Raw genomic sequence first — 234,733 nt, forward strand, 5'->3', positions numbered from 1 at the left:
GCGCCACAGAGGAGCCGCGCACACCAACGCCCCGCACACCCAACCCAGGACAGCCAGCACCAGGCCCAGCAGCTGAAGGCCTGTGGATGCCATGCTTTATATGAAGGGAATGTCTCTTGTCTTTGCCTCTGGGAGGTTACTGAGCTCTCAGTAGATGAGTCTAAGCTTTCCACCGCGGGACGTCCAGTGATTTTAAGCTCTTGAGATGAATCCTTTCTTGAGCAACACCCACTGTTAAGATGAAAGATTTCCACAGATGTTAAATTAACTGATCAAATCCCTTTAACTTAACTTTATATCTAAATGCCAGTTCAAACCAGTACAATACAACAGTAGCATTAGTCAGAATAAGGGCATTATACTTAACTGTGTTCTATTTGATTCAATCAACTCACTCATTTTCTCAAGTTGCTGCTAAATAAAGCTCAATAAAACTTACCGTACAACCACTACCAGACGTCCACAGATGGCGTGTTGATGATCCTCTGTGTGTTCCTCGGTGGTTCAGTGGCCTGATGTGAGCAGTCGGTGTCTTTATACTCTTATGACTGGCCAGCTTGTCTCGTTGGATCTCATACACACGAGTGTGGGAGGGCAGCAGTGTGTAACACTGCATACTAACGACACACACACACACACACACACACACACACACACACACACACACACACACACACACCGATAGTTATGCAGAAAATGACAGCACAAGGACACTTTGTTAGACACTGTTCATTGCCAACACGTTGTCCTTTCTTTCCATTCAAGAGGCCACAATGGGGCAACATGTGGATCCGTGAAGGAGAGCAAGGCTGTGTGGAGCCGTATACACTTGAGGCAATAAGCACAACGTGAAGCAACTCCCATGTCATATTATGTGAATGAATCAAGAGTTGCCCTGTAGAGCCACTAGATGGCGGCAGCCTCACATTAGCTTGTACTGTACTTGCCTCGTTTTATGATCTTGTGGTCATTATTTGCATCGTGCTTGAGGTGTCTTGGATACTTCTGTGTTGTGATGATTTCACTTAGATGCACCGGAGGTAGCATAATATAAATATATTAATATAAAATCTAATAGAACATGTTCATAATGTGTTTATATATATGAAACAAAACAAAACAACGTATTCTATCTTTCAGCTTCTGTGACTTGATTTGCACGATGTCCTGCTTTCTGAAAATAAATATGTCTGTAATAAATTATTTTAATAAACATCATAACTTAAACTAACTCCTAACTTCTGGATTTGCGGTAGAAATGGAAAGTTGCATACCGGTATACATATACGAGACTGTCTAGTTCCTTTGTCAGTGTATATGTTCTATGTAGCTTTGCATCAGCAAATGAGAAAATACAAATACAACAGCATGCTGTATGGTAGACCCATTGTCCTGAAAGTCATGATACGCAAGACTGTCTAGCAGTATAAAACATGTTTTGATAAAATGATCAAATGTCAGAAATGCCAGGTACTCAAAGACATGACTGCACAGCCACAACAAAGGCTCAGCAGCATCTCTACGGTCGACACAATAGTAGAGTCCATATGCTGACAGACAGAGTGTTATATTCTGCCTCTCCAGGTACTCTGAACCCACCACATTGAACACTGAGGCTTCATACAACCTGGTACAACTTCCTTTTCAATTATAATTTTAAGGAGATGCTAAATTTGATCTACTTGCAGAATAATGAAAATAACTGCAGTTAAGCTGCAATTAAATAATACCTTTTCATTTAGCAGCTAAAGAGCCCAACATTTCCCTGCAGTTGCTGTGGAAAATAAAATGAGAACAAAAAGCAGACTGAATATTGGACAAAACATCCGGTTGACTGGAACATGACACCGGTTGACACTTAGTGTTTGTGTTGCTCTTTGGGTCAGGTGTGTATTAACTGGCAACCGTTTGACTTTCATGTCTATCAATGTTTTCTTTACAAATTGTCTTACTTTGGCCCAAAAACCCAGCAATGCAGTTTCCTGAATCATACATTTGTGTTTGTGGCAAAAGTACTAATAACAGATTCAACAAAGTGACGAAGCATTCATCTCACATACAACAAAACCATAACACCACAGGATGAACACGACAAGACTCACAACACACAACTCCTCACAAATAATCTTGCACACACACGCACGTATCAACACATATCAACACTTGTGCCTGGTCATCCTTCCTACAACGGCTTTGGCAATAAAAGGTCACAGACGTGTGTGTTTCTGATAACAGTTATATGACTGTTAATCCTTCCTACAGCGGTGTTGGTACCTGCAATAAAAGGTCACATACAAGCACACACACACACACACACACACACATAAATAAAAAATGTGGACAAATGGCGGCATGTGCAACCCCCCACACATGCACGCAATTGTATTACTACAAGCAAGGCTGCATGGCGCTGTGTACACTGAGGTGGCCTGACAAGCACAACGCCTCTAGATGGCGTCAGCTTCTCATTAGCTTGTACATCCCCTCGTTTTAGGTTCTTGTGGTCATTATTTGCATTGTGCTTGCGGTGTCTTGGATACTTCCGTGTTGTGATGAATACACTTAGATGCACCGTGGTGTGAATGAAAGAAGCAATGAAGCCTTGTGAGACAAACAGATGTCAAGTGTTCTAATCAGACAACTAAATATCAGCTAGTAGAGTTTGGAATGACAGTGCATGTTGATGATCCGAACTTGTTGTATCTTTGTTTCTCTTGAGAGAGAAAAAATGAATTAATAAAAGTTAAAATCGGTGCCAATGTATTGTCATTGTCTGATTCATGCATCTTACGGTAATGTGCAATAACACAACATCAAAACATCCATTTAACAAGTTGTTAAAAGCACAACGTTTGAGATCAGGGTGTCGCCTACTTTGGCATGTAAGAAGTTAGAGAGAGAGAGAGAGAGAGAGAGAGAGAGAGAGAGAGAGAGAGAGAGAGAGAGAGAGAGAGAGATTTTGAGATTTTTGAAAAACCTTTATTTTATATAAAAAAAACAATTACAATCATTTCATCTCATTTGCCCGTCTTCTTGCTCAGGATCCTCCTCCGCCGGTCAGACGCCTCACTCAGTCCCATTTCCTCCATCCCTGGTGATCTTGAGGTTGATCTTCCTTAGTCGGAAAACCTCCTGCTGGGTGTAGTCTGCCCCACCCTTTTTCGTGCAGCCGCGTCGAACGGAGCGCGCAAACTTCTCCAAGTCGGAGAAGTAGTCCTCCAGCTCCACTCCTCTCTGGTTCTTGGTGGCCTGCAGGAACGCTTTCATCTGCCCCACCCCGTGCCTGCTGGTGACCGTCCCCCCTGAGGAGACGCTGTCTTCAGAGGCCCACCCTGAAGAGGACCCTGACTCCACACCTCCCACCTTTCCTCTGCGCCCCCCTCTTTTTGCCCGAGAGCCTCCCCTGTTGGCCCTCGTCTTCCTCTTCAGGCGGGGGGCCTTAAAGTCCACCCCCCCCTCTTCCATATATTCCTCGCTGTCCGAGGTTCCACCTCGAACAGCTCCCCCACTACCAAGTGCCCCCATCCCCTCTTTCACTCGGTCACACACACCTGCCCGCTGGGCTACATTCAACCCCCCATCCACTCTGACATTCATCCCCTCTGACCCCTCACCCACCTGACCGACCGGCTGGCTCTCGCCCAATCCCACAGTCTCCCCCTCATCCACCTGGTCGCCCGGCTGGCCTTCACCCAATCCCACACTCACCCCCTCACCCATCCCCGCAGTCACCCCCTCACCCACCTGACCGACCGGCTGGCTCTCGCCCAATCCCACAGTCTCCCCCTCATCCACCTGGTCGCCCGGCTGGCCTTCACCCAATCCCACACTCACCCCCTCACCCATCCCCGCAGTCACCCCCTCACCCACCTGACCGACCGGCTGGCTCTCACCCAATCCCACACTCACCCCCTCACCCATCCCCACAGTCACCCCCTCATCCACCTGACCGACCAGCTGGCCCTCACTCGTCACCACACTCACCCCCTCACCTGTCGCCACAGTCACCCCCTCACCCACCTGACCGACAGGCTGACCCTCACCCGTTGCCACAATTACCCCCTCAGCGACCGGTTGGGCTTCACCTATCGCCACACTCACCCCCTCACCTGTCCCTACTGTCACCCCCTCATCCACCTGACCGACCGGCTCGGCCTCACCCCCTCTCACACTCGCCCCCACATCCAGCGGAGCGGACGAGGGGTTCCTCTCCGGGCAACCCCTCGCCAGGTGTCCCTCTCCGCCGCAACGGAAACACCTCCCATCGTCCGATGTGGCGAACATGGCGTAGTCAAACCCCTCGATCCTCACCTTAATCACCAGGTCGAGGGCCTGGGGTTTGGTGAGGACCATGTGGAGTTGTCTCCTGTGAGACACCACGTGCCTCATTAAAGGCGACTTGCAGCCCGAGGACAGCTTTTTAAGCGGGGACACCACCTTCCCGTGTTTGACCAGCTCCTCCAGCAGCACTCCGTCAGGGACGAACGGCGGAACGTTCGCCACCGTCACCCTGACGGCCGGCACCGCGAGCGGAAGAACGGGCACGTGCGCCTCGCGGACCACCACGCCGCTCGCCACCACCTCGCGCGCCTTCTCCACGCTATCTACAAAAATGACCACCGCGCGGTTCATCCACGCGGCGGACTTTACGCTCCCGTGCCCAACCAACCCCCCCACGGCCAGACCGCAGTCCTCCACGGAGCACGCGAAGCCCGGCGCGAGCTTCACGCCGTGCTTCCGCGTCAGCCCCGTGAGGTCCGACATGCCGACCGGCTACAGACGCAGACAAAAACACATAAAAAGAAAGAAAAGTCACACGTACACACCAACACGCATTCACCCCACAAACCACACCAGAAACCACGCCTAAAAATACACGAGATAACAGATAGAAAACACATCCAAACAATTCACCTCACGCTCCGCACACTCAGCACTCCTTCCGCTCAGAGAGAGAGAGAGAGAGAGAGGATGAGGGAGGGAGGAAGGGAGAGAGAGACAGACAAACAAAAGTACGGACATACTTTGATCTGGAAGGAAAGGGGAAGAAACAAACACAAGTCAGTGGTTCAAAGTGTGGTTTGTCGTGTGTTTCCAGCTACTTCTTCAACTACATGATGGGTTTGACCTCAACTGAAGGTGAGTGTCTTTCCTTGTGTGTAGGAACAGATATGTCTGTGCTCGTACTCCTTATGTAAACTGACCAACAAGCTCCTATAAGTTCAAATGAAGTGTCTCTGTGTCTTTCTGTCCACAGATTGCAGCTCTCCAGTTGTCGGTGACCTGAGGATTGTCCTGCTGGGGAACACAGGATCAGGAAAGAGTGCAACAGGAAACACCATCCTGGGACGACGAGCTTTCCTCTCAGATACTTCTCCTTCTTCTGTGACACAGACATGTGAAAGGGAAAGCGCCCACCGTGATGAAAGAATTGTGACTGTGGTGGACACCCCGGGAGTCAATGACACGGCGATTGAAGAAGGCAAGTTGAGAAAGGAAATAGAGGAATGCATGTTGCTGTCTTACCCAGGACCTCATGTATTCCTGCTAGTGATCAGACTGGATTTACGCTTTACTGAAGAGGAGAAGGATATCGTCAAGTGGATCCACGACAACTTTGGCGAGGAAGTCTTCAATCATACTCTGGTGGTCTTCACGAGGGGAGACATCATCAAGGGGAACATTGAGGATCATTTCGACAAAAGTTCTGAAGTCAAGGACTTAATCAGTGGCTATAAAGAAAGGTACGCTGTGTTTGACAACACATCTATGGAAAATCACACTCAAGTGGCTGATCTGTTCAAAAAGATAGACAAGGTAGTGCACGTCAATGGTCTCCATTATACCAGAAGCATGTATGAAGAGGCGCAGAGGAAGAGGAACTCAAGGGAACGTTGGAGCAGATGGGCAGGCTACGCGAAACTGGTGGTTCCCTTTGCATTGGGTGCTCTAGGTAGTGCTGCTGGTGCTGCTGCTGCTAGTGCTGCTGCTGTGGTGGAGGAGCCAGTTTTAGCTGCTGCGATCGGCCTCATGCTTAACAGCTGGAGGAAGTTTATCTAACGCAACGGAAAACACATTTTTCAACTTATCAGAAATGAAAATGAAGGCATGTTTACTGCTGCATTCATCAACCAACTCATTTGATGCTCGCAGAGAAACTATGTGAGATTCATTTGTCACTTGTCAAACTGTCCCCTTAAAGTCAGAAGAAACGCATTAAAATACATAGAAAATATATAAATATATTATAATACCACATAGCAAACACTTATACAGCATTACAAGTGTGATCGATCCATTATCAGGTTTTATGCAAATGTTTCCGTAACATAATTTTACTGAAAAATTGCGATGGCTTCCAAAATGCTTTTATGATGACTCATAAGTTCCTTTAAGCAAAGTCAACATACTGATGACGGTTGATCCTGGTAACACCACATTCAGAAACAACCACAGCTTTGATCAACAAACATCTTGAACAACTGGTTCTACGGGAACACGGGCATCGCATCAAAAGCTCTCTTGATGTCCTCCCCTCCCCTTTGCTCATACTTACTGCTATTATAACCAACCTCAGACTAAACTCCTTCAATAGAGAACATTTCGTCACTAGAAAGTTCTTCCAATGAAAACCGGTCACAACACACTATTGATTACACAAAGAAAATCTGATTTTTTTCAAACAGAAAATGCCCACAAAAGTGCTGTATTTGTTTTAAAGGTTTTGGTAAAAAAATACAGACATAAAATGTCTCCATGTGTATTCTTCTGTTTGCTATTCATTGTTTGCATTATTAGTTCACTCCCACTAAAACCATGGTTATTTGTATTGTTACTTACCAGTTATATTACTCATATTGTTTGGGGGAAGGCACATCGGTGTGTGGGTACGTGTGTATACTTTGTAAGTTTATTAGTTTGAGTTGTACTTTCTTTCTATTTTATTTCCAACTTCTTCTTTTTTTTAACCTATCTTTCCAAGTTTATCCTAATTTAATTACTTTGTCTCCTTTACACAATCTATCTGTGTGCAATGTGGAGGGTGGACAAACGCATTTCTGTATTGTGTAATGCGATAGGATGACCCTCGAACTGTGATTATCAATGAAAGCGACGTATCAGAGGAAAGCTGCCACTCCTCCATATAGAATTTGTGCCAAATTTGGAATTAAACTATTTCAATGTATTAAAGCCAATTTTATTTAGTTGGATGTTATTCATTTTCAGACTCAGGACTCCATATAAAATGACAAAGAAACTAAAATACATTGCAGTAGCAACGCATCAAGACACCGGTATTGTCACAAATAATAAATGGATGAAAACACAGATTTCGTGGCGCAGGGGTTAGAGAAGGTGTGCTGGGAAGCACAAGGTTGGTGGTCAGAGTCCAGGCTGCCCCATGTTCCATGTTGAAGTGTCCCTGAGCAAGACACCTAACCCCTACTTGCTCCTCAGGCAAAAATGTGAGAAAGCCACGGGTTTAAAGTGTAATGTAAGTCGCTTTGGATAAAAGTGTCTGTTAAATGATCTGTAATGTAATAATACAGACATTTGTTCCACTGTTTCCACAGACAAGAATAATACCTTGTTTCAGGAAAAGTTAAGGTCTTGATGATCACATGCAACATTTACATTTTTAGATTCAATTCCTCAGGACTGCATGTGGGCACATCACAAGTAACAAACATATGACTCGCATGTCTCCATCTTGGGAGCTTAAGTAAAATTCTTAAAGCATCATTAGAGACCGCCTGAAGCTTTCTGATCTTTGCGGCTACTGCGGCTAGAGTGGAGTACAGTGTCAAAGACAGACATTTTAACATCAGCTGTGCACATATGGAACATACGTGCCCACATACAGTGGGTATGGAAGGTATCAGGCCCCTTTTAAACTGTTCACTCTTTGTTTCATTGCAGCCATTTGCTAAAATCAAAAAGTTCATTTTATTTCTCATTAATGTACCCTCAGCACTCCCTCTTGACAAAAAAAAAACAGGAATGTAGACATTTTTGCTAATTTATTAAAAAAGAAAAAACTGAAATATCACAAGGTCATAAGTATTTAGACCCTTTGCTGTGACGCTCGTATTTAACTCACATGCTGTCCATTTCTTCTGAACCTCCTTGAGATGGTTCTACGCCTTCACTGGAGTCCTGCTGTGTTTAATTAAACCAATTGGACTTGATTAGGAAAGGCACACCTGTCTATATAAGACCTTACAGCTCACAGTGCTTGTCAGAGCAAATGAGAATCGTGAGGTCAAAGGAGCCCAAGGAGGTCAGAGACAGAATTGGCCAAAGTTACAAAATAATGTATGCACCACTGAAGGTTCCTAAGAGCACAGTGGCCTCCATAATCCTTAAATGAAAGAAGTTTGGACCAGAACTTTTCCTAGTTCCACAAAGTCAACTATCACTGCAGCCCTCCACCAGTCGGCTTTATGGCAGAGTGGCCTGACAGAAGCCTCTCCTCAGTGCAAGACATATAAATATCCCACCACTTGTCTCAACAGGAGAGACTTGCATCCAGGGGACACCTTAGTAACCCGAGAGACTACCTTACAGTACCGAGATAGTTCTCTGGTTAACACGTCGGCTCTGACTGTGATCTCAACAGCCGGTTTGGTGAGCGGCAGAACGGGAAAGAAGTGGTTGTTGACCTCGATCCCGTTCTCCATGACACGGTCTGCGTCTTCCACGCTGCCAACAAACACCACCATCTCCCCCACCGCCAGGCTGCAGGCCTCCACCGAGCACGGGAAGTGCGGCAGTATCCTGAAGCCGTGCTTCCTCGTTGGCTCCGTGAGCTTCATGTCGGCGTGTAGTGCAATTTACCCAAAATGACACAAACCCCTTTAATGTGCACTGACACCCCGAACCTTACATAGCACAACATTTATAATACACATTAACAGCAAAATATCGACCGGACTATCAGGCGCTCACAATCACGCATCACAAGCTCAGAGAGTGAGAGCACGAATAACTATGTGACAAATGTGATAGTTAAACCATTACAGATCTTTCCGTCCACAAAACGTCGATGCAAGTGAGTATGGATCCAAACAATGTAAATGTTTTGATGTTTTGTAAAGGCAAAGTTTTGTTTTACAGGAAGTCCTTTAAGTGCAGGGCGGGGAATTGGAAGCAAACAAAAGTACGGACACTTTGATCTGGAAGGAAAGGTGAAGAAACGGAGAAACGAGTCAGTGGTTCATTCATTTAACATTTAAATTGAACGTTGTCAAAGGCATAACGTTTGAGATCAGGGTGTCACCTGCTTTAGCATGTAAGGAGTTTCCGTCCAAACAGTTTAATCACTTTTTGATCCCCCCCCATGTTTTTGAAAGTCGTAGTTTCGTTTTCCAGGAAACTACTGAGAGGGAGGGAGGGAGAGAGACAGAGAAGGAGGGAGAGAGAGACACACGCACACACACACACACACACACACACACACACACAGACAGACAAACAAAAGTACGGACATACTTTGATCTGGAAGGAAAGGGGAAGAAACAGACACAAGTCAGTGGTTCAAAGTGTGGTTTGTCGTGTGTTTCCAGCTACTTCTTCAACTACAACATGATGGGTTTGACCTCAACTGAAGGTGAGTGTCTTTCCTTGTGTGTAGGAACAGATATGTCTGTGCTCGTACTCCTTATGTAAACTGACCAACAAGCTCCTATAAGTTCAAATGAAGTGTCTCTGTGTCTTTCTGTCCACAGATTGCAGCTCTCCAGTTGTCGGTGACCTGAGGATTGTCCTGCTGGGGAACACAGGATCAGGAAAGAGTGCAACAGGAAACACCATCCTGGGACGAAGAGCTTTCCTCTCAGATATTTCTCCTTCTTCTGTGACACAGACATGTGAAAGGGAAAGCGTCCACCGTGATGAAAGAATTGTGACTGTGGTGGACACCCCGGGAGTCTTTGACACGGCGATTGAAGAAGGCAAGCTGAGAAAGGAAATAGAGGAATGCATGTTGCTGTCTGACCCAGGACCTCATGTATTCCTGCTAGTGATCAGACTGGATTTACGCTTTACTGAAGAGGAGAAGGATATCATCAAGTGGATCCACAACAACTTTGGTGAGGAAGTCTTCAATCATACTCTGGTGGTCTTCACGGGGGGAGACATCATCAAGGGGAACATTGAGGATCATTTCGACAAAAGTTCTGAACTCAAGGACTTAATCAGTGGCTATAAAGAAAGGTATGCTGTGTTTGACAACACATCTATGAAAAATCCCACTCAAGTGGCTGATCTGTTCAAAAAGATAGACAAGGTAGTGCACATCAATGGTCTCCATTATACCTCAAGCATGTATGAAGAGGCGCAGAGGAAGAGGAACTCCAAGGAACGTTGGAGCAGATGGGCAGGCTACGTGAACACTACCAGTAACTACCTGATTGTGGCAGCAGTAGTCGCTGCTGCAGCAAATGTTCCTGTAGTAGGCGTCTGTGCAGCAGCTTTGTCCATGAGACCAGTTCTAATGGTCACTGGTGCCGGTGTTTCTAAAGCCATCGAGTTGTGGATGAAACCTAAAACAAAAGACAGCTGAGAAACGTTTTTTATATATATATTTTTTGCAAAACAAAATTTCTTTGCTATTGTACATTCATACGTTCTAAGCTTCCCAGCGTTTTCAAATTCATTAACCTTTTAAGATCTTTTAAATGCAGATGCTTTACTAAACAAATATGATTCCATTTATCTTAGTTGGTTGTTTGGTATTAAGAACACCTTCCATCCTGATGTGTTACTTTTTACGTTCAATAAGGTGACCTTTTGTCCATTCTCAGTGTGTATACATGGTTACATCCCTTAAGGATGTATGGCAAAATAAGTTGTTCAGTAACTTAGCTGATGTCATTTGACTCCCGATTTTGTTTGTGACTGAGATTGTTGACTAAATGTTTATCTAAGCTCTGTACTTCATTCTAATACTGTATTGTACAATTACATTAAAGCTAAATCTTTGAACTTTGAGATGCATTTGCTAAAAAGCTTGTCAAATCCAGAACCACTGCAGTCATGAAATACATAAATTGTTTTGTGTGAATGTTTTACCTGTAACATGCATTATTTATTTAAAACATCGAAGTAACTGTCATGGGGTGATAGCCAGAACGAGGGTTGAACTCAAAAGCAGGATTCCGAGGATAAAAAAGATTTTATTTTTGGCAGCAGAGGGACTTAGTTCGGCTCAAGCTCTCGCGATGATTTCCAGAAACAATTAACGTTAAAGGTTTAGTCTTGTGAGTGATGGTAGCCAAAGACACCCCATCCAGGGCAGAAACGGTGATCGGAGTGGGTAACTGAACGAGTGGCCGGGCCAGTAGAGTGGCTAAACCATTATCTAGCTGATTTTTCTCAGAACCAGAATCAATCAAAGCATGGAAAGCGTGGGAGGTTCTTTCAAACTCTAGGGTGACCGGAAGGGTGAGACGAGGAAGGTCAGTTCCCACCAGTATCCCCGCGTCTACTGGTGGGCGTAATCGTTTGGTCGAACTGAACAGGAAGAAATGAAATGACGAGGGGAACCACAGTAAAGGCATTCTTTATTACGCATGCGTCTCGATCTTTCCTCGAGCGTTCAGCGGGTTCGACCTAATTGCATGGGCTCTGTAACTTCGGTGTTTGTGGTAGAACGATAGTCGCCCGGACGAGAGACCTGCGGAAGCGGTGGAAGATAGGCCTCACGAGGGCCGTGCTCACGCAGGGGCTTAGGGAAATTTGAGTTAGGCGGAGGATAACCGTGCAATGGCCTATGGGAGTTTGAGTCCCTCTCCTTCCTACGTTCTCGGATGCGGTTGTCGACCCTGACTGCTAATGAAGCTAATTCTTCGAATGAGGCTGGTTCGTCACGGAACGCTAGTTGGTCCTTAATTTGATCATTGAGCGAATTCAACAGGATACCCAAACCTGTCTCAGCAGCGAGAATACGAAACTCGATGAGAAAGTCTGCGACTGATTGAGTTCCCTGCCGCAAGTTTAATAAGCGCTTTGATGCGTTATTATGGCCAAGTGGATGATTAAAAGTGGTATGAAATTCAACAAAGTCAGCAAAAGGATAAGACTCAAGGGTGTTGGTCCTGGAGAAGGCCAAGGCCCAAGCTAAGGCTTTGTCCTTCAGAAGGCCAATCACAAAATAAGTTTTTACTGAATCCGCGGGGAAGGAGCGAGGAGACTGAGTCATGGCAAGTGTACACTGAAGGAGAAAACCCTCACACCCCCCAACGTCCCCAGTGTAATATTTGTAGGTGAAGGAAGGGCACACGGAGACAGGGAGAAGATACGTCTGCTTGCCGTTTACTTATAACTCGAATGCCGGAATACAGATAGTGAAGTGGCTCATACAGATACCGTAATTACCTTAATACTATGGCCAACATTACCGTAGTATATGTGAACTACTACACTCCTCCCTCCTAGATTATAACATATATAGCCAGACTACATACTTCATTGCATTAGTCATTCCTTAAACTACATATGCCGGGTTCAATTAACAGTAACATACCCTAAACTTCATAACATAACAGTAAGCAGTCGGAACATAATTACTGACTAAATAAGTCATTATCTCTACATGAACATTTAGAGATTCAGTCTTTCTGGTGCTGTTCGCTGTCTTTCAGGATAGCGGCGCTCCGGTTGAGCTTCCGGAGATGCACCAGCAGCTGCATCTTCTTGCTCAGTGCTTTCTGCTTGGTCCTCAGAGCTGCTGTGCAGTCCAGGAAATCGCTGTCATCCATTCTGCTTGCTTAGACGTGTTGAAGTTTTAGATGCCAGAAGGTGATCCACATGCACCTTGACTTGGCGTTGACCTATTTGCACTACATAGGTCAGAGGTCCTTTCCGTTGCAGAATTTCCCCTGGAATCCACAGTTTTTTAGGATGTCTGAAATCTCGAACTAACACCCTCTCTCCCAGATTAAACATCCGGAGAGGCTTTGCCCGCTTGTCATGAGCCTTTTTCTGTTGTAGCTGATGCTTGACCACCACTTCGGAGATGTCCGGCTTCAGTAATGACAGGCGAGTGCGTGGTTGTCTTTTCAGGAACAATTCAGCCGGGGTGCGTTCAGTGACTGTGTGAGGAGTGTTTCGATATGTGAACAGGAACCGAGCAAGCCGTAGATGGGGTGACACAGACTGTGCTTCCAGTCGCGTCCAGGCTTTCTTGAAAGTCTGTACCGCTCGTTTCGCTGCTCCGTTAGACGCAGGATGGTAAGGTGGTGTGAGAACATGGCGTACTCCGTTATTCTTGAGAAACTGCTCAAACTCCGTCGATGTAAAGGGAGGGCCATTGTCTGACACAAGCACCTTTGGCAGACCATATGACGCAAAGAGGTTCCTGAGAAGATTTGCAGTCTTCTCTGCTGTTGTTAGTTGTGTAGGCAGGACTTCTAGCCATTTGGAATAGACATCTACTACCACCAGGTAGTGCTGCTTGTTGGTTTCAGCGAAGTCCACATGTATTCTTTCCCACGGTGTTGTAGCCCATGACCAAGGATGAAGAGCTGCTGCAGCAGGTCTGTTCAGTGTAGTCTCACACGCTGCACACTGACTCACGTGATTCTCTATCTCTTGGTCTAGTGCAGGCCACCACAGGAAACTTCTGGCTAATGCCTTCATCCGTGTCATTCCTGGAGGTCCCTCATGCACATCTGACAGAAGACGCTGCCTGAACTTCGGCGGTATAATTACCCTTGACCCCCAAATAATACATCCCTGGTCTGTAGACAACTGGTCCTTCCTCAAGTAAAATGGCTTGAGCTCTGGATTGGGCACAAACCTTGGCCATCCTGACAATGTCAGATCCAGGACCTTAGAGAGGATTGGGTCAAGTCTAGTCTCCTCTGCTATGTCTCTGGCAGACACGGGCAACTGCTCAACATGGGACACACAGAAGGCTTCATTCTCATCTGTGCTTTCATCAACGTCATGCTTGCATGGAAGACGTGACAACGCATCTGCATTGGCGTGGTCACTGGAACGTCTATACTGGATGTCATAGTCATATGCCAGTAGGATTAAGGCCCAGCGTTACATGCAGAGTGCAGCAAGAGTTGGAACTGCTGATTTGGGGCCTAATATGGTCAAAAGTGGCTTGTGGTCGGTCAAAAGCACAAACTTCCTTCCATACAGGTACTTATGGAATTTCTTGACACCGAATATTATGCTCAATGCTTCTTTTTCAATTTGAGCATAATTTCGCTCACTTGATGAAAGAGTCCTTGATGCAAAAGCAATTGGTTGCTCTTCACCAGAGGGTAGCACGTGCGAAATTACTGCACCAAAACCATATGGACTGGCGTCACATGCTAGCCTAAGAGGCTTCTCTGGGGTCATAGTGTGCAAGACACTTACTGTTCAGGAGACGCTGTTTGCAGGCTTTGAATGCGTCTTCACATTTCTCTGACCATGTCCATGGTGTGTCTATGTGTAGCAGCTGGTGAAGTGGATGCAGTAATGTAGATACATTTGCCAAGAACTTTCCATAATAATTAAGCAATCCCAGGAATGATCTTAGCTCTGTCACATTCTGTGGAGCTGGTGCGTTTACTATGGCTTCTGCCTTGCTTGCTGTTGGGTGAAGTCCTTGTGCATCAATTCTGTATCCGAGGTACTCCACTGAATCTTGCAAGAATGCACACTTTGATTTCTTGATCCTTATTGCATGCTTTTCCAGCCTTTTCATGACTTCATCTAATATTGCTAAATGTCTTTCTTTTGTAGGCGCTGAGACAAGAATGTCATCCATAAAGCACACTACGGACCAAATCCTTCATGGAATGGAGAATATTCTCCATTCCATGAAGGATTTGGTCCATTGTGTGTTGGAACACTGCCGGAACTGTGGAGACACCGTAGGCCAGACGGTGGTATCTGAAGAGGCCCTTGTGTGTGTGTATCGTCAGATACTGCTCTGATTCTGGATCAAGCTGCAATTGTTGATAAGCGAAGGACAGGTCAAGTTTACTGAAAACTATTCCGCCAGCCAAAGTAGCAAATAAGTCCTCAGCGTTTGGTAGAGGATATTCCTCTGGGAGTATGCATCTATTCACAGTCACTTTGTAGTCACCGCACAATCTCACAGCCTTGTCTTTCTTTGGTACTACGACGATAGGAGCAGCCCAATCACTCCTTTCCACTTGTGTAATGATTTCGTTCTTCTGAAAGCGCTCAAGTTCTTTTTCCACTGCTTCCCTCAACGCATAAGGTACTGGTCGTGACTTGTGGAAGATGGGTTTGGCATTGCTCTGCACTCTAATCTTTGCTCTGAAGTCTTTAATCTTCCCATATCCATCCTTGAACAAGTCTTTGTGCTTTTCAAGCATGTCTTGCAGTGTGAGTGGTTCAGTTCTCTGAAGGCTGAAGATCTTGCCCCAGTTCAGCATTATCTTCTGCAGCCAATTTCTTCCCAGCAATGGCGGTTTACTGCCTTTAACCACCACAAGTGGCAAGTTCCACTCTTGTTCCCCATACTTCACCGGCACCAGGACCTTCCCCAGGTATGATATCTCCTGTGTATGAAGACAGGTGAATGGCAGCTGGTTTTAGTGGGCAATTCTTCAGTTGCTCCTGATAAAGGGGCTCTGGAATCAAAGATACTGAAGCACTCGTATCCACTTGCATTTTCACTGGTTTCCCAGATAACTCCATGCTGACAAAAATGCCGTCTTTCTTTCCTTGTGCAGTGTATACTGTAAACAATTCCAGCTCATCGTCATCACCATCTTCTGAGTCATCCGTTTCCCTGGTTGCTATGACCATTTGCGCTTTGTCCCTCTGTCTTATTTTCTTGCAGACTCTTTTCAAATGTCCAACCTTCCCGCATCCATGGCATGTTTCAGTGCGGTAGTGGTATTCAGTTGGTTGATAGTTATCTTTGCCACATCAATAGCACTGCCATTTCTCTGAAACCCGTTGTTTTCCTCTAGAACCATCCTGCCGGTCATAACGCGAACTTTGACCTTTCATGTGATGTCGTCTTTCACTTGAAGTATTGAAGACTTTGTTAACTGCACCTTTTGGTTTCTCAGCATGTTCTCTCAATTCTTCTTTGTCCTTGTAGGCCAATTCTAGAGCGAGTGTAATTTCACAGGCCTTTTGGAAAGTGAGTTCTTTTTCAGAGAGTAGCCTTTTGTGATTCTGCTCCCCTAAGAGGCCACATACAAACGTATCCCTGAGTGCATCATTGAGAAATTGTCCAAAGTCACAAGTGCTCACTAGTTTCTTCAATGCAAGGATATATTCAGAGACTGATTCATCTTGCTTTTGCTGTTGTTTGTAGAATCTGAAGCGTTCCGCTATCAAGATAGGCTTCGGCTTGAAATGCAGTGACATGGCTTTCGTGAGGCTATCGTAAGTCTCCTCACTGACATTTTTTGGTCAACCAAATTTTTTAGTAATCCATATTCAGTCGGACCCAAAACACTCACGAATACATCAGCATTCTTCCCTGCATCAATGTCATTTGCAGACAGCCATCTTTCAAACCTTTCCAAATATGAATCAAAATCTTCTTTCTTACTGTCAAATTCCGGAACCTTTCCGATATATGCCATTTCTGCAGTTGTAGTCTTATTTGAATGTCTCTGCAACTTTATAATTCCCCCTCTTTCAAGAAATCCTTCAGTTGTCTTCCCTTTCAGTTAATCTCCGTTTTTCTTGTCAATTTAAACCACTTCCTTTTTGTCTTGAACCCCATTTTCCCTTTTTGTTACAGTCCCTCACCACAGGAGGGCGCTCTTGCACTTTCAAATGTTGTGCCTTGCTTAGCAATTACGGTTTCTTCCAGACCAGAAAACATGGGAAATCTTGCATTTAGGAGAAGTTATACTCATCAAACCCCTTTGGTTTTCATCACTGATGTGGATTCACTTTGTTACCTCGTCTCCACTGTAATATTTGTAGGTGAAGGAAGGGCACACGGAGACAGGGAGAAGATACGTCTGCTTGCCGTTTACTTATAACTCGAATGCCGGTAAACAGATAGTGAAGTGGCTCATACAGATACCGTAATTACCTTAATACTATGGCCAACATTACCGTAGTATATGTGAACTACTACAACCAGCATAGGAGTCAGGAGTAGGGAAGGTGATGTTCCGGAACTGAGGCTCGGCCAGAGGTGTGGGGGGCACCGGGACTTGAGGTGGCATAGGTGGGTTTCCGTCAGCAGGAGACGCTGTGGAGAGAGTAGACAGATGATCATTCATTTTCACAAACATCTCGAGAACTTGGTCCAAACGTTGGTTACAGTGTCCATGTTGGAGCTTGCTCATGCTCTCCCAAGAGCAGTCCCTGGTGGGATAAGGCTGAATGAAAAGCCAAAGCCAAGTCAGATCATAACAGTAACGGCTCCAGCTGATGCACAGCGTTTAATGTAAAGGTCATCCATATAAAGTATTTGTAGCATCCCTTCAACTTGGAATAGACAGGCTTGGGAGTGTTTCCAGACGGGTGTACTTTAATTCAGATGAGTGTGCATAGCACCAACACCAACATCAACACCATGAAAACTAAAAAGGGAAATAACAAAGGCAATTTAGCCAGATACAAAATAATCCTTTGACAAATGCACTTTAGCATACATGGATAACAGCATAGCAGGCAACAGTCATTATATAAAATGAATTTACATGAAATACAATTACAATGAACCACATACCTCGCTCCGCATATCAAAGGGTGCTATAAAGTGGCAATCCAGGGAAGTCCGCCGCCATTAGCCCAATGTATTAAGTTGCTAGCTAGCTTCTCGTGTCTTCTATTAAACAGATGTGAGCGTGAGCATGAGCGCGAGCGACCAATCACGTGAGCAGATAACACGATGTCAAAACAAAAGTCACACAAAATCTAAGTAGGAAACAGGATCATCAAAATAAAAGAACACTGCTAGTGGTCATTTACAGTATTAAAGTAAAATCATCACCAATGGGTAATATTACATGTCAATGTCATAAAGTTAAAATCAATGCTAGATTTGGACTTTTATACAAATGAAAAGACAGTAATGAATCAATATCCAATTTGAGTCTCAGCAGTGGGTTGCTTTCCTTAGGTTACAGTCTGGATTTGATGGATGGAAATCCCAAGTGTTTTTACATATATAATGAATGAATATAAAAAAATACCTAATTGTTCAAAAAGAAAACTAGTAAAATCAATGGACATTTTGTTTCAGTTACTCAAGGCATTCTATGAATTCCCTTCTCCGTATTGCCATGATCCATGAAATGAAATGAAAACAAAGCCAGCTTATCAATGGATTAGCCATTTTAAGTAAAGGTCATAGTAAAATCAGATATGTCAACTTAATGACATGCTTTATTGATGCGTTTGTGAATAAATGTTATTCAGCTCGATCCGGACATTTAAAAGCTAAAGTTCCCTGTCTTAGATCAATCGGTGGGTGACTCACACTGGCCTACAGCTCGTCTGCTCGCCTGTGTGTCATTGTGCTGCAGATGTTGTGTGCTGGCGGCTGGCAGGGATGTGCTGGCAGTGCACTGATGTTAACAATACCTCTTCGGTGACGTGTGATCAGCCAGAGGACGTTTGCCATTGTCTCTCGTTTCCTTTAGGGAAGTGAGCTAGTAATGTTACTAATAATAAAGCAATGCAAGCAGCCTGTCACAGTTTAAATCAAGGGCAGTAGGAAATCCGCATGAATATTCTATTTGAGCAATTATCACAAGTTATGAAAGCATTATGAGATCAAAAGCACACGATCTCAATACATTGTAACTGTAACTGTTTATTTGAAATCATGATTCATGTGTAAGCTCCAAACAATGAATGAGTGAAAAGAAAACAAAAACAAAATGCATTTCATACCGTTTGTTTACTGCCAGCATCAAAATCAAGTACTTGTTGTTGCAACTTTGTGTTAAATCCTGACAATTCTGGAAGGGGAAATCAGAAAAGGCCATAACAAGACAGTAATTAGCAATGTGTGCAATACTTCCACAGTACATCCAGGGTCACATACTGCAGATGTCCTTATCACTCGCCTAGCACATTGTCATACTGGGACATTTGGTTTTGCATCTTATGCCCTTCCATAAGCAAAAGGCAGCTAAACCACAAAGCACCCCCAAGACAAGCACAGGGGCTCCTAGAGCCAAAGCCACCGTGGTGTCGGCTCCCACGGCTACAATCACCCCGGCGACCAGCAACAAAACCGCAGCGGCCGAGGCCACGCACAGGTTCTTCCTTTTGAGCTTTTTCTCCTTTTCTCTCTCTTTTTCTTTCTTCTCCCTCTCTTCAACCCACATTTTCTTCTCCTCTTCTTTCTTCTCTTCCTCCTCTTGTTTCCTGCGCTCCTCCTCTTCTTTCAGCTTCCTCTGGGCCTTTTCGTACATCTCATTGGTGTAATGCTTCCCACCGTTGTCCTGTATCATTTCCTTAATCATGGTGATCAGCTCTGCGACCTGCACTCGGTCCTCTGCGTCGTTGTTGTTGAAGGCGTGGTACCTGCGTCCGAATGTGATGGAGAGTCTCCGCAGCTCCTTGCACTCCTTCAGAGCATTGTCAGCTTTGGCCTGATCTTTGCAGGTGAACAGCATGATAGTGTACATGGAGGCATCGTCTCCGAAGTTGTCCTGGATCCACTTCACAGCGTTTCTTTCCTCCTCGGTGAACCGCACCCCGAGCCTGATCACCAGCAGGAAGGCGTGAGGGCCGGGAACCGACATCGTGACGCACTCCTCTATTCGGGTTTTCAACTCTTCCTCTGTGATGGCCGTATCAAAGAGACCCGGAGTGTCGATCACCTGGACCATGGTGCCGTCCACGTCCCCGCTCTGTGTCTCACAGTGTGTGGTCACAGACACGGAGCTCGGGTCCTCTTTGAATGCGGCCCTTCCGAGGATGGTGTTTCCTGACGCACTCTTGCCGGATCCAGTCTTTCCCACGAGGACTATCCTCAACCCTCCAGAGAGATCCAGACCTGAAACAGCAGAAGCACAATGGATGCTGAGCGCGAGACTGAAGTGAATCTCTTCGTTCGTTCACTTTTGCACCTCAGTTAGAAGTTCACACGCAGCAGGAAGCACAACTGATCAACAGATGGTGGCAGTGATGTGCAAGAAATAAAGCCTCAGTGGCAAAAGAGAGCGAAAAAATGAAAACGTGGTTTTAAAGCACGGATGTTGTCGGAAACAAGGGTTTAATTGTTACTGTGTTGTATTATTGTAGTGGAAGAAACCCTTTCATTGACAACCATTGAAAAGATGCAGAAAGTTAATAAGTGACTAATAGGAAATTAAGTCCACAGCAATATATATAACAAACTGTAAGGTCATTTTTAATAAAGGTTTGTGCAATTCTTCTGATGAGCCGTCGTAACAGGAAAAGCTTCAAAGAGCTAGTGACACGTAAAGAAGAATAAACAACCGGCGACCCCAAACGTGTCGCTGATATAAAAGCATTATTAGTCCTTGTGTATACGTGATTAAAGTTATTAGTGGTTGTTCAGTGTAAAGTGTTTTTTTTTAGATGGTGGTGTACAGATTAAGAGAGACAATGAATGAGCATACCGTCAAAGCTATTCAGACCGCACCCATCCGACCGAGGAAGAGTTTTCTGTTTCTTTTCTCGCAGTGGTATTGCTGTAATATGAAATGTTACCACAGAGACACAAAACCCTGCATTAGTCATCATCAAGGTCTGCCTTTTTACGATTTCCTTCTCATTGACATCAGTGTAACTGTCACAGTAAGTCTTACATCTCACACAATCCAAAATGACTCTGCTGGTTTAAAAAGAGAACATAAATCAGATAGATGTCTTACCTTCAGCCATTACTTCAGATATATATTTTCCAGTTCCCTCGTGGCTGAAATGCGTTGCTCCGGGCCTGAGTTGTATACTTAGACAAGCTCTGCGGCTTCTCTTCAGACATTAGCATTGTGGGAAACTTCTGGATGCCTGGCCGTTGCTCAGGGGGCTTCCTATTTCCTTCTATTGTCTTTAGATTACTTCTGAAAATGTGCATTCCTAAAGAGGCTGCTACGTGTTTGAGAGTCCAACCCAACACAAAAACGGCATTTAAGCTCTTTAATTGATAAAACAGTGTGTTATGATAACCCCATTATGGTGGGCAACAAGAAAGCTAAAGCAAACATATAAAAGACAAATGGATAACTCTCTTCAAAGCGTTCTGTCTATATTCTATTACTAAAACAGACGTGTATTTATTCATCTATTATCTAGATTGTGCTAATATGGCCAGTATTTGGCATCCTGCGTGAATGAGCAGAAATAGAAAATTCAGAAAGCCAGAAGATTAAACACATTGTTGTTGTAAAACATATTTAGCTCACACAATCCCACACAAAGCATGCATTTCAAAGTGTAGTCCACAGGATTCTCAGGAAACACTATTTATTGTTTCAGCCTTTGAATTAGCCTCTTCTCTTCCTTATGTTTTAGCACCTTGTCTGTATAAACCTAAAGTGGGTTTGAGGTTCAAAGTACTCCCTCTTTGGTCTTTCTCCCTCTCGTTTCCTAATGGAACACCTCCTGGGCGCATGGCGTCATCCATCGGACTTCACCACGCTCTCAATCGCGTGTCCAAAGTTTCTTGGATTCTGCTTTATCTCTTGTCATTGATGAGGAAACCTTCCCCCACACTGGTTAGTCAGCCTGTGTAGATGTCCTCTGCTTAGTCCTCAACAGATTTTAACCTGTAGCAAGTCGGAGCGGTACGATCCTGGATCCACTTCACAGCAGCCTTCTCCTAATCACTGAATCTTGACATCGGCCTAATCACTTACAGAAAAGTGTTGGAGCCAGGCACTGACTGGTTAATGCACTCTTCACTTTTAAGTATTCTTGAGCTTTGTGTCGGACACTGTTCTTGTAGTCATAGACATAGGTGGCATTTTCCCTCCCCAGGATGGGGTTCTCCACTTTTTCCAACCACAATGATCCTCAGGTCTTTCACAAGTGTGATAATGCAAGGGTCCCTTTTCAGCAACAGCGTCCCCAGTCGCATTCTATGCAAAGGTCGTCACACATGTGTTGAGCCTGTTGACAATTTATAAAACATGGCGTCAACAATTGAAATACTTGATTTCAGGAAGTGTCTTGCAGTGCTAGAGGCATTGTTTCCTTTTAGATTGTGTATACCTTTGTGCTGGTGTCAGCAGAGAGCAGTATTACAATCAAAACACACAAACCTTTCTTGAAACAACTAAGTTTTAAGTTCCAGCATCACCAGATTCGGAAAATAATATGTCTAGAGTAATTACAGCATATAACAGGCCAAACCAGAAGAGGTGAAGGAGAGGACGGAGCCAGAAACTGCTGGCAGGTGTGTGTGTGTGTGTTTGTGTGTGCTTGCTGACTTACGTGACAAGCCACCTGCCTCCGTTCATGTTTATCTCGGCGCCATGATCTCGGCCCGGCTGCTGTGAACTAGTGACTGATTGGACTGTTGACAAACACTCGGCGAACACACATTTACACATTGCCTGCTTGTGTGAGTCAGAGAAACAGACAGACAGAAGAGAAGAACAGAATGTGAATCCTCCCACGTGCAGCAAGGGGCTCGACTGTTTGCCTCTGTGTGTGTGTGTGTGTGTGTGTGTGTGTGTGTGTGTGTGGCAGGGGTGATTGTGTGTGCAGGGATTGCTATAACAAATGAAAAGGCCTCAAGTGTCACTGCACGTGCTATAGAGTTTTTGGGGCCACACAGGAAGGGAAGTGAACTTTCAAAAGTAGGAAAGCAAACTGCGCAGACAGAGAGAACATAGGATACATTGAGTAAACTATTATTTATGTTTCAATAAACAATAACATGAACTCCTTTCAACAACTTAAACATACAAGCAGGGAATGACAACAAATATGTATTTGCACAAGATGCTACATCATCCTACTCTTTAAGTTGTGTCATCTCACATTTCACAGACATTTTACGGTCAATACGTTTTTTATCTTCATTCTAAAAGTATTTATCCTTGCATGTTGAAAGTGCCAGTGAAAGCGGGACAGCTTTAGCAGATATATAGTATGTTAAAAACATTCTGATTATATATTTTCTTATATTACAGGAATATGGCAGTATGGCAGTAAAGTAAGTGTAATTAGCATGTGCTGTAATTGTCACGTTTAATGCTTATTTTCATGTAATTAAAGAAGATGTTTAAGAGTTGGTATAGTTCGATCCCTATTTTTAGGAGGTAGCATATGGGGCTACTAGTTATGTAATTTGAATAGCTTTTTCACAAATGCTGTGGATCATCTGTAATATAAAGTGTCAAGCGTTGCTTGTTAACTATAGGTGTCTTTGTTATTAACACAAGCTGTTAAAATGAAGTGGCCACAAACATTACAAAAACGAATTTTATTCAATCATTTTCCGTCCCATGTTGTCATGTCTTGGTGCTACAGAGGTTTGCTTTGTAAGATGAGATGAGTCAGAGCAGACCAACACTTCTCCCTCATGACTGTTCCCAACACACTGCAGGACTCTTCAACTTCACAAAATCAAGTGAGCGAACGCCCACTGAGTGGCGGGCCGGAGGTCACTTGTAGAGTGGTGTTGGAAGGTTTAACTTTACAACTGAAAACCTAAGCTGATTGCTCAGGCTGTGTGGGATTGTGGGCTTTATCATTCTGACTGCAGGTTTACACCAAACACATTCACACACATGGAGATGAAAAGAAGAGTGGACGTGAGAAGGAGTTGCTGTCGACTATATATTATTTTAGGTTATACAATAGTCATGGCTACAATAATAAAGTTCCTGATTAAACATCCTCCAGTGTTACAGTGAAAAAGGTACAGCACACACACAAACATTCACTCATGCATGCACGCACACAAACAGCTTTGCACGCACGCAATGGATAGATGTATAAAAATTGATAAAGAAACATCCATACATATATTTATGTATACATACATATACGCACTGATTCTTTGGTAAATAACAAAGCATTGATATTTGAACTATTTTCATTTGAAATTGAATTGAATTAGACAATGATGCATTATATTATGTACATATCCTTGTTTTGTCTCTCACTGAATCTGACATTTTTCCAACCCTTTGCCCGCATTTCTTTTACTATGTGAGCCAATAACATGTCGGAGGTCCGTGCTAAAACTTGGCCGACGGACCAGTGGGTACAAGGCACCGCAGGCTTCATCGCGTCCCGCGGTCTGACCGCCCTTCGCAGGCACACGGCCTGACCACATGGCCTGGTAGGATCGGATGGAGAGTTTGCGATGCAGAGACGGGCCAGTTTCAGTCGGAAGTCCACCTAGCTTTGCCAAAGTTTCGAAGACCTTCTCTAAATTCGTGCTTTCCTTTGCAGATGTTTCAAAATAAGCGCAGTCATCTCCGAGGACCTGTAGCACCTCTGCCTTAGATATTCCTCCCTCAGACTTGAGGATATCCACCTTATTGGCGCAGACCACCAGGGCAACCTGTGGCTGTGCGTAACGATCCGGCACCGAGGATTTGGTGAGCTTGGATTTGGCGGCAATAATCTCCATTCGCAGGGCGCAAACCTCTTCGAAAGAGCTTCGTTCATCTACACTGAATACCAAGAGAAAGATGTCACCTGCGAAGAAGAAGGGAAATAAAAAAGTATCCTCTATTAGTTGACATGTATATCCTTCGAGAGATATAAAGCATTGTTGCAGATCAATCAATTATCGTTTTTATATTAAAAAGAAAAAACAAAGAAGCAACAAACTGACACGCATTTTTAAGTTTCTGCAGCGCAGTCGGAGCCGACACTCACCGGTGAGGATAGACAGCCGCCTCTTGGCGGGGAAATCCCTTTCCGCGGATGCGTCCAGGACATCAATTTGGTACGTCTCTCCACGGATATGAAACATTTTCCTGAGGAAATCCTCGGAGGTGGGACTGTACTCCTCCACAAATCCGTCCCTAAGGTATCTTCTCAGGATAGAGGTCTTGCCGACCCGGGGCGCACCGAGAACCACGATGCGCTTGCAGTTCTGAGGCTTGGTCGGTGCTCGCTCTTGGCCACTTTGGCGCTCCGCTCCCCCCCGGAGAACCAGAGCTGCCAGATGATCAAGGGGGGATCTCTTGCAGGGGTGGCAGCTGTTGGCTGTGGACAGTTGCTTTATGGCTACATCTGAGCGCGTCTTCTTTTCCCTTTTCCACTGCGACGAGGCCACTTTAAGTATCCCCAAACCCATTTTAATTCCCGACGAAGTGAGATGTTGCGACGCGTTCTGATAAGCCCGTAAGAGACTGGTGGACCCGGCGCACTGCCCGTCCACATTACCACGAGGACCATCAGTGGCGGAACAGCGTAGCTGGCGCGCAACAGGGATGGAGGTGGAGATTTTGCCTCTCTCCATCGTTTCAGTACGACTTTGGCCCTTTGCCTCCACTTGACGTGACTTTTCATAGGCCCACCAAGCTTGTCTCCAGCGCCGAGGCTGATGCCAGTTGTCTTTATATAGTCCATCCTCCACCGCGTGACTCGTTTGCGTCAGGCTGATTGACAGAGGGGGGGGGGGGGGGGGGGGGGGGGGGTCGATGCGCTGCATGAGGAGAACGTCGTGTGTTTGCAAAACACGATGCGGAATAGACTGCATATGGAAGGCTTTAAATGATTTAACCGTCGCTTGTTTCTGAAACCCCCGTATAATTGTATAGTACGTCAATCTAATCTAATCAATTTCCTAAATAATTGTCATTATTAAGTTAAACCTATGTTTGCTATAGTGGGCTGCTGATCAGTCGAAAGTATAAAGTACAAGTTGTTTTTTACATTATTAGAAGGAAAAAGGAAATCCAAATATGTCTGCTAGATTTTGTTCGGAAGGACCGTAACCCCAAATGGCCTTGCTTCTGTTTTGCCTTCTATTTTGTTCCATACATATATAAGTATATATTTTTATTTATGTTTTAAAATTTTAACGGTAAATTATTTTGTTTTTGATATTGCTAATGAAAGAAAGAAATAACGGCTCCTTCCTTGTCCTGCGGCTTTGGGGCATCCGTTGCCATGGTGACCGTTAGAGAACATACTCGGTTCAAGGAGCACAGCGCTAGCTGGGTTAGCATCGCTAGCTAACTAACGCCACACTAGAGGCCAGTGGCTGTTGTCTTCGCCTCATTTAGAACGAGTGAGCCGCGGCGAGAGACCGGGGAAGGAGGTCAGACGGTACGCAGGTCAGCTAACGGTTAGTTAACCACAACTTTCCCTGTCTTCTCCACTTCTGTCCGTACGTGTCCTCCCGTCTGAAGATTGACATCATTGCTAAGCTGCACTATTTGGAGTAACGTTCGGTCTCAAATACGAATGAACTATTCTTAACTTGCAAAATAACTGTAATGTTATCAAACAAATGTAACACAATAGTAGAGTAAAAAGTACTATATCCCTCTGAAATGTAGTGGAAAAGAATGTAATGTGCTCAAGTATACAGTACTTGAGTAAGTGTACTTAGTTGCATTCTATCACTTTTTTAGTTATAATGAAACGCAGTAACTAAAAAATGGATTTGGATTTTGAGGCCTTTAATGTCAGGAAGAAATACGATCACGTGTTTTTGATCAATTCATTTTCAAAGAAATATCTGCAGCAATTTCTTCCCTCAAGGGCAAATATAACACTTATCTGAATAGCCACAGTCTGTGACAGAAAACATGAAGGAAGCGAGGCACAATACTCACTGAAGAAAAACGATTTCTCAATATTAATGTAGCCATGGAAACTATAAACGGCCTCTGGTAGATATAAAGAAATTAACGAAATTGCACAACCGGGACATTATTCCAGATTAATCTCTTTGTCTGTATCTGTGTGTTTGTCAGTGCTGATGTGCTTTGCACACAATTAAGTAGAACCTTTTCTCACTTCAAAAACATCATGAATCCATGTAACCTGTGTGCAAGTGATGTTACACTTGGTTTGATAAAACATAGAATCAATCAAGCACACACAACAGCAGTTGCCACCTTATAATCTAAATCTCTCCTTTAGAGAAAAAGATGCAAAAAACATCGGAGGAGGATATCCAAACTCCTGCTATTCCCCCACAGGACCTCAATAAAGTAAGTCCACTTCCTCCATGCCCCCAATTTACAATTATTTGGGGGGAAAAATCTTCTCTAAAGTACAACTTGTGTGGTTTTTACCAAGGCTTTCATATTTAAAGCAGTTGTATATGTTACTTACAATGTGATGATGCAGATTCATATACCAAAGCCACCCAAGGGTCGTCAAAAAGCAGCGCTCAGGGCTTGTGTGCGTAAAATGCAGCCAGCTGATGGAGGCCATGTGCTGCGAGGGCCGGTGGCTCATCCAGTGAATCCTGCCCCTAACTCTCAACTTCTGGACTACACAGGTTGGTCAAATTCCTTTGTTCTCATGGACAATTACACGCTGATAGCCAATTAAAACGTTCCCTCTAGATAAAAATACATGTTGTCCTCGCTATACTATGCATCCACATGACTAAGATTTGTCCTATTTTTCACTTTTCAGTTAGTTATCTAGAAGCCAAAGAAAAGACGGAGGTAAAGTCAGAACACATAACATGACCAAATGAAAGTTCTTGACAAACAGCATTTCAAATCTGTCAATAAAATAAACTGACGAATCTAATAAGTGCTTTCAAACAGTCACCTCTGGTTCCTTCTCCGCCATCCAGTTGGTGAAGCACATCCCAAAGTCCAGGACACACTATCAATCCGAGGCCCCGGGGAGTCATCCTTCTGAGGCTGTGGAGAGTGGGCACGGGATCCCTTCAGGCCCCAGAAACATTCAGTGTAATGCGCTGCAGAATTGGCAGACACATATGACGCAGCGTAGACGTCAGCAGCACTTCTTATCTGGTGAGCCGATAAAAGAATACAGCAACCTGCTTCAGAGGGTCTGAATATTTGCAGGATCATTACAGCCTTAAATGTGTTTTACTATGACTAAGTTGTGCAACTGTGGTTTTAATTCTATTGTTTTTTCTGTGAGGTTACTGTGAAGTTATGGTGTGTTCATGTCTGGAGCACCAGATAATATTAATTTCCCTGTGTGGGAAATAAAAATGCGCTCTTTCATCATGACTATTTAATTTTGAGAGTATGCATTAACATTCTATCTCTGTCTATCCATCTCTTTCTTCATCACCTCTTTCCAGACTTGCTCGACAGGCCTGTTGAAAACTTAATGATGAACCAAGCTAATCAATTCAGAGAAACCCAAGAGAAGAGGGAGGTTCTAGACCAGGTCATGCCACCCATCCACTCTGGATATGTATGACAAATATTGGCTTTTTGTTCTCCTCTGTGTCTTGACTCATCTGTCAGAATAAATATCTAATATTTGTCATATTTCTACAAACCAATTACATAACTTTCCATGCTGCCTCTGCATTCATGCATGGGCTCACTGCTACGTCCATGTCTTAGGGTTACCGTGTGGGCAGTGAATTTTGGCGCCTGCCCACGCGTTATGGAGATGATACGAGTGGCATCTCAGCCACTCTGACTCAGACAGAGACGGGCAGGCGGAAGCCCGTCACACACGTTGGACAACCGAGAAGCATACGCCAGGAATCAGGTAAACAATGAAAGCTACGCGGTGTCCCAATTTCCCCCCTCTGCTCAAAAACGTTTCTTCTGATTGGGCATTAACCTAAAACCTGGTGGTGTTGCTAATTTGAGAACGCAACGGCATTCTCACCTTGGGAAACGTTCCATCCGCTAGGAATTTGTGCTGAGACTCTGTGTCCAGCCTCTCGGACTTGGGACCAGAGTGGATCCCCGAGGCAGCAGTGTCAGGAGCTCAGAGAGGTTCTAGGGGACATGGACATCAAAAAGCCGGTAATGCAGCATACAGATTATAACAATGAATGAAAATGAACATAACTGGTCTTATTGTAGTTTTGGAATAGCCGCTTGCTCCCTTTCATCTGCTGAATTTGTAACATTTTCTAATAAGTTTCTAATGAGTTCAAAGGTTTTCAACTAGAGATACGATATACGATAGAAACAATATAGAGACCAAAAGCAGTTCATGCGTTTGCCGATCAGTAAGTGTTTTAAATATAAATAACTAAAATATAACTAAATAGATATCTTACAAATGACCATACCTCAAATTTTCAGCTAAAACCACAACAGATAATGTATGTTTGAGAAGATTAATCAGATTTTTATTTTTATTTAATGTAAAATGTCCCAGTCACACAAATACGAATCTGGACTTTACCAGGCAAACACTTGACCCCATAAAGAATTTGATCAAGTTGAATTGCTCTCCTTAAAACATAAGTAAATGCAGAAACACATACAAGCCAGAGATGTCTGTTACTTGTGTCTTAATCTGGTGATTGTCTGACCCGGCGCCATCTGATGCACAACGTACGATGCCTCCAGCGAACCATCTGGAGCAATAATCTAGCCGTGGCACCACAATCCAAATCCCATACTATCCACAGTACACTTTTTTCTATTCTCGCTAACAATGTACAATAAGCGCAGGTCTAGATCTCTTGTTTGAACACAAACACTTATTGTCCATCCACACTGCCCTCTGAAGCCGCTCACACCCACAGGACACTCTGTCTCTGCAGCTGCTTGCTGCAGTGTGCGTCTTCACAAACAGCATGTGATTATCCAGCCTCGGGCGCACTGTTCTTGGCTTTCTGTAAGTGGGCAAGGCAGACAAGCACATGCACACGCACGTGAAAAAAAAAAAACGTATGCATGCAGGCACAGATTAATGAGGCACTGGAGCCCTTCCACAGGCACTTTGTGTCCACATTATTTACATTTATGAAATGTGGAGCGTGTCCAGTCATACAGTAGCACTGGTGAGATCCATGGGGTGACAGACCATCCAGGCCTTGCTGCACTCTATGCAGTACACACACTCTCACACACACACACACTCACACACACCCACAGATCTGTGCTCGTGACATGTTTGGAGAGTGCTCTGTCGAGCTGGTGGCTAATGGGATGTCGAGGGGTTTTGGGGCCTGAAGTACCTCCTCACAAACTCACAGACAGTGACGGACTGTCCTGTTGCCCACGACTTTGTGCCACACTTGTTATGGCAGGAAGGTGGTTGGAAAAGGGTGAGCTTGCTGAGCTAAAAAAAAGAGAGAGGGAGGTAAGTTGACCAGGAGGAAGAAAATAGAGCTTGTGTTACTCAAAAGAACGTTCCAGTTGGTTCCCGAGGAGGAAGGGGAGAACAGTATATTGCATTCGCATTGTTTGTGTCACTCTTCCTGTCACATGATGTAAACGTACACATATATTTTCAACACTCGTATGTGTAACATTGTTAGGGCAGGGGACGTAAAGCAATTACAACACAGTTTTAAATATGAGTGTGGCTTAAGGACAGCGCTTTAATTTAGCTTCCAGAACACCATGTCCTGTCATATTGATGGTTATCATCAGATACCTCATCTTTTCCTCTATTGCTGTTCTTTCTGGGTGCACGTTGAACATACGTTTCCAAATAGGACTTGGTATCAAAAGACAGGAAACAGTATGTTTCCTGTTACTGACATATGTATGTTTCCTGTTACTGACATACGAAGCTGACCACTTTGTTGACAACTCTGTGTTACTCTGATTGCAGGAAATCAGTGGACTGGAGATCATTGGGTCAAGCAAGCCGTTCACTTCGGTCTCTGAGTGTGGTTCCCCACTTGAGGAGGAGGAGGATGATGAGGAGCCAGAGCATGGAAAAACAAAGAAGAACCCGTAAGCTGTGATTTACGGATTTCAAAGCCACAAAAAAACTCAATGAGTGAATCCACCAGCCAGTAATTAAACGTTGCGTTCATTAAGTAGGGAAATGCCATGTGACCAAGTTGGTTACCAGGTTTGCCCAACAAATATGCAGATCTATTGTTGTATTGTCCTAAATGTTATAATGTTACATGTGCTTCAATACTCATGCTGTGCAATATGTCTTTGTGTCATTGAGAGAAGCTTCCTGATGCTAACCCTGAGATTTTCAAGTTGGACAACAAACGCTGCCGTCCGTTTTTTTAATCTACATTTCCTCCAGCCCCCCACCTGTAATACCTCTGCGCCCCACAGTTTGAGAACCACTGGTCTAACCGGAGTGCTACTGCTGCTGTCTCATTGTCTCCAACAGTGATCTGGCACAATGTGATGGTGTTCAGTCAGATGCTCTGCTCATTCCTGCCTTGAGGTTCTGTGGTCAGCTTGCTAGATGGACCGGAAACTCTACGACTCAAAAGGTATGGAACAACATTTACATAGAAGGTGGGTGTGAATGAATTTTAAACAATGAATTGGTGTGTGTTACAAATTGACCAAAATCCTGCACTCTGTCAGTTGCAAAATAACATTTTTATTTAAGACATTTTGGTACTAGACCTTGGTACAGATCATTTGTGACAATGAGAAGCCTTTTCAAAGAGGGAGCAGCTGCAAGTCTGAAACCAGTCACACATTTCATACCTTGCATGCAATATGCACGCATAAATATACAAGACAATGACCAATATCATCAAATAAATAGAAAAACGTTTGCTCATTCTTACAAATCATTTGCCTCCAAAACATCACAAATAAACGATTTTTGACACGTTAGACCCGCCTTGCTTTGATTTGTGTCAGCTTCTCTTCCTCTCTAATTCACTCCTTCATCAGGGAAAAGTAGGACTCAGAGCCACATTATTCTTTGAGGCCCCGACTGGAGAACTTGCCTTTTCCCATCTGGAGCTGCACAATGAGGGCAGCACAGCCATCTTCTACAGCTGGGAGCAGCTTCCTGTGGTGCACAGCTTTGCTAAACTGATATCCCAAACAAAAAGCCTGCACTTCTACTTCAACTCCTCCCCTGGTACACACTAGACACCTGCTTTCCAACCCTACTTCCGTTGCCTGACAGTACAGTGACGCGGCCTCCTGCTTTACATTTTTGCTTCTCCTCCCGTCCAGGTGTGATCCGTCCCTGTGACACCCAGCGGGTTGACTTCATATTTAAGTCGGAGGTCGCAGGCATTAAAACTGAACTGTGGCAGCTACATACACACCCTGTGCTGCAGCAAGCAGCCTCCATGCAGGTCACGCTGAAGGGGTTGGCTCAGTACCAGGACAGAACTGCAGACCAGAGGCTTTTCTTACAGGTTGTGTATGGTTGCACTGTGTATCTGAACGGTAGACAGGACAATCCATGGACAGATGGCACTAAGGTTACCGTGACCTAAAGGCCATTCTTTTTCTGTCTACTTTTCTGTTGCGTGTGCACGTGCAGACAAAGCTGGACGAGAAAGTGAAGGTAAAAATGTGCCAGTCGATTGTGGATGAGGTGCTTTGGATGGTCAGAACCCCAGAGAGACCATGCACCCCGGCAGAACTCGGTGTCAATGAAGAGCAGGAGTTTTTAAGCCAAAACCCCAAGGTAATTTTACAAATGAAGCTCATACTTCTTAGTGATCGGTGGAGTTTATTACTGTTCTATGTGAGAGGATAAGCGGCCAATGGGCCCCAGCACAGTGTTTCTCATATTGACATCAACCGGATTATAGCTGCCCCACCTAAACTGGATTTTATGTTGGTCCACAGATCTTTAATTGATGTTATAATTTATGGGCGCTAGTTAATAAGTAACTAATAATAGATAATACCTAATTAAATCTTAAACCAGTCATTGTTGTCTCTACAATGTACAAAGGAGGTTGTGTTGCTGTGGCAGTGTAATAGGAGCCTGGCTATAACTGGGCTAATGGGCAGGGAATATAAAGCAAGATAATAGACAAAAGCAAGAGGCATGGGAGGGACTCATTTGTTACAATACTGCCAAGAATGACCAAACATGACTCATCTTACTATGAGCTTTACAATTGGGATAAATGGAGGACTCAATTAATAGTCACATGTGACATTCCCAAACATTACAATGATTATAATTCTCTTAACATTTCATGTGGTCATAGTTTATCGCCCCAAAGGGCGGCACACTCATTTTCTTCTCTTCCGGCGAGGAGAGATGAGAAATGAAGACGTGCATCAGAGCTGTTAGAGGAGGACAACTTCCTATGACTCTTATATCCCTGGACGGGAGTCTTATAGTCACGTGTTTATACTCCTCCTCAATAACTGCTCCATGCATTGTTTCAGTTGCAGTACCTTCGTCAACCAGTAGAAGACCTAAAGAGACTGTGGCAGGATTGGCAGCCGGAGCGCCCCTGGGACTTATCTGTTCACACACTCCGACAGGTACGTGCATTATTTGATGTTACGGTGAAACTTGTATGGTGCAAAAAAAAGCTGCAGTAAGCAGTAAAGCCTCTTTGAATGCACTGCTCAACCCTCAGGAAACTATTATACCATGATGATGCATCAAAGACACATCCTACTATAATCCATTTAATCAATTCTCTACTTAAGGTTGTTCTGTCTCCGCATGGGCAAGAGTCAGCGCAGGAGGAGAGCCTGGCCCAGCTCAACTCCCTGCTTCTGCAGCTTTGTGAACCTCGTCAACGGAATCACCACAAGATAACAGCAGCAGACATAGGGTGAGGCATCGTTTAGCAAATCCATCATAGCATCTTGATGTGACATGAACTCATAATCCACACTCACACACTTGATGTGGTAAGCCTGCTGGTTATTTTAGTGTCTGGTGCCCCCTGCAGTGGCTGTGGCGAGCTGAAAGTTGGTTAGGAGAACTGTGTGAAGAGTTTTGAAAAAGTGACCTAAGTACTGTATTTTCCGCACTATACCGGATTATAAGGGGCACCTTCAATGAATGACCTATTTTAGAACATTTTTCATATATAGGAGCAATAAAGCCTATGATAAATAAATAAACAAACCAACGACTTCCACACACAAAGACGTGACTCTCTAGTTTGTCTTCAACAAAAACACGTTACTCCGCCTGTTGTTCTGGCGGTGAATTGCTCTGCAACACACGCAAGACTTTAGAACCATGAAGTGAAACGAGTGCGTCGACGCAGACGCAGAAGCATGCGCCAGCCTTTAGAATAACTTATTTTCCCCGTTAAGATGGTTCAGCTACTGTAAAGAAAAGGGCACCGTCTCTCGCTCTTCAATCTCATTATGTTCTCGGCGAGAACGACAGCTAAACGGCATCGTTTAGCAAATCCATCATAGCATCTTGATGTGACATGAACTCATAATCCACACTCACACACTTGATGTGGTAAGCCTGCTGGTTATTTTAGTGTCTGGTGCCCCCTGCAGGCAGCAGCTGTGGGCCAAACTGCTTGACACGATGGATGCTGAGGCCACGAGGCTCAGAGACCTGCTGGGCCTTCCAGTGAAAGACATATGGATGGAAAAAAACGAGAAACCCTTAATCTCTGGTGCTGGTGAGACCCGCAGACTTCCAATCGGACATAGACGGGTGGAGAGTCAGGTGGCCGAAAACAAAGATGAGAAGAGTGAGAAAAAGGGAGAAGCAGCTGCTGAAGTGGAGATTATTGGAATCAAAAGGGAGTCCCAGTCAGCATTAACCGAGGAATCAGTGGAGGTGAGTTGATAAAAGCCATATGTGTTGGGCTACTATAAGAAATGTTGCCACTGAGTGGCAGCAGACTCAAAAGTGTTTATGAGCATGAATGAAGCACTACTTCACAACTTCAAACAAGCTGTCATTCATTCATTTGTCAACAAGACGACTCTGGATGTCTTGTTACTACAGACACCATGCTGCCTTTTGTGTAATAATACATTTGAGGATTTTTGACTAATTCATGACTCACAATGACAGCACAATTGTGTGTGTGTGTTTGTGTGCCAACCATTGGATATGTAGAGATTAACGAGTCCTTCCCACTGGGAGTGTAAGATGATCCTCTCCATCCAGAGTTTTGTCCACCAGAGAAGTCATTAGAGTCGCTGAGCAACAGAATACGCTCGTGGCCATTCATGTTTTTTCTGTTTGGATCCAAATAACGGGCAAATGCTTTCGGGTAGAATGCAGATGTTTCTCAGCAGCCATCCCCATTAAGCCCTCCCACTTTGCATTGTCCTATTCATGAATCTCACTTTCAGCGCATTTTTATTGTCAGCGCTTCACTGGTGACTGCGTTACTCCAGTACAGACGAGACGATGCATCTTGGTGGCTCAGCTGGTCGGCAATGTTTTGGGTGTGAATCTGCCCCTGGACTTGTTACAACACGTGTCTCTACATGGCTTGTGTCTCCATTGCCAGCCATCATCGGCGAAGTAGAAAGACGTAATATATTCCATTCAGAGATATTTCAGAGACGCAGTCTTGTTGGTGTGTCTGTGTGTTTTGCTGATTCTCTCCTCTGTGTGATGAGTCATATTTAAGGTACAGCTTAGTGCGCACAGGGAACCATGGTAACAGGTCTCTGTGTGAAAATGCGCACCTGCTCTCCAACTGTGCATCCAGGGTGTGAATTCTTAGCACCCTGACCAGTCCGAGCCAACTGCAGCGCACGTATGCACACAGAGATACATTAGCTCAAACAGTCCCACAACATCCGATATATGAAACACCGTAAAATATGCGAGAGGTCATTTTTCATGACATACGACGCATACAACTACCGGCTGTCAGCTCGTTTTGGAAATTTGACCACACTCAGTAAAAGCTGTCATTTATTGGCAAGTTTGTATTCAATCTGTACAGGACAGCGAAAAGAAAGGGGATAGAAAGAAGGAAGCGGGGGAACGTCCTCAGAAGAAGCAAGGAAAGGAAACTGCCTCGCTGACTGACATCCTGCCCGACAACGTCAGTCAACAACCTCCAGATGTGGAGTTGATGGACGTTTACACAAGGCAGTTGCACAAAAAGGCAAGTCTAAACAGTATTTATTTGAAGGGGCTGTGTAATATATCTGCTTTGACTCTTGAGAAGATTGGGAGAGTTAACCTGATGAGGTCGTCTCTAGTCGGGTTTGAGGGCTTTTTAACAAAAACACTGTATTACAAACTGGTGTTGGTTTGGAATGAAAGATACTCTCCGGCTGCATGTGAAATGTAGAATATTCTTAATCTAAACCAGTAATGAAAAGTCACAATATCCCTGTTTCTTCTCTCATTTTGACCACTGTCTTTCAACAATCCCCCAACTTTGCAGCACCCGTTTAAAGAAATCCCACAAATCTGTGCATCCTGTACACATGAATCGATATTTATCACCCTGACAGGTTTATGTGCTGATGGAAGACTTGGTGGAGAACCTGTGTGACGTGATGGATGATCTTAATGAGAGAGATGAACAGGACCGACACTATTAACACGTAAAAGACTGGCACGGGAGACGCACTTTGTTCTTTCTAAATCAATAAACTTCGTATTCTTCTGGTATATTCGTCATGTGTCAATCACACTGTCACACGCGCGCATCAGCGGGCGCTAGGAGGCTTAACGGCGCCGCTGACTCTGCAAACGACGCGCCCACGTCCTTTTACGCGCGCCGTTGCGATCGTGCACGGTGCCGTGTGCGTGCGTTCGTGCGTGGCCTGCCGGCGCCGTGTGTGGACGAGGCCGCCCGAGTGAGCGAGTGAGAGAGCGAGAGAGGGAGAGAGAGAGAGAGGGAGAGAGAGAGAGAGAGAGAGAGAGAGCGAGGTAGCCGTGTGCTGAGGCTTATCCCCGTCCTATGCGGATTTCGCCACTGCGTGCCCGAGCGGCTCGCACCATCCCGGGTTACAGGCCGGGGTTCGGACGCCCGACTGTTCCCATTCAAGGAAACCCTCGGCCGCTCGGCTGCTCCCTCACGTTCGCCGAGTACAGGAGAGAATCGCGGTGGCCCTGATTCGCCGATCCGAGCGCAGGGGGATTCATCATCGTGACTCGGGGGGGGGGGAGACAGCGGAGAGGCGAGGATGCTCAGCGGAAAGGGCGAGAGATGAGCGATGGGCAAGGTAAGCGGCGCCATGTGACGTTAGTAGCTCGGCTTTTGCGTGTGCCAATAACGCTCAGTGGAAGCGGGAATGTTCAACACGCGTATAGTCCGCAGTGTGCGTGGGAGCTGCGTGTTGCCGACACGTTACACGCAACACGCCAACCGTAGTGGCAGCCGGCCTTGCGCGTGAATCCGTGCCACACATGGTGTCTCTCACAGGACGATCCAGCGTGAAGCTGTACGAGCGCGCGCTTGCGCGCGCGTGTGTGCGCGCGCGCGCGCGCGTTTGGGAGGGGGCGGGGGGCATTACGTAGAACTACCGCGCCTCCTCCTCTCCATCGCGGGTTGAAATAATACAGCAGCCTACTTGCGCTGTCACGTCACGCATGCGCATTGGTCAATGTGGACGGCGGGTTGACGTGTTCTCTGCGTTCGAGCATGTTGTCGCATCGGACCGCCGTGTCAGGTCTTAAACGAGGTAGTGTTTGAAGTTAAATACTAATGAGCACAAGACGTAATTTCAAAATCGGGTTGAAATGAGGTCTGAACGTCTCAGACCTCATTTCAACGTCTTTTCAACCGGTGGATGAAACACCAACGTGTTGTTGTTAATAAATGTGTCATGTTGTAACGTAAGGTTGAAAGAGACGATATTAACATTACAGTTTTTTACAGCCGCTAGGACACAGTTCTCAATACTTAGATCACTTTTTCAAAACTCTTCACACAGTGAGCACAACAGAAGTATATGTGGCCTAAACTGAGGATCAATTATTATTGCTTTGGCACAAAATGCATTCAATGACTACATCTTTCAAATGTTATAATTTCTTTTCTCACTCAGAAACAACAAACTGTGTGTACCTACAGGCCAATTTACACATGCTTACATACTGTTAAAACTGTTAAACTTATGTTCAACACAATAACATAATATAAAACTGAACGTCTCCTTGCGTTCCTGCATGATCTCTATGGAAGGGTTGTGCTAGGTGAGGAAAGGGATGCAGAGAGAAGAAATCAGCCAACATCTATAATTGTATGGGACAATGTGGCATTTCACCACTCCCGTGCAGTCACTGAGTGGTTTGCAGCCCATCCCAGAATGGTGTCACTTTCACTCCCACCTTACTCTCCATTCCTCAACCCCATAGAGGAATTCTTTTCCTCAGGGAGGTGGAAGGTTCATGACCACCATCCACATGATCAAATGTCCCTCCTGGACGCAATGAATGCTGGATGCCTGGACATATCAGCAGAAGATTGCCAGGGATGGATCAGGCATGCCAGAAGGTTCTACCCCAGGTGTATTGCCCTAGATCACATAAGATGTGATGTGGATGAGAACCTGTGGCAAAATAGAGAAGATCGAGTAGATTAGCATTACTATTGTATATGTATCAGTAGATGGTGTATATACAAATTCTCGTATTTTGGAATTACTCGGTGCAAAAAAATGAATAAAGGACATGGAATATATTGAAGCTTTCTGCATCATGTCTGATTAATTCCAGTAACATATATTACAGTGAATTATAAACAGAGATGTGTCCTTGTTTTACACAAGAAAACATTGTATAATGCTACATGTTAGTGTTTTTTAGGTCATTGTTTTGTGGGTGACAAAGTGTGTTTGTTGGCTGTCAACCTTTGCTAGTGCTCTGGAAGAATGAGTTGACTTGAGACATGAATGACGTGTTTTGGTAGTTTTAGTTTTGAATGTGAAATGAACTGCTGTGGCGAGCTGAAAGTTGGTTAGGAGAACTGTGTGAAGAGTTTTGAAAAAGTGACCTAAGTACTGTATTTTCCGCACTATACCGGATTATAAGGGGCACCTTCAATGAATGACCTATTTTAGAACATTTTTCATATATAGGAGCAATAAAGTCTATGATAAATAAATAAACAAACCAACGACTTCCACACACAAAGACGTGACTCTCTAGTTTGTCTTCAACAAAAACACGTTACTCCGCCTGTTGTTCTGGCGGTGAATTGCTCTGCAACACACGCAAGACTTTAGAACCATGAAGTGAAACGAGTGCGTCGACGCAGACGCAGAAGCATGCGCCAGCCTTTAGAATAACTTATTTTCCCCGTTAAGATGGTTCATTAAGATGGTTCAGCTACTATAAAGAAAAGGGCACCGTCTCTCGCTCTTCAATCTCATTATGTTCTCGGCGAGAACGACAGCTTTCCATATCTCACGCACTTGAGCGCCCGCTCAGCATCTCGCCATCGTAGACCGAGCTTTGGCATGTTTGGCAGAGCGCCTTGTGCGCCGTGTACAACCTGTATGGATCAACCGATTAACTAATTGATCCATATATAAGGCGCTGCGGATTATAAGGCACTGTCGTTTTTGAGAAAATTAAAGGCTTTTAAGTGCGCCTTATAGTGCAGAAAATACAGTATTGAGAAATGTGTCCTAGCAACTGTAAAAAACTGTAAGATGTTCTTAATTAATGAACTGGTCTGTGAAATTACGTAAAACGTCATACATATGAAACCAAGTTTTTTTCAATCGCTAACAAGCACTTACCCATACTTCAGAATTTTTTTCTAAACTCTTAACACAGACTCACACCTACAAGACACAATTGGCCAAATTGATAATTTTCTTCTCAAAAACACATTTTGTTAAATATATACTAACTCTTGATTTCAAAAGAGAACATCTTTCTCTGCACACACTAACTTTACCAAAACACTGGAAATCTGACTCAAAATGAAATTATTCTGTCAAAGAATAACATTTGTTTTCACTTCACAAGATACATGCAGTCAAACAAAGTACACCAGGTTTCAAAATTCTGGCTATTGTTGACATTATAAACATTGCATAGACTTTTATGTTTCAGGTAACATGCAATCCACCATTTACACCAAATTTATTGGTTTGGAACTGTATGCGCACATGTACAGTAATGTTCACATTCAAACGCATTCCAGTAAAAAGCAAATCAGTTATTTAGTTTCTTAACTGTTTACCAAAGAAGGTACAGTAGAAACAGAATAATAAAACAGAAAGGTTTATTTTATTTTAACAAAATATTCATGAAACACATGAGCATTCTGAAAAAACAACAACAGCCAAAAGCCCCGATGACAAGGGGGGAACTAAAAATGGCAAACAATGTATGCATCTAATTCCTGCGATCTTCAGGGTTCGGCCACATGTTTTCGTCAACATCACATCTGACATCATCTAAGGCGATGCACCTGGGATAAAACCGCTTGGCATGTCGGATCCACCCTTGGCAATCTTGAACTGTGATGTCCCTGCAGCCAGCATCCATGGCTTCAAGGAGGGAAATCTGGTAATGTGGCTGATGGTCATAAACCTTCCACCTCCATGCAGAAAAGAACTCCTCTTCCTGCTCCTCTTCCTGCATCTGCACCTCTCACTGCACCTCCTTTTACATCTGCACCTCTTACTCTTCCTCTCATTGCACCTCCTGTTGCACCTCTCACTGCTCCTCTTCCTGCACCTGCACCTCCTTCTGCACCTGCATCTCCTTCTTCACCTGCACCTCTCACTAGACCTGGTCTTCTTCCTGGGCCCCTTGCTCTTCCTCGTCCAGACATTACAGTGTTTGTCTTTTTCTGTTTCTGTTTCCAAAAACATCACTCCTCAAAGTCCTCCTTAAATAAGCCAGACTGGAATCAGCTGTTGATGGCTCAATTTACCCAACATAAATCAGCTGTCAATTATTCAATAGTTTGTTCATTATCAGCTGAGATATATTGTTTTTGAACTGATATCATTGCAGAAACAGAGGGTTTTATACTGTATCTACGGTTTGGAATATTGTTTTTGCTATTGTGGGATGGTGTGTGTTAACATTTGTGAATCCTACTAAAACAATCCATCGTTTTGTTGGGAGGTATGGCTTGTCTGTTAAGATAAATGTAAGCATTGTGGACATGTGTTCACTGACTGCATATTGTGTGAAAACGACATGAAATGTGTGAATGGTATGGCCACAGAACACCGATGCTGTGCTAATTGTGTTTAGAGTTTTGAAAATGTGACAACTGTTTGGACAAACGCTTGTTAGCGATTGAAAAAAACTGCAATAAGATGCTTTTAGGACATGATAATGCGGGTAGTTTCAAACACATACTCGTAAACACGTCCGCTGACGTCTGTTACACCCATGCGCGAGTTCTTAGACGCTTGCAGAGCTCCGACCGGGTTGCAGCACGAGGCGAAGTTACGGCAGCAGAGCGACATGAACGGGTTGATAGAACCACGACTACCGGCTCCAACACTTTGAATGGAGCACACGTGGAACTATAACCAGTTGTTTTACTTCTGCTGCCCACTCGATACGGGAAACACTGTTCTTTTTGGTAAGCTAGTTAGCACGGGTAGTTTGCTAGTTAGCATGCTAGCTTGGAGCATGCTAACATGCAGCATGATGACCTGGACCAAAAGTAAACATCCCAGAATATGTTTTGTGTGTTTGGTGTTGCTAATGCGTTAGGTTGTTGCTGTACCCATAAATATTATTGCCTTTTCCCATTTCATATCGAAAATACACGTTTTTTAAAGCAACGGGGGCTAAATACAGATTGCGAATGGCTGAATTCAACAAGTTGTGGTCTGTAAACGTTGACGTTTAGACCCGTTTTCAACGTGATTTATCATATCGGGGGTAAACTTACAAATGTGGACGTAGTTTCTATTTAAACCTCTAAAATGATGATATAGCACAAAAAAGAGGATGAAATATTACCGTATTAAAAATCACGTTGAAATGTGGTCTGAACATCGACGTCTTTCACTTTTAAACCATTTTGCAACGTCTTTGCTCGCACCAAAAATGCTCGCTTTGCTGTTTCAGCTCAGGCCGGTCCCAAAGGCGGAGGGTCTAAGAAGCAGTTAACCAATCACGTGCTAACTCAAATTAATGAGTGACATTATAATTTCAGCGCCCCAAAATACAGCACTTTGCCGCCCATTTAGCGACATGACAATGGCGAGCAGTATCCCTCCAACAAGACCAAACCCTAAATCGGTACATTCTCTTCTCGAAGAGCCGTTTGGCAGAATAACTTTCGTGGAGAAACTAGAGGTGAAAGAGGTGGACCCGGATCAGCCGGACCTCACAATCAGACAACGGAATGGTGTGAAAGAGAAGCCTTTCTGTAGAGACTTCTACACCACGATATTTAGCTATCTAGTTAGCTGCGTGCTATCCGCGCCGGTGCGCTGTGTTAAAGTAGACATCGCTACCCAGCTGCGACGCACACAGGACTGCGGTGAGGACACACAACCAGGACGTGGATGAAAACAGGCCTATTTTATCCAAAATAGTTCATTGTGTGAAGTTCTGTGGGGCTTTTGAGTTGGTCTTTCCTCAACACACTAGGTTCATAGGTGCATCTAAATATAAACATATATATACATGTTCTAATAGATTTTATATAAATATATTTAAATTGTAATATATTTGTTAGAGCCATTTTTGTTATTGTTCGATTGTTAGGTTGCTAGGTGCTGGGAGGTTGTGTTTCGATTAGGCCACAAGTTCAATAGCAGGCATGAAAATCCCTCAACTTTCGGCAAAATTTGCCGCTTTGAAACCAAAATAGGTGACCTACGTGAATTGTGTAGATTCAATGAGGTTTTTTTGGGAGGGGGGGGGTATTCATATTGGATTTTTATAATAGTCATGGTAGTTATCATATTCTGAATATTGTTTTATATATATTAGTTATATTTATATGCTCATTGATATAATGAATTGTTTGAGTAAGATGTCCTTATTATGTTAAACTGTTGGAAGAAATGTTAAATATTTAACTGCAAAGTAATAATGCGTGTTCGATACCCATTTTCCATTGAATCACACAGGGATGTTTACTGAAACTGATTGGCGGACCAGCCGTCACTGATACACATATATAAACGTAATTATATGTATGAACAAGGCCGTTGAGGCACCGGAGGGGGACGTAGTAACTCGGACTGGTGGGAGGCCTTGTTCTGGGTGCAAACCGGACAAGCGGCCACAAACCCCCCGTGTCCCTCTCGAGTGACGGCTACCAGAAGTTCTGCCTGAAGAAGCAGACCATTCGCCTGACCTCTGGCTGGCATCTGATTTAAGGGGCATGTATCAAGAGCATCCTTTTTTAAATTGGTGTAAAAGATTTAATAAAGAATAGTTGATAGCTTAATTAATAGTAATTAACGTTAGACATTTTACATCTAGTAAACAGTACGCAGTAGTATAACCCGTGTTAGTTAATTAGTTATATCTTAAATAAATCAGACAGGCAGAAGCTTAGTTTAACGTTTAGCCAACATCAAATATATTTTAGCACGAAATCTATTACGCTAACAATTTAACGTTAGCTAACTAGCGTTGAGCTTTAACTCAAACATAAATTAAGAACCTTTTAATATCTCAAAGAACCAGATGAAAACATGTAGAACCATCTAATAGATAATATGGTTCTTTAGAAGGTGTTGGTTCTTTGTAGAACCACACTGTCTTCTAAAGAACCATTTAAGAACCCTTTTGGCTGTCCTGTGGCTGGCTAACACTATTAGGCTGTAAAGCCATTGTATTAGTGTTTGATTAAACATTAGGGTTTTTGAATCGCTCTTAGTCTGGACTCTCCCCTGAGACCTGTTGTCCACCGTACAAGGTGCTCGTTCCACCGACAACACAGATCACAGGATCACTGAGCCACTCAAACTCCTCCACCACGTTAAGGTGGCGATTCGCAGAGGAGATAGTTTTTTTTTTTACGTGGGAAACCCATAGATGGAGGGAAAACCCACAGGGTGTGTGTGTGTGTGTGGGTGGGGGTCTGTGTGTGTGGGGGGGTCTCAGCGCTGTGAAGGCGGCGAAGTGTGTGTGTGTGTGTGTGTGTGTGTGTGTGGGGGGGGGAGTCTTCAGCGCTGTGAAGGCGGCGATGTGTGTGTGGGGGGGGTCTTCGGCGCTGTGAAGGCGGCGGTGTGTGTGTGTGGGGGGGGGGGGGGGGGGGGGTCTTTAGCGCTGTAAAGGGGGCGGTGTGTGTGTGTGTGTGTGAGTGTGTGTGTGTGTGTGTGGGGGGGAGTCTTCAGCGCTGTAAAGGGGGGGGGGGGTCTTCAGCGCTGTGAAGGCGGCGGTGTGTGTGTGTGTGTGAGTGTGTGTGTGTGTGTGTGTGGGGGGGAGTCTTCAGCGCTGTGAAGGCGGCGATGTGTGTGTGGGGGGGGTCTTCGGCGCTGTGAAGGCGGCGGTGTGTGTGTGTGTGGGGGGGGGGTCTTTAGCGCTGTAAAGGGGGCGGTGTGTGTGAGTGTGTGTGTGTGTGTGTGGGGGGGAGTCTTCAGCGCTGTGAAGGCGGCAATGTGTGTGTGGGGGGGGTCTTCGGCGCTGTAAAGGGGGCGGTGTCTGTGTGTGAGTGTGTGTGTGTGTGTGTGTGTGTGTGTGTGTGGGGGGGGGGGGGGTCTTCAGCGCTGTGAAGGCAGCGATGTGTGTGTGTGTGTGTGTGTGTGGGGGGGGGGGGGGGGTCTTCAGCGCTGTGAAGGCGGCGATGTGTGTGTGTGAGTGTGTGTGTGTGTGTGTGTGTGTGTGTGTGTGTGTGTGTGTGTGTGTGTGTGTGTGTGTGTGGAGGGGTCTTGAGCGCTGTGAAGCGCGGGTGGAAGGGGGGTAGATGGATGAGGTAGGACGGAGTGGTAGATGAAGGATGGTGTTCTTACTGGTGTCCAGTCTCAGGCACGTTGATGTTGACGTCCTGGATGGTCTCCTTTTTCTTCTCTTCTCTCTTCTGTTTCTTTGTCTCCTTGTTCTGCATCTTGCGTCTCATTTTGTCCATCTCCGTCTCCCGGTCTTGCATCCGTCTCCCAAAAATGCCTCTTTTCTTTTTTTTAAAGTCGAGGCAGATGTTCTCAAGGACTGTTTTGTCGTCCTCTAAATCTTGGATCCTGGCGATAAGGTTCTGATTTACCTCCATCTGTTGGATCTTTGAGTACTGGCACAACTCACTCTTTGTGACCATCTCGTGGTAGCTCTGCTTTAGGCTCTTTTGTGAAGCAGCCAGAGAATCCCTCTCGATCTTCAGCAGTTTGTGTTCTGCTTCCAACTGCTGGCAGGTCTGGTAGTTGACCGTGAGTTCAGCACTTTTGACAGAAAGTTGTTCTGTGGTCTCGGTGAGCTTCAGAGATAAACCCTCGTTCTCCCTGATAGTCTCAGCTAGAGCCTCTGTCTTGGTCTTCAGCAGTTTGTGTTCTGCTACCAACTGGCGGTTGTTGGTCTGCTGCTTGTGCAGCTCCTCTAGTAGAGAAACGTTGGTGGAGAGTAAGCCTGTTACTTCAGACTTCAAGGACTGTTGTTGGTAATCCAGTTCCTTGGATGTCTTTTTCTCCAGATCTTCATACTTCTGCTGCCAGGTCTGGTTGTTGACCCTGAGTTCAGCACTTTTGACAGAAAGTTGTTCTGTGGTCTCGGTGAGCTTCAGAGATAAACCCTCGTTCTCCCTGATAGTCTCAGCCAGAGCCTCTGTCTTGGTCTTCAGAAGTTCGTGTTCTGCTTCCAACTGGTGGTTGTCGGCCTGCTGCTTGTGCAGCTTCTCTGGTAGAGAAGCGTTGGTGGAGAGTAACCCTGTTACGTTAGACTCCAAGGACTGTTGTTGGTAATCCAGTTCCTTGGATGTCTTTTTCTCCAGATCTTCATACTTCTGCTGCCAGGTCTCGTTGTTGACCGTGAGTTCAGCACTTTTGACAGCAAGTTGTTCGGTGGTCTCTCTGAGCTTCAGAGATAAACCCTTGTTCTCCCTGGTAAGGTCTGAAAACTTCTTTTTGTACTTGGAAACCATCTTCTCATAGGCCAGATCTTTGCCTTTTAACTGGTGGAACCAATTGTACTTTGCAGCTTCAGCTTGAGCAACGAAATTGCTCACTTGCCTTTTCAGGTAGTGCACTTCATTCTGGGCACGAGAGAGTGCCATGTTCACATTGTATCCGGTCGGAGGAGTCCCAAACACTGAAGCGCCAGCTCCAGGTCTCTGGTTGTTTCCACGGGACATGTTAAATAACACTTGTGTAGTCTTTAAAAAGAATGATGGTATCTTTAAAAAGGCTGGTGGGTTGCCTGTAAAAAGGCTGAAATCCTTGAAATGTTTGACGGTTAACGACTCAATGTGGTCTTTGAAAAATGATGATAAATCTTTCAAAAGTCTACTTAAGTCTTGTTAAGGACAAACGTCGCTGAGTACTTCTCTCTTGAAAAAGAGTGCAGTGCTCTGTTCTGTGCTCAGAACTGCAATCTATTTGTAGAGAAGATGATGATGTCATCCCGTTGTCATGGCAATGCTTTGTCATGTTCTCTGTCATGTTCTCTGTCATGATGTCATTCCGTTGTCATGACTCCCTTGAGTTTCCAGTTATTTCTACAAATTAGATTTTTCTCTATAGTAGTATTATTATTTAGCCTACTTTGCTGAGGGAAGTGAGCAGAGGGAATTAATCTTCCTCTGGAAATTTACCCTAAAGACCACGCCTAATTTCAAACCCTTATTCACAATGCAAGAATATGTTTTTTGCACAAACCTCTATAAGGTGCGTTTAATTCTAAATATCTTTCTACAATTAATGTTCATACAGAACAAACAAGACTGGAAAAGATCCTGGCAACAGGTCAAGATAAACTATAAAAACATTTTGCAGGCTGGTAAGTGCCTAGTTGGCAAATGGTGTAAAAATAACTTGATGCCTGCTTACATATTTTATCTAAACTGATTGAAGCAGTTAAGAAAAAGGCTCATTTGTCTGTCACTGGGGGGGCACCAGGCTTCACCCCAGCTGAGGAATTGGCCCTTGTTTTAAACCAAGGGAGGCCTGTGATGGAAGGGATTCCGGGAGGGACAGCTACTGACTCTGTTCCACCTGCAGAAACTGCCCTCTTCATACGTGCTACATGCTACAGTACATCAAACACAATCACCCATTTATACACTGACAGTAGGGCAAATAGTGCCTTTATTTACAGTTTCGGCATATAAAAACATGCCGCTTGCAAAAAATTGCAGTGCCGTACAGAACATCTGTGGGAATGTGAGAGCTTCGCGCTGGTCTGATCTGTCCCGAAACATCCTCTCAAGTCTGAAAGCACGTGGTTCAGAAACTGGCATCATGATGCAGGAAGAAACACCCGTGAATGGGACTTTATATATCGGCCTCATCACGTTTACAATCGTTCATTCCTCACTGCGCATGTCAGTGTTAAACACGTTTGTTTCAGATCAGAGCGGCAGCTGATTTAACACACGAGTCTCCAGGATTAATCTGGCCTGGCTGTTAGCCTGGTCTGGAGCAGGCAAGCTGCAGAGAATAAATCACCATGGTTACATGACTGAGTTTAATTCAACCTGCTTTCGTGCAACCAAGTCCAAGCTAAATTCATCCAGGCTTAATCCCTTGGCCCCTGAAAATAAGTAACTTAAGAAAAAGTGCATGTGCATCTCTTCAGCCTCACAGTTGAATATTAGTCAGCATGAACTATATTTTATACCTGTGACTGACTAGAACTCTAACGTGTTATCTATGTTGGTGAAAGGAGCAATAAAAGTGATTACATCACAATTAATAATAATCGTTTCATCAGGTGACGCTTGGTGTCCATCGTGATTATTACTCCCAGATGAGTCATTTGAATGTTGAGCTTATGGCTCTGAATAAGAAACCACCCCATTAAACCCACCGGGGGTGCTGTCATCGTGTACAAGGAGTCGTTGCATTAGTTTGTCATTGGATGACTTCCATTCGTCTGTCTCTGCATGTGACTTCAAGAAATTCCCTCTTAAAAAGGGACACTTTTTAGGAACGTCTCTTTCAGGGGATTTTACCCTTAAACTTAAAGAACAAATAAGTTGTGTACATTCATCTTTGCAGGCAGATGAATATTGATTTCACGATCTCTTTACCTTTCATAAGTAGTTTATTGGCATTTCAACTAATCTTGGTTGAGTTAATTTGAGTATTGCTTCCATCTGATGGCCACCTGGTTAATAGGAAATAAAAAATAAATAATAATAAATTAATAAAATAATAGATTGTATAATTCTAAATACAACTTTGAGATCAGTTTATTTGGTTGAGTAGTTTTTAATATGCCACAGCACTTGTTTTAGGTTTGACTAAGCAGCTATTTTAAGAGTAAGATTTTACATAAAAACATCATTTTATGAAGCATTATGCGTTGTTATAGATTAAACTACAGTGTATGAAGTTGTATAACTTGATGAGTGTACAACAATGACAAGGGAAGCTCTTCATAAAGCATGCTTTACATCAATACAAATGGTAATTCCCTTTTATTGTTTGTGATTGCCTTTACTTCTGTAGAGCACTTTTCCCGCCACTGTTAAGTAGTGGATGTCACGCCCGGACAATGGCCATGGGGTCCGTTTCAAGTACGAGGTTTAACAAACTCTGAGTCAAACCCTAAACTCTGAGTTGATTTACCCCGAGTTGGTAAACTCAGAGTTTTGGGTTTCACAACGGTGTTTCAGAGTTGGATCAATCAACTCGGAGTAGGTTGACTGAGAGTTGAGCGCGTGCACCACCACAGTATGAAGGCAGCATGAATGGAGCCACGATACTATGATTCACCATGGCAACAACCACAAACCACATATTCGCCCCTATTGAGCTGGAAATATTCATGCAAGCGTACGGCGAGTAAGAACCCGTAATTAGAAAAAAAGCAACACTGCTACTGCAGCAAAAGACAGAGAAACTGCGTGGGAGAAAATTGCTGTACTAATTCCCAGTTTTCACACAGTTTGTTAGAATGCAGTACACACAGGCTTGAAATACACACCCATGGTCATATTTAATCACAAGAACAATATCGCTGGTAAAAACTGGTACAATGGTATTGAACATATAATGTATTTTAGGCCTACTAATATTATGTTGTAAAGGAAACGAAACACGAAGAATGTCCTCGATATTAACATTACAGTTTTTTACAGCCGCTAGGACACAGTTCTCAATACTTAGATCACTTTTTCAAAACTCTTCACACAGTGAGCACAACAGAAGTATATGTGGCCTAAACTGAGGATCAATTATTATTGCTTTGGCACAAAATGCATTCAATGACTACATCTTTCAAATGTTATAATTTCTTTTCTCACTCAGAAACAACAAACTGTGTGTACCTACAGGCCAATTTACACATGCTTACATACTGTTAAAACTGTTAAACTTATGTTCAACACAATAACATAATATAAAACTGAACGTCTCCTTGCGTTCCTGCATGATCTCTATGGAAGGGTTGTGCTAGGTGAGGAAAGGGATGCAGAGAGAAGAAATCAGCCAACATCTATAATTGTATGGGACAATGTGGCATTTCACCACTCCCGTGCAGTCACTGAGTGGTTTGCAGCCCATCCCAGAATGGTGTCACTTTCACTCCCACCTTACTCTCCATTCCTCAACCCCATAGAGGAATTCTTTTCCTCAGGGAGGTGGAAGGTTCATGACCACCATCCACATGATCAAATGTCCCTCCTGGACGCAATGAATGCTGGATGCCTGGACATATCAGCAGAAGATTGCCAGGGATGGATCAGGCATGCCAGAAGGTTCTACCCCAGGTGTATTGCCCTAGATCACATAAGATGTGATGTGGATGAGAACCTGTGGCAAAATAGAGAAGATCGAGTAGATTAGCATTACTATTGTATATGTATCAGTAGATGGTGTATATACAAATTCTCGTATTTTGGAATTACTCAGTGCAAAAAAATGAATAAAGGACATGGAATATATTGAAGCTTTCTGCATCATGTCTGATTAATTCCAGTAACATATATTACAGTGAATTATAAACAGAGATGTGTCCTTGTTTTACACAAGAAAACATTGTATAATGCTACATGTTAGTGTTTTTTAGGTCATTGTTTTGTGGGTGACAAAGTGTGTTTGTTGGCTGTCAACCTTTGCTAGTGCTCTGGAAGAATGAGTTGACTTGAGACATGAATGACGTGTTTTGGTAGTTTTAGTTTTGAATGTGAAATGAACTGCTGTGGCGAGCTGAAAGTTGGTTAGGAGAACTGTGTGAAGAGTTTTGAAAAAGTGACCTAAGTACTGTATTTTCCGCACTATACCGGATTATAAGGGGCACCTTCAATGAATGACCTATTTTAGAACATTTTTCATATATAGGAGCAATAAAGTCTATGATAAATAAATAAACAAACCAACGACTTCCACACACAAAGACGTGACTCTCTAGTTCGTCTTCAACAAAAACACGTTACTCCGCCTGTTGTTCTGGCGGTGAATTGCTCTGCAACACACGCAAGACTTTAGAACCATGAAGTGAAACGAGCGATGTGTGTGTGGGGGGGGTCTTCGGCGCTGTGAAGGCGGCGGTGTGTGTGTGTGGGGGGGGGGTCTTTAGCGCTGTAAAGGGGGCGGTGTGTGTGTGTGTGTGAGTGTGTGTGTGTGTGTGGGGGGGGTCTTCAGCGCTGTGAAGGCGGCGGTGTGTGTGTGTGTGTGTGTGTGGGGGGGGGAGTCTTCAGCGCTGTGAAGGCGGCGATGTGTGTGTGGGGGGGGTCTTCGGCGCTGTGAACATGTGAATGAGGAGAACGTCGTGTGTTTGCAAAACACGATGCGGAATAGACTGCATATGGAAGGCTTTAAATGATTTAACCGTCGCTTGTTTCTGAAACCCCCGTATAATTGTATAGTACGTCAATCTAATCTAATCAATTTCCTAAATAATTGTCATTATTAAGTTAAACCTATGTTTGCTATAGTGGGCTGCTGATCAGTCGAAAGTATAAAGTACAAGTTGTTTTTTACATTATTAGAAGGAAAAAGGAAATCCAAATATGTCTGCTAGATTTTGTTCGGAAGGACCGTAACCCCAAATGGCCTTGCTTCTGTTTTGCCTTCTATTTTGTTCCATACATATATAAGTATATATTTTTATTTATGTTTTAAAATTTTAACGGTAAATTATTTTGTTTTTGATATTGCTAATGAAAGAAAGAAATAACGGCTCCTTCCTTGTCCTGCGGCTTTGGGGCATCCGTTGCCATGGTGACCGTTAGAGAACATACTCGGTTCAAGGAGCACAGCGCTAGCTGGGTTAGCATCGCTAGCTAACTAACGCCACACTAGAGGCCAGTGGCTGTTGTCTTCGCCTCATTTAGAACGAGTGAGCCGCGGCGAGAGACCGGGGAAGGAGGTCAGACGGTACGCAGGTCAGCTAACGGTTAGTTAACCACAACTTTCCCTGTCTTCTCCACTTCTGTCCGTACGTGTCCTCCCGTCTGAAGATTGACATCATTGCTAAGCTGCACTATTTGGAGTAACGTTCGGTCTCAAATACGAATGAACTATTCTTAACTTGCAAAATAACTGTAATGTTATCAAACAAATGTAACACAATAGTAGAGTAAAAAGTACTATATCCCTCTGAAATGTAGTGGAAAAGAATGTAATGTGCTCAAGTATACAGTACTTGAGTAAGTGTACTTAGTTGCATTCTATCACTTTTTTAGTTATAATGAAACGCAGTAACTAAAAAATGGATTTGGATTTTGAGGCCTTTAATGTCAGGAAGAAATACGATCACGTGTTTTTGATCAATTCATTTTCAAAGAAATATCTGCAGCAATTTCTTCCCTCAAGGGCAAATATAACACTTATCTGAATAGCCACAGTCTGTGACAGAAAACATGAAGGAAGCGAGGCACAATACTCACTGAAGAAAAACGATTTCTCAATATTAATGTAGCCATGGAAACTATAAACGGCCTCTGGTAGATATAAAGAAATTAACGAAATTGCACAACCGGGACATTATTCCAGATTAATCTCTTTGTCTGTATCTGTGTGTTTGTCAGTGCTGATGTGCTTTGCACACAATTAAGTAGAACCTTTTCTCACTTCAAAAACATCATGAATCCATGTAACCTGTGTGCAAGTGATGTTACACTTGGTTTGATAAAACATAGAATCAATCAAGCACACACAACAGCAGTTGCCACCTTATAATCTAAATCTCTCCTTTAGAGAAAAAGATGCAAAAAACATCGGAGGAGGATATCCAAACTCCTGCTATTCCCCCACAGGACCTCAATAAAGTAAGTCCACTTCCTCCATGCCCCCAATTTACAATTATTTGGGGGGAAAAATCTTCTCTAAAGTACAACTTGTGTGGTTTTTACCAAGGCTTTCATATTTAAAGCAGTTGTATATGTTACTTACAATGTGATGATGCAGATTCATATACCAAAGCCACCCAAGGGTCGTCAAAAAGCAGCGCTCAGGGCTTGTGTGCGTAAAATGCAGCCAGCTGATGGAGGCCATGTGCTGCGAGGGCCGGTGGCTCATCCAGTGAATCCTGCCCCTAACTCTCAACTTCTGGACTACACAGGTTGGTCAAATTCCTTTGTTCTCATGGACAATTACACGCTGATAGCCAATTAAAACGTTCCCTCTAGATAAAAATACATGTTGTCCTCGCTATACTATGCATCCACATGACTAAGATTTGTCCTATTTTTCACTTTTCAGTTAGTTATCTAGAAGCCAAAGAAAAGACGGAGGTAAAGTCAGAACACATAACATGACCAAATGAAAGTTCTTGACAAACAGCATTTCAAATCTGTCAATAAAATAAACTGACGAATCTAATAAGTGCTTTCAAACAGTCACCTCTGGTTCCTTCTCCGCCATCCAGTTGGTGAAGCACATCCCAAAGTCCAGGACACACTATCAATCCGAGGCCCCGGGGAGTCATCCTTCTGAGGCTGTGGAGAGTGGGCACGGGATCCCTTCAGGCCCCAGAAACATTCAGTGTAATGCGCTGCAGAATTTAGCTGCAGAAATGTGCCAGTCGATTGTGGATGAGGTGCTTTGGATGGTCAGAACCCCAGAGAGACCATGCACCCCGGCAGAACTCGGTGTCAATGAAGAGCAGGAGTTTTTAAGCCAAAACCCCAAGGTAATTTTACAAATGAAGCTCATACTTCTTAGTGATCGGTGGAGTTTATTACTGTTCTATGTGAGAGGATAAGCGGCCAATGGGCCCCAGCACAGTGTTTCTCATATTGACATCAACCGGATTATAGCTGCCCCACCTAAACTGGATTTTATGTTGGTCCACAGATCTTTAATTGATGTTATAATTTATGGGCGCTAGTTAATAAGTAACTAATAATAGATAATACCTAATTAAATCTTAAACCAGTCATTGTTGTCTCTACAATGTACAAAGGAGGTTGTGTTGCTGTGGCAGTGTAATAGGAGCCTGGCTATAACTGGGCTAATGGGCAGGGAATATAAAGCAAGATAATAGACAAAAGCAAGAGGCATGGGAGGGACTCATTTGTTACAATACTGCCAAGAATGACCAAACATGACTCATCTTACTATGAGCTTTACAATTGGGATAAATGGAGGACTCAATTAATAGTCACATGTGACATTCCCAAACATTACAATGATTATAATTCTCTTAACATTTCATGTGGTCATAGTTTATCGCCCCAAAGGGCGGCACACTCATTTTCTTCTCTTCCGGCGAGGAGAGATGAGAAATGAAGACGTGCATCAGAGCTGTTAGAGGAGGACAACTTCCTATGACTCTTATATCCCTGGACGGGAGTCTTATAGTCACGTGTTTATACTCCTCCTCAATAACTGCTCCATGCATTGTTTCAGTTGCAGTACCTTCGTCAACCAGTAGAAGACCTAAAGAGACTGTGGCAGGATTGGCAGCCGGAGCGCCCCTGGGACTTATCTGTTCACACACTCCGACAGGTACGTGCATTATTTGATGTTACGGTGAAACTTGTATGGTGCAAAAAAAAGCTGCAGTAAGCAGTAAAGCCTCTTTGAATGCACTGCTCAACCCTCAGGAAACTATTATACCATGATGATGCATCAAAGACACATCCTACTATAATCCATTTAATCAATTCTCTACTTAAGGTTGTTCTGTCTCCGCATGGGCAAGAGTCAGCGCAGGAGGAGAGCCTGGCCCAGCTCAACTCCCTGCTTCTGCAGCTTTGTGAACCTCGTCAACGGAATCACCACAAGATAACAGCAGCAGACATAGGGTGAGGCATCGTTTAGCAAATCCATCATAGCATCTTGATGTGACATGAACTCATAATCCACACTCACACACTTGATGTGGTAAGCCTGCTGGTTATTTTAGTGTCTGGTGCCCCCTGCAGTGGCTGTGGCGAGCTGAAAGTTGGTTAGGAGAACTGTGTGAAGAGTTTTGAAAAAGTGACCTAAGTACTGTATTTTCCGCACTATACCGGATTATAAGGGGCACCTTCAATGAATGACCTATTTTAGAACATTTTTCATATATAGGAGCAATAAAGCCTATGATAAATAAATAAACAAACCAACGACTTCCACACACAAAGACGTGACTCTCTAGTTTGTCTTCAACAAAAACACGTTACTCCGCCTGTTGTTCTGGCGGTGAATTGCTCTGCAACACACGCAAGACTTTAGAACCATGAAGTGAAACGAGTGCGTCGACGCAGACGCAGAAGCATGCGCCAGCCTTTAGAATAACTTATTTTCCCCGTTAAGATGGTTCAGCTACTGTAAAGAAAAGGGCACCGTCTCTCGCTCTTCAATCTCATTATGTTCTCGGCGAGAACGACAGCTAAACGGCATCGTTTAGCAAATCCATCATAGCATCTTGATGTGACATGAACTCATAATCCACACTCACACACTTGATGTGGTAAGCCTGCTGGTTATTTTAGTGTCTGGTGCCCCCTGCAGGCAGCAGCTGTGGGCCAAACTGCTTGACACGATGGATGCTGAGGCCACGAGGCTCAGAGACCTGCTGGGCCTTCCAGTGAAAGACATATGGATGGAAAAAAACGAGAAACCCTTAATCTCTGGTGCTGGTGAGACCCGCAGACTTCCAATCGGACATAGACGGGTGGAGAGTCAGGTGGCCGAAAACAAAGATGAGAAGAGTGAGAAAAAGGGAGAAGCAGCTGCTGAAGTGGAGATTATTGGAATCAAAAGGGAGTCCCAGTCAGCATTAACCGAGGAATCAGTGGAGGTGAGTTGATAAAAGCCATATGTGTTGGGCTACTATAAGAAATGTTGCCACTGAGTGGCAGCAGACTCAAAAGTGTTTATGAGCATGAATGAAGCACTACTTCACAACTTCAAACAAGCTGTCATTCATTCATTTGTCAACAAGACGACTCTGGATGTCTTGTTACTACAGACACCATGCTGCCTTTTGTGTAATAATACATTTGAGGATTTTTGACTAATTCATGACTCACAATGACAGCACAATTGTGTGTGTGTGTTTGTGTGCCAACCATTGGATATGTAGAGATTAACGAGTCCTTCCCACTGGGAGTGTAAGATGATCCTCTCCATCCAGAGTTTTGTCCACCAGAGAAGTCATTAGAGTCGCTGAGCAACAGAATACGCTCGTGGCCATTCATGTTTTTTCTGTTTGGATCCAAATAACGGGCAAATGCTTTCGGGTAGAATGCAGATGTTTCTCAGCAGCCATCCCCATTAAGCCCTCCCACTTTGCATTGTCCTATTCATGAATCTCACTTTCAGCGCATTTTTATTGTCAGCGCTTCACTGGTGACTGCGTTACTCCAGTACAGACGAGACGATGCATCTTGGTGTCACGGTGTGGTTCACTTCCTGTCTTATTTTGTAGTTTTCTGCCACTCGTGTCCCCGGGTAACTTCACTTCCTGCCTTGTCTCGTCATCCCCTGTGTTCGTCTAATAGTTTCCACCTGTGTCCAATCACCTGCACCTCCCTTGTGTATTTAAGCCATGTGTCTCTTGTGTCACTGGTCGCGTCATTGTCTTTCGCCACGCATGTCTTTCGTCTTGGATCGTCGTAGTCTCTTGCCTGTGTGCGTTTGCCCCCAGTGCCGGTGTTTTTTGATCTTTGTGACTATTAAAGTCTTTTGTTTCCCGCAAGTCTGCGTTTGAGTCCTGCCTTCCACCCAGCAACCTTGACAGAATGACGCGACCAAAGAAGGGCTCAGCAGACCCGCTGCCAGACTACGGTCCGGACTACCTGGACGTAAGGAGTCCCTTCTGGCAGCGGAAAACAGACTGTGTTTTTGGTCCCAGGAGCTATCAGCTCGCCTGCCTCGAGCTCCGGGACCTCCTTAACCCTAGGAGGAGCAAGCGGAAGAAGCGATCTCCCGTTCCCGCTGGGCCGCCGCAGCGATCTCCCGTTCCCGCTGGGCCGCCGCAGCGATCTCCCGTTCCCGCTGGGCCGCCGCAGCGATCTCCCGTTCCCGCTGGGCCGCCGCAGCGATCTCCCGTTCCCGCTGGGCCGCCGCAGCGATCTCCCGTTCCCGCTGGGCCGCCGCAGCGATCTCCCGTTCCCGCTGGGCCGCCGCAGCGATCTCCCGTTCCCGCTGGGCCGCCGCAGCGTTCTCCCGTTCCCGCTGGGCCGGCCCGACTCTCACCCATGCCCCCGACCCGACCAGTTCCGGCCCCACGCTCCATGCCCCCGACCCGACCAGTTCCGGCCCCGCGCTCCATGCCCCCGACCCGACCAGTTCCGGCCCCGCGCTCCATGCCCCCGACCCGACCAGTTCCGGCCCCGCGCTCCATGCCCCCGACCCGACCAGTTCCGGCCCCACGCTCCATGCCCCCGACCCGACCAGTTCCGGCCCCACGCTCCATGCCCCCGACCCGACCAGTTCCGGCCCCACGCTCCGTGCCCCCGACCCGACCAGTTCCGGCCCCACGCTCCGTGCCCCCGACCCGACCAGTTCCGGCCCCACGCTCCGTGCCCCCGACCCGACCAGTTCCGGCCCCACGCTCCGTGCCCCCGACCCGACCAGTTCCGGCCCCACGCTCCGTGCCCCCGACCCGACCAGTTCCGGCCCCACGCTCCGTGCCCCCGACCCGACCAGTTCCGGCCCCGCGCTCCGTGCCCCCGACCCGGCCAGTTCCGGCCCCGCGCTCCGTGCCCCCGGCTCGGCCAGTGCCGGCCCCGCGCTCCGTGCCCCCGACCCGACCAGTGCCGGCCCCGCGCTCCGTGCCCCCGACCCGACCAGTGCCGGCCCCGCGCTCCGTGCCCCCGACCCGACCAGTACCGGACCCCGCGCTCCGTGCCCCCGACCCGACCAGTACCGGGCCCACGCTCCATGCCCCCGACGCCCCCAGTCCCCGCTCCGAGACTCAGGCTCCCTCCCTCCCATCCCATGGTCCTCTCCCACCCTCCCGTTGGTGATTTGAGGGCCGTCTGGGATCCGGCCCTTGAGGGGGGGGCTACGGGGTGGGTTATGGGGGGGGCTGAGCCGCCGCAGACTGCGGAGGTGTTCCGTGTCCCCGAGCCGGAGCAGACTGCGGAGGTGTTCCGTGTCCCCGAGCCGGAGCAGACTGCGGAGGTGTTCCGTGTCCCCGAGCCGGAGCAGACTGCGGAGGTGTTCCGTGTCCCCGAGCCGGCGCCGCCGACTACCCAGGAGGTTTCCCGTGTCCCCGAGCCGGCGCCGCCGACTACCCCGGAGGTTTCCCGTGTCCCCGAGCCGGCGCCGCCGACTACCCCGGAGGTTTCCCGTGTCCCCGAGCCGGCGCCGCCGACTACCCCGGAGGTTTCCCGTGTCCCCGAGCCGGCCATTCCTGAGACGTTCCGTGCCCTGTGGTCACCGCTCCGGAGCCGGCGAAAGGACCGCCCGCCGGGCCGACCCCCAGAGGCTCCCCGCTCGTCTGGCTGGCCGCCCGCCGGGCCGCCCGCCAGAGTTTCCCGGGTGGTCCGACCAACGTCTCGGGTTTCCCTCCCCCCCACCCCTTGTTTTGCTCTAGTGTGAGCCGCCTGGAAGTCGGCCCTTGAGGGGGGGGTACTGTCACGGTGTGGTTCACTTCCTGTCTTATTTTGTAGTTTTCTGCCACTCGTGTCCCCGGGTAACTTCACTTCCTGCCTTGTCTCGTCATCCCCTGTGTTCGTCTAATAGTTTCCACCTGTGTCCAATCACCTGCACCTCCCTTGTGTATTTAAGCCATGTGTCTCTTGTGTCACTGGTCGCGTCATTGTCTTTCGCCACGCATGTCTTTCGTCTTGGATCGTCGTAGTCTCTTGCCTGTGTGCGTTTGCCCCCAGTGCCGGTGTTTTTTGATCTTTGTGACTATTAAAGTCTTTTGTTTCCCGCAAGTCTGCGTTTGAGTCCTGCCTTCCACCCAGCAACCTTGACACTTGGTGGCTCAGCTGGTCGGCAATGTTTTGGGTGTGAATCTGCCCCTGGACTTGTTACAACACGTGTCTCTACATGGCTTGTGTCTCCATTGCCAGCCATCATCGGCGAAGTAGAAAGACGTAATATATTCCATTCAGAGATATTTCAGAGACGCAGTCTTGTTGGTGTGTCTGTGTGTTTTGCTGATTCTCTCCTCTGTGTGATGAGTCATATTTAAGGTACAGCTTAGTGCGCACAGGGAACCATGGTAACAGGTCTCTGTGTGAAAATGCGCACCTGCTCTCCAACTGTGCATCCAGGGTGTGAATTCTTAGCACCCTGACCAGTCCGAGCCAACTGCAGCGCACGTATGCACACAGAGATACATTAGCTCAAACAGTCCCACAACATCCGATATATGAAACACCGTAAAATATGCGAGAGGTCATTTTTCATGACATACGACGCATACAACTACCGGCTGTAAGCTCGTTTTGGAAATTTGACCACACTCAGTAAAAGCTGTCATTTATTGGCAAGTTTGTATTCAATCTGTACAGGACAGCGAAAAGAAAGGGGATAGAAAGAAGGAAGCGGGGGAACGTCCTCAGAAGAAGCAAGGAAAGGAAACTGCCTCGCTGACTGACATCCTGCCCGACAACGTCAGTCAACAACCTCCAGATGTGGAGTTGATGGACGTTTACACAAGGCAGTTGCACAAAAAGGCAAGTCTAAACAGTATTTATTTGAAGGGGCTGTGTAATATATCTGCTTTGACTCTTGAGAAGATTGGGAGAGTTAACCTGATGAGGTCGTCTCTAGTCGGGTTTGAGGGCTTTTTAACAAAAACACTGTATTACAAACTGGTGTTGGTTTGGAATGAAAGATACTCTCCGGCTGCATGTGAAATGTAGAATATTCTTAATCTAAACCAGTAATGAAAAGTCACAATATCCCTGTTTCTTCTCTCATTTTGACCACTGTCTTTCAACAATCCCCCAACTTTGCAGCACCCGTTTAAAGAAATCCCACAAATCTGTGCATCCTGTACACATGAATCGATATTTATCACCCTGACAGGTTTATGTGCTGATGGAAGACTTGGTGGAGAACCTGTGTGACGTGATGGATGATCTTAATGAGAGAGATGAACAGGACCGACACTATTAACACGTAAAAGACTGGCACGGGAGACGCACTTTGTTCTTTCTAAATCAATAAACTTCGTATTCTTCTGGTATATTCGTCATGTGTCAATCACACTGTCACACGCGCGCATCAGCGGGCGCTAGGAGGCTTAACGGCGCCGCTGACTCTGCAAACGACGCGCCCACGTCCTTTTACGCGCGCCGTTGCGATCGTGCACGGTGCCGTGTGCGTGCGTTCGTGCGTGGCCTGCCGGCGCCGTGTGTGGACGAGGCCGCCCGAGTGAGCGAGTGAGAGAGCGAGAGAGGGAGAGAGAGAGAGAGAGGGAGAGAGAGAGAGAGAGAGAGAGAGAGAGCGAGGTAGCCGTGTGCTGAGGCTTATCCCCGTCCTATGCGGATTTCGCCACTGCGTGCCCGAGCGGCTCGCACCATCCCGGGTTACAGGCCGGGGTTCGGACGCCCGACTGTTCCCATTCAAGGAAACCCTCGGCCGCTCGGCTGCTCCCTCACGTTCGCCGAGTACAGGAGAGAATCGCGGTGGCCCTGATTCGCCGATCCGAGCGCAGGGGGATTCATCATCGTGACTCGGGGGGGGGGGAGACAGCGGAGAGGCGAGGATGCTCAGCGGAAAGGGCGAGAGATGAGCGATGGGCAAGGTAAGCGGCGCCATGTGACGTTAGTAGCTCGGCTTTTGCGTGTGCCAATAACGCTCAGTGGAAGCGGGAATGTTCAACACGCGTATAGTCCGCAGTGTGCGTGGGAGCTGCGTGTTGCCGACACGTTACACGCAACACGCTAACCGTAGTGGCAGCCGGCCTTGCGCGTGAATCCGTGCCACACATGGTGTCTCTCACAGGACGATCCAGCGTGAAGCTGTACGAGCGCGCGCTTGCGCGCGCGTGTGTGTGTGTGTGTGTGTGCGCGCGCGCGCGCGTTTGGGAGGGGGCGGGGGGCATTACGTAGAACTACCGCGCCTCCTCCTCTCCATCGCGGGTTGAAATAATACAGCAGCCTACTTGCGCTGTCACGTCACGCATGCGCATTGGTCAATGTGGACGGCGGGTTGACGTGTTCTCTGCGTTCGAGCATGTTGTCGCATCGGACCGCCGTGTCAGGTCTTAAACGAGGTAGTGTTTGAAGTTAAATACTAATGAGCACAAGACGTAATTTCAAAATCGGGTTGAAATGAGGTCTGAACGTCTCAGACCTCATTTCAACGTCTTTTCAACCGGTGGATGAAACACCAACGTGTTGTTGTTAATAAATGTGTCATGTTGTAACGTAAGGTTGAAAGAGACGATATTAACATTACAGTTTTTTACAGCCGCTAGGACACAGTTCTCAATACTTAGATCACTTTTTCAAAACTCTTCACACAGTGAGCACAACAGAAGTATATGTGGCCTAAACTGAGGATCAATTATTATTGCTTTGGCACAAAATGCATTCAATGACTACATCTTTCAAATGTTATAATTTCTTTTCTCACTCAGAAACAACAAACTGTGTGTACCTACAGGCCAATTTACACATGCTTACATACTGTTAAAACTGTTAAACTTATGTTCAACACAATAACATAATATAAAACTGAACGTCTCCTTGCGTTCCTGCATGATCTCTATGGAAGGGTTGTGCTAGGTGAGGAAAGGGATGCAGAGAGAAGAAATCAGCCAACATCTATAATTGTATGGGACAATGTGGCATTTCACCACTCCCGTGCAGTCACTGAGTGGTTTGCAGCCCATCCCAGAATGGTGTCACTTTCACTCCCACCTTACTCTCCATTCCTCAACCCCATAGAGGAATTCTTTTCCTCAGGGAGGTGGAAGGTTCATGACCACCATCCACATGATCAAATGTCCCTCCTGGACGCAATGAATGCTGGATGCCTGGACATATCAGCAGAAGATTGCCAGGGATGGATCAGGCATGCCAGAAGGTTCTACCCCAGGTGTATTGCCCTAGATCACATAAGATGTGATGTGGATGAGAACCTGTGGCAAAATAGAGAAGATCGAGTAGATTAGCATTACTATTGTATATGTATCAGTAGATGGTGTATATACAAATTCTCGTATTTTGGAATTACTCAGTGCAAAAAAATGAATAAAGGACATGGAATATATTGAAGCTTTCTGCATCATGTCTGATTAATTCCAGTAACATATATTACAGTGAATTATAAACAGAGATGTGTCCTTGTTTTACACAAGAAAACATTGTATAATGCTACATGTTAGTGTTTTTTAGGTCATTGTTTTGTGGGTGACAAAGTGTGTTTGTTGGCTGTCAACCTTTGCTAGTGCTCTGGAAGAATGAGTTGACTTGAGACATGAATGACGTGTTTTGGTAGTTTTAGTTTTGAATGTGAAATGAACTGCTGTGGCGAGCTGAAAGTTGGTTAGGAGAACTGTGTGAAGAGTTTTGAAAAAGTGACCTAAGTACTGTATTTTCCGCACTATACCGGATTATAAGGGGCACCTTCAATGAATGACCTATTTTAGAACATTTTTCATATATAGGAGCAATAAAGTCTATGATAAATAAATAAACAAACCAACGACTTCCACACACAAAGACGTGACTCTCTAGTTCGTCTTCAACAAAAACACGTTACTCCGCCTGTTGTTCTGGCGGTGAATTGCTCTGCAACACACGCAAGACTTTAGAACCATGAAGTGAAACGAGTGCGTCGACGCAGAAGCATGCGCCAGCCTTTAGAATAACTTATTTTCCCCGTTAAGATGGTTCATTAAGATGGTTCAGCTACTATAAAGAAAAGGGCACCGTCTCTCGCTCTTCAATCTCATTATGTTCTCGGCGAGAACGACAGCTTTCCATATCTCACGCACTTGAGCGCCCGCTCAGCATCTCGCCATCGTAGACCGAGCTTTGGCATGTTTGGCAGAGCGCCTTGAGCGCCGTGTACAACCTGTATGGATCAACCGATTAACTAATTGATCCATATATAAGGCGCTGCGGATTATAAGGCACTGTCGTTTTTGAGAAAATTAAAGGCTTTTAAGTGCGCCTTATAGTGCAGAAAATACAGTATTGAGAAATGTGTCCTAGCAACTGTAAAAAACTGTAAGATTTTCTTAATTAATGAACTGGTCTGTGAAATTACGTAAAACGTCATACATATGAAACCAAGTTTTTTTCAATCGCTAACAAGCACTTACCCATACTTCAGAATTTTTTTCTAAACTCTTAACACAGACTCACACCTACAAGACACAATTGGCCAAATTGATAATTTTCTTCTCAAAAACACATTTTGTTAAATATATACTAACTCTTGATTTCAAAAGAGAACATCTTTCTCTGCACACACTAACTTTACCAAAACACTGGAAATCTGACTCAAAATGAAATTATTCTGTCAAAGAATAACATTTGTTTTCACTTCACAAGATACATGCAGTCAAACAAAGTACACCAGGTTTCAAAATTCTGGCTATTGTTGACATTATAAACATTGCATAGACTTTTATGTTTCAGGTAACATGCAATCCACCATTTACACCAAATTTATTGGTTTGGAACTGTATGCGCACATGTACAGTAATGTTCACATTCAAACGCATTCCAGTAAAAAGCAAATCAGTTATTTAGTTTCTTAACTGTTTACCAAAGAAGGTACAGTAGAAACAGAATAATAAAACAGAAAGGTTTATTTTATTTTAACAAAATATTCATGAAACACACGAGCATTCTGAAAAAACAACAACAGCCAAAAGCCCCGATGACAAGGGGGGAACTAAAAATGGCAAACAATGTATGCATCTAATTCCTGCGATCTTCAGGGTTCGGCCACATGTTTTCGTCAACATCACATCTGACATCATCTAAGGCGATGCACCTGGGATAAAACCGCTTGGCATGTCGGATCCACCCTTGGCAATCTTGAACTGTGATGTCCCTGCAGCCAGCATCCATGGCTTCAAGGAGGGAAATCTGGTAATGTGGCTGATGGTCATAAACCTTCCACCTCCATGCAGAAAAGAACTCCTCTTCCTGCTCCTCTTCCTGCATCTGCACCTCTCACTGCACCTCCTTCTACATCTGCACCTCTTACTCTTCCTCTCATTGCACCTCCTGCTGCACCTCTCACTGCTCCTCTTCCTGCACCTGCACCTCCTTCTGCACCTGCATCTCCTTCTTCACCTGCACCTCTCACTAGACCTGGTCTTCTTCCTGGGCCCCTTGCTCTTCCTCGTCCAGACATTACAGTCTTTTTCTGTTTCTGTTTCCAAAAACATCACTCCTCAAAGTCCTCCTTAAATAAGCCAGACTGGAATCAGCTGTTGATGGCTCAATTTACCCAACATAAATCAGCTGTCAATTATTCAATAGTTTGTTCATTATCAGCTGAGATATATTGTTTTTGAACTGATATCAATGCAGAAACAGAGGTTTTTATACTGTATCTACGGTTTGGAATATTGTTTTTGCTATTGTGGGATGGTGTGTGTTAACATTTGTGAATCCTACTAAAACAATCCATCGTTTTGTTGGGAGGTATGGCTTGTCTGTTAAGATAAATGTAAGCATTGTGGACATGTGTTCACTGACTGCATATTGTGTGAAAACGACATGAAATGTGTGAATGGTATGGCCACAGAACACCGATGCTGTGCTAATTGTGTTTAGAGTTTTGAAAATGTGACAACTGTTTGGACAAACGCTTGTTAGCGATTGAAAAAAACTGCAATAAGATGCTTTTAGGACATGATAATGCGGGTAGTTTCAAACACATACTCGTAAACACGTCCGCTGACGTCTGTTACACCCATGCGCGAGTTCTTAGACGCTTGCAGAGCTCCGACCGGGTTGCAGCACGAGGCGAAGTTACGGCAGCAGAGCGACATGAACGGGTTGATAGAACCACGACTACCGGCTCCAACACTTTGAATGGAGCACACGTGGAACTATAACCAGTTGTTTTACTTCTGCTGCCCACTCGATACGGGAAACACTGTTCTTTTTGGTAAGCTAGTTAGCACGGGTAGTTTGCTAGTTAGCATGCTAGCTTGGAGCATGCTAACATGCAGCATGATGACCTGGACCAAAAGTAAACATCCCAGAATATGTTTTGTGTGTTTGGTGTTGCTAATGCGTTAGGTTGTTGCTGTACCCATAAATATTATTGCCTTTTCCCATTTCATATCGAAAATACACGTTTTTTAAAGCAACGGGGGCTAAATACAGATTGCGAATGGCTGAATTCAACAAGTTGTGGTCTGTAAACGTTGACGTTTAGACCCGTTTTCAACGTGATTTATCATATCGGGGGTAAACTTACAAATGTGGACGTAGTTTCTATTTAAACCTCTAAAATGATGATATAGCACAAAAAAGAGGATGAAATATTACCGTATTAAAAATCACGTTGAAATGTGGTCTGAACATCGACGTCTTTCAGTTTTAAACCATTTTGCAATGTCTTTGCTCGCACCAAAAATGCTCGCTTTGCTGTTTCAGCTCAGGCCGGTCCCAAAGGCGGAGGGTCTAAGAAGCAGTTAACCAATCACGTGCTAACTCAAATTAATGAGTGACATTATAATTTCAGCGCCCCAAAATACAGCACTTTGCCGCCCATTTAGCGACATGACAATGGCGAGCAGTATCCCTCCAACAAGACCAAACCCTAAATCGGTACATTCTCTTCTCGAAGAGCCGTTTGGCAGAATAACTTTCGTGGAGAAACTAGAGGTGAAAGAGGTGGACCCGGATCAGCCGGACCTCACAATCAGACAACGGAATGGTGTGAAAGAGAAGCCTTTCTGTAGAGACTTCTACACCACGATATTTAGCTATCTAGTTAGCTGCGTGCTATCCGCGCCGGTGCGCTGTGTTAAAGTAGACATCGCTACCCAGCTGCGACGCACACAGGACTGCGGTGAGGACACACAACCAGGACGTGGATGAAAACAGGCCTATTTTATCCAAAATAGTTCATTGTGTGAAGTTCTGTGGGGCTTTTGAGTTGGTCTTTCCTCAACACACTAGGTTCATAGGTGCATCTAAATATAAACATATATATACATGTTCTAATAGATTTTATATAAATATATTTAAATTGTAATATATTTGTTAGAGCCATTTTTGTTATTGTTCAATTGTTAGGTTGCTAGGTGCTGGGAGGTTGTGTTTCGATTAGGCCACAAGTTCAATATCAGGCATGAAAATCCCTCAACTTTCGGCAAAATTTGCCGCTTTGAAACCAAAATAGGTGACCTACGTGAATTGTGTAGATTCAATGAGGTTTTTTTGGGAGGGGGGGGGTATTCATATTGGATTTTTATAATAGTCATGGTAGTTATCATATTCTGAATATTGTTTTATATATATTAGTTATATTTATATGCTCATTGATATAATGAATTGTTTGAGTAAGATGTCCTTATTATGTTAAACTGTTGGAAGAAATGTTAAATATTTAACTGCAAAGTAATAATGCGTGTTCGATACCCATTTTTCCATTGAATCACACAGGGATGTTTACTGAAACTGATTGGCGGACCAGCCGTCACTGATACACATATATAAACGTAATTATATGTATGAACAAGGCCGTTGAGGCACCGGAGGGGGACGTAGTAACTCGGACTGGTGGGAGGCCTTGTTCTGGGTGCAAACCGGACAAGCGGCCACAAACCCCCCGTGTCCCTCTCGAGTGACGGCTACCAGAAGTTCTGCCTGAAGAAGCAGACCATTCGCCTGACCTCTGGCTGGCATCTGATTTAAGGGGCATGTATCAAGAGCATCCTTTTTTAAATTGGTGTAAAAGATTTAATAAAGAATAGTTGATAGCTTAATTAATAGTAATTAACGTTAGACATTTTACATCTAGTAAACAGTACGCAGTAGTATAACCCGTGTTAGTTAATTAGTTATATCTTAAATAAATCAGACAGGCAGAAGCTTAGTTTAACGTTTAGCCAACATCAAATATATTTTAGCACGAAATCTATTACGCTAACAATTTAACGTTAGCTAACTAGCGTTGAGCTTTAACTCAAACATAAATTAAGAACCTTTTAATATCTCAAAGAACCAGATGAAAACATGTAGAACCATCTAATAGATAAAATGGTTCTTTAGAAGGTGTTGGTTCTTTGTAGAACCACACTGTCTTCTAAAGAACCATTTAAGAACCCTTTTGGCTGTCCTGTGGCTGGCTAACACTATTAGGCTGTAAAGCCATTGTATTAGTGTTTGATTAAACATTAGGGTTTTTGAATCGCTCTTAGTCTGGACTCTCCCCTGAGACCTGTTGTCCACCGTACAAGGTGCTCGTTCCACCGACAACACAGATCACAGGATCACTGAGCCACTCAAACTCCTCCACCACGTTAAGGTGGCGATTCGCAGAGGAGATAGTTTTTTTTTTTACGTGGGAAACCCATAGATGGAGGGAAAACCCACAGGGTGTGTGTGTGTGTGTGGGTGGGGGTCTGTGTGTGTGGGGGGGTCTCAGCGCTGTGAAGGCGGCGAAGTGTGTGTGTGTGTGAGTGTGTGTGTGTGTGGGGGGGGGAGTCTTCAGCGCTGTGAAGGCGGCGATGTGTGTGTGGGGGGGGTCTTCGGCGCTGTGAAGGCGGCGGTGTATGTGTGTGTGTGTGTGGGGGGGGGGGGGGGGGGGTCTTTAGCGCTGTAAAGGGGGCGGTGTGTGTGTGTGTGTGAGTGTGTGTGTGTGTGTGTGGGGGGGAGTCTTCAGCGCTGTAAAGGGGGGGGGGGGTCTTCAGCGCTGTGAAGGCGGCGGTGTGTGTGTGTGTGTGAGTGTGTGTGTGTGTGTGTGTGGGGGGGGGAGTCTTCAGCGCTGTGAAGGCGGCGGTGTGTGTGTGTGTGGGGGGGGGTCTTTAGCGCTGTAAAGGGGGCGGTGTGTGTGTGTGTGTGTGGGGGGGAGTCTTCAGCGCTGTGAAGGCGGCAATGTGTGTGTGGGGGGGGTCTTCGGCGCTGTAAAGGGGGCGGTGTGTGTGTGTGAGTGTGTGTGTGTGTGTGTGTGTGTGTGTGTGTGGGGGGGGGGGTCTTCAGCGCTGTAAAGGGGGCGGTGTGTGGGGGGGGGGGTCTTCAGCGCTGTGAAGGCAGCGATGTGTGTGTGTGTGTGGGGGGGGTCTTCAGCGCTGTGAAGGCGGCGATGTGTGTGTGTGAGTGTGTGTGTGTGTGTGTGTGTGTGTGTGTGTGTGTGTGTGGAGGGGTCTTGAGCGCTGTGAAGCGCGGGTGGAAGGGGGGTAGATGGATGAGGTAGGACGGAGTGGTAGATGAAGGATGGTGTTCTTACTGGTGTCCAGTCTCAGGCACGTTGATGTTGACGTCCTGGATGGTCTCCTTTTTCTTCTCTTCTCTCTTCTGTTTCTTTGTCTCCTTGTTCTGCATCTTGCGTCTCATTTTGTCCATCTCCGTCTCCCGGTCTTGCATCCGTCTCCCAAAAATGCCTCTTTTCTTTTTTTTAAAGTCGAGGCAGATGTTCTCAAGGACTGTTTTGTCGTCCTCTAAATCTTGGATCCTGGCGATAAGGTTCTGATTTACCTCCATCTGTTGGATCTTTGAGTACTGGCACAACTCACTCTTTGTGACCATCTCGTGGTAGCTCTGCTTTAGGCTCTTTTGTGAAGCAGCCAGAGAATCCCTCTCGATCTTCAGCAGTTTGTGTTCTGCTTCCAACTGCTGGCAGGTCTGGTAGTTGACCGTGAGTTCAGCACTTTTGACAGAAAGTTGTTCTGTGGTCTCGGTGAGCTTCAGAGATAAACCCTCGTTCTCCCTGATAGTCTCAGCTAGAGCCTCTGTCTTGGTCTTCAGCAGTTTGTGTTCTGCTACCAACTGGCGGTTGTTGGTCTGCTGCTTGTGCAGCTCCTCTAGTAGAGAAACGTTGGTGGAGAGTAAGCCTGTTACTTCAGACTTCAAGGACTGTTGTTGGTAATCCAGTTCCTTGGATGTCTTTTTCTCCAGATCTTCATACTTCTGCTGCCAGGTCTGGTTGTTGACCCTGAGTTCAGCACTTTTGACAGAAAGTTGTTCTGTGGTCTCGGTGAGCTTCAGAGATAAACCCTGGTTCTCCCTGATAGTCTCAGCCAGAGCCTCTGTCTTGGTCTTCAGAAGTTCGTGTTCTGCTTCCAACTGGTGGTTGTCGGCCTGCTGCTTGTGCAGCTTCTCTGGTAGAGAAGCGTTGGTGGAGAGTAACCCTGTTACGTTAGACTCCAAGGACTGTTGTTGGTAATCCAGTTCCTTGGATGTCTTTTTCTCCAGATCTTCATACTTCTGCTGCCAGGTCTCGTTGTTGACCGTGAGTTCAGCACTTTTGACAGCAAGTTGTTCGGTGGTCTCTCTGAGCTTCAGAGATAAACCCTTGTTCTCCCTGGTAAGGTCTGAAAACTTCTTTTTGTACTTGGAAACCATCTTCTCATAGGCCAGATCTTTGCCTTTTAACTGGTGGAACCAATTGTACTTTGCAGCTTCAGCTTGAGCAACGAAATTGCTCACTTGCCTTTTCAGGTAGTGCACTTCATTCTGGGCACGAGAGAGTGCCATGTTCACATTGTATCCGGTCGGAGGAGTCCCAAACACTGAAGCGCCAGCTCCAGGTCTCTGGTTGTTTCCACGGGACATGTTAAATAACACTTGTGTAGTCTTTAAAAAGAATGATGGTATCTTTAAAAAGGCTGGTGGGTTGCCTGTAAAAAGGCTGAAATCCTTGAAATGTTTGACGGTTAACGACTCAATGTGGTCTTTGAAAAATGATGATAAATCTTTCAAAAGTCTACTTAAGTCTTGTTAAGGACAAACGTCGCTGAGTACTTCTCTCTTGAAAAAGAGTGCAGTGCTCTGTTCTGTGCTCAGAACTGCAATCTATTTGTAGAGAAGATGATGATGTCATCCCGTTGTCATGGCAATGCTTTGTCATGTTCTCTGTCATGTTCTCTGTCATGATGTCATTCCGTTGTCATGACTCCCTTGAGTTTCCAGTTATTTCTACAAATTAGATTTTTCTCTATAGTAGTATTATTATTTAGCCTACTTTGCTGAGGGAAGTGAGCAGAGGGAATTAATCTTCCTCTGGAAATTTACCCTAAAGACCACGCCTAATTTCAAACCCTTATTCACAATGCAAGAATATGTTTTTTGCACAAACCTCTATAAGGTGCGTTTAATTCTAAATATCTTTCTACAATTAATGTTCATACAGAACAAACAAGACTGGAAAAGATCCTGGCAACAGGTCAAGATAAACTATAAAAACATTTTGCAGGCTGGTAAGTGCCTAGTTGGCAAATGGTGTAAAAATAACTTGATGCCTGCTTACATATTTTATCTAAACTGATTGAAGCAGTTAAGAAAAAGGCTCATTTGTCTGTCACTGGGGGGGCACCAGGCTTCACCCCAGCTGAGGAATTGGCCCTTGTTTTAAACCAAGGGAGGCCTGTGATGGAAGGGATTCCGGGAGGGACAGCTACTGACTCTGTTCCACCTGCAGAAACTGCCCTCTTCATACGTGCTACATGCTACAGTACATCAAACACAATCACCCATTTATACACTGACAGTAGGGCAAATAGTGCCTTTATTTACAGTTTCGGCATATAAAAACATGCCGCTTGCAAAAAATTGCAGTGCCGTACAGAACATCTGTGGGAATGTGAGAGCTTCGCGCTGGTCTGATCTGTCCCGAAACATCCTCTCAAGTCTGAAAGCACGTGGTTCAGAAACTGGCATCATGATGCAGGAAGAAACACCCGTGAATGGGACTTTATATATCGGCCTCATCACGTTTACAATCGTTCATTCCTCACTGCGCATGTCAGTGTTAAACACGTTTGTTTCAGATCAGAGCGGCAGCTGATTTAACACACGAGTCTCCAGGATTAATCTGGCCTGGCTGTTAGCCTGGTCTGGAGCAGGCAAGCTGCAGAGAATAAATCACCATGGTTACATGACTGAGTTTAATTCAACCTGCTTTCGTGCAACCAAGTCCAAGCTAAATTCATCCAGGCTTAATCCCTTGGCCCCTGAAAATAAGTAACTTAAGAAAAAGTGCATGTGCATCTCTTCAGCCTCACAGTTGAATATTAGTCAGCATGAACTATATTTTATACCTGTGACTGACTAGAACTCTAACGTGTTATCTATGTTGGTGAAAGGAGCAATAAAAGTGATTACATCACAATTAATAATAATCGTTTCATCAGGTGACGCTTGGTGTCCATCGTGATTATTACTCCCAGATGAGTCATTTGAATGTTGAGCTTATGGCTCTGAATAAGAAACCACCCCATTAAACCCACCGGGGGTGCTGTCATCGTGTACAAGGAGTCGTTGCATTAGTTTGTCATTGGATGACTTCCATTCGTCTGTCTCTGCATGTGACTTCAAGAAATTCCCTCTTAAAAAGGGACACTTTTTAGGAACGTCTCTTTCAGGGGATTTTACCCTTAAACTTAAAGAACAAATAAGTTGTGTACATTCATCTTTGCAGGCAGATGAATATTGATTTCACGATCTCTTTACCTTTCATAAGTAGTTTATTGGCATTTCAACTAATCTTGGTTGAGTTAATTTGAGTATTGCTTCCATCTGATGGCCACCTGGTTAATAGGAAATAAAAAATAAATAATAATAAATTAATAAAATAATAGATTGTATAATTCTAAATACAACTTTGAGATCAGTTTATTTGGTTGAGTAGTTTTTAATATGCCACAGCACTTGTTTTAGGTTTGACTAAGCAGCTATTTTAAGAGTAAGATTTTACATAAAAACATCATTTTATGAAGCATTATGCGTTGTTATAGATTAAACTACAGTGTATGAAGTTGTATAACTTGATGAGTGTACAACAATGACAAGGGAAGCTCTTCATAAAGCATGCTTTACATCAATACAAATGGTAATTCCCTTTTATTGTTTGTGATTGCCTTTACTTCTGTAGAGCACTTTTCCCACCACTGTTAAGTAGTGGATGTCACGCCCGGACAATGGCCATGGGGTCCGTTTCAAGTACGAGGTTTAACAAACTCTGAGTCAAACCCTAAACTCTGAGTTGATTTACCCCGAGTTGGTAAACTCAGAGTTTTGGGTTTCACAACGGTGTTTCAGAGTTGGATCAATCAACTCGGAGTAGGTTGACTGAGAGTTGAGCGCGTGCACCACCACAGTATGAAGGCAGCATGAATGGAGCCACGATACTATGATTCACCATGGCAACAACCACAAACCACATATTCGCCCCTATTGAGCTGGAAATATTCATGCAAGCGTACGGCGAGTAAGAACCCGTAATTAGAAAAAAAGCAACACTGCTACTGCAGCAAAAGACAGAGAAACTGCGTGGGAGAAAATTGCTGTACTAATTCCCAGTTTTCACACAGTTTGTTAGAATGCAGTACACACAGGCTTGAAATACACACCCATGGTCATATTTAATCACAAGAACAATATCGCTGGTAAAAACTGGTACAATGGTATTGAACATATAATGTATTTTAGGCCTACTAATATTATGTTGTAAAGGAAACGAAACACGAAGAATGTCCTCGATATTATCCTCGATATCCCAACCCGCACTCTCCGCTCTGCATCTGCAAAACTACTCGTCCCTCCCTCACTGAGAGCAAAACACTCGACTAGGTCTCGACTCTTCGCTGTCCTTGCGCCGAAATGGTGGAACGCGCTCTCTGAAGACATCAGGACCGCAGAGAGCCTTCACATCTTCCGCCGCAAACTAAAGACACACCTCTTCAGACTCTACCTCGACTAAAGACTAACAAATTGCAGCACTTAAATTGTACTTGTGACGTCACTCATCTATAGCAAATTGTAAATTCGCTTATTTGAGGAAATTGCACTTTCTTGTTTCTTGTTCTCCTGAGTTTGTACCCTATGGTTGAATGCACTTATTGTACGTCGCTTTGGATAAAAGCGTCAGCTAAATGACATGTAATGTAATGTAATGTAATGTATTAACATTACAGTTTTTTACAGCCGCTAGGACACAGTTCTCAATACTTAGATCACTTTTTCAAAACTCTTCACACAGTGAGCACAACAGAAGTATATGTGGCCTAAACTGAGGATCAATTATTATTGCTTTGGCACAAAATGCATTCAATGACTACATCTTTCAAATGTTATAATTTCTTTTCTCACTCAGAAACAACAAACTGTGTGTACCTACAGGCCAATTTACACATGCTTACATACTGTTAAAACTGTTAAACTTATGTTCAACACAATAACATAATATAAAACTGAACGTCTCCTTGCGTTCCTGCATGATCTCTATGGAAGGGTTGTGCTAGGTGAGGAAAGGGATGCAGAGAGAAGAAATCAGCCAACATCTATAATTGTATGGGACAATGTGGCATTTCACCACTCCCGTGCAGTCACTGAGTGGTTTGCAGCCCATCCCAGAATGGTGTCACTTTCACTCCCACCTTACTCTCCATTCCTCAACCCCATAGAGGAATTCTTTTCCTCAGGGAGGTGGAAGGTTCATGACCACCATCCACATGATCAAATGTCCCTCCTGGACGCAATGAATGCTGGATGCCTGGACATATCAGCAGAAGATTGCCAGGGATGGATCAGGCATGCCAGAAGGTTCTACCCCAGGTGTATTGCCCTAGATCACATAAGATGTGATGTGGATGAGAACCTGTGGCAAAATAGAGAAGATCGAGTAGATTAGCATTACTATTGTATATGTATCAGTAGATGGTGTATATACAAATTCTCGTATTTTGGAATTACTCAGTGCAAAAAAATGAATAAAGGACATGGAATATATTGAAGCTTTCTGCATCATGTCTGATTAATTCCAGTAACATATATTACAGTGAATTATAAACAGAGATGTGTCCTTGTTTTACACAAGAAAACATTGTATAATGCTACATGTTAGTGTTTTTTAGGTCATTGTTTTGTGGGTGACAAAGTGTGTTTGTTGGCTGTCAACCTTTGCTAGTGCTCTGGAAGAATGAGTTGACTTGAGACATGAATGACGTGTTTTGGTAGTTTTAGTTTTGAATGTGAAATGAACTGCTGTGGCGAGCTGAAAGTTGGTTAGGAGAACTGTGTGAAGAGTTTTGAAAAAGTGACCTAAGTACTGTATTTTCCGCACTATACCGGATTATAAGGGGCACCTTCAATGAATGACCTATTTTAGAACATTTTTCATATATAGGAGCAATAAAGTCTATGATAAATAAATAAACAAACCAACGACTTCCACACACAAAGACGTGACTCTCTAGTTCGTCTTCAACAAAAACACGTTACTCCGCCTGTTGTTCTGGCGGTGAATTGCTCTGCAACACACGCAAGACTTTAGAACCATGAAGTGAAACGAGTGCGTCGACGCAGACGCAGAAGCATGCGCCAGCCTTTAGAATAACTTATTTTCCCCGTTAAGATGGTTCATTAAGATGGTTCAGCTACTATAAAGAAAAGGGCACCGTCTCTCGCTCTTCAATCTCATTATGTTCTCGGCGAGAACGACAGCTTTCCATATCTCACGCACTTGAGCGCCCGCTCAGCATCTCGCCATCGTAGACCGAGCTTTGGCATGTTTGGCAGAGCGCCTTGAGCGCCGTGTACAACCTGTATGGATCAACCGATTAACTAATTGATCCATATATAAGGCGCTGCGGATTATAAGGCACTGTCGTTTTTGAGAAAATTAAAGGCTTTTAAGTGCGCCTTATAGTGCAGAAAATACAGTATTGAGAAATGTGTCCTAGCAACTGTAAAAAACTGTAAGATGTTCTTAATTAATGAACTGGTCTGTGAAATTACGTAAAACGTCATACATATGAAACCAAGTTTTTTTCAATCGCTAACAAGCACTTACCCATACTTCAGAATTTTTTTCTAAACTCTTAACACAGACTCACACCTACAAGACACAATTGGCCAAATTGATAATTTTCTTCTCAAAAACACATTTTGTTAAATATATACTAACTCTTGATTTCAAAAGAGAACATCTTTCTCTGCACACACTAACTTTACCAAAACACTGGAAATCTGACTCAAAATGAAATTATTCTGTCAAAGAATAACATTTGTTTTCACTTCACAAGATACATGCAGTCAAACAAAGTACACCAGGTTTCAAAATTCTGGCTATTGTTGACATTATAAACATTGCATAGACTTTTATGTTTCAGGTAACATGCAATCCACCATTTACACCAAATTTATTGGTTTGGAACTGTATGCGCACATGTACAGTAATGTTCACATTCAAACGCATTCCAGTAAAAAGCAAATCAGTTATTTAGTTTCTTAACTGTTTACCAAAGAAGGTACAGTAGAAACAGAATAATAAAACAGAAAGGTTTATTTTATTTTAACAAAATATTCATGAAACACACGAGTATTCTGAAAAAACAACAACAGCCAAAAGCCCTGATGACAAGGGGGGAACTAAAAATGGCAAACAATGTATGCATCTAATTCCTGCGATCTTCAGGGTTCGGCCACATGTTTTCGTCAACATCACATCTGACATCATCTAAGGCGATGCACCTGGGATAAAACCGCTTGGCATGTCGGATCCACCCTTGGCAATCTTGAACTGTGATGTCCCTGCAGCCAGCATCCATGGCTTCAAGGAGGGAAATCTGGTAATGTGGCTGATGGTCATAAACCATAAACCTTCCACCTCCATGCAGAAAAGAACTCCTCTTCCTGCTCCTGCTCCTCTTCCTGCATCTGCACCTCTCACTGCACCTCCTTCTACATCTGCACCTCTTACTCTTCCTCTCATTGCACCTCCTGCTGCACCTCTCACTGCTCCTCTTCCTGCACCTGCACCTCCTTCTGCACCTGCATCTCCTTCTTCACCTGCACCTCTCACTAGACCTGGTCTTCTTCCTAGGCCCCTTGCTCTTCCTCGTCCAGACATTACAGTGTTTGTCTTTTTCTGTTTCTGTTTCCAAAAACATCACTCCTCAAAGTCCTCCTTAAATAAGCCAGACTGGAATCAGCTGTTGATGGCTCAATTTACCCAACATAAATCAGCTGTCAATTATTCAATAGTTTGTTCATTATCAGCTGAGATATATTGTTTTTGAACTGATATCATTGCAGAAACAGAGGTTTTTATACTGTATCTACGGTTTGGAATATTGTTTTTGCTATTGTGGGATGGTGTGTGTTAACATTTGTGAATCCTACTAAAACAATCCATCGTTTTGTTGGGAGGTATGGCTTGTCTGTTAAGATAAATGTAAGCATTGTGGACATGTGTTCACTGACTGCATATTGTGTGAAAACGACATGAAATGTGTGAATGGTATGGCCACAGAACACCGATGCTGTGCTAATTGTGTTTAGAGTTTTGAAAATGTGACAACTGTTTGGACAAACGCTTGTTAGCGATTAAAAAAAATGCAATAAGATGCTTTTAGGACATAATAATGCGGGTAGTTTCAAACACATACTCGTAAACACGTCCGCTGACGTCTGTAACACCCATGCGCGAGTTCTTAGACGCTTGCAGAGCTCCGACCGGGTTGCAGCACGAGGCGAAGTTACGGCAGCAGAGCGACATGAACGGGTTGATAGAACCACGACTACCGGCTCCAACACTTTGAATGGAGCACACGTGGAACTATAACCAGTTGTTTTACTTCTGCTGCCCACTCGATACGGGAAACACTGTTCTTTTTGGTAAGCTAGTTAGCACGGGTAGTTTGCTAGTTAGCATGCTAGCTTGGAGCATGCTAACATGCAGCATGATGACCTGGACCAAAAGTAAACATCCCAGAATATGTTTTGTGTGTTTGGTGTTGCTAATGCGTTAGGTTGTTGCTGTACCCATAAATATTATTGCCTTTTCCCATTTCATATCGAAAATACACGTTTTTTAAAGCAACGGGGGCTAAATACAGATTGCGAATGGCTGAATTCAACAAGTTGTGGTCTGTAAACGTTGACGTTTAGACCCGTTTTCAACGTGATTTATCATATCGGGGGTAAACTTACAAATGTGGACGTAGTTTCTATTTAAACCTCTAAAATGATGATATAACACAAAAAAGAGGATGAAATATTACCGTATTAAAAATCACGTTGAAATGTGGTCTGAACATCGACGTCTTTCACTTTTAAACCATTTTGCAATGTCTTTGCTCGCACCAAAAATGCTCGCTTTGCTGTTTCAGCTCAGGCCGGTCCCAAAGGCGGAGGGTCTAAGAAGCAGTTAACCAATCACGTGCTAACTCAAATTAATGAGTGACATTATAATTTCAGCGCCCCAAAATACAGCACTTTGCCGCCCATTTAGCGACATGACAATGGCGAGCAGTATCCCTCCAACAAGACCAAACCCTAAATCGGTACATTCTCTTCTCGAAGAGCCGTTTGGCAGAATAACTTTCGTGGAGAAACTAGAGGTGAAAGAGGTGGACCCGGATCAGCTGGACCTCACAATCAGACAACGGAACGGTGTGAAAGAGAAGCCTTTCTGTAGAGACTTCTACATCACGATATTTAGCTATCTAGTTAGCTGCGTGCTATCCGCGCCGGTGCGCTGTGTTAAAGTAGACATTGCTACCCAGCTGCGACGCACACAGGACTGCGGTGAGGACACACAACCAGGACGTGGATGAAAACAGGCCTATTTTATCCAAAATAGTTTATTGTGTGAAGTTCTGTGGGGCTTTTGAGTTGGTCTTTCCTCAACACACTAGGTTCATAGGTGCATCTAAATATAAACATATATATACATGTTCTAATAGATTTTATATAAATATATTTAAATTGTAATATATTTGTTAGAGCCATTTTTGTTATTGTTCGATTGTTAGGTTGCTAGGTGCTGGGAGGTTGTGTTTCGATTAGGCCGCAAGTTCAATATCAGGCATGAAAATCCCTCAACTTTCGGCAAAATTTGCCGCTTTGAAACCAAAATAGGTGACCTACGTGAATTGTGTAGATTCAATGAGGTTTTTTTGGGAGGGGGGGGGTATTCATATTGGATTTTTATAATAGTTATGGTAGTTATCATATTCTGAATATTGTTTTATATATATTAGTTATATTTATATTCTCATTGATATAATGAATTGTTTGAGTAAGATGTCCTTATTATGTTAAACTGTTGGAAGAAATGTTAAATATTTAACTGCAAAGTAATAATGCGTGTTCAATACCCATTTTTCCATTGAATCACACAGGGATGTTTACTGAAACTGATTGGCGGACCAGCCGTCACTGATACACATATATAAACGTAATTATATGTATGAACAAGGCCGTCGAGGCACCGGAGGGGGACGTAGTAACTCGGACTGGTGGGAGGCCTTGTTCTGGGTGCAAACCGGACAAGCGGCCACAAACCCCCCGTGTCCCTCTCGAGTGACGGCTACCAGAAGTTCTGCCTGAAGAAGCAGACCATTCGCCTGACCTCTGGCTGGCATCTGATTTAAGGGGCACGTATCAAGAGCATCCTTTTTTAAATTGGTGTAAAAGATTTAATAAAGAATAGTTGATAGCTTAATTAATAGTAATTAACGTTAGACATTTTACATCTAGTAAACAGTACGCAGTAGTATAACCCGTGTTAGTTAATTAGTTATATCTTAAATAAATCAGACAGGCAGAAGCTTAGTTTAACGTTTAGCCAACATCAAATATATTTTAGCACGAAATCTATTACGCTAACAATTTAACGTTAGCTAACTAGCGTTGAGCTTTAACTCAAACATAAATTAAGAACCTTTTAATATCTCAAAGAACCAGATGAAAACATGTAGAACCATCTAATAGATAAAATGGTTCTTTAGAAGGTGTTGGTTCTTTGTAGAACCACACTGTCTTCTAAAGAACCATTTAAGAACCCTTTTGGCTGTCCTGTGGCTGGCTAACACTATTAGGCTGTAAAGCCATTGTATTAGTGTTTGATTAAACATTAGGGTTTTTGAATCGCTCTTAGTCTGGACTCTCCCCTGAGACCTGTTGTCCACCGTACAAGGTGCTCGTTCCACCGACAACACAGATCACAGGATCACTGAGCCACTCAAACTCCTCCACCACGTTAAGGTGGCGATTCGCAGAGGAGATATTTTTTTTTTTTACGTGGGAAACCCATAGATGGAGGGAAAACCCACAGGGTGTGTGTGTGTGTGTGGGTGGGGGTCTGTGTGTGTGGGGGGGTCTCAGCGCTGTGAAGGCGGCGAAGTGTGTGTGTGTGTGAGTGTGTGTGTGTGTGGGGGGGGGAGTCTTCAGCGCTGTGAAGGCGGCGATGTGTGTGTGTGGGGGGGGGGGGGGGTCTTTAGCGCTGTAAAGGGGGCGGTGTGTGTGTGTGTGTGTGAGTGTGTGTGTGTGTGTGTGGGGGGGAGTCTTCAGCGCTGTAAAGGGGGGGGGGGGGTCTTCAGCGCTGTGAAGGCGGCGGTGTGTGTGTGTGTGTGAGTGTGTGTGTGTGTGTGTGTGGGGGGGAGTCTTCAGCGCTGTGAAGGCGGCGATGTGTGTGTGTGTGGGGGGGGGTCTTTAGCGCTGTAAAGGGGGCGGTGTGTGTGTGTGTGTGGGGGGGGGAGTCTTCAGCGCTGTGAAGGGGGCGGTGTGTGTGTGTGAGTGTGTGTGTGTGTGTGTGTGTGTGTGTGTGTGGGGGGGGGGTCTTCAGCGCTGTAAAGGGGGCGGTGTGTGGGGGGGGGGGGTCTTCAGCGCTGTGAAGGCAGCGATGTGTGTGTGTGTGTGTGTGTGGGGGGGGGGGGGGGGGTCTTCAGCGCTGTGAAGGCGGCGATGTGTGTGTGTGAGTGTGTGTGTGTGTGTGTGTGTGTGTGTGTGTGTGTGGAGGGGTCTTGAGCGCTGTGAAGCGCGGGTGGAAGGGGGGTAGATGGATGAGGTAGGACGGAGTGGTAGATGAAGGATGGTGTTCTTACTGGTGTCCAGTCTCAGGCACGTTGATGTTGACGTCCTGGATGGTCTCCTTTTTCTTCTCTTCTCTCTTCTGTTTCTTTGTCTCCTTGTTCTGCATCTTGCGTCTCATTTTGTCCATCTCCGTCTCCCGGTCTTGCATCCGTCTCCCAAAAATGCCTCTTTTCTTTTTTTTAAAGTCGAGGCAGATGTTCTCAAGGACTGTTTTGTCGTTCTCTAAATCTTGGATCCTGGCGATAAGGTTCTGATTTACCTCCATCTGTTGGATCTTTGAGTACTGGCACAACTCACTCTTTGTGACCATCTCGTGGTAGCTCTGCTTTAGGCTCTTTTGTGAAGCAGCCAGAGAATCCCTCTCGATCTTCAGCAGTTTGTGTTCTGCTTCCAACTGCTGGCAGGTCTGGTTGTTGACCGTGAGTTCAGCACTTTTGACAGAAAGTTGTTCTGTGGTCTCGGTGAGCTTCAGAGATAAACCCTCGTTCTCCCTGATAGTCTCAGCTAGAGCCTCTGTCTTGGTCTTCAGCAGTTTGTGTTCTGCTACCAACTGGCGGTTGTTGGTCTGCTGCTTGTGCAGCTCCTCTAGTAGAGAAGCGTTGGTGGAGAGTAAGCCTGTTACTTCAGACTTCAAGGACTGTTGTTGGTAATCCAGTTCCTTGGATGTCTTTTTCTCCAGATCTTCATACTTCTGCTGCCAGGTCTGGTTGTTGACCCTGAGTTCAGCACTTTTGACAGAAAGTTGTTCTGTGGTCTCGGTGAGCTTCAGAGATAAACCCTCGTTCTCCCTGATAGTCTCAGCCAGAGCCTCTGTCTTGGTCTTCAGAAGTTCGTGTTCTGCTTCCAACTGGTGGTTGTCGGCCTGCTGCTTGTGCAGCTTCTCTGGTAGAGAAACGTTGGTGGAGAGTAACCCTGTTACGTTAGACTCCAAGGACTGTTGTTGGTAATCCAGTTCCTTGGATGTCTTTTTCTCCAGATCTTCATACTTCTGCTGCCAGGTCTCGTTGTTGACCGTGAGTTCAGCACTTTTGACAGCAAGTTGTTCGGTGGTCTCTCTGAGCTTCAGAGATAAACCCTTGTTCTCCCTGGTAAGGTCTGAAAACTTCTTTTTGTACTTGGAAACCATCTTCTCATAGGCCAGATCTTTGCCTTTTAACTGGTGGAACCAATTGTACTTTGCAGCTTCAGCTTGAGCAACGAAATTGCTCACTTGCCTTTTCAGGTAGTGCACTTCATTCTGGGCACGAGAGAGTGCCATGTTCACATTGTATCCGGTCGGAGGAGTCCCAAACACTGAAGCGCCAGCTCCAGGTCTCTGGTTGTTTCCACGGGACATGTTAAATAACACTTGTGTAGTCTTTAAAAAGAATGATGGTATCTTTAAAAAGGCTGGTGGGTTGCCTGTAAAAAGGCTGAAATCCTTGAAATGTTTGACGGTTAACGACTCAATGTGGTCTTTGAAAAATGATGATAAATCTTTCAAAAGTCTACTTAAGTCTTGTTAAGGACAAATGTCGCTGAGTACTTCTCTCTTGAAAAAGAGTGCAGTGCTCTGTTCTGTGCTCAGAACTGCAATCTATTTGTAGAGAAGATGATGATGTCATCCCGTTGTCATGGCAATGCTTTGTCATGTTCTCTGTCATGTTCTCTGTCATGATGTCATTCCGTTGTCATGACTCCCTTGAGTTTCCAGTTATTTCTACAAATTAGATTTTTCTCTATAGTAGTATTATTATTTAGCCTACTTTGCTGAGGGAAGTGAGCAGAGGGAATTAATCTTCCTCTGGAAATTTACCCTAAAGACCACGCCTAATTTCAAACCCTTATTCACAATGCAAGAATATGTTTTTTGCACAAACCTCTATAAGGTGCGTTTAATTCTAAATATCTTTCTACAATTAATGTTCATACAGAACAAACAAGACTGGAAAAGATCCTGGCAACAGGTCAAGATAAAATATAAAAACATTTTGCAGGCTGGTAAGTGCCTAGTTGGCAAATGGTGTAAAAATAACTTGATGCCTGCTTACATATTTTATCTAAACTGATTGAAGCAGTTAAGAAAAAGGCTCATTTGTCTGTCACTGGGGGGGCACCAGGCTTCACCCCAGCTGAGGAATTGGCCCTTGTTTTAAACCAATGGAGGCCTGTGATGGAAGGGATTCCGGGAGGGACAGCTACTGACTCTGTTCCACCTGCAGAAACTGCCCTCTTCATACGTGCTACATGCTACAGTACATCAAACACAATCACCCATTTATACACTTCTGACAGTACGGCAAACAGTGCCTTTATTTACAGTTTCGGCATATAAAAACATGCCACTTGCAAAAAAGTGCAGTGCCGTACAGAACATCTGTGGGAATGTGAGAGCTTCGCGCTGGTCTGATCTGTCCCGAAACATCCTCTCATGTCTGAAAGCACGTGGTTCAGAAACTGGCATCATGATGCAGGAAGAAACACCCGTGAATGGGACTTTATATATCGGCCTCATCACGTTTACAATCGTTCATTCCTCACTGCGCATGTCAGTGTTAAACACGTTTGTTTCAGATCAGAGCGGCAGCTGATTTAACACACGAGTCTCCAGGATTAATCTGGCCTGGCTGTTAGCCTGGTCTGGAGCAGGCAAGCTGCAGAGAATAAATCACCATGGTTACATGACTGAGTTTAATTCAACCTGCTTTCGTGCAACCAAGTCCAAGCTAAATTCATCCAGGCTTAATCCCTTGGCCCCTGAAAATAAGTAACTTAAGAAAAAGTGCATGTGCATCTCTTCAGCCTCACAGTTGAATATTAGTCAGCATGAACTATATTTTATACCTGTGACTGACTAGAACTCTAACGTGTTGTCTATCTTGGTGAAAGGTTAATCTTGCTTTCAATGAAAGGAGCAATAAAAGTGATTACATCACAATTAATAATAATCATGGCAGACTGTGAAAGAAATTCAAGGTTTGTTGAAGAAAACCTGCTCCCGACCAGGTTATGATCAAAGGCTCAGTTACCATGGTGACTTACCCTGAGCTTTAGTTACCTCTCTTTGTGAAACAGACAAACCAGAGTTTCCCTCAGCTCAGAGTTAACAAACTCTGAGTTTCCACTAAACCCGCTTTTACCCAAATGCACGACTCCTCAGACAAAGTTCCAATAGAAATCAAAGTTTATTAACGAAAGGGAAAGTGCCACTCAAATGAAAATCACTCGTGGTCGAGGAAAACCCTACGTACTAAACCTAAGAACACAAACGTGGTAAAGCTATGGATGCAGACCTACACTGGTTCCTTGACGTGAGACAAGACGAACTGGCCCAGGACAAAGGGAGACGCAGACAATATGTACACACAGGGTGAGGACACGGGTGGAAACAATCAGGGGCAGACGATGAATCATACTCCCTTGTGAATTATGCTGTAATGGTGTGAGGGTCAGATGAAGGGTTTAAAACAGTTTAAAAACTTTGCATTAGACAACAACAGCATTGATAACCTCTACGTCTGTGTGTGTCTGTGAACACAAAGCTGAAGATGATCCTGCAGAAAGGGGACACTGGTTGAAATAGCTGAGCTTCACTCTTTTCATCGTGCCCTTCATTCACTGTGTCTCTGTCTCTCTCTCAGTCTGTCTCTGTCTTTCCTGCACATGCACACAAACACGCAGACTCGTTCTCTTCTCAGTTTTCTCTGTTCCTGCTGTGTGCTTCCTAGTTCCTCTGCACTGATGTGCTGATGTTTGCTGTTTGGCATCATGTGACTTGTTTCAGTGTGACAGCCTTTGTGAACTGTTGTGCAGCAGCAGTGACATTGAAGTTAAATCAATAACTCTTTAAAGGTTAAGTTGTTGAATACAATCATTGTTAATCATCCTGATGATAGCAGTCTGTTAATAATGTTGACTGGACTTACTCTCTACTTATTTAATTGTCCGGTCCAGCTCAGTGAGCCAATACTGAATTTACTGTCAATGTTAAACTTGTCGTCCATATTATATTTCTTCAGGCCAATGATCATATTTGTTTTATTCTTACACATCTGCTCCTACTTGAAACATATTTAATGAAATTGAGGTAAATGACACTTCCACTTTTTGGACTTGTACTCACATAAGTTATGTAATACCTTTTATCTAGAATTAAATAGAGGATGTGGGAATAGAAATCTGCCAAATCAAGCACATAGAAGAAGAGAACACCTTCCTGAATGAAGTAAACACATTTTTTCACGTGGAAAAAGACCACAATGCCCCTCGCAGTGAGAAACCCAGCTCCTCACAAGCATCCGTACCAACCCACATCGTATATTCTCCCGTAAATTTGTCTGAATGATCTTATCCAGACAAATAAATGTCTAATAATGCCCTTTTTATTGGAGCATAACAGATGTTCTGATACTGGAGCCTCGAATAGAAAAATAAGTATCTCAGGAACCATTAATCGATTCCCCTGTGTCCTCTCTAAAAAATTAATTTGTTGGAGAAAATGGGTTGTGCGCGTGCGTGTGCATGGGTTTAGGCAGCTGGATGTGAGTGTTGGCCTGAATAAATTAAGCTGCCAAGAAGCTTCATCAGACGCCTGAGTGCCAGAGCACTCATGTCCTACTTCCTAAGCGGGGACAAATTGTTAGCTCGTCATTCAATCACTATGCTCAGTTTGTTTGGTATTAAAGTAAACAGCAAAGGAATAAATCAACAACTCAGTGTTCTTGGCCGTGCTGTCGAGCCGGCCCTGTGGAAGGCAATGTCCTTTAATGTTCCCTTCAGCATGAAGTGGGATAGCTTTGGTAGCATCACGTCCAAATTTCTACTCGTTCAACCAAATACCTAAACTATCGACCATCAAACTATCATGTGACATCTGCTTAACATATGCAATTTCTGTGCAGCCGAACAGAATATGCATAATCAACAGACTTTTTTTGGTGCCAGTTTCCCGAAATGTAAACCAAATGAATAAAAACAGGCGTGGAGTTGAACATAGGGGCACTCCATGAATCCATCACATTATAATTACTGTTTACGTCCCAAAGCATTGAACAGCAGTCCTCCAAGTTTCACAATATCCCTTCTGCAGGCGGGGGGCTTTGAATTTGCCAATTAAATTGAACCTTAAAGAGTGCGTATGACCAAAATTTACTTTTAAATATAAATATATATTCTCTGTCTCTTTCTTACAGGGATGTCCTGTAACTCCAGACAGAGAAGAGGAGCCTTCTTTGCCATAGCCACCTCCCTTCTCCTCTCCTCCTCCCGTCCCCACCCCCCTTTTCAGCCCCCTCTCTTCACCTGTTGAGTGTTTTTACCCCCACTTTCTATCCCTACACGTCCTCCATCACCTGTGACCATGACAACCTCAGCCCTTCGCCGGCAGGTGAAGAATATCGTGCACAACTATTCAGAAGCGGAGATCAAGGTATTGTTGCTATTCTGGTTTAGACTGGAAATACAAAAAAAACACTTCAGAAACAAACTCTCTTCCTACTGGAGTTCCCTGTCATGAACACACTTCTCCCTTTTTACATGCATGACATGTAAACATGAATAGAAATGGAAATCATTGATCCTCTGCTGCTGGCGTGTAGGTTCGCGAGGCCACCTCAAACGACCCTTGGGGCCCGTCCTCGTCCCTCATGTCGGAGATCGCTGACTTGACCTTCAATGTGGTGGCGTTTGCTGAGGTCATGGGCATGGTGTGGAAACGCCTCAACGACAGCGGCAAGAACTGGAGACACGTCTACAAGGTGAGCTCGCGAAAAGATTTCAGTTAGAAAGCGAGCGTGTTGCTTTTAGAGCAGGATCTTCCTTCAATCAGAAGATCGGCGCCTTTGATTCCCCGTCTCCCGTAGTCCACGTCGATGTGTCCTTGAGCAAGACGCTTAGCCCCGAATTATTATGAATGGGTATGAATGATTAGGCACATTCTATGGAGCCCCTTTTGTCAGTGTAGGAATGTGTGTGAATGGGTCAATGATAATATGTAGTGCTTCTCTTTTCTTTCTATAGACTCTCTCTGACGCTCACCATCACTTTCCCTGCTTTAATAATCAATTCAAGATTATTCTCTTACATTTCTGCTATAGGTAAATAGGTTGTATATTGGACATCAGAAATATCTGATTTTTAGGTCTGTAGAGGACATACTTTAACAGAGTTTCTGACACACGTTTTCACTTACCCTATCAAATATCTCAATGTCCACTCTATGGATTGGCACAACCTTTGGTGCAGATATCCATGTTACCCAGAGGTGTATTTTGCTGACTTTGGGGAAACTGTGACCTTCTCTCAGGCCTACATGAAGTTAACCTTTTAGTTATTAATGCTATAACTGTGTGTTGCTATGAACCAACACGGTGAATGTGATACAAATGATGATGTCTAACTATGACATTGTGGGCATTTGCATTTGAAGCATGTTAGCATGCTGAAATGAAGCACAGAGACTTTTACCACTCGTTTATGTGTCCATCTCATTTCTCTACGCAATAGATCGATTCATTAAAATAATGTTTTTGCATTTTGCATCAAGTATCAGTGTGGTAATCAGCACTTTGACTACAGGCCCTGACTCTGCTGGATTACCTGCTGAAGACCGGATCAGAGAGAGTGGCCCAGCAGTGCCGTGAGAACGCCTTCACCATTCAGGTACTGGACTTCAACAAGAAGAGAACTTCGGGCAATCCAAATTCCTCAGTGATAGATGGTCTTTACTGTTCATCATTTGGATCCCCTGTGGCTGCTACCGTGGCAACCACTACTCTAGATATTCCATAGTACAAACTCTACGTTTGCTTTTCTTGTCAAACTCATTCCTGAGGATCACATTATTGAGGTTTTCCTCCATCTTCTCAACCACAACTTGAATAAAAAAATATTTTCTAAAATATCCAATATATCTAAAATATCCCCAAATGCCATTTGTCTTCATGTGCGGTCCAGACGCTACGGGACTTCCAGCACGTGGACCGTGACGGCAGGGATCAGGGGGCCAACGTGAGAGAAAAAGCACGGCAACTTGTGTGTCTCCTGCGGGATGAGGAGCGGCTCCGGCAGGAGAGGAGTCAAGCCCTGAAGACCAAGGAACGAATGGCCGGGGGAGGCAGTGGAGGGGGCGTGTTCGGAGGTCTTCCTCCGTCTTACCATCCAGGCAGGCGCACGAGCCAGCCCAGCATGGCTGTGCTGTACGGGGAGGAGTTCAGCCGCTCCCGAGGCTCTCCGTCCTCCTTCAACTGTGAGTATTCAAAGCATTTAGTACTTTGAATGATTTTTTTCGTCACTTGTAGGAAGCGCAAACAATTTGAGTCAACACAGACATTTTATGGTGGTATGTGTAACTTCATCCAGTATCCTCTCCCCTTATAGCCCTGTGTGTCTGACAGATTAATTCTTGTTCACCAGCTTGTCGCTAATGTTGTCTGCTCTTTGGTGCTGTGTAAGTAGTGTACAGTGGGCATTCATAACCCATTCTTGACTTTTCATCCACGCAGGAGACACAGGAAAACCACAAAAACAAACACCCTTGTTTAAAAACCCTTCTGATGAAGAATGAATCTAATTTTTGTGTTGCTTGATTAAAAAAAGTTCTGTGGCGTTGTAGCACATTCATGGTAGTGCGCTCAGGCACGGTTGGTAGAAGAGGCCCTTTTACCCTCAATGTCACAGTGTATCATCCGCTGTGTGGTAGACGGTCAGCTATGTTTGTCCCACGTGCATGTGAGTCCATGTTTGTGTGTAACGTCCACCCTCCGATCCCCCCCAGGGTAACCCTGTTAGCTCTGGTTCTTTCAGCCGTCGACATGTTACCAACTGTATGTAGGCGTATCTCTCAATGATATGCTCCGAATGTTAAATTCAACACTTCTAGAGTGTAAACTGGAGCACTGAACAGCAAATTGTATGCGTTGGGAATTCATAAGTGGATGGAGTGTTAAAAATACACGCTTGTATTCAGGCTGATCCCTATTTAAATGATTTTGTGCTGTAGCCTGGCACTTTGGACAATCCACCACATAGATTATCAATACTGCAGCGTTGGCCTGAAAATATTAATACCATAACTCCTCATCCCGATACGGCTTCCTCCCCCCTAAACCTCCCTCACTTGTTCCCTCTGCAGCCTCGTCCTCGTCTCCTCGTGCTGCTTCAGACCTCGAGCAGGCTCGACCACAGACCAGCGGCGAGGAGGAGCTGCAGCTCCAGCTGGCTTTAGCCATGAGCAGGGAGGAGAGTCAGAAGGTAAAACCAAACACACGCACACATATTATGATAATGTGTAATCTCCCTTAGCTCCTTGAGTGGACAAGCAAACTCTCCCTCCACACACACACACACATTCCGATAATGAAAATGTTGTTACAAGCGTTCTGAACATTCGCCCACCTTAATCTAGATAGCTTTGCCATCCCCTGTTGCCATAGAGATGGATGAAGACACGCAACTAAAGATTGCTTTAAGCCTTACCTAAAGGAGCATGAGCAGGTACACACACACACACACACACACACACACACACACACAGAAACACAACTCACCTCTTATCCTTCAGTGTTGTCATTTATTAAACACCCAGTTAACCAACATGCTTATATGTGGCCACCCAATAAATCTCTTCTCTTCTTCACTCTCTTTACATCTTTCCGGAACCCCCGGCCCTCCCGCGACGTTAAACATCTATAAAAATATCCTCTGCATTATCGCTCTCGTCTTTCCTCTAAACCAGCCTCGGGTCTTTTTTGGTCGTCAACTAAATATTTAATTAGAACAAAAAAGCCGGCAGCGCTGCTTTAGTTTTCCTGTGCCAAGCCAACCAAACACTGTTTCACTAACGCGGGCGCGCGTGTATGTGGATGTTTGTGCCTGCGTCCTCGTAGCTGTTGCCATAATGTTCATGATGTCACAATGCCGCCCCTACAGGAGCAGTGCTGTCGCCAAGGAGACGAGTCTCTGTTACAGAAGGCCCTGGATGAGAGCCGGAGAGAGAGTCAGTCGGAGATAGATGGGGTGAGTTTAAAAAAAAGGTCTGTATGTGTGTGTGGAGGCTTGCATGCTACACGAGCATATGTTTGCATGGAGAGGTGGGCAGGTGCATTTATGGGTGTTTTTTAGCAGGCATTTAGAGAATGAATTGAGAGCAGAGAGGAGAAAGAGGTGCCTTCTGAATCATGATGACTGTCTAACCTTGAGCTCAGCATGACATTTCCCTGAAAGCACGCTCCTTATCTTGAAGCACCCAGCTTTACTTATTGGCCCTTCAACCAGCCGATCAGATTCACCAGCTGTCTTATGTAAAGGTCCCCACGGCTTGTCATTGGTCATAATATACTGCTTAGCATAAAATCAGCATGAGGAAAATATTTCATAATTTCTTCTTATGTTGATTTATAGACATTTATTGCGGTCTCAGTTGCTTAATTTAATCTTGAACAAGCTGGTGGTAAATAGTGTTTTAAAGTTATTGTCGTAATACACTTACAATCACTATAACCTCAAGAGTTTCAATTTTTTCCTTAATATATCTTTCATTTTGCATAGTTCAAAAACTCATCCAGGAACATGAACTCTTGAATGTTTGGCACAGAGTCACAGAAAGGTTGTCTCTCCCCCTGTAGTCAACCATGCTGGACCTGGTTGACATTTTCGGCACCTCGTCTGAGGTCCCATGTCAGCCAGGTGACGCTTGGAACTCTGCGCCGTTTGCCGATGACATCACCTCTGACCCCTGGGACTCTGTAGGTGGGTGGCTCCTCACAGGCACACCCATTTTGTGAGCGTGTCTGTCTCCAATGCTTCACTCAAAGCTTTGTGTTGTCCGTCTGCCCCTCACAACAGCGGTCCACTCCAGCACTCCTGTGACTGGCAGCCCTTGGGCGGCCCCTCCCTCGTCCTCCGATGCGTCCAATCCCTGGGCGCCACATGCTGACTCACGCACAGATCCCTGGGAAGCAGCGCCAGTCTCCTCCAGTCCTGCCAATCATGCGTGGGACAGCCCAACAGAAGGAGGTACCTTTCAGAAACACCAGTCTCATCAATATGCATTTACGTTTGTTTCAAATACAGTGTGGCTTCAATAGCTGTCTACTCCTGCACACCGGCTAATGTTTTCAATTTGACCGGCAGGAGGTGATGGGACAGATCCGTTTGATGATCAGGAAGAGGAGAATCCCAAACGGGAGATTGTTCAAGTGTCTTCCCCACAACCTGCCAGTCCCACAGGTAGTTCTACAGGTAGTACGATTCAGCCAGGATTTGACTGTACATTTAGAGGCAGTAGGTCTCTTATTCATGTAATATGATGCCATTGAAACCTTAAGATAAAAATTTACCGCCCATGCATCATATTGCAGCAATAAATAACTACTCTTTAAACCGTTTTTCTGTTCCTGCTGAAGATGCAGAGTTGTTTGGAGTAAAGGCAGATTCTGACCCATTTGCTGGAACGGCTTCCAGACCGGATCCATTTGGGACAGACGCTGAGGTGAAACCCCTGGTAAATGGAAGAGAATCGTCCAGCCCGGAGATGTTCGACCTGTCCCGGCTAGCACCCCCGCTCAGCGCCCCACCTTCACGCATGTGTCGAACCCCAGAGGCCTTCCTAGGACCTACGGGGGCCTCGTTGGTCAATTTAGACGCTCTGATACCGTCCAACCCCCAGGGGAAGTTGCACAACAACCCCTTCCTCTCAGGTAACAAACTGCTTCAACGCGTGTGCTTAATTCACAGGTACGGTACTGAGATGTCATTGAAATCTGATTTAACACTCAATTCCGTCTCCTCAGGTCTGAGTGCTCCGTCTCCTAGCAACCCCTTCCACTGCGATCAGCCTCGCCTCACCCTCAACCAAATGCGACCCTCCTCCACATCGCCTCTGCCCCCCCACATGCTCTCCTACAGCCCGTCGCTGCCTCTCCCTCTGCCCCACCAGCAATTCGTCCTCCCCTCGTCTCTCACGCAACCTCCCGCCGGACTCCTGGACCTTCCCTCCAACCTGCCACAGCCCCTGCTCCCCCTTTCTCCTCGTCATGCGCAGCGCTCCCAGTCACAGACACAGAGCCACAATCCTTTCCTCTGAGGCCGCCTGCGTCTTCCTGCTCTGCAGGGTCTGCAGAGTTAGACCACAAAACGGATTCTCCTTGGATTTATTTATGCAGACTACAGCGAGAATAGTTTAAATGAGCCGGAACTGGACGTCTTTGTGCGCGCTTCAAGCGGACAAACCTCAGATCGGACGTATTTGTGTGTGTCTAAGCCACACCAGCTGCTATATACCCTGATCTCTTGAAGAAAAGTTAACTCTAACACAAACACATGTACGTACACACACGCGCGCACACACACACAACACACACACGCACACACTCAGGCGCACTTAAGGGTGCATAGACACAAACATGCACAGACCACCGAACTAACAGGGTGTATCTCGACATCCCCTTTGATTCCTTTATCCCATCAACAGTGATAACTCCAAGCACCCTTTGAGCACAGAGCCAGAACTGGTCCTTTAGAAGATCGTGATGAAGACACTTACTTTGATTGTCCACCAGGATTCACAAGGATCCTTACCGCTGCTGCTTCACCGACAAAAGCATGAATGCATCCCACCCCCGAGACTCCAAACTACTCTATTCCGATGAACACCCGAGACTAGTTCCTCAAATGAATCCTCTTTTCCTCATGGGTCAAATAGTCCCTTAAAGCTTTATTGGCACAAGTGAATCACTGTTAGATTTGAAGCAGTATTCAGCACTGTGGGAGAGACTCACGTGTTCCTCCCTACATAATGATATCATTACATAATAGCAGGCTCATCAGTAACTGGTCCTGGGTTAGATACTTATTTGTGATAGCAGCCCCAAAAGGATCCTTCAAACTAGACCAAACCAGCTGAGGCCAAACCTCACTGTCTCAATCTGGGCCTGAATTTATTAAGTGATTGTAACCGATCTGACCCGTGCGTCCGTCTCCACAGCCGACCACAAAGCATTCCCTGCTGGTTCATATTGCCGCCATAACGGAGGACCTCAGGGAGACTGTCCCTCCTCCAACTAAATTCAACCTCGGTAAATGGAGAGGCATTGGTCGGCAGATAAAACAACGGAAATGGGCATAAAACTGTGAGCAGACAAAATACGAGTGAGGAGGAGGGAGGAGTAAAAGAAGTAAGAGGAGAAATAAGCTAAAACGACTACAGATGATTAGTGATGTGTCAATGGCTCCTCTGGTTGTTAGGAACAAGGAATGTAACTAGAGAGATGTTTGGACATCACCGCACTGAACCTGAATGTGAAATGCCTGCCTATAGATACACAGGCCGAGTACAAATGTATTTACAGAATGATACCTATAAAGTATTATAAAATATTATGCCAATAAATGAATGGTGTTTGAATTATAATTTCTGAAGTGTTCATATGATTGATAAAATGATTCCCGTTATTGTTTTTGCAGGCAGGATAACTGCGATAGTTATTCTTTCTACGTGTGCAAATGTTTCGCTCATTCAGCAGTCAGTATTGTATCATTTCATATAATTGTTAAGGTATTGGTCTTAACTGGCTGCTGTTCAGCAAAGATTACGTAGTCTGACTTTCTAAGATCAAAATAAAAACACTACAGCTGAACATCAGGCAGTAAAACCCATTTTCTTGAAAGGATACAAACATTATCATAAAGATATGACTTAAGGTTAGGGCGTTAGTATTACCAAAGATTGGTCTTTATTGTCTTAAGTCAATTAAAGCAATCTTCCTCTGCTTTGGTGGCTTATTAGAACACAACCAGAGGTTACTTTTAACCGTGTAGAGTCCAGCCTGATGAAATGTCTAACACTTGTGTAGCTAATTGCTCACCAGCTGGCTGAGCAGGAAGCCTCCGTGTAACATGAGAATGCTGTTGCTGGAAGAGACGCTATATGAGCCGCGAGAGTTGTGAGTACATTTAAGGCCTGGAGAGGGAAACAAAGCCGACAGTAGCTGCCGTTTCAGATGATAATTATATGTGGATTCATCTCTCAATCCCTTTCACGTTGTCACATTTGTTAACCGTTAATTGATTGTTCTGGGCAACATAAGATTCACACATACTAAATGTGTGTGTGTGAGATTGGGACTGAAAGGGCTTCTACCTTTCTTTGGCCACACACTACCAAAAGCAGTAACTAAGGTCGAATGACTAAATTGCTATTTAAGGTTCTGATTGGTCACCAAGATTTATCAGAAATGTAACAGAAAAACATCAGCGGAAACCAAAGCAAAGGTTTTCATTGAAGCTGTATTATGGAGCTCAAAAGATGGAGAACTTTGATGAGATCCATTTCTATCATGGACCACTAGATGGCAGTATTGACACTGTCATTTAACCTTCTTTTTTATATTCGGTGAATATTTTACGCCCAGGTGACCCCCCCAGATGAGGGTGACAACTATCATTCTCCAAAGAAAGGAAAGTGAAACTTTCTGCTGTCAAAGTCGTTCTCCTTGTGTAAGAAACGTAGCGTTGCTTGTGCTAAAACATCGAAGAGAAGCCCAGCATCGTGTCAAAGTGGGATAAAAAAAAGTAAATCACCTCGCTGGCTGTTGAGACAATTACTGAATCCGCAAATGCCAAAGAGGCAATGGAAATTGTACATGAACTTTTCCAAACACACCGTCCTGGATTTAGGTACGACAGTATCAGTTTTCTTGGCAGTCACTAAGTTTATTATAACTTAACTAAAGATTGATAATGGCATCCTTGGGTTCTACTGCTGGTAAAACATAAGGTAACAGGTAATCCAGTCATGCTGGTTCGCCCGGACACACTCACACACGTCTCCTCTCTTTAACGTCTGGCCTTTCTGCCCAAACAAAATCAAGTGAAGCCTGATTACGAATCCAAACAGCTGCTGTCTCAACCTCCAGTTACAGCAACCAAACTCGTGTGTACATTTGGTTTGCAAAGTTGCCATGTGGTGTTGGTTTTTTGGAGGAAGGGGTTGAATAATTATGAGAATGGTTGTGGGACTGAGTGTGGAATAATTGCCAAAGAAGAACCTGGGAAAACAAAACATCAACAGTCAGAACCTCAACCTGAACCTCTGGGTGAAACATCTGGGTGATGTAATTGCTTTTTTGTTAATCATGCATTGCTCTCGGCAATACATCTCCATTATCCAGTGCTTTGAAAAAGACTAACATGAACATTTCATAATACCTTTGATAGCTATATACTTCCATAAGAAATACAGTTTATTGCAGTTGCGTTTACACTGTTGCATCTGTACAATTAGGCCTGATTTTGTCCCAATGCCACAAATTATGCACTCAAGCATGAGAGAATGAGTCCTGATTTTGGTCCTGGTCTTTGCCCCCCCTGGAGCTGTTGTTTCTGGCCAGTCGTGAGGCGTTTGTTCAATTTCAAGAAGCATTTAGTGATAACTTTAGTTTTGTCTGATTAAGATGCCGCTGCAATGTGGAAACAATTATTCCCCAGTTAGATCTCTAAACTACATCCTGTCGCAATGGTCCCTGATTAAGGAGAAGTGTGTCCGTATGTAATATAATTCAAACTTTTTACTAACCATCAGTTGTTTTATTAGGGCAGATATAACAAAATAAATAAACTAGGATGAAATGAATTGCATTTAAAAAAAATGAAATGTATACCTAATCAATTAGTGTTCATGACTGATCTTTAAAATAATAACAGTTGTCAAACTTCACCCGCTAGTGAAGTACCATGCAGTGTGGATGAAAGCATTAAGTGGACACTTTGCTAAGACTTACTAATGATGACTTACTCTGATAAATAAACTGTATATTTCTAACAAAAGAATTCTGATTAATGGTTATTTGTCAGTTTAGAAATGGGAATATCCCACATTGTGTTTTATATTTACTTGCTTACTTCTTTGGAAAGAAACGTTCAATATATGTTTTTTTGTAAACTAAGACAAAAAGCTATTTTATGTAATGTTGGTGACGTCACTGATCTTGAGGATTGACAGTGAGTTACAGCGAATCCGGCGTCCGTCCGTGTTTTGCAGGAGCCAATGAGCGTCCGGAATTCAATGTTTGCGGAAGCTGTGGAGCTGTTGCCCGCGCGGCCAGTTTTGACTACACGTTTTGCTGAAACTGTCACTCTGAGCGTCATTAAAATAATAGAGTATCGTTCAAGAAATGGCATTTTGTCGACGTGGATCTAATTCACATCGAGACACGCTTAAAACACTGCCGTTAAGGCGAAGCGCTCGTGGGTCACTGGTTTAAGTTAATCGATCGCACATCCCATATCCGACGGACTAAACAGAGGTGTCGGCTGACCAGGACGAGTCACCAACTGGAGGTTGACATGAACCCACGCGTCGCAGAGAACGAAGCGCAGCGCAGAGCCGTGGACGTGGTGCGTGATCGACTGACCCGCACAGCGAACGCTGCTCACGTGATGCTGCGAGGTCACTGACGCAGAGCAGGAGACTCTCGATGTGTCCGCTCACTCTGCGCTCTCAGCTCTACTCGTTGCAATTATCTATTGAACTTGATGATGTGCAACGTAATGCAAACAATATTCTCACACACGTTTTGTTTTTTTTTTCAAACTCTCCGTGTGTTTTTATTGTTAGCACTTAACAGTTTTATCATGTAGCACTTTGGGATTTTCTTAAATATAAAGTGCATTACAAATTAAACGTATTATTATGATTTGTTATTATTACACGTGTATCCCAAATCCCCAGCAGCTTAAAACGAACTTTTCAAATGAACTCCTGTGAGCTAATTGTGTTGTCCTTTATGTGAGATGATCTGCTGGCTGACTGTTACTCGATCTGCTCAGAGTATCATCACGCCGATGTACAATGCATCCGGTTGGCTGGATGAATGCCTGCAGGCCGTCTTAAAACAAGACTTCACCGGAACCATGGAGCTCTCCGTCTTTGACGACGCAAGCACTGTACGTTTGTTTGCATATTTACAGGCAGGTATGTAAACATTGAGATCTCAGTCATAGTTCAACGTGTGTCTATGTGTCTGCACGCGTGTGTTCTTTAGGATGACTCAAGGAAAGTGGTGGAGGGTTGGAAGAAGAGGCTGCAGGCGAGGGGCATCTCAGTTGTGATCTCCGGCCACAACTCTCCCCGACCCAGAGGAGGTCAGTAGGATCTTGTCAAACTCTGACCTCAGGAATTGCTTTTACATTGAAGATGAATGAGATGGTGGACAACCGAAAGGAGCTGAAACATGAGCCAATTGTGTTTAATTATCTATGCAAAAGACATCTTCTCATTTTCTTGTGCTTCTTCTCATGTTCTTGTCCTTTGTGGACATTGCTCATAACTCCCCAGACCAGTTTTGGTCGGGTGTTTACAGGCAGCTGACATTGTCTGTTTCTAGAGTATCATGCTGGGAAGACATTTGAGGGAGGTCGAGAAGTGTTTGGACCTTGAGGTTAAGAATGTTTTTGTAAAAAATGCTCATAATTCAAGGAGCGGCAGAGAAAATTGAGTAATATGTGTTTGCGATCCGTAATATCTGTGATTGGGTCTTCACACAACTTTCCCTCTTGTGTAGTGTCTCGAATTAAAAAGACAAATGACATGTTATTACGTTATGTTTATGTGTTGAACAGAATAATGACTTAAACATGGAAGTAGTGAGAACACAGAGGCCCACACAAAACAATCAGCAAACACAAACATGAACATACTTCTGTTTTTCAGTGGGATATGCAAAGAATAAGGCAATAACTCAGAGCTGTGGACAATACTTGTGCTTTCAGGATGCGGTAAGTGTTAGTTTGTGTGGGTTTGTGTCAGCCAAAGCAAGTTTAATTTCACCTTCCACGTGTCTTTCATAACTCACAATAGTGAGGCAACAATAATTTGATCATATTGCTTTGTCCAAATATACATGGACACATTCACACACAGACCTCAGCAGCTCAGCGAGTGTTTGACAGACATGTCAGAACTCATGTCTAATGAGCTGAGCTTGATACATGTGTGTGTGTGTGTGTGTGTGTGTGTGTATTTATGTTTATATGAGTGGCAGCTCTGTCTCTGAAACAGTGCTTTGTCTGTCAAATTACTGATCTTTGTTTTTAACTGCTTAAGTTACACGAAGTTGCTCATGGACTGTTTTATGCTGGAAGAATGAAATACGCATAACAAGATTGCTTTAAAAGAAACCTGCCATTCGTACACATAATAGCTGAATGTTTGTATCTGTGACTTGATGTTTTTTGTAATCCAGGACGACGTTATGTTGCCACAAAGAGTTCGTCTGCAGTATGAGGCAACTTTCCTCCACCCAAACTCTGTAAGTTCTCCCTCAAGTATTTGCTTGCTAGCTTCCTTTCCTCCTTCACCCCCCCCCCCCCCCCCCCCCCGCTTCCTCCCCCCTCACTTGCCCTCACAGCCCATCCCTTTCTCTCTCACCCTGATCATCTGACTAATCCTTCCCCAAAAATATTCATGGCTGTGTGCGTGAGCGTGTGTGTGTGTGTGTGTGTGTGTGCGCTCGCTTCCATGCAGTTGGCATGCAGAACAGTGTGAGTATCCGGTGTTGATGCTTTCTGTGGTCTGCCAGGTCAGAGGTTAAAGGTCGAGTGTGGGAGGGAAGTGAGGGAGACAGCATGGAGACAGCGGTCTTGCCGCCCTGCACAAACAGCCTGCCTCGTTCTGTTTGCGCTGTATTATTTTAGGGTCCTGGATAAAATACGATCCTCTGTTATGTTATTCAGTTGCGTATAACCTCCTCCTTCTTTATTTCAAGCCCCTCGTTACTTCTCATTGACCTTCCTCCTCTGAGATTTGTAAGTAAAAATAAGGGCACAGCTGACGGATCACATTTGTTTTCTGACAGTCAAGAAATAACTAATTGAAGGAGTGTTTTAGCCATTTTTGAACTTTAAGTTTGTAATTCACACATCCATTTCTTCTTCTTCATCTTCTAAAGCACCATGTTATTTCTGCAAATGTTTTTTCCCCGATAGCTGATTGGCTGTAAAGTCCGGAGGGCTCCAGAGGGATCGACTGAGCGTTACACTCGCTGGATCAACACAATCACTCAGAGTCAGCTCATCACTCAGGTAAGTAGCTTCAAAAGGCTTGTGTGTGTGTGTGTGTGTGTGTGTGTGTGTGTGTGTGTGTGTGTGTGTGTGTGTCAGAGGTCATGTGCCAGGCATCATCCAGGTTGGACAGAAACAGGATGTCTACCTACCGTCCGCAGTTTCTACGGAAACGTGGCGGTGGCATGGACGGAGGTGGTGGGACTGGGATGGACCTCTCTGTCCATCCCAGTCCCACCAGAGGAAACGGGTCCCACTGACAGCTGTGTGCTGGGGGGAGTCGTAGTGGAAACCAGTGACATGTTTTTGTTTTTTTTCACTGACAAAAGAACTGCAGGCTTTTCTTCTGTTTCAACTGCTCCTGCAATATGTGTTTTGGTATGTAGTGCACACGGTGTGTGTGGAAGTTCCTGGAAACAAACCCATTCCCAAAGTTCAATTCACTTTCCCCACTCATCCAAGTTGCATTTCAAAGGAGATCATTTTAATGGCACAAAACTGGAAAAATTAGCTTGGCAAAAAATGCATTAAGATGAGATTAATTTGTGACCCCACTGGCAGCATTTCTATTTATGTACAGAAGGAAGTCTACAGTTTGCTGTCTGAACAAAACACACTGTTACCAAGGAAACAAGACGACCTGGACCCACTCTCCCTTTCTAACGGACACACACTCACACACTTGTGTTTTCATGACTATGACTTGCACTCATTACTCATTATTCACAACCAGTCTAATCATAACTCTGGTTTTATCCTTAGACCAAGTCTTCACCCTAAAATGTACTGAATAGGTGCATTTTGTGTGAATGTGTAGTCAGATGTGTGTCCCCACAAGACGGTTAAAGAGCGGACACACACACCGTCTGCATAACTCCTTAGCAGGCATTCCTGGATATTTATGTGATATTAAGTTTCATGGGGCATGAGAATGAGATCACGCATAGATTCTGCAGGCTGAAAGGCCGCTCGTTTCCCTTTCCACTTTTTTTTCCTCCCTTTCTTTGACTTTATAAAGACACAGAATCTAAACGAGTTAAAGCCGAGATTTACTCCGAATGGGGCTCCTTTAACTGGATCCAGAGGTGGACGGTTCATCTGTATGACATTAGACATGGTCATCCCAAACCTTCCCCACCACTCCGACTTCTCACATCTACACCAACTCTCCCGTTGTTTCTCTCCCTCTCTCTCCTCTGGTTTCCAAGAATTAGTTCTTAGTCATGCTTTTGGCCACAGCGTCCATCTACAACATGTTGCAACATTACATCCGAGGGAGAGAAGATGTACGTAGGTGGACAACACACACACACACTCACTCCCTCACACTTTATTCTGTCCAGCTGTTCAACTGTCTGAATCCAGATGTTTTTCCCCATTTTCTTCATCTGTAATGCATTTCAGTTATGCAGCAACCAAGAACAGTCACTTTTCACACACACAAACCCACAGCAGGGGAAGCACAGGAACACAGTTAAAGGAGAAAACGTGTCAACCTTAGATGACCCCTCGGATTAAAAACACAACAACACCTCTCAACAGAACACACACACACGTACAAGAAAGGAAGAAAAGAAGGGAGGTGGAGGAAGGAGGAAGCTGTGAAACGAATAAAAAGTGAAAGAAGTATAGGTGCCTAAATATGGTCCTGGAGTATTACAAAGGTTGCCGTTAGAAAGAGGAGGAGAGGTCATAAGAAAGTCATTAGTCACGTTTGTAAGACGCCACATGCGGCTGCACTCTGACCTATTTTATTTGCACGATTAGACGTTTCGTAGAATTCTTCTCCATTTGACTGAAATGCCTAATAGGAGATTTCCGTGGGCGGTCAACGACATCCTGGTCGGATTGCGGCTGATATGGATGTTGTGTTCTGAGAGAGAGAGAGAAACATTTATTCACTTTAATTTAAGCAAAGCTTCTGAACTCATCTTCCACCCATTAATGGATATTTTGTCAGACTATCTTTTCTATTTCCTGACCTGTAATACAAGTAATTAGCAACTTGTCATTGCCGTCAGATCTTCACTCAGTTAGAACACTTATTGGAGGTATTGGATGAAGGTATGATCTTTCCACCACTACATGACTAAATGTAGAGTATATTGTGTCTCTCTGGTTCTTGCCCTACAAAACAAACTCTGTTTAAAATAGAGCAAGATTCAAATTATTTGTTCACATTGACCAGTAACCATGTAACTATGTGATGTACATCAGCAGTCAAATGATCGGAACTTTTAATTGGTTTGCCCTAAAAATTGTAATTCCTGGGTTTTTTGTCCAAATGTCCAGTGTTATAATCTGAGCTGTTCTCTGGTCTCAGGTGTACACGTCTCATGGGCCCACAGTCGTCATGCCGACATGGTTCTGTTCAAGGAACTGGTACCTGAAGGTTGGACCGTTTGATGAGGGGGGCAAGGTGAGGGTACACGCCCAAACGTCTTTAGAACTCCAAAACGCAGTCCAACCATCCGCCCATCCTTTGTAAGCCTCCATTATTCATGTCTATTTTTAATTTTCTTGTCAAAACTTTGCACGTTCATTACTCAAAATACATTTTGAGTGAGGACAGTACTTTGGGAGGGTGAGCTGTGCCAGTAGCGGCTGATGTAGCATTGAGCTACTAGCCTCTAGAAGACTCCATCAACTATCTTGTTTTCATACCTGTTCTTCACTCAGATTTCACACAGTTCCCTCTTCCACATCCCCAAGACCTTTACACACACTCACTATGGTGTGTGCATTTGTTGTTTGAGCTCACCTTTTAAAACAGGATGTTTTAAATCAATGGTAAAAATACTAAACATTTAACTGCTACTAACTTAACTTACCTTTACTCAGTCGTCTCATGTATTACACTTATGAACTGTCATCTCCATCCTCACGCGCTACCTCCTACTCCCCAGGGAGTCCCAGAGGACTTGCTCTTCTTCTACCAGAGTCTTCGTCAGAGAGGGGGCGTGGCCAGAGTCGATCAGTGCCTGCTGGTGTACCGCTACCACGAGAAGGCTGCCACGCACTCTGTAACAGAGTCAGTCTCACTACGCACACCTTTCCCTGCTGCGCACACACACACACACACACACACACACACATATATATATAATCCTCTACATTCTCACAGCTGCCAGCTGGCATCTGATCTTCTCAAGGCTTGATTCTTTTAACACACAAACAACAGAAGATTTCCAGAATATGTTGGATGTGGAATTCCAGACACTTTCCCAGCAAATGAATCAGGGATTTCAACCTCTTCACTTCCCTCTGTGGAATGTTCAGCATCTCTAAGACGCTGTGGAAATCTGATCTGTTGTGAGCCCTGTTGGTGTGTGTGTGTGTGTGTGTGTGTGCATGAGTAAAAGTGTGTGTTTGTGTCTGAAGGATCAGACCCTCCTGCTGCTGCCTCTGCTTCAGCAAGGTCATGTAGTGTCTGTAGCCGCGTGTGAGCGCCTCAAATGTTAAAACACACCAAAGGAGATGGTCTTTCCTGCCCCCCCCCCCCCCCCCCACACACACACACACACCTGCCTCGCCTTCCTTCTCTATTTCCTTCTCTAATGCGTATGTCTTCCCGTGTTGACGCACTCCTTCACCGATCCTCCTCCTCGGTCTTCATTTGTCACCTGTCTATTTTTGGATACTTATTTCAAGCTTGCCTTTCCTACTTTCCACGTCCCCCTCTTTTTGTTACCCCTTCCCATCCATAGCCTGCCTACTTCCTCTCTTTAGCCAAATAAAACCATCATCTTCTCACTGTCTCTCACACACACACACACACACACACACACACACACACACACACACACACACACACACACACACATTGTGAAACTGTGAAGGGTCTCTTAGTGAGGTGAGAAAGGCTTTAAAAAAAGTTAAGTATGGTGCCAAATAGTAAGAGGGAGGCTTCTGGACACAGAGAGGCTGTGTTTATGCTGCGCATGTGGAACAGAGTGCATGAAAGTGTTTGCATTTGATCCACAGGGTGTTAGGAGGATGAAGGCTTCAGTGTGTGTATACAGATACAGATTACAGTAAATCTCTGCCACATTACTTCCATGTCTTAGAATCAAAGAGCAAAGAGAATGTCTAGAAAAGGAATCCGGAGACCACCCGCGATAAACCACGGTGGTGGGTTTGTTTGGCATATGAGGCCCACTGTTAGACCCAGTCAGGCGCTCACATCAGGAGATGAGAGCAGAGAACCTTCCGTGATTGTGTCCATATAATTACTCAACAGCGGTGTGTGTGTGTGTGTGTGTGTGTGTGTGTGTGTATTTGTACTAGGGAGCGAGACCGTGTAGGAAGAGAGTAAAAGCATGAATGAAGTTCATGTGAAGGAAGGTGCGTGTGTGCATGTGTGTGTGTGTGTGTGTGTGTGGCCTGTACACAGCTGTGTATACCAGTCAAAATATAGGCAGCAGCAAAACAACTTAATCTAAAAAAGGCACAATTTTCAAAATAGTCAAAATTCACAGAGATTAAAAGCAAAGTATGAAAAAATGAAACCTTGTTTTCACTCTGAATAAACAATCTTAACAGTTTGTTATTTTTAAAGGACCTTCTGTCCGTCCTCCATTCATCTCCTTTTCCAGGGAAACCATTTGGAAGCTGAGAGTTGACTTCCTGCAGGAGCAGGTTCTCAGCCGATGGGAGAGCTTCACCATATGGAACGCTGGGAAACAGGGCCGCAAGCTGTTCCGAAGTCTGAGCCCGACCAATCAGGAGAGGGTATGCTACCTCAGATGCAAAGTCAGATGTGAGACATACTGTATAGAATCGGTGGAAAAGGCTTGGGGGGGATGTGAGTTTGTGCCAACGCCTTTCTGCTTCATTTATCAGGTAAAAGCTTTTTGTGATGTCGATGACAACAAGATCAAGAAAGGCTTTTACACATATGAGGAATCCAAGGTGAGACCAGCCACCGGGTCACCAAATACAACATGTTCATTGATGTTCAATGGAACAGGCCCAGATCCAAGCGATGATTCAAATAAATGGTCATCCAGTGAATTAGAATTTTATTTGAAGCTGTATCACGGTGCCGTGGTGGTTATCACTGTCGCCTCACAGCAAGAAGGTCCTGGGTTCGACTCCGCCCAGTGGCCTTTCTGTGTGGAGTCTGCATGTTCTCCCCGTGTCCGTGTGGGTTCTCTCCGGGTACTCCGGCATCCTCCCACAGTACAAAGACATGCTCTGGGGATCAGGTTAATTGCCCCTAGGTGTGTGAATGGTTGTATGTCTCTGTGTAGCCCTGCGATTGGCTGGCGACCAGTCCATGTACCCTGTCTGGGGAAGTTGGCTGGGATGGACTCCAGCCCCCCTGCGACCCTGTGTGCAGGATAAGTGCAGGATAAGGATAAGCGGTTTGACGATGGATGGATGAAGCTGTATCAAACAATTAGCAAGTAGTAGTAGTATCTTGTTGTCTTGTTGTCATATGCATATACTCTTTATTTTGATATTCTGCAGCAAAGACCAAAGCCCAAAATACCAGTTCTGCACTACAAAGACGCCTCCGCTCCCTTCGTTATCTGTGTTAAACTGGTGAGTAGAAAACCTGTCTGCGTGGTGTCGAGTTTTTGACGGCGTTCCCAGAGGTCTTGTTATTTAAATAAAAAATATAATGATCAAGAGAGCACACAGGACATGACACACACACACACACACACACACACACACACACACACACACACACAGTGGGCAGGCAGGAAACGGTAGAGACAACACCCTGGTTTTTGATCACATGACGGTCATACAAACATCTGATATTTTTCCACTGTTTAGTTTTTTACATTTTGCACAGTTTATATTTATTGCAGTAGCTTAGCATTTCCCTACGGTAACGAGTTTTTATAGTCTCTTTTTAGTCAAGTTTAAAATGAAAAGAAGATAAGACACACACACACACACACACACATTCTGCTGTTTTGGCAGCCAAATCACTAATTGCCTATTTATCACCAAGCCAGACGTCAAATCTAGACGGACCCCACCTACGGGGGCTACTAATTGCTCAATTATGGGAATTGGGAGAAGTGATTATTTTCAAGGAGACCTGGACTCAATCATTCTTCCTCTCCCGTACTCTGTGACACACATTCACACACTTAACACCTGGACTGACTCACACAACTTTATTTGTATTCTCGAATAACAAATATTTAAATCATTTCAACTTTTTACATTTTCTATGGTCGCACTTATTGTATTGTTGTTGACTAAACTAGTGCAAAAGGCTAAATCTTTACGGCATTGCAGTTAATACTGAAGCCAACCGGACCTTCATTAATGAAAATGGAAGCGTTTAATTGCAAACAAACATTCTTCCTAATGTGCTCTTTTGTGTGGATGTCTTTTTTATAGCCTTGTTGTTTCTGTGATGTTGTTGTTTCATATGAAGGACATGACGGGAGGCGTTCTGGAGGAAAACCTCAACTCCTTGCTGCTCGAGGAAGGAACCGACTTTTACCATTTCAACTGACGGAGGAGTAACGGGAGGAGCCCTGCAGCTCAACGTGCTCAGAGGAATGCACTCAACCTGAGGGAGAGACAGGTTGATGCTCAAAGGTAAAAGATCTGCTGATGAGGCCCAACAGTTCATCCCCGGCTCTGTTTCCTCTGCCTCACATCCAACCCACAACACTTGGATGGTTATTAGTTATCAGCCATGGCCGAGGAAAGCACCGCTATCTGTTGTATCCGTTTGGCTCCCTTTTGTGGGGTCGCTTCATAAACATTAACGTTTGTGTTAACGGCGGATGGGTTGCAGTAGGTGAAACATCATTAATGAGAAAATGTTTTTTTTTGCGTTCTCTATAATGTGAAGCAGAGCAGATCTGCTGTTTCCTGCTTCTTTGCAGGAAACTTCTTTATGTCCCTTTATGTTTTCATCAGGCTGATGGAAGCCTTTCTAAATATTAAGTAAATTGTTTAATAAAATGCTCATACATCAAATGATAAGGAATGTCCTCCTTATGTGATTGAACTACAAATAAAAGATTTTACATATATGTATTATGCAATAAGGACATGACGACTGCCAATGTCGACCATTGGGGGAATAAAATATTGTTTTTCTAAACCTGTGGACTGAGATTGCTATTGGCTGAGCCTGTACACTTCACTTGTGTCGAAATAAATCGAAGTTGGTCGGCGTGTCATCACAGAAGGTTTCACTTTATAAAAGGGTGGGATGTTTTATGACTGAAATCCCACCGGTTTCTCAACAGTCTTCTCTGATGCAACCATGCAAAATCAGATCCACGCACACAGCTGCTGCAAATGTACAAGCATGGATACTGCGCGTTATTGTTTGTCTTTCCCTGGGTCTCTTATGAAATCTAAAGAACAATAACCTCTTAGAGAGCACAGTTCTGATACATAAACAGGCTCAAAAGGTTTATTTTACCTCACAGGGTGCAGAGTTTCTTCTGGCCGAAGGTAAACAGACCTTTCCCCACAAAATCTCCCCAGTGTTTCCTGGGCCGGCGACGTGGTCGGCTTTACTGTAAATCCGGCCGCAGCCGTCAGTTGGAGGGAGCAGTGTCAGTAAAAAACATCGGAGGAGGAGGGGGGGGGGGGGGTCTTCAACTGTGCCAAAGTTTTATTTTCACTACCTCTGTTTGTTATCGTGAACTGAACATACGGTTGCACAGTGGTGTGAATTCACAGAAACACTGTTCCATGTACTTGGGCTTCAATTCGCTGAGTTTAATCAATTGCAGGACTGTTTGGGTCTGACTCAGCCGGGGATTTGAGGTGGAAACCCCCCAGGACTCTGCCACCCACAGCACAGGGCTGTGGAGGGGCCGAGAAAAACATCTCCACCTAGCCGCCTCTTCTCTGTCTGTGTTTCACTTCAACAAGAAGTGTGATTCTTTACAGCATTCGACTATGTATGTTATTGATGGTTAAAAAAATGAGTCAATAGCACAAAATGTTCCTTACATTTCCCTAAAACCACAAGTGACACATTGAAAAGGCTTTTTTTCCAGAGATGTTTAGGTTATGGTCACATAAGACAGATGGAATCTTTAGCCTAAAACTAATCAGCAAATCTTGAAAAGTACGTACGATAGCAATCGTGTCTCAATTAATCGATCAAAAATCAACTAAACATTTTTTTCACTGGGCGGGCCAGCAAACCCAGCGCGGTCTTGCCCGGTCAGTTGATCGGTCCATCACATTCTGAGGGAAATAGTTCTTTGTTGCCATTTATATTTAATGTATACACGGTGGAGCTATAAGGTGCTTTGGAGAAATGGTCACTGAAAGGACGGCAGATATTTCATATTGGAACAAACCCCAGTGATTTGTTTAAGTAAGGCCACGCTCTGTCCAAATACACTCTCCTTTACCCACTCCGCCCTGATGATGAAGCACTTGGTAGATGATCAGAGCGAGCTCTAATGGACAATCTATGAGAGACACTCGGAAAGAGAGTAAACAGAGCTTTACTCTTTGTCTACTCTGACTCTCTGCAGACATCAGACCTGATAACACACACACACACACACACACACACTGAATGACCCTGACCCCGGTGCCTTCTTGCCCTAACTGGTCAAATAAGCCTGCATTTGTGTGGAAGAAATGCGCACACACATGTGCACTTAGAGGGCTGTGTGTTCTCCGGCAGTACAGCTGATAAGAGGAAGAGATAAGAGCCGGGTGTGTTTGGGTGAAGAGAGCTGGCAGAGGTCAGACACTGGAGGCTTTTTATTCACATGGAACTTCACCACATTCCTTTGTTTCAACATCTCTCTATTTACAGATGCATGGTGTGTGTGCGTGTGTGTGTGTGTGTGTGTGTGTGTGTGTGTGTGTGTGTGTGTGGGCGTGCAACAGTAAGTCACACCCAATTCTACGCAGCATAAGAGCATTGAATCTTACCAATGCATCTGTTTTACCATGATAATACAATTTCACTTGTTATAAATTCCCTTTTGATAAACCAACATATTGGTAATTCAGCCTGAATCACTTGCTGAGCCATCTCAGCTTTAATGACACTTGGTGAAGAGAAATTTGCTTTAGAATCATTTCATTTGTAGATGTATTATTGGTATCAACAAGTGTACTACGTGTATTATAAGAAATATTACATATTATGAATAATTATGTTTTCATTAGTTTACAAATGATAGTGGACGATAATTGCATAGCACTTTTAGTCTTCAGACTACTTGAACGCTACATTTCATCATTCACACATTCACACCCTGCAAGGTGCCGACTGCCCATCAGAGGACCAGTAGGACACATGGACATGGACACGCAGAGCCGGGGATCGGACCGCAGATCCTCTGTTTGATGGACGACTCCGCTCTACAATGACCAATAACAGAGCTCAGTCTTTGTTGCCTTAGAATGAGATGTTTATTTCTCCATCGGAAGCAGATGCTCTTTGGGCTCCGTGTAGCAACACTTCAAAGTCAGGCACAAGAAAACAGTCCCAACCATTGTTCAAATGGACCAGAAAGGACTTAGTGCGTCAGCATCTGCATTATCGGTATATTTTAGGTTTGACGTGCTGCGGGTTCCATTGGAGGTGTGAAAGGTATTTTTCAGCTGGGTTTGAATGGAAGCATCTCTCTGCTTCACGCAGTCGGCCTGAAAACGTCTTCTGTAGTCCATAATCTCTTCTCTGTTAGACAGAATGAAGTTCTGTAAGATGAAAAGGTGACGTTCTCTTCCGCTTCTTTAAAGAGGGTTAGGTGCCTTTGAGCAAGGCACCAAAGCCTCTTTAAAGATCTCTTGCAGCTGCTCGGTAAAGATTTTAAAAAGAGAGAGCAGTGCTGTGAGTGAGTAATGACTTAATTAAAGTCACAAAGATTGTAATCAGAGACGGAGGAGAGGAATTTGTATGTGTGTGTGTGTGTGTGTGTGTGTGTGTGTGTGTGTGTGTGAGAAGAGCGTTCCTCCTGTGGGGCTGCTTGAGGGGAGCCAGGTGATGGGGGGGGGAACAGGCCAGAGGCTCTGCTGCTCTGTAAATACTTCACATGGTGAAGGAGCACATGGGGTCAGACGGCACCTCGGCAGCTCAGACTTCCTGCGTTGTGATGACGCCCAGTGACCTGCAGCCTCCGGGCCGCTGGGCTTCAGTCCAGTTCATGTGTTTCTGCTCCAGTGACGGGACGGAAAGGCCGTTGATGATACAGGGATACAGCTGAGTATGTGAGACAGAAGAGAGAGACAGAGGTGAAGACAAGTCAGGACACCTGACCTATAGGATCCGTCGAAGAACTCGTATGTAATAGTTGCCTTTATGTACCTTGGAAACATCTGAGTAAGTTATGATGGTTTTAAGTACAAGTGATGAAGGTTTTATAAGTTGCTAATGTGAAAAAAAACGATGCGAATGCTCATTAGAGCTCCCATCATTTGGGGACGCTGGTCTGTGACAAGTTCACCCTTTATTTGTGCAGCAGTCATACACGTTGAGATCCACGGATGATTTGTTTTAATTTGCATTATAAAATGTAAATTATATTTCTAAAAATGGCTATTTTAATGACTCCTGATACTTAAACGGAACGGCACTATAGCGGTGTTGGAAATCGCTATAAGTGTGTGTGTGGGGGGGAGAAGGGGGGAGAAGGGGGGGGCTGTAAGGGAGTCTGTGTTTCGGTATTTCTCGAAATGCATGACATGTCTGTGGCCGTGTGGGGGAATGTGACGAGTCGGTAACGCGCTTGCTGTTCCGGCTGTTTTCTCACGGGAAAACCGGCCGAGAAGCAAACAGACGTTTGGAGGTCACGTGTGACTTCTTTTCGCCTCAGAGGTCGGCCGGTGAAGAGACGCTTTGTTACACAGCTGCACTCTGCGAGAGGATTAAATCAGGTAACACGGCGAATGGCAGAAACGCATTCCTTCCGTTTAAGTATTGGTACGGTGTCTGCTGTTCCAAACCCACATGCTGCTCCCATTTGCTCCGCGATAATATGACCCATCTGCGTAGGAAGCGGAAACACACACACACACACACACACACACACACACACACACACACACACACACACACACACACACACACACACACACACACACACACACGCTCACTTTGTTTCCCCCGTGCCGTCGTTTTATTTCGGCTTTTGGCCAAATCGACCACGTGTCTCTTATTATTTCACGTATGTTTTTTGCTTTCCTACAATCAGTCAGCTGCCCCGACACACACCGAGGGCCCCGGACCGCTCTGCAGCCGCTCCAGTGAAAGCGTTTAACGGGATCCTCTCTCTCTCTCTCTCTCTCTCTCTCTCTCTCTCTCTCTCTCTCTCTCTCTCTCTCTCTCTCTCTCTCTCTCTCTCTCTCTCTCTCTCTGCGCGCGCCCCCCCGCGGCGGGACGCGTGGGCGTGGTTTGGAGCGTGTCGCTCAAGTGGAGTCTGCAGCTGGCACGCGTCCCCGGTGACGTGACGCAAAGCGCACGCAGCAAATGTGTTTCCAACAGTCCGCCGTCCCGATGGGCGAGATCTGCACTTCTTCTACGCAGCCCTCGTCGACACGTCGTTTCCTAACCACCAGCGCAACCTTCGCCTGGACTGAACTCGCCATGTAGAGGACCGCGTGCTGCACGCAGTTGGATCTATATACATTTATAATTTCGACATTTTTTTTCTCGGGATCCTGCGGTTCGGGAGCAGCGGGTCGACTTGCTGGTCCGGTGTGCGGGATTCGGTGAGCGCCGGGAGGAGGACCGGCGGGGGGGGCGGACAGGCCACCATGCTCCGGCCGTGGGCTGCGCACTGGGTCACGGCGGTGCTCCTGTGTCGGGCGGTGGCGCAGTACTCCAGCGACCAGTGCAGCTGGAGAGGAAGGTGAGGATGAGGCGGGACAAAGGGCGCATCCGTCCCTGTTTAGCAGCAGCTATCACACTGGAAACACGCACCTAGCATAGAACTCAGGGAAGTAGTCGACATGTTAGTTAACTCCTTTGAAGAAAAGTGCATAAAGTCCTTTCAGTTTTGATCTTCCACTTTCATGCATTTTGGACTTTCGTGGCTGTTACATTTTGCAGATGCAGGGGAGTCATGAAAGGATCTCAGTGAGAGGGAGGGAGGATGCGTCTTTGAAGTGGCTCTTGTTTGCATTACAGCTTGGGGATTTTAAAGGGCTCAAAAGAGAATTAGTCGCATTATTTTTTTTTGATTTAATGTAATCTCCAGGAAGGACTCTGGAAGGTCAAAGTTTATTCTTTATCCGAGATCCACAATGGATGTCGCTGTGTGCCAATTCATTGTGCTTAGTGCTCAGCCAATTCATGGGGTGAGAAATCCAAAATTCACACTATCTTAATTAAAATCTTGGATATACAATTACTCTTTGCAGAGGACAATTAAACCACAAGGATGACAGAAACCAATTACACATGGACGGGGGATTCTTTCATGTAGCTTTGAGAGATTACCTTCTATATATCTAAAATATGTTCCCTTTGGGAAGATTTGGGAAAATATGGTCTCGGGAATGACTCTGCTTCAGTGCCTATCTCAAGTAAATACACTTTTATGGCTCCTTTGATCACTCCCCCAAGTCCTGAGTCGTAAAATATGAAAGCCCACGCACCACACTGTGTGTCGGCCGCCAACCTTTTACGACTTAATAGGCCACTGAGTTTCCCGATGTTGATAAAGCTTAAATGCACATCGGAAACAAGCAACCACATCCGTCCAAAGTGAGAGGTGGGTTTTTTTTTCGTTTGGCAGACAGCTGCACCGAAGTTCCTTGTGATTATTGCTGCAGTATCATTAAATCCCTTCCATGTGCTTCTGTAACAATGTTTTTATCACCTGCACATGGTCAGTGGTTTATAATCCTGAATCCAAGGTTCCCCTTTGTTGGTCGGTTGCTCTAAAGGTATATTTTCATCTGCAGTGGTCTGAGCCATGAGTCTCACCGCAGGGACGTGGAGCAGGTCTACCTGCGCTGCTCTCAGGGCTCTCTGGAGTGGCTCTACCCCACAGGGGCCATCTTTGTCAACCTGCGGCCAAACACGGAGCCCTCGTCGGGACACACGGCGGCTCTTCACGCGTGCATCAAACCCTACACTCACTCCCAGGTAGAGTAATGACATCAGCATGTTACCATGGTAGCGTGACGCATGGAGCTCACGCGTGTCCTCCTGGCCCTCCACGTTCAGGGCTCTCATGTGTATCTGGAGCATGACGGGGATCTGAGGATGCTGCTGGCGGAGAAGGACCAAGCTCTGGGCACGGTGCACTGTTTCAGCCCGGCAGAGGGAGCTCTCTTTGTGGAGGCCGTCCCACAGGCAGACATCAGCCGGAGGATCACGGCGTTCCAATATGAGCTGGTGTCCAGTCAGGGGCCCGGAGCGCACTTGTTCCCATACATGCACCCTGGTTTAGGTAAGACATGTGACTTAACTATTCTTCAATATATATAGATAGATAGATAGATAGATAGATAGATAGATAGATACTTTATTGATCCCTCAAGAGGGAAATTTTGGTATCACAGCAGCATGTACAGGGAATTTATATACATATATGTTCTCTCACATTTAGGATACAATCATTTAAGCACCTTTACTCAATTTTTGTACGTATTCACCCCTTTATAGATACTTGTATTTTAATTGTATGCCACCTTATACCTCTATAACACAAAAACTAAAAATGAAACAGATATAGTTACTTTTCAGATGATCATTTTCATGAACAAATTATATCATCTAACTACTTAGGTTGTGGGACCATCAATTAAAATACCCAAGTAGTTAAAATTAGTTTCACTTTGACCAACTGCAGTGTGAAAGTTTAGAATACATTAATAGACTAATGACAATAATCCGAAAGGTACATTAATATAATATTAATAGCGCCCGTTTTTTAAAATTTGTACTTTCGAAAATGTGTAACTTTCGATATTCTGTATATTCGATATTTCGATAATCTGCTAAAACGTATATACTTTTACTTTATTGGATATTTTGTATTGAAGTATTTCATCTCATCATACATTTCAATACTTCGTCCACTTCCTTGAATTAACTTTAACACGTCAACAATGATTTTTCCACAACTGTTCATGCTTGCTATTCATTTGTCACCAGAAGAACTAATAAGCTACATAGAAGGTTTTAGCCTGTTTGTGCACATCCAGTACAATATATAAAAGATCAAAACGTTTCCGCGACATGTTTCCGCCTCAGCTCATGTTGCACAAAGTGTGACCGAGGCTTTTCTGTCTCAAGTAACTTTCAGTTTGAAACTGTCTGTTTGTGTGCACATTTATTTAACCGGTTAAAATGGTCTGTCCAGCATGTCTGTCACATGGCGTCTTGTCATTGACGTAAAGTGAAGGCGACGAAAGACCACGTTACCGTTTCACCCCTTCTTCTTCATTTCACTTCCATGCTGACGCCCTCTCCTCCCCCCATTTCCCCTGTCTCAGTCCAACTTATGAAAACAAGCATGCCAATCAAAAGGTTACTCTAGGGTCAAGCACGCGAGTCAGACAATTGTCTCTCGCCTGTCAATCAAGAACAGACCTCCGCCCCCCGAAGCAGGGCGGTTTGAGTAGCCCACCCGTATGAGTAAGGCGTTGTGGTGGAGAAGAAGGTTGGACTCCTCACTTAATGAGACAGAAGAAAGCCTGTTCAACTCTGTCGCCTCTGTGTTTGGCCGTTTTATAGCTGTTTTTATAGCTGACAGGGTCAAAGGTTAATTCTGTGATTACGTCTCTTCCCTCACCCGCTGTTCTCATTTACTCTCTGGAAGTCTCCTTTGTCTCGTAAACACTCGCCACCACAGAGTAATTAAAGCGAGGGACACAGACGAAGGGGCGAAACATGGTGATACAAAATGACTAATGAGGAAAGAAATGCATCGTAAAAGTATTGAACGTTTCATGTTTTCTTTGTTCTTGTTTTCCATTGTAGTCACCTGTAAACCCTGTTCAGATGAAGACGTCCTGATGGCTGTGTGTACCAGTGATTTTGGTAAATGCATCTACACAAAGGCACGCATACATATTGTATAGTTTGACAATATGAATTTACATCCGCTAGTTAGCTTAGCTTAGCATAGGGCAAGCTAACTAACACATAATATCTAGTTTGTTAAATCTGCACAGAAACCAAATTAATACTAACAGAAATAAGGTGTTTTTTCTGGGGGGGTTATGTGCTGGGACCAGTTACCGTGCAACCAGCAGAGACTTCTGGAATCCAGTACTTTCAGTCCTAATGCTAAGCTAAGCTAATTTGCTCTAGCTACATATTTACCATACAAACAAGAGAGTGAATCCTCTCGACAAAAGCGCAAATGAAAATCTAACAGTCAAACCTCCAGTAAAACTATTTAGTCTTTACTCAACTGGGCATTTGGGAAACTAGTGGCAACAACAGGATAACGACACATATTTCTCTCATGTCTTAAGGGTATTATTTTGTCATCTGAATGAGCTAAAATGTGCTGTAACAGTACAGTAAAGTACACAACACAAGTAAAGTTAGAAATTTAGCAACATAACTGTGACACGGATGCTAGCATCAGCCACCGTTACCTACTTGTCATCAAACCATGTAAATTATTTTATGGCTTATTAATTCATTTATAAGGCAATGTATTGAGTCCTTTTTCATCATAGTCCCTCTTTACTTCATACACTTTGATTTTTTGCCCATCCTTGACTAGTACTGTCAGGCTCCTCTTGTTCATCCCTCCTGTTCATGCCCTGCAGCTGGCAGCGGCATCTTTCGAGGAGCTCCCTCAGGTGCCACCGACCACTCTCCCGCTGTGGTGACTCTGAGTCGACTGTTTCGCCAGAAGACCAGGGTGTTTGCATGGGGTGGAGCCAGAGGTCGAGGTTGGAGTGGACGTATCAACGTACCCGCACAATGCAGTGTGCAGCCTGGAGGCGATGAGTACCTTTTGACCGGCTCTGTCCATTTTGGCGACGCCTGGCTTGGCTGTGCGCCGCGCTACAAGGACTTCCAGAAGCTGTACCTCACAGCACAGAAAACGGGAAGAAACCCCTGTGAAATAGACACAGACTGAGGGATCTCCTCCAAACACGGTGGAGCGCCTCACCAGAGAGTCGGCGAAGATGACACATTGAGGAACAAGCTGAGATTTGGGCGACGTCAGCTCTGAGCCTGGCAGAGAGATGTGCAGGGTTACAAAACCCCAGCCATCATTGAAGGATAATTCTGCACGATTTTTTCAATGCTACACAACTTGCAGTAGGAAAACACGGCTGTGCAGTTTGAACATTTTGGCCGATGAGCTGCAAACTAAATTGTCCTCATTTGACTGAGTGTGTGTGTTTATACATGGATGAGTGCATCAAATGAATGACGATGAGCTTAAGTTAATTTTGTGCCTAACTGGTTCATGTTTTTATTCTCTTGACTATAGTGCTGATGTGATCATTCTTGAAATGATTGTTTGCTTTGTAAAAAGCTTTCTGTAAAATGTAGGAGTCTTCTGACAGAAGTGTACAGTATGCAGCTCTGTGAGTCTTTATGTAAGTGTGTGTGGGTTCAGCTAATACGTTCAGAGGGTCTTTATATTTACAGAAAATAAAAATCCATCCTTTAGCTTGTCTTTCTGTGGAAGTATACGCTTGATCAATCCATTGATCTATCTTTGAGTGAGCCTGTATACTGGGGATTTTCACATTAATACTGTGTATCTTACTGTATTGACGAGTAGGGAAATCCATATCACGGTATTAAGAAATATTCTGAGGGATCCCGGTATATCGCGGCATTGCTTTTTCAAGTAAACACATTGATTGACGCCGAAAAGGACCGCAGCCACCCAAACAGCTCTTCGCCCTTGCTGGCCAACTTGCTGCAAAGCGTGTTAGCTTGTTGTGGCTGCAAACAGCTGTTGCCGGTGTTACACCCCTACTGGTTTCCCTACGCGTGCGTGTTTGTGTTTACTCCACAGCTGCAGATGTGTCCGCCACAGTTTCCTGATTCGTCACACATTCACAAACACATTGCTGAAAATCTTCAAAACGCATCACAAATCCATTGCAGTGTTTACGATTATATAAGTGAGCACCACATCACAGCCACGTATAAAAACATGTATATAAAATAATATATTAATGGAAAGATCGGCACGAAACATCAGTCATTTCTATTGCTATTAATACTTCAACTACTACTAATGTTATTACAAATACTACTATGGCTAATAGTATTAGTATTACAGCTGTTTCTACTGCTATTGATACTAAACCTACTATTGCTGCTTCTACTGCTAGTACTACTAATACCACAATTACAACTATATATTAGTTATACTAATATTACTACAAACAATGTTGAACCTCTTTAACCTCTTTTTTATTCATCTGAGCTTTTGTTATTTCTGTACTATTTAAAATTCATTTAAGCTCTGCAACTGTATTTTTTTTTTCAGCAGTTCTTTAAAATAATTTCAGCTTTTTTTATGCCTGTATTAACACCAATGTTAATATTTATTTCTGTATTTTTTTTTGTGCAATATTTCACATTTCAGCTGTTTTCATTTCTGCATTTTCAGCAAATCTATTGAAATTCCTTTCAGCTTCCCCCATATCTGTATTTTCAGCAATTTCAAATTAATTTCAGCTTTTCTAATATCTGTAATTTCAGCAAATGTATTCAAATTCCCTTCAACTTTCTGTAATTTCAGCAATTTCAGGTTGCAAGTTCATTTCAGCTTTTTGCATTCCAACGCATTTTCAGCAGGAAATGCTTTTTCTAGTTAGTGTAACACATTGTTTATGTGTTACAAGCTGTTGTGTTGTGGTGTTTTACCCTGTTAAAGAGTGTTTGTTGTGACTTATTCATTGAGTCATGGTTATAACTTTATAACAATCTCAACACACATAAGACAAGTACCTCCGACCGCCGAACAGCTAAGGCCGTTGTTATGGAGTAACAGACGTACGTGAGAAACTCACACTGTCAGGGATGCGGGTGGGAGGCAGGACTCAAACGCAGACTTGTCAGGAAAACAAAAGACTAATAGTCAAAAAGCCAAAAACACAGGAACCGGGAGGAAAAACAGCAGGCAAGAAACTACGGCTATCCACAACAAGCGACAAGAACATGCGTGACGAAAGACGATGACGCGACCAGTGACACAAGAGACACACGGCTTAAATACACAAGGGAGGTGCAGGTGATTGGACACAGGTAGAAACTATTAGACGATCACAGGGGATGACGGGACAAGGCAGGAAGTGAAGTTACCCGGGGACACAAGTGGCAGAAAACTACAAAATACAACAGGAAGTGAACCACACCGTGACACACACCGTACGGAAATCTTATACTTGTGTGCTGTTAGAACTATACCGTGCGGCCCTATTGAAAAGTACGACCAGCTTCTCTGCCATCAAAGATGCATTATCCATCTAACTTCTCAGCAGAAAAAATAGTTACTGTTCAGTGACTGTTTGCTGGGAAGAGAGCAGCCGTGCGTCATTAAAGGCGGTGCGTCCCCCGTGGAGCTTTAAAGGTGTCACAGGGTCACTTGCCCTTCCTCATGTCACCAGTCGAATCGTCTCCCCTGATTCCTGATTGTGTCCACCTGTTTCCCATTACCCTCATGTGTCTTATAGTCTGCGTCTCCCTTTGTCTTGTGCCTGAGTGCGATCACCCAAGCCTCGCCACAGCCACAGGATTTGTTAATACCATTGCCTTGTCTCGGAATGATTACCCCTTTATGTTTTTCCTCTGAGTAAGAGTGACCTTTGTTGGAGCTTCTTAGTTTTAGTTTTAGTGCGCTTTCGAAGCCGTTCGTTTTCCTCGTTTAAGAGAGATTTTAGTTTGTAGACTTTCGTCGGAAACGCTGATAGCTCATAGCCGTTTGTTTGTTTGTTTTTTCACGACGCGATTAAAGACGCCAAACCCTCTGCATCTGAGTCCTCATTTTTATCTGGTCCTGACAAAAGGAGACTCCTCACGCTCCTTAAAGAGCAGTTAATTGGGGACGGCTCGACCCAAGACAGAGGCGGTGTTCCCATTTGGGAGAAAGCAGGTTTTGTGTCATTGCTTGAGGTTGTGGTTACAGTTCGGGTGAGGTAAGTCGACACGAGATGAAAGCAAGTCAATGTTATTTGGCCAAAAATGGCTCAAGTAAATTTGTGTTCCCACACCTTTCCCAAGACAGCCAGCCACTCATACGGCCTGACTTAAAATGAAACCTTCAACATTCTGTATTTTCACAGAGGCCCTTACAGCTATTATAACAATATTATTATTATTATTATTATATAACTAAGCACTGTCTGTTGGATGGATGTTTAACACTGTTAGTGCTTTAAGGGCGGAGAGCTAGAAGCAGAGGCGGATGTGTGAATGACCTTAGTGGGGTGTGCGTGCACCTCTTTTTCCGCCGGCTGCTAGCAGTTGTATGGGCGTGAACCTTTCCCTCTTTCAGGAAGCGCAAGAAAGGATGGCATTGCCCCCCCCCCCCCCCCCCCCCCCAAACACACACACACGCCTCATTTTAAAGGCTGGCGCATGAATAATAGGTCACGCATGCGTCTTTACGCACCGTTGCGTCGACGCACTCGTTTCACTTCATGATTCTAAAGTCTTGCGTGTGTTTCAGAGCAATTCACCGCCAGAACAACAGGCGGAATAACGTGTTTTTGTTGAAGACGACATAGAGAGTCACGTCTTTGTGTGTGGAAGTCGTTGGTTTGTTTGTTTATTTATCATAGACTTTATTGCCCCGTGCATCGACACTGCTGCTTTTCATCGCGGACACATTTGTCCCGTATTTTCCTCCACAAGTTTGTGCACCTCTCGACCGGCAAACCGGCGTTTATCATACATTTTAGATGAAGATGAAAGTTATTTGACTGTAAAGGGGCGTTTGTGAGACATGTCCCTGGTCAGTGAGGTTTAATATAAGGATGGATAGAGTGCCCCTTTGTGGTGGTATTGTTAAATTCATATCCATCTGATTATAGTGAAGGTAATTGTATTTTCTTTGTCTCACCGACATTAGATCATCATCATAATCACATACTCTTCCTTCACATTCATATGAATACAAACTCAACAAACAAACAAGTCAGTCATTAAAAGATTCACTTTAACAGATGCAACTTTGATGAAAACATTCAGTATGTGATAAAAAAGAGGAAGTGAGTATTCATCATTTCCGTTGTCAGCAGAAACAAACTGTGGGTGAAACAGATTAATATCAGGTTTTCCGTTTCTGTTTCTTAGAAACTGCGATGCAATAACGTGAGGATGTGGAGCCTTCGTAACAGGTTATTTACCCTGTGCAGTAAGTTCTTTCATTATATTCCTTATTATAATTAGTAAATTGATCCATGTTTGTCATTTAAATATGGCAGACTACATGCCTCAACATTGTTTTTATTGATTTTATTTTAACAGCTTTAACACATCTGCTATTTATAAGTAAGATAAGAACTTGTTTTATATACATCACATCATCACACATTTATTTAAAAGGGACCATGTGCCGTTCAAAACATAAATATCACCATTTGATACAACAGATTTTAGGTTTAAGATCATTTGCATCCACGTACATACAAATATGTCCCATATTATTTTTTTTCAATCCATGTTTTCTGTCAACAGTCGCTCTGAGCTGTGTGAGCAGTGCAGCAGGGGTGATCCGTGTATATGGATATGAGAGGGGACAAGTTCAAGTTTCTTGTCCCTATGGCTCTGGTTATGAGTCCTATGAGAAGTACCTGTGCAAGGATCCCTGCGGCTACGATGAAGTTCTTATTAGGACGACAGAACCTGATAAGAACAAATACTCCAAACACGATGACCATCAGCAACGAGTCTTCACAGCGACTATCTACAATCTGACTTTTGCCGACACAGGAAAATACTGGTGTGGCATCACAAAAACGGGAACAGACATCTTCACTGAAGTAGAACTTGAAGTTGTTCGAGGTATGTAAAACAAACAAACAGAGCCCAGTCAGTATTTCATTTTTTATTTAAAGATTATTGGTTAATTGTACGTTATTACAATTTTGAGGTCCTTTGAAATCACTTTCCATTTTCTACTACTTTATTTATCTGACTTAAATAGTGGAATAACTTGGTTTATTAATTCTGTGTTTTTTAGTAAATAGCTCCACATTGGTCAACTATGCTGCCGTTTTATTTTTTTTAATTTTTTTTAATTTTACCAGCCCTTCTGTGATGTTGTTTTTTTGTCAGACAGCTGTTGTGACGAATCCAACAAAGTCCAAAGTTATGAGGACAGTTCAGTGTCCATCAGTTGTCCGTATGAGCCTCCGCACCAGGACAGTCTGAAGTACATCTGCAGAGGAAAACAGCCGTCCACATGCCTGAACGGGGCAATAATCACCTCAAACCACAAACAAACCGGACAGCTGAGACTTACTGATGACAAGATGTTGAGGATATTCACAGTTACCATGACCGGTCTGAACCAAAGCCAATCCGGGTCGTACCTTTGCGGTGTCAATGGAAGCACTGGCCTGGATGTTTTCTCTGCTTTTGAGCTGGAAGTGAAAGGTGAAAGCTCAACCTCATCATATTAAATCACTCGTTTTCACAGTTACCAGCCAGAAAACACTGTCCTGTAAAATAGACATTGAGAAGAAATTACTTGAGATTAAAGATACAAAGCTCTTTAAGCCATTTGTCATAACATATATGAATAATTTCATCATGTGTTCATTCAGAATGTGAATCATGCACATCCATTTGTAATGTGAGCCGGCTCAGGCTGCAGTGTGGTCTTGATCCTCTGTGTGTTTCACAGAGTGGTGCTGTGTGAGGTCAACCAAACAGAGCGGCGTCGTGGGACAGACAGTAACAATGATGTGTCCGTACCCACCGAACCACCAGAATAACAGGAAGTTCCTCTGTAAGGGAGAACGACGCAAGGAATGCACAGACATGACAAGTCAAAGGCGGTTTACTCTGCGAGAAGATATTTCTTCCAGCTCCTTCTCGGTAACAATCACAGAGTTGAAAGGAGAGGAAGCTGGGACATACTGGTGTGGTTCAGACTCACAGTGGAGTCCCGGAGACTACACCAAGATTCAACTGTCAGCAGGTAAGATTTTGAAAAGAGCTAAACCTATTTTGTTTGAGAGTACAAACGATTGTTACATCCATCAGGTTACTCATATCTGCATCACTTCACAATAAAGTAATAGCTCGAGTCCCTCCTTGGATTCCTAAAACGGTAGACTATCCAATAATAGACATTTAATATTCAACAACCAAGGAAACGCTTAATGTGCCATGTTGGTTGTGGTGCTGGACCCAAGAGCAGAACACAGCAGAAAAGGTTCCACAGTCTTTATTATCGCGAACCAGGGGTAATATTGTGAGCAGGCTGGGGGAACGGTCGGTGGGCTGGAGCAGGATGAGTCCGGAATGCAGGTCACGGGGAATCCAGTGGCAGGGGACCCGAGGCAAACAAGAGAGCGTTAAAGATTGCAGTGCGTTCAAGCCGTTGCATTAGTTCTGGGTTGTGAACTGACGATCTGGCAGGGACAGGGTGGAAGGCGGGAGAAGAGAAAGCTTGGAGCGTGATTAGTGGATACCTTCCTACTGTGCAGGTCAATTGGTGGGAGGGGCACCGCCCAGACCACGACATAATGCCCCATCAAATTAAAGCTGAACTCAAAGAATGGGATTTGTAGTTTGTCAGCATGTTGACCCTTAAATTATCACGTTATTACCAATAAAGTACTCTGAGGAAATGTAGTTAGTTTTGCAGTTATTTGTCCATAAAGCAAAGGCCCGGCAGTATTATCAGGATACATCATCAGGGAACCATGACTTGTCGATTAAACATTTTTTATCAAACCATTCTGTATTCAAACCTGTGTGGAGATACGTCACTGGACCACGTTGGTGGACCAGACTGACAAACATCCCCATCCCCAGTTAGGTTTACTGAGAAACTCTCTCCAATAGTCATTCCGAAGAGAACCAGCACTTGGATCCCTACTACTGTCACCAAGCTGGAACCTACCAGCCCACAAGCACAAGTTATCCCTGGAAAACCGTTTGAAGGTACGGTACGAGTGCGTGCGTGTGCAGCCACAGTTTTTCAGGAAGTGTGAAGTGTTTCAGGAAGTATACTTATCTTGACTTTATTTTTACACGTTGTGTCTTCCGAATGCAGCGAGTTCTCTCTCTGGTGTTTTCATCGCGCTGCCCGTGCTGCTCACACTGACAATCGTCATTACTAGTGTCATAGTTTGTAAATACAAATGTTTCAAAGTGCAAGGTATGTTTCACATTCAAATGCAGGCACAGAACCCTGCACCCACAGACAAGTCCATACACGTATACAATAGACGCAAAGTAATTGTGTAACATACTTCATGCGTTTTCCAGGAGCTGGAGCCGACATGAACAGAAATAAAACCAAAGCAGACGAAGTTGTGGAAGCGATCGAAGAAAATGTAAGAAAACTAAAGTCCAAAGCTTTTCATAATGCATATAAGAGACTGCAATGTTCATTACAGTCCACATTACATTACGTGGGACATAATGGCATAGTGCAGATGTAATCATTAGTGTGGTTAGATCGGTCAAGTTTATTTTTATGGTGTTAGCCTACTAATAAAATGCGTATCTTCTACTACAATACTACAATCACGCTAGTACCGGTAAGAAAAGCTTGGGATCAAAATCTGAAAGGAATTTTTCTAGCTTGATGACCAACGTCAACCTGTCCTGTAAAGGAAAACCACCATTATTATTCCACCATTTTCATTTGAATAATTATAAAAATTCTCATCACTTATATCTGTTTATTTCTGTTGATCATTTTTAGGTTTATAGACGCAAAGACTCAGCTTCCCCAAGGCAGCCTCCCCCCGGCCAGCTCTATGATGACGCAGGAGAAAACGAACAAGAGTCTGTGTACCAAAACTACGCATCAACAGAGGATATCTACTGCAATCAGAATTACATTAGAGCCTTACAAGATGAACACAGTCTGTAGGCAATCTTGCATTTTGTGGTAAACATTTATCCCAATGATTCCATCTGTGATCTGACCAACACATTTTGCATACTGCTGTGGTCCAACCGCTTCAACGTTTGACTGAAAACTTCAGTGCTATGATTATTTTATGCCTTTTTTTATTATCACCCTAAGTACTGTAACAAATACCTGATTAATTGCCTTAACTTTGGTTTTATACTTTTATTTTAGACCTGATTGCTTATTTTTTCTATAACAAACTGTTCAACTACTTGCGATGCTTTTAAGATATTGTGTTTCAGCTCACTACCCTTCATGTAAGTTCCCTTACAAATTTAGCTTTTGAAAAAGTACAATAAATTGCTAAAACAAAGAACCGTCATTCTAAGTTATATGTTATAACACATCACTTACGATTTGTGCACATACAAAAACATTAGTTCCAGAAGAACTACAATTAAATAGGGGAGATTAATCTAAGCAAATTAAGGAATGACACTGAATTCTACTAAAGATATTTCAATCAAACCAAAAGTCAAAACTAAATGTCCTATTTGAGTCTTTCTTTGAAATAGTTTGATCTCTTGAACGTTTCTGCGTAAAAGAGGTTTTATTTTTACATCTAGTGCATAACAAATTTATTTTCTTCCTCTTTTTGGAGCTTATCTTACTGCAGTTTTTCATTCTCATTCACCACATCATTATTAAGTGTTTATCTGTTTGTGTTTTAGAGATAAAGCAGACTTCCTCTCTACCTGTGGACAGAGGACAGGAGGCCTTACTGATTCCGACTGATGTCTGTGTATTTTCTAATCTATTATATTGACATGACAGATTTACGTTTTGGCTTTTTCTTGCTTAATTGTCTCATAATGAGCTCTGGGGCTTTAGTGGCAAGGCCTCCCTATGACAGCAGAGCTGTGGCCCAGGGGCCCCCGGTGAAAGAGCCTCCTGTAGGGCTCTGCCACAGCCGGCTACCGCTCAGCTGAATACTCCCCAGCGGAGTGGTTCTTCAACTACCACGGTGTCGTGGCCATTTGTCCTACAAATCTTTAAATGTCAAAGGGCCACTGCTGCACCTAGTTTGGTTTCCTTTCACGCAGTAAGAAAGCATATTGTCCAGGCGTTCTTTTATTGTTGTTTCTCATTTATTTACATAGAATCCACCAAAACACATACAATAAAGTTGTCTGCCTTCCTATGCAGTGCTCTGTCGCTGTGTCTCACTGTCTCACTGGTAAAAAACATTTGTCACCCAGGTGCATGCTGGTCCCACCTGACTATTCCCCTAAGTAACCTCCAGGTGCCCACAGCATTACCCAATTAGTGATCCAATTACTCAAACAATGGAACAAACTATATTCAAGAATAATTAACTAAATAATAGCTCCCACACACAGCATTCTGTTTAATCAACAGCCCTGCACGTATGCATCAGACAATTCTAGGATTGCCTATCTGACCAGATTGTTACGTGGGCGGGCCCTGGACTGGGCCCAGGCCTGGTTTAACCAAAACCCGGCGGATACAATTTCTTTTGGACAATTCCAGGAGCCATTTAAGAGCTTTTGACCACCCTATGCACACTCAGGATGCTTTGCACCGCCTCCTCTGCCTCTGCCAGGGGTCCGCCAGCGCTGCCAATCATTCAATAGTCTTTTGCATATTGGCCGCAGAGTGTGGTTGGGAGGAGAGCGCGCTGAGAGGGGTTTACCTCAACAGCCTGGCCGATGGATTAAAAGACGAGCTAGCCGTTCTGGGAGAGGCTCAGACACTCGAGGACCTCATTGCCCTCACCATCCGTCTGGATGCTCGGATGCGTGACCGTCTGAGAGAACGGAGCTACATGGTTCCAGGACCCGTTCGTCAGCCCTTAACCTCTTCGGGATTCAGGTCTTCAACACCACCTCGCCGCCTCAGCCCAAACCGCCCGCGCCTGGTCGTTCCGGCCTCCTATCCCGAGGATCAGGAGGAACCAATGCAGTTGGTGTGGTTCCATCTCTCTCGGGGAGAGAGGGAGCGGCGAATCCGTTCCGGGTCCTGCCTGTACTGTGGCGAGCCAGGCCACCGTATCCCTGTTTGTCCGGTGCAACCAAAAGAGAGCGCTGGCCAGTAGGAGTGGGAGTACTGGTGAGCGACTTCACCAGTTTCCCCAGCCCTAAGCCCCATCTCACACTTCCAGCAAAGCTATGCCTGCCATCCGGTGCTCTCTCGGTCTTTGCGGTCATTGACGTGGACGATTCAACTTGTTTCCTTTTTTCAGCCACTCACAATTGACTTGTGTCTCTTGTTGCTTTTTTTGTCCTGCCGGAGAAAAATAAATTCACCTGTTGGATTAACAGAAACCTTTTGTGGTCCTCCGTGTTGCATTTGGGTCATTGCATTGCATTGCATTTGCACATCGTAACATTTACCCTCCTGCCAAAACATTTTGATCAGTCTGCTTTTCTGTTATTCAAAACTTAATCCCTACGGCTGCCTAAACTCACCTGCAGTCATCTCTCCTTTAACAGCCTTAATTTGGCCCCTATAAGTCTGATTTGCTTGAGCCCTGGTTGGATGAATTTATGTTAATCTCTCCTGTTTCTCCAAATCTTCAAATTCTTCCCTCGAGCGGAAATAAAGTTTGAAGGGGGTCTAAGTATGAATGAATCGTTGCTCATTAACCGAAACGTCTCTCACAGATGACCTGCTGCTTTATTTATGTGTGAGAACATTTTTATGACTGTGTTTATTTGTAAGTTTCTGTTGGCTGCGTGCAGAGGCTACTTTTAGCTCTGCTTACTACTCCCTGGCTGGTTCTGCACAAGGGCAATGTTTTCAGACTGTCAAGTTTCAGACTGACCTTTAAATGACTGATTATTATTAATAATAAACAAAACCATCAATCTTTCATTAAGTGCGGAATGTCCCATTAGGGTTTGAAGAGAAGTGAAAATACATGTTTTGTCAGCGTACGGAATGTGTGTTCCATTTCTTTGTGGGATTTTGGGGATTTTTGTGGTGACGTGCGTTTATATTCATCTACCTCCCTCTGGTTTTTGCGTTCACACTGTTTCACTCATCTTTGCCGAATGTCCAATTCCATTCCTCAGCCCTTCTCTTCTCCCCATTCTACCCTTTTCCCCTCCAGGATGCTGTGCTTGGGCTCCTTGTGCCCACTCTTCCTCCTGCTTTCCTCCTGCTTCTCCTCCTCCCCCCTCAACTGCCTGCCCAGGAGACGCTTGTGCGTCTGGCAGGCGTAGGCCGGCGCAATGCGAACGAGGGGCGAGTGGAGGTGTTCTACAACGGGGCCTGGGGCACCGTTTGTGATGACGAGGTGGATCTTATCCTGGCCAACGTGGTGTGCCGTAAAACGTTGCAGATGGGCTTCCAGCGCGGCCTGACCTGGGCAAAGTTTGGCCAAGGACAAGGTACTTCCAGCCAAACGTTAAGCTTTCTACACATTACATATTACAAGTCTGACATGTAGAGTGAACATTTAACATTTACATTTAACATTTAACATTTACATTTAACATTTATGTAAGTAATTTCTACACCATTTGCAAACTGTTAAGGCACTTACCAGTTATGTATGAACATTAAATGTATATTAAGATATTTGACACATTTGACACAGCTTATAGTAAGTAGATATTTTTAAATCCTTCCGCATTCAGTCTGTCCGCTATTGTCTGCCAGACTTTTTTTCTGTTTAATGACTGCTGCCATTTTTACTTTTTTTGCATATTTTATGCTTCACCTCAATAGGTTAATAATAATAATTAGTTTCTGCTCAGTGGGTTAAAAATATGCCACACGCGTCTTCTCCACATCTGCATGAGTAAATCTGTGATCGATACCGTGGTCTACTTAAGCTGGAGAGGCTGGAGAGTATGGAGCGCCGTTTGTAAAACGTTGCACGTTCTAAAATCCTGAGCAGTTTTGGTACATTTAGCATTATCATATGAAAAAAAGCACAACAATATTTATATGTCACTTTTTCAAACATTTAGAGAAAAATGCATGTAGATTTATGCAATAACTTTTCCAAGGATAAATTTTTGGCAGTAACACAAAGTTGTCAAATAATATAAACGTTAAATGTAAATAACGTGACGTAAATATTGTCGTGCTTTATTTTTTTTCATAAGATAATGCTGAATGTACCAAAACTGCGCAGGATTTTAGAACGTGCAACATTTGACAAACCGCGCCCCCATACGAGAGGACTGCGGGGACGCATGTGAGCGTGTTGTGTTCAACATTTCCGTTGCATGCAGAAACATACTGTGGGTGAAACAGATTAACAACAGGCACTCTTTCCGTTTCTGTTTCGTAGAAAGTACAATGCAATAACGTGAGTATGTGGAGCCTTCGGAACTGTTTCTTCAACTTGTGCAGTAAGTTATTTTATTATATTCCTCATTATAATTAGTAAATATATCCATTTCTTGCCAATTCAATATGGTAGACTACATGCCGTGACATTGTTTTTATTGATTTTATCATACAGCTTTAACACACCTGCTATTTATGAATAAGTAATAACTTATTTTATAATCGTCACACATTTATTTAAAAGGGACCATGTGTTCAAAACATAAATATCCCCATTTCATACAACACACCAGATTTGAGCATTAAGATCATTTGCATCTACATACGAATTCAAAGATTTTTATTGTCAGTTACACACGCCCTGTGTGTTGTTGAGGTCCTCGCTGAAGTGGACTCCGAGGTATTTGAAGCTGCTCACCCTCTTAACTTCAAGCTCTGTGATGAAAAGTGGTTGATCCTTCCTCATGTTCACCATCAGCTCCTTGGTCTTGTCAGTATTGCGGGTGAGGTTGTTGTCCTCGCACCATGACACCAAACCGGCCACCTCCCTCCTGTATGCCTCTTCGTTCCCCCCTGTGATGCGTCCGATCACTGCGGTGTCATCAGCAAACTTCAGGACGATGTTATCCTTGTGGGAGGCGACACAGTCGTGGGTGAACAGGGTGTAGAGGATGGGGCTGAGGACACAACCCTGTGGGGTGCCGATGTTGGTGATCCCGGTGTGTGTGTGTGCCTCTCTGTGCTGAAGCTGGAGGTCTCGAAGCGGTGAAGGCGTTGAGGTCCTCTGGTAGGCTGTCTGTGGCGCTGATGGAGCTGGTGATGGTCCTGTAGTCGGTGATGTGCTGTAGGCCTTGCCACATCTGCCTGGAGTCAGCAGTGGAGTAGAAGCCATCCAGCTTCTCTCTGTACTGCCTCTTTGCCGCTGTGACAGCTTTTCTCAGTCGGTACCTAGCAGCTTTGTACTCAGTCTCAATGCCTGATCTGAATGCAGCAGAGCGAGCACGCAGCATCTGACGTACCTGACTGTTAATCCAGGGCTTCTGGTTGGGGAACTTCCTGACCTATATGGTGGGCACAATGTTGTCTACACAAGTGTAGATGTACCCGATCACATAGTCTGCATAGTCCTGTACGCTAACAGAAGAGTCCTCCCTTGTGTCCATCCCAGTCTGTTTGAGCAAAACAGTCCTGCAGGATTCCCTCAGTCTCTGTGGTCCAAAGCTTAACTGTCCTTAATATGTCCCATATTATTTTTTTTATCAATTTGTGTTGTTTTCTGTCAACAGTCGCTCTGAGCTGTGTGAGCAGTATAGCAGGGGTGATCCGTGTATATGGATATGAGAGGGGACAAGTTTAAGTTTCTTGTCCCTATGACTCTGGTTTTGAGTCCTCTGAGAAGTACCTGTGCAAGGATCGCTGCGGCTACGATGAAGTTCTTATTAGGACGACAGAACCTAATACTCCAAATAAATATATATAATAATAATAAATAATAAATACTCCAAACACGATGACCATCAGCAACGAGTCTTCACAGCGACTATCTACAATCTGATTTTTGCCGATGCAGGAAAATACTGGTGTGGCATCACAAAAGCGGGAATAGACATCTTCACTGAAATAGAACTGGAAGTAGCTCGAGGTATGTAAAACAAACAAACAGAGCCCAGTCAGTATTTCATTTTTTATTCAAAGATTGTTGTTTAATTGTACATTGTTACAATTTTGAAGTCCTTTAAATTCACTTTAGTATTTCCATTTTCTACTACTTTATTTATCTGACTTGAGATAAAAGATACAAAGCTTTTTAAGCCATGTATGATTTGTCATAACATATATGAATAATTTCATCATGTGTTCATTCAGAATGTGAATCATGCACATCCATTTGTAATGTGAGCCGGCTCAGGCTGCAGTGTGGTCTTGATCCTCTGTGTGTTTCACAGAGTGGTGCTGTGTGAGGTCAACCAAACAGAGCGGCGGCGTCGTGGGACAGACAGTAACAATGATGTGTCCGTACCCACCGAACCACCGGAATAACAGGAAGTTCCTCTGTAAGGGAGAACGACGCAAGGAATGCACAGACATGACAAGTCAAAGGCGGTTTACTCTGCGAGAAGATATTTCTTCCAGCTCCTTCTCGGTAACAATCACAGAGTTGAAAGCAGAGGATGCTGGGACATACTGATGTGGTTCAGACTCACAGTGGAGTCCCGGAGACTACACCAAGATTCAACTGTCAGCAGGTAAGATTTTGAGAAGAGCTAAACCTATTTTGTTTGAGAGTACAAACGATTGTTACATCCATCAGGTTACTCATATCTGCATCACTTCACAATAAAGTAATAGATCGAGTCCCTCCTTGGATTCCTAAAATGGTAGACTATCAAATAATAGCAAAATTGACATTTAATATTCAACAACCAAGGAAACGCTTAATGCAAAGTCCTCATCAAATTGAAGCTGAACTTAAAGAATGGGATTTGTAGTTTTTTCAGCATGCTAACACAAAAATGATCACGTTATTACCAATAAAGTACTCTGAGGAAATGTAGTTAGTTTTGCAGTTATTTGTCCATAAAGCAAAGGCCCGGCAGTATTATCAGGATACATCATCAGGGAACCATGACTTGTCGATTAAACATTTTTTATCAAACCATTCTGTATTTAAACCTGTGTGGAGATACGTCACTGGACAGCGTTGGTGGACCAGACTGACAAACATCGCCATCCCCAGTTAAGTTTACTGAGAAACTCTCTCCAATAGTCATTCCGAAGAGAACCAGCACTCGGATCCCTACTACTGTCACCAAGCTGGAACCTACCAGCCCACAAGCACAAGTTATGCCTGGAAAACCGTTTGAAGGTACAGTGTGTGTGTGTGTGTGTGTGTACATTTAAACACACAGTGACTATACACACAAAGGGAGCATGATAGCACCAAATGTTGTGTTTCTGCAGTTCTGACACCTCGTGATACATCTGCATTTTGCAAATGTATAACACGTTAGGAGGTGTGAAGTGTTTCAAGAAGTGAGAAGTGTTTCAGGAAGTATACTTATCGTGACTTTATTTTTACACTTTGTGTCTTGCAGCGAGTTCTCTCTCTGGTGTTTTCATCGCGCTGCCCGTGCTGCTCACGCTGACAATCGTCATTAATAGTGTCATAGTTTGTAAATACAAATGTTTCAAAGTGCAAGGTATGTTTCACATTCAAATGCAGGCACAGAACCCTGCACCCACAGACAAGTCCATACACGTATACAATAGACGCAAAGTAATTGTGTAACATACTTCATGCGTTTTCCAGGAGCTGGAGCCGACATGAACAGAAATAAAACCAAAGCAGACGAAGTCGTGGAAGCGATCGAAGAAAATGTAAGAAAACTAAAGTCCAAAGCTTTTCATAATGCATTTAAGAGACTGCAATGTTCATTACAGTCCACATTACATTACGTGGGACATAATGGCATAGTGCAGATGTAATCATTAGTGTGGTTAGATCCGTCAAATTTGTTTTTATGGTGTTAGCCTACTAATAAAATGCGTATCTTCTACTACAATACTACAATCACGCTAGTACCGGTAAGAAAAGCTTGGGATCAAAATCTGAAAGGAATTTTTCTAGCTTGATGACCAACGTCAACCTGTCCTGTAAAGGGAAACATGTCTTGATCCAGTCCCCAACAACTGGGAAAATTATATGACCAACTTACTGATTATTCCACCATTTTCATTTGAATAATTGTAAACATTCTCATCACCCATATCTTTTTATTTCTGTTGATCATTTTTAGGTTTATAGACGCAAAGACTCAGCTTCCCCAAGGCAGCCTCCCCCCGGCCAGCTCTATGATGACGCAGGAGAAAGCGAACAAGAGTCTGTGTACCAAAACTACGCATCAACAGAGGATATCTACTGCAATCAAAATTACATTAGAGCCTTACAAGATGAACACCGTCTGTAGGCAATCTTACATTTTGGGGTAAACATTTATCCCAATGATTCCATCTGTGATCTGACCAACACATTTTGCATACTGCTGTGGTCCAACCGCTTCAACGTCTGACTGAAAACTTCAGTGCTATAATTATTTTATGCCTTTTGTTTTATTATCACCCAGTACTGTAACAAATGCCTCATTAATTGCCTTAACTTTGGTTTTTAAATTTTATTTTACACTTGATTGCTCATTCTTTTATACCACAAACTGTTCAACTTACTTGCGATGCTTTAAAGATATTGTGGATCAGCTCAGTACCCTTCATGTAAGTTGTCACCTTTTGGGTTCACGTCTTGTTTTATTTTGTAGTTTCATGCCTCTGGTGCTCCTGGGTTAACTTCACTTCCTGCCTTGTCCTGTCATCCCTTGTGATTGCCTGCCGTGTCCATGATTGTTTCCACCTGTGTCAATCACCTGCACCTTCCCAGTGTATTTAAGCCATGAAAATCTTGAATGTTTACCCTGAACCTCGTCCCTGTGTCGTGTAGGTCCCTGTGCCCCGTCTACATTTTTCCGAGTCTTTGTTTTTTCCCCCCATGATGTTTGGGTTTTTGGATTTAATAAAGTAGTTTTCGTTTGAAACTCTGCATTTGAGTTTTGTCCCCGTTCGTGACAGAATGACGCGACCTAATAAGGACTCAGCAGAGTTTGGTCCACTCAACCTGTTCTGGGAAACCCCGTTTGGCCCAGGGCGGGCTGCGCCACATTCAACGGGCTACTCGGGGCTACTCGTCTCGGGTCCCGATCGCCAGGTGCCGGATCACACTGGGAGCAGGTGTTAGGGATTTAAGCCAGAAGTGCACCCCTAGTCAGGAAATTATAATACGTGTAATAATGTTTAGTGTTAGAATTGTAGTTTATGATGTTAGATATTAGTTATTACAGTAACATGATAGATGAAGCGAATGCAATTGGAATCAAACACAATGTATAGTCATTTAAATCATATAATAACTGTACACACTAACATTCTGTCACAATGTGATGTTAAAACCTGGGGACGGATGCTAATTGCCGTCCTTTATGGATTTCTCCCAATTTTATCCCCAAAGAGGGTTTTTTGGGAGTTTTTCCTCCTGTCAGGTAGTAAATGAACAACTTAATGTAAGGCAGCCGACTGAGGCAAATGTCTTGAGAATTGGACCACATGAACTGTTTTAGATCTTATGATGAACTGTGATGAACGGTGATCATTAATGATGTGTTGTAATGAAGGTGTACTAATAAGATGAAGACAAACTATGCAGGCTTTGTTATATTCACTCATTGAGGCATAAAGCCAAATGTATCTACATTAAATGCATTGGAATGTGAGGGACAGATAGGACAGAGAGATTCAGGTTACAGCTGCAGCTTCACACCTCGACGTGAAGGGGACAGTCCAGGAGGGGACATTTTGAAGGAGAAGCCAATGACATTCAAATGCACCAAAGGAGTTTTCAAAGGACCAAAGCGGGGAAGGAACTGTTAGAATTTTCCTGAAGCCGCTTTGATAAGTCACTTTAGACTTGCTCAGAGGATTCTCTATTTCGTGAAATATTTTACTGTTCGTTTTGTATTTCACTTTGTAACTGTATTCCTTATAACGTTGTTTACTTATTAAATACTTTTTGATTTTTTGAATTTGCGCAAGCTGACTCTTTTGTATCTTTGTTTCCGGCCGGTATGAGAACAAAGGATTGAAGCCTCCCTCGAGAGCTTTCCGAACCCTAACACAGGTGATAGAGCTCGCTGCCCAATTCCAGGCTACCTACTCCCCCCACGCTGGGCCGCAGCGACTCACGCCATCGACTCCGGTCCCGGCTCCACAACTCACGCCCCTGCCGAGTTGTAAACTCCCATTATGGTTGTAATTATTCCATTGTTATCCTGTTTCATTTTGTGCTTTATTTGGCTGTTAAAAAAATCCCTTAATTGTAGATATCTGAAGTGGTCCTGGATATTTGGTGTGTATTTGCTTTTCAGCTCCTGGAAGCTTGCCATACTTCCATCTTTGATAACTGTTGATAATTGCTGTTATTCCATATGAGATCCATTGTTTAAACCTCTGATCAAGAATACCTGGAATTAAATGTGTATCGTAGGCTATCCATCGCAGGGGCCCGAGCTCCTCCTCTAATCGGTTTTTCCTTATTACTTTGAACCACAGCTCTAATGTAAATCTGTTCAAGTAGTTTTTTTTCATACTTCTGTCTCCAATAAGGCTTTGTATTTCCCTTCCTTCTACAGAAACTTGATTTTTCCACATTGCTTGATAATCATTGGTACACCAGAATATTATTGATGTAATTTGAGCTGCCAGGAAGTATGCCGGCATTATTAAGTGTTTATCTGTAAACTTTAATTACAAATCTATTATATTGACGTGACAGATTTGTTTCCAGTGAGATATCGATGAACATAATAAGTGACTCTTTACAAATAATATATTATTGTAAAATATAGAAATCGTATTCACACACACACACACACACACACACACACACACACACACACACACACACACACACACACACACACACTTAGTGAATAACAGGTTGGCTCATCATCAGACGCTCAGTCACGTGAGACAGAGCTGCTGCTCGAGCCGCTCCTGCAAACACGCGTAACCAGGCAACAGCAAGCAAACATACAGTTCAAGTTCTGTCTGCTTCAGGATTGTGAAGACTTCATTCTGGAAATAAGTGTTACGTTGTGGCTTTTCCTCGCTTAATTGTCTCATAATGAACCCTCTGCCATCCTCAGGCTCTGCCACAGCCGGCTACCGCTCAGCTAAATACTCCCCAGCGGAGTGGTTCTCCAACTACCACAGCATCCTTCAACAGGCCGCCACCAACCGCCGCGAAGCCGGCAGCATCCAGCGGGAGTCCAAAGCTCTGTACCAGGACACTGAGGCGGCCACTTTGCAGACCCAGGCTGAGGGGACACGTCTTCTGGGGGAGAGACTGCAAGAGACCCACGACTGGAAATCAGAGCTGCAACAGCACATTCACCAGCTGCTGGCCGACACGGAGTCACTGTCGGCGCAGAAGACGAGGCTGGAGAAGGCGCTGTACGCCACCGAGATTTCATACGCCATCGCCACAGACAACCTCAAATGCAGGGCCAGGAGACCGGGACCGGACCTGGTCCGAGACGCTGTGGAGGAGGAGCTGCTGAAGGTAAATTTGCATGTAGTAATTGATTCATTGATATGTATTAGTGGCATGCTTTTGGGAATGAACACATTTATACTTATAAATATACATAATGAGGCCCTGCTTTTTCTTAAATCAAAATAATACAGCTGGACCAGTACGGTCAAGAGAATTTGAATCATAATCTGTATTAATTCTATTTTCATTAAAAAAATGCAAACTCATCTTTTTTGTGTCTTAATCACAAGACATGAAATATATACAAAACAAGTCAAAACAAGGATAATATCACCATGCTAACTATGACAACATACATGTCTGATAGGATAGTGATGACGCAATGACATTTTGGACAGACATGGAGTCAAACAACCGCAAAGTGCATTTATTTAATCAATCAAGAAGATTACCTGTTATCAATAACGACAATAACTATTAGATGCTGCTCTGTAAAAAACATAATTCATCTGTGCTCTTTCAGTAATTTGTGTCAAACACCTCTGTTCCACTTCTCCACAGCAAAGCACCCCTGTCAAACGTTAGAATAACCAGCAGAGGGCTCACTAACGCACACTAACCAGAAGTGTGACTCTTTGTTTTGTAGGAAGTGGACTTGATCAGGAGCGTCCAGGCTCTTCTGAAGAGGACTACGGCTGAAGTTGTCAGTCAGATCGAGTGAGTGTCAGAATCCTGAAAGTGTAGCAACCCGATGTGCAAATGTGTAAAATGTAAAAAAGAAAAAGAAAAGAAACCTCTACATGTTATAGAACTGAACATCCTGCTTCTATTCCCGTCTTTGTGTGTTAGGATGAACAGAGACGTTAAGCAGAGGTTAGAGTTGGACTGGTCTGATAAGTATCAGGCCTGCGACTTTGATGGCCGCAGTGGAGGATTCAGTAACATGAGCCCCGACACGCGGCACCACCCCAGCTCGGCCACCGTGCAGGACCAGTGAGTCTTTGTCTCAGACCGACATTTAGAAAAACCTAGAAACGGATGACCTTACAAACATTGCACATTGTCTTCTGGTCCGCTGCAGGGTGTGTAACTCCACATCATGGACAAAGTTTGCACAGTACAACCGGTCCATGGCCTTGCAGGAAGAACGGGCCTCCAGCAGTCTCAGGTCAAAGGGCACTTTGGTTCAGACATGTGTTTACGCTCAAGTGTGCTGGAGGCCACATAGAGGGTAGCCTCCGACACGACGTTGTAGTAATGCCACCCGTTATTTTTTGTATATGTGTGTCAGACTGCTGGTGGAGCGAGTGCTGCAGGACACCTCTCACGATCTGAGAGTCCAGTGCTCCAGCGTGGACCGAGCTTTGAGTCAGCGCTGTGCAGAGATGATAGAGGCCAAGACCCAGCTGGAGATGAAGCTCCGACAGGTACACAGGCGGAGCGACACGCAGGCCGACAGCATGGCTGTTTGACGGACAGCTCAATGTTGCCGTGTGATTGTGTGCGCAGATCTTGGAGCAGATCGTGGCTCAGGAGAAGAGCATCGTGGCTATTCAGCAGGCTATCCACAACAAAGAGGCTCCACTGAGAGTAACTCAGTCCAGACTTTACCTGCGCTCCCTCAGACCCAACATGGAGCTCTGCAGGGACCAGGCCCAGCTCAGGTGCACACACGCACTCACAGAGACTCACCCTGCTGCTGCCCCTCTCTCTTCACTTTGTTTTCCTCCCATGTCTACAGTCTGGAGGGGGGGTTGAGGCAGATTGATGCCACTCTGGCTTCTCTGCGCCAGCAGCTGAGTGAGGCCAGAGGCTCCCTGTCCCACCTGGAGGAGTCACGCATTACCATCGAGAAGGACATCCGCTGTAAAACCAACTCGCTGTTCATCGACAGGGAGAAGTGCATGACTCACCGCCAGCGATACCCAGCCGTTTCCACTCTATTGGGATACTGAAGACGACGACTGTTTGTCTCTTGTCTGGCTTTGATTTTCACATTCTTTAAAATTCTAGATATTTGAAGCCACCAATAAATAAATAAAAATGCATTAAATAAATGTCTTTGTTGTCTGTTTGTCCCTACATGTGGGTATGTCTACTCTCTGAGATGTCGTTTTCATGGTGTTAATTTGAATGTCTTTGGCTTTTTGAGCTGCTGTTTAGACAAGAAGCTTTTACTGTATTATAATGTTTTATTTGTTTGGAGAAAATGATGAACCAAAATGATATACAGGCCCCAAATGATGTAATACACACGGTTCACATACGCATGTATACAACATATACACATATGCCATAACTTTATATTACAAAACCCAAACAAAAGATGAGATTGATTTCAAATACATTCAGCAACTTACATCGTTGTTAAACTTGCTCGACCACATTACAAAAGATCCAAGATTGTTGTACATTCCGAAATAAATGTCCCCAAGAATTCAAAAAGTGAGCCTCGGTATCGGCACATTTGATTTGCTCCAGCAGAGTGAGCTGTTGTGCCTAAATGTCTCTTCTCCTGTCACAACTCATCACAGTCACATCTCTTTCACCACAAAAGCAGCAGAAAAATCTAGTGTAGAGAATAATTTACATTTCAACATAATATTCTAAAACGATTCACATGTTTGAAGTACTTTAATATTTGTGGTACGGACTTTGATGTTGATGTGAACGTTTTTTTTCCAGTAAAGATCAGCGATCTAGTCCTGACACATATCTTAATGTCTTATCCCTGCTGAGCCACATTAAAAACAACATGACTTATTCAAATAATGAAGTCCCAAGAACGAGGAAGTTTAATAACAGCTCGACATCATCAGAGCTGCTGGACTCCTGAAGATATTTCTCCTATTTTTACAAACTACATAAATTACTGCGGATTTAAATGTTCAGTTTCGGGTTGGGCTCATGGTGTCAAAGACCTATCACCTGGTTTTACAGCAATATGAGCTCTTTTTTATTTAAATGTTGAACAAGCGCCTCAGAGCGTCCTTCATGTAACGAGTTGCCACGACTGAGGATGTTATGAAACTGCACTTTATGCAAAGGGAAAGCGTTCAGACAGGCAGCTCCGTTCTCATCTGCACAGCACATAGTATTTATTTCATGACACCACCAACTGTGGGCACGCGCTGTGTGTGCGCTTTTGTCTGTGGTTGTGTGTGATTGTGCGTGTGTGTGTGTGTGTGAGTGCACATATGACTAAAAATGAACGCCCTTTCAGCCTTTAAGACATCACAAGGGAGTGTTTGTTTTTTTATGAGACTTTGATACACTACATTCAAAACACTGACAATAAAACCATCTTCGATTGACTGGATAGTTTTTGAGATATAAGGAGAGAAAAATCCTCATGAAATTGTGACTCTTTTATAAGTTGAGCTCACACATCTTGACCATGTGACTCAATTCTCATCCCAGAAGGACAAATGTGACCTAATGAAAGGGAGGGAAAAAAGTTGCATAAATGAGAAAAATATGGGCGGGATGGACGAAGTAGATCTGAGGGAGTGAAAGAACAAGAAAGAGGAGGGAGGAGAGGAGAATAGAGAGACGAGAGGACCAAACTCACTGCCTTCTCCTCCTCCAGTGCTCTCTCCCTTCTTTCTCCTGGTGACTCCGAGCTGAGATCAACAGATAGGTGAGTTCAACTTCAGAATTCTGCCTTTATTTCCTCTTCAGTCTGCTTTTCTCTCTGTTATTCAAAACGTCATCCCTACGGCTGCCTCAACTTATCCGCAGTCATCTCTCTTTTAACAGCCTATAAGTCTAAATTTCTTCCTGCATCAGAATTTGCTTGAGCCCTGGTTGGATGAATTTATATTAATCTCTCCTGTTTCTCCAAATCTTCAAATTCTTCCCTCGAGCGGGAATAAAGTTTGAAGGGGGTCTAAGTATGAATGAATCGTTGCTCATTAACCGAAGCGTCTCTCACAGATGACCTGCTGCTTTATTTATGTGTGAGAACATTTTTATGACGGTTTATTTGCTCTTGTGTCTTTTGGCTAAATGCGTGCATCTCAGCTTGAGGGTTTGCGGAAAGCCAAAGTTTCCGTTGGCTGCGTGCAGGGGCTACTTTTAGCTTGGCTCATTACGCCCTGGCTGGTTCTGCATGAGGGCAATGTTTTCACGCTGTTCCTCAAGTTTCAGACTGTCCTTTAAATGACTGATTATTTTTAAGAATAAACAAATCCATCAATCTTTCATTTAAGTGCGGAATGTCCCATTAGGGTTGGAAGAGAAATTACATGTTTTGTCAGCGTACGGAATGTGCGTTCCATTTCTTTGTGGGATTTTTGGGATTTTTGTGGTGACGTGCGTTTATATTTATCTACCTCCCTCTGGTTTTTGCAGTCCCACTGTTTCACTCATCTTTGCCGAATGTCCCACTGCTGCCATTTCCATTCCTCAGCCCTTCTCTTCTCCCCATTCTACCCTTTTCCCCTCCAGGATGCTGTGCTTGGGCTCCTTGTGCCCACTCCTCCTCCTGCTTCTCCTCCTCCCCCCTCAACTGCCTGCCCAGGAGACGCTTGTGCGTCTGGCAGGCGTAGGCCGGCGCAATGCGAACGAGGGGCGCGTGGAGGTGTTCTACAACGGGGCCTGGGGCACCGTGTGTGATGACGAGGTGGATCTTAACCTGGCCAACGTGGTGTGCCGACAGATGGGCTTCCAGCGCGGCCTGACCTGGGCACACAGCGCAAAGTTTGGCCAAGGACAAGGTACTTCCAGCCAAACGTTAAGCTTTCTACACATTACATATTACACCTATATGTGTGGGGTCAATAAATGACTCCCCTTTCTTGGTGTTAGGTCTGATCTGGTTGGACAACGTGCGCTGCATGGGCTCAGAGCCCTCTATCGCAGACTGTCGCTCCAATGGTTGGGGAATCAATGACTGCACCCACGCTGAGGACCTGGGGGTCATCTGCAGCCCAGAGAGGAGGCCAGAATCCCCCGCTGTCTCCGCGCAGGAGACCCCTTCGTCCTCCAATCTCCAGCCGAGCGAGCAAAGACAGAGCAACGCACCACCTCAGTCTGTGCCTCCCCGAGCCCATATGCCCTCATCTTCTGGAAGAGGCCACGAGATCGCCCTCCATCGCAACCCAACGTCTCCCCGTCGCAGCAACATCTCCCCTCAGGAGAACGGCCACGAGATACGCATCTCGCAAAGGAATCGAGGCGGTTCCAGAGCAAGCCCACAGACCAACCCGCAGGGGCACGAGCTGCCCTCGCGTCTGGTGAACGGCGCGTCCTACAGGCAGAGGCAGGAAGCGGCGGGCAACGTGAGACGAGAGGCAGCGAGGCAGGCTGAGCGGAGAAGTGACAGGCTGAGCGGGAACCATGTGGAACCAGAGCCCAGTCATCCAGATGTTGAACCGGGAACTGATGTGCACTTCACACAGGTAAAGACACACCGACGCCTTGTGGTGTGTTGCAAAGACATCGTTCAGTCTTGATTTTGTTCAGACTCACACACATATGTTTAATTTGTGGAGCCACAGGCCAGTGGACGTGTTCAATTAGAGACTAATCCAACACCAGAGCTTCTCCAGGTCCAGCTCTTTTCCAGCAGCTTTAGCTCAACAGCCACTTTCTTCAAACGGGAGAGAAACTCAAAACCAGAGGAAATTGCAAGACATTTATTGCTTGTGTTTGTCTTTCTGTCCCTTCAACTTCCAGAGTTTACACTTTGTTCACCGTTTTGTAATCATGTGACATGCATCCCTGCACATTAAACAATCCCTCTGTTTTCTGTTAGTTTCCTTCCTGCTGCCTTTCTGTAATGTAGATGATTAGAGAGTGTGATGATTTGAGGCACAGCACATCATCTTATTATGTTATTCTTCTCTGGCGAATATTTAGTTTAACAAGGTGTGGTTTGAGCCACGATGAAGTCACGCTCTACTGTGACAAAGACCCATTTCTTTCCAGTAATTCATTCAGGTTGAAGCACTCAATTATTGATTCCCTTAAAACATGGCAGGGATCAAATAAGGTTCACTTGGAGGAGGCTCGTCTACGGCCTGTGCTGTCCAGCAACCACGGCGGCCTCGTGACGGAAGGAGTGCTGGAAGTGAAGCATGCTGGGAGGTGGCGTCATGTGTGTAACCGGGGCTGGGACCTGAGCAGCAGCCGCATCGTCTGTGGCATGTTAGGATTCCCTGCTGCCGAAGAGTTTGACCAAAACGCCTACAGGTGAGTGTGTGGCCAGCAGCGGGACAGAGAAGGAGGGAGAGAGAAAAGGTGTGTGTGTGTGTGTGTGTGTGTGTGTGTGTGTGTGTGTGTGTTTGTGTGTACTTGGTTATTAAAGGGATGGAAAAATGCGGCGGCCTACGCATCCCTTCACAAATTCTGCGGCCCCGTGTTGTTTCATCCCCCCCTGTAGTGGAGGTGAACCACGACTGCTATGATTTGCATAACCACACTCGGCATCACATGTCCACTGCGGCGCTAGCCGAGACAGTCTGTCCACCAGGCCCGTCTGCCCCGTCGGCTGAGTGGGCCTCTACGCAGACCTTTAAAATAGCCTTGGAGAGCATGTCATTAATGTCAAATCCAGACTACGAGATCATCATCATCATCATCATCATGGCGTGTCTTTACAAGAATCCTCCCTTATATAGTTTCTAATCTCATGTAATTAAGAAACGTCTAAAAACAAACATCTAAAGCAGAGTGGGATGCCTAAAAGTCTGTGCACTAACTTACATTCCACTCCAAGTGCAAATATTGTTGAAATAGTTTGATCTCTGTGTTTCTAAGCTCAAATAAATCTAGTGCACATTAACAAGCCGGCAACAAACAAAGTGGACCGACACAGTAAGCAGCCAGCTGGTGAAAAGGGCCCTAAAGAGCGTGTTGGAGGAAAGCTTATTTTGCTTGGATTCAATCAGACAGAGGGTGTTTTATTCTATTAAGTAGAGGACCAACTGCAAACAAATTATTACTTTCACCATGTTTGCTAGATGTGAAAATAGGCAACTGTTTGCTTACACGTCTGACTTAATAACTCAATAACAACAGTGTTGGTGACAAGGACACAGCTTTTTTCGGATGTGTGAGAAAAATATTTTAATGCTCTGTAACGTTATTACTGTAAAGTTTGAACACTTCAACTTTTTAACTTAAGTTAATTAAATCTTTTTAACAGAAAATGATCGTTCCTGATTACATTTCGCATGTGAGCTGGAGCTCCTGAATCCCTTCAATTAATATTTGACTAAGTAGTGTAGTATATATATATATATATATTTTTTTTTTTAGTTTAGCAGACAGAAAACTTTTACAGTAGTTAGGTAGGAAAAGAAAAAGGACACCAGCTTTCTCTTTGTTGTATGTTTAATATAACTCTTTACTCACTAAAACACACATAATTTGCTCAATGTCAGGGTTGTTTTGCTGGATCTGTCTCTGTAAGTCAACAACATGGGTCTAACTTTAGCCATAAATACCCGCTTTAGCACCTACACAAACCTTCAAAGCCCTTCCACTCACATACGGCAGAAAAGCCCAATATCTCACCTGCACACACATGCCCGTACATCCCTGCGTCCACCCCAGTCGCACTTACAAGACCTTACATGAACCATGTCCAAAATCCATGCGTGCACACAAATACATTTGCAAATACACACACACAAACACACACACACGCTTGTGCACCCGCAAACAGAACTCTGTGTGTGTCCGTCTGTCTGCCCACAGAGGTCTTTTTATGGCTGACCGCTAGGCTGCCCTGCACCATCTGTCTCTCTGTGTCTCATCAATAATTACCCCCTGTCCTGTGCACATCTCCTTAGCTGCCCGGTTCACCGCCACAGCCGCAGCACAGCAATGAATAGCTTTCTCTCATAATGTCTTATCTCTCCAGGGCTTCTTCGGAAAAATTGACTTCTGATTTTCACTTTTGCGCTTCAGTTTGGGCAATTAGAGCTTCCAAGATTGTGCTTGGCTGGTTTTGCACAATGCCACACGTTCTAAATGTAATGTTAATGTGGACAACAACACTGAAAAAGACCTCAAAGTTCTGTGGACAAACATTGAATTTCTGTTCCAAGAACCCAACCAGCAGCTTGTGTAAACTCTGCAGCCGGCCAGGGAATGTTGTTTGTCCTTCATCAACCGCATACAAATGGAGCAAAATGTTCTTTTATTTTTCAAGAAGCAGCAAAGTGGATCATTGGCATCTAGACGACCATGTCTTAGTATAATAACAGTTATTTTGGCAGCTGTCCTTTTGAAAATGTTTCCTGAGGTAGACATTGTGACGTCTTATCAGGTTTATTATGAATCCAGCTGCTTTCTTTGCAAAACCCGCCCTGCATTGCATTCAAGCGCTAGGATTGACCAGGTTTCCGTGTTCGCAGAGGTGACTTAACTTACATTAGTTAGTTCAAGTTCTTTGCCCTTTTCAACCAATAGGCTCTGTTTCAACCACCTTGCCAGGGCGGGTTCGCCCACAAAATGACATGGGATCCGTATTTATCTACTTAACAGCTGTAGCAAAGATATTTCTACAAACATTGGGTGCATTGCCAGCCATAACGATCGGTACGGACATTCCCAATCCTCAGTACTTTTCCTCTTGTACCACATGGTTGACTTTCTGTCTTAACAACTATTGCATGGATAGTCAATTGGATGCAGTCCTTCATGGTACGCAGAGGACCAACTCTAACAACTTTGGTGCAGACATTTGTGGTTCAAACGGTGTGGCTTATGGCGTTAAATAAAAAACCTGGCATTGAGCTGAAGATCCTGAGACGTAAGAAAGCGGTATTGGTTCAAAAAGTTCAGCAGTGCTGCGTTTCCCAACTTGTTTGTTGTGCCAGAGGCTCGATGCTCACATCCTCTTTTTTTCTCCTCAAAAAGTGCCCAGCTCAGAAGGACTTCCATCACTCGCTTCTCGTTTCCCAGCATGCAGTCATAGCGTTTAGTACGACGCCGGGGTTTTAAAGAGCTTTGTTTTTTACAGAGGCAAGGCAGGGGAAGAAGATACGTACGTGCATATTTCCATGTCTGGCGTGTGTGAACCAACATGCTACTGCTCGACCGCACAGCAGACACTGTCAAGCAGAGCAGGCAATTATACGGGTAGCACCCCCCTCTCCCCCCCCATTTGGATTTATCACCAAGTTATGAAACATCTCACACAAGCAGATAGAGAAATGAAAAGAACAAAAGAAAGAAGGAATGGAAAAGAACAGAAGCAACGACACCGTTGAAACCACATTAAAAATGCAGATAACAATCCAAGATCCAGTAAACAGAATGTGAAATATCTACATATGTACATATCATTGATAGTTGGTCCATTGTAAAACCCACGTTTAGTGTCTTTGTTTTTTAGATTCACTCTGGCTGCTCTTTCAAACCGCAGGCAGGAGTTCTGTTGTGGGTTTCCTCGAACCCATTTCTCATCTAATATTTGTACCGTGCAAAATCCGCTGTGGGGCGGCACGGTGGCGTGGTGGTTAGCACTGTTGCCTCACAGCAAGAAGGTCCTGGGTTCGATTCCGCCCAGTGGCCTTTCTGTGTGGAGTCTGCATGTTCTCCCCGTGTCTGCGTGGGTTCTCTCCGGGTTCTCCGGCTTCCTCCCACAGTCCAAAGACATGCTCTGGGGATCAGGTTAATTGGGGACTTTAAATTGCCCGTAGGTGTATGAATGTGAGTGTGAATGGTTGTATGTCTCTGTGTGGCCCTGCGATTGGCTGGCGACCAATCCAGGGTGTACCCTGTCTATCGCCCGAAGTTGGCTGGGATGGACTCCAGCCCCCCCGCGACCCTGTGTGCAGGATAAGCGGTTTGAAAATGGATGGATGGAAAATCCGCTGTGGATGACGGGGATACTGGGGTTCTCCTGGAGAGGAAACAAACTGCTTTTAGGTTGCCAAATATTTAATTGCATCACGAGTCTGGTCGTAGAGTCTGCTAACGTCTATTCGTGATGTTGTGAGTCATTTAATTTCGGCACATTCGTGAACGGCATCAGTCACGCTGCACCTGTCTGTGGTCACTCGGGTTGATGCAAGTGGTCAGCTCACACTTCCCAGACTCTGCCTGCTTTATGAATCATTCGTTTCATTTAATCGTATGGAGTTTTCTTCCCTTCTTCTTTTTTAGGTCTTAGTATAGTGTGTGTGCGTGTGTGTGTGTGTGTGTGGGCGTATGTGCGTTTGCAGGCGTAGGTTTTTGTTACTACACAATGCCTCCTTTCAGAATATGACTGGATTTGACTCCAGCTTAAGAAAGGTTCATTTCCATGGAGCCAGACACCGTTTGGAGACCCCTGCTGGGGTTGGCAGACCTCAAATAGGCTTCTCAAAAGGGATTAATGTATGGTGACTTACTCGTATTTTTAGTGTGCCCCAACCCGACATTAACCGTAGACACACAGACAAACACTGAGACAGGAATACCCATGACTGCTGAGATGGAAGATCTAAAAAAGTCCTGACAACAAGGTGGTGGTTTAGGAAACAAAAAAAGGGAGTAATGTGATCCGTTGTTGTAAATCTCGCTCTCTGTCTTTCTCTCTCCCTGTCACTTACATGAGCGTTGTGTTTATCCAAAGAGACACACGCCCGTCCCAGCGTGACGTCTCCGTTAAAGCCCTGGGTTTGTTGTTTGATAGAGAGAAGTCAGGAGTCAGCGTGTAACGGCAGGACTGGGGGGTGGGGGTGGGAGGGGGGGGGGGGGGGGGGGGTAGGACGGCCGGCTGTCTAGTCTGCTGGACGTGCAGAGACACCGTTGTGACTCATAAGTGGAATGTCCTCTTTCTTTCAGGAAACTGTGGGACTCTAAGATAGCCGATCCGTCCTCAAGGTACATCATCTGCTTTTTGAAAGGCTATAACTTTATAGATTGAGAGATCATCGGCATGACAAATGTACAAATATACCTCTCACGTCACTCTCTGCTGCCCCCCCACAGGCTAAGGACGCAGGTCAGTAAGAAGGCCTACTGGGTGGAGAAGGTACAGTGTCGGGGCGTGGAGGTCTCCCTGGCGCAGTGCCAGGCCCAGCTGTCCATCCCCAGGAGTGATGTCCCGTGCCGGGGCGGCATGCACGCCGTGGTCCGCTGCGTCCCCGGACCCCAGTTCACCCGATACGGGAGAGCACCTGCACCACCTGCCACGCCGGTCAGTGAGGTGGAGGCTGACGCACATCTAGATGTGGGGAATGCATCTGTTTAAATGAAAAGAAACGTTTGGTATTTCACGGCATTCGCTTGCTGTTGTTCTCACCGTGGTCGATACCGCTGCCCCATCTCTTCACTGAATGTATAGTTACAGCAAGAAGACAGTTAGCTAATCTTCATTACTGCATCAACACTGGCAGCAGAAGGAAAAGGACAACGTTACCATCGCTTTGTCCAGAGTCATTTCACTAATTAACACGGTATTGCTTTGTTTGTTCAATCCATTAACAAACAATAAGTCACTGTAAGACTCGTCTGGTTACCTGAACAGGGCTTGGTTGTTAAACAAAGATTAAAAATAACAAAACAGTTTTAGAATTAATTTAATATCAGGCGTGTTTTTAAATTTAGACAGAACCCACGCTGGCTATTTCAGCTGTTTCCAGCCCTTGTTATGAAGCCAAGCTATACATCTCCTGGCACTGGATCCAGTACATCGGCACTTAGATGAATGAGTTTTTTATTTTAGAATATAATTATCATTTACAGTCGAGCCAGGGAAACAGCCCAAACGGGCTGCAATGGGTGTTTTTTTTCCACTAATTTACAAACTTCCATTTAGTAAGCAAACCCCCCGTTCTTGCGTGCAGCCCGTGGTGCGTCTGAAGGCAGGGCCCCGGCTCGGGGAGGGCCGCGTCGAGGTGCTGAAGGAGGGGAAGTGGGGCACTGTGTGCGACCACCTCTGGGACATCACTGCAGCCAGCGTGGTCTGCAGGGAGCTGGGCTTCGGGACGGCCAAGGAGGCGCTCACCAGGGCTCAGCTGGGACAGGGTAAGAAAGGACATAACACACATACATACTGGCTGACATACTTTGCACCTTTCGGATGCTTTCTAGTGATGCATTCAGTCTCCCGGCCCAGTGGTGGGAGACTGCCATCCCACAGTGAGACAGTTATTCTTCATTCATAATATCAGTAAGGTACCCAGCCAGACCTGATAACCACTTATGTGCTGAAGGGCACCGACACCACGCACTCTAAGCATGATCAGTTCAGTTCTGTGATCCTTTAGACTAAACAATTGTCAGCCGAGATGTCTGCCGCAATACGCAGCTCTGCGAGAGCCCCGTGTCCTCCGATCAGACAAATAAACACGGAGAAAATGTTTACAGGCCGACTTCCACTTCAATGGCAGAAGCCGATTGTTGAGGATCTCCCCCTGTGACCAGTTATACCAGTGAAACTCTGCTATGAGGTTGCAGGGAGCAAAACAATGGCATGTGCTGTTATCAAAATGAACCATTTGTATGTGAAAAGTTAGCGCCGCTTTGAAACCAGGATGTCAGGCAATCAGGACCAAACCCTCAAAAACTCTGTGATTACTTTGGTGCTGATTTTGTTGTGGGCAGTAGAATACGGCCATCAAATCATCCAGCAATAATAGACGCAGACATTTTCCCAAACTCAATTATTCCTCTGTTTTTTCTCAGTACACCTCTGCTCTGCAGTAATCACATTCATTTCCCCCCATTATCTTTCTGCCCAAACAGGCACATTCCACGTCCTGTAATAGCTGGTGCATTTCTGTCCCTCCACTGTACTTAATGAAGTCATTCATGGAAATGCATTTGAGTGTTACTTTGAGGGCTCTGCTAAAGTAGCTGCTGTGCTGCGGTTACGTACGTCTGACTGTTGAACTAAATGCCACCATGGAGCACTGTGGCTTCAAATCTCTCAGGCAAGTTCAACAGAGTAGCGTGAACATATAACGCGTTGGGGATGAAACCTCTAGGCTCCTGGGTAGCGCAGCTAAAGGAGAGCAAATGGCAGCAAGACTTGATGACATCATTAGCTATTTAAGGGCAAATTATAGGGCTTCAGCCTTCGCCTCACACACCTACGCCAAAAGAGATGTGTTCAAAGGTTTTCCTCTATTTCGCCATTTCTGGTTTCTATTTGGGTTTATAAAGCGTGGCTGGCGTGCAGTGTGCCGGACAGAGTGTACAGTCATTTGGACAGAGAACTCTGTGGCTAAGCTCAGTTTCAAAGCCACACCAGAGGTCCCGATTATGCCTGGGCTTCCAACCCAGCTGTGTGCACATCTGGGGCTGCAGAGCGCTTTAGGGGCTTTACTCTTCTGTGTGTGTATCAGTCTGCGTCTTTGCATGCGGCTCAATCTACTCGAAACCCTTCTCCTGTAGGTACCGGGCCCATCCACATGAACAGCGTGCAGTGTGTCGGCAGGGAGAAGTCGATTACAGAGTGTACCTACAGACCTGTGCCGCTTTACACCTGCAAGCACGACCAGGATGTAGCCGTCCGGTGCAACGTGCCCAACACCGGCATGCAGGCCACGGTGAGGAATGCACCATCGTATGTACACAGAACGGGCCTTTGGCAGTATTCCCGGGCTGACAAAACACTCTTCCACAACCCTCAGGTGCGTCTGGCGGGAGGCAGAGAGCCGTCAGAGGGCCGCGTGGAGGTGCTGATGGAGGTCGGAGGGGCCAAACGTTGGGGCTCCATCTGTAGTGAGAACTGGGGCATCAACGAGGCCATGGTGGTCTGTCGACAACTTGGCCTCGGCTTCGCTTCAACAGCTCATCAGGTAAACGAGAGAATGGTAAAAAAAAAAAAAAAAAGGTTTTCGCTTCGAACTCGCTCTTCTCTCGCCTCAGGCTTTTGTTCTGTGTGTTCCTATATTCCGATGGCTCTTTTTGTACTGCTGTTTGTGTGTCTGTGCTGTGTTATTACCGAGGCCCGGGGTAATTACAGGCTTCTCAAACGTCCACTTTCAGCGCTACGGAAATAAAAGAGGGAAAGTGAGGCGAGGAGAAATCAGGAAAAATTCACACAGCAAACAGACTGAAAATAGAGCTGTGCATGGAAAGGGAAGCGTGAGGCGGGTTTTGAGGGGGGGGGGGGGGGGTGATGCTGCTGGGGACGTTTAACTGGTAGTTTTTATATCGTGAAAAGGAGAGGAAAATGTGATAATGTGGGCTTTGTTGACAGCAGAGATCTTGTGTCTCTGTGCAGGAGACCTGGTACTGGCCTGGTTCTTCGGGTGCTGGTGAGCTGGTTCTGAGTGGAACCCACTGCACCGGCACGGAGATGTCGGTCCAGCAGTGTCGCAGAAACACCAACGTCTACTGTCCCAGAGGAGCAGGAGGCAGGGCTGCAGGAGTCACATGTGCAGAAAGTAAGTCCAAAACCAGCAAATGTGGAGATACATTTTGTTTGTCATATTTTACACGTTAAAGTCTTGGCGAATACCACTAATGTGTGAAAAGGCTTTTGTTGCTAGAGAGGTTGTACAAATTGCATCAATTAATACCGAAATGCACAAATTAAATAAAAAATACCCTTTTTTAAATGTCTGCATAGATTCACAGTTTCACGGCAATGAACCGCTACAACTGGTGGGGTTTTCTGTTATCTAAAGTCTGACTTTGGGCCCATTGCAGCCGCCCCCGACCTCGTGCTGGACGCTCAGCTGGTCCAGGAGACGGCTTACCTGGAGGACCGGCCCCTGCACCTGCTGACCTGCGCTAATGAGGAGAACTGCCTTTCCTCCTCCGCTGCCAGGATGACCTGGCCCTATGGACACCGCCGCCTGCTGCGCTTCTCCTCCCGCATCATGAACAAGGGCCGCGCCGACTTCCGACCCAAAGCCACCAGAGAGAGCTGGACATGGCACCAGTGTCACAGGTAGGAGTGGGCGGCTCCAGGCCGCTGTGTGGGGATTTCAATGACTGTAGCAGAAGACGAATGTCAGATTTGAAATTGAACCCCAGTGCATTGATATTTTGACACTTTCTAGACTATAAATAACCAAACCCATATAAAATTCTGTAATTTGACATAATTAACACCATCTTTTATCGTCAAACATAAACATCCTACGCAGTGGTCAACCGGTGGTCACAGGGCTTCTTATCTCAGCGGCTGCGGTTCTGATTCCCATAACGAGGCACAGCTCAGTGTCTCTCCTGGCCGCAACCCAGTCATCACCTCCCCAAGCAGAAAACACATGGTGCACTTCTGCTCCGGTCTGTTCTGGGAATGGCTCCGTAATGAGACAAAGTGCGACACCAAGCTGTTATCTTCCGTCCCACTTTTACAATCGTTGCTGGTGTCTGTTTGACGTCCACGCAAACAACAAAACGGGATTTATAGAAGCCCTGTTTATACTTAGGGGGTGTTTTGTTTTAACTGATGTATGAAGGTCAGAATAAAAACAGCAGGAAGCTCTTTTAACTTACTTCACACGTCACCCTGACCCCTTTTCTCAGGCACTACCACAGCATCGAGGTGTTCACCCACTACGACCTGCTGACTCTCAATGGGACCAAGGTGGCTGAAGGTCACAAGGCCAGCTTCTGCCTTGAGGACACCTACTGCCCTGAAGGTGAGGCCTCCATGGCGGAGTGGTGTTAAGAAAATCTGCTGTTTGAGGGGAAATCTGGAGACCAGAGGCGTATCGTGACAAACAAGTGAATCAAGAATACATGGAAGTGGAAAGCTGAAACCCCATAATGAGCGTTCAAAGGCAAAGCCACGCCTAAATTAATCTTGGCTTCACAAAGCCTAGACAGCTCTACTCGGTGTAGATCTTTTCAATTCATTTCAATGTTCCCAAAAAAGATCTCTGGCTTGTGGTCAAATTTTCAAATCCAGCAATAAAGATTTACACATCTTCTCCTTTCGTCTCATCCTCGTGTGTTTCCAACTGTTTGTTCTACCAGGTATCCAGAAACGGTACGCCTGCTACAACATGGGGCAGCAGGGCATCTCCGTTGGCTGCTGGGACACCTACCGCCACGACATTGACTGCCAGTGGATCGACGTTACAGACATACGACCCGGCGAATACATCTTCCAGGTTAGGAAGCTTGTTTGTTACAACCAAAAATCACTTTCTCTAGTTCGATGGCCAAAATAAATACACCTTTCAAACTTCACAGTAGAATCGCACGGTGGTTGGTAGCTTACACAAGCTCCTGGATCAGGCGTGAGAGCGAGAAGAAGAAAAAACGAACCAGAGTTGGTGTTTCAAAACATCTGACGGCTCACAAAAGATAAAAGATGCGATAAAAGACTATAATTTGAGCTAAATGGCTTGCGGCTGGGGAACCGTTCAGGTGTACAGTACGTATGTAGTTTTCAGGGTGTGTGCGTAGTTAAGGAAAGTAAATTTAGTCTGGATTTATATAGAAAGTAGACCTGCTATTAGTGCACCCTTTCAGAAAGTGCAGGCTTATCGGCAGCGGAACAGCTCTGTCAGCACTTCCCTTTTGTGCTTGAAAGCAGAGTTTGTTGTACGTCTCGTCTGTTTTTCAGACATTCAATCTGCTGTGGTGTCGTTGCACATCTTTCCTCTGTCATTTGTTCTATTTTTTTCACGGCAGCAAGGTCATGATGTTTACAGTTTACAACTGTTTTCGGAGTGTATCTTCACGCAGAGACGTTTACGTGTGACTTGCATGTGCTTGTGTGTGGACTGCATGTTGGGGAGGCCTGTGCACATGCGTCGAGCCACGTCTTGACGGATAAAAAAAAAAAAACCACGTGCATGTCACAAAGCCAGAGATTCACCGTTGCCACGACAACGTGACCCAGCAGCACTTTGTGGCTCGGCGGTAGAAGAGCCGCTCGTAAAGGTTTCGTAAGAAGTGAGCGATGGAGGGGAGGCGCTCGTCTTTCATGCAGCAGGGTGTTTCTCTGAAACGTTCCCAAGTATCGCGGGGTGGAAGCCATTTTTAGGACCATACATTTAAACCCGATGAGTCACCTCGACGCGATTGCTCCTTATTGCTCAGTCGTTTAAAAAATCAGTGACGACCTTTCATTGTTCATTAAAACCGGCTGTGGGCCGTTTGTTTGACATTATTACTGGAGCTTTTCAAAGGGCATCGACTGCCACCCAGTAAACATGGTGTTTTACATTGGGACTATAAAATATGTGCTGAAGTCATTGGCTGCTCAATACCTCTCAAAATATATAAAGTTCTCAAAACTAGATTTGGCTGGAAATGTAATTAACGGTCAAATTATCAGGAAAATATTGCATCTTAAGTATTTTCCTAGAAATATAAAGGTGCAATATGTATGTATGTGAAAAAACTGGGTTGCTTTGTTATGTGGCCAGTTATCTGTTTGAGGTCTGCATCAGGAAAATTCATTTGTGGGCTTTCCTTATATATCGCAGTCAAGCAGACAGGGTGGAAAACAACAACCCCATGGCAACCAACCATGGCTACAGCTTAATGATAGACTGCTGCTTAAATCCAAACCCAAAACTGTCATCTGGCCCGTGTCCCTGCACAGAGATAACAGTGGAAAGTGATGTCATGCTTCACTTGAACCCATCATTTATACATCATCAGCCAAATAGAAAGGGAAGAACAATAATCGTGCAGCTTCCTGCTTGGCCTCGTGGAAAATATGTGCTTTTACGTTTACTTTGCTTTACTATATATCACACTAGGATGCGCTAACTGCTTGTGTGAGGGGTTCAATTGCCTAGAAAAAGAGCTGCGAGCATAGTTGTGGAAACGGGGTTGACAGAACCAACAATGTCACTGGACTCGGGACACATTTCCATCATACTTGCAATCTGTCGTCCCTCTGCGACTTGCCTCCATGACCCTGAGGGGTCGACCCCTCTGACCCCGGACACAAACTGTTTGAGTCCCTCCCCTCGGGCAGGTGGAACAAGACCTTGAGCCACAAATACAGTTTCTCCACACCCTCAGTCACACTTTAATAATGCATTTGTTTGTTGACATACTGTAAAATGTATTTTTTGTCTAACTGTTTTACTGTTACGCACCAAATCCCTGAGTCACATTCTCATTTCCATCAACAGGTGAAGGTCAACCCGTCCTTGGACATGGCTGAGTCCGATTTCCAGAACAACGTGATGCGCTGTCGGTGCAAGTACGATGGAGAACGAGTTTACATGTTCGGATGCCACGCAGGTACCGTGTTTCCCATCTCATCTATTCATTTACTCTTTGCAATGTATTCCACCCGTCTTCTTTGTCTCTTCTCAACAGCCGATGCTTACAGCGCCGAGGCGGAGGACTTGTTTGACCACCAACGTCAGATCTCCAACAACTTCCTGTGAATGAAGGAACACGCAGGTTTAAGGACAAAACAAGTGTACAACTCCTCAGCACACCTCAGCATGTCAGGGGAAGGAGGTTGAATGACAATGACATGTTAGTAAATAGGAAGATGAGGGTCAGAGGGGGGCAGGTGGGGATCTTGGATGATATGGGAGAGACGTACAAAATTGACTAATTGGGATCTGGTGGCTAATTGTCTTCGGCAGTGACTGCCCCTGTTAGAAAGCCAAATAAAGGAGAAATGTAGGTAAAGGGAAAGACAGAAAAGGTAGAAGGAGACCAGTTGGCCGTCACAAGCATCATTCCCTATAACAAAAAAAACTAGTTATTTAAAAAAAAGCATCACAATCTTTGGACAAATTTAATCTTGATCAAAACTTAACCACAACGTAGAAAGTAGTGACACGAAGGCACAAGAGAACAGCACATCCTTTAGCTTTAGAACACACCATCTATCCACCCAGGTAACAGACGGCCTACGACGTTCTGTACTGGCTGTACTGTGCTTCCACTGTTCACATTACTAAAGCAGTATTCACTGTCGCAACTGTGTGGTTCTTGGTTTTAATGAGAATATTTTTATTTCATGGTGCTATTTTGCCTTATTTGAATAAATATTGTAATGTATTGCAAATGTATTGTCATGTACAGTTTTATATTACCTCTCTGGAATATTGTTCTTTAGGTCTCTAATTTATGCAAACATTTTAATGTACTTTTGAAACTTGTCCCTGTGTGGCTGTGTGTTGTTTTGTTGATTCTTTAATGGCAGATATATTCACTTGTTTCTTTTATGGCTGTTTAACATCGGTATCAGCAGATGCGATGTGGCATTACGCCCTCAACAGCACTTGGTAACAGTAGCAAAAGAATAAATGTTAAATGGCAAACTATGTTTATTTGAGGCATGGTTATTTGGCTGCAGTTTCTAATGCAAAAAAAAGATAATAGATAATGTTAGTGCCTGCAGGAGATTTGGGGAATATGCTTCCTCGCTTAAACGCATTCCCTTATTTAAATTACAATATAGGAAAGTTACGAGAGCCTTGTGAAGATTTGATAGTCTGATCACGACAGCATGCAGACTCCTTCGCCTCCTCCAGCTAATTTAAAAATAGATCTACAGTAAAAAGCTGGGTTTCACATCTTCTCCCAGCGAGGCCGAGTTGTAGTTTATGGTTGTTTCCAACCTCATTCCCACTCATGAACAAACACTGTGGAAACTCACATCTGCCCATTGTCACAATACACCGGCTGTACTGTGAACAGGTCACATCCTCTGGTTTAATTGCTTCACTTTTATGAGTTAAGGGTAGAATACTATTATTACTTTGCATATGTATATAAAATTACACATTTTCAATCAAATGAGTAATCGAAAGTCCTGATAAAAAATTTCAGAAACTTTTAAAGTGACATTTAGTGAAAGTGGCAGTACTATGAATGGACCATAAGACCATGTGTTCTTATACGGATCTGTGATTTATCTCATGAATTTTGAAGGATTTAAATTCCTACAGTTACAAACAGGTGGCTGAATCATAGCATATCCACCATTAATCTGTTTATCCATTAATAAGATACTTGTAACAGAAAAAAATCTCAGGTTGTATCGGTTAAAAAATGAATCAACAAAAGGGCAGATTGATGAACAGAACAGTCTATTGTTTACTTCAAACTACACGTTTTGTTTGCAAGAGGGAGACTGTGGTTTCTTCTCTCATGTCTGACATGATCCATCTTTAAGTGTGCATTATCATAATAACAATAATAATAACACTCTTAGTATTATGTTTAGAGGGTTCTCGGTCCGTCATCACTAACAATGCTTTGAATTTTACTTAAAGGAAGGAAGGTGACGTAAGGCGCACTTGCTGACTCACTATTGTACTCCAGCAGAGACCTTTCATGTGGTGGGACATTAGATGCTTTCTTCATTTAGACCGTGCCTCACATTTCATTTGCTCCACGACAAGGAGGACAGAGTTGGCACTTGGAACCACGACTTGCTCAGTAGTGGTTTTGTATTTGTGTAGTCGATCTAATGAGTGTGCGCGGGGCAACCGTCGAGCCGCCCTGCGGTACATTACCTCCCCGTGAAGCCACAGCACGGCGTGAGATTACAGGCAGGGCGCAGCTCTCACACGACGATGGTGAAGAGCAGCTATAATCTGTGGATGTAGTTCAGCTGCAAGATCAACAGAGACCCGGGGAGGTCCTCTCCGGGTTCCAGGGCTCGCTGTGAAAAAGTGCATCCACGTTGGGTTTGATTCCACGCCGGAACTCGTGTAAGATGGTTATGAGAGAGTCGCGTGGCCCCGAGACCAGCAGAGGACTCAGTGGTTTCATTTATCGCATTTTAAAATTGGAAATAGAAAACAATCAACAAATCAACGTAGATCACATTATTAAGTTAACAGAGATAATGAATAAAGATTCATTTAAAGTCAAATATCCTACAAGTGAAGCACTAAATAAAATAATCACAACCACATTTCAAACAATGTCGCATTACGTTGACTTTCTGAAAAAGTTGACAAATTATTACATGACGGCACGAATAAGTAAAACAACACTATCAGTTGTTTTGACTCCCCCTTAAATAAAATCCAATTTTTTCGCTAAATATGCATTATACATTTAGAACACATTCGGACAATAACAATCCATCGTTCCTGATGTCCCTGACATCTTTGGAAACAAGCAAAAAAATACTGGCAGAGATTATATTTGAACAGTGCAACAATGTTGTTTTGTGCTGATTCCCAACTGCTGAATCTAAACGATATAAACACAAACTTGAGGTTGTTGTGCTGCCTCCTCTGAGGCTGCAGCACTTTTATTCGCCCCGTCGGTGACGTGTCTCCCTCGGCTTATCAGCCAAACGGTTACAAATACCGGCTTCCTCACAGCAGTAATCAACACCACTGATTTATAAACACATACACTGCTTGACTTGAACTTCACACAAATAAAAAATAAATGATGTCTGTAAAGCATACAAGACAGCTTTTCAAACATTTATTTAGCCAGATATATTTTGTATTTTAACTAATTGGGTCTACGGTTTGCATGGAATTACATTTGTGTTCAGAATAAGTCTTGATATTTGGCTAAAGAGTTGAAGCAGACTGATGGTCATGTGGTCAGCTGCCTACCAGCTGTCCCAAAGTCCCCCCTCACCCTGGATGTGTGTGTTTCACAAGAATGAATTCAAGGAACAAAGAAAAAAGACGCATGTTGAGATTGACAATACATTTTTTTTAATCTAAAGCAGAGTGAAAGAGTTGTGATAATCTTGTGTTTTGCCAATTTTTTTGCCAGTTTTTTTCCAACTATTACGTTAAACTTCAACTGGAGCAGAAACATATCATCCAATCCGCTGTTGAAACGCCCGTAATCTACAACTCATTTATACTACAGCTTAATAAAAGTCCACAATAAAACGCATAAGACTGTTCAGGATTTTCAAATATACTAGCACCAAAGAAAAATGTATGCCTTGAATAGTGCATTTCAGGAAATAGTGATAATTTATTTACCACCAGAATTGTCTCCTCAATTACTGGACAGACACATGGACACCGTGCTGCTCCTAAATGTTTAGGATGAGTTGAATGCAGGTCAAATTTAATGTATGTACCTGTCTATATATGATGACAGCAATAACATCATTTTGACTGTCTTAAATTATTTCCCTCCCAAAAACAAACCCAAAAGTGCTTTTCATCATTTTAACCGGCTGGACAAAATCTGTCCGTCAACATTTGTTCTTTAGAGTAAATGACAACTGAATAAAGACTCTTCTCATTGGATATTGGTGCAGAAGAGTACGTAATACTGAATATGAATATGTAGGATTTAACAGAGGGAACAGCCATGAAACTGGAAAAGATCAAAAGCGATAGCGTTTTGGAGGCTTTTGAATTCTCAAAACATGTTTAATAACACAAGCTAAACGGTCTAAAGTCTAAATCCATAATGTCTTCATATAGAGTATAGTGACGCACTGTATGGTGATGAATAGCAGCTTCCCTCACATTTACAAGATTTACTCAGGTCATCTATAAAACATTTGACGAAATTCATAATAAGAAAAAACATGATTTCCAAGATTGATTAAATTAAGGTAGACAAATGGTTAGACTCTCTTTTACTAAAGACTGTGGTTACAATGTTAAAAAATAAGAAAGGAAACGTTAGGCTGTTTTAGCCTCGGCCATGGATCAACGTTTCCTGCACGCACAAAGGATGAACATAAAAAGTGAGCAAACAATAGCTGGGCCCCCTCATCTGATGTAACCCTTCAGTGCAGTGCATGACGGGACCTTAAGTAACAGTTGGTGAAGGACTGTGGCAAAAAGAAAAAACAAATGACGAGACTCCATTTCTGGGAAATGTGGTGGTAGGAATGAGCGGCCCGTTGACAAAACACAGCGAAAAGAGAAGAAAAAGAGAGGACTCGAGCCTCTGCCGAAAAGAGAAAAGCTAAAACTGAAGTAAAACCGTAGTTTCTGTCCAATCACTTTCCTTCCCAAGCATCTTCCTGCTGTTTGGCTGCCAGGCGCTTTTGTTCTGGAAGATGAATCAGAGACACAGTTTAACACATCAATCAGCGAAGGCCCTTAAGTAAACACGACACGGTGATTTGTTACTCTAAATACGCATCACAGTCTTCCCCACATGCAGGGCAGTGAAGAGCTGGCAGTAAAATGACCTCCGTACACGACCAGACGCAGCGTCCTGGGACACAATGTTCAGTACAAGATGCACTTTTGACTGACAGAGTGTGTGTGTGTGTGTGTGTGTGTGTGTGTACGAGCACAGCAGCTCGCGCATGGTTAGAACAAAGGATCTTTTTTTAGTTAACTATACATAGGCCCCGTATATGGGCCCTGACTTCCTTACTGGCTCCTGAGTGGACCGTCATTTGTGGTCTTCTGTGCCTATATACTTATGTTCCATCTGAGAAGGAAACGGCTGCTTTGCTGATTATAGACACGTACGAGACAGAAGTGGAGGGAGAGCAACTTCTCTCAGGGACCAATTTCTGTTTTACTTTCTGCAAAGTAGAAGAACGGCTCCCACTTGTGGTGGAAACCTTATGATGCAAAGGAGTAGCACAGTCAGTCAGTCTGACTGTGGCATGTTTTCAATACCTATTTGTTACAGTAAATTGACTTGGAACCAGTGTTCTTTTATATCGACAACCTACTTGACCCTCACGCACAATAAAGCCATATGTCATATCAGCGACTTTCAGCTCGAGTTGAGGATGACCAGTATTTCACTCAAAGTTCTGCTTCTATTCTCTACTGGAGGCAACAAGCCATCCAAAGAAGATGTATTGCTGAGCACAGAGAGCATTAACCTTATTCAAAAGCTGGACGAAACCCCTGTAATTAACGCACCCCTCGCCTCCTGCAGCTTCTTCCGCTCTGCGTCGCTCTGCTCCTTGGTCAGGTTGCTCTTTACACCGAGGGCGCCCATCACCAGCTTGCGAGCCAGCATTGCACTGGTCTGAGGTCTCTCTTTAGCGGGCAGGAGGTTGTCTGAGGATCAGAAGAAAAAGGAGTATCAATGACAGACAGACATGATGTTAGTCTCTAGATACGAGCGCTACGGAGGACGAACTGACAAGGAACCCGAGAGGCAGAAGTATTTGTACCTGTGCAGCTGCGAGCTTTGGCCTTCATGTCGGAGGAGGATTTGGAAAGAGGTCGCAACTTCATGAGAGGATGCTTGGATCTTAAAGCCTCCCGAGCTGAAAATGGAAAACAAGTTATACTTCTTTTATAGATTATAAATAAAGGCCTCACGTTTAAGATGTGAGAAAAAGATCCAAACGTGATTCCTTTTTAAATTAAAAGCTCAGCAGATAAAAGCTAAGTCAAGTAATAACGTTGAGCTTTTCATGATCTACTTATTCACAGATTACTTTTATTGAAGAAATAAAAAGTCAAAATAATAATATTCACATGCAGATCATAATGTTTTCTTAGGTATAACCCTTTTATGTGACAGAGCACTTCACTAACCTGCGATGGGGCTTGAGAAGAGGCCCAGCGCGTGGGAGTCATCAACCCACTTGATATCAAATCCCCTCTGTCTGAAAAACAGCAATTTTGAGGAGTTAAAATCTGAAGTTTCATCACAGTAAAATATCATGTATATTTGTCACAATTAGATGTCCATTAGATTAATTAAGGGTAGACATGACGGGATATCAAAGACATGTCAACTTGAGTCTGGAAATGGGCCTTGCATCACAGATAGAATACATTAATAAAAGATTAATAAAATCTAGATTGCAACATTGTGAGAGTCTGTTCTCTAAACATTTGTTTCAAAGGTGCATCTTGACGATTCAGCGCGAGCATTTAATTCACAAATTATGGGATCTCTGAAGAAATTTCAAAACAAAAAAGGTGCATCTTGAAGACAATGATAAGTATCTATTTTTACACATTGCATCAATGATATTGGATAGTTGATTATTATGAATAGATCGTTCACCCCAGAATTATATTTTAGATTCCAATCTCAAATTCAAGACACAAACCAGGGATGACGCATTCACTGAGATTACATTTTTTTGGTCCAAATTCCTATGTTGTTCCTAAAAATGCAAAGAGAACTAGCAGGTCTTGCAGCGGCTTACTGGACTATACATACTGGAAGCACTGAAATAACTTGAGGAGGTCCTCAATCTTGAATTCAGCAGGGAAGTCGTAGATCTCTACAATGTGAGCAAGTTCATCCTCTGTGAGGTCGTTGTCGTCGTCGTCGTCGCCTTCTCCGTCCATGTTGTAGTAATCAAACCTGGGCTCCTGGAGTGACTTTTTCTTTCTACCTTCCTTCAAAGCCAGCTGGATCGGGGAAAAGGCGACAAAAGTGAAAGCAGGTGACAACAGGTGGGATGAAAGGGAAATAACAGGGGGATGGGGGGGTTAAATGTTAAAAGTATTATATAAACATCTATTAGATTGCTACGGTTTTAAATAGGTGTAAAACAAACAGATGTCTGTGTGTGACTTTTAGTTCACCCTGCCAAGCTCACCTCTTCAAGCAGATGTGGTTCCAGGCAATCTCCATCATCATTGAACAAGGTGTCCCAACTCTCCCCCTCTTCCTCCTCCTCCTCCGCCTCTTCCTCAGAGGCTGGTGCTTCTCGCCATAAGGTAGCATTAGCTTCTTCATTGGTTGAGTCAGGCAGACCATTCGCCTGTACATCTGCATTCTGTAAATGCTCTTCCTTCACATCAGGATCTTCATTCTTCGCCTGTCCTCCAGCAGGAGCTCCCTTATCTGCTGCTCCAGCCTTGTCCTTCTTGTTCTTGGCATTCTTCCTTGCCTTGTCTGAGTAGCGAGGCCTGGGTTTTGGTTTTACTTCTGCCTGAGCCTGAGCTTTCTCTTTGGAGCTCTGAATTCGTTGTTTGCGTGTCTGCGATGGAGGAGCGGGGGCTGGTTGGGTGGGAGCACAGTCTTCTTTTGCTTGTTCTGACTCCATTGTTGAATTACGCTAAAAACACCTGGATCGTAGAGAAAACGAGACTGAGCCGATTCAATGAAATGCGCAATAGAATCTCTCTTAACCGTTAGCGAACTTCCAAACGAATATATGTAATGAGAATGTAATCGTGCTATTCTTACTTGTGTATATTAACTGGTTCATTACTCCATGAGAAAGTATACAACTGGATTTAATAACTAACATTAAACATTGCTGTTTGCTAACGTTAGCCTTGGTTGGATAAGGCTAATGTTAGCTAACAATAACTAACGTTACACATCTCCTCGATAAGGCTTCAGTCATTGTTTATTAACGCACAAGTTAATACCAAAATCATCTAGTCTGTAATTGTGTTCATATATTTTTATGGAATACATTCCCAGACATAATTATACCTAATAACTGTCCTTCTTTTCTTACCCGTGTTTGGCTTGTTTTCCTACAGATTTTTGTCGCACTTCTGACGCGAGCGTAGGACAACGAAAAGGATTCTGGGAGATTGTGTTCTGTAGGAGCTACAGCTGAAGCCTTCTGGGCGATTATCACATTGAATCACTCTCAAATTATTATTTATCTCAGAATAGCCTTTGCCTTTGTAGGTCAGACTTCATACCATGGCATCAAATGTTAACGTGTTGTCGCTTGAATGTCTGTGCCGTCGCAGTAATGCGTTCGTATTTTGGTCAAATACAGAGACGTCCGCCTCTTTCCTACACGTGACCAGAAGTACAGATGAGCCATTGGTCAACATTCCGACCGGCACTCTGATTGGTTTTCTGTCAAGCCCTTACACAAGCTGTTTTGTAAAATCTAAAAGCTGAAGTTGTGTAAGGTGAAGAATCTCAAAGACATACGTATTTTTTATGCTACTCAGTTGACTCTCGTTGCTGCAGGGAAGTCACATCATTTACATCTCTACACACTGAGCGTGCAGGTAAGACATGACCAAATGCCTGTCTTCAAGAACAAGCAATGAGCATGAAAAACAGGATGCTGCAGGATCATATGGTACATGATCATTACTAAAGATTCAACAGTAAAACCGACTTGTCATTAATAACCGTAAATAACATCTCAGTTTTCACTTTATGGACGCAATTCCAGCATCTAGGAATTTATTTTATTTTCACATCATTATTTTGGCTTTTCTTTACACATTACTGTTTTGTGTTCAACGTATGCATAACCTTGTTGGACTCTTAAATACACTCTCTTCATGCACATTGTCTTTATTGTATTTGCTCATCATCATTATGCCTGTGCTGATTTCTTACAAATGACTCGTGCACAATCTGTATTAGGGCGGCACGGTGGCGTGGTGGTTAGCACTGTTGCCTCACAGCAAGAAGGTCCTGGGTTCGATTCTGCCCAGTGGCCTTTCTGTGTTGAGTCTGCATGTTCTCCCCGTGTCTACGTGGGTTCTCTCCGGGTTCTCCGGCTTCCTCCCACAGTCCAAAGACATGCTCTGGGGATCAGGTTAATTGGGGACTTTAAATTGCCCGTAGATGTGTGAATGGTTATATGTCTCTGTGTGGCCCTGCGATTGGCTGGCGACCAATCCAGGATGTACCCTGTCTATCGCCCGAAGTTGGCTGGGATGGACTCCAGCCCCCCCGCGACCCTGTGTGCAGGATAAGCGGTTTGACGATGGATGGACAATCTGTATTATTAACTGAAATGCATTACCCATCTCTTGCAGTGATGTGGGGTTCTGGTGTATTGCTGCTCCTGGTTGGACTCTGGTATAAGTCCCACGCCCAGAGCTCGGAGCCTATGTTCCAGGATGTAACACAGACAATGCTCCCTCCAGACAGTCTGCACAATCCCACACAGCTAAATTATGGAATGGCTGTAACAGACGTGGATGGGGACGGTGACCTTGAAGTGATTGTGGCTGGGTGAGTGTGAAAATTAGTTTGTTGTTTCTTATGTTCATTTCTCTGCACAGCAGTGGTAGACTCCGGCTGTGTTAGGGACAAAACACTGCACCAGCTGCACACAGTGGGTCACAAGCACGTAGAAAGCTAACATTTTTTCAATTTTAAGGCCAGACCAGCCAAGACGGCACTGAATTATATTTTCTACAACAGAAAGGAAACCAATACGGGCAAAACAAATGTGTTTGCTGTTATCCTTCAGGTACAATGGGCCCAACCTGGTGCTGAAGTACAGTCACACTCAAAAAAGGCTGGTGAACATTGCTGTTGATGACAGCAGCTCTCCATACTTTGCCCTGAGGGATCAAGCAGGAAATGCTATTGGAGTTACTGCTTGTGATGTGGATGGAGATGGACGTGAGGAGATCTACTTCCTCAACACAAACAATGCCTACTCTGGTAAAAAAAAAAAAGTGCATCCTCTGATATATCCTCAACATTTTTTACTAGAGCATTAATTTCAGGTAGATGAAGGATTTCCCTCATAATAACTGGTTTAATTTTTTTTTTTAATGCAGGCAGAGCAACCTACTCAGACAAACTGTTTAAATTTCGGAATGGCCGCTTTGAAGATCTTCTAGGAGATGAGCTTAATGTGCGTCGTGGTGTCGCCAATGGGATGGCGGGACGTTCGGTTGCATGTGTTGACAGAAAGGTCAGTGAACCCACTCTGTTAACCTATTCAGGAATTCCCACTATCACATCTGCTCTTTTTTTTGTGTTGTGATTTCTCAATGATTCCATCCCAAGAAAACCGCCCTCTCACTCTTCTGGCGGTTGTTGCTCTACAGGGAACAGGCCGTTACTCCATTTACTTGGCCAACTATGCAAGCGGCAACGTCGGTCCCCACGCTCTCCTCGAAATGGACGAGGCGGCCAGCGATGTCCCCAACGGCATCATCGCTCTGTCTGACGTGGCGGCCACGGCCGGGGTCAACAAGCTCACAGGTCGGGCGTCAGATTGGAAAGGTCAAGTCTGTGATGTTTTGAAGTGCCCTGAATCGGCCCAAGTACTCGCTGTTGTGCTCTCCGTGCAGGTGGGCGCGGTGTGGTCGTTGGACCAATCCTGAGCGAGTCGAGGTCGGACGTGTTCTGTGACAACGAAAACGGACCAAACTTCCTGTTCAAGAATAATGGAGACGGGACTTTTGTTGACGTGGCAAAACAGTCGGGTGAGAGTCAAAAGGGAAGGGAGGAAGCAGAGGTAGTAGGAGTAGATATACTTTGAATTAAATGTAGTCTTCGAGTGCAGTGTGTGTTATGGCCCATGGTGCTTATCGGTAATGTAAACACTAAAACCAGTAAGGCAGCAGCGTGGCTTTAGGGATGGGAGTATTTAATGGAGTATTTAATGGATTGCCTTGAAAATCATTTGTTAACCACTAAATAGAAAAGGGATTTGCAAAAACCGATGACATTCGTATCACCATCAGTGGTGTTGTTTGTGTTTAGTGCAAATATTACAGTGCTACTACGCTAATAAGACCGTGGCAACCATGGTAGCTGCTAGACGCAAGCATGTTGGTGTTGTCACTTTCAGCATGTTAGCGTGTTAGCAAAGCCCCACTGTGAGTTCAACCTGCCAGAAGCTTTCAACATTGTGTCAACCTCTGAAGGAGTGGGGGACCAGTACCAGCACGGCAGAGGAGTAGCACTGGCTGACTTCAATGGCGATGGAAAGACAGACATTGTCTACGGCAACTGGAACGGCCCCCACAGGCTCTTCCTGCAGGGCAGCGACTCTAAGTTCAGGGTAGGAAAAGTCGAGCAGGGCCGTGTCGTAGAAGATTTAGTCCGTTTGACAGAGCGATGCTTGACAGTGTTCCCTCTGTGCAGAACATTGCCGCTGGAGGATTCGCAGCCCCCTCACCTGTTCGCACAGTCATCGCTGCTGACTTTGACAACGACAAGGAGCTGGAGGTGTTTTTCAACAATATTGCGTATCGAGGCAATGCCGCTAACAGGCTCTTCAGGTAACTTTTCCCTTTTTATGTCAATACATAGTCTAACAAGTTGAACTATTAAAACAGTCGATTTCTTTTTACATAATTAGCTATATTTAGATGACTGTGTGTTTGTTTGCAGGGTGTCAAGGAGAGCAGGTGCAGACCCGTTGATCCAGGAGCTCCACGTGGGAGATGCTGCAGAGCCGCAGGGGCGAGGAACAGGTCAGCTGAGGAGAAGAAACACAGCTGTCGGATAAAGTCCTTTTGTGAGTCACTTCAGAGAAAGCTGTTTGTTTCGGACAGGTGGCACCGTGACAGATTTAGATGGGGACGGACAGCTGGACCTGCTGCTGGCACATGGAGAGAGTTTCCAGCAGCCAATCTCTATCTTCAAGGTCACACAGGTGTGTGTGTGTGTGTGTGTAGCGGTTGTACTCTTTCTTGCGTTGTGTTGTTAAAATCACCACCAGGACACGGACCACATTCGGCTCGTATCGGCCGTTTATTGTGTGACGTTAAGACACCTGGCGAACACACAGAAGTTAAGTCCTCAGAAGGAACCTCGTGGCATCATAACTGCCAAACAGAATGAAACACATGAGCTAGTTGAATTTAGCATTAGCCTTTTTAAGGGGACTTTCTACAGCCAACTTACCAGTTACACACCCTGCAGCAGACTGACTTTTTAGCTACAGGGTGTCGCACCCACGTCCGCAGTGACCCACTAGAGGGCACCCACGTGACACCCTGTCATGACTCTTAGCAATGGCAAGTGGAGTCAAACACCTGTTACGTGTGTGTGTGTGTGTGTGTGTGTGTGTGTGTGTGTTTAAATTGTGTTAATGTGTCTTTGTGAGACTCATAAACTAAACCGTGTCACCTCACCAGGGCTCGTCCAACAACTGGCTGCGGGTCGTCCCTCGCACCCAGTTTGGCTCCTTTGCCCGGGGAGCCACGGTGACCGTCTTCACCAGTCGGAGTGGAGCACACACACGCATCATTGACGGAGGTTCGGGGTACCTGTGTGAGATGGAGCCTGTCGCACACTTTGGTTTAGGTAACTTTCTTTTTCTTTTGCACAGGAAAAGATGTAACTAAGCTCGTGATGCTCAGTGGTATTTTCTTTGTGCGCCTGACTCCCAGGAAGCGATCAGGTGACGGCACTGGGCGTCTCCTGGCCGGACGGCAGCTTCGTCACTCGAACCCTTCAGCCTGGTGAAATGAACTCGGTGGTGGAAGTGCCCTATCCCAAAGAAGGGGAATCTTCTCTGCTTGCTAATGAAACGCAGGTACAGAGAACAGATCCACGGCATGAATTATGAACTCGGGTAATGTTCAATGGTCCTAAAAACACGGTCATTCACTCTCACTGTCAATTTCAGTTTTGAAGCATTTTTTTAACAAAACAGCAGACAAGACGAGTCTCTCGCTTTCTTTTTTATTGTTGTCAGTAACATTACTGATCACTAATACACATATGTTCCTTCCTTCAAAATTCAAAATAAATTACAACGTTGGTTTTGGATCCCAATAAATGTAATTTTTTTCTTTTTGTTTAGTGTGGTGACGGGTTTACTGTCAAGAATGGCCGCTGTGCAGGTAAGAAAGCTATTCACTGCTTTAAACAAAGTGCTTCAAAATCAAATATTTGTTTTCTATTTAATTTCTATTTATGTTTCTACAGGTCTGTGAGGAAAATCACTTGATATGCAATCAAAATGTTCCATGACTGTGGAAGATACAATGTTACAGAACGCATGGTTTTAAAAAACTTTCCTTTTGTCTGCCCTGTAGGGGCTTCGTTGTTTTCTTTACTTATGAGTAGTTTTAATATTTTTGTTTTCATCAGTTTTCTCTTAACTGCCTACTTCTACTGCAACTCTTTTAATAAACTCCTGCAATTCACTATGGTCAGATTATTACTTCATACAACAGTCATTTAGCTTTAGCAATGCTTTGAAACGCTGTGTTAGTCTCCGTACACCTTTTGACTGTCGGTGGCAACAAACACAAACTATTGCTGTCTGCGTGTATGAAGACAGCAATACTTTGTGTTTTCAGTAAGACCTTAAGCCATCTGACACAGACTAGCTGTAACTATCACAGTATTACTACTAGTAATTAGTATTAGTAATAGTCACTATTACTCACACCTTCCCTCCACGTGTCTGTCTTCCTATTGTTGTTTCAACCAGTCATACCGTGTTGTCCTAATTTGTCTTTCCTTATCTTCCTCCTCCATTTTTCCTCTGCCCCATCCTGTCCCTCCGTTGTTGCAGCTTTGGCTTCATTTTACGATGGCGTCCGCTCCCCATCTGTCTCCGCGTTCGCAGACTCCCGTTGTATGACTGTTTTACTACAGTGTGCCGTGGCTCTCTCTGCACTGGCAGATCTCAGGGGATGGTAGTCTTTAGGGTAGCAACGCTACAGTAAGACAGCCGGGACCCAGCATCTGCTCGAAGGCTCGACTTTCTATTACATGCAGTCACAGAGAGTCTGTTCAGAACGCACATCCAAGCAGATGGGTGCATGCAGCCGTCCCTCCGTGCTGTGAGGGAAGACTAAAAAGGGGGTTAGTTTTCGTACGAGCCTGCATGAAAACACGACAGAATTTTCCTGACTAAAGCTTGTAAAGTCAAAATAAAACTTTTTGAAAAAATCTGACATTTAATATTGAGTATTTTTAGAGAATGACAGGGACCTATCATGAAAAATACCAGCCCTTTGAAACTTCAAATTCAAATGAACATGTCACAATATTAAATGTGAGAGAGGGCTAACATGCATAACGTAAAATAAATAAAAATCCTTGTATCTATTGCATCTCAAACTTTAAATAAAAGCTGCAAGCAGCATTGATCTGTGCATTTATTTCACCATCTGTGTGTATTTCCTTTGTAGGCCAGTGTCTTTGTAAGTTGCTTTGGATAAAATCTAAATGACATGTAATGTAATATGTTTAGCCAGGTTTTAATTACTTCTGAGTGACTCAAAGTTACATGCGGTGAAAACAATATTTTCTAGAGAAAGAATAACTGAAACCAAAAAAAGGGCCGATGTAGAATTAAATTCCTTTACATTTTGGCCTGGCTCGAAAATGAATGAAAACATTTGAATTGAATTTATTAAGTCAATTCTGCATGTGTTGACATGCAGACGTCCTCAAGCAATGGCTTTTCATAAAGCATGTCAAGTTAGGGAGACTTTTGACTGATTTTACTTGAGTTACAGCTTCTGATGCATGACCACGTAAAACTGCCACATACGACGTCTTTCTATAAAACCCAAAGCTTTTGTTAACATTTAATCACAAAAGGTTTTTAGATGTAATGATCAAACTTTAAGTTGATGCGATTAACTCCCCAGAAGGAGTTTGTTAAATAACAGCGCCTGGAAAACTAAAAGTAAAACATGACCAATCTGACTTTTCAGTCTGATGACTAGTATAGAAATGTTGATTAATGACGCTTTAATGACTGCTTTCCATTTAGGAGCTCTAGTTGCAGCACCTTGTAGTGGTGCATGCTGGGTTATGGTCATGCCTGAATGGAAAAAGGTCATCGTTAATGTCAGAGCCATCGGGTGCTTTTCCTGCTGTGATGACCCAACATGTCTGCCGTAGTGAATGTTCTGTTTTGTTTATTTACAGTTCAACAGCAGGAATACGAGCAGTGCACGCGTGATGGAACAGTATTTATTTGACGGCAGTCATATATAGCTCAAAGCCATGTGTATCAACCAACAAGCAGTACAAAAGTTATTCTCTTGCACAAAATGTCCCCAAAACAAATGACACATTCTCAATTGTTAACCAGTTTTTGGCTGTTATTGTTCTTTGGAAGCTTGTTCAGAAATCAAGGAGGTGTGGGTGTATTTTAAAACACGACAGGTAAGATCCAGGAAGACTTTTTGATCCGTTCTTTGTCTACTTACTACTGCATTCAATGCACAGTACGTCTTTGCATAATCTAAAATTTACCAATCGTAGGTCTCACTCCTTCACAAGAGGTTAGTACTTAGATATGTTTGTGTGTCTAAAAACAAAAAGATCTGCCACATAAAATACACAGTTGGATTGAATGACATTCATCTGCTACCAGACAGCATGATTTACATCAGAGGTCAAAGAGTTGTTCAGTTTTTAGGTTTGGTGAAACGTTGTGATGCCTTCAGATGCTTCTACGTCCTCCTTACATTTGCAAAAGGTTCAGTCCAATTCGGTCCGTCGTGATGCAGCTGAGGTACGAGGTTCCATGAGGCTTGTGGTTGACACTCCCTTCCTTCCTTCCTTCCTTCCTTGTCACCCACCCGATTAAACATAGCGGCGGTAAATTTGACAAAACACCAAGGAAGGTAATGGTACGATCACAGCAGCAAAATGGTTATTTTTTCTTTTTACCGAGACGTTGCGTCGTACAGTAACGCGTCCGTGTACCGTGCAGACAAACTACTGCAGCCTGTGTTGACACCTGCAGCATGTGACGGCACGTCCGTTGCAACGCGCCAAGAGCTGGTGAGTCCTTCGTGCGAGCGTAGTTTTGGGATGTGCGGGCAAATTGTGGGAACAAGAGTAACATTGTTGTCCGAAGTTCTCCGGGGCTGGAGGTGATCGGGGAGGTTCCGGCCGTTAGGAAGTAGGGAGTCATCGCGCGGTGCTGCCGGACACGGAGCTGCTTCCCGAGCTGGAGCCGCTGGAGCCCCGGTCCTCGTAGATGGAAATCTCTATCTGGTGGGAGAGTTAAGGGAGGAAAAAAAAGTGCCGTGGAGAAACGTTTATTAAGATCCAGAAACTTCTACGCAAGGATACAACACGCATTCCCCGGTCTATGGGATCTGTGACCAGCAGCCCTCTGGGAGCGTAGACCTTCTCATTCTGCTCCTGTATGTACTTGGCGATCTTCTTCAGCACCTAACGCACAGTACAAAAAAACAAAAGGAAGAATGCTCTGCAAGCCCGGATATGTGATCATCAATCAAATGAGATGCATCTGGCGTGAGGTTGCCAGTCTGACCTTCTCGTAGCGCGTCTCCATGCAGAGGAAGATGAGGTACGCTGTGGCGCAGGCCAGACAGCCCTCAAGGTAGGACTGGCCTCCTATCTTTTCTGCCTCTGCATAGTAGTTGTTCAACGTCTTCACAGTGTCTTCAAACAGCGTCCGCTCAATCTGGAGACACGCGGAGAGTCAAGCGGAGCAGGGTTAGGGTGGAAAAAGCACAGGCTCAGTGCCACAAAGGTCCAAATTCAAATGGGAACCTTTCGGATGAATGATGTGAGCTGTCTTTACCACAAGGACCCCAAATACAACTTTTATACCCATTGTTCTATGTGGCTAACGTCTATATTTGTATTTATTGTCTACTGTTCAGTGTTATGTTGTGTTAACCTCACAACACAAGTTGTGCGAGGAAGGGAGGGATGACGCGGGTACAATATTTTGAAAAGTGGGGTGTTGCATTCCAACCAATTTATTTGTCTTTTTGTAATTCTCAAATACACCTGTCAGATACACCAATGTGGGTGTATGTTCATGAGTTAATACAAGGTCTAAGATGTTTGTATTCGGCTACTGATGAATTGGATCTTTCTTCATATAGACATGGTTGTCTACAGTAATTAATTACCACATAGTAAGGCATTAATGAATAAATGAGCGTAATAACAGTAAAACTCCTATGATGGCTACAATAATACATACAGTTAAATAAGCATGCCGGGATTAAATGACAACCCAACATGACAGCGGCTGTCTCCTCACCCTGCTCTCCAGCTCGGAGGGGAACTTGGTCTGAAACCTGCAGGTGGTCCCTTCGCTGTAGTCTCTCTGGATGAAGACTTTATTAGCCAGAGACGCACTGTGCCTCAACTCCTGCAGATTGTGGAACTGAGGAGGACCAAACACACACACACAATAATAGTGAGGTTTGATACAATATGTCTCTACGAGCCCCCATAAAGAGCTTCATCTCCCTCCACGCTGGCTTCACTCGCAGTGTGTGCAAACAGCAGCCGCTTTGGAAATGTAGGATGATAGAGGAGATGTGATCAATCACTGTCTCAGTGTCTGCACTAAATTCTGCCCCGTCTGTTGGAGCACAGCCAAGCAGTGGACATAGTATCTTTACACACACACACACACACACACACACACACACACACACATTTCATTACAGCTCACAACAGATCGATCCGCTGGGACGTGATGAGGCAGATGAGGGCCGCCCAGCGTCTTGTGACTAAGTGTGTATGCAGGGACAATGTGCAATGTGCACGACATAAAAGTGTATCCCGGATAACCAACAACTGTTTGGAACTATCATATATATTTGTTTTTAATGCATTTCCGATTCAGGCTGAAATATAGCACCGAGGAAGGTCCTAGCGGCGTGGCTTCTGTCCATGGTGCTGAATGCGTGTGTGTGTGTGTGTGTGGTCACCGTCCACAAAACCACCGGATTAACGGGGCGTCTCAACAGACAAAAACACCAAAACAGCTTATCGTTGTTTCTGACCCGGTCGCTGTTTCCGTGCTTTATGGAAACAGCGACCGGTCTGAAGCTGAATTTCAAAGTTCCTTTTTTTAGCGATGTAATTCATTCATTTTCAAACAGGCAAAACGCGTTTATATAGATAATAATTTAGTTAAAACGGCCGCTGCGCGGACGAAGCTTGCATGATGATGGCAATAGGGCATGATTGTAATGTAGGGCATGATGGTAATGTAGGGCGAGAGTGAACCGTGTGCAGCCCGCGCGCCCTCGTTGTCCACGGCGGCTGCACCCGGTTTGTCCACCTGGAAGTACCGTTACGGCTGTGAACGCTCGTGGAGGCGAATGTCAGCAGGGGAGGGAAACAGAAGAACACAGATAACAGGTCTTACCTCTGTCGCCATGTTGCCACCCGCCGCCGTGGGAACGCGTCCCTTCATGCGCTGGAATCGCTTTAAGTGGGACAGATTGGAGGAGGAGGAGAGGGGAGGGGCGGGGCGGAGGGCGCATGGGGCGGGGCGGATGAGAGGGGCGGGGCTACCGCGTTCAGGTCGTATTAATCCTTTTTTCCCCCCCACCGTCCCCCAGCGGGAGATGTGGATGCATGTGCAGTCAGCCACGACCCTGACTTTAAGACGGATGATATACAATATAGATGTTTATTTTTAAGCACAAACAGTTAAACCATTGTCACGGCAATAAACAAGTTAAATATTAACAAATATTTTTGCAACCGGATGCAATTAGATATTGCTTATACAAAATATTGTTTTACTAAAAGCGCCTGATGAGACCAGCAATGTGCTGCAAGGTCTGTCTAGTCAAGTCTATTTGAGGGTAACTGCAGATATTGGGGATTATTGAGGGATGAAAAACCAAACAATCACGTGGTTTATATGAACACACAAACTGAAGCGAAGCGGTCAATAAATTCATTGGTATTTAACTTTCAACAACATTCTGAAAGTCTTGTGGTACTCTGTGTTTTTACTACAGAATTTTTGTGTTCTTTGCTAACTTTGCTTCTATGCCTCTGGAGACGAGACAGCAGAACCTGAAAGAAATCCTCACTTTAAAAAAAAAAAAAAAAATACATACATACAACACGTGAACCATTGACCATGAGTTTATTTCAACAGTGGCTTTTGCATTCATTAAATAAGGGTATCATACAGAGACTTGATCTTTAGGTCAAATAATAACTTGCATCTGGAGTTTTAAATTAAATATATTAGATATAGTTGAACGATTTATAGTTAGTTTATATTGGATTACAATAAAAGCAAAGCAAACTATTACAATCATACGTGTCTGAATCATGTTGAAAACAACCGCTAAAATCCACATTTTGAGGTACGATGCCTCCACATCAATTCTTTTAAGTCCTGCTTGCAAGAGAGTGAGGCTGTGATGACGATTTCAGCGGGTTGTTCAGTCCATTCAATCAACTTTAATCCAGTTGGGTTGACTTTCATCCAGTTAGAAGAGAAGCGGACTTATAGGCTACTGATTCACTCCAAAAACGGACAAAAGGGAAATAGTACAACCACGGTGAAGGACCTATTTGATCATTCCAAGTAGAAAAAGCCTCATTCAGCGTCCCGCTGAACACGATCTGGACTACTTGTCTAAACGGTTATTCATTGCAGGCCATGCAATTTTTGTTTACTGCCATAGTCCTATCTATTCCGCTCATGGGATCTCCTCAAGCTTGTTACTGATGACCTGGACAAACCCAAAAGTAATCACATGACATCACTGACCAGCTACAGGTTTACAGGACAGTAAACAACGTCAGCTGGCCAGCCCACACACGGTGTCAAAGCAAAACAAAGAGCTCCATTTAGTGGTGCATCCATTATTTTGTTCATCCGAACAAACCAAATTCAGACTGCCAGCTTCTGCTTCCGCCATCGCGTTCAACACGCAGGTCCCGTTAAACTGCCGCGCGTGTAAAAAGCGTGTAAAGCGTGTAAAAACCCATCGGTGGCCGATTAAACCGACCCCACCAGCCCAGACCTGGCCTCCACCCTGCGCATTGTGCACCTCCCTCTGCCCAGCAAAGGGTACAAGTGCTTTAACTGCGGAGCCAGTCTGGTAGATTCATAAAGGTCCAGTTCTTCATTGAGAGTTGAAACAGGAAAACATTTAACATCTTACAGTAGAAGTCCCAGACACGACATTGACACGGCTTTTGAAAACCAAGGCATGTTTGAGGGTGTTTCAGTGAGGAGGGCGAACAGCGATCGGCCTCCGACGGACCGGACTGAGCTGCCTTCTCTTCATGACTTGATGAGAGAGGAATTACAGGCAGCACAAACAAACACGGTCTCTCTCTGGGCCTCAGGAGCTGAAGAGGAGAGAACGAGTTGGATTTAAGGTACTATGCAACTTTGCCCGGCCAACAAAGACGTGTGAAAACAAGTCCGTATTCTCACCCGTTGCCCCCATGCAAGATCTCAGCACCTTGAAGGAACAGCAACGGGAACAGAAGCTGTTGCCACAGTTACTGCAGTTCCTCTGTAACGCAAAGACGCATCGCATTCAAGCTTGTGACAATAGAACAGGAAGACAAAACTAAACAAGATGCTGAGGTGCGGCAGAAATATAGCTCTACGTTCTCAGTCTCACCCTTTTCTTCAGCACAGAGAAGACGGCGTTGCAGCTGGAACAGTTGCCTTTGGAGAAAAACACAACGCGGTAAATGGGATTATGGAAAATGAAATGCAATCATTCAGAGCTGTGATTTAAGTCCAACCACAGACCGCTTCTTCTTTTATAACTGCGCTATATAAAGCGGTGGATGAGTCAGAGCGGACTGACCTGTGCTGGTGGTTGGGTAGCGTTTACGCAGTTTCTCCGTCAGTTTAGACACTTTGCTGCGTATTGGTTCGTTGCGGCTCAAAAGACCATTTTCAGAGATGGTGTCATACTCAGGAGCTCCGAGAGGCCCGTCATCATCCTCCTGCGGGGGGGTGGGGGGGGCGGGTAAACAAAGAAAAACTCAGTCGCAGGCCGCGTACTCTGGAATTTGTCTTTCGGGAATGGAATCCTGGCCAAGAAACTCGAGCCAAACTCGGGATTAGCATGTGAATTTCAGCCGGCTCGTGCGACGGGATTAATGGAGACAACAATTCTAGGCCTGTAATTCTAGAGTCATTATTACTACTGCATAACTCATGTCAAGGGAACTGGTAATGCACTTACCACTAGGACCAAAGGGGTCTCCTTGTTAGGCAGCAGAACAACACATGAGAAAAATGTTACCCACAAACACTGATGACATTCAGTAAGACGACGCAGCAGCACACCGCCAACCCTGCTTCCAAAAGCAACGCATGGATCACACCGCAAGGTCACCTCACACGGGGATGCTACACATGAGGTTGTTGTTCATGTGTCAAGCAGCTCTTTAATGCAAGTTTAGGGAGGGGACGCACTCACCTGCAGGGACACCGCATGTTTCTGAGTTCACAGGACAGTAGAGACAAACGGGACAAACATAATCACAGGAGGAGTTTTTTCAACCAATCATAGCAAGCTGCAACACTAGCTATTCACATACATAAACGTACATAAGCGGCTTCAGAACACATTCAACCCCACTTGTTGCACTTTATCTGATGTAAATGTAAATGCATTTAATTCACATTCGTAGATCGTTGAGGACAAAATAAACCGTGATAAGAACATGTGGTAGAATCAAGTTAAAGCAGCAGTTACCTCAATGGCATCCTTAAATTCGTCATCGGGCTCTGCCTCTTCAGCCTCCTCCACGCTGCCAGGAGACAGGTCCTGGTACCACAGAGGCGCACGTATGAAATACTGAATTCATGGTCTCTGTATCAGCAGTGGTTTTGCTATAACCGATGGATTGGCATAACTCTCTCAGGATAAATATTTAGAGCAAGGGAAATAGCAGATAAGCTGCTTACAGCCATGGTTGGTCTTAATGTAAATCACAAGGCTTAATTCCCTCAGCATTCAAAACCTACATACAGATGTCCTCTCACCTCCAGACTAGTCGGTGTGGGGGTCTGGTCCAACGAGTGGCCGTGTTCCTGCTCTTCACACTTGCCCTCCGAGGCTTTGGCCCGGCCCGTCTGGAGCATGTTCCTAAGGTCCAACAAGACTGCAACCACAAGAATTAGGCTGATCTTTGCTCTCTGAAGTACGAGCGAGTGTTTGGCCTCGCTTCCCCCCCCCCGGAGAGGACGAACTAACCTCTGCAGAAGTCTCTGTTCCACAGGAAGACGGTACTGTTGAGCCCAGCGAGCACCCAGCCCAGAGGGGCAATGTAGAGCAGGCACGCAAATATTAACATCCCTCCGTAGCACCTGGAGAGACAAGTGTCAGGTCCCACTCACGCACAGAACACCAGAAGAGTTGATAATAAAGTACCACCACGCAGTATTTAAGATAAGCCGTTTACAGGAACTAACATATTACACTGATATTCCAGATCACACACCATCACATGCCCAATGAAGTGACATTCGAAGTCGCAGCGGGACATTTACTTTTTTTCTTAAAATGGATCGTTTGGGTGAATTTGAGTATTTTCACTGCTTAATCTGCCATCAAACAGCCTTTTCCAAAAGGAAAGAAATGTATCTACGCTTCAATTCTCTCTCACTACATTTCCATTCAAGAAAAACATTCAAAATATAGCATTAACTTAAACTAATACCGATACCATTTCCTGGTACTACGGTTTCTCAAAGCTGCCATCTACCGTTGACTGGCAAGATAATTACGCAAGTCCAAACATCAAACCAAAACATAAAACCAAAACAAATAATAATATATCATTAAATAAATATGCTCATCCTGCACAAGACCTAATGTGATTTAAGGTTGCGGTAAAATGCTGCATAAATGTACTTCACATTTCTTAAAAGTACTAGTTACTGGTAGTAACTCCGTGTTAGTGGGGTGGACACACAGAGAATAACGAGTCCAGGAGCAGAACATTAACCGTGGTTAATGACTCGCCTGTTGAGCGATGTCTACTCAACTACCGCTGATATTGTGTGTGTGTGTGTGTGTGTGTGTGCGCGCACACCTTGATGACTTGGTGTGATTGTCCCAGTACAGGACCTTGTAAAAGGTTTCTGCTAACAGGCAGGCAGAGGACAGCATGTCATCCAGGTGCTTCAACCTGGTGGAGAGAACACACGCGGTAAGAGAAAACGCGGCACAAGAGCAACGCGGTGTACAAATGTCCTGTAGACTCATGTTCCCAAGGTGCGAGCCACGGTTCGATATTATACATTTAAATAGTATAGGATAGGCATTAGGTAAACATATATAACAGATTTAGATGCCACAAGACAATGATTGCGCACAGAAAAACAGACACAAACTTTCATTGCGTATTTACCACACACACACACACACACACACACACACACACACACACACACACACACACACACACACACACACACACACACACACACACACGCTGATCCATTAAAAAGAAAAAAAGGCAACTATTTCCATAATTCTTAACAGAAAAATTATCAAGTGTGGCATTTTCAAATATTATTGAAATAAAAACTAGATCAGTGGTCCTCAAATGGGGGTGAAATGTTCTCAAAAACATTTTTAAAAAAAAAGATAGTGTAATTTCATGAACTCAAGTTTCTTTGTATTCAGTACACAATTACATTTCATTATCTTAAAAACCCAGAGTCGCCCCATACGAGTTTGCGTCGACCCAACCTGACACACGCCCCCTGTCAGCACCTGTCAATCACTGCAGCCTTAAAAGCTCAAACAAAGGAGTTGTGGTTTGAAGAGGCGTACTTGGCTGAGAGGAAGTATTTTGTAGGGCGTACATTACTGACAAAAGGTTGAGAACCACTGAACAAGTCATTTTATAGACTCTAAAATGAGTCAGTAGTTAGCCTTGCACACACAACCGCGTCCCCTTACAGGTCTTTGACTTCCAGCATGGCTTCCTGTTTGGTGAGATGCACCGTCAGCAGGTCCCTGCGGTGCACAGCGTGGTAGCGCCTCTTGTGGAGCTCGGAATCTGAGGCTCTTCCCCCGTACCTGTCCTGCAGGTAGCCCAGGGCAGCAGGCGCCGCCACCGCCACCACGCCCACCGTGATCCAACCCACTGACACCAGAGAGGAAGACACGACAGCCAGTTCATAAAGGACTCTCATTAGACATCAAACAAAAGTGCTCGTCCTCATCCTACCTTCATTAACGGTGCAGAAGAAACAATTGAGGAACATACAGACAAACAGAGAGCACACAGGCATCTTCCATCTGAAAAGATAAAAAAAGATGAGTGAATATTACAATATGCATTTGGCTCTACAAAAGCTATTACATCATGTGATGCCCGGCCAGGCCACAGGCAAACACGCACATACCCACCTGAGCAGGAAGCGGCTCAGCTCCACTGCATCTGCAGCTGGTTCTAGAAAGAGAGCCATTCTCTTATAGGACACGACCATGTTGAAGAGGTCAAAGTTTGGCGTACATCGCGGACTTCCCAACTCAGAGGCATCTGGGGACGCGAGGGTCTCTTTAGATAATGTGTGTGCCAGCTCCCCCACGTCTCCCGTACCATGGGAGGGGTCCTGGGACCCGCCTTGCATAGCCATCCCTGCACACAGTGAGGACAAGACGGTGAGTCAGGATTCACGGGGTGAATTGATTGAAAACATTGCTGACTGGGTGTTGAGTGTCACACGACCCAAAAGAGAGCTACTCCAAATGGTCAGAGCTATTTCCCCCGTTTGGCAGAATGGAAAAGTTAATAATGAACCCGTCCGACTGCTTGTTCTGCAAAGCGGGGAACTTGAAAGCATCCTAGGTGGTGGCAGGTATGCTGCTGAATCTCAATCAGCTTATAGGCAGAGCAGCAGGTCTTTTACGTGTCCGCTGGGAGACACCACGCCACCAGTGAAAGCAGCCTGCGCGTCTCGGAGTAGAAAATGTTAAATAATGTGGAAACCAAGCTGCAGCCAGCTGACTTAGTGCACGTTCCCAGAGAGCACCTGTGAACACACCGACAGAGGCGCTTAAAAAAGCTTCAACCTTTTGAGTTATAATTATAGTTACGATAATCACGTAAACACATAATCAGTAAAGGAATTGAGCCACAGTAAGCTGTTTTTTTTTCAAAAGCCAATATTTATCGACAGGCTCACAGTACGGTTTGTGTCAATCAGGAATGGTTAATGATTTGCTGAACCCCTAAAAGTCCATTTTCTTTACAATTGTGTAAGTTCTTCCGACAGCGTCCCTGAATTAGCAAAGTAACCAGTGCATTATGCTTTAAATGGTATCATGACTTCCACGGAAGTGTCCACATCAAGTACGTCATATATTATTCACGTGCCATGTTGTCAACACAAGCGCTCCCAGCCGGTAACGTGACACGTATATCACGTAATTACGGTATAAACACGTTACACGCCGGAGGCCGCCGTCACACCGGGAAGCTCGCTCGGCTCGCTCGCATAAGGACTCTGTTGGAGACGGTATTCGTTGCTGACCTCTCTACGGACAATACATAAAGAAGAAGAAGAAGACAACATACCGAGAGCCGAGAGTCCAGCAGCAGCAAGTCTTGAGGAGCGAGCAGCCGAGAAGTGCTCAGGCGTCACTAGCGAGTCCCAGTGGCATCGTCGGCCCGAGAAACCCCCGAATCCACGGGAGGGTTCCGCGTGGACGGTAACCCGCGGACCGGCGCCCTGTGGCGGTCGTCTGCTGAGAAAGTCAAGGGGCCGCGGAGGTGTTCAGTGTGGCTGCTCGTCCTAGCGGGCTGGGTTAGCTTCGTCCTGTTTTGAGAACGTCCGCTTCCTCGTTTAATCCAGGCCGAACAGTCGAGTGCAGAGAAAAAGGGCGGATTTCCTATAGAGTCGATCACAGAGCAGAGTGATCTGACTGATTTGGGCGGTGCTTAAAATGGTTTGGGCGGTGCAATTAAAAAATCAATAAAGCGGCTATCTGAAAGTTAGATGTAAACATATATACAGAATCTGAATATTCTCTTTAAAATACAAATTTAAGTCAAATTTTTGAATAAATGACTTTCTTTACTTTATAGATATTGCTTCTCTCTCATTGGAAAATCGAGACCCTATGAATATATACATATTAATTTCAAAAGCTTAAATAAAAAATGTCTACTTCCCTAAAAAGCATTCTTTACAGTAAATGTGTGCTGGAGAAGTTTTCACCTCAAATGGAGTGTTGCACCAACAACTAAGCTGTGCTTTTATGTACATACCGAACTTCAAACTCAGATTTGACCACACACAACCAATTTCTGAAAGAGGACTTTAATATTAACCTAGTAATATAATGCCTTGTTGAAAGTGATGCATTTACAGAACAGCTGGAGAACACACAGGGCAGGAGGAGGCCAACGTGGAGATTGAAGGAGAACACATCCCCAAAGAGCAATAGTTCATTCATACTATTTTTGTCACCGACAGTTTCAATATACCTAATGACTGTTTTAGATGACATAACTTCAAACTGCAGCCCCGAGCTCTTTGTGAACTTTTAAAATTCTGTCAATCCTATTAAGTGTTTAAAGGTGAAACTAGAAGTGCTTTGTGTGGATTGTCACAGGGATTTAAAGTAAAATACATCCCTGAAAGTGCTGTTTATTATAATCCCTTCTCCACAGGACAGAAGCAGAACTCTGCAGCTGTTGATGGATATTTGATGGTTTTCTGCAGGAATATGGGGCTTGGTTCTGGTATGTGTGCACGCAGGGAAAAACTAAAAGTGGTAATAGATAAAGCCTTAATCCTAACCTAAATACAATGTTGAAACATAAAACATATAATGGGGCGAGAGAGGAATACACACACACACACGCACGCACGCTTTACTGATACCTGAACCATGTTTTCATTTCAGAGGGAAATTTTGCCATTTCAAAAAGGTACACACGCACAGCCTTTAGTACGGTGGTGCAGTAAAACAAACACATACGTTGTCCACAAGTATTTGACGAAATCAATGGTCAAATAAACTAAGCAATTGACAACAAAAAGCAAAATGTTCATGAGAATCAAACTTTTAGTTTGATTTATCACAAACTTGCTTATATTACCATCGTAAAACCTTGAAAAAAATGGCACTTATAATTATACCAAAATGTTCAACGCTTTACTGCTAAGCTATTGTATACAGAAGTGGCTCATCACTGCAGTATCTATGTTTTGTCTTACTAATAAGAATTAAGCTAATTTATAGCGCAACGTTGAAATACACTTCAGTAACTATGTAGGATTTGACCTCAGCATGAGGCACATTATAGGTCAAAATCGTAAAAACAATACCCTCAATCTCAAAGGGAAGGCCAGAGTTGTGCGTTTCCCTACTATCAGTTTAAGAAACAGACAGATCAATTCAAACTCGGATATTAGCGAGTATGACCCTTTTTTGAAGTTTTACGAGATAAAGATAAGAACGTTCGGCATTGCACACCATCAGCTCTAAAAACAAAGTGTAGCTACTGTAGCTGACTGCTGTGTGAACGCTGGTGGAATTTAAGCCCTCCACAGTTTCTGAAGGACTTCCCGCATTGTCCGCAGACGTACGGCTTCTCCCCGGTGTGGATGCGGAAGTGCCTGGTTAACGCCCCGGAGTGACGGAAACACTTTGAGCAGACCGAGCAGGTGTACGGCCTCTCCCCCGTGTGGATGCGAAGGTGAGTCTTGAGGTTCTCCATGCGGTTGAACTCTCGGTGGCACACCGTGCAGCGGAAGGGGCTGCAGCCCGGCGGGTACAGCTGCAGCCTCGCCCTCTTGCTTCCATCTACAGGCTGCGGATAGAACTGCTGGAGCTTCTGCTGGCACTGGCCGTAGTGCCGCCGTAGCAAACTGGGCAGGTGGAACGTCTGGCTGCAGGACTTGCAGGCGTAGAGGTTGGTTAAGGTGTGGCCGGGGTTGCGGCTGGTCCGCACGTGGACTCCACAAACCTGCGGGGGGTCTTCTGGAACGGGAGCGGGTTCTGCCAACTGGAAGATGTTTGGGAAGTCTGAGAAAAGGGATGGACCAATTGTTAGGGGTGAAGAAGGGATTAAACTGAGAAAATGTCATTTATTTTGATTCAAAGTCATTTATATTTCGGAAGGATTTAGTTGGCGGGTTTGACTGTCACATTAATATCATGCAAAGACAGATTACATCATTTGTAGAACCAATCTGTTGGAGCCATAATGCAGGTTTTTGGTGATTTTGTTTATCTTGAGGGAAACAATTGAGACTTGCAGTTCCTACACATGAGCACATGGTGGCAAGTCACCATACAATGCACACTGCTAATGAGAACAGGTGTGGATGGGAAGCAGAGCAGTTTTGCCGGCACGATGTGGCGCCTTATGCAGCGCGGTGCCCGTAACAGACAAATGTGATATAATGCAAGGAAATAGTAATTGTATCCGGAGGGCGGATTAAAGGCCTTAGAGTGAATTAAGTTTGAACAGATATCTGATCAGATTCAACATTAGTAGTGTAATGATAAAAATATGTTATAACATTGTCTTGTGCTAAAGCCGTGTCTCAAGTGTCCTGTAGTTGACCCTGATGTGCAAAGCGCAGCATGATACAAAATGTTAGTTTGCAGCTGTGCCCTGAGAAGGGAGGACGGTTGACTCGATCTCATAGAAGCTTCAAAACAAAGGACTCCTCTTCATGGCCTTGGTTGATATCTTATTCTGTACGAAAGTTCTGGATCCAAGTTTTACTTTCATGTCAATTAATAATGATTTGCAGCGGCCACTGAGGAGGATCTTGTGTGTGTGTGTGTGTGTGTGTGTGTGTGTGTGTGTGTGTGTGTGTGTGTGTGTGTGTGTGCGCTACCCTCAGCTTCACCTGGGTTCTTATCTCAACCTGCTTTGAAGCTTCTCGTAACTGGCACGGAGAATGTTCTCCACATGCGTATAAAAACTCAGCGTTTTTAATGCTCGGAGACGTCATTTCCACAGAGCACCGTGATACGAGCCTGTGTATTTGACCTCCTGCTTGCAAGCAATAAATGGACTTTTTTCAACTTTGATCATTCATCAAGACTCTGTTTTATCAGACAAATCATTCTCTTCTACCGAGATTTTATGGAAATATTCCACAACAGTAGATATTTTTTTTGTTGAAATGCTATTTCAGAGAGGGAACACTATGCACTTTGGATGTCAGTTAACGCAGTATTTTACTAATCTGAATAGTGCGTCCCACTCATCTGTTGCCGAGGACATTCTGTACTGGTCCCAGGCATTCATTATGTTTTCAGTCTTACCCTCAGCGAGTCTGGTGCAGGACAGAGACGCGTTTGAGTCTTGGCACTGAATGTCCAGCATTTCTGGTTTCCACTCTTCCAGCACTTTGGACTGAACCGCCGTCATGCACTCCGGGCTGAAATCCTCCACTTTGATGGAGTCTAAACAGCAAGCTGAATCATCCCCCTCGTCCGGCTCCTCCTGCTTGACAGTGAACTGCTTTACAATGGACCCCCCGCTCCGGTTAGGAAAGGTTGGCAAGTCGCATTCTTGAGCTGCCAGTTCATTACACAGCTGGTTCGTGCCTTCTGTCCTCACCTCAGATGGACGAGCGATCTCTTCTCCGACTTCTGTAAACAAAAATATCACAGTGAGCACTTCAGCTTCACACATTGCGCCGCATTATACATATAGAACAACGTAAAAACAGATTCTTGTTGTCTTGCTAAAATAATTAGATCAACGTGTAATTTAACATCGACTGAATGCACACAGTCACACGCTTAGCAACTTTGACCTCTTTTGGTAAATTAAAAACCCCTGTTTAAGATAGTGATCATGAATTAAAAGATTACCAGAGTTTGACCGTGAGAAGAGTAATCAAGGTGCTTCAAACATCTTCACAAATACATTTAAGCACACTGGGTGTTTCACAACAATTTGTGTAGGGAATGTTACAAAATTGTATAACCTCAACTAAAAGATGCCTCATTCACATTACCTTCTAAATATACAAATGAATGAGGGGGGCCTTATTGTGCTTCCATCCAAGTGTTGAACTCCCAATTGACATGTCAGCAAAAGCGTGTGAAAACAGTCGGCCAGACGGTCTGTACACTGCATAGAACCCACGTACCTTCAGTCACATCACAAGCAGCAACACCGCCATCGAGCGCCGGTGCAGCAGAGTCACCGTCCCGATGCTTTATGTCCTCGTGTGCACAGCTGGGAGCCGCAGGAGGAAGATGAGGAGGAGGAGGAGGGCCAGAGTCCAGCAGGTCTTCAGCGGTCTGCAGTCTCCGCTTGAGGGACTCGTTCTCTCGTCGCAGCTCTCCGTAGACGGATCCCGTTGCCTGATGCACAAGCTTCGTCACCTCTTGAACCGCGATCTCCACCGCCACTCGGAAGGCTCCGTGGATCGCTGCGGCGAGCTCCTCCTGCAGGGACAGAGCGGCCTCGGCTGCCTTTTGCCGCTTGTTGGTCTCCGCCGGCTGCGGCTTCATGGCGCATGGGAGCGATTTGGCGTCGTGTTAGGATTAGCTTCTTTTTTTTTTCTCTTTTCTTTTTTTTAAACCAACAGGGTGGCTCGGATATGGATGCCTTGTGTACGCCTGTTTGTAGGCAAAGAGGGGGTTTCACTTCCGCCGACAGCTTGCGACACCTAGCGGCGTAGAGACCCAACTGCACCAGTCAGTAAATAAAAACGAGCTGACAATTAAAATGAGAAACTCAAGTTTATTGTGTTAAACATCCCAACAAGGGTCAAATGGCAGCTTGAACAGCATCCATACTGGATTTAACAAGTGTAAACAAGGCTTTCAGGGCCTCGGCCGTCAGCGACGAGTTTTGTACTCGTCCAAGTGGGAAAGGATCCAGCCAGCGGGCCCGAGGACGGCCAAGGTCATCACCGTCAGCACGAACACGGTTTGCTGCAGGACACGGCCACGTTACTTTCAAAATCCATTCAGAGGAAGTAAAAGATGTTCTCCAGCTTGTGAAAAACGTATTTGAAAAACCCACCAGCACGCCAATTTTGTCTTTAGGTGGTTTGCCGCGGATGGAACAGGCTCTTTGTTGGATCATGGCGCCTGGTATCGGAGCAAGCGCCTTTCGAGCCCTCAGCAGTCCAGCAGAAAGTCCCCTCATGTTGGCTGTAGAAGACTCCTGAGACTAGAGACATGAGACGCAGAGGAAGGGCGCCCTCCTTAAAGCAGCTGGGCTGCGGCACACCTGTCAATAGGTTCACTGTTAATTAAGATGCCTTCAGGAGCCAAAGGAAGAAACATTCAAAGCTGCTGTCTGGAGAGCCGGGTGACTGCTGTCGTCAGATAAACATTTCTTCTGCTCACAACAGTTTCTAGGCAGCATTGGGTCTTTGTTTATGGGAACTATTTGAATGATTAAGTGGTAACCTGTTTGTTTTACACTCACTCAGAAATGCAAGTGGTTTTGATTTTCAACTTTCATTGTTTTGAAGTTAAAGAGGTGTCATAAATCTGTCTGTGCTTGAATTCTAACAGACTGACAGTGATGACTCCCTGGCATGCTGGCCGGTTGTATTGTAGCTCTACAGACATGGTAAGAGAGCTCAGCGGCACACTTTTCTATAGTTTGTTAAAGGATAAGTTTAGTTTCCCAGAGGTCCAATAATATCACTATCAGTAAAGCTCCTGCCACAATGCCATCGACTACAGCTTGTGTGGAGAGAGAACCAAATCAATTCATTTTTTCATTGAGAGATTGATCAAGATTGACGCTGCATTCAGTGTGCTGGTGTCTGGACCTAAAAAACAACTGGTGCATCTAGTCTGTCTAGTCTGAGTCATAGCAGGAGCCATTGGACTTCAGTAGTGAACAAATATATACGTGTTGTTAAGGGGAATCAAACACTGAAGTGAAGCACAGGCGCCCCTATGGGGGTTGTAGTGGGTTTAGGGCATTATATCATGTGGTTGCACCGAAAATTAGAGAAAAAATAAATCAAGCGGAACTGACTTGTTGGAGTTAAAACCACATATAGTATAATGGTATTCATTTTAAAAAGAAGGTACTAGTTACCTTACCGACAGTTATTAAGATTTACTTCCACGAGTGCATAATTATCAACTGTGATGATAAAATCTTAATTTGTTGCAAACAACAGGAATCTGCTCTGTCAACTTTCTTAGACTGGTTGGTGCTGTTTCCCTTTTCTTATTAAAGCGACGCTCGGTTTTGGGAGAGAGCAGTGACGTCATGAATGGATCACCCATTGTTTATTCGTTTACTTGCAGCTCTGCGCGTCATTAGAAGTGGGTCGGCTCGGCATTAGCGTCTGCTGCTGCTGCCGTTACAGTTTGTCTGGTTTAAACTACGGAGGGGAAGGTAAGCACTCTTATCGTACTGCGTTATACAATTTGTTTAAAAACCTTTCGGGGCTTTTCCTTCAGGCTATTTATAGTTTGAGGTAAATAGATGGGGAAATTATACGAGAAAGAGTCAGTCTATTTGAAATATCTGTATATGACAGAAAACCTGAAAAATACCTGCACAAACATGTTAACCTAATACTCCTTTACTCTGGAGAGCTCCTCACTATAATAATAGGCTACAACACAAACTGATATCTGCTTTCTATTCCTTTTCATTGCATATTATAACAACCTTGTCCAGTTTCAAACCAATATGCCTAAAAAGGAAAATTATATTTGGTACTTTTATTGAGACAATACAACCAATAAGGTTACTTTAACTTGATTTGAATAGCAAAAATGGATATCTTATGGCAACATTAGGTAAAATAAATAGCCGGCAGCTCAATTTAATGAACACTTTGTCAGCTATTCTTGGGTTTTGGCTGCTGTAATGGAAATGTGTCTGCTGACTGAAGGCTTGAGCTTTACTTCCCTGTGATCTCATTAGTTTGACCAATTTGGTCTCTCTCCATTCTCCCCCTTCAGCTTACCCTCCCGTCAGCCTTCCACCCCCCCTGATATTGCCCTCTTATCCTTGTATTACCACCTGGACAACATGGCAGAGCTCCCACCATCCACCTCCTCTGAGGATGGCCGGCCGGCTCACTGGAAACGTTCCAGTCGGCGGAGCAGGAAGTCTGGATGCCACAACATCTTCACAGGGGTCAACCTGCAGCAGCTGCACAAGCTCTTCACAGAGGCAGGAGACCAAGACGCCGAACATCGGGCAAAGCTAGTGTGGCGTGGGATGAGTGCGGAGAAGCAGAGGGCAGAGGAGGCCATGGAGGAGGAAGGGGGGGACATGGAGGAAGAGGTGGGGCTGGCCCAGGCCTTGGTGGGGCTCCGGGTCAGAGCGAGGAATAAAGCGGGTATCAGAGCAGAAGGAAACCGAGACCACAGGTGGCTCAGAGCATCAGGGTATCGCAGGTAAGTCACAGTCAGATGGTGGGAGGCCAAAATGTAAAGAAAGCACGCAAAAGGGCTGCGCAGATGAAGAGTGAAGCTTTGTCTTCATTTACAAATAAATCACTCAAAAGTCATCATTGTCCTGCTTTTACATGATTCACCTACTTCTCGAAATGCTTCGTGCAAATAGTCATGTGGCCATGTGCCATGTGCCATCCTCTCTCTCACACACACACGCACACACGCACACACACACACACACACTTGCGCACACTGTCATGCGTTGCTTTCGACATTCCTCACTGTTACAAAATCAGAGCCTTTGGAGGAGTGATAGTGCCACAGTATGGTGGAATGGTGGTGGGAGTACAGGATGTCGTAGTAAGTAATAGTACTAATACAAAATAGTGATCTGTTGGTTTTGTTGACCTTTGATGCAGATATTCATTTACCCCAAAGGAATAACTGGGGATTCCTGGCGTTGTCTTTTCATCTAAATTTGCTTTTGTCCAATATAAATACCAGCAGATCTAATTATATTCCCATCAGCCTCAGTTGTACTTTGGGCTCATTGCCTACTAGCAAATGTTACCATGGTGACGCTCTGGACTAAGAGTGTGCCCTTAATACCGCCTGAGTAGTACACACTGATGTTCATTAGCTCAACCTGAATACAACTCTGAATTAACGCATTACCAAATAAACAGAGTCTCATCTGGGAAGGTATCTGTATAAACAGCTCAGTGTAATAAGTACTAAAGGCCTGTAAAAGTTTAACCAGAGTTACATCTCCGTCTTCCAGGATTGACGAGCCGTTACCCAGCGACACTGTTGGGGACGAGGAGGCTGACGTAGTGCCGAGTTCGGGAGCGTTTCGGCCGGCGGTTGAGGAAGACACCCCAGAGAACCCAAACCCTTTAAAACCTTCCTCCCCGAGGTTGGGAATGGCAAGAAGAGAGGGTGCCAGACACTCTGAACACTACCTCCACCGCATCCTCCACTGACAGTCCAAAGGAATCATGTGGAACAACAACACACACACACACACACACACACACACACACACACACACACACACACACACACACACACACACACACACACACACACACACACGTTGAAGCTGGATCAATACAAAATTGATTCTGCACATGAGGGCTCAGCGTACCGCTGGTAGCCACTTCTACTACTTCATACTCTACATGCAACTTTTACGTTTATAGGGCATCAGGAGTAATTTATCTGACCTCTTGATAAACAGAGGATGAATGTTGAATATTTGTTCCTTCCTTTGAACCCCATGTTTGGTCTCCACCAACTCCTGAGGGGAATATCTGACTCTTTGGCTGCTAAATCATCTGCAGTGTTCACTTGCTATTTGCTAATTGTCAGTGGTTGGTTCTGATCAGGTATTGTTATGTGGAGATTTTAGACATTTTTTGCTGATGAAAACTAAACAGTAATGATGCGGGCCTTAAAACCAAAACAATAAATTGGAAGATACTGAAATGGTGTTGAGGGAATTTAAATCATACTGAGGATTTGTTTGGTCATTAGCGTGTGATTGTTGGACTACAACAACGCTAAAATAAACTAGAGTTATATCCAGTGTTCAACAATTGAACACAGAAGAAAACTGCTTTTGTGCGACTGTCTCACATACCTTTTACCTTCAGACACACAACTCACCATATGTATTAATGGAATATGGTTTAATTATAATCTATCATTAAATATTACATACAAATTATACAGTGCATTGTCACAAAACATGTCAGTTCAGTACAGCAGGAAGCTACTAGTTACCTTAGATCCGACCCACCAGAAGAAGCAAAAATTGGGCAATTCAATCATATTTCTCTCCGCTTAACAAACATGTGTCTTTCACCAGAAGTGCCTGTTTTCCAACCACACCATCCTCCTTGGATCATAAGTGAAACAGTTCGGTGGCTCAGTGACTAATTGTGAAACCAGTTCACATAGCTTGTGTTCACCGTGTTAAGACAAACACCACTAAGAGCCCAGTTCCTAAATCTTTAATCCAAACGAACACTTCTCCCTTTTGTTAAAAAACAAAATTAAAAGTAGATTTTCCCTGAGTGGCACCGCTGTTTTCACCAGCCCAGGGTATAACTGCGTGGGAGCAAAAATGCATGGGAAGATTAAAAGGCAGAGAGGTTTGAAAGACAAATTAAACACGGAATGCAACACCTTTTGACTGGTGTGGATGTGCACCCCCGGAGTCCAAAAGAAGAGTCTGACACCTCACTGAAATTCTCTCTTCCAGGAAGGTACAGAGTCCTCATCACTTCAGCGTTAACTCTTCATTGACATCCATGCAAGGCACAGGAGCAGACAGGAAAGATATGTTGCAAAACGTCTTCCACTTTTGGCTTTATCTCTCCACCCACTCACCCTCTGTAACCATAATATTCACGAGGAGCGGAGGGGAGGGAGGTATTACTTCCATTTCCAGGACATAAACCTGCGCTCTCAGTCTTCCATCCGCGCTCCTTTCCCCACTCTGGCTTCCTGCTGTCCCTCCTCTTCACGGCACAGCTCCTACCACCAGGTGAAGAAGGGTCTTCTGCTCTGGAAACTCTGTGTGTAGGACTCACTGTTGGCTCTCTGAGGTGCTCTGGCTGTTTCAACGATTACTGGCGGCATCTGGACCAACTGCAGCGGTGTTTTACCGTCCTTCAGGGCTTGGCACAGGTTCAGGATCTTGGGAAGGGAAATGTACGTTTAAAATCAAAAACACTTTTAAAAGCATGAATTCGCCAAAGACGTCAGCAGGACAAATGGTTAGCAGCAGGACAGACATCTGGACACTGCGTCATGAGAAGATAGTGGAGCACTCACCTGCCCCCTCATCACAGCAACTTGTTTATGAAACTGTCCTCGGTCGAAACCAGGGTCTTTCTGTGGGACACAGAAGACAACACATATTTAGTTTAGTAATCCAAAAGTGTTTACAGTCACAGCACTGAATCAATTATTTCAATGTCTCAGATACATTATCGTATTCCATAAACTTACATTATTACCACTGAGAGACTTAATGTGAGCCCGCCCCCCCATACCTTGAATAATTCGTACAAATCCTCTTCCAGGTCTTTGATGAAATTTGGGTCAGAGAGTTTGGGCAGGACGAGCTCTCTAATTTCCTGGGAGAAAGGAACTTTGGCTTGGGAAAGCCACGCCCAGTAGAATGGGTCTGGGGATCAGAAAACAAAAGTGTGTCTCAATAATTAAGCGCACCACAAGTAAAAAAGCAGCAACGGTGACGACACGCCGATGAAATTGCATTCAAACATTTTTAAAGCTATCAAAATTACTGAAGCGCACCAAAAATCTGATACTGCTGTAGGAAATGGAGAACATGAAGCTTTGATTTGATAAAACGAAAGACGACTTCCTCCCAGCCGAGGGCAAGCAGTGAAAAAAAGCAATATGAACTTGCTTACAGGCTCTCCAGGAGTCAGGGTGTTTGAGGGGGAAGGCGAGGCCGTTGTCTATGGCTGCCAGCTTGATGATGGGATCCTTCACTACCACCCAGTCTGTGTCCTACAAAAACGACAGAAGGATGAAATAAACATGTATTTGTCTTTCTTTGGGGTCACCCTTTTTTTAAAATAACCATCAAGACTCCCAACTGTGTCCTCACTCTATTCCCGGGGTCCATAGGACAGTCGTACTTCAGCAACCAGTTGTCGTTCCCCCTGTCTGGATCACCAAGGAAAAACAAAAAGACTCATATTCAGACAAACCAAACAAACAGATCGAATCCCAGAAGGATGGATTCAGGACGGTACAACGACACGTATAAACAAGGTAACTTTGCAGAGTGCAAAGGCGGTAATGATGACGCAGCCCCGACAGCGCTGAGCAGAGGGAGCACGTGCCTGTGTTCCTGATGATGTAATCGAGGACTACGAGCCTCTCAAACTGCAGCTGGAGCTGACGGTTGGTGTTTTCGGGCAGAGGCTCCGCTTCAAACTTCCGCAGCCAGAAGTCCGCGTCCTTGTATCCGTCAACGAAGATCTGGAAGGAGCCAACCTGGTAGAGAAGCAACAGATCGTTGTCTTTATGCTGGACGAAGACGAAGAGAAGAAACATTGACGCAGAATGACCAGGGTCTTGTTGTTGCCACGCAGTTTTCACATGACTGGGATGAACGGGATCACTAGTCAACGCAATCACATGTGTGATAATCAATCATATTACCTTCGGTGGCAGTCCAATCCGGTGGAAACGCTGGCCCACTTTAGGCACCTTCTCCAGTGCTAGCCTCTTTCCTCGAGACTTCACCCGGTCTATGGCGCTGTAGTTGAATGTTTCACTAGCCAGATACACCACCTATGGCGCAAGAGGTGGATTAAGAGAGGCAGTTTGTGCCAAATTGCCTGTTCCTCTATGCAACAAGTAGGCAGCAGTGTGTGTGTGTGTGTGTGTGTGTGTGTGTGTGTGTGTGTGTGTGTCTATATAGTACTTTGGTCCTGGGAACGATGTTGAGCTCCAGCTTCTGGTCGACCAGGCTGGCCCCGGCCTCCGAGAGGTAACCCTGGTTCAGCACCAAACAGTCGCGGCCAAAACAGCAGGGGCAGCACAGTTTCTGGAGCCACTTAGTCCACTTGGGGTTCAGCTGGCCGTAGGGCTCTTCGTTCTTCGGTTTGAACACTCCGATGATTTTCTGAGGGCAAAGAGGCAGAGGCGGTAAAAGGTGTAGGACAACTCAGGAAAGAGACAGTCGAACAAAGAGGTTTTATCATTTGACGGTAAATAATATCCATTTGATATTTGAAGGACAATGTTCTCCTTTTGGAAATTTGAAAACAGGACCGAAACATACAGTGCACACAGAGAGTGGATTAAAATCACACTTTTGAAAATCCCCTGTAGCTGACATGAATTGAATTATCCCAGAGCCAAATGTAGAAGCCATGACTGTTTAACAACCAAAATAAGTATTTTGTGTGGTGGTGCGTGCTGCATTACGCTAGTATGACACATGCTTTCTATAATTTCAACATGAAACTTGGCCATTGAGGAATTATATCCTCACGGAGAGCTAGCACATGACTGCTAAGCACATTGGTGCCGTACCAGCAAACTGGCGGGGGAGCGCGTCCTGGAGTAAAAAGCATTGTGAGAAACCACAGAAAGTGGCACATAAAAGACCCAGATCATCTGGTCTTGAACAGACTTTTAGGATTTACCCATAAGGTCAGAAAACACTTCCCTTTTTTTAAACATAAGGACAACGCGTCACTGCAGACAGGGACATGCTGGGAGTTGCTGGGACGACTTCCTCTGGGAGTTGCTCAAGACTATGACCGGTGGGCTCCAGACGTGGGGATCAAAGTTCGCCGTTATTAATCTGGCATGATTAGAGTCACAAGACGCCGTGGAGGGTGACAGACATACAAATGTCAGTGTGTTGATGATCCCCTGGTCGGCCTTGAATGCGTAGCACTTTGTAAAACACGTTCAGAAACAAACTTCAATAAAAAAAAAATCCAGAAAAGTGTTCTCAGCATCTTGTGTTTGATTAGATCATTAAAACGTTGCACAGACTCGCAATACGGCAAGAAAAGAAGGGGGGTGGAGGTGACACGTGACAAATGGTCAGAGGTGGACCTTCACGAAGCGATTAAGAATCTGAACAGCTGTCGGCGCAGCAGCCGTATCGATGAGTTACAAAATACAATATATAAACTCTGATATAAGACGACTTCGGCAACAAAGAGTGTTTATAAGTTATCGATCCAACGAAACATTGCTCTGCTCGAGACGTACATTGTTTGAGCGTTTCTCACGCTCAGTGTTTAAACACAGCTGCATTGTGTTACGCTCGAATCGGTCGTTTATTAGTTCAAACTGTAGGTTTCTGTTGTGTTAACGTGCCTTGTGGCCTATTTGCCAGGTCACCACGGCCACTAGCAGTCATTGCATCACACTCACACACACACACACACACACACACACACACCTCGGATACCAAACACAAGTCACGAGAAGCCGGAGGGCCCCTTCGCATTGCCACTGGCGGTGATCGGTGGATGGAGGACAGCGGCTTGTCTTCTTACCCCCTGCGAGTCTTTGACGAAGTAGCTTCCACTGGAGCCTTGGTAGATCCTCTCCGGGTAGATGCCCTCCTCTATGGCTCGCTCGGCCTTTCGGATGATCTCTCTAAACTCGGGGTCCTCCGGGAACTCGTTCCTGTGCGGCTCCCGGGGCGAGCTCCCGCGGTCCAGCAGCGGCTGTCGCTCGCGGCTGCGCCCCGGACTGCCCGCCGGGATGCGCACCACCGAGCCCGGGGTGCTTCCGAACGAGCCCCGGGGGCTGATGGGCTCCGTGGGACAGTAGCTGAAGTCCCCGGAGTCCCTGAGCGGAGAGACGAGCGGACTCGTCTCGTCCATGACTTCGGAGATGGTCGAGGAGTTGTTTTAACTCAATAGGGAAGAGACGGCCGGGCGGACCGGGGGAGGTAATGGAAGCGGGCAGTTTGTGGCTAACACCGAGCTGGCTAACGAAACCACAAGAGATTAAAAAAAAAGGAGAAAAGGGAAAGTCAGGTGACTGTCAGCTTCCGGGTGAAGGCGGGCTCGCTTAATGTTTTGATCTTTAACCAATCAACGTTCACAGTTTCCGGTGGGCTCCCTTGTCGCTGGCGTTGATTGGACACAATCGTTCCGCCTACGGAAGACACGTAGGAGCTCAGTTGACCCAATCAATCAAGTCCATACAAATACACCAGACCTGTGGCGAAAACTCGAGTGGTACCGTCAACTAGATGTTGCGAGTATAATCAAATATCCTTTTACTCGCAGTTGTCGAGCTTGCAAATCACGACAGATATGGAATATAAAAAGACAATTTAAACTCCAAACTGTGTTTACAGTTTAATGGCTATCATCAGATATACGTCAATAAATGTTCGCATCAACAAATGACAAACTTATTTTGTTCCATCCGCCATCAAGATGATTCTTTTGTCTTTACTTGTTTACTTTGATCCATCCTTCGTGACATGTTTTCCTGTATCCCAGACGAGCATTCTGCATTGTTGTGACAGACGCACATTCAATTTAAAACTTAACGTCACTCCTCCCTTCATCTTAAGGTCAACCGATGAGAATCGATTCCTCTGAAGCTCTCTATATTTAGATCGATACTCAGCAGGTCAGATTGTGGTTGGAAGGACTGTTCGATGATGTCCAAACGACAGTGGCCACCTTCAAAATCGGCCCGTTTATAAATAAGCAGGTTGTATTTAGTTGTCATACTAAGTCTTCCTTTTTGTGTAAATCTCATGCGCCAAAGATTAAAGTCCAGTCCAGTTCCAATGTAAATGCTGAAGCATTTCAAAGACACAGTAGCAAATTCTGGTAATAATCTATTATTGCAGATGTATTGTATCTGATTGAATGGTGACCATTCATAGTATTTGTTTGGGTAACAATACCCCGCACACGACCCTCTAACACCGGCAGGAGGAACCGCAGCTGGGCGTGTGTGGACGTGCCGCTCCGCTCATCCTCCTCCTCCTCTTCCTCTTCCTCCTCCTCCTCCGGCACACACAGCTCGCCCTCTGATTGGTTGGAAAACAGCACGACGGAGAACTCAGGTCGTGAGATCTGTCAAATTCGGCGCACCAACTCTACACACCGACATCGGGTCCGCCATCCGGACCTCCGCAATACCGCGTCTGCTCATCAGTGTCCGCCTTTGGACTTGCTGCAGAAACAGGACAAATCTGCGGAAGCCGCATCTGAAGGACAGACACCCGAGACGCATTTCCCGGAAACACGGCGCAGAGGGCATCGGTGTGAGGATGGCTGCGTACAAGCTGGTCCTGATCCGCCACGGGGAGAGCTGCTGGAACCAGGAGAACCGCTTCTGCGGCTGGTTCGACGCGGACCTGAGCGACACCGGCGAGCACGAGGCGAAGCGGGGAGGACAGGCCCTGAAAGGTACCGCGCCGGACGGGCCGAGTCTCGTGGATTAGCGGGACGGTGCTTATGCAACCCCGGCAACAGGCCGCGCGGTGGCCCGCGTCGACACCGGAGGAGCAGCGGGGACTAAAACGCAGCAGCTAGATCAGTGTGTTCGTGCAGTGGCATTTAGGTGGTTGATGTCATGCGATCCTTGTTTAAGGTTCCCTTTACTTCAACCATTCAACCTACAATTCAGCTGTTTCTTTTGGGTCGATTCAATAGATATTGCGTTTTAAATTGAGTCGTGATATCATCTTGGGACAGATATCCATGGTGGTTTTACCAGAGTAGGAATACCTTGACTTCAGCTCTAATATTCACAATAATTTGGATATATTAAATTGACAAAACAAGGTTAAAAAAGACCACACGTTTAGCAACAACTATAATTAATCAGTATAGATTAAAGCTGTCTACTGAGAGATTTTTCATCAAGGAACCTATGATCACATCTCATGTAAACACGAGATTAAAGTGCAGTAATTCTCTGCTTAGTGGTGGAGCAACACCATATTACAGATTTGTTGATTAAATCAATTCATTCAAAAAATTTCTATGAGTGTTAGGCGACGAAAATCATTTCTGCAGTGGAGGCCCGGCCCTAGAGACTGTAGGGGCCCGGGCAGTTTTATTTGATGTAATTCTTTCTGTGTGACACACACTGCTGCTGCTTTTCCGTGACCTAAAAACTGCTGCGGAAACATCCTGCTGCGGTTTACAGTTTGCCATTGCTCCATGGAATAGCAGTGCACCTGACAGAAGAAACAATAAAAACATTAGAACATTAAAAAAACAACTATGTTATTCATGTCTGTGACAAAAACACAATTTATTTGTATGCATCCCTGCACTTCCGTAGTGAAACCGTGCCAATGAATATCCACATTTACCGTCTTCTCCTTAGATGCTGGCTATGAATTTGACATTTGCTACACCTCTGTCCTAAAGAGGGCCATCCGCACCCTGTGGTTTGTTCTGGACAGCATCGACCAGATGTGGCTGCCCGTCAACCGGACCTGGCGCCTCAATGAGCGCCACTACGGCGGCCTGACTGGCCTGAACAAGGCTGAAACAGCCGCTATACACGGAGAGGCCCAGGTCAAGATCTGGAGGCGCTCTTTTGACATTCCTCCCCCATCCATGGATGAGGGGCATGACTTCTACCAGAGCATCAGCAAGGTGACGATACAGGAACAAATAGTCTCCTGCGGTTGTACAACAGCAGATATTTGTATTAGTCATTGATGAGAGTACAGGGCTAAAATGTAACCGACAACATTGATTCCATCTTTTGTCGCAGGACCGGCGTTACGCCGACCTGACAGAGGACCAGCTTCCCAGCTGTGAGAGCCTCAAGGACACCATCGCCAGGGCTCTGCCCTTCTGGAACGAAGAAATCGTTCCACAGATCAAAGAGGGAAAGAGGGTGCTGATTGCTGCCCACGGCAACAGTCTCCGAGGCATCGTCAAGCATCTCGAGGGTAAGAGACAGAGCGGAGACTTTTTGGAAGCAGGTCGAATTCAACCTTGATTATATTCTAAACAATATGAATCACTGAAAGGGACTCATGCCGAATATTTACCAAAATGAGGGCTGCTAAAGTTTTTTTAATAGGAGTGATTTGATTTTTATTGGTCCTTTTGGGGGATCTCCAACTTGATTTAGGAGTCTCTCTAGTTGTTATGGATACAATATTACACTACACCCTTTTACTTTTTTTTTAAAAACAGACTTTTCTTGATCTCAGAAACATTGTTAGCTGATGAGACCCTGTCTTTAGGCATTGTCCCAATGGCCTTCTCCCCAACCAAATAGGGTGTGATGCACATGGTATCAGCTTAAAAATGGGTTTGATGGTCAGATAAAAATACTTCGCTATCACTAGATTTTGCAACGCCTGATTACCCACTTTAAATGAAACTGTTAGTTGAATCCTTGCAAGTGGATTTTAAACTTTGCATTTTCTTCCCGTTGTCCCAGGTATGTCAGAGGAGGCCATCATGGAGCTAAACCTGCCCACAGGTATCCCCATTGTGTACGAGCTGGACAAGAACCTGAAGCCTTTAGGACCGATGCAGTTCCTGGGAGATGAGGAAACCGTCAAGAAGGCCATGGAAGCTGTAGCCGCTCAGGGCAAAGCCAAGAAATAGGTCCCCCAATCCCAACCCCCTGGATGAGCTTTTAGATAGACTACAGATATAAATAACGTGTTGTTCAGTTATCACAAGGTCATTTACTGTTAATGTTATCACAGATTCATAGACACCCAGACCAAAAAAATGTGCACTTTGTTTTGATAGTACCGGGATTTGCATAGTCAGTTTAATTAGTCTTTACTTAGCGACATCCTGAAACATACATGTCATTATTACACGCTGGATATCACCAGTAATGTGGTTTCAACACAAACCAAAATGCAAAATCCGGTACCAACAAATGGATAGCAAACATACCTGTCCTTGACACCCTGCAGTCATCCCATGTACTCCTTACTATTTCCCATCTATGTAGATGAGGCTCAGAGGGGAAAGTATAACCTATAAAGAAACACTGGCTGTTGTCGAAAGGACAAGTTGTTCTGCACTGCTGATTATTGTGTGCTGTAGCGTTGTGAAAAAAATAATAAATGTTTGGAGCCATTATGTGAGAAAATATGATATCAGCGTCGGATGGTTCTTTATCTTAGATCCTATAAAACTAATTCTTTTATGTTTTGGATGCCTCTCAAAGTATAAATCATCAACCCTCAGATGCCAAAATTGCCTTGTGTTGTAAATAGCCTAATTAAACAAATACAAATACTCCTAGAATAAAAAGTTATATTCACACACAAATGCCAGTGGACGGCATGTTAAGATACACATGTAAAACATACTGCTATTCAAAATTCTAAATAACAGCAATAGCTACTTTAATTCTGATCAAGATGGAAATTACGTGCCATGCTGTACTAACAATTCTTAAATTGGGCGTAGTATTACCTGGTACTTATTGTATAAACAGGAAAAGCCAGCCGATTATTAGTGATCGTTATGACGCTTACACGTTGTGGTACGTACGCTGAGCCGCTACGAGGCAGCACTGCAGCCCATGTGTGCCTCAACCAACATGGCGGACAGAGGCCTCCCTCCTTTACTTCCGCTCAGCGTGGCAGCGGCCAATCAGCGTCGACACGAGGTCCTCGTCACAGCCAACCAGCGGGCGAGCTGCTCTCCTCGAAAACATGTCTCCCATGAAGCTGTGTGTTCCTGGTGAGTCCCGTAATACTTGCTAATAATTCTCCCCAAGGACCGAGTTACCCCCGACTTTAGGCGGTTCGGTGTTTCTGTGCTAACGTTGACTATCGTCGCTGTGCTTTAAGGAAAAATGTTACTTTAGTTTCGCTGCAGTCTGACGGCGTAAATGATCTCCAGTTGCCTGCTCGGCTTAAGCTCTCAGCACAGTTACCGCTGCGCTCAGTTCATTGTACACGTGTGGCTGCTTCTTTCGGGTGAACATCAGAAAGATTAGGCGAGTTGAGTGGTTGTTATTATTATTTTTTAAATACGGCACTTACCTTATATAATGTACTTGCCTGTGAGACCTGTACTCTTACTCCCTGTGTTATCTCGTGCCCTGCCCATCGCCTCCGGCAGCACAGCAGCATTCCTCCCTGTTTCCACGCACCGTGTGAACTGCGACGCTGCGCCAGACGATTATTACATTACATTACAGGTCATTTAGCAGACGCTTTTATCCAAAGCGACTTACATTACACTTTTAAACCCATTGCTTTTTCACATTTTTGCCTGGGGAGCAATTAGGGGTTAGGTGTCTTGCTCAGGGACACTTCGACGTGGAACATGGGGCAGCCTGGAATCAAACCAACAACCTTGTGCTTCCCAGCACACCTTCTCTAACCCCTGCGCCACGACGACCCGATCAAATGGTTCGAGCAATTGTTATTGATGGTGACCTTTCGGAAGTGTTACAGTTGGGTAGAAATGCCAGTTGTCCGGGTGTTATCAAAATAAAGTGCACGTTTTTACTTTGTGGAGTTGTATAAGTTAATGTCATCACAGCGTTTCCTTCATTCATAATCTCCAAGGTGGTTGTCAAAAGTCAACTCATCTATTGCTGCATGCACCTGTTAAAACAATATTTGCCATTTTCTTTGTAAAATAGTGCATCTGATCTTTTATTCCAACGGTTAATGTCGTGTCACAGAAATGCGTGCTGTTAATGGGGTTGTGGCAGAGATGCTTTCCGCCTCCACTACAAACATCACAGTGTGTGCGACTCTGTTTCCCCCTCTTGTGCCTGCAGGTGAGAAGCTGTGCAGTTTGGAGGACTGCATCGAGGGCACAGGAGTATATCCGCGGCACGGCTACATATACTCCTCACTAGCGGGCTACGTGCTCAAGAAAAATGAGGGAGGGCAGGTGAGCGGTGTGGGTGGGGGACAGGCTGACTATAAATAAAGCCTGCTGTAGCACGTTGCGGGGGGGAAGGTGTTGTGTAACCTTTTGTAAAAGTAGCTGAGCGGCGTTTCTGCTCCGGGTGTGGCCTCCAATATTCTGAATATTTAGTGTTGACAGGTTTGTGCTTCAGGCTGTTTTGAAGTAATTCATTTCTAATTTGTATGTCTTTCTAGTTACCAGTGATCTCAGTGGTGCGGGAAACCGAGACACAACTACTACCCAATGTAGGAGCAATAGTCACCTGTAAGGTACGCGGTGGAATCAGATACTGATTGGTAATCATCCTTCGCGCATTGGCTTTAGGTGTGTGTATCCAACGAGTCTCACTGTTCCCTGACAGGTGACAAGTATCAACCCCAGGTTCGCCAAGGTTCACATCCTTTATGTGGGATCCACACCGCTGAAGGACCGCTTCAAAGGAACAATTAGGTAACCGCAAAAGCTCGGTCTTGGCCGTACAAGGTTTCATGTAATATTTCTGTTTCACCACCTAAAACTGAGGCCACTCCCTGTGACTCCACAGGAAAGAAGATGTGCGCGCGACAGAGAAAGACAAGGTATGTGTGAATGCATGTTTTGGGTCAGATCGCCCCATGTTGACCGTATAATTTGAGATTTGTTTTTTTTACCTTCATTGTTACAGGTGGAAACATACAAAAGCTTCAGACTTGGGGACATCGTCTTGGCGAAAGTTGTATCCTGCACCTAGATACATACACTATCGTCTCATGCATCAGATACCCAATTTACTAGAATTGGGAAAAATACATCTATAAAGAACCCTTCTCTGCTGTTAAGCTCTGTGGGAGCAGGTGCACATATTTCTTAAAAAAGCCAATCATCAACTTATAACAGTCACTAAAGGAATACATTCTTGAAAACATCAAACCATTCCTATAGTGTGGATGTATACTGTTTACGTTGTCGTTGACCCTTGACCTGTGGCGTCAGATTTCTCTTGGTGACGTGCAGTCAAACTACCTGTTGACAACAGCGGAGAATGAACTCGGGGTGGTGGTGGCACACAGTGAAGCAGGTGAGTCTCAGTTCTCACCGTAACCTCACACACGAGGTAAGCTTCTCACTAATAAACGTGTCTCGCTCACCATGTGTTGTTTGTGTCCGGGGATCAGGTGCCCAGATGGTTCCCATCAGCTGGTGCGAGATGCAGTGTCCACGAACGCACAGCAAAGAGTTCCGCAAAGTGGCGCGTGTGCAGCCGGAGTACCTGCAAGCATGAGACGGCTTCTCTCCCGCCAAACAGAGCCGCGGCTCACAGATCTCACTTTGCACACGGTGCCGCCATTCGATCGTGCTATCTTGACGTTTCTGAATGTATTTTAACAACTTAGTCACGTCAGGACAAACTGTAAGGACATATCCTGAACTATCTAGTGACCTTTGTTGAGTTGTTCTTAAACTAAAGTGAGTACTTCCACCAGCAATGCTTTGATTTTTGAAAGTTGCCTTTAAATTGCCCGGTGAGAAACTAATGGGAACCGTCTATGGATGTTAGATTGCAGCTGCAGAGTGACCGCAATGTTGAGAAGCCAAGCCCAGTGAAGAGAGCTGTTGTTCACAGGTGAAGGTGTTATAGCCGATCATCAGGTCACTCGAAGGATAAAGCAGTTGATGCATGTTGCATACATATTGGACTGTATTTTGTACCATATAATCTGTGTGAAATGGTCATTCTTTTGCATGGTGTCATGTTGTCCATAGTCCAAGTGACCAAAAATGTTTTGTTCATAATGCTGTTTAAAAGGAGTGAATGAGTAATGTCAAATCCCCAACCACCAGTGTTTAGAATATTGAGGTTCAATATTTTTTTCCAGTACATTGTCAAAACTAAACGAGTATTCGCCTGAACTTCACAGCTAATGCCATTCATGTGCAAGATCAAAATAAAAACGCCTGTCAAAGCATCAATTGGTTTGCTCTTTTTGCACAGTGTGTAAGATCGGGCCACCTCTACTGGGTCTGTACAATTTGACGTATAGGTCACTGGGCCACTAAACTGGGCTGTTATGTTTCTATTTAGCTTAAATCCAAAATCAGGAATCAGGAAACATTTATTACCAAAATATGCCAAACATACAAGGAATTTGTCTTGGCGGTTGGTGCGCGACAGACAATAGACAAAAGGAGCAGAAACCACTCCTGCTTTTGCATCGGCGACTCGATCGCCAGTAAACCACTTCACCACGAGGAGAGCATCGGCCAGCGTCAGGAACGACCGCTGCCTGAGTAATGAGTGAAAGACGGCCAATAAGGCAAAACAGTGATCCCATGATCTCTTAAGTCAGATGTTTAAATAACAGTACGTACAAACATTTTGTCATGTGTGTTCAGTCTCGATTACAAATAACAGCAGCCTCGTGTGATGTACATTTGCTGGTGAACTTGATCAGTCAGGTGTCTGAATCTTAAGTAAAACATTTTAAAATTGTGTATTCCCACACAAAGATCTCTTGAAGATAACACATACGCACAGACATCAATCATCAAAGCGAACTGATCGACGGGTATTTATGTCGATGGAGAACTTCTTACTGGCTGGTGCACTGAACCCAAGTCCTGCTGCCTTGTTACTGACGTTGATTCTGCGCGACTTAGCGAGTTCAAACTGTCCCAGAAGCCCTTGCTGCAACTGCTGCTGTGCTTCTTTCCCCAGTGCCATGTTTGCTGTGTGGGTGCTCCCCACAGCGGGAGCGGAACCCTTTTTGAAGCCTCCCATCAATCGGAGGAACTTCTGCTGCTGTTCAGAGCTGTTGAACTGGGCCGTGCCCCACTGGCCGACACCCTGAGGAACACAGACAGTGGGAGCGGGAATTGTGAGAGGCTGATGTAACACATCAGGAGTACTACTTGTATAGTAGAAAGCCTGCATTACTGCATCACATTCCAAAAAGGATGCTATCCACTGTCACTATGGCAACCAAAGTGCAGTTTCTATCATTGCACTTTACCAAGGATAGGGATGAGACCAACGGGAAACATCAGAGTTTTATGCTCTTCAAAAGAAAGTCACTCATACTGACCGTTGGTTTGTCTGATTTCTGAGGTTGAGACGCCTTGTCGATCTCCATTTGTAAAGCCAGTCTTCTTTCCTGGGACCGACCGAAACAGATAAAGCATAAAACATTTTGATGTGAATAAAATACTGATAGTTGTTTCACTATGAGGACAGTTTAACATTTAACATACAGACACGAGACAGACATCAATCTAACACAATATTGTGTTAACTCTATAAAGTGTGGGCGCAGTAAAATAAATCGTAACGCTGCGATGGACAGAACATGAGAGGCTCGTTTACCCGGTTTATGGTGACCTCATCCGTGTTTCCAGCTTTCTTCGACAGGAAGACCACGTCGCAGTGGTTTGACCCCTGAAACACAAACACGGTTCACTCCCAAAGTCCAAACTTTAAAAAAAAAAAAACATCCGAGTCCAGAGTCGATCCTGTCTAAAAGTAGACACTCACCTCTTGGTGTTCCCCCTCTTCTTTAATCTTCCTCTCTTTTGCACCGGTTGCCGAACTAACATCTTTCATTTTTGTTTCCTCCTTGGTTGAGCCCTTCTTCTTCTTCTTCTTCTCCTTGCTGTGCCTTGTGACCGGGGCTTCTGTTTCAATACTTTGCTCCTCAACTTCATCACAATTGAGGATTAATTGTTCTTCCTCTCCTCCCTTTGAGTTCTCCACTTTCCTTTTCTTCTTCTTCTTTGGCTCTTTCTCCTTTATTTTGCGAACCTCCACAGAACCCCCCCCTCCCTTTTTGTTTTTCCTAGGCTCCTTCTCTTCTTCATCTATTATTGAAACATCAGTCTTTGTGTGTTTTTCCTTCTTGTTGGGCGTATTGTCGTTCTCCACCTTTTGGCCTGATGTCAATTTCCTCTTTTTGCCTTTCATCTCAGACGCCGCTAATTTTGTTTCATTTTCATTGGCATTGACTTGCTTTTTCATCTTCCTTTTCACTTTTACTTCTTCAACTTGCTCTGGGACTCCATTCTCAGTCACTTTTGAGGATTTTTTCTTTTCTGTTCCTTCGGTGGTTTTCTTTTTCTTCTTTTCTTTAACTTGCTTCTGACTTTTCTCTGTGTTTACAACCAAAGTATTTGTTCCCTTCTTGTTTTTCTTGGGCATTTTATCCTTCCTGATTTGATGTTCTTCCTCCTCCTCATTTTGTTGTTTATTTTGAACAGACTTATTTTTAGTTTTCTTCACCTTCCTCTGACTCTCTTCCACTTCTTCTATTACTGAACTGAGCGGTACAGTCTTTTTTTTCTTCTTCTTGATGACTTCTTTGTCATTTCCATTCTTGACACAAGAACCATTCAATGATTCAGAGACAATTATGCTTTTCTTTTTCTTTTTCTTTGGCTCTTTTTGCTCACCACTTTCGTCCACAGAATCATCATCTATTACAATTATATCAACCTCCTTGACCTTCTTCTTGTCCCTTTTCCCCTCTGCTAGGTTTCCATCATCAACAGCGACACTTTTCTTTACAGACAAAGATTTCTTCTTCTTTTCCGTCTTCACTTTCTCCATCCCAACTGCAACCGACTGATGGCTTTTCTGGTGAAATGAATAGAATTACTGCACAACAATACCTTCTAATAGATTGAATTGCAAAAACAGGCTTATAGGCCCTATTTGTATGTGCAAGTGTTAGTAACAGGGCAATACACACTAACCAAGAGTTTGGCTAGCTTCGTGGGCTGTGACTGTTGATCAATATCTCGTTGCAGATCCAGTCGCTTCGCCTGCAGGGAACAGAGCAGAGTTCTCCTTAAAAATTACCTTTTTGTTTAAATGCACCAAAATCTGTATGACTCTTCTATCCAACAGCAAAGATTGTTAATACAGATCTTACAATGATACACGAGGCATGCATCAGTCTATTCAAACTCAAAATGGAATTTTCTGCAGGATCTTCTAATTTAGTGACATGTTGTGGACTATTGCTCCCTCACTCATGCTTAGTTACACAGTGAACATTTATGATTCATTCATTCTTTGTCCTTTAATGGGTAGAGCGGTTATAGCATACAAAGACCTACCTGTATCAGGAATCAGGAATCAGGAAACATTTATTAGCCAAAATATGTCAAACATACAAGGAATTTGTCTTGGCGGTTAGTGCTCGACAGTAGACAGACAAGACAACAGTGCACAAGTAATAAAATAAAGTGGAATGAAATGCTAATGCAATGGGTTAGTAGAATAAGGCTAAGGCTATGGGTTAGTAGCCTGTATTCATGGTTATTAGAAGTACTGACAGGGTTTCAGTCCTGCATTATTCTACTGCCCTACTACACTTTTCAATTGGATAGTACATTTCTTTTTTGATTTTATGTTGGATCTCTGTACCTTGTCAACGGCGATCTTTTTGGATTTAATTGAGGACTTTTCGGAAACAAAGATCACGTCCTCATCGGTTTCCGTCTGAAACATAAAACGGGACAGGATGTCTCACTCGGGTAAACGAACGTGCTTTCAGCCCCGAGGTTCACACACGAGTTAAGACGCGTGTGGCACCTTAAGATGCAACACTTTCAGAGTGTCTCATAACCAAATAGCCATGTTTATTTTCAGCACCATCTGCTTCAACCGTGTTAGCTAGTAACGTTAGCTAACAGCAGCTAACCAGAAAAACTAAACGCTCAAACCGACGAAGAAACAAACAAGTTAGTTGTTTGGCTACACTGCGACACAAACGGGTCGTAGTTGCTTACTGTTGTACGGACTTGATGAGGGATTTACTTACTTTGAACCCTTTGATGGCTCACGTGGATCCCGCTTGGCTCTCTTCACCCGGAAGTGGTTATTCCAATTTCCTGTTAGCGACAGGAACCCTAGCAACTAGCGTCCTTAGCAACAAGCGCGCGCCGATGAACCTGATAAGAATACACTTTGGAACATAACTTAGTAGACTAAAAATGGTGTCTGTCTTGTGTCCTTTCATTGCGGTACAATGGACACATGCGCAGTCAAACATAGTCCGTACACGCGGAACGAGAGTATCCCACGTGGCGCAACCGGAGAGCACTTATTTCACTCACGCTTTGGTGGAGAAGACGTCTTCATCTTGTTATTTCTAGCGCCGTTTGCGGTGACGCTTCAACGTCGTGTCTCCGGTCGCACTGCGCATGTGCGATACCCAAAGGTGCCACAGGCGTCTTGTAGTATTCTTGACTTGTACCTAGTGAACTAACATATGGCTCAACTTCAACAGGTTTAGTAGTTGTTTTAGATTAAGGTATTGTTTTATTTTGGGTGTTTTATGTTGGTTTTGTTTTAACTTTGAAATTGTGTTGTTTTTTTCCTTTAACGGGTAACAAGTAAGTGCTTATTAATGAGTCACTACTCATTATCCAGTTTCAGTGTTCAAAACTAAGATGTTAATGCTAGAACTGGCCCGTTGTTTATTTACCCCTTTATTGAACCAAAATAGTTCCCAGTTGCGCGTGCAGCGAGTCTGCAAAAGTGTGGCACGTTTACAAATAAGTAAATGCACTCAAATAAACAAATAGATAATTTAGTTCAGAACACATCCCTCTTCTCTATGTGTTTGTGGTGGTCGATTGTGTAGCTCCATCTCAATGAACTAATGCAGCCAACTCAGTGGATCCATTAGTGTACATTAAGGACAGGAGGGGGAAGAAAGAGCCGTTCAATCACCAGACACTAATCAACATAAAATATGCACTGATGTATTAGCCACTTTGTGCCGATTACAATACAGACATTCATGTTACGCTGCCCGAAACACACAACCGTGCACAAACAGTGCATCATAGGAGCATCTCAAATGGAAAATACAATTTTTACATTTGGAATATTGACACAATAAAAATTCTCTTATATAGGGTAAATACATACAAATCCTGTGATCAAAGAGTTTTCAATTTACATACCTGGACGCACAATTGTACACAGAAGCAGGTTTTTTAGTTAGCTAAGTCTTACAGCAAGTACAGAATGGTCACAACATTCACATGGTTACTCTGAATTGTATTGTGACTCGATTAAATGTCCTCAAATTAATTCAGAGTTGGTCAGGAAATGAAAACTGCAACCCTGAACTCAAGTATAAAGCTGCCTCAGAGTTCAGTATCTGCAGAAATGTGTTTCACCGTGGGGCCAAAATTCAAGCAGTATACATGCGTTAGAATGTGTTTCAGGTAAATTCAAAGTGATGGATGACTAAAGGTTTTCTCTACAGTGCCGCTTAAAAGTATGTGAACCCCTTGAGCAGTTTAGACTTTTTTCTTATTTTATTTTATTTCCATAGATTTCCATATTTTATCATCACCAGTTTTACGTATATTAAATGTCAGGATTATGTTTATCCATTGCATGTACTCTTTTAGAGGAAATTGGATGAGTAGCCCGAAATGACATGCAACATAGGTTTAGTGTAAGTGAACCAGCTGCGTTGGTAAAGTCAAGAATGTATTAGATTGAGGTAAAAAACATTTGGGTGCTTAATAAGTTAATTAAGCAGACTAATCAAATGAGACATCCTTAGGAATCAGGTTGGGCAACGCAGATTAAAAGAGAGAGGAAACCAAGCAAACTACTGCAGTGCCAAGGTGTACCCACACAGGTCAACAATGCAGAGAGGAAAGGAGATATCCGAGGACATCAGGAAGAAGGTACTGCCAGCCCATCAGCCTGGGGAAATCTATAAGAGCATCTGCAAAAGATTCCAGCTGCATCCATCCAGTGTGAGACAAATCCTTTACAAATGGGCGGCCTTCGACATGACCTCGACTCTGCCTGGAAGCCCATCAACACCACATCACCAAGAAGCACCTAGATCTGAAGCAGGCGGTAAAAGCCACATGTCCCTCCAACCCGTCTCAACAGGCTGAGTTCTGCAAGGAGGAGTGCAAAAATGTCCCCATCACCAGTTAGCGAGAGACTGGTCAGAAGACGATTGGTTGAAGAAATGGCTTCAAAAGGAGGTCCCACAAGCTATTAACTTAAATGGTTTACATACTTTTGCACATTTTCAGTTTTTGTAAGATAAACCACTTTTGTGGAGTAAATGATGAAAATGCATTTGTCTTTGTTTGTGTCCATTATTTGGAAAGTCTGCTTTACAAATTGATGTTTGGATTTACATTTTAAAAGGTTATTTTACCTTTTTGTTCAAACACAATGAGCCTGTCGGGAGGGTTCACAAACTTTCAAGCAACACTGCATTTTTAACAGAAGTTTAAATTTAAAGGGATCCTGCATGCCAGAATATAATGAGATGTCGCCATATACAAGTATGATCAGTAGCAAGAAAAACAGTCAAACCTCCAAGTCCATTTAGTTGTTGTTCCAGAGCTCTTCAGCTTAGAACTTGGTCTTCCTCTGCAGATTTTGCCCAGTTGATATGGAATTGTAGATGTTTCTGACCACAACAGATGGTTTTGTGATTGTTGTCTCCGATGTCAAGAATGAACTTTGCAACTCTAAAAGTCTATTTCTCTATCATACTATCATATTTATATAAAAATTCTAGAAAACACTCAAAATACAATTCATTTGGACAAAATACATTACTTTTAAACTGCACTAAAGTGTGTCTGAAATTATTGTACATCCCAAATCCATTTAAGGATAAATTTCAAAATTACAACCTTAAACAGCAAAACTTATTGCAGAATAAGTATTTCAGTATTAAATGGGTTCTTATGATGTACCAAAAAATGATTTATCCAACGCATTTTGTATTTCAAACGACCACCCCCAGAATTCTGCACAAGCCATATTAAATGCATGAAATATATATCAATACACAGGGCGAAATGGGCAAAGTAGCACTGGTGAATGGAGACATGGAGGGAATCGCACTGAGGCCTTTGAGTCTTTCCAGCACGTATTACAGATGGCAAGCAAGCTTTGTGGGCGTTTGCAGGTAATTTACATAAAAACCTAAAGCTTTGTCTTTTCTCTGTCATAGCTTGACGCGAGATAGAAAGGAAAGGAAAGTGTTGTTTCTATGAAGAGAACATCACTGATCAGTAAGTAACAACATTCATTTCGAGCTGCACACACAAAATGTCTACTACGTTCAAATAATCATTGTTACTTTCTCCGGGCCAAAACCACACTGAACACTGGTCTTAGATGTTAACCGTAGACAACATTAACCCTCCTCATAAGCTCCATGTCAGTGCATTTGTTTACATATTGTAATTTCAATTAAATTCAGTAAGCTCTTTTACTTTCTCTTCCCTCCATTGTGTGCACTCACTCTGAGGCGTCACACAAAACCTAGGCAAAAAATACTGTTAAAAGCTGTAAAATTCCTACATTTGTGGGCATTTTTTCAGCTGCAGTCTAACCCATTCTGTGTGATATATGGTGGCCTTAACATATCCTCCTCCTTCTTCTTCTTCTTAGGCAACCGTAAATTCCACAAACCCATGTATGGTCCATTATTACCATAACCGTCGTCCAGTGTAGTTGACTGGTGCTGTGGGCATCTACAAGACAGACACAAACATGTAGCCAACAAATGCAATGCTTGTGTGTTTGCTTTTGAAGCAAATGAGGCATACACACATCCATACTTACTGTTCCACCATTCATGACCAGTGCCATCTCAGTGGGTTGGTAGACGTGGCCCCTGAAGGCTACGCCGGGACGCATGCTCCCTTGGCTGCTGTGGTACGTTCCGCTTCGGAGCGCTGACAGAAAAGGGCAGGATGAAGTTAAAGCGCTCTCGCTTTCATCCAATGATTCAAGCTTCAGGAGACATGACGGATGCCTGTCACTGAATGATAGAATGTATGGATGCATCAATCTTGAGGTTGGGTATAATTTATAACAGTTATTCGGTAATTCCCTTCACACCCATAGTAAACCCACAAAGGTCCTTTTCTAGTGTTTCGTTGACATCTCTTTGACTCCCCTGTTATCTCACTGCCGAATGAATTACATGCGTACCGTGCTCATCCGCAGACTACATGGACTTTGGTGACCTAATATAAAAGTACTACTAATTTGTTCCATTGGCAAAGTTAAGTGCCTCAGAGATGGAGCCCTTGTGTAATTGAATCAAGAATCTTGCTTAAAAGTGTTAATAAAACTAAAAAACAAATCTACTGAAACTCTGCACAGCTCCACACACCTTTAATCTGAGCAGATGTGTAGAGTAATTTAAACCACGTTTGGGTGCACAGAGGAAGAAAACCTTTATAATTAATTTGTCTCTAGTTTCTCCACAAACAATAGTAGTTTGAACTATGCTGAACACTTCGTTTAACAATAAAACAAAATATTTGAGAGCAGCTTTTAGCAAATGTATTTCACATTATAAAATGTCAGGAAAAAAAGTGCTGTAGGAATTGATTTCTGATACAGGTTGTGTTAATCTTGCTAAAGAGCGGCCACAACTGGACAGAAGGAGCAATTAGAGAATATTGGCACATCGAATTTGCCAATACAGGTGTATTTGACTGAACCAGTTAAGAAGCCTTTGGCAGGAGTTATGTGGCATTATTGTCATTGTTTTCTTTTCCTGCAAACCTAAAATAAAAAGTCAATATTTTTACATCCAGGTGTTGTATCATGGTCATTGGCATTGGTGAAATTGTGTAGCAAAATACAGTTAGAGTTAGTTACCGAATAGCAACAGTATGTTTGCTAACAACGGGGTCGTCGTGGCACAGGGGTTAGAAGAAGGTGTGCTGGGAACCACAAGGTTGGTGGTTCGATTCCAGGCTGCCCCATGTTCCATGTCGAAGTGTCCCTGAGCAAGACACCTAACCCCTAATTGCTCTACAGGCAAAATGTAAAAAGCCGTGGGTTTAAAGTGTAATGTAAGTCGCTTTGGATAAAAGCGTCTGCTAAATGATCTGTACGTACGTAACAGCCAATGTAAACTACAATAACTTTAGCAAGCAGTTAACTTGAGTTATATGGCATTATTGTCATTGTTTTCTTTTCCTGCAAACCTAAAATAAAAAGTCAATATTTTTACATGCAGGTGTTGTATCATGGTCATCATTCCTTTCAACAGAAAAGCCAACTGCAGGGAAAGATATATCTCTACAGACTCTACTGTGACTAAAAACACTAACAAATTGTAGCACTTATAATGCCACTTATCCATAGCAAGTTGGAAATCGGCTTATTTAATGAAATTCCACTTTCTTGTTTCTTGTTTTTCTGAGTTTGTATCCTTATGGTTGAAATGCACTTATTGTAAGTCGCTTTGCATAAAAGCAACAGCTAAATTACATGTAATGAATGTAAAACAGACAATCTTTTAACCACAAGGTGAATCCTCTATTGGCCTTCAAGTACTCGTTCTTGCAAAATTCTGTGTGACTTTGCAGCCTCCACTCACTGTTTAACCTGGTTCATTTTGGTTTAGTTCTTTATCTGTGCATTTGGCTTCAGATAAATATGGAGAGCAAGCAGAGTGGAAACGACGCCCACGTTTGCCTGTGAGCCTGTTGGATGAGCAGGCATTTTGTAAGGATCAATGGGATTTTTAGATTGCATACAGGAGCAGACAGTCGGATTGTGCTCCGCACAATGGTAATCCGTAATATGGTCATCTTGATCTGCAGTGTAATAGATTCAATTTACCATGTTTCACGTAGCATCATATGTATTCTTCCTGTTCGATTTTTTTGTTTTTGCTGTGTAGAGACGGATCCATGAGACATGACATCCATCCCTTCTCTCATCCTCACACTTCAGTTGATAGAAACCAAATGTTCTTCCTCAAAGACAATCAAAAGATAGCTGTAAAATGCAGCATTGCCTTTTTTTAAACGTCAGACTGCATAAAAGTTTTTGTTTGTTTTCTAATTTCCATCTTTTTTCAATCCGTTTTTGTTGCCTAGCAACAGTCTTTCCACGACCAACCATTAAATCCTAAAATGCCACAGATATTTGTATTTAACCTTTCATGTTAAAAGAAATCCTAAGGAGTTGAAACAAGCCAGCATTTAACCTGTATTGAAAAAAATGTTTTCCCTTGAAACCGATTCTTTATATTTACATTAGAACATGAGTGACAAACAAATACACCCACACACACACACACACACACACGCACGCACACACCCACAGACACGCACGCATTACATAAGCCTACTTGCACCGTGCTCCTCCATAGAAAAAGCCTGGTTTTCAGGGAAGGGTCGGTGTGAGTGTGCCGGGTGCTCATCTCCGAAATGTGGCGGCGCAGACGTGTGACTGGTGTTGAAGAAGTCTTGCGTGTTGGACGGTGGAGGGTTTCGGAGACACAGGTGCGCCTCTGGAATCGCGTGGAGCAGCAGCAGGATCCAGCCCTGAACGACCAACGCCACCGCCAACGCCGGCTCATCCAACCCCTTGGCATCCTTATTTCCTCCTCCTCCTCCTCCTCCTGACCTTTCCCCTTTTCCCTTCCCCCTCAGCGTCTGGCTGCCATAAAGATAAAACCCCAGCCAAGCCACCCACAGCAACGCTGATGCCAGACTGGACAGGAAGAGCCAGACGGCGTTGCACTTCCATCTCCGTTTTTCATCCTCTCCTTCTCTGTCTTCTTCGCTCCCGCCTCCTCCCTCGGCTCCCATCTCTCCTCCACACAGCACCACCCCTAAAGAAAGCCCCATGGCTATGAGGAGCAGCCCCAGGGTGTAGCTGCACGTCAGAGCAAAGTCTAAAGGCGGATATTCGCAGGCCGGGTGACCCTCCCTGACTACAGTCAGCAAGACCCATTCGGCAGAGATGATGCCCTGAACCAAGGCCAAGGCCAAACCCAGCGCAGCCAACGAGCTGCCTGAGGGGCTCGTCTCGCCCGCCACCAGCCTCCTGAGCCTCACGCCCTGCACCAGCAAGCTGGAGAAGCAGAGGGCAAACAGGGGCCCCCAGAAGGCCCTGCGGACCACGCACAGCGCCTGGTTCTTCCCCACCAAGAAGGCCAGAGAGATAGTGAAGAGCCCGAGGAGCGTGCCCAGCAGCAGGAGAAGAGGCCCCGTGCCGGAGCGCCTGGCGGGGTCGGAAATGAAGCGAAGCTTGACCAGCAGGAGGACAGCGATGACCAGAGAAGCCAGGCCGCCGCTGCAGGCCACGGCCTCCAGGACCACGCCCCAGACCGACTCCAGGTCACACAGCACTCTGTACAGAGGGTCCACATCCACGCTGCACCCCCGGGGAGGAGGAGAGGGGTGGGATGAGCCAGAGCCAATCAGCGACACAAAGAGGACGACGACAGGGCTGACGGCCATCTTAGAGACACAGAGCAGAAAATAATGTAGTGACGGGTAGAAAGGGACGGGGAAAGATGTGATACTGGACTGAGGAGGGAGGCAGGAAAGTTAATGACGTGATAAATGACTGTCTATTGGTAAAAACAGTACGTCAACACAGAAAAACACAGCAGTCAATTAATGTCTTTCTCTCGCACACAAAAACACAACTACGCACTCGCTCTCGCACACACTGTCAGAGCACGGAATTGAACTCCTTTTAGCGCTGGGCAATAGTTTCCATGGGAACGGGAAACAGCGTGGGCTGGCTACATCGCATACTGGGCTTTTGAGAAATAGAGTTTCAGCACCCAACAGCACAGATACATTCAGGCGTATGCGCATGTTTGTGCTTACTTGTGAGGACCGTTGTTGACGTAATTGCATCCCCCACACCTCACATGAGCTTTCTTTCAACCCTTATGTGGATACCAAGTTAAAACTCTCAAACTATAAATGATAATAATGTTCTCAGTTAAACATTAAACTCTGTATCTCTGGTCTCCAGCAAGGAGAGTAAACACACACACATAGGAAACACATTGCAATGCAATAAGAAGATTCAACTCACCTCAGATAAATTCGTGACTTGAAGTGTTGGCTATTGACAGTGAAGGGGCATCATCATCCTTTCCTAGTCTCCACACCTTCAATTATGGTCTAATTGTGTTTTTTTAATAGTCCCAGTTAATAAAATCCTTGCAGCAGCAGAAACCAAACCGTTTCCATTTTGTCTCTTGAGTGGCTCACAGCTTCCAATGTTTGTAAGTAGAAAACAGCACACTTTGTGGGACCAATAACGTCCTGCTGCTGCACTGACACGTCCGGCTGCTCCGAGAAGAATCCACAATTATGATGCATGCCTTGGTACTTCACACACCCACACAGTCAAATATATATTTCGTCTCTTACACTCTTCTCTCTCGCTCCCTCTGTCCTCCTCTTTCTATTCATTCGGTCTGCACGTCTGTGTTTCTCTCTCCTTGCTTCACGCTGAATCTGCGGAGGTGTTAACAGAGACGCAATCCCGGGCCCCACCTCCGTTCTCCCACACATGGGAAGTAGGATTCGCTGATGCACCTGTCCAAACAGGAATAAAATATATAAATAAATAAAGTACAGTACACAAGCATTGTAGTTCACAGCGAATCTGGCTTTAGTCACTTGTTTGCACATCCTGGCGTTGCTTCCTGCCTACAGGCCCCCCCCCCGGTCCTCCTCAGACCCACAGCTGGAGATTCATCTTTAGTCACCGGATTGGCCCCCGAACGAATGGAGGTCTCGTCAGCGGCGAGGTCCCCCTTGACGGCGTGCGCTGCAGACGGGAGATGGGCTTGGGAAGTGGAGGGGCAGATGGTTAATCTGAACACAGGCGGCGAGCCCTTTGGCCCAGTAGGGAGTTACATAATACCCTTAAAGATATGATTCAGTCACCCGTCACTCCTTCGGAGTCGAGAATGATCTTCCCATCTGGAGATGGTTTCATGTGGGGTTGGAAAGCGGCGCGATGCAAGGGGAAACATGACGGCGGCCGTACGGGCCAGCTGAACGAGTCCGTTCGGATCCAGGTGGGAGAGATTGGTGCTGACAGAGTGGCAGATAGAGGCCACACATGGGTGATCGCTGAGGAATGGAGTGATGAATGTGTGTTTTTTTTTTCTAAAACAACCCATCGCACAAGTCAAACAGCTGTCGCTCAATGCTTCCAATCTCTGTGGAAAGTAAACTGAGCTAATTCAGCATAGAGTGTGTTATCATTCTAACTCACAAGGGCCTCTCCTAAAATGTCAATATTCTCTCAATGGCTCTTTGTCAAACGTTGAAATCCCAGTCCGAAAACGTATTGACACAAAAGGGTGCATTCATCATGTAGCAAAATCAAGCGACTCAAATATGAAACACAGTTGTTTGTTGCAGCTCTGGTATTTGTTTCTCTATAATCCATCATCGACAGCACAATGAGTCAGATGAAGATCTCAGGAGGGTCCGAGGGTTTTTAATAGATCTGCGTATTAGCCCAACCGTCTGATTTGCTTTCAGACATAAACTGGATCTCTGCTATTCTCTCACAGACAGAACATTAAATGCATTAAAGAACTTTGGAAAAACATCTCAGCCTCAGGTAGAATTAATTTATGAGAGACAAAAGAAGACAGAGGTGTTAGACAACAAGGCAGAAAGATGATGACTCGGGGTATCAGTGCTAATCTGTGTAATCCAGTCAAATGGGGCCTTATTAAGTATGACACGTGCCATAATCCCATCTATAACCCACTTACGGTCTCTCCTCAAACGGCTACATACAAATCCCAACCAGGGGGAAGTTTACAAAGGGAGGCTTGTTGGTGTCTGCGATTGACGGAACAACTCACTTTACACTAAGCTAAAAGCGTCCACAGCTGGGAGTCCTGCCCAAGGGTGTTATATATTAAGTAGACTTATTATACCATTACAGGCTAGCGTCCATTGAGTTGAGGTCCTTTTGTGGGTGTCGCAGGCTTCTTTTTTCACAGTGTAAAACCAGGCTGCGATGCGCAGATGTGTGAGATAAAGAGCTGCCGCTCACAGTCTGTTGGCTCTATCTGCTGTCTATTGGGAGAACTGCAGTAAGCGTCTGTTCTGAGGTCTCAATAAACAAAACAAAAAGTGTTCAACTTTGTCCGGTTTCTGTTTCTCAGCCCAATCGGAATCTCCCACATGGAAAGAACCTATATAAACATATATGTTTTAATATATGTTTTGATATATGTATTAGATATATGTGACATATATGAAATTGGCCGTTTTCCTATATGTTACATTATATATGTACATATAGGTGCATATATGTGTACATATATGCGCACATATATACATGCATATATGTTCACATATATACATGCATAAATTTACCTATATAGGTACATATATGCACGTATATATGTGCGCATATATGCACGTATATATGTGCGCATATATGCACATGTGCGCATATATGCACATATGTTCACCTGTATATTAGTACAATTATTAAAATCCATAGCTACTAGGAAACAAAAATAAAAGCCCAAAATGTAGAAATTTACATTATTTATTTAAGGACTATCAAAATGTACAAAAACAAAAATGACAAAAAATGGAAAGGAAAAAAAATAATTTTATGGATCTTCGCATCTCTGCGAGCTTGGAATTTATAGCTGTGCCTATCTGCCCTCGGCTGGCTGCCGGACACTTCTTCAATGTAGCATCTAGAGAAGACAAAAATAATTAGATAATATAATAATATTGGAACAATAATGAGCGAATGGCACACACACACACACACACATGCTCGAAGAAGGTATGCATTAAAATCAAGCAAATCAATTACCGGCATAGACAAAATAAGGCAGGACAGAGGGGATTAAGAGTGAAGGAGGGGTGAATATTAGTATTTATGAACACTTCAGACAACAACAATATGCCATGAGGTTATTTGCAACACTATATCTTCTACAAAATAGAAGACTACACACCTTACAGCACATTGAGCGCAATACCCCAGAAATGTGGTTTTAGAAAAGGAAAGGTGGGATCAAGACGTGAGCAAGCAATGAATTAGTATTATAGGTGCTAAGCAGGTACAGTAACGATAATGGGTGCCCGACCTTATGCAGTCTCCATTGATGCCTAATAAACATTGATACAAGTAGGCTATGGTTAAAGTGGTGAACTTATAAAGTCTTAAAAGTTTTGTTTTCCCTTCTCAACACATTATGCATTTACTCACCAATAATGGCTGCCTTTTTTATTTTGTCCAGGGCAACCAGCTGCTCCCCGTGCCCTTTGGTTGGCTTCCCACCTTAAAGTAAAATTTCAAAATTATTATGAAAGGCGGGTAAAATGAAGGTTGAGTAAGCAAGAGTTTTTTTTATATATACACACACATCACGTTTTTGAACCATTCAGGTTGCTTCCCATTCCAGAACATCTTTCAGATGTGCATTTTCACTTTTGAGAGACTGAACTTCATTTCGCAACTCCTGCAAATTTCTTTGCATTTGTTCAATTTTTTTTCTCTCCCACATCTGTTCGTCCAGTTGCTTTCTAAATTCAGCAGCGCTCTATGAGAAAGAGAAATACAGAGAAGAACAACAGCTAATTGTTTTATAACTTTTTTGTATATGGTTGATTCTGATTTTCTGGGAGGATGTCATAAGAAATGTAAGAGGAAGGTGGCAAGAAGTCTACGGCAGAAATCCCCCCACTTGGCTATATGTAACTGGTTGTCTAGCAAACATACACCACACACCGGATGTCATCATTTAGGCTACCTTTTTCTCTGAGGCTGGTACTTTGTCGTCTTCATCCCCAATATGCTCCTCCTCTTCTCTGGCCCGCTGGGAGGGAGAGAGAAAGAGAGAGGACAAAGTTGCCTACTGTGCTGGTGTCATACCTTGTAACAGCTACTGGTAATGCACTTTATTATAAAAGTCTTACTTATCTTTACTGTATTGCAATGTAATAACACACACTGGATGCAGACTGGTAGTGTACCTTGTTCTTTGTGTCATGACGCGCCTCATCATCCACTTCTCCCTCCTCCTCCTCCTCGTATTTAGAAAGATTTTTCTTTTTCACGGCAACCTTTGGAGGGAGAGGGAGAAACAGAGGAACCATGAATGTATTGTAATGTAACAGCACACACAGGACGACTGGTAGTGTACCTTGTTCTTTGAAAGTCTGTCATGACCCTCCTCCTGCTTCTCACCCTCCTGGTGCTTGTATTTGGAAGACCCTCCCTTTTTATTGTCAACCGACAGAAAGACACAGACTGACTTTTAGCCCAACTCTTATTAACTTGCGTTACACCAGCTTGCACATATATCTTGTCAAAGCACATTAAATCATCAAAGATGACACAATTACAAACCTACAAACATTACATTACATTACAGGTCATTTAGCAGACGCTTTTATCCAAAGCGACTTACATTACACTTTAAACCCATGGCTTTTTCACATTGTTGCCCGGGGAGCAATTAGGGGTTAGGTGTCTTGCTCAGGGACACTTCGACATGGAACATGGGGCAGCCTGGAATCAAACCACCAACCTTGTGCTTGCCAGCACACCTTCTCTAACCCCTGTGCCACGACGACCCCCCGACCCCGACAAACATGCCTACACATTAAGAAACAAGAGAGGGGAGATAACTTGAACTAAAGCACCAATTGGTGCAGTCAGTTACCTTTTTTTTGAAGCCTTCTCAGTCTTCCCCTGCTGCTCAATGTACTTTGAGTTTGGGATGTGAGGACGTTTTGTTTGTGTGCCCTCGATCTCCACCTCGATCTCACGCAGTTTAATTTGGAGGTTTTTCAAATTCTGGTGCAATAAAATTGAAATGTTTACTGCAAAAGTTTGTCTAATCATGTTTAACGTTACCAAACGTAGCATTAGTCCCAATTAAGAGACTTAGGTAGCATTAGCAAATTAGGTAGCTAACAGCCAGCATACTAAGCTAGTCAGGTAACAAGATCCATTTTACACTTCTTTTCGTACGAGCAAAATTTAATGTGATATACATAATAGAAATGTAACATAACTTACTTGCCACGTCAATAATTTTGGCTCGGTGAACCGGCCAGGGTTGGCGGCTTTTTCGCCATTCCACCAGCTTCTTGTGTTGTTCAGTCGAGGCAAAAAAATCTTGAACTGAAAAGTTCCGGACAGTCCATCGTCAAAATACTGTGCGCCCCACTATCATCACCCTCAGTCCATTCAAGTAGGACATAGCGGAACGCTGATGTCTCCATTTTTAATACTTTATACTTCGTCCCAGCTGTTATCTTTCGGCGCGATCGCGCCTGCATGGGAATGACGTCATCAACAAGCGGCCCAGCGCGATTGATGACGTCATTCGCACGCGACGCTGTAGCGGGCGATCGGAGCAGAGTGGATATGCTTGCCATTATGCTTTACGGTCTGTGGTAAATAAGCAACAAATAAAGAAAAATAATGGATCCAGTACGTTACAAAAGGTACCTCGTCAACGACGAAGCACCCGTTCCAGAAAGAACTAAGCGAAGACGTAAACGAAAGTAACATGCTAGAAGCTAGCTACAAAGCTACCAGCTACAGGTATCATGTAAACATATGTGGCATAGCGGGAATGCTTCTGTCTCCTTATCTGTCTGTGTGTCCCTACCTCCCTCTAACTGTATCCCTCCCTCCTGTCTCCCGCTCTCTCTATGCCTCCCTCTCTCTTTCTTTCTCTTTTCTCATCTCCTCTCTTTTCGCATGCTCTTCTTTTTGGAAAGAGAAGTGTCTGTTCGTTAAAACCGTGTACGGAAATGTTGACATTGTGTTCAAATTAATTAACCACAGTGAAATGCTCAGATAGATATGGGATGTTGATGATGAATCTTTTTTTTTGCTACATTTAGACTAATGACCTTTCAGCCATATTCATTTAGAAACTGAATTAATGTGAATGTGTGGATGTGTATGAGCTGTAATGTGAATAACTGACTTTGCAAAAAAAAGGCTTGATTGACAAAATAAAATAAAAACACGAGCCATTTTGTTATACATTTTCTTCTTTACCACTATCTTCATACAAGAAAGATTTGAAAATGTGTAGCCATCAGAGCTTTCCATCTCCTCTCAGTTAATTGCCATAGTTAAATTCCATAACATCACATATACATGTGATACTAATTTCACGTGTTTTCATTTACACAAGTTCTTTCAGAATTTTTATTTTACTTAGTTCTTAATTAATGCTTTGATAATAATATGAGCTAGGCATCATGTATGACAGTATGACAGTGAGATATGAGCTACATAATGACCAGATCCTGCCATGAGCTGTATAAGACATATTTTGTATGTACATAGGGCTTATATGTGGATGTAAGCAATACAGGAGACCTATATGGTCTGTATATGCACATATAGGCACCACAATTTAGTCTTTATGCGGCATATATGCAGCACATATGTGCATATATGCAGCACATATGTGCATATATGCAGCATATAAACTGCATATAGGTTTCATAGATTCGCATATATGCCACATATAGGTCGCCTATATGTGGCATATATGCAGTATATATGTACATATATACATATATATATGTACATATATACTGCATATAGGTTTCCTATATGTGCATATATCCACATATAGGTTCTTTCCATGTGGGAAAACCATAGTACAAGTCAATGGTTTGGAAACATTTGTCATTAAATTTAACGAGATCTGTCTCGTTAGTCTTCCTGATGGCACCGGGGTTGGAGCTCCACTTCAGATCCCGGGGGATCCCGTCTCCATTCAAGGAACCTGAAGGTCTCCGCAGCAGACACATTGCTGTTGAGGATGGTGAGAGAGGGCAGCGTTGGGGGGGCTCCTCCTAAAGACCAATGCCAATGTCTCCAGCAGATCAGCCTCCCGTCTGTGCCCGATGAGGACGATGTTGTCTGCGAGCTTCAGGAGTTTGACAGCTGGGTCCTCTGAGGTGCAGTTGTTGAGGTGTAGAGGGAGAAGAGCAGTGGGGAGAGCACACATGCAGTGATGTTCTTCAGGTGGGTCAACACCTGCCTCTCAAAGGCTTCACGTACGTCAGGTGACGGACCTGTATATCATTTAATGTTGTGTTTTTTTGGAATCACAGTTTTCCGTTGTGGTGTTATTTATGTTAAATAAATACTTTTATACTGACAGAAATCTGCTTTTGCAGTTCAGAACATTACATTTCGATATAAATATATTATATTCACATTACTGTTGCTCATGTGATAACTGAGTTACATTTTGATCTCAAAATATGATGTCAACTTTCTTTTTTTAATGTATACTTTCTTAATGACAACATTCAGTCATAAAGACAATTAAAACAATGAAAGCTACAATCCAATAGTGATCAATTCCAAATTTATTAATTGGATTATTTAATGGAACAAGTAGATCAGAATCCAAATCAGCTTTATTTACCATGTTTCCTAAACATACATGGTACATTTTACCATTGGTATATATGTATATACTTAGGGCTGTCAATAGATTTAAAAAAAGCAACGTATTAATCGTATTAATCGCTCAATCACGGTTAAAAGTAATGAGTAATCACTAGAGATCATGTATTTTAAACACAAAACTACACACATTTGATCATCTTGGAGGGAGAACCCAAACCAATACATTACATTAAATGTCATTTAGCTGACACTTTTAACCAAAGTGACTTACAATAAGTGCATTTCAACCATAAGGAAAGAAACCCAGAAGAACAAGAAACAAGAGTGCAATTTCATCAAGTAAGCCGATTTACAACTTGCAAAAGATTGCAATAGCCATTATAAGTACAATCTAAGTACTACTATTCGGTTTGTGTTTTTTAGTCAAGGTAGAGTCTGAAGAGGTGTGTCTTTAGTTTGCGGAGGAAGATGTGAAGGCTCTCTGCGGTCCTGACTGATTAACTGAGATGTAAACAAAATCGAACAGAACAAAAAACCCCAGCAGTGGCACCTCTAGGCTGCTCACTGCAGAACCCCTCCAGACAGATGAGTGGGACACTCTGGCTGGACCTGAAGCAAAATTGAATTAAATAAAACCCACAGTACATGTGCCTCTACTTGCAAGCTTCAGCACCGAACCTACACTCAAAATTTTTTGATGTCTTGTACGTCGTTGAAGAATTTTCCAGGGCAGACACTGACAGAGTGACTGTGGTGCAAACTAATATGATTCAATTAGAATTATATTGAATAGATAGGATATAAGAAGAACTCCCTTACACATTTGTAGAGCACATAGTAATGTGGCTGCAACCCAATTTTACACAAGTGAGCACTGAGCTTATGAGGACATCGATGTGTTTGTACAGAGGTTTTGGTTTGTACAGATATTTATTTAGTCCCAGCCCCTTTGTTGTTGCTTCAGCAGAGTTGTTTCACATGCGTCTATGAACGTGCAGGACGTGGCCACAGCTGGGGCAGGAATGCTCCACATCCTTGCATGAATTCACACAGAAGGGAATGCACATGCAAGGCAAGAACCTGATGTAGAATATGAGAACAATGTTAAAATAATACTTCAACGTACATAAAAAAATCCTTTTATCTTAAAATATGCAAGTAAACTGTAATCTGGTATAAGAGATTCAAAATTGTCTTGTGAGTTCGTAAATCGTTAAAAACCCACGGAGAAAAGTTGAATTAAGTATAAGCACAAATTCAACATACTTGAGAGACTCAGTTGCATAAACTGTCATTTGGTCATTATGGTTCTTTACAAAGTGTGTGTGTGTGTGTGTGTGTGTGTGTAAGGCTACTTTACTTACAAGAAGATTCCCACCACGCCACAGATCAGCCAGGTGAGCATTCCATTGATGTACCTGAGCTGAGTCATACCAGTGTTTCGGCAGTTGGGACACATCTTTTGTCTAGAAGTGTCGGTGAGATTTGGCTGCACCACCACCACCTGGTTCACTGTGAGACAGACATCCACCACTATTTAACGGCAATCCACACCTACTTCCCAACCCGTCACCAAACTCAATCTCTCTCACTTCGTCCTATAGATTTGAAATACTCACCGGGCTGCACAACTTGAGGTTGCTGTTGGATGTACTGGTAAGCAGGTGGTTGAACTTGTTGAGTGGTTTGTTGCGAGACAGCGATATTTACACTGGGTTGGGTGGTCGGTTGAGGTTGAGAGACTATATATATTGAGAACATGCAAATATGGGACTTTTTGGAGAATCTTTAAATTTGTACAGTAAAAATGTTTCATTTGCTGTATCATAGTATTCAGTATTCCTCAACACATTTATGTTAGTCATTGTTTGGAATTATTGAGAAAATCGATTTTAATGCAGCTCAAATATTGAGAAATGATCTTTTTGAACCTGCAAAGCTTTCTCACTTTGTATTATATATTCGGCATTCGCAAAGTTACATTTTGGAAATACTCACCTGGCTGCACAAATTGAGGTTGCTGTTGGATGTAAGCAGGTTGTTGAACTTGTTGTTGAAGGGGTTGTTGAACGGTCTGTTGCGATGAGACGGCGATATTTACACTGGGCTGCTGCGGTTGAGTGACTCCTGGGTTGGGGACTGGAGCGAACGGTGGTGCTGTTCCTATAAGAAAAGGTCCCTGAGCCATCGCCATGATATCTGCTGAAGGAGCCTGAGAAAAAGCCTGCAAGCAGGAAAAAATATTTTAAAAATGGGAACCAAACTGATCCTTGTAATCTAAAAATGTATTATCTGAAATTAGAATGCAGACAAAATGCATTAAACATGTACTTTATCTAACATTTCTTTTGTTTTTCAGCTTTTTGTTAACATTTATAAATAAAGAATACATCTATCCAACACAGCCTGCCCACTTTTACTCCCAGCTAGGAGAAAAGAACAAGAAAGAAAAGAGAAAGAACAAAATGCTTTCGGAAAGCATCATCACTTGCTAATTAAAGTTCAGGAACATTTCAGGGAAGTGAAGAAACTCTCTTTCTCTTTCTCTCTCTCTCTCTCTGTAATCTCAGGAATGTGCTGGTAAAGCTGGTTTGGTGACATTGCACCTTTCCTTTAAAATAGAACACGTTGTAGAAGGTGACTGGATGCCACTCATGTACCTTTTTATTCCATAGGACACTAAAATCTCACTACAGTAACATGCTATTTATTAGTAAACGGCTAATGCTGTGTTATTTAATATATCCAATAACATCTGTTTGTGAATCTGACAATCTCCCACAATAGGAATGTTTTAAAGTTAAAATTTGAAAGTCTGCTTTTTCTTTCTTGAGCTTTCTAGTAGTTTCTTTGTTTTCTTGTGACGGAAAGCCCAAACAAGAAATAGTGAGTGTAATAATGTGGTAATGTGGAGATAACAAAAAATGTTTCCAAGATAACAATGAACAAAATGAGACAAACAAGAAGCCTTCAGGTTCAGCTATCGAGTAATATTTCTTTTGACTCGTATGTGTGTATATTTCATTTTGAGGATGAATATAATGCTGCTTACCTTAATAAACCAGGAGAGAGTGTGAGAGCCTGGTACTGCTTCTTCCTCTGATTGACAACAACTGAAGAAGAGAGATAAGGTAAGAAATGCACAGTGTCTTAGTGTAGGTGGAGCCTGAATAACTGCCTGTGGTGGCGGGCGTGGTTTTGGCTGAGCTGCAGGGGGGGACTGAGAAGGGAGTGGTTCAGGGAACGGTGCCGGGGGAGGCAATTTGCCTCAGCTGATGTGAATCAGCAATCAAGTACGCTCCTGTTAAGTACGAGAGATCCGGCGACAGCGAGGGAGAGAGGCGAGGAGGCTGGAGCCGGTGTTGTTGTGTGTGGAACAATATCAATAAAAACCATTTACTATGGACCCGACTGCTTCATGCCCGTCATTTCAAGACCCCCCCAGAGGACCGACCTGTTACAGTGGCGCCCAACTTGGCTGGGGGGAGGAAACGACGGCTGACGGACACCGGCAGGGGATGCCGACCCAGCCGCTTGTGGCGCTCGGCCAGATGATCGGGGAGCTGGCGGCCGTCCAGAAGGAGCAGGCAGAGGCGAACCGGCAATTCCTGGGGGCGCTCCAAGCCCAGGTGGAGAGACAGGCCCGGGCGCTGGAACAGCTGGCGGCGCAGCCCGCGGCCGCGCCGCTGACGCAGGGGCCCGCTGCGTTCGCCGGGCTCACGCTTCAGCGGATGACGGGGGACGACGACGTCCAGTCCTTTTTGGAGACTTTCGAGGTGGCGGCGGAGGCGTGCGGCTGGCCAGCGGGGGAGTGGCCGGTCCGGCTTTTACCTCTCCTGACCGGGGAGGCGCAGATCGCGGCCATGGGGCTGCCACCGGCGGCGCGGCGCGACTACGGCACCGTTAAAAAGGCCGTGGTGGACAGACTGGGGCTGTTGCCGGAAGACCACCGGCGGCGATTCCGGGGAGCCAGGCTGGGGCCTGGGGACCGCCCGTTCGCGTTTGGCCAGCGGCTGAGAGATGCCGCCACGAGGTGGCTGCAGCCAGACGGCGCTGGAGGGGTCCAAGGGGTCTTGACGGGTGCTGGAGCAGTTCGGGGAGGGGCTCCCGGCCAGGACGGCGGCGTGGGTCCGGTGCCACCGTCCGACGACCCTGGAGGCAGCCATCACCCTGGCAGAGGACCATCTGGCGGTGCATCCCAACGGGCAGAGTAACTGGGAGAATTCGCCAGCGTTGGCCGGACCAGAAGCTGCGCCGCGACCCAGGCCGGCTCCGCGGCTGGTGCCTTTTTCCCCTGCCCACAACCCACCAACCTCGGGGAACTCGAGCACCCTTCCCGACTCACAGAGAGGTTCTCAAGCGCCGGGGCAGGAGTGTTGGAGGTGCGGGCGGCTCGGTCACCTCCGGAGAGAGTGCCCGCTGAGGGAGGTGGGACAGGTGATCCGAGTTGCCGGCGTTCCGGCCCCCCTTCCCCGGTCCGGGAGCGACGTACCGTGTTCCGGTAAGAATCCAGGGGGGTACACGCCAGGCAATGGTGGATTCGGGCTGCACGCAGTCTATGATTCATCAGAACCTGGTTCGTCCGGGGGCATTGGTGGAGGCAGACCGGGTGAGAATAAGGTGTGTGCATGGGGATGTTCACGAGTATCCTGTGGTATCGGTGGAAATTAGATATGCGGGAAAAAAGCATAGAATGAGGGTCGCGGTTAGCTCCCACCTGACGCACCCCGTCATTTTAGGTACAGATTGGCCGGGGTTTGGTAAGTTAATGGGCGGGGCTACGGGGGTGCGTTCACGACCGACAGGGTTATGCGAGATGTGTGCTGTGCTCAGCGGTGACGCGGGGTCGTCCGACGCTGCAGACGGGGAGGGGGAGCCCGTGGAGCCTCCCGTAGAGACTCCGCCGGCTCCAGAGTTTCGCTCCATGGAAGATTTTCCACTCGAACAGTCTCGTGACGATACCCTACGCTCAGCCTACGACCAAGTGATATGTATTGATGGTCATCTGGTGCGCCCTGACGCAGCGCAGTCATTTCCGCACTTTTCATTGATTAGGGACAGACTGTATAGAGTGAGTCGTGAAACTCAGACGGGGCAGGAAATAACTCAGTTGCTGGTGCCGAAAAGCCGCCGGGAAATTATCTTCCAGGCGGCTCACTATAACCCTATGGCTGGGCACATGGGATACGAAAAAACGCTAGACCGGATAATGACCCGATTTTATTGGCCAGGCATCCGGGGGGACGTGCGCCGCCGGTGCGCGTCCTGCCCGGAGTGTCAGTTAGTGAATGCTCCGGCCATTCCGAGGGCGCCGTTGCGTCCTCTGCCGTTGGTGGAGGTCCCGTTCGAGCGGATCGGCATGGACCTCATCGGGCCGTTTCACTGGAGCGCACGCGGATATCGCTTTGTGTTAGTTCTCGTGGATTACGCAACGCGGTATCCGGAGGCAGTGCCGTTACGCAATATCTCTGCAAAGAGCGTCGCGCAGGCTCTGTTTCAGGTAATCTCCCGAGTTGGAATCCCTAAGGAGATTCTGACTGACCAGGGCACCTCGTTCATGTCGCGCACACTGAGAGAACTTTACGGGTTACTGGGCACTAAGTCCATTCGTACGAGCGTGTACCACCCGCAGACAGATGGGCTGGTGGAACGCATGAATAAGACTCTGAAGTCCATGATCCGTAAATTTATTAGCGACGATGAACGTAATTGGGACCACTGGCTTGACCCTCTGTTGTTTGCAGTGCGGGAGGTCCCCCAGGCCTCCACGGGATTTTCTCCCTTTGAACTTTTGTTTGGCAGGACGCCGCAAGGGGTGCTGGACCTGATTAAAGAAAGCTGGGAGGAAGGTCCTAGCCCCTGCAAGAATGAGATCCAGTACGTCCTGGACCTGCGAGCAAAACTCCACACACTGGGCCAGATGTCACGAGAGAATTTGCTGCGGGCCCAGGAGCGACAACAACGGCTGTACGACAGAGGGGCCAGGCTGCGACGATTCACACCGGGAGAAAAGGTACTTGTATTGCTTCCTACTTCCAACTCTAAACTCCTAGCCAAGTGGCAAGGGCCCTTCGTGGTCACACGGCAGGTGGGGGACGTCGACTACGAGGTGGTGCGGTCTGACAGGGGCGGGGGTACACAGATATACCACCTGAACCTCCTGAAAGCCTGGAGGGGGGTGGAGTCCGTCTCTCTGGTCTCTGCGGTATCGGAAGGGGAGGAGCTGGGGCCGGAGGTTCCAAAAGCAGGTAATCATACCTCGCTCTCTCGAGACGCTCATCTCTCCGAGAGCCAGAGGGCGGATGTTGCCAGGTTGCAGGAGCGGTTTGCTAATGTGTTCTCTCCCTTGCCAGGCCGGACCGACCTCATAGTTCACAGTATCGAGACGCCCCCGGGCGTGACAGTGAGGTCTCGACCCTACAGGTTGCCCGAACACAAGAAAGAAGTGGTTCGGAGGGAATTGGCGAGTATGTTGGAGTTGGGTGTAATAGAGTCCAACAGTGCCTGGTGCAGCCCCATCGTCCTTGTGGCTAAGAAGGATGGATCTGTACGGTTCTGCGTGGACTATCGCAGGGTGAATGACGTGTCACGGTTCGATGCCTACCCAATGCCCCGGGTCGACGAACTCCTGGACCGGCTAGGCACTGCACGTTTCTTCACGACACTGGATTTAACCAAGGGCTACTGGCAGATTCCTCTGTCGCCAGAGTCCAAGGAGAAAACGGCATTCTCCACCCCGTGCGGTTTGTACCAATTTACCACACTTCCCTTCGGGCTGTTTGGGGCCCCGGCCACGTTTCAGCGTCTCATGGATCGGGTGCTGCGTCCGCACGCGGCATATGCTGCCACTTACCTGGACGACGTGATTATCCACAGCACCACCTGGGCGGAGCATGTACGGCAGGTGGGGGCGGTGCTGGAGGCGCTGGGACGGGCGGGGCTCACCGCCAACCCGGGGAAGTGTGCGGTTGGACGGGTGGAGGTACGGTATTTGGGGTACCACTTGGGGGGCGGGCAGGTGCGCCCTCAGGTGGACAAGACGGTTGCTATCGCGGCCTGCCCGCGGCCCAAGACCAAAAAAGAGGTGAGGCGGTTCTTGGGGCTGGCAGGGTATTACAGGCGGTTCATCCCCGGCTTCGCGGACCTCACCAGCCCCTTGACCGACCTGACCCGGAAAGGTGCGTCAGATCCGGTCCAGTGGTCGGAGCAGTGCCAGCAGGTGTTTGAGAAGGTAAAACAGGCTCTCTGTGGGGAACCACTCCTTCATACTCCTAACTTCTCTCTCTTCTTTATTCTGCAGACCGACGCGTCGAACAGGGGGCTGGGGGCCGTTTTGTCCCAGGAGGTGGGGGGGGTGGACCGCCCCGTGGTGTACATCAGTAGGAAGCTGTCCGAGAGGGAGGCCAGGTACAGCACAGTAGAGAAGGAGTGCCTGGCCATCCGGTGGGCGGTCGACTCCCTACGCTACTACCTCCTGGGACGCTCATTCACCCTCTGTTCGGACCACGCCCCGCTCCAATGGCTCCACCGCATGAAAGATGCTAACGCCCGGATCACTCGTGGTATCTGGCTCTACAGCCTTTTAATTTCAAGGTGGTCCATAGGCCGGGGGCGCAGATGGTCGTGGCGGACTTCCTCTCCCGCCCTCTCGAGGGCGAGGGGGGGGAGTAGGTTCGGCCGGATGGCTCCCCGGCCTAAGTCGGGCGGTGGGGGTATGTGGTGGCGGGCGTGGTTTTGGCTCAGCTGCAGGGGGGGACTGAGAAGGGAGTGGTTCAGGGAACGGTGCCGGGGGAGGCAATTTGCCTCAGCTGATGTGAATCAGCAATCAAGTACGCTCCTGTTAAGTACGAGAGATCCGGCGACAGCGAGGGAGCGAGGCGAGGAGGCTGGAGCCGGTGTTGTTGTGTGTGGAACAATATCAATAAAAACCATTTACTATGGACCCGACTGCTTCGTGCCCGTCATTTCAAGACCCCCCCAGAGGACCGACCTGTTACACTGCCTGTAGTGCCTATATACATAAGTTCGCTTGTGCGGGAGGTGGAGCATTATCAGTTGGATCTGGTGGGGCTTACCTCGTCGCACAGCCTCGGCTCTGGAACCACACTCCTGGATAGGGTCGGACTCTATTCTACTCTGGAGTGGCCCATAGTGTGAGGTGCGAGGCCAGTGTGGGGATACTCACAAGTCCCCGGCTGAGTGCTGCTACATTGGAGTTTAACCCAGTGGCACTTCAGGATGGGGAAACGGGGAACCATCCAAGCTGTTAACAGTAACTGTTTACTGTTGACCGCAACTGAGGAGGTTATCGGCTGGTGGAAGGAACACTTTGAGGAACTCCTGAATCCAACTACTACGCCCTCTTTGGTAGAGGCAGAGCTGAAGGCAGAGGAGGGATCATCATCAATTTGCCTGGTGGAGGTCACTGAGGTAGTCAAACAACTGGAGACAGTGGCAGTGGCAAATTCCCGGGGATTTTGAGATCTCTGAGGCATATACCCTGTATATGCCTCCGGCGCGGGGGTCGCGTCTCCGGCTGGGGACGCGGGGGTCGCGTCTCCGGCTGGGGACGCGGCAGCGGGGGGGCATGGTAGTGGTGCTGCTGGGCCTGACCTGCACGGGGTGAGTATGAATGTGAATGGTGATGGTGATGGTGTCCAGGGCAGTAGGGGGTGGGGGGCTTTGGCTACAGTGGGAAATGGTGAGGAGGGAGGGGATCAGATAGGAGCGGGTCAAAGTAGGAAGCCTGTAGAAGAGGCAGAACAGGGTGGGGGAGGGGAGGGGGGATATAAAAGTACGAGTGGGGGGGGTGGGCTGAGCAGGTGGAAGAAGCAGAAATGATGGAGGAGGAGGAGGAGGAGGAGGAGGAGGAGGACGACTGTGGGGCGGGGGGGCAAAAATTTGCCCCCAAAAGAAAAATAAGGCGAAAAACGTAGGCAGTGAAGCAAAGGCCAGCAAGGACGGGGAGGACACGCAGACTGGTCGGGGGCAGAGGCAGTCAGAGGACAGCGACAGTGAGGAGGGCTTGTCGGACTGCAGCGATGCCCCGACAGGGCCAACAAAAAAAAATGTACGGTGCTGAGAAAATAAGTATGTTTTAAAGAAAACAAAAGGGAAAAAGGAGGTAAAGGTCATAGATTTCTTCCCCGATCTTAACTTGTTTATATTATATTCTTTATATTTCTGCCAGACACCACATGAGCCGGAGGGAAGAGTCCGGCCTCACTGAGCAGGAGGGCTATGTCACGGTGCGGTTCTCGGTGGACCCCAAAATGCAGAGACAGGAGACAAGATGGTCTTCAAAAGGTTTAATCCTCACAGCAGGATACACAAAAACACAAGGCGCTGGAAAAGGAGGAGACGACGGAGGTTGAGCTGGCTGGGCTGGCGTAGAGCACGGGAGAAGAGAGCCGGGAGCCACGAGTTGCAGCGGGTACGAGCGGGAATACTCTGGCACCGGAGTGACGAGCAGAGCCTGTCTTTATGGCACAAGTGATTAGGTGGGATGGGAACCAGGTGTGTCTCGTTCAGCACCAACCTCGCCCTCCGCCGTCTCCTACTGCCAGGGAAATGGAACACAAAACAACAAGTATCAAAAATCACACCACGACAGTACCCCCCCCTCAACGGACGCCTCCTGGCGGCCTACCAGGCTTGTCGGGGAACTCCCGATAAAAGTCCCTCAACAAGTCCGGCCCCAAAATGAGCGAGCGGGACACCCACGACCGCGCCTCAGGACCGTAACCCTCCCAGTCCACGAGGTACTGATACCCCCGGCCGCGCCTGCGGACATCCAGCAGCCGCCGGACTGAGTAAGCAGGATGGTTGTCAACAAGCCGGGGGGGTGGCGGGGGTTCGGCCGGAGGGCACAGATCGCTGGTGGAGACAGGTTTCAATAGGGACACATGAAAAGCAGGGTGGATATGTAATTCCGGAGGCAATTTGAGTCTCATCACACTAGGATTGATCACTCTCTCAATCTCAAAAGGACCGATGTATCTGGGATCCAGTTTCTTACTCACGGTCTGGAGCGGGATGTCCCGAGAGGAGAGCCACACCTTCTGACCAGGCTGATATGGGGGCGCTGGGGAGCGATGTCGGTCCGCCAATCGCTGATTGCGAGCAGCAGTACGTCTGAGGGCCGCACCAGCCTCGCGCCATACCCGGCGGGCTCGCCGGAGATGTTCCTGGACAGAGGGGACTGCCACTTCGGTCTCCTGAATGGGGAAAAGGGGAGGTTGGAAACCCAGGGAAGCCATGAAAGGAGACATGCCTGTGGCGGAGCTGACCAGGGAGTTGTGAGAGTATTCCACCCAGCTTAAATGGGTGGACCAAGAGGCAGGGTGTTTAGCAGAGACACAACGGAGAGCTGACCCGAGGTCCTGATTGACCCGCTCCGTCTGGCCGTTGGTCTGAGGGTGGTACCCAGACGAAAAGCTGACCGACGCCCCTAACGCTTGGCAAAAGGCTTTCCAGACCCGAGAGGCGAACTGAGGACCCCGGTCCGACACAATATCCAGAGGAATGCCATGGAGTCTGAACACATGTAGGACGAGGAGGTTGGCAGTCTCTAGAGCCGAGGGGAGTTTGGGCAGAGGGACGAAGTGCACAGCCTTGGAGAAACGATCAACTATAGTAAGGATAACAGTGTTACCCTCCGAAGGTGGGAGTCCAGTAACAAAGTCTACTGCAATATGGGACCAGGGGCGGTGGGGAATCGGCAGTGGGCGAAGGAGGCCTGCGGGCGCTTGGTGGGAGGATTTGCTGCGAGCACAAACGGAGCAGGCTGAGACGAATTCCCTGGTGTCGGCTGCGATGGTAGGCCACCAGAAACGCTGCCGGAGGAGTGTGAGGGTCCGGTGAGAACCGGGATGACAGGCGATCTTTGAAGCATGTCCCCACTGGAGCACGGAGGACCTGGCCGTGGGCGGAACAAACAGCCGATCTTGGGGGCAGTCCTCCGGGGCGGGTTGGTCACGTAGTGCCTCCTGGACCAACTGTTCGACCTCCCACCTAGCTGCTCCTACCACACAGGAGGCAGGGAGGATGGTCTCCACGGGAAGGTCTTCCACAGGGGAGGAGAACTGGCGGGATAAGGCGTCTGGTTTTATGTTCCGCGACCCAGGACGGTAGGAGAGGGTGAACTGGAAGCGGCCTAGGAACAGGGCCCACCGAGCCTGGCGCGAGTTCAGACGACGGGCCGAGCGTAGGTAGGAGAGGTTCCTGTGATCGGTCCATACTAGGAACGGGTGTGTGGAACCCTCCAGCCAATGCCTCCACTCCTGGAGAGCGAGGACCACAGCCAGAAGCTCCCGGTTACCCACGTCATAGTTCTTCTCGGCTGGGGTCAGACGACGGGAGAAAAAGGCACAGGGGTGAGTTCGTTGATCGACAGGGGATCGCTGGGAGAGCACCGCTCCAACACCGGTGTCCGACGCGTCCACCTCCACGATGAACTGACGAGAGGGATCTGGGTGAGAGAGCACAGGGGCTGAGGTAAACAAGTTCTTAAGACGTCTAAATGCAGTCTCGGCTGCCTGTGACCACAAAAAGGGGGTTTTGGAGGACGTCAGCTGGGTAAGTGGTCCTGATACCTGACTGTAGTTACGGATGAATCTCCTATAGAAATTAGCAAATCCCAGGAATCTCTGGAGTTGCTTCCTGGTGGAAGGGGATGGCCACTCTGCCACCGCTTGGACCTTGGCAGGGTCCGCCTTCAGCTGTCCCTTTTCCACCACAAAACCGAGGAAGCTGACAGAGGTGACATGAAACTCACACTTTTCGGCCTTTACAAATAATCTGTTTTCCAGCAGTCTTCTCAACACCAGCCTTACGTGCTGCACGTGTTCCTCCAGGTCTCTGGAAAAAATCAAAATGTCATCCAAGTATACAAACACGAGACGATTGAGCATATCCCTAAGCACATCGTTGATGAGGGCTTGAAAAACTGCGGGGGCATTGGTCAGTCCAAAAGGCATGACCAGATATTCAAAATGGCCGAGTGGTGTGTTAAAGGCAGTTTTCCATTCGTCCCCCTCCTTGATTCTGACGAGGTGGTATGCGTTACGAAGATCCAGCTTTGAGAACACTGTAGCATGATGCAGGGGGCCAAAAGCGGAATCGATCAGGGGGAGCGGGTACTTGTTTTTAACAGTAATGTCATTAAGGCCCCTGAAGTCAATACACGGCCGCAAGGTCTTATCTTTCTTTTCCACAAAAAAGAAACCCGCCCCCACCGGCGAGGCGGAGGGGCGAATGAGGCCCGACGCTAATGAGTCTGTAATGTACTGCTCCATGGATTCTCTTTCGGGTTTAGATAAATTGTACAGTTTCCTGGAGGGAAGGGGGGAGCCGGGGAGTAACTCAATGGAGCAGTCATAAGGACGGTGAGGAGGGAGAGACAGTGCACGGTCCTTGCTGAAAACCTCCTGGAGGTCGTGATAGGCGGAAGGGACGTTGGACAAATCAATGGTCTCAGACGGGCTTGGCAGTGAGGGGGTACTGAAAGGGATAGCCGAATGTAGACAATGGGAATGACAGAAAATGCTCCAATTGGTGATGGTCGAGTTAGACCAGTCAATATGGGGGTTGTGCAATCTTAACCAGGGGAGACCTAGGACCAGAGGGCAGGTGGGCGAGGGAATGACAAAAAAAGATATGATCTCCTGATGGTTACCAGAGAGCTGGAGGGAAATAGGAGCAGTACGGTGAGTAACATGAGCGAGTAACTGACCATTCAATGCAAAAACGTCTTTGGGCACAGAGAGAGTCTCCGTTGGCAGGTTAGCTTGATTACATAGTTCGGAGTCAATAAAATTATCATCTGCCCCACAATCAACAAAAACCTGTAATGGCAAGGAGTTCTGGGCGTACCGGAGAATGCCGGGGAGAAGAATGCGGTTGGAGGGTGTGGAGGGGGATGTGGTTCGGCTCACCAGCGTCCCTCCGGTGGCTGATGGGCCTGCTCTTTTGGCAGCTGAGGGCAGGTGGCGAGGAAGTGTCCGGGCTGCCCACAGTAGATGCACAGCCTGTTCCGGACTCTGCGCTCCCGCTCGGCCAGGGACAGTTTCATCCTTCCCAACTGCATGGGTTCTTCACGACTGGGGGTGGAAGAAAAACGGGGTCCTGGAGCTGCTGCAGGAACGGTGGCCGGAGATGGCTGTAGGAATTCGGCCGGAGACGGTGAGTTCAGCAAGGAGGGGAGGGGGTTTCCCTGTCTACCTAGCCTCTCCCTACGTCTCTCTCGTAGCCGGTTATCCAGCCGTATAGCTAAGGAGATCAAATCGTCCAGAGACTGGGTCTCATCACGTGCGGCCAATTCGTCCTTAACACTGTCAGCTAACCCCTTTAGAAAAACACTTTGTAGTGCAGCCTCGTCCCAATTACTCTCCGCTGCTAAGATGCGGAAATCAATAGCGTAGTGAGAGACTGACGCCGAACCCTGGCGGAGGGAAAGGAGCCGGTTACCGGCTTCTTTACCCTGCACCGGGTGATCGAATACTTTGCGCATCTCAGACACGAAAGCTAGGTAGGAGTTTGTAACCGCAGAATCCCTGGTTGAGATGGCTAGCGCCCAAGAAGAGGCCCGGCCAGACAATAAACTCATAATAAAAGCTATCTTAGATTTATCAGTAGCATAGGTCACAGATTGTTGATCGAAGACTAGAGAACACTGGTGTAAAAACTGACTGCATGCCCCTAACTCACCCGAATACCTGTCTGGGGTGGGGATGTGAGGTTCACGGACAGGGCTGGGAAGCGGGGCTGAGGGCGCTGCTGCTGCCGCGGCCGAAACCAGTGGATCTCCGGTGGGGGCCAACGAGGGGATCCGGGTGACTACTTGATCCAGACGACTACCGAGCTGGGTGACCCCGGAGGAGAGTTTCTGGAGCGTTTCCATGATTTCGTGGATTACTTGCTCGTGTTGTCCAACTCGGGTGCCTTGCATGGATAATGCCTGCCGTAGTTTGTCGGTCTCTGCGGGGTCCATGGCTGGCCAGAGTATTCTGTCACGGTGCGGTTCTCGGTGGACCCCAAAATGCAGAGACAGGAGACAAGATGGTCTTCAAAAGGTTTAATCCTCACAGCAGGATACACAAAAACACAAGGCGCTGGAAAAGGAGGAGACGACGGAGGTTGAGCTGGCTGGGCTGGCGTAGAGCACGGGAGAAGAGAGCCGGGAGCCACGAGTTGCAGCGGGTACGAGCGGGAATACTCTGGCACCGGAGTGACGAGCAGAGCCTGTCTTTATGGCACAAGTGATTAGGTGGGATGGGAACCAGGTGTGTCTCGTTCAGCACCAACCTCGCCCTCCGCCGTCTCCTACTGCCAGGGAAATGGAACACAAAACAACAAGTATCAAAAATCACACCACGACAGGCTACAGATTAAAGAAGCTGCTTGGGAAAGTACGCGGAGCAATCAACAAGGGCAATGTCGAAATCTCCAATGTGTGTTTTAATTAATTTATTGGTTTTTATTTTTAGTGCAAACTTACTCACAATGAATTCTTTTAAAGTGGGGAGTTTAAATGTGAACGGAGTCAGAGATGAGAAGAAGAGAGCATCTATTTATGAATTAAAAAAATTGAAGTGTATTGATGTTCTCTTCTTACAAGAAACTCACAGCGACAGCACCAATGAGGCCGACTGGATGAGGGAGTGGGAAGGGGAAGTCCTCCTAAGCCACAATACCAACCTCAGTGGAGGAGTGGGCTTCCTCTTCTCCAGGTCTTTTAATCCACGTTCACTAGAGGTCAAACACATCATCGGTTGTTCTTAGTCAAGGCACGGTTCGACCTTTTTACTGTTGTTTTTATCAATGTGTATGCTCCAACAATCGGTGCGGAGAGGAAGCTGTTTTTACAAAAAATTGATAACGTTTTAATTGGCTGTGGCCCGGAGGATTTTTTATTTTTGGGGGGGGATTTTAACTGTACGGAAAATGATTTGAAAGACCGTGATCATGCAGAGCCACATCCAGCTTCCCAGCGCGCTCTGAGGCAGCCAGTCCAGTCTCATGGCCTGATGGATGTGTGGAGAAGGATGCATGCAGACTGCCGACAGTACACGTGGTCCCTTTTCAGAGAAGGTAGAATCTCCTCAGCCAGGTTAGATCGTTTTTATGTTTTTAAGCAACATTTTAATATTTTTAAGATGTGCAGCATTGTCCCTGCTGTTTTTACTGATCATTCTTTGCTTTTATGTAATGTTTTTATTGGAAACGTTTCACCTAGAAGTGCATATTGGCATTTTAACTCCGTATTAACTTGTGATAAAAATTTTAGAGAGGTCTTTGTATACTTCTAGGGTGTTTTTAGGCTGAGGAAGAGCGAGTATAGCAGTCTTAGGCAGTGGTGGGACCACGGAAAGATTGAGATAGGGCTCCTCTGTCAACAGCACACCTTCAACGTCACCAGAGACATCGCTAGATTTATGAAGGACCTGGAAACTGAGATAGTGGAACTAGAACATTTAAGCGAGTCCACAAGAGATTGAGGACATTTTGAAGTCCTCAAAGGGAAAAAAATGGCTCTGGCCGACCTGTTTAACGTTAAAGTCCAGGGTGCACTGGTCAGGTCCCGATTTCAGACCGTCACAGAGATGGACACTCCCTCTAGCTTCTTCTTCGGCCTAGAGAAGAAGAGTGGGCAGTGACCGCGTTGAGCACAACTTCCTCTGGAAAGTCATGGGGAGGTTTGGGTTCAGCGCTGGTTTCATAACTAAGATCAAAGTGTTGTACAGGGACATTGAGAGTGTGCTGAAGATAAACGGTAGTCTGTGTGCTCCTTTTAGAGTGTATAGAGGAGTACGGCAGGGTTGTGCTCTGTCCGGGATGCTCTATGCACTCTCCCTGGAACCCCTTCTCGGCAAAATGCGCTCTAGCCTGGAGGGCCTGGTTTTACCTGGTTTTAGTAGAAGAATGATTTTATCGGCGTATGCCGACGATGTAGTTGTCTTTATTAAAGACCAGAGCGATGCAGACCTTTTAAATAACATCGTTAAAAGTTTTAGTAAGGAATCGGCAGCGAGGGTGAACTGGAAAAAAAGTGAAGCCCTCGCTGTCGGTGAATGGCGTAGCGGCCTCCCAGTTCTTCCCCAAAGCCTAGTGTGGAGGAAAGGTGGTTTTAAATACCTGGGGATTTATCTGGGACAAGAGAGCATCGTCCAGAAGAACTGGGAGGGCGTCACAGAGAAGATAGAGGGGAAACTTTCCAAATGGAAATGGCTGCTCCTTCAAATGTTTTTTAAAGGTAGAGTTTTGGTTTTAAACAACCTGATTGCATCCCAGCTGTGGCACCGTCTTACCTGCCTGGACCCTCCCTCAGGCTTCCTTGCCAACTTACAGAAGAAAATGGTGGATTTCTTTTGGGGGGGTCTACACTGGGTGCCACAAGGGGTGCTGTTTTTAGCCAGAGACGAGGGGGGACAGGGCCTCGTCCACCTGGCCAGCCGGACGAACACTTTTAGACTCCAGTTCTTACAGAAATATCTCACAGGTCCGGAGTTTTTAGTATGGAGGGACGTGGCCAGCTGCATTTTTAGACGTGCAAACAACCTGGGGCTGGATACTGCTCTGTTTTTAATTGATTCTACATTTTTAAAGTTAAATGGGCTACCTCCGTTTTATCAGGGTGTTTTTAAGTCTTGGGCCCTTTTTAATCATAAAAGGTGCCCACAGTCTTTCTCTCTGTACTGGTTGTTGAGAGAACCTTTGATCTACAGAGCAAGGCTGGACATCAGCAGCAGTGGTACCCCAGGCCTGATGGGGGCGCTGCTGAAAACACGAGTCCTGTGCCTGCAGCAGCTGGTGGACGCAGTGGGGCCGACGCTGAGCAACGCCCCGGCCCTGGGCTCTCTGCTGGGGCTGCACTCCGTCCGGATGGCGAGGAGGCTCCTGGAGCTGTGGAACCAGAGGCTGACTGAGGAGGAAAGGAGCCTCCTCACAGACTACAGCCAGAGAAAAGTGGAGCCGGACCCTGCAGACCCCTTCCCCGAGATCTACCTGAGCCCAGGACTAGGGGAACTCACCGGCCCCCTGCTCGCCACAACACGCCCCGAAGCGCTGACATTGCACGAAGCAGACAAAAAGTCTTTGTTTATTTTAACTGTGTGAAGAGCATAAA

At 45.0% G+C, this 234,733-nt stretch overlaps 27 protein-coding genes and 5 long non-coding RNA genes across 61 annotated transcripts in view; 17 read left to right on the forward strand and 15 right to left on the reverse strand.

The window, feature by feature from the left end:
• The window catches only part of LOC120825840 (claudin-6), a 2,011-nt gene extending 1,394 nt beyond the window's left edge, over nt 1-617 (reverse strand). Inside the window, exons 1-2 of the mRNA XM_040187686.2 lie at nt 440-617; nt 1-231 (exon numbers count right to left, since the gene is read on the reverse strand). The exon at nt 1-231 is cut by the window's left edge and continues 1,394 nt beyond it. Of these exons, the coding sequence (XP_040043620.2) occupies nt 1-93 (93 nt within the window). The 5' untranslated portion in view covers nt 94-231; nt 440-617. The remainder of the gene's footprint in view (nt 232-439) is intronic.
• A 4,340-nt stretch (nt 618-4,957) lies between these two features.
• LOC120825656 (GTPase IMAP family member 4-like) lies at nt 4,958-7,205 on the forward strand. The gene is made up of 2 exons (XM_040187389.2): nt 4,958-5,139; nt 5,258-7,205. Exons 1-2 carry the CDS (start codon nt 5,115-5,117, stop codon nt 6,058-6,060), a joined length of 828 nt encoding a protein of 275 aa, XP_040043323.2. The 5' UTR covers nt 4,958-5,114; the 3' UTR covers nt 6,061-7,205.
• LOC120825657 (uncharacterized) lies at nt 5,436-9,420 on the reverse strand. Its single transcript, XR_005713140.2, has 2 exons — nt 9,281-9,420; nt 5,436-9,176 (listed from the first exon to the last, which is right to left on the reverse strand). It is a non-coding gene; the product is annotated as an uncharacterized LOC120825657 (long non-coding RNA).
• On the forward strand, nt 9,168-10,992 carry LOC120825655 (GTPase IMAP family member 4-like). Its single transcript, XM_078080433.1, has 2 exons — nt 9,168-9,610; nt 9,729-10,992. The coding sequence occupies exons 1-2, from the start codon at nt 9,586-9,588 to the stop codon at nt 10,562-10,564; spliced, it is 861 nt and encodes a 286-aa protein (XP_077936559.1). The 5' UTR covers nt 9,168-9,585; the 3' UTR covers nt 10,565-10,992.
• A 7,760-nt stretch (nt 10,993-18,752) lies between these two features.
• LOC120825829 (GTPase IMAP family member 6) lies at nt 18,753-21,022 on the reverse strand. Its single transcript, XM_040187672.2, is given in 4 exon segments — nt 18,753-19,966; nt 20,556-20,627; nt 20,811-20,859; nt 20,861-21,022. Coding segments are annotated over 4 exon segments (1,212 nt in total). The 5' UTR covers nt 21,014-21,022; the 3' UTR covers nt 18,753-19,028.
• A 2,331-nt stretch (nt 21,023-23,353) lies between these two features.
• Nucleotides 23,354-25,366, reverse strand: rasd2b (RASD family member 2b). Its single transcript, XM_040186588.2, has 2 exons — nt 24,778-25,366; nt 23,354-24,594 (listed from the first exon to the last, which is right to left on the reverse strand). The coding sequence occupies exons 1-2, from the start codon at nt 25,364-25,366 to the stop codon at nt 24,050-24,052; spliced, it is 1,134 nt and encodes a 377-aa protein (XP_040042522.2). The 3' UTR covers nt 23,354-24,049.
• Nucleotides 25,209-36,313, forward strand: mycbpap (mycbp associated protein). Of its 2 annotated transcripts, none has more exons than XM_040186583.2 (18): nt 25,209-26,197; nt 27,001-27,071; nt 27,211-27,364; nt 27,505-27,536; nt 27,671-27,854; nt 28,154-28,269; nt 28,425-28,575; nt 28,723-28,838; nt 30,610-30,734; nt 31,135-31,240; nt 31,656-31,848; nt 31,947-32,134; nt 32,263-32,409; nt 33,129-33,227; nt 33,399-33,526; nt 34,218-34,506; nt 35,636-35,800; nt 36,156-36,313. In XM_040186583.2, exons 2-18 carry the CDS (start codon nt 27,009-27,011, stop codon nt 36,243-36,245), a joined length of 2,346 nt encoding a protein of 781 aa, XP_040042517.2. In that variant the 5' UTR covers nt 25,209-26,197; nt 27,001-27,008; the 3' UTR covers nt 36,246-36,313. The 2 variants fall into 2 exon arrangements, with proteins under 2 accessions (XP_040042517.2, XP_040042518.2); XM_040186584.2 differs by having other exon boundaries at nt 25,999-26,186.
• Nucleotides 36,314-36,447: 134 nt separating this feature from the next.
• Nucleotides 36,448-84,345, forward strand: LOC144383341 (MYCBP-associated protein-like). 5 transcript variants are annotated; one of them, XM_078080436.1, is made up of 11 exons: nt 36,506-36,872; nt 40,020-40,173; nt 51,885-51,955; nt 52,095-52,248; nt 52,389-52,420; nt 52,555-52,818; nt 53,538-53,636; nt 53,808-53,935; nt 54,627-54,915; nt 58,589-58,753; nt 59,109-59,266. In XM_078080436.1, exons 3-11 carry the CDS (start codon nt 51,893-51,895, stop codon nt 59,196-59,198), a joined length of 1,284 nt encoding a protein of 427 aa, XP_077936562.1. In that variant the 5' UTR covers nt 36,506-36,872; nt 40,020-40,173; nt 51,885-51,892; the 3' UTR covers nt 59,199-59,266. The 5 variants fall into 5 exon arrangements, with proteins under 5 accessions (XP_077936560.1, XP_077936562.1, XP_077936564.1 ...); XM_078080434.1 differs by lacking the exon at nt 40,020-40,173 and having other exon boundaries at nt 36,448-36,872; XM_078080438.1 differs by lacking the exons at nt 40,020-40,173; nt 59,109-59,266 and adding an exon at nt 84,220-84,345 and having other exon boundaries at nt 36,514-36,872.
• LOC144411584 (uncharacterized) lies at nt 44,482-48,218 on the reverse strand. Its single transcript, XM_078108867.1, has one exon. It carries the CDS (start codon nt 45,872-45,874, stop codon nt 44,546-44,548), a length of 1,329 nt encoding a protein of 442 aa, XP_077964993.1. The 5' UTR covers nt 45,875-48,218; the 3' UTR covers nt 44,482-44,545.
• Nucleotides 59,698-63,136, forward strand: LOC144383344 (uncharacterized). The gene is made up of 2 exons (XR_013450698.1): nt 59,698-59,829; nt 62,983-63,136. It is a non-coding gene; the product is annotated as an uncharacterized LOC144383344 (long non-coding RNA).
• Nucleotides 84,315-91,436, forward strand: epn3b (epsin 3b). 2 transcript variants are annotated; one of them, XM_040186585.2, is made up of 11 exons: nt 84,315-84,455; nt 84,625-84,783; nt 85,604-85,687; nt 85,982-86,273; nt 87,159-87,277; nt 87,956-88,042; nt 88,651-88,774; nt 88,871-89,041; nt 89,159-89,266; nt 89,431-89,724; nt 89,818-91,436. In XM_040186585.2, the coding sequence occupies exons 1-11, from the start codon at nt 84,387-84,389 to the stop codon at nt 90,108-90,110; spliced, it is 1,800 nt and encodes a 599-aa protein (XP_040042519.2). In that variant the 5' UTR covers nt 84,315-84,386; the 3' UTR covers nt 90,111-91,436. The 2 variants fall into 2 exon arrangements, with proteins under 2 accessions (XP_040042519.2, XP_040042521.2); XM_040186587.2 differs by having other exon boundaries at nt 89,159-89,254.
• LOC144383343 (uncharacterized) lies at nt 87,786-100,050 on the reverse strand. The gene is made up of 3 exons (XR_013450697.1): nt 99,916-100,050; nt 98,831-98,957; nt 87,786-89,005 (listed from the first exon to the last, which is right to left on the reverse strand). It is a non-coding gene; the product is annotated as an uncharacterized LOC144383343 (long non-coding RNA).
• On the forward strand, nt 94,080-104,047 carry qtgal (queuosine-tRNA galactosyltransferase). 2 transcript variants are annotated; one of them, XM_078080439.1, is made up of 12 exons: nt 94,080-94,420; nt 94,853-94,969; nt 95,068-95,167; nt 95,736-95,800; nt 96,268-96,333; nt 97,010-97,105; nt 99,408-99,503; nt 99,991-100,115; nt 101,680-101,815; nt 101,927-101,995; nt 102,557-102,631; nt 103,488-104,047. In XM_078080439.1, exons 1-12 carry the CDS (start codon nt 94,370-94,372, stop codon nt 103,566-103,568), a joined length of 1,077 nt encoding a protein of 358 aa, XP_077936565.1. In that variant the 5' UTR covers nt 94,080-94,369; the 3' UTR covers nt 103,569-104,047. The 2 variants fall into 2 exon arrangements, with proteins under 2 accessions (XP_077936565.1, XP_077936566.1); XM_078080440.1 differs by lacking the exon at nt 101,927-101,995.
• A 3,039-nt stretch (nt 104,048-107,086) lies between these two features.
• On the forward strand, nt 107,087-113,648 carry LOC120825403 (meteorin-like protein). Of its 3 annotated transcripts, none has more exons than XM_078080441.1 (6): nt 107,087-107,375; nt 108,730-108,903; nt 109,961-110,144; nt 110,226-110,451; nt 111,987-112,046; nt 112,790-113,648. In XM_078080441.1, the coding sequence occupies exons 2-6, from the start codon at nt 108,809-108,811 to the stop codon at nt 113,104-113,106; spliced, it is 882 nt and encodes a 293-aa protein (XP_077936567.1). In that variant the 5' UTR covers nt 107,087-107,375; nt 108,730-108,808; the 3' UTR covers nt 113,107-113,648. The 3 variants fall into 3 exon arrangements, with proteins under 3 accessions (XP_077936567.1, XP_040042941.2, XP_040042940.2); XM_040187007.2 differs by lacking the exon at nt 107,087-107,375 and adding an exon at nt 107,735-107,929; XM_040187006.2 differs by lacking the exon at nt 107,087-107,375 and having other exon boundaries at nt 108,042-108,903.
• A 3,564-nt stretch (nt 113,649-117,212) lies between these two features.
• On the forward strand, nt 117,213-121,411 carry LOC120825400 (polymeric immunoglobulin receptor-like). Of its 4 annotated transcripts, none has more exons than XM_078080442.1 (8): nt 117,213-117,354; nt 117,678-118,004; nt 118,278-118,598; nt 118,849-119,145; nt 119,988-120,116; nt 120,229-120,333; nt 120,444-120,511; nt 120,886-121,411. In XM_078080442.1, exons 1-8 carry the CDS (start codon nt 117,318-117,320, stop codon nt 121,054-121,056), a joined length of 1,455 nt encoding a protein of 484 aa, XP_077936568.1. In that variant the 5' UTR covers nt 117,213-117,317; the 3' UTR covers nt 121,057-121,411. The 4 variants fall into 4 exon arrangements, with proteins under 4 accessions (XP_077936568.1, XP_077936570.1, XP_077936571.1 ...); XM_078080443.1 differs by having other exon boundaries at nt 117,214-117,354; nt 120,018-120,116; XM_078080444.1 differs by lacking the exon at nt 120,229-120,333.
• A 3,874-nt stretch (nt 121,412-125,285) lies between these two features.
• LOC120815541 (uncharacterized) lies at nt 125,286-130,988 on the forward strand. Of its 2 annotated transcripts, XR_013450700.1 has the most exons (7): nt 125,286-125,423; nt 126,932-127,003; nt 127,308-127,607; nt 128,129-128,227; nt 128,457-128,561; nt 128,672-128,739; nt 129,159-130,988. It is a non-coding gene; the product is annotated as an uncharacterized LOC120815541 (long non-coding RNA). The 2 variants fall into 2 exon arrangements; XR_013450699.1 differs by lacking the exon at nt 125,286-125,423 and having other exon boundaries at nt 126,650-127,003.
• Nucleotides 130,989-131,823: 835 nt separating this feature from the next.
• Nucleotides 131,824-134,517, forward strand: tekt4 (tektin 4). 2 transcript variants are annotated; one of them, XM_040187003.2, is made up of 8 exons: nt 131,962-132,111; nt 132,199-132,526; nt 133,107-133,177; nt 133,310-133,453; nt 133,542-133,628; nt 133,752-133,887; nt 133,970-134,124; nt 134,202-134,517. In XM_040187003.2, exons 1-8 carry the CDS (start codon nt 132,089-132,091, stop codon nt 134,413-134,415), a joined length of 1,158 nt encoding a protein of 385 aa, XP_040042937.2. In that variant the 5' UTR covers nt 131,962-132,088; the 3' UTR covers nt 134,416-134,517. The 2 variants fall into 2 exon arrangements, with proteins under 2 accessions (XP_040042936.2, XP_040042937.2); XM_040187002.2 differs by having other exon boundaries at nt 131,824-132,526.
• A 1,443-nt stretch (nt 134,518-135,960) lies between these two features.
• On the forward strand, nt 135,961-151,623 carry LOC144383345 (lysyl oxidase homolog 4-like). Of its 2 annotated transcripts, XM_078080447.1 has the most exons (15): nt 135,961-136,100; nt 136,910-137,178; nt 137,270-137,862; nt 138,444-138,655; nt 143,246-143,284; nt 143,393-143,600; nt 144,250-144,430; nt 145,802-145,956; nt 146,041-146,208; nt 146,637-146,799; nt 147,065-147,308; nt 147,893-148,008; nt 148,346-148,482; nt 150,469-150,580; nt 150,659-151,623. In XM_078080447.1, exons 2-15 carry the CDS (start codon nt 136,911-136,913, stop codon nt 150,727-150,729), a joined length of 2,667 nt encoding a protein of 888 aa, XP_077936573.1. In that variant the 5' UTR covers nt 135,961-136,100; nt 136,910; the 3' UTR covers nt 150,730-151,623. The 2 variants fall into 2 exon arrangements, with proteins under 2 accessions (XP_077936573.1, XP_077936572.1); XM_078080446.1 differs by having other exon boundaries at nt 145,802-146,208.
• Nucleotides 151,624-153,970: 2,347 nt separating this feature from the next.
• r3hcc1l (R3H domain and coiled-coil containing 1-like) lies at nt 153,971-158,944 on the reverse strand. The gene is made up of 7 exons (XM_078080452.1): nt 158,664-158,944; nt 157,791-158,262; nt 157,406-157,599; nt 156,769-156,839; nt 156,399-156,494; nt 156,142-156,282; nt 153,971-155,305 (listed from the first exon to the last, which is right to left on the reverse strand). The coding sequence occupies exons 2-7, from the start codon at nt 158,238-158,240 to the stop codon at nt 155,253-155,255; spliced, it is 1,005 nt and encodes a 334-aa protein (XP_077936578.1). The 5' UTR covers nt 158,241-158,262; nt 158,664-158,944; the 3' UTR covers nt 153,971-155,252.
• Nucleotides 158,945-159,004: 60 nt separating this feature from the next.
• Nucleotides 159,005-164,980, forward strand: crtac1a (cartilage acidic protein 1a). 3 transcript variants are annotated; one of them, XM_078108860.1, is made up of 14 exons: nt 159,005-159,177; nt 159,943-160,141; nt 160,383-160,579; nt 160,699-160,835; nt 160,972-161,128; nt 161,218-161,352; nt 161,797-161,933; nt 162,017-162,153; nt 162,266-162,348; nt 162,430-162,530; nt 163,015-163,183; nt 163,270-163,415; nt 163,686-163,725; nt 164,406-164,980. In XM_078108860.1, exons 2-14 carry the CDS (start codon nt 159,945-159,947, stop codon nt 164,531-164,533), a joined length of 1,764 nt encoding a protein of 587 aa, XP_077964986.1. In that variant the 5' UTR covers nt 159,005-159,177; nt 159,943-159,944; the 3' UTR covers nt 164,534-164,980.
• An 820-nt stretch (nt 164,981-165,800) lies between these two features.
• Nucleotides 165,801-169,233, reverse strand: golga7ba (golgin A7 family, member Ba). Its single transcript, XM_040185907.2, has 5 exons — nt 169,005-169,233; nt 167,883-168,008; nt 167,139-167,291; nt 166,934-167,035; nt 165,801-166,852 (listed from the first exon to the last, which is right to left on the reverse strand). Exons 1-5 carry the CDS (start codon nt 169,050-169,052, stop codon nt 166,769-166,771), a joined length of 513 nt encoding a protein of 170 aa, XP_040041841.1. The 5' UTR covers nt 169,053-169,233; the 3' UTR covers nt 165,801-166,768.
• A 489-nt stretch (nt 169,234-169,722) lies between these two features.
• zfyve27 (zinc finger, FYVE domain containing 27) lies at nt 169,723-176,470 on the reverse strand. 8 transcript variants are annotated; one of them, XM_040185851.2, is made up of 15 exons: nt 176,177-176,315; nt 175,328-175,631; nt 175,006-175,237; nt 174,824-174,894; nt 174,553-174,739; nt 173,678-173,773; nt 172,837-172,949; nt 172,626-172,744; nt 172,336-172,407; nt 172,057-172,077; nt 171,820-171,840; nt 171,436-171,577; nt 171,244-171,290; nt 171,051-171,132; nt 169,723-170,962 (listed from the first exon to the last, which is right to left on the reverse strand). In XM_040185851.2, the coding sequence occupies exons 2-15, from the start codon at nt 175,440-175,442 to the stop codon at nt 170,895-170,897; spliced, it is 1,386 nt and encodes a 461-aa protein (XP_040041785.1). In that variant the 5' UTR covers nt 175,443-175,631; nt 176,177-176,315; the 3' UTR covers nt 169,723-170,894. The 8 variants fall into 8 exon arrangements, with proteins under 8 accessions (XP_040041785.1, XP_040041790.1, XP_040041786.1 ...); XM_040185856.2 differs by lacking the exon at nt 175,328-175,631 and having other exon boundaries at nt 176,177-176,470; XM_040185852.2 differs by lacking the exon at nt 172,057-172,077.
• A 435-nt stretch (nt 176,471-176,905) lies between these two features.
• On the reverse strand, nt 176,906-181,215 carry LOC120824796 (uncharacterized). Of its 2 annotated transcripts, XM_040185874.2 has the most exons (4): nt 180,729-181,215; nt 180,191-180,222; nt 179,893-180,091; nt 176,906-178,635 (listed from the first exon to the last, which is right to left on the reverse strand). In XM_040185874.2, exons 1-4 carry the CDS (start codon nt 181,093-181,095, stop codon nt 178,109-178,111), a joined length of 1,125 nt encoding a protein of 374 aa, XP_040041808.2. In that variant the 5' UTR covers nt 181,096-181,215; the 3' UTR covers nt 176,906-178,108. The 2 variants fall into 2 exon arrangements, with proteins under 2 accessions (XP_040041808.2, XP_040041807.2); XM_040185873.2 differs by having other exon boundaries at nt 179,893-180,222.
• avpi1 (arginine vasopressin induced 1) lies at nt 178,195-185,460 on the forward strand. 2 transcript variants are annotated; one of them, XM_040185900.2, is made up of 5 exons: nt 178,195-178,306; nt 182,113-182,170; nt 182,866-182,956; nt 183,532-183,972; nt 184,754-185,460. In XM_040185900.2, exons 4-5 carry the CDS (start codon nt 183,602-183,604, stop codon nt 184,953-184,955), a joined length of 573 nt encoding a protein of 190 aa, XP_040041834.2. In that variant the 5' UTR covers nt 178,195-178,306; nt 182,113-182,170; nt 182,866-182,956; nt 183,532-183,601; the 3' UTR covers nt 184,956-185,460. The 2 variants fall into 2 exon arrangements, with proteins under 2 accessions (XP_040041834.2, XP_040041835.2); XM_040185901.2 differs by lacking the exon at nt 178,195-178,306 and adding an exon at nt 181,859-181,999.
• A 186-nt stretch (nt 185,461-185,646) lies between these two features.
• pi4k2a (phosphatidylinositol 4-kinase type 2 alpha) lies at nt 185,647-191,469 on the reverse strand. The gene is made up of 9 exons (XM_040185864.2): nt 190,041-191,469; nt 188,444-188,644; nt 188,179-188,310; nt 187,857-188,010; nt 187,619-187,677; nt 187,419-187,518; nt 187,035-187,168; nt 186,814-186,873; nt 185,647-186,675 (listed from the first exon to the last, which is right to left on the reverse strand). Exons 1-9 carry the CDS (start codon nt 190,371-190,373, stop codon nt 186,514-186,516), a joined length of 1,335 nt encoding a protein of 444 aa, XP_040041798.1. The 5' UTR covers nt 190,374-191,469; the 3' UTR covers nt 185,647-186,513.
• Nucleotides 191,449-194,609, forward strand: pgam1b (phosphoglycerate mutase 1b). Its single transcript, XM_040185903.2, has 4 exons — nt 191,449-191,927; nt 192,856-193,130; nt 193,252-193,432; nt 193,933-194,609. The coding sequence occupies exons 1-4, from the start codon at nt 191,789-191,791 to the stop codon at nt 194,100-194,102; spliced, it is 765 nt and encodes a 254-aa protein (XP_040041837.1). The 5' UTR covers nt 191,449-191,788; the 3' UTR covers nt 194,103-194,609.
• A 431-nt stretch (nt 194,610-195,040) lies between these two features.
• Nucleotides 195,041-198,341, forward strand: exosc1 (exosome component 1). Its single transcript, XM_040185923.2, has 8 exons — nt 195,041-195,203; nt 196,258-196,373; nt 196,586-196,660; nt 196,753-196,841; nt 196,936-196,969; nt 197,056-197,106; nt 197,364-197,448; nt 197,546-198,341. Exons 1-8 carry the CDS (start codon nt 195,176-195,178, stop codon nt 197,650-197,652), a joined length of 585 nt encoding a protein of 194 aa, XP_040041857.1. The 5' UTR covers nt 195,041-195,175; the 3' UTR covers nt 197,653-198,341.
• A 125-nt stretch (nt 198,342-198,466) lies between these two features.
• knop1 (lysine-rich nucleolar protein 1) lies at nt 198,467-202,580 on the reverse strand. Of its 2 annotated transcripts, XM_040185840.2 has the most exons (7): nt 202,187-202,580; nt 201,790-201,864; nt 201,114-201,182; nt 199,900-200,994; nt 199,732-199,803; nt 199,454-199,522; nt 198,467-199,215 (listed from the first exon to the last, which is right to left on the reverse strand). In XM_040185840.2, the coding sequence occupies exons 4-7, from the start codon at nt 200,965-200,967 to the stop codon at nt 198,910-198,912; spliced, it is 1,515 nt and encodes a 504-aa protein (XP_040041774.2). In that variant the 5' UTR covers nt 200,968-200,994; nt 201,114-201,182; nt 201,790-201,864; nt 202,187-202,580; the 3' UTR covers nt 198,467-198,909. The 2 variants fall into 2 exon arrangements, with proteins under 2 accessions (XP_040041774.2, XP_040041776.2); XM_040185842.2 differs by lacking the exon at nt 201,790-201,864 and having other exon boundaries at nt 202,187-202,555.
• Nucleotides 202,581-203,116: 536 nt separating this feature from the next.
• On the reverse strand, nt 203,117-211,037 carry gprc5bb (G protein-coupled receptor, class C, group 5, member Bb). The gene is made up of 5 exons (XM_078080451.1): nt 210,834-211,037; nt 210,241-210,749; nt 208,532-209,648; nt 205,996-206,108; nt 203,117-205,904 (listed from the first exon to the last, which is right to left on the reverse strand). The coding sequence occupies exons 3-5, from the start codon at nt 209,646-209,648 to the stop codon at nt 205,860-205,862; spliced, it is 1,275 nt and encodes a 424-aa protein (XP_077936577.1). The 5' UTR covers nt 210,241-210,749; nt 210,834-211,037; the 3' UTR covers nt 203,117-205,859.
• A 1,617-nt stretch (nt 211,038-212,654) lies between these two features.
• Nucleotides 212,655-215,498, reverse strand: LOC120810681 (uncharacterized). Of its 3 annotated transcripts, XR_013450707.1 has the most exons (4): nt 214,185-214,786; nt 213,418-214,027; nt 213,296-213,317; nt 212,655-212,896 (listed from the first exon to the last, which is right to left on the reverse strand). It is a non-coding gene; the product is annotated as an uncharacterized LOC120810681 (long non-coding RNA). The 3 variants fall into 3 exon arrangements; XR_013450708.1 differs by having other exon boundaries at nt 212,655-213,751; nt 213,962-214,027; nt 214,185-215,498; XR_013450706.1 differs by having other exon boundaries at nt 213,296-214,027.
• A 708-nt stretch (nt 215,499-216,206) lies between these two features.
• LOC120824832 (lipopolysaccharide-induced tumor necrosis factor-alpha factor homolog) lies at nt 216,207-220,788 on the reverse strand. The gene is made up of 5 exons (XM_078080457.1): nt 220,661-220,788; nt 219,607-219,832; nt 219,228-219,350; nt 218,973-219,120; nt 216,207-218,688 (listed from the first exon to the last, which is right to left on the reverse strand). The coding sequence occupies exons 2-5, from the start codon at nt 219,800-219,802 to the stop codon at nt 218,583-218,585; spliced, it is 573 nt and encodes a 190-aa protein (XP_077936583.1). The 5' UTR covers nt 219,803-219,832; nt 220,661-220,788; the 3' UTR covers nt 216,207-218,582.
• A 1,302-nt stretch (nt 220,789-222,090) lies between these two features.
• LOC144383152 (uncharacterized) lies at nt 222,091-226,234 on the forward strand. Its single transcript, XM_078079999.1, has 3 exons — nt 222,091-223,856; nt 223,962-224,503; nt 226,091-226,234. The coding sequence occupies exons 1-3, from the start codon at nt 222,140-222,142 to the stop codon at nt 226,232-226,234; spliced, it is 2,403 nt and encodes an 800-aa protein (XP_077936125.1). The 5' UTR covers nt 222,091-222,139.
• The last annotated feature ends 8,499 nt before the right edge of the window (nt 226,235-234,733 follow it).

Source organism: Gasterosteus aculeatus, chromosome 9 (genome assembly GCF_964276395.1).
Source record: "Gasterosteus aculeatus chromosome 9, fGasAcu3.hap1.1, whole genome shotgun sequence".
Lineage (NCBI taxonomy): Eukaryota > Metazoa > Chordata > Actinopteri > Perciformes > Gasterosteidae > Gasterosteus > Gasterosteus aculeatus.

Excerpts from the sequence above, each read along its gene's own strand:
- LOC120825656 (XM_040187389.2), top strand. The coding sequence starts at position 5,115 with ATGATGGGTTTGACCTCAACTGAAG. Across the intron at positions 5,140-5,257 it reads GGGTTTGACCTCAACTGAAG|ATTGCAGCTCTCCAGTTGTC; the intron begins GTGAGTGTCTTT and ends TTCTGTCCACAG.
- LOC120825655 (XM_078080433.1), top strand. The coding sequence starts at position 9,586 with ATGATGGGTTTGACCTCAACTGAAG. Across the intron at positions 9,611-9,728 it reads GGGTTTGACCTCAACTGAAG|ATTGCAGCTCTCCAGTTGTC; the intron begins GTGAGTGTCTTT and ends TTCTGTCCACAG.
- rasd2b (XM_040186588.2), bottom strand. The coding sequence starts at position 25,366 with ATGGAGAGAGGCAAAATCTCCACCTCCATCCCTGTTGCGCGCCAGCTA. Across the intron at positions 24,595-24,777 it reads GCGGCTGTCTATCCTCACCG|GTGACATCTTTCTCTTGGTA; the intron begins GTGAGTGTCGGC and ends TCTTCTTCGCAG.
- mycbpap (XM_040186583.2), top strand. The coding sequence starts at position 27,009 with ATGCAAAAAACATCGGAGGAGGATATCCAAACTCCTGCTATTCCCCCA. Across the intron at positions 27,855-28,153 it reads TCAGCAGCACTTCTTATCTG|ACTTGCTCGACAGGCCTGTT; the intron begins GTGAGCCGATAA and ends ACCTCTTTCCAG. Across the intron at positions 30,735-31,134 it reads GGAAAAACAAAGAAGAACCC|TGATCTGGCACAATGTGATG; the intron begins GTAAGCTGTGAT and ends TGTCTCCAACAG.
- LOC144383341 (XM_078080434.1), top strand. Across the intron at positions 52,249-52,388 it reads TCAACTTCTGGACTACACAG|TTAGTTATCTAGAAGCCAAA; the intron begins GTTGGTCAAATT and ends TTCACTTTTCAG. Across the intron at positions 54,916-58,588 it reads TAACCGAGGAATCAGTGGAG|GACAGCGAAAAGAAAGGGGA; the intron begins GTGAGTTGATAA and ends CAATCTGTACAG.
- LOC144411584 (XM_078108867.1), bottom strand. The coding sequence starts at position 45,874 with ATGTCCCGTGGAAACAACCAGAGACCTGGAGCTGGCGCTTCAGTGTTT.
- epn3b (XM_040186585.2), top strand. The coding sequence starts at position 84,387 with ATGACAACCTCAGCCCTTCGCCGGCAGGTGAAGAATATCGTGCACAAC. Across the intron at positions 84,456-84,624 it reads ATTCAGAAGCGGAGATCAAG|GTTCGCGAGGCCACCTCAAA; the intron begins GTATTGTTGCTA and ends GCTGGCGTGTAG. Across the intron at positions 87,278-87,955 it reads GCAGGGAGGAGAGTCAGAAG|GAGCAGTGCTGTCGCCAAGG; the intron begins GTAAAACCAAAC and ends CCGCCCCTACAG.
- qtgal (XM_078080439.1), top strand. The coding sequence starts at position 94,370 with ATGAACCCACGCGTCGCAGAGAACGAAGCGCAGCGCAGAGCCGTGGAC. Across the intron at positions 95,168-95,735 it reads CTCTCCCCGACCCAGAGGAG|TGGGATATGCAAAGAATAAG; the intron begins GTCAGTAGGATC and ends TCTGTTTTTCAG. Across the intron at positions 101,816-101,926 it reads GCCCGACCAATCAGGAGAGG|GTAAAAGCTTTTTGTGATGT; the intron begins GTATGCTACCTC and ends TTCATTTATCAG.
- LOC120825403 (XM_078080441.1), top strand. The coding sequence starts at position 108,809 with ATGCTCCGGCCGTGGGCTGCGCACTGGGTCACGGCGGTGCTCCTGTGT. Across the intron at positions 110,145-110,225 it reads AACCCTACACTCACTCCCAG|GGCTCTCATGTGTATCTGGA; the intron begins GTAGAGTAATGA and ends CTCCACGTTCAG. Across the intron at positions 110,452-111,986 it reads ATACATGCACCCTGGTTTAG|TCACCTGTAAACCCTGTTCA; the intron begins GTAAGACATGTG and ends TTTCCATTGTAG.
- LOC120825400 (XM_078080442.1), top strand. The coding sequence starts at position 117,318 with ATGTGGAGCCTTCGTAACAGGTTATTTACCCTGTGCA. Across the intron at positions 118,005-118,277 it reads AGAACTTGAAGTTGTTCGAG|ACAGCTGTTGTGACGAATCC; the intron begins GTATGTAAAACA and ends TTTTTTTGTCAG. Across the intron at positions 120,117-120,228 it reads CCCTGGAAAACCGTTTGAAG|CGAGTTCTCTCTCTGGTGTT; the intron begins GTACGGTACGAG and ends TTCCGAATGCAG.
- tekt4 (XM_040187002.2), top strand. The coding sequence starts at position 132,089 with ATGAACCCTCTGCCATCCTCAGGCTCTGCCACAGCCGGCTACCGCTCA. Across the intron at positions 132,527-133,106 it reads TGGAGGAGGAGCTGCTGAAG|GAAGTGGACTTGATCAGGAG; the intron begins GTAAATTTGCAT and ends TTTGTTTTGTAG. Across the intron at positions 133,629-133,751 it reads CGGGCCTCCAGCAGTCTCAG|ACTGCTGGTGGAGCGAGTGC; the intron begins GTCAAAGGGCAC and ends TATGTGTGTCAG.
- LOC144383345 (XM_078080446.1), top strand. The coding sequence starts at position 136,911 with ATGCTGTGCTTGGGCTCCTTGTGCCCACTCCTCCTCCTGCTTCTCCTC. Across the intron at positions 144,431-145,801 it reads CAGGGCTCAGCTGGGACAGG|GTACCGGGCCCATCCACATG; the intron begins GTAAGAAAGGAC and ends CTTCTCCTGTAG. Across the intron at positions 147,309-147,892 it reads ACATGGCACCAGTGTCACAG|GCACTACCACAGCATCGAGG; the intron begins GTAGGAGTGGGC and ends CCCTTTTCTCAG.
- r3hcc1l (XM_078080452.1), bottom strand. The coding sequence starts at position 158,240 with ATGGAGTCAGAACAAGCAAAAGAAGACTGTGCTCCCACCCAACCAGCC. Across the intron at positions 156,840-157,405 it reads AAGTTATTTCAGTGCTTCCA|ACAGAGGGGATTTGATATCA; the intron begins GTATGTATAGTC and ends GCTGTTTTTCAG. Across the intron at positions 156,495-156,768 it reads CTTCTCAAGCCCCATCGCAG|CTCGGGAGGCTTTAAGATCC; the intron begins GTTAGTGAAGTG and ends TTCCATTTTCAG.
- crtac1a (XM_078108860.1), top strand. The coding sequence starts at position 159,945 with ATGTGGGGTTCTGGTGTATTGCTGCTCCTGGTTGGACTCTGGTATAAG. Across the intron at positions 160,836-160,971 it reads TTGCATGTGTTGACAGAAAG|GGAACAGGCCGTTACTCCAT; the intron begins GTCAGTGAACCC and ends GTTGCTCTACAG. Across the intron at positions 161,934-162,016 it reads GCAGCGACTCTAAGTTCAGG|AACATTGCCGCTGGAGGATT; the intron begins GTAGGAAAAGTC and ends CCCTCTGTGCAG.
- golga7ba (XM_040185907.2), bottom strand. The coding sequence starts at position 169,052 with ATGAAGGGACGCGTTCCCACGGCGGCGGGTGGCAACATGGCGACAGAG. Across the intron at positions 168,009-169,004 it reads GTGGCAACATGGCGACAGAG|TTCCACAATCTGCAGGAGTT; the intron begins GTAAGACCTGTT and ends GGTCCTCCTCAG. Across the intron at positions 167,292-167,882 it reads CCTCCGAGCTGGAGAGCAGG|ATTGAGCGGACGCTGTTTGA; the intron begins GTGAGGAGACAG and ends GCGTGTCTCCAG.
- zfyve27 (XM_040185851.2), bottom strand. The coding sequence starts at position 175,442 with ATGCTTTCAAGTTCCCCGCTTTGCAGAACAAGCAGTCGGACGGGTTCA. Across the intron at positions 172,745-172,836 it reads GAACAGAGACTTCTGCAGAG|TCTTGTTGGACCTTAGGAAC; the intron begins GTTAGTTCGTCC and ends TTGTGGTTGCAG. Across the intron at positions 171,133-171,243 it reads TCTCTGTGCTGAAGAAAAGG|AGGAACTGCAGTAACTGTGG; the intron begins GTGAGACTGAGA and ends TTTGCGTTACAG.
- LOC120824796 (XM_040185873.2), bottom strand. The coding sequence starts at position 181,095 with ATGAAGCCGCAGCCGGCGGAGACCAACAAGCGGCAAAAGGCAGCCGAG. Across the intron at positions 180,223-180,728 it reads TGCTTGTGATGTGACTGAAG|AAGTCGGAGAAGAGATCGCT; the intron begins GTACGTGGGTTC and ends TTTTGTTTACAG. Across the intron at positions 178,636-179,892 it reads CTGCACCAGACTCGCTGAGG|ACTTCCCAAACATCTTCCAG; the intron begins GTAAGACTGAAA and ends CCCTTTTCTCAG.
- avpi1 (XM_040185900.2), top strand. The coding sequence starts at position 183,602 with ATGGCAGAGCTCCCACCATCCACCTCCTCTGAGGATGGCCGGCCGGCT. Across the intron at positions 183,973-184,753 it reads AGAGCATCAGGGTATCGCAG|GATTGACGAGCCGTTACCCA; the intron begins GTAAGTCACAGT and ends TCCGTCTTCCAG.
- pi4k2a (XM_040185864.2), bottom strand. The coding sequence starts at position 190,373 with ATGGACGAGACGAGTCCGCTCGTCTCTCCGCTCAGGGACTCCGGGGAC. Across the intron at positions 188,011-188,178 it reads GGATTGGACTGCCACCGAAG|GTTGGCTCCTTCCAGATCTT; the intron begins GTAATATGATTG and ends CTTCTCTACCAG. Across the intron at positions 187,169-187,418 it reads CCCTGACTCCTGGAGAGCCT|ACCCATTCTACTGGGCGTGG; the intron begins GTAAGCAAGTTC and ends TCTGATCCCCAG.
- pgam1b (XM_040185903.2), top strand. The coding sequence starts at position 191,789 with ATGGCTGCGTACAAGCTGGTCCTGATCCGCCACGGGGAGAGCTGCTGG. Across the intron at positions 191,928-192,855 it reads GGGAGGACAGGCCCTGAAAG|ATGCTGGCTATGAATTTGAC; the intron begins GTACCGCGCCGG and ends TCTTCTCCTTAG. Across the intron at positions 193,433-193,932 it reads CATCGTCAAGCATCTCGAGG|GTATGTCAGAGGAGGCCATC; the intron begins GTAAGAGACAGA and ends CCGTTGTCCCAG.
- exosc1 (XM_040185923.2), top strand. The coding sequence starts at position 195,176 with ATGTCTCCCATGAAGCTGTGTGTTCCTG. Across the intron at positions 196,374-196,585 it reads AGAAAAATGAGGGAGGGCAG|TTACCAGTGATCTCAGTGGT; the intron begins GTGAGCGGTGTG and ends ATGTCTTTCTAG. Across the intron at positions 196,970-197,055 it reads GCGCGACAGAGAAAGACAAG|GTGGAAACATACAAAAGCTT; the intron begins GTATGTGTGAAT and ends TCATTGTTACAG.
- knop1 (XM_040185840.2), bottom strand. The coding sequence starts at position 200,967 with ATGGAGAAAGTGAAGACGGAAAAGAAGAAGAAATCTTTGTCTGTAAAG. Across the intron at positions 199,523-199,731 it reads ATGAGGTCACCATAAACCGG|GAAAGAAGACTGGCTTTACA; the intron begins GTAAACGAGCCT and ends GGTCGGTCCCAG. Across the intron at positions 199,216-199,453 it reads AGAAATCAGACAAACCAACG|GGTGTCGGCCAGTGGGGCAC; the intron begins GTCAGTATGAGT and ends TGTGTTCCTCAG.
- gprc5bb (XM_078080451.1), bottom strand. The coding sequence starts at position 209,648 with ATGGCCGTCAGCCCTGTCGTCGTCCTCTTTGTGTCGCTGATTGGCTCT. Across the intron at positions 206,109-208,531 it reads TATGGAGGAGCACGGTGCAA|CGCTCCGAAGCGGAACGTAC; the intron begins GTAGGCTTATGT and ends CTTTTCTGTCAG. Across the intron at positions 205,905-205,995 it reads TGGTCATGAATGGTGGAACA|ATGCCCACAGCACCAGTCAA; the intron begins GTAAGTATGGAT and ends TCTGTCTTGTAG.
- LOC120824832 (XM_078080457.1), bottom strand. The coding sequence starts at position 219,802 with ATGGCGATGGCTCAGGGACCTTTTCTTATAGGAACAGCACCACCGTTC. Across the intron at positions 219,351-219,606 it reads ACCTCAATTTGTGCAGCCAG|TCTCTCAACCTCAACCGACC; the intron begins GTGAGTATTTCC and ends CAATATATATAG. Across the intron at positions 218,689-218,972 it reads GGCGTGGTGGGAATCTTCTT|GTTCTTGCCTTGCATGTGCA; the intron begins GTAAGTAAAGTA and ends ATTCTACATCAG.
- LOC144383152 (XM_078079999.1), top strand. The coding sequence starts at position 222,140 with ATGGTGGATTCGGGCTGCACGCAGTCTATGATTCATCAGAACCTGGTT. Across the intron at positions 223,857-223,961 it reads GCCGGAGGTTCCAAAAGCAG|GCCGGACCGACCTCATAGTT; the intron begins GTAATCATACCT and ends CTCCCTTGCCAG. Across the intron at positions 224,504-226,090 it reads GCACCACCTGGGCGGAGCAT|ATCTCTGAGGCATATACCCT; the intron begins GTACGGCAGGTG and ends GGGGATTTTGAG.